This window comes from Pezoporus flaviventris, unplaced genomic scaffold (assembly GCF_033815535.1).
Source record: "Pezoporus flaviventris isolate CSIRO_AGI_PZ_B2104156 unplaced genomic scaffold, CSIRO_AGI_Pfla_v1 ptg000050l, whole genome shotgun sequence".
NCBI classification, from domain to species: domain Eukaryota; kingdom Metazoa; phylum Chordata; class Aves; order Psittaciformes; family Psittacidae; genus Pezoporus; species Pezoporus flaviventris.
The window spans coordinates 1,273,237-1,561,594 of NW_026892598.1; the positions used below are offsets into that span (position 1 = coordinate 1,273,237).

At 39.0% G+C, this 288,358-nt stretch overlaps 4 protein-coding genes and 1 long non-coding RNA gene across 8 annotated transcripts; 1 reads left to right on the forward strand and 4 right to left on the reverse strand.

Annotated features, from left to right (window-relative positions):
• Positions 1-15,484: 15,484 nt before the first annotated feature.
• PRDM6 (PR/SET domain 6) lies at positions 15,485-87,326 on the reverse strand. Its single transcript, XM_061468681.1, has 7 exons — positions 86,740-87,326; positions 77,660-77,967; positions 39,472-39,599; positions 35,700-35,824; positions 32,269-32,611; positions 23,087-23,263; positions 15,485-17,034 (listed from the first exon to the last, which is right to left on the reverse strand). The coding sequence occupies exons 1-7, from the start codon at positions 87,272-87,274 to the stop codon at positions 16,920-16,922; spliced, it is 1,731 nt and encodes a 576-aa protein (XP_061324665.1). The 5' UTR covers positions 87,275-87,326; the 3' UTR covers positions 15,485-16,919.
• Positions 87,327-98,148: 10,822 nt separating this feature from the next.
• LOC133277088 (uncharacterized) lies at positions 98,149-100,864 on the reverse strand. The gene is made up of 2 exons (XR_009746082.1): positions 100,758-100,864; positions 98,149-98,455 (listed from the first exon to the last, which is right to left on the reverse strand). It is a non-coding gene; the product is annotated as an uncharacterized LOC133277088 (long non-coding RNA).
• A 19,303-nt stretch (positions 100,865-120,167) lies between these two features.
• Positions 120,168-127,582, forward strand: PPIC (peptidylprolyl isomerase C). The gene is made up of 5 exons (XM_061468682.1): positions 120,168-120,330; positions 123,517-123,630; positions 124,098-124,191; positions 125,811-125,995; positions 127,206-127,582. The coding sequence occupies exons 1-5, from the start codon at positions 120,223-120,225 to the stop codon at positions 127,332-127,334; spliced, it is 630 nt and encodes a 209-aa protein (XP_061324666.1). The 5' UTR covers positions 120,168-120,222; the 3' UTR covers positions 127,335-127,582.
• Positions 127,583-130,031: 2,449 nt separating this feature from the next.
• On the reverse strand, positions 130,032-223,881 carry SNX24 (sorting nexin 24). Of its 4 annotated transcripts, XM_061468673.1 has the most exons (8): positions 223,716-223,847; positions 204,625-204,763; positions 176,184-176,267; positions 168,656-168,760; positions 137,878-137,972; positions 136,748-136,780; positions 135,894-135,958; positions 130,032-131,027 (listed from the first exon to the last, which is right to left on the reverse strand). In XM_061468673.1, the coding sequence occupies exons 3-8, from the start codon at positions 176,244-176,246 to the stop codon at positions 130,957-130,959; spliced, it is 432 nt and encodes a 143-aa protein (XP_061324657.1). In that variant the 5' UTR covers positions 176,247-176,267; positions 204,625-204,763; positions 223,716-223,847; the 3' UTR covers positions 130,032-130,956. The 4 variants fall into 4 exon arrangements, with proteins under 4 accessions (XP_061324657.1, XP_061324656.1, XP_061324658.1 ...); XM_061468672.1 differs by lacking the exon at positions 204,625-204,763 and having other exon boundaries at positions 223,716-223,881; XM_061468674.1 differs by lacking the exons at positions 204,625-204,763; positions 223,716-223,847 and adding an exon at positions 176,536-176,657.
• Positions 223,882-232,226: 8,345 nt separating this feature from the next.
• On the reverse strand, positions 232,227-263,225 carry SNX2 (sorting nexin 2). Its single transcript, XM_061468676.1, has 15 exons — positions 263,085-263,225; positions 256,566-256,683; positions 248,534-248,697; positions 246,826-246,892; positions 246,580-246,623; positions 246,344-246,485; positions 242,438-242,516; positions 241,361-241,436; positions 239,985-240,098; positions 239,665-239,758; positions 237,781-237,986; positions 236,657-236,800; positions 233,672-233,752; positions 233,493-233,564; positions 232,227-232,712 (listed from the first exon to the last, which is right to left on the reverse strand). Exons 1-15 carry the CDS (start codon positions 263,190-263,192, stop codon positions 232,662-232,664), a joined length of 1,560 nt encoding a protein of 519 aa, XP_061324660.1. The 5' UTR covers positions 263,193-263,225; the 3' UTR covers positions 232,227-232,661.
• Positions 263,226-288,358: the final 25,133 nt, after the last annotated feature.

Here is a 288,358-nt window from a genome sequence, read left to right on the forward strand (position 1 = left end):
GACTGTAGGAATTCATACATGCTTGAGGCCAGGAAGGAGGCACCCAAACTGTGAATATGAATATTCACAAAAGGCATTCTCACAGCCAAACACAGAGGACCAGCTTCAGCTCAGTCTAGGTTTTGAGCACAGATTTTGTTTCATTGCTAGTGTATCCAAACTAATTTGTCCACCTCTAGTAATTTTGCCCAGTGGGCCCCATCTCACAGCTATTAGTCTTTATTCAGGCTATATGCTCATTGACCTCAGTAAGAGCTGTTGCCAGGATAAAGACTGAATAAGGATCGCAAGACTCAGGCTGAATATCTTGAATACCATTTAGGTATGATTACCTATATAGGGATCTCTGTATTTCTTTAAATAAAATCACAGAGAAGTAGGGGGATGATAACAGCTTTAGTGACATGATTCAAAATACTCACCTCTCAAGTGTAGGTATGAGCTGGAAGACAGAAACTCAACCTTTTGAAAGAAATAGAGCATGTAACGTTCTGGGAGTAGTCAATGGGTAAACAAAGGAAGTTATATGACTACACAGGAATTATTTAGCACTTTCCCCTGGTTAAAAGCAGGGCCACATAAATACAGGCCTGTCACAAATATATATCTAAGGAATGATGACTCCAATTCATTAAATTTCATGTGTTTTGCTGGGCTGCTGACCTATTACAACAGTATTAAAATGCACTGGGGTGCATTTTTTTGAATTTCAGAGGAAATATGAGGGAGGCCTTTAAATGCTTTGCACATAGAGCGAAGTCCATACCGGTGTAGCTCCCCAAGTCCATACTGCCACTAAGGTTGACTCAAGCCCTGGGACTGGAGCAGACTTGTTCACCAACTGCTGTCTTATGGAAGTCATACAGCAGCTGTTAGAGGCTGGTTACCATTTGTTAAACACAGAGAGAGTCTGTAGTGGCACACACAGGATAGAACAGGAGAAAAGAGAGAGCTGAAGACTGGGGCTTTGAAGAAACTGGATGTGAGAGCTGGAGCTCTAATAAGCTTGCTCTCCCTTATCTTGGCCAGCTCTGAAGTTGAAACTTGTGGAGTTTTCTTGGCCTTCCATCTAGGTCTGACCTATCCTCCGAGAGTATGTGGATATTTTTGGCTTTTTAGAAAGCACTGCACAGATCAGAGATCCAAAAAATTACAGCTGGCAAAAAACCTTACCTCATTTAGCCTGTCTGCCTGTCTGTGAAGGATCGTTCCCTGGAGTCTGTTTTTGTAGTATGCATGACGCAATCTAAAACTAGTGAAAAGGGGAAAGTTTGTCCAGAGAAGTCTGACATTTAAGGAATGGGGTTGATTTTGGGCATTTTCTGGTTGTCGATGTTTAATTTTGTCTGGATGAAATGCACTAGAATTTAGACAGCTCTCCAGCACCAATCTGTATACCTATGCAGAAAAGATTTCCATTACTATTTTTATGATATCCTGGGTTCCAGACAGGTCTGAAGTAGCTGCTGACTACCATCTGAGCTGAATTTTGTCTGAGGTGAGAATTAAAGACTGCTACATGACATGTGAATAATGCTACACAATAGGGGCTGAAATTAAGTATTTGCACTGCAGTAGCACTTTTCAGTTCAGAATCAGAATATTCACAAGTGAACAGTCTCCAAAACAAAACTATAGGAATAACATGGCAACAGCAGTTTAGATAGCATAATGTAAACAAAAAAAAAAAAAAACAAAGCCAAAACCAAAACAACTTCTGAAGTGCCTGCAGATGCTTCTAGCTTGATTGCTTCTAGATCACTCTGGCACCACAAGAATGCAGCAGCACTTCAGGTACGATCTCACAGTGCCTGCCCAGAAAGGAGCCTTGTTGAGGTAGTTTCCTCCCTACTTTCTTCTATGTGTGGAGTGTGGATTTTGCAGACTGCCCTCTGGATCATGCCTAGCGAATGGGTGGGTTATGGGCAGCATGACCTTGGTCCGACAGGCTGACGAGGGGAGTGATTTATGCAACCACTGTCATGTCCTCAGAGATTTGTATTAAACTTCCTTTTTGCTAGGTCAAAACTTAGAAAAACTGAGAAAAAAAAAACCTCTATATTTCTCTCATTCAGGATTGTCATTCCAAAGGTTGACATAACTTTTTACAAATTGTATGAGCCCTGTGTTGTAGCTGGTTTTTAACAGGTCTGATTCTGCTTCATTAACTGTCTGCTTCTGGCATAATGCTTTCACCCATCTAATTTACCTGTTCTTAGCTGCCTTGAAAGAAATTCCAAACGTTGAGTAGTAGTTAATACTTCTCTCTGTACAACATCTGGTACTGCTTAAGGTTATGCATAGTCTCTTAACAGAGTCATTTTCCTTTCTGCAGTACAAAATGAAACATATTGATTATAATTTGTTTTCACTGTCTTTTATCTTTTCCTTTACTCAAAACTTGGAAGACAGTATTCAAAAGTATTTTTTTCTCGTTCTTAGTTTCTGTAACAAACAAATTTATAAGAAAAGTAACCTTGAATGAAGGTGAAAGGGTAAGTTTCATTGTGGTTTTGCCAAAAGTATGTTTTCCCTTATGAAAATCCTCTAATAATCTCAAAATATTGGATAGAGATCTTACAGTTAGGGCACAGAATATAAATCCAAGCATCACTCAGAGTTCTGCAGCATTATGAACCAATGTAATGTTGCTGTTGGGGTTATCAGATGATTTTGTGAAGCACATGCATAGCTTTCAATAAGGTGGAGTAAAGGCCCTCTTTGAGGAAGTGTTGTGTTACCAACTAACGAGTACAGCTGCAAAACTCTGAGTTATACATAAAGACTTATAGAATCAGTGGGAATTATTTTGCTCCTAAAAGAGGGTCTGTGAGGGAAAGTAATAGGTGACAAAAGTTTCTTCTGTCCTATGACCCCCAGCAACTGTTCAGCTCCAAACTTCCTTTTCAGTTTTTCCCTGTTTTCTGAGGTTTTATTTAAACTACAACAGATTTAAGGATCCAATTAATATCTGTAACAGAGCTGCCATCCAGATGACTAAGAAGAAAAGAAAAAGAGTTTGCTTATCAAAGTACTGGTTTTATATTACTTTACATTTGAAATTAGTTGTTCTTATTATCTTTTGTTTTCTGGCATTGTAGGGGAAAAATGACAAGACCCTTCCGATGATAAACTTCAGCCAAACCTCAGGGATATGGTAGCACTGCCCAGCCCCCACATCAGGTGTCTGCAGCAGCGACACATCTGACCCTGAGGTGCAATGCAGCACAGGCACTTAAGGCTACTTTTTCCTTTCTTCATTCCTCTCCTTTAGGTTTTCCACACCTGCACACTCCAGCCACATCCCTGGTGCAGATGAAAAATGAGGCTAAAACTGTGGCATGTACCATGCAGGGCACCTATCCCTGACATAGCCTGAAGGACTATTCTACACTCTAGTAAGTTAATGAAAGCTTTGAACTGAGTTTTAAATTATTTTCTTCTGTCACATTAGCTTTAAACACATTTCCCAAATAACACACCTTTCTCACTCCTTCAACACATAGAAAAGTTTTCTTCCAGCCCACTGCCTACACTTTTCAGTGGTATTCTCCAAATTTTTTTTCCATTTTTATTTTTTAATCTGTTCCTTATTTCTTATGTTGCCCTTTCTGAAACAAGCACTTCTCTTGCAACACATTCACACCATCACCAGCTGTCCTTCCCCTTTGTGCTGCCATGTTTTATTCTGTGAGAGGATCCCTAGCTGGACCTTGGGATCAGAAGAGGGAGAGAGTGACTGGCAAGCTTTCACTGTGATTGGTGTCTGAAAGTGCTTTGAGCAGTTTAGGCAGAAAATGAGAGTAAGCAGAAGAAACAGTAAAATGCTGCAAAAATCTGGGACTGTATCTTCTCAATTAATGCCTTTACTTCAGTCTTCTTTAGTGACTATGAGCCTTAATAACCTTATTAGGTAGTGTGGTTATTTAAAAACAGTTTTCCTGGCAAGGACAAATACCAATGGGATGCAGCTATATTATTGCTTGGCCTTCTGGCTGGTGATTTTCCGTCCCTAATGATACATCCAAGACTTGTCTAATTTGATTGCCAGTTTGCTGTAATAGAGAGCATTGCAAACACTTCTAAAGTGTGATTTTCATGGGGACAACTTCTTAATGTTGTTAAGTTTATCTGAAAAAGAAATATAATAAGGCCCAAATGCCTTTCCAGACTACCCTCACAGAATGACAAGTACGCGCACCCAGTACAGAGAGTGTATGCCTTCCCTTCCACAGTGACACTGCATTTCTGACCATGTTTTTCATGGATATAAGACATTTAAATGGCAGCAGCATTACCCTGTGGTTCATTTTATTTGCAGTACCACAGGATAGTGTATTTATTTGGAAATATCTGCAGGGAACCAAGAATTATTAGGAGGATTTCACTGAGGAAAACGAATTATTTAAAGGAGCAGCTGAAATGTATTTCTGTTCTGAATGTCCCCTAGAGACTGGCTAGTAGGGACATTCAGCTCATAAATATGGACTAAACTCTATTTTCATAATTGATTTGCAGTTTATCTTTATGTGTTAAGGAGGCCAGGTGGCTCAGCAGAGACTGCATCTTGATTTCTGTAAAACAAAAAGTCTGTGGCATGCTGCACTCAGGCAAGTTATACCATGGACAGGTAGGGCCAATGGGAATACATGTAGTAGGGTTATCATTTTCAAGCATTAGTGACTTACAGGCCCTGATCTTTTAGTTCTGAATTTGCCTTTTTTTCATTGATTTTGTGGTATTTCTCACACCCATTGTAGTAAATTACTGAGATCATAAATGATGACTCATGAAGCTGAGAGTGAAGTCAATGCCATTGGGATGAAAGAAATTAATAGATGCTTTGGGGCAATATTTGTGCTTTTCTGTATCTATTGTGTGAACATTTTCATTGCACATGGGCCTCTGGAAGTCCTGGGATGTGATTGCAAAAATATCTCTATGGCTCAGAGTTCTCTTGCAGCTCAGTAAATGCAGAGGGGACTCAAGAAAAGTGAGATACCAGGGATTCTTGTAATTTTTAGGAACTTCCCTGTTGATTAGGTAACAACATACTGCTGGTTCAGTGGTTGTAGAATTGTACTCCTTACAGGAGTAGGCCAGCAGAAATTGAGACAGCATTAGCTAAGGCAGTTATAAACTTCAAATAGTAAGAATAATAAGGTTGGCCTGTATTTAGAACATGTTTCCTCTTTGTCTTCTAGGGGAGGGGAATCGTTACTGTTATACTTACTAATGTTACTGCTTAAGCACTCTTCATACTACCCAAATGCCTGGCATTATCTTTCCTTAGGGAGCTAAGTCACTCAAGGCAAACAATAGTGGATCCTTTGAGAAATACTTTCCATATTGCATAATACACAACTTGGGAAAAATGCTTCACTAACTTCAACCACAGTATGTTTTTTAAGGAGGAAAACGTAATCCAACTGGGGGTAAAGGAGCTTGCATGGACTTACTATATTAAAGGGCTCTTTGACAGAATTAAACCAGTGATATTTGTTGGCCATCTAAAGGCTGCCTTTTACCATAGACATGACAGAACAACATCATTGGTTATATGATGTGCAGCAGTACAGATTGCATTGATTTGGTGATTTGTTTGGTGACTGAGAGGTAACTGTCAGTGTTTGGATGGCTGAGTGCTGCATCGATACAGATACAGGACTGACTTCTGGAGTTAGGGGTTGCTAGCATGAATGTAACATGAATCTTTCATAATCCTCATCATATCAAGAGACTTTACAACAAATGATGCCCAGTTGCATCCTGCTAATAACAGTGTCTCTGTTGTAATGGGATAATGGGGTTTTAAGTATCACAAGGTCAGTCATAAGGCTCTTAGCGACGTATGTACCCAGCAGGGGCAACAAATAAAAGTAACTCCAAGGAGAAAAAGATCTGAAGTTTAAAGAGAGAGACTATTTCTACTAAGCAGGAGCAATATCTGAAATAAGAAGATTGGGTACTGAAATTATACCATTCCTCACTGCTTTCAGTATTTTAATGTTGCCACCATTGAAATGGTCAACAGTGAAACAGCATCTGAATGGGAAACTGCTTGGTCACACAGCGACCCTCTAATCAAATGCAATAAAAAGTGCAGCTCCCGGAATTCCCAACATTTATAAGCCATATAGAGGAGCATTGTTATAGAAAACTTGCCAAATCTATAGGGCCTTTTAAATTCTCAAATAAGAAGCCTAAGAAATTTATGACTGTGTTGCTAGACATGGAGGCCAAGTAAACTCACAACGTTGACCTAGTGTTTAAATTTTTCCTGCCTTCTGGCACTTTGAGCCATAGTGGAAAAAAATCCGTTTACTCCTAACAGCATTAGGCATTTGGAAACACAGGGATACCGTGGAACAGCAGTGCGAACATAAATTATATCACACAAGTGGTCCCAGAAGTGGTGGTAGGGAAGTTTCTTCTCAGTGCAGATCTGTAGTGACATGGGTGGGCACAGAAAACAAACAGCCCCTGAGCAAAATGTGGAGCCAGCCCGTGGTTTACCAACTTTCTGCATCAGGCTGCTTTCATTTAAAATACCGTTACAAGGAAACAAATAAACAAAAACTTGAGCTTCCAAACCTTGTAGCTCCTTGCTGCAAATCCAATTGTCTTTTTTAGATGATTGGTATTTAAAGGCATTCCTTACTTGTATATACAAGCCCATTTTAAATGTTAAGTTTGAGATGGAAAGCAGTATGTGGGCTTTCTCTTCCTGTGCTTTTAATTGCTTTGCAAGTTTCACATTTAGGAAAGAATCTAGCCAGCTCGGCACCCTGTTAGGGATCAGAGCTTACTGAGTGCTTACAGAGCCTCTGGAGCAGAGCAAAAGAGCAGTCGGGGTGCAATCGCCCTCTCTGACGCAGCATGTGCTGGATGGAACCTCTGGGAGCAGAACAGAAGTGATCCATCTCTCTTGGAAAGGTTTCAGTTAGAAGCAGCTTATTTTTCATTCTTTTATGGAGCATTTAATTTTAAACCTAGGGTAAAGACTGTCAGAAAGTCCCAAGTACTACTGTGTGTAAGCAGCCAGATGATCTATCATGTGGAAGATTACCTTGATTTAATGCAAGGCAAAATGCAGTTTGTTGAACCCACAGACAAATTAAGTACTTATCTGAAAAGTAATTCTAACAAAAAAATTATGTGTGATATATACATGTTCTTCTGGTGAATCTTACTGGAGTTATATGGTAAGTTTTCTTGGTAGAAAGTTTCCTTGTTTTCTTTATGAATGCTCAACTTTATCACCTTCTTCCTTTCCATTTCCATTTTCTTTTCATTTATGATAAATTTGGATCTTTTGAAGAACAAAGATATAGTAAAGATTAGGGGGAGAGAGAATGAGAATAAATGCCTGAATATGTACATAGGGAAGAAAACTTGTCATCCATGAGTTACATAGATCAGCAAGACTGTACACTACAGGAGACACTTATTAAGAAAAATGTGTTACAGAAAAATAGTAAAAAAATCATCATAGCTTTTGATTGCTTAAATATGCCATAGGTCATTAGTAAAGTGTGATTAATTTACTTGTGCTTCAAAGCCGTCTCTTAAAATCATTATAGATCATACTACATTTCCAAGAATGAAAGTAATGAAAACATTTATTTCCATGTAATCAAGATTTTTTACTGATGCTTTTATTTCAATTTTTTTTTTATGCCATCCCCAAAAGAGATGTTTTAGCTTGAAAATTCATGCTTATCTTTCCTTGTTATAAACTCTTGTTCTTCTTCTATACACAGGACCTCACTAACAGTGTCTTATGCAAGAAATATGTTCTTTGCCCTGACTAATATATCAGCTGATTATCTCAAGAAAAAAAAAACAATTGCTAAATTTTGGGTTTTTTTTTAGTGAAATGAGATCTAGAGTCTGCCTATGGTTTAGTAGAGTATTTTAAAAATCTTCAGTAGCACAGATTGTTATTATTAGCTCATCCCATTTCTGAGAATCAATTTATTAAAATACATTATTATGGTTAGACAGAATCATACATACACTTTAGTTGATACAGAGAATAATCTTTCTGAAAGTCCTCTCAATGTATCCTCTAAACAAGAATATGATGCCTGCAAAAATAGGCCAGTGAGGAAAGAAAAGGATTTGATGAGGCACTGTTTATTGTTCAATAAATCACAGTCACTGTAAGTGACCTGCTGACTTCAAGTTCTTGAGGTCAAGGAACCCTTTGCTATTCCACAACTTCACCTCTTTTCTGAACCTCTTAATCAAAAGTGTAAAGCCAGAAATAACATCAAACAATCAAGAGCTGGATGACTGGATTGGTTATTTTAAATTGCAACAGCTATGGTTGTGACAGATTTGGGGATAGATTGTATTGTCTCAGCCTCATTAAGTATGTTGAATAGGTTGAGCATTTTGTGAAAAACAGCCCCCCCCCCCCCCCCCCAAAAAAGAAAAAGGAAATAAAATTAAATGAAGCCATCACTTGAAGGTACTTTGACAGACAATTAATTTACTACACATGCTGCATATGTAAAAGCTGCAGGGACTGAAAAAAAATTTTAGTGCAGTAACACCTCTGCTTTGCCCCAGCATAAAAGAAGGATATTTTTTATTGGCTTTACTATATTAACATATATTTGGTGAACTATTTTATTATAACTTTTATCCTAATTCAACATGGTCATCAGTGGTAATCAGTTGTGATTTTACCTGTGCTGTTAATGACACATTCAAAGGTGAGAGGGATACAAACTAAATTATGGCACAAAGAAGTGAAGATCAACCTTATGTAGTGACAGATTCCATTTCTGTTCTGCAATTTCTGAAACGTTTCAATGATGATAAACATCACAAAAGCAAGAATCAGGCAGATAAAACCAAATCAACATCTTGGTAATTACCATGAGGTTGCTTGACTTGGTTTTAGTTAATGAACTAATAATAGAAAGGAGGTTATGCTGTCCTTTACGGGAATGGAAGCAGACTTGTGAAGTTTTACATCTGAAGGCAACCTGTAAGTGTACTGAAGTAGTCGTGAGTCTGCCACAGTATTTTGTGGGCAAAGAGCCTGTGTACTCGGGCTGCTTGCAGAAAGGGAGATAGCCAACAACCTTATTCAACACAGAAAAATCCTAAACAAGAAAGGTTTAAAATTCTTACACAATCTAGAGTAAGACTTAATACATATGATAAACTGCACAATGCAGTACCTTCATTAGGACTTTATTTGGGGTGAATGAAGACCATATGACCATGTAAAGCTGAAAGAGATAGATGATCTTTGCAGCCACAGTAAAAAGTAAAACAAGAATTTAAAAATCAACGTTGCTAAGATTACAGAGAATAAGCAATTATTAGATGCTGCGAACCATGATTTATAGTGTATAAATGGTCATAATTTCTGCGTTCTAGTAATTAGACCTAGACAGAGACCATCTCTCAAAATACTTCTTAGACTAAAATGAGCTCTTGAAGAACAGTGAATCATGCATAAAGCAGTCAGTTCTATGGACAGTTTTTTAATTTTTTTTTCCCCTAAAATTTATGGAAGAATTTTTTTTTAATTAGGGTGGGGTTTTTTTCTTTTTTTTCCCCTTTCATCCCAGCCCTCTACTTTTCTGGGACACAAATCCTGGAGGGAAAAATGAGGAACAATCTGAAAAATCTTCATTGAAAATGTGCACCTTGAAGAAGATCTTTCTCTGGGATCCATCCTATTAACACAGAGGAAAGAAAAAAACAGTAGGATGGAAGGCAGATACAATACGTGTCTAAATTTCCTTCAAAGCTTAAACATCTCAGATCTGCTTACCTTTATTAAAGATCAGCAGCCTTCTTTCTATGACTAGGTCATTAAATAAAAACAAGTCAACCTGATGGTAATGAATTAGATACTCTTTTCAGTTGTATCTATCTGCCTCCCTATTCATGGCACATATATCTTCATCACATAAGCAATTTCAAAAACTGAGATGGGAGTTACATGGTGTTCTTATCACTGACTGATCAGATACTACTGCAGCATTTCATTGTGCAGAAATACAGTGCAGTGTTACAGCAATATATTATCCCCATTCTTTAAGATCTTATGTGTAAGCAGAAGAAATTGGCTATGTTTTAAAGAAAAAAAAAGTGAAGAAAAACTCAGGCAAGCATACAGACAAATATGGCTCAGTGCATGCGTTTAATTGTACCTTCTTTTTTACTCAGTAGAAAGTATTTTCTTTATGAGAATTTTAATTTACTATCTAATTGCTTTTTATACCAAGGGAAAAAAAAAGAATTGCCCCAATAAAAGGCTAATGAAAACCAAAAAAAAAGCTAAATGGCTTCCAGAAGAATATTTGATCACTAGTAGAGTGTGTTGCTATAGGCCAAAATGTTCTTGGCTCTCTAAAAAAAATTCCAGGTTGAAGGCTGTGTATGACTATTATTTGACTCATTCTATTGAAGCTGAGATTATAGAAAAAAAAAAAGTATTTCTGTGTCTTGTTGTGCCAATATAAACAAATACAAGTTCTTTCCTTAGTCATTTGTAAGATTATTTGGAGAAACCCTACATATGAGGGAATGACTGAATGCAGCAATATCAGGGGGGAAGAGAAAAATGAAAGTATAATAGATAGAAATGATGAGAGCCAAGATGGAAGGGGAGAAGAATAAAGATCGGAAAAAAATTAAATCTATGAGAAAGTAATGGCAAGACTCCCCTGCTCTGGCTGGTAGAGAAGAAGGGGAAAAAAAAAGGTCTTCTTCCCTACCCATGTCCTTGGACTAATTCCAGTCATGTGTGGATTTCTAGGGCTTCTAGGGCTTCTAGTATTAGTTTATTGATGTCCCTAATTACATTGATGGGAATCCAGCTGTGGCTGGGTCTAGATATCTGGTATCCTTAGATGGTTTTATGAAAATTATTCAGATTTAGAGCAAAAATCTACCCATGTCTGTCTCTTGGCTAGTTGGTGAGGGGTGGCCTCCAGGAAGTACTGAGGAGAAAGAAAAATGCCCCATCCAATGCACTGTATTGTATGGATCTTATTCTTAGGCACTTAATTATTGTTATACATTGGTTGGTGTATATTTCTATTTCACCAGACAATTGGGTATGTCAAGCACCTTGTGTTATTGGTTTAGTGGAAAAGGCTATCAGATCCCCTGCAAACATGAAAGATGAGATTGACCAAGTTTGCTGTCAAAACATTTTGCTGACTGTCCTGTAGCAAGTAGGAAAAGAAGTGAGTCTGAGGCTTGGAGAATCAACACCAGTACATGGAGGTTAGAGTGCAGCTTCAACATCTGTGTATCATCAGTTGGGATTTGTAGCATTAAGAAGTCACTGGACTTGTTTTAACTGGCAGATGCTCAGTGGTGCCCAGGAAGTACCTGTAGTGTGTGCATTGACTTGAACGCTGCTTATCTGTATATTTGTTTGGGAGCAAGTGTTCACTTCATTTGGTTAAAAAAAACCAAACAACCAAACAGTAAAATTGAAGCTGTTTCGGTCTCTTGTACTTCAACACTGGACTGATTCTGCCACAGATCTCAGTGAACACATACAGTGACAAAAGTAAAAAGGCAGCAAACTCTAAGCCCAGCTAAAAATTTCAGTAAATGAATTAAAATATTAGCAGACCTGAGCCTTACCCCTTCTAAATCATGCACCCGAAGAGTTGAAAGAAGGTGGACCCCAGGACCCTTTTACATTATAGATTGGGCCATCAGCTAAAGGACTTCTTCACCCCATTTAGACATTTGTGTCTCATTAGCTCATGACAGATTATGTGGGTTTGGCAATATAATCTCATACAGCGTGACTCTATACAATTTCTTGTTATAAAGAATTTTCCTTGAATGTATAGAAGTTTGCCTTGAATGATTGACTATCCTTGCTACTTGCAAACCAGCAGGCAGCCTGCTGGCCAGCTTACCTGAGTATTTTCTCAAGTACAGTAGTTATGCACAATTATTCTACCGTGGTGGTTCTGGTGCTTGTGTAAAAGGAAATATAAGATGAAGAATGACAGCAACTGACATATTTTTCTCATACACAAGTAGTATTTTTTCAAATGGAACAAGGGGTGACTTAGTGAACTAATCACTGCTTTTTGACATATACGATGGTAGTGAAATAATGTTAAAAATAGCACTGGAAGGTCCATTGCAGTGGGGCATGGCTAGTGCTTTTAGCTTTGTTTTTAGAATGATTTTTTAAAAATGAGCTCAGACATCACTTCAACTGGAGTTTTGAAATTCTGTCTTAGTCCACTAGATGGTGATCCTTGTAAATCAGGATTCAGGTAACTAAACAAGTCTCGGGCCGTCAACCGTCAGAAAAAAAAAAAACATTCCAGTATGCAGAACAGAAAAACCTGGTTACAGTATGACACTATTTGCATCATAAACCTATGCAAATAAATTCCAAAGCATGGCTGAGAACCTGCTTGAGCATATGATTGCATGTGCCCCCAGCATTACATCAATAGGAGGATTGAGATACAGTCATCAAGAAAAGTGACCTTTATCTCACTGTTGTCGCTGCAAATCACTTTGCAACATCCCAGCTGAAAACCCCTTTTAAAAGCTCATAATGAAAGCTACAGCAAGGCTCTATTATTATTTGAGGCTGCCTTCAATACACATGCATTTAAGCATATTTTGTTTTCTGCATAACATGCACAAAATTCCATATGCTATCTTAACATAAAAAAAAGGCTTAAGTTATGGTAATAGAAATGTTTTATTAATCAAATATATTTACATTTCTTCATCTTCTTTTTAAATGTGTGTCTGTTGTCTTCATTTAAACACAATGCAATCTTAACAGTTGGTATCACAAGAATACAGCTACATGCATGATTTAATTGTTCTTTTGCAGTAAAAAAGATGCAGTTTTATGAAGTTTAAAAAATGCAAGCAAGCTATTTATCTTTTTAATTATGTTGACATTATTATTTTTATGACAGCAGAGGACCCCTTCATCATACTCTATATATATAGGGTGAATTTATGAACTTTTTTAGGTTGGCTTAATCTAAAAATTGGCTAATCAAAAGTTCCAAAATCTAGAGAAAATATAAAAAAAAAAGCTTTTATGCAGTCCCAGAATATTTTATTTTCTGGAATCTTATCCACAGAAAGGATTTGGGTGGTACAGAAGAGTGCTCTGATTGTAATTAAAAAAAGAAAAAGAAAAAATCATAGCAACTGTTGACTCTCAAAAGCAATGAGGAATTACTTTTGGATTTTCACCTATTTATTTGCCTGAAATCACATCATTTTTTGAGCTGTAAGACAGAATCACATAACGTAATGGCACCATAAAAATAATAAATAGTAATAAAAAGGAGAGATGATGTTACCAAAAGATACAAACATCATTGCTTTTAATTTTGTAGTATGTAATGTGCTGTAATTACTACATTATTCCCAACTTAGCTTTCTTTCCTGGGAAGACAAAGATCATATTTGGGGTCTTTAACTGTAGGTTCTTAAAGGACCTAATTTTATGAATGTGTAATGTTTAATTCCACACTGAAAAAAAGAAATCAGAACTAGGTACAGTTTTTAAATATCACTTCCAATGTATTCTGGGTTGGACAAAACAAAACAAAAAACTAACAAAACAAACAAAGAAAAAAACTCCTGACAAAACAAAGCAAAAAAAACAACAACAAAAAAACAACAAAAAAAATCAAACCAAATACAAACCCCGAAGCTTGTATTTTTTACCAAACTACAAAACAGAGATGCCAAGTGCTTCAGAAATTCTGAAATGGCAGCCAGATAAGCACTACATTTAAAGATAATTGTACCACACTTACTGCTTCAGTTTGCTGTGTGCAAACACATACTGTATTCATAATAGACCTTAATGTATGATTGTTCTGTCGATACATGAACAGAAACTCACTCAGCATTCAGACAGAGCAGACAGGAACTAGATTCTATTTAGTCCAAACCTAGGATGTATTTCAGCTTGTCCATGTTAGTTTTACATTTGCTATGTTGTAACAGGATGCCAAATGTTGTACTTAAGGAAAAACCCACTATGAAATCATGGATTTTCGCTGAATTGCTTTTTTATGCTGCTAAATCTGTTCTGAAAGTGCCATGCATAAAATACTACAATAATTGAAATTGTGTTTAGGCATCTGGCACAACATCGTGATTTACACAAGAAAGAATTACTTGGAAGAAAGTAATTAAGTTCTGCAGAAATCCTACTCTGGTGAATTAAAAAAAAAAAACAACAAACCAGGAAAATCTTGAAATAATTGATCTTTACTTCACACCCATTCAGGAGAATATTTAGACACATGTTTAATTAAAAACATATGAGTAAGCCTATCTATATTCAGCAGGGATCTTGCAATATTTGTAAGCATATACTTACGTGCAATTTGCATTACTGGATTCAAATATAAATCCCTTCTGCAAGAGGCTGAGTGCTCTGCACTACCACTAACCATGTCCCTGAACAGGAGAGCACAGTTAGATAATGTAGATAATGCAGCAGCATAAATCAGTGATCCAACAGATAGCTCACATTTGCTTTTCAGGGAATGTCATATATCTTTTCGCACTTACTCTATTTATAAATTTCTGCCCTTTTTTTTGGGGGGGGGAGAGGGGGGAAGAATGTCTATTTGCTTGCAGAAATGATCTACAACTGCTGTTCAAATGTTAACCAAAAGCTGGTGCCCCCCCAAAATGTTACTTTGCATTAAGTTCCTTAAATAAAGGAAAGTGGGAACTACCAGGCATGAGGGTCTGAATGGTTCAGGATCAGATTTTGTTTTTTTCTGTTTGATTAGCCTTTCTAGGAATAGAACAATGTTCAAATAGTCACCTTTAAGTTACAATTCTTCCTACCCAGCTTTCCATGCTTCTTTGACCCTAAAAACCAAACACACACATTTATATAGTAGTTAAGAATTTCTCATCATTTAGAGGAAAAAATCAGGTGAGTGGTAAAAGAACTGCTCTCACCCCATATCTCTGCATTAAGAAACAGAGCTGAAAACCTCACAGGGCCAAAGCCTCTCAGTGAGATAATCTGGTACTTGCTAGAACAATGATAAAAATATCTTTTTTTTTCCACAATGTTTTACATTTGTAATGGCCAAAGACAAATAACAGAGTAATTCCTGAAGTAATTTCCTGCAAAGCTTTGGAAACTTCAGATTCTGCAGTGTATTTTCTGCAATATGATAAATGAACATCCAAGGATGTCTTAGATTGTACATTCTTTTTTACATGTATTTGAATCTTACTGTATGTTCTTTTTCTACTTGAGCTTTTTGCAGAATTCATAAATGGTCTGAACCTGTTATTATATTTGTAGCTGATTCTGTCTAGCCCTTTACAGAGTTGGATACTTAATTCTCTACATATTTAAAATCATCCCCATAAATGTTTTTAAAATATTTAATATAATCAACTGAGCCCTTATGAGCCACCCAGCATTTCAGTTTTGGTGCAAAACTGAATGAATCTGTTTTAATCCCCATAATCTCCACAAATTTATTTTGCAGTTTTACCTTATGATATAGCATGACCTCAGAACTGTTTAGGTTTGCTTCTTGTTGATGGTTTGGGTTTGGTATTTTTTGGTGGGGTTTTGTCATTTTTTTTCTCTTTTTTTTCTTTTTTTTTTCTTTTTTTTTTTTTTTACATTTTTATCAAACTACAGCTCTAGCATCAACACAATCAATATATAAACAAACACTGCTGGTCTCTAAAAGAGAAAACCATTCTTTGATTAGACAAAGTCAGGAAATCTGAAATACATCAAAGATAAAAGCTTGAAAAAAGCCAATATGGAAACTGTTAAAATGAACCAATGTAATGATATCTGAGCTTTTTACATTGATGTTGGGAATATTTTGGCACCCTTTCATTCACGACTGCACCAGGCAAATTTCCATGAAGTTAATACATACTATGAGGCCTCCAAGCCATTTACAAAGTATGTGAGTTCAGATTTAGCTTTTGTTTTAAAGCTCAGCCCAAGTATGTTGAAAGTTTCAACTAACACAGGAGCATTTTCAATTTGATACAAACCAACAGAGTAAAAATATCAATGGTCTACAGCCTGGACTTCTGGTCAGTTTTCCTGCTAGGATTTACACATAGACTGGAATCTTAAAAATTTAAAATACTTTCGACTGCTTCTATCTTTCATAACTATTAGACTGAATTTGAGATTTCTATTAGTTTAATATAGCTTTCCTACTGGCTTCTTTATATAATGTATGTTTGCAGATATATAACATTCCTTTTTTTATTATTTTTTTTTCCCAGAATATCTATGCCAATGCAATGCGGTTGAGTGAAACTACTTACATGAAAAAGTGCACACAATGTGAGGCATGAGACTATGGAAATGAAATGCCCTTTGGTCTGAGGAGGATGATACTGACCCAGATACAGATCACTTCCCATCCCACAAGCAATTTCTATTACAGCCATGTTAAGATCAACTTAGCCCAGCCCAGCCAAATATATGGATTACAACTGGGTCCTTTGAGTCATGCTACAAAAAAAGATGTAACAATAAACAAGTCCATGTGCATTCTCAGTCATAACTACAGGCAGAAGAACCCTTGAGAGATTCCTCACTTTGGCATTAAACAACAATTATAAAGGCTTTTAGAATTAAAACAATACAAGGTGGGACTTGAAATGTTAACAGTCCCAAGTAACTTGTCAATTGAAATAAGACTTATCCCTAGTCATAAATAAATAATCTCTTTCCTGGTGTCACTTCCATGCCAGGATCAATATCTCTTAACATCTTACTTATTTTATTACTGCTTTTGGTTTTCTGAGACTGATTGAAAGTTGCTCAGAGGAAATCTTTGCTTTTGCTTAAGTGTCCGTGACATTTAATCATGACTTTCCTTGCAGTTTAATTCCAACCAGTCAATCAGTTAATCCACTTCAATTGATTCTGTGCTCTCTGTTATTGGCTTGCACTCATTGGGCATCCTCTGGTGTCGACTCAGCTGCGTGGCTTGTGTGAAGCTCCTCTCACACCTCTCGCACCTGGTGAAGTCAAGAGAGAAAAATGAGACCGAGGAGCTGCGCTGGGGGTGGAGGTGGAGGGGGTGATGGGCTTGGTCTCATCCTGCCTAATCAGAAGAGACACTCAAAAGTGGCTTCAGATTTTACTGGCTCAAGAGGTTTAATTGGTGGCTACTTCCAAGGCCTTGATGCCTATGATGGGACAAGGCCTTTCTGATTCCGAACAGAGGAATCTGTCAATAGACAGGGGGAAGGTGATTTCTCCAGAGAGGCCTGTCCTGCTGTAGCTCTGATCACTGTCAGCTCAAATAGATAAAGAACAAAAAGAGATTTTTAGGAGTGAGCCATCAAAGAAGCAGCCTGTCTGCAGTTTTCTGCTCTGTAACCCCTATGAGAAATTGATGACAAATAGAATTTCACCTTCTGCTAATTTAAAATCTACAATTGCCTATTGGAAGAAGAGAAATCACAAAGCAATAATTGTTCAGAGTGAGAACAAGACAAAACTCTTTGTTTATCTGATCTGATTATGCAATGGGGTTCATTTTAAATAGGCACATAGAGTTAGTGGTCACTCAATTATCTGAAAGCATCCACACTATGTGAGAAATCTGTGTGTTGAGCAAGAACTTGTAACAGTCACCAGTGTTTGCTTCACTGTCTTTTATGCAGTCTTTCTACCCTGTCCTTTCTTTAAAGAACCATAATCTGCAACAAAAAACAATGTGTGAACAAATGAGCAAAGCCATTGAATTTTGGAGGAGATAGGATGTGGGTTATTTCTACCTTGGGATGAATCTTCCATCCCTGCTCTGAAAGAGAATCTACTGTATTTAATCTTTCAAATAGCATCCTCTTAATTTGCATTCTGAACACTAGACAGGGGTGTTTGATGAGTTGCAAATATGGATACAGGAGATTCTTCTTGTATTGTGCTCACTCCAAAAGCTACCTTTGATATAATGGTGTGGTGTGATCTTTTATCTTCAAAGAATATTATCATAAAAGCATCACTAAGATGAATTCTTCACCTTCAAAGGAGAAACGAGGAAAACAAAGGGCTCAGCTAATTCATATTCATCTATCTCTTCACTGATGCAAATGATAAAAAGTGACCTGTCACTGATCTAACTGCTTACAAAAAAAAAAAGATAAAAGAAATATATTTACACACATGCATAATTGTGGAATGTTCTTCACAGTAGTAATTTTTAGTAAGAAAGTTCTGTTTCAGGAACATTTAGCATAGGCATTACAGAATCATTCATCCAAGCTACTGTACCAGTCTAAAATGTCAACACTTCTAAGCTGTGTTTCTTTGATTGTCTTTCATAGTGTATTTTTAGCAGTCTGTTCCACTGTTAAAAACTGCACTGTGATCTTGACAAATGTAAAATGTCAGCTTTAATGTATCAGACCTATCAGCTCAATGGAAATAACTCAGAAGTATTGATTACTTAATGATTTTGGGGGTATTCATTAACATCTATGTGCAGATCATCTACTCTCCAGAGCTCCTGAAGTGCTGATGACACATTAGTGGACTGCTGATTGTTTATTAGAAAACTGATTAGTTACTGGATTAGTGTGTCAAAATACACTACCTTTCATTGCCTGACAAACTTGCAAATTACTGTCTTATTTTTATATACATATATATGTATCTATCACAGAGACATTAGAATCAATTTTAAGGCTGGGGGTTTAACTTTGTATGAGATATTGCCATAATTTTGTTATTTTGATGTCCACAAAGACAAGTGCCTTGTTTGATGAGTAATAGGCTTGGATCCTTGCCTGAGCAAGCTGTAAATGGTAGAGTTGCAAAATAACCTACAAAATCAGGTGTGGTAACACTTGATTTCTAAATGTCTGGCTAAATAAATGAAATATACTATATCAGGATGCCATACGTGAATCAAAGTAACACTATAAGGTGGTCAAAACATAGAGCTACTCATTAAAAAGTAGCTGGCCATGAAACTGTGACAGGCCTCCTTACTGTTTCTGGAGCTTGCCTGGGAGGCTAGAGTTGGGCACTGCATTCACTCAGACCCTTACATCGTTCTTGAAAGCAGAATAAGGCTCACTGTATTACTTTCAAATGCAAGTTCCTGACCTTTATCTACAAATTTCTTCTGCCATCAGAGTGCTCTAACTTCCCAGCTACAGGCTGTTCCAGGAAACACTCATGCAGACACAGAAGGATGCTAAAGAGAGACCAGAAAAGAATAAATCCCTTGTTACAAGCATCTACCCTTTGGATGGGAGAGATGTGGGTGCCAAGTATTGCTGCCGGTAAGGCTATGCTATCTGCAGTATACAGCCCCTAGAAAAATTCTGAATGAAGCCTTTGTAAGGCACCTAATTCCCCTGGCTTTCTCATGTACACAGGTAACCTTCAGATAGTACCTAAGATGCTTATTACTTTCTAGGCACCTGCATAGGATGTGGATGGTGTTTTCAGGACAAATAGTTTTGGATATATAAGTGCCTAGCTTACAGGCAAGGACATGTATTAAGCTACTGCCTTCTCTTTTCAATGTGTCCAAAGAACCTGTTGCTGGATGCAAACTGATAGGAAAGGTGAGGATGATAGTGTCACAGCAGTTGGCACAACTATCCCACTGTAGGTAGGAATGGTAGTAAAGCAGCAATATTTTTCCTTTTGAGCTATGATGTACAAAACAAAACCCCAAAAGCCAAAACAAACAAATAAAAAAGAAAAAGGGGGGGGGGGGGGGGGGCGGGAAGCTGAGATGTCACTGCAGGTACAACATCTATTTTCAACCTGAAATGAATGTTCCCCAGTTTTCATTTCAGTAAGAAACAATAAAAAACACATGGGTTATCCCAGTCTGAAAGAATCTTTCCTCTAATTCTTTTGGGTTGACTCATGAATATTAGATGTTTGCATAACCCTGGTTCTGCAGACAAGTTCCTCAACTATTCTTTAATCTTGCTGAAATGGAATGTATTTGGAGGGAAGAATTTAAAAAAAAATGGGATGTACAATAATTTTCCTTTCTCTCCTACCTTTTAATTTTTTTCAGAGCTTTGTTCCCAGACTAGCAGCCATAGTGGAGACTTCAGTAAGATAAGAATACACAAAAACTTTACAGTGGTGAGGCTGACTTGATAGCTTGTGATGACATGAAAAGAAATCCCTTCTAACTGGACCTGCAGTCCAGGCAACGCAGCTAAAGCTTTGACTGCAGATAACCTCACTCAGCATCGTTATCTATAATGAAAAGCAAATAGAAAAAGTCTTCCACCAAGCATTCAGAGTTGCCTAAGACCTACAAAGAAAATGTCTTCTCACAGAAAAATCTTTTTTAATCAATCAGACCTCTTTTAGTCTTTCCAGACCTCTAAAATCATTATTTTATAATACAGTCACCCTATGTTCACCATTTTTAAAAGCAGCTTCCAAAAGCAATATACATACAAACGTACACTTAGTGTTTGACATTGTGTGCTTAATCCATGCACATTCTAACTTGTCCAAATGCCACTTTACAAGCCTGTCTTATTGCATTAGAAATGGTGAGATTACATTCACAGTTAACCATCCAGCTAACTGCCCATTTTCACCTATGAAATTGGTTATACCTTTAAAACTATGTCTGTTACTTTAAAAATAGCTTATTTAAAAATAATTTAGCGCTACCCATGCATGCTTGTTCTGCTAATAGTAAAAATATTGTTCAACGGAAGTATGTACATTACCATAAATACAGACTTTAAGAAACCTTATCTCACAGGACTTTTCCTTTTTACACTTTTTTGTTACACTCAAAACCCCTTTTTAAACAAAGATTCTAGAACTAAATTGCATGAGCAAGAGCCAGAAATCTTGTTCGTCATGTTTACAGTTCTTAAAATTTGTTGATTTTATTTTCACCCTAAGCTTACTTAATACTGTGTCTTGCATGATGGTGGTGAGACATCAAGATGAGCTGCTGCTATCTCTTTTTCCTCCAGCAGAGAGGGTGGATTAATTTATGGACAAGTTTTCTACACCTTCTCTCTCAAATGCAAGCAGCAAATCTGCCCTCTTGAACAGCTTGCAGGATCAGGGTGTATACATCCCCTTATCTGACTAGCAGGGATTGGAAGATCTGTAGCTTCAGTTTTAGCTTCATGCGAAATGACTAGTCAACTTACTGCAAATACTTCAACAGGTCTTCCAGGAACTGGTACTTTACTGTTTCTTGAGTTTAAGGAATAAACTACATAAAAATCTTGCAAGTATGAAATTATGCCATACGTTATACAAAAAAAACATAGATCATCCACATTTTTTGTTGCTCTGCCCTGCAGCTTCAAGATATATCCCAGAATACTTAAATACTTCAGCATAAGCAGGGCAAAGCAAACAAATTCCAGATCAATGGTTAATTGCAGTACATACATTATGCACTTTCACAAATGAAATTGTGCAGTAGTCAAGGCCATTTTGGAAAAGGGGAGAAAAATAACCAAACCAAACCTGAAAAATAATGACTCTAAATGGGGCAAAATAGCAGATCTATTGGAAACATGACAAAAACCAGGATGTTAAGGAAAAAAATTAAGTGGAGTCAACAAGGTTACACATAAGTAACACCTTTACATTAAAAGAAATCTATTTTCCATTTTGACCTGGAAACCTCTTCCATTAATTACTAAAATCTATTTACACAGCAACTAGATAAAATCGATCTGATTGCTCACACTATTTTTGGCTCATTTTCTACGGGCTCTGAGCATGCAACAAACTGGCTCTAGAGGAGTCAATGTTTAGATGCTCTGAGTTTCCATGTTTTGCCACCTACAAAGCTATCCTAGCTACTACTTCTGGCATGCAAGCTCTTCTGCTCTGGATATGACGAATTTGGTTCCTGGCTCTGTCCCCTTTCCCCAAACAGAGACATGTACAGAAGCCATGCTTCCTTCCAGCCATATATAGAGGCAAAGCGTCTCTACTGGTATCTCTACCAGGCTTGTTATGAGGGGTTCTGGCAGGCCCCATGGCTGAGCTCTCTTACATTAACCAGACCGAGAGCACAAGACGGCAAAAGTAGAAAAGAAGACAAACACAGAAAAGTAGATGGAGGACAGGCAGACCTTGGAGAACTGGGAGAGACACACACACCTTCCTCTACATGTATTCTCATTTCTCGCCGAAAAACCAGGTAGCTTCCGAATGAAGTGATATCAATACATTACACATTGATATCAATACATTATTTTTCTTCCAACGTGGAATTGTTCCAGGTAAAACATCCATAAAATTTGTGCCTGTCAGTTCAGCAAAGACATGGGCACATATATGGAAAATGTGTATTCTTGTATTGAAGAATACCTGCTGTTAGGTAGGCAAAATCTTGCATAGCAGAAGGTAAAATCTACCTGGGCCGGCTGTGTTATAATTGGAGGTGAGCATAAAGGGAAAATTATTTCTGAGATGCAGTTATGTGCTTGGCTTTAATTTCAGTAAAATACAGAAATAAGCAGAGTCTGTTTAATTAAAAAATATCTTGACCAAATGACATTTTTTTTCCTGTATCAAGGACAGCTGACCACTATCAATTTATTACTATGATCTTATCAAACTTATGCCACAAGCCAGAGTTGCATTTTATATGCAGTGATTCTGAGACTAAAAAAAAGATGGACATTTCTACCCCATATTTGACCAGACCCAAACTAGCTTTAACGTGAAGTTCCATCTACCTTATCATGTAGACATGAAAGAATCATATGAATGTTCTTACATCATAGCCTGTCCCAGTTCTTGAGTGTATTTTCAGCTATGGTTCTCTGGCAGCAGCTTGTCATTTCATTAAAAAATCAAGTTCTCATCAGAGGACAGAAAATGGTTCAAGGCTAGCAAGGCACCCAGACCCAAGCCTGGCTTAATTCTAATTTTAGCCACGCCACTAAGAGTAGTTATATCTTGTGGTCTGACCTTGGCTTTCAAGGGAGCCTCTGCTCTGTTCTGGTGAGGCGCAGTGATGCTAGTGAAAAGCAGCAATGCATTTCCCTCTCTAATCTCAGCTGGCAAAGGCTGTTGGCTTCAAGTACTTACTTGAAGGGCTTTTCCCCAGTGTGTGTCCGGATGTGATTGTTGAGTGTTGTGGCACCAGCAAAGGCACGACCACAGTAACCACACTTGAAAGGCCTGTCACTGGAGTGTGTAACTACGTGGTTCCTCAGCTCTGAAGGTTGAGAGAAGGACTGGGAGCAGTGACCACACTGGTAGGGCCTGCAGTGGGAAAGAGAAACACCATGCCATCAGTGCTTTCTATTGACTTGAGCAGGAAACTGTGCAGGCAGGAACATCTGCTCTTCCAAACAATTTGCAAAGAGAACTGTGGATTCAGCTTTCTTGGGAGACACCCAAAGTTTCATGATCTCTTTAGCAAATGTGAAATGCTTGTGCAGGAATTGACTGAGAGTCTGTGAGCATCCTGCTCCACAAAACATAATTCATCAAGCTATGAGCCAGCATTACACGTACTGCCTTATTTCTCTCAAACTCAACATGGTACTCCTTCATCACAAAAAACTCCTCACACATCTGAACTAAGAGACTCATGAAACCCTCTGTCTGTTGGTGCCAGCTACAGTCTTACCTACAAATGCATGTCTGATTGTAAAACCTATATTGTAGGTGGATTCTGTCACTATTTAAATTCTGTCACTAATTAAATACTTCATATTGCTCTGGAGGAATCTAGGTTTTCTGAGATCACCTTTTTCAGTGAGAGACATTGGAATAAATAATCACCATGTTACAATTACCTTTCCATTTTCTTACTGCTATTGAAAACATTTGCATCTAATTAACCCATTTCTCCCATCCAGACTGAAAACACTTCTTTTTATGACCTTGAAATGAAACCCAGAACTTAGGTTTTCAACACCACAATTTGTTAAAAACAAACATAACAAACAAACAAAACTGACTGATATGTTACAAATTCAGAATCATCACAAGCAGACTGCAAACACAAAAAAGAAAGGATACAGGACAGCAAAGTGAAACAGAACTACTGAAATGCAAATACCATTTGTGACTAAAATAAAATGTGAGGTAACAATGTATATATATTTCTGTTGGGTAAAAGTGATTTGCTATCAACATCCTACATGGCTCTCTTTCTTTTTGACAATTCAATTAAGTTACCAACAAAGTCCAACAATCTCATCAGACTTTTTGTTAAGAAAATTAAGATTTTTTTTCTAGAGGTGTATTAATGATTTCTACCCTGTACAACAATGTAAGTCAGAGCTCTTGATGTCTGCATTTCTAGAGCACATGGCCAACTCCAACTTAATTGCTCTCTCTTTAATAAATGTGTATGCTTAAATGGCTGGAAACCAAAACTAAAAGGAAAGAGACAATGGTGACCAAGCATGTACAATTCAATTAAGTGCAAAATAAAGTGAACTATCTCATTTGTCAAGTGAACTGCTTAATTGTGGCTACTTGCATCAGTGAACACAAATACTATTATTTTACAGCGCTTCAGAGCACTGAACCCTGATTGTAGGATTTTTTAGCTTGATTAATAGCTCAGTATTGGTCAATAACTCAATAGCTTACGTTTTTAATTACTTACATTTGAAAATCTAACTGCTCTCCAACAAGTTTGAAGAAAATATATAAAAGCTGTGGAAAGGTTACTTAACCTAGATGTTGTGGCCCTCAAAAAGTACATGAGATATGTAAAACAATATTTTAAGAGAAAAATAAATGATGAATATGTTTCTCCTACTGGAAGACAAGTAGTCACATGCACAGTCTTCTTATTTGAAGTGTGCAGTTAATTTGCACACAAAATATTTATTGAACTTGAAATGAAAATTCAAGAGATGCTAGAACAAAGATGATTTGTGAATGCAGGTTTATTTGTTTGGATATTTTCAAATAAAACACTTCTAAGCAAAAAAGGACACAGTAAGATATTCTGTATCCAAGAAATATTGATTATTTTTTTTTTAACAGTGAAAGGGACCATTAACATCTATTAGCCTCTGGTTATCTATTTTTAATAGCTACCATAATAAAAGATACAATACTGTATAAAACCAATTAATCTTTTATTTTTTTAAGTCAATGCAATGAATTTCATACAGGGAAAAGTCACATGGTAACTTGTCTGTAAATAGCCAAAATTCCAAACCAGTTATAACTGAACATTGTTGATGCCAAGTGAAATGTTTTTACCCCCTACATTGGCTCAAAACTTATTTCTTGTTTACAAAGGGTATTAATACACATACTCAGAACACATTTCACTGGTTGATGCTCAAGAAAAAGAGATGTGTAAAAAGTCAACTATTGCTAGGTCACTTTGTATTTTTTCTATTCATTCATATCTCAGGAGAAAAATTATTAAAGAAGTTACCCTTCTCTTTGCAGGGGTTGCATTTCTCCAGTTGATACCGAGGCAATTCTGATTGATACTAAAACGTGCAGAATAAGTAATTTTTTCAATCTAAATATATGGTATACATTAAAAAAAGCTCATTTTAAAAAGTTAGACTATAAATGCATTTAAATACTATAACTGTTTTAAAGTGCTGTATCTAATTTGCACAGTTGCAGATTCAAATATGCCAATTTTTGATGAGTTTTGGATACTTTTATTTTTTTCCAAGAGCAAAAGAAATCATTCAATAAGTATAAAAGTTATCATTTTGTCCTCTGTTAACAATTTTGCTATTCTCTGAAATTCTTCTTGGCAGAAAATGAAATCAAAATGTTTTTTAAAAAAATGAAAGTGTTGCATAAGGACTGAACATCAGCAATGCTTGGTTCAGTGAGTACATTGGCACAGGCAAAGCAAGCCTGTCTTTGATGTAGCAGTTATGCTACATCTTCTGCCATCACTTTGGTCTGCACTAAAACAACAAATTAAGATGGTGACTTCTTTATAGTAGAGGTTTGCAGACAGAAGGAACAGGGACATAATGACAAAAATGGTGGTCTTCCTAAGCTGTGTTTTAAAGACGTGCTGCTAGACTGAATGCAATCCCAGACCAGAAAAACTCATTTCCACTGGAATAACAGATCATATTGCACCTTCTTGAGCTTTAAGGTATCTATGTGTGTATAAGTACAGTTGTGTCACAGTCCAGATGTGTGTTGATGCTCCAGAAAATTAATGTTCAAACAAAATTAACACTTCATATGTGAAACCTACATAACTACAATATTCCTTTGCAGAGGTACAGGCAGATTAGCAAGCATGAATGAAATCAGTTTGATGAAATAGGTGTGCCAAGCTCTCAATGTACATGCTGACTACATGAAGAAATATTTTGTTCTATAAAAAACTGTTCTTCAGCAGTCACGAACATAGTTTTGAATGTGTCCATCATTGAATTTTTTACAAAGGATCTTGTGGGCTCTTCCAGATGATAAAAACCTTCTCATATGGGATTTTTCAGTTACATTTAAGAACAGCTAAATTGATACATAGCAATGTGCAGAGGAGAATCATGTGCTGACAGCCATCAAAAGCAGTTCTAATGTTTTTCCTAAACACCAAGCTACATATTTTTCTAGTTCTCTCTTTCTGTCTGAGCTTAAAGAAAGGAAATCTACTCACCTAGAAGAAAATTCTCCTGTTAGAAAAATTTACACTGTCATCATTAACCCCATACACCATTAATCAGCTGTCTACGTTTACTTAACACATAGACACCACCAGCTTTTTCTAAAGACTCTAGTCTTACAGCCCCTGATTGTACTATGGCCCACTATAGAAACATAGACCATTTAAAGGGAAATTCAGAAAGGGGTAACTATAATGCAATAGTTTTCAGGTTTTGTAGTTAATTTAGATCGTAAGCTTTTCCAAGTTTTTCAAGTTACATTCTTAAAATGAAAGCAGTCGAGAATACATTTTGCTCCCTAACTTAGCTAATCTCTGGAGTGATTTTGCTGTTTGGATATGTCTTTTCCCGCCTTAGAATTTTCTCACTTTTGTAACTGATTTTTTTTCTGGGTGAAAGTACATAATGTATAGGACCAGTACAAAACCTGTGTTCTCCTATGAAGCTTGTTGAACCTCACAAAACCTCATGCTTTCAGCATGTTAAGGGATAACAGCAGAAAAATCCATATCTTTGCATCTGGAAGAGCTGCAGACAGGCAACTGGACATTTAGATTAATTCTTTTTAGATTTTCATTTACCAAAAGTGACACAGACTTTAAATATTTATCTTGTACTATTCTTCTGCTGAACAATATACTTTCCAACTTCTTATTTGCAAGTACATCCAGCCAATATAAACTTATTTTCTACATTGTAAATTATTCCTGGTCTGAATTATTAGAATCCTGGAAAACCTTATAATTATTTTCTACTTAATTTTCTGATCATTTCCTATATGATGAACAGGTTTCAGTGAGACATCTTCAGAAGTGATGTTTTCAGAGGCATATGGAATCCTGGCACAGTCCTTAATAGAGCAATTGTTTGTAATGGTGAACTCCTGAATACCAGTAACTCTATCATTGAAACACTGTTAGATCAGGGAAACAAAATAGCACATTGCTGTAATTTCTTCACCTTATAAAAAGCTAGAAAAGCACTAGCTAAAAGAAGAGGGATTAACACACACTTGAAAGTGCTTTTCTCCTTGTTGAGAACTAAGGAGTAAAAAAATCAATTCGATTCATGTCATGGTCTCAAAGCATGGGAAGCAGGGCTCCCCTGAAGCCAGGGCATGGTTTTACAGCATGACAGAGGGAAGGTTGTCACAACACAGCCTGTGCAAAAACTGAAAGCAGGGCACATTGAAATGGGGCCAGCAACAGCTTTCAGGGCAAGGCCTGTGTACAGCACAGCATTAAGAGGAGAGCTACAGCCAGAGGAGTTAGGTCACAGCTATCCTACGGAAAGGTAGTTTCCAAACCTTCATGAAAAGATTATGTAAGAATAAACATTAAATTCAGCATGATGTTTACATTTACTGAGCAATATTGCATAAGCACTCCATAAGTAGAAATAGACAATTCTTGCTCACAACATTTAATTTTTTTTAGGTCTGTTCTGGGATATGTTTAAATTAATTAATGGACTTGGGGAGAACATCAAGGTCAAAGACACAGAACCTGTAAAGGAAAAGACAAACACGAAATGTTCTGATCCATGATATGGGGAAAAAGATCTACTAAATTGGCAATTTTAAACTTCAAAGTCCTGGTTTTGTTTGGGTTTTTTGTGTTTTTTTTTTGTTGGTTTTTTTTTTTAAATCACAATTAAAAATTGAGGTGCTACTCCAAAACACAGGTACAATAGTATCTTTTGAGTAAACAAGTACAAGGGCCAGAAAACATCCACAGTCTACCAGGTACAGACAGAACTTATAGAGTGGATTTTTCCTCAAATTATCAGCTTAAATACATGGCAGTCAGTGAGACTATATATCACAGATGTAGAGATTGTATATGAAAATACGTCACAGACAGCTCTTGAGAACTGCAGCTATCTGCTTTTCCTCCACACCAATACATCCTGAATCTGGTGATCATGGCGAGAAAGAAGAAAGATACCATTAAAAGAGACTGTGTCATTATCAGAAAAGTGGTTGCTGATTAAAAAAAAATAATGAAATTAAAAATATTGTTCTAAAAATGATTCACTGTGATCAAAGGCTTTCAGTTACTCCTTTCTGGAGACACCTCAAATAGGATTGTTTGGCATTTCTGCAGTGGCGGAAGAAACAACAAAATAAATAAATAAATACACAAACAAATGAATAACTAAATAAGAAGATGAAATAGATTTCTGACTTCTGCTTCAATAAATAGGTGCTCAAACTGCTTCAGTCAAGGAAAGGCTTAAAATAAGTCCTAAAGGATCTGAAAGTCTCAGAATCAAACTCTTGATGGATTTAAACCTTCATTTTCCATACTCACCCCATACTCAGTTGCCATTAATTTTGAAGACAAGCCCTACAAAATATAACAATCTCCAAATATAGATTATTCTAATAATTCTCCTTTTTATTCAGAATTGATTAATTATTCTTTTATCTGTTAAATCATGTGCCTGCTAAATAGGACCATTTCTTTCTTACTGCCTAATAGAATTAAATATATTTGGCCTTTTTTTATATCTGCCCTCATTCAGATGTTTTCTGAATCTAAGTGGATTTCAAGTATTTTTTTTTTTTTTTTTAATTCCTCTATCCCCAGGTAGTCCACTTTTCTCAAATTTCAGCCCATAAACTGGATTCCTTGATAGATTCAAAAATGTTTTCCCCTGCATCTCTTGCGGTAGGTAATCAGTATTGTTGAAAAACAAATACCAAGCAAGAATAGATAGTCTAAAGACATTTCCTAGAGATGATGGGCTCTGCTGCTTCAGTCACATCAAAGAAACAGCGGCTGGTGTAGCTCACAAATTGCTGACAATAAATGGTAAGCTGTTCATCAGCCAGAGCGGTGCTGCAGATGTTCTTGAGAAAATACAAAAGAGAATGTTGCACCCAGGACTTCAGGCTGGCAAAAACATATCTTGTCTCCTGGAAAATTTGTACAACACCTCAGGAATTTTTCATCTGGAGAAATATAGTATGTTTAAGAAACTGAAGACAACTGTTTTCTAGCCACTTTATCACTAAATAGCTGATCTACTGGTACTCACTAAAAGACAAAATGCTGCCTCTGATGTAAGAACAATATGTAATGACTTCTAACCAGCGATATGACAACGCAGATCCTAGGGCAGGTAGGATCTGCAGTAACTGTTATTCTCATAATTTCACATACTGAATTAATTGCAGTGAGCTTAAAACAAATTCATGTGACTGATAACCCACAAAATGCTCTAAATAAACCTATTGGGAAATGCTTTTACAGGAGTTACCTTGGTGGTGCACCTCGTGGGAACAAAGGCATTACAAAACTGGCCTCTACAAAGAGTCTGCACAACTTATTTAATGAAAACATAAAGATGTAAGCTATTTTTCAGTACAGAGGTAACACAGGCGTCACAAATCAAAACACTGCAGTATCTAGTATTTATGCAGCAGATTGATTCTTAGAGTGTATTACAAGCTCATTTAGGTTTTATGCTCACATAACACAAAATAAAAAGTTTCTTAAGAACAGATTTCACAAAACACAGGAAGCCAAAGAGGAAATCAGCAGAATTAGCTAGTATCAATATTGAGAAAAAGACATTAGCTTTTATCTTTTAAATCTTCCTGAAAGCTTCTGGGATTCAACATACATGTCTCAGAGTCCTTACTTACGACTTCTCCACCACAATTCTCCCCAGATCTCCTGGGTCCTTTCTCTAATCACCTTTTTCTGTCTTTGCTCCTGGGGGAACTGACTTGTCTTCTGATATAGATAATTTTCCTACTAGGCTGTAAGGTATTCAGAGCTAAAAATGCTCTACACTTTCTTGTTGAAGCTGTTCTGCATGGACAAATTAGGTAGGTGTGGGAGAGACAAAACAGCAAGATAACATGAATCAGTAACCTACTAATGAGGGTGTTCAATTCTATGGGTGAAGACTTAAAATACAGTGTGTGTTTCAGGCAGTATTTGATACAATATACCTAGAACAAAATAAATTACAAGAAAATCAAATCTCTCACCTCCAAAATGACAGACCTAATTGGAGGATTAAACTACTCTCATTTTCTCTGTCTGGCAGAATGAATATTTATCCCTTATAGTGCAGAAAAGCCCCATTAGGGGATATTCTTCTTGCATTAACTATTCTCTGCAGCTTGGTTCTTCATGAAGGAAGAGAGAGGTTCAAATGAGGGAAAGGATGAAATCTAAGCATCACACCTTGCTAGGTGAGTCACTGAAAAATTATGTGGCAAAGCCTCACAATAGACTTCTTCTAGACCATCTGATGCAGCATTTTATGATTTACAGTATGCTTAGAATGCTTTAATACTGGAAATATTAGAGTTCATGAAACTTAGTAGAGTGGATCTTTCAGGACCTATACTCTACATTGTGGCATTTAAATTGGCAGTCATGTCCTACAACTTCCTTAGCATGGCATTTGTTTCTCCCAAGGCCAGAATCAATTTCAGAAAATGTTGGAAGGGCTTGTTTGCATTCACAGTATTATCCACACTTTAAATTCTATGAAGATTTGCCCTTAGCATGTTTGACAATTCTTGGAAAACTGGATTTACAGTTCAGTATCGCCACATGACAGAATCACACAAGCGTATGTGTACACGTATATATATAATCATGTACACAAAGAGACATAGACATGCATACGAACATACACACAGACTCTCTGTTTACTGGTTTTTGGCAGTGTTTTGGTTACATGTAATTCACAATTAAATGCTGCTCTTAGAACATTCTTCTCCAGAGGTTCAGCTGTTCTGCTCATACCTTCTTCACAGCTGAAGAAGAGACAGCCTTGTGCAGCCTTTTTTATTGAATTAATTTGATTTTTACCTTTTGTCCTGCCAGCTATCAAAATTGTCAAATAAACCAGCTTTGATTCATAAATAACGGTTCCATTATATTTACTGTGCCACCAGTCAAAGTACCTGAAATTTTAATTCACTTGTTCAGCTAAATTTCACCCTCAGCTCACGGCCATAAAATTCTGTATTGACAACCTTTCAAACCAACTTTGACTCTGAGGTATCTAGTCAACATTTTTCTTCTGTGTGGATATTAGTTTATTGAATAAGTGGCATCTGTTTTCCTCCACATCACTAGTGGAGCAGGTATTTCCTTTTGACAGCTTTGCACGATTTATGGGTTTGCATGCTCTGAAGAAAAATAGTACTAAGCAAAAAATTCCAATTCATTACCTCTTACTGCTTAATTAAGTTCATACACATTGCACACTATAGGTGAACCCTGAAATGACTGTGACAGCCACTGAGCAGCAAGTCAGATTATCTTTGGAAGACAGAGAGACTTTTAATTATCTTGACCTTATTTTTGCACCTATGATATTCATAAATTTTCCTTCTATTTTGTTGTCTCCATCAGATGTACCAACCCATTCTGAAAACAAGATTATATCCTTAGCTATTTCCTTTTATCTGCACATTTAGGCACCAAATGTTTTTACAAATAGTGAAGTCAAGCACTAGTTTTTATCGTCTCACTTCACACAGCTGCAGATGAATTGTTTTACAGGCTCCTCCTAATAATGGTTTGGTTTTGGAAATGATAACAGCTTGATAAAAGAAGAAAGCAGTGGATCTGGCTGTCAGTAGATATAAAAATAGAGCCTGGGCTTTACCTGTCAGGGTTCTGTGTACACACATGCATCTGTAAGAGGATCCGCTGGGTGAAAGTCTTAAAGCATTGCCCACATTTCCACAGATGCCAGTCACTGAACTCAGAATTTAGTTGGCTTGTTGAAGTTGGGCTTGCAAGAACTCGTTGGTTTTTGACACTGATCTGGTTAAATCCTGACTCGATGGACCCAGACTTATCGAGGAGAGAAAAATTTCTGCTACACGGAGTCTGTGGAAATACTATGGATCGCTGTAGAGTAGCAGGGGATAGTTTGCTACTTTTATTAAATGGCTGTAGGGTGTCTTGTCTGGACATGGCCTCCATTACAGTCGAAGGGACATTCACTGGGAGAAAACAAGAAAAGTAAATAAGATGCTTTTTTAAAACTAACATAGTTTTGGAAGACACCAAAAAAAAAAAAAAAAAACCAACATCCATTTTTCTTGACACTAGAATTAAACAACTTTATTTTAACAATGAACCAAAAAAAATGGGCTTGAATGAGACAGTGATCTCAAAGGATGATGCTGTTTCTGTGACACGTGAAACCTCATGCAAACTAGTATCTGAGACCAAAAGGACTCGGAGAAGAATGAATGAAATATACATGTGTTGCCAAAATGGGTTTGTCATCTGAAAGAAAATGCTGTTGCACCTGTGATACCCTGACTCTGCATGGTATAGTCAGCATGTCCAATCGCTATACCACAGACAAGCATGAATTTTGAGAGCGGGGGGAAAAAAACCTTGCTCAGGCACTCCTTGAGATACAACAGGGCTTAAATATCTACTGCAGCAATAGTTCCCTTATCCTTTCAAAGAGCAGCCACTAAGGGTATTATATTATTGCATCTCACAAATAGTCACACAGCCTATACAGTACAAAGCCAGTGACTTTGCCACAACTCATATGACTAAGGCTAATAGCAGTTAGCTCGCCACAAGACAATGCAAAGTATAGGCAGAGATATCTTTGCGCATCAATTTCCCACCTACAAAATAGGAACAAAAGTTGTCTCTAGTCCCAGAAATGTATTAGGTTCATCGATTAACTATGGCTTATGAGGCACTCAGCTATTTCAACAATAAATACAATAGCTGTTCTCACAAAGAAGTGATTTAATGTTGAATTTGAATGTTGCATGATAAGGAAGGAAGGAGGTCAAACATATAGAAGACTGTTGAACTGCTGCCTCAATCTTTGAGTATCATCTAGATCATGCAGTGAATGAAGCAAGAGTCCTATGGAAAAATAGGGTCAGCTTCTTTTGGCATTGCACCACAATGCCAAAAGAAGCATAATATAGGCCTCCTGGGCCCAGTACCTTCTCATGCTTTCTATTTTGGCACACTCAGCTTCATCAGATAATATTTTAATGGAGATTTTAAAATTAATATGAGGTGTGCATATGTCTATGTTTACATATGTTCACACAATTACTCTTACAATGTGTATAGGTACACAGCACCTACTGAACAGGTGATTAAAAACTTCAACTATTTAGGTAAGACATGATTTTAGATTTCTAAGGACAAATATGAGAATTCAATTTCAGCTATCAGCTAGAATAACATAACATTATTTAATGTACAATAAAACGGTAACACAAATTAATGCTTTGGTAATACCTTAAATAATGACAGCTACTTAACAGAGTTATGTTCTAATACCTTCCATCAATCGTAGTCATTCCAATATTATAATATTACATGCTATTTAATTTACTTAAGTTGTGGTCCTTCCTAGTCTATGCTTTTCTGGAGTATCTGAGGAGCTGATTTCTAAGTAGAGTTACATCCATTAGGCTGGCTAACAGACATTTCCAAACATATAAAGCATCTTCTATGTCTCTTCAGTACAAGGAGCAATCTGTATACTTTCATTTTGTCCCAACATCCTCATGCAAGAAGTGTGGATATTCTGTTCATAGAAGTCCACAGAAGTAATAAGATCAGTATATTAAAGACCTAAGGAATATAGACAGAATTTGTACTGGGTGAAAATACTCCTGTGCAGAGGATAAGCAGAAGGTCTACTCTGAAGGCTTAAGTCAATCAAGCCAGCATCTCAATGCTCAGAAATGAATTTCATCTACTCATGTCAGTCTCTCTGTGGATGAAACTCTGGTTTCTGTCACAGCAAAATAGTAAGTGACAATATTTAGAGATTTTAGCCTTAATGCTTTGCTTTTCAAATAAAGGTTTTGCAAGCTTCATGAAAGAAAAAATAATATTTCTATGTTATACACCGCAGAGCATGAGTTTTATCAGCAACCATTACTGCCAGTAATTAAATTTCTTTTAAACCTTTCTCAAGCCCAACAGATTTCAAAACTCAAGATGAAAAAGGGTGTTTATTTTTGACAGTTTAATCCCTGCTGTCTTGCTGTTTTATTGCTGTATGGTTCAGTATTTAAGTTGCTACAAGATACAAGTTCATCCTAGCATTGCTGTTTAAGTATCCAAGTACTTGACCAAAAAAATACATATTGTATGTAATTGATTAATCATGGGTAGCCACAGGGTTACTTTGGACCAAAGTCAGTTAGACATCCATTATCAGTTTCTTCCACCATATAGATACACATAGCTGTCAAAATGGAAGTGAGGTCTTTGATGCAAGCTCCAATCAAGTTCCACACACAGTGAAACTGAAGGATGAGCTTGGATCTCCCATCCCCATTACAAAGGTATCCAGCTCTAGATTGCACTGGGTCTGTGTTAGAGTTACATGCTTAATTTTGTTACAATTCCTAGCAAACTAAAAATAAAATACTGAGAAGGAGTAGAAGAATGGATGGAAACAGGAATGGCTAGAATGGAATGGAAGTTCACTGTAATTTCAGATTACTTATGTTCAGTTATTATTTAGAAAGGCTGGCTTTTACCTTTCAACCACAAGGACCTCATCTTTATAATCAGTTGGACAAAGCTTTTCTCAACATAGTCAGTGGTAATAGAATGAAGGATCACTAACAGAGGCCTCATAGACCTGCAATACATTTCTGTTTTGGCAAGACAGTATCTTGGGATAGGTCTGATAACAACAGAGAAGGCCAAGCAAATCAGTTAGGAACATCAGGAATGAATCACTTAGAAGACTGATTCTACACACTACCAAGCTACGTGGGGCTGCCAGGTGGAAAATGCACCCATGACTCTATGCATCTATGGTTCTATCATTCTAGGATTTGGTGAAATCTGCTATTTAACAGCATGTATCTGCACACTTCCAAACACCTCAATTTATTTAGGTAAGTATACCGTGATTTTGCACAGCTTAAGTATATCAGTTTCAGGGTTTTATTCTGTACACATCAATCTCACCCTAAATTAAATTTAATATGTCCTAAAATACTCTAGGAATATAAATGATTAGGTATGAATCAGGAATTCTGATTTACGGAGGTAGAAATTCAAGGAAGAACTTACAATTTTCATCTTGTGCAATGCACTGGAGAGGGATTCCAAAGAAAGATGTGTAGCTGTCATTGTACCAAACCAACAGCTCAGTGCCCCTGGGAATATCTATACAAGCCCGGTAGAATATATTTGACCTAATAAAAAGAAAAAGTAACTATTTAGAAATAGAGCATTCTTCTCTTATCAGACACAGTATGATACAGCATTACAGTAGAAATCCATTGCTTTGGAAGTCTTTCTGCAGATAACTAAAAAACTTACTGATCATTTTAAAGCCAAATTTATCATTAAGAAATGGCTTTGTTCCTGTAGCATAAAATAGGAAAGAACTCACAGGCACGTTGTTCCTAGCATATTTTAAACACTAAGATTTTACAAGCTACAAGATTTTATGAAAAGACAAGTATTTTCTTCCACTGTCCCTTTTAAAGTGATTTTAGAAATGCTACAGTTTGCTCACGTAGTAGCAGCATCAGAGTTCTGCACACAGTTTAGTAAGTTCAGCCATTTAAAAAGCTTTGCATTTGTCATCTAAATTAAAGTTAACATATCTTAGGGGAAATAGACAACAGTTCTTTCATTTTAACAAGTTAACTTAGCAAGAAGTTTGAAGTAGTGCAACACAGCCATTCATTACAGCAATATAACTCCAAAAAAGAGATCTTGGATTGCTAAGTAAAACAGACTTTGACTTATGGAAATATAAAAATGGGGTCAATCTGAACATGCAACCATAAAATCTTCCCCTTTATGGAACATGAGGTAATGTTGATGATCCTTCAGTAAGTATAATTTAGTGTTAGCATAAATGTGGTATCTTATCACATCACTGTGGAAAAAGCGTGTAGGTAGTCCTAGACCACTGAAGAGGGAGTTGAGGTGGGGGGGGGAAGGAAAAATCCTAGAATCTCCAGCATAAAAACAAGAGCCTTATCCTGACCTTGCACTGGTGTAAATAGCTTCAGAGTGATACTTCTATGCTTAACAGATTTACAGTTTGGGGGCAAACTGTATAAGATCAGAATCGGGCACAAGATAAAATAAAAATGTTATCAGTTTGTAGTGGCTTTTCCCTTAGGCTTCACATGGAACAGTAAAACACACTCCTGTGAGATGGATAGAAATTCAATATATACAAGAAGCACACTCCACTTTCACTGAAGGATTACATACCAAAATGATACAGTCAAAGTACCAAGAAATGGCCATTTTTTACAACAGCTTATGTAAGGCCGAGAAACATCTATAAACCAAAAAAAAAAAAAAAAAAATTAAGCCTCAACTGGTTTTCTGAGTGAAGAATTGCTACAAACATTACCCTGAAATTCAAGATAAAAATGTTTAGGGTTGGTAGGCCTTAAATTTAGACTTTCTATAAGGAATTGGCTGTAGCGATGCAATTTGTTCCTTGTATAACACTGCAGACACAAGGAGAATCTTTTCACCGCATCTTTCATGGCAGTGAGATATGCACTTGTCAACATATTTTGTCACTGCAAAGTGGCTCTTGGCAACAGCATCATAAAGATCAATAAAAAAGTGCAGAATCTCAGTATTTTACTAGCAGCTGCAAAAATTTCATTTATCTTGTTATTTTCCTCGCTTACTGCTACCCTGTCTCAGGAGGGCACTGCTAGCTAAGCAGAATGGTTTTCCTACCCTTCTGTGAATATCTGACAAAAACTCTTCCCTTTGTGTCTACCCCCTCTCCTTCTCTCCTCTTCCTCCTCCTCCTCTCTCCTTCTTCCTAGAATTCTACTAAGCATTTTGTTAATTCTTTCCACTGTTACATAAAAATGAAAATCAGAGCCATGCTATAGATTACTAGCATCTCCTAACTTGAGAAAAATTGAGTCTACTTTGTACTTCACCCTTGTAACATTTCATCTCTCAGTTTGGCTTCCCTTAACATAAACAGCAGCCCGGCAAATGAATGTACTAAAACTAAATGACACACTTTGCCGCTGAAAGAGCAGAACTGTTTTTGAGCAATGGGTGGTCTGTGGGGCTTGGAATAGTCAAGGAAAAAAAGTGTAAGCATACACTGTCCCTTACAAGCATGCAGAGCTTCCAAAACTCGCAGAAATCTCTGCATGCTGAAGTACATCAAAGGGATTTTTCCCTTTTTGGATAATATTTCCTTTGCTGACATGTATTTAGTATTGTGGTTGGATGACTCATAAAGATTGCTTCATGGCGTCCCAACACAGTTGAAGCAGAACACATGCCAACAAACATTATTGTCAGCCTCAAAATAAAAACAAAACGTTCAGCTAAGGGTCAATCAATCAAGAGCACTTTGAAGAAAATTCCATTTAGATATTACAAATCATAACAGAATGAATTTAAACCAGCTGAATTTCTGTGAGGAGAACGTCCATGTACAATAAAAATTAGACTGGTTTTTCAGCGTCCAACTTTTCTATTTTCTTACACTTGGATGCAGTCACTGGTGATGGATGCCAGTTTTTTAAATTGTGTTTTTGTAGTTCATTTTATAAAGATCTGAAGTAATCGAAAACAGATCAACAGAAGGAACTCTAAGTAAAAACTCCATCATGAAAGGAGAGTTGTAAAATCCACCTAATATTGAAAGATGTGTAATGACTTTCGCATGCTCACTCTTTATTTAGGCTTGTCATCTACATATATATATATATGCATTTATTTTTTTTTTTTTATTTATATATGTATGTGTGCATGCACACACCACCATATTGTGAAATAGTTCACAAGATGCCTACAAAAATATTCTTTCATCACAGCAATCTTTATTCGTTATCCAGTGTGTTTATTTAAAATCCAGTGGGATTTTAGGAATAGATATCAGATATTTAAGTGCATTAATAAAAGATTTGTAATGTATAAATAGGATTGTTACTTTTTTAACTGCAGCATTATTCAGTCAACTGGCCAGAGAATAAAAAAGCTGAAAATGCAATTGAACAATTTTACCATTGTTAAATTGGAACCCTATGGGATAATCAAACTTTATATATTTTATTTTAGCGTGGTTTTGTATGTTTTATTTTTGATTTTAAAGGTACTTTAAATAGTTTAAGATTCTTTCTGAAGAAAAGAAACTCTGCTCTCTAAAGCAACTAGCTAAAATCAGGATTACTCATTATGACTGGCAAGCCCAGGGCATTCTTTGATGTGCCTGCTACCATGCTTAAAAAGGCCAAGCAGTTGCTTCTAATTCTGAGACGAAAGATTTGTTTATAGCCGAGATCATGTATTTATATGTGCTGTCCGGGTTTTCTGAATCTCTTTGTGAGTACAAAGTAAAATGCACCATAATTTCTTTACATTTTTCTTCACATTTTGACCTTCTCTAGCCAGCAACACAAGAGACACAAGTACTAGCAATCCTGGTTAGCAGGTGCACTCAAAGTTTAAGCTTTAAGTGTATACGTGCCTCATGACTGACTCTTGGAAAGCTTTTGGGTTCAAAGCCACTCTCCTGCCATTTTTCCCCTTCTTTTTCCACATGCATCTTTATTAAGGGCAGAGGGTTCCTTGTGTTAGCTTGCTTCTGATTAGACTGTTTGAAAAAGTGCAGAGGTCTCTGTGAAGTGTGGTGGGTACACGAACAATTTGGGGCTGTATTTGTTCCCAGTAGCTCCACTCTGCAGCTTTTGTATTGCCCTGAATGAGCACATTCACAAAATCCCTGCTACTGCCTCTGCAATCAAAGGCTGTAGTGCTGGTGACAGTTACATTCTGGCTTTTCACTAAAAGCATTTTTTTTTTGCATTGAGTAAATAAAAATATACTTTACCTGTACTGAACCACTGTTAAATTCTGTTCCCCGCAGTGCCTTGCACATCGGATATACCTCATCCAGCTTGACTTACTGGGTTCCCCACCATCAATAAAGTGCTGCAGTGTCCCATCTTGATCATATATCTGGAGGAGATGTCACAAGGTCAAGTAGTTAGAACAAATCATCAGCAATCATTTTCACCGATTTGCTGGTGTCTCTCTGTGCCTTTTCCAGGAATTTATTGCAATGAGATTTGTCATTGTGTACTGATGCTCTTAGAAATCTACATGGAGCAGCAGAAAAGTATTTTGTGGAATGCAAGTTTATCATGTTTCTTTTATCAAGCCAATCTTTTTGTATTAAACATGTTTGTGGTGTCTGAAAGATGTGATCATGTTTCCCAAAGAATATTTAACCTGTTTTGACAGTGTGGCCTTAAGTAATGAACTGTCAGATAAACAAGAAAATCTGGGCATAAAGACTTGATTGAAAATGCTGGAACATCTGAGCAAGGGGCAGTAGTAATCCCTAAATAAGTACCCCTTCATTCACATCTCAGTTGCAGCAAGAACATGTACTTCAGCAAGCTCACATGATACATTAGGGAGTTGTAGGATTCATAATACCAAAACAAATGAGACTAGAAGCAAAAAGAAATGCCTTTAGAATCTCTCTTGAGACATAATTTTTGAAGTAGTAAATGAAAAATCAGTCCTGAGGGAATCATGGTTTTCCTAAACATGACATCCCTGCTAAGGATATGCGAGCCAGTTATGATGATTTAAAAAATAACATAGAGTATTATGTCTATTCAGCACTGGATACTGCCTCTCGTATGAAAGAATGAAACTGCTCTGGAAATTGGTTCTGACATGAAAATACACGTTTCATGCACATCTGTGCTTCTGACTGCTTAAAAGTGTGATTTAGAAAGTCCTAATCCTAGTAAAAGTGCATGGTGTTACAGGATTTTTACCTGTTACATCATTACTTCGCTAAACTTCAGCAATTCATCTGAACAATTAAGAGCTCATCTGAAGAAAACCTCATCTTCAAATCTTTTGCCCCTCCCCGCTTCAACAATCCTACCCAAAACATGTTATCGCTTCTGAAATTACATAAGCCTAAATTCATGTCTTCATGAAAGTACTAATTCTGCTAATTCAAGGGGAAGAATTTAAATTTAAGATTTCAAGAGAAAAAAAAACAACAATCTTGCATTTCTATTTCAATATAAAGAGAATAATCTCAGAAATTATGTGGTTATAGTCAATATTTCTGATTTATTAAAAGTGGGTTTCCTACAATGCACACAAAAACATACACAGGAATCAAAATCTAGTTCTATACTCCACCACATGTGACTCTCAAATTCAGGAGCCAGCCTTGGTTTTGGTTTTGACCACGAGGGACTGAGAGTAATCAGAAGTAATATATCCACTTCTAAAGCATGACAGACAGGGAAGTCAAGTGTATACAGAGATCCTTATCATTTGTTCCATAGTGCTTACAAGGACCAGGCAGAACATGACCAGATGCGTGCTGAGGGAGCATCTTGGACAAGCAAGATGGTACCCTAACATGCACTGAGGGGTGAAATAAAGTCAGAGAAATCAGACAGAGTACTCCCGTAGCAGAAACCCTAACTTAGATAGTAAATAACACTGCATTTGATTTGTTTACTTGTGAAATTGCATAATACAGGTCAAAATCTGGAAAAAAAAACCAAAACAAAACCAAAACAAACAAACAAACAAAAAAACCAAACAAAACCAACCAACACTAAAATCCTTAACTGCAGTGATTATTATTCATATTACCATCATGCACCACTTCTTATTCATTTTACAACTGCCTAAATTTGGCAACTGCTGTACAACTTCCTGAAGAAACTATCACAAGAGAGCAAACTATGACTTTCCGTAACAGAAGCAAACCTGTAGCGCAACCCAAACGCTATAGTGCAATCCAGTACTGCAATCCAGCAAACTATATAGATACACATATTTGTCTGCATCTGTATTGTACATACGTACACATGCATATGTACTTTAACACTCACGGTATGTTAGAAAATTCATGTTAATGAAAATCTTTGACTATCTCACTACATCCATCTAATCTGATGTAACTTTTAGTACATCACAAGATCCTCCTGACAAAGCAAAACACCATTTCTTCAACTCTCTATGGAGAATGCATGTGTTTTTTTCAGTATATCACAACAGTCATTGCTTTAAGTGGTGGAAATACAATTAGTTATTTTGTTTTTCTATTTTGATTACACTTGGAAGTGTTACCTAAACTGCTTACTGATTCTTTTCCCTCTTCTGATACAGAGTACCTGTTAACTTTTGGGTTTGCTGAGTTTTAAGGGGCTTTCTGCTTTTGCTTTAGATGCTTCAAAACCTCAAGATTTCTTTTTTACAGCATCTTCCAATTCTGAGGAACGCACCAGACTGCTGGCAGAGACCAGAGTCTGATACAAGAGGACTGCACTCACCTTCTCTTTTGACATGCCTTGTGTTCCTCCTTTGTAGTTTCCATGTAATTAAATAACTTCTTAATAGGTTCTTGACTGCTTACAGGTAGTTTACTGCTATGTTACATATCAAGAGACTCAGAATATGAACCATATTATTGCTCTCTGAATTTAATCCTCTGGCTTTGGAATACAATAGAAGCGCCTTCTTTTTCCAAGAAAGTAAGTCTGAAGTGTAACCAGCACAGTTCAAATTTCTTTTCTGTTTTGTATACTGCCTTCCTTTGTAAACTCCCCTGAGTTTACTCAGTAATTGAGACATAAATACAGGTCAGGTTCATCTTGTAATGGCATGCAAATATAAATTAAATATGAAAGACTGGATTTATTAGTTGCTGGATTGTTTACTTATAATTATTTGGAGGTTATAGATAATGAAACTTTTAATGACAATGATTATAGCAACATATAATGGCAATAATAATATATCATTTCTAAAGCACATGGTGTCTCATGAAAATGATCCTCTAAAATCTGCGAATGACCATTACAAAGTAAAATAAACAGCAGTTGCTGGAACATCTATCACTTTGGTTTAAGTAGAACCATGAAATATTTAAGTAGTATTAACAGAAAAGGCAGAGAGCCTTCCAAGAACTCTAAATTATTTCAGTACTGACAATAATCAGTATTGCTTACATGGACAGAGGGGAGTAAATTAAATTCTAAAGCTAAAGACTGGTGTTCCAGCTTCCGGTATGGATGCCACAGAATTTTAGAAAAAAGGAATCCAAATGTAGCATAGCTGCAGAGAAAGCCAAGATAAAAAGCAACTAAAAACAATTTCACGGAATAGACAGGGAGAGCAAAACTGTTAGTTCACTGCAGTTTTCTTCCTCTTTATCTGTTGTTTTCTTTTGTTCTCTTTCCATAGTCTGCTAAAGGATTGTGTCTTCAGAAATTCTACCTGCATTTTATTTTTCCATACTGTCAAATAAAAAAGGTGTTATCATACCGTTTACTTGACCTCTCATTTTCCTTGCAGGCAGAGGGAGAAAAACTGGTCCTGAGAGTGGAATCTTTCTTTGCATATACTTTTGTACTGTAAAAGTAGCTATTAGGATTATATTTTACATTGCAAGACATCAAAAGAGATATGAAGAAAACCACAAAACATGCAAGAATTAATGCTTATAATTAGTAAAAAACTTTGCTTTTTGCTGTTTACTACTGTTCTCACTGACATCATGCATAAGGTCATAGGATTTTCAAATCACTCAGTATTAGCCTTCTCCTCCCACAAGACATTCTACCCTCACCTTCAGAGGGAAGAGTCAAGATAGCAAGGAGTACTTTTGATGAGTACATGAACTTCATAAATTGTTCATTGTAACAGTATGACACTGACATGTCAGAACTTCTAGAAACCATACAAATTATATTCTTTTTCTGATAACGTATCAACCTACAAGCCACAGCAATACTGAAACCCTCTTCCTTTGCTTTTTGGACATCAGAACTGAGTAATTTCTACATGAGGCAAATCTCACTCCTGTGAGACCTTGCTTTTGACAAACAGCACTACAAAATCCTCTACAGGTGACTGTATCCTAAACAGAAGTTAAAAATAATACCAAGAAAACACTTATAAGCATGGGTACTAAGCTGACAGTTTGTAAAAAGTGTGTGATTATAGAATCATAGAATCATTTAGTTTGGAAAAGAGCTTTAAGACTAATGAGTCCAACCGTTACCTAGTACTGCCAAGTCCACAACTAAACTGTCCCTCAGTGTCACATCTACATGTCTTTTAAATATCTTCAGGGATAGTGACTCCACCACTGCCCTGCACAGCCTGTTACAGTACTTGAAGAAATTTTCAGTGAACAAATTGTTCCTGCTATCCAATCTAAACCTCCCCTGGCACAACTTGAGGCCATTTACTCTTGTTCTGTAACTTGTTACTTAGAAGAGACCAACACCCTCCTCACCACAATTGCCTCTCATGTAGTTGTAGAGAGTGATAAGGTCCTCCCTGAGCCTTCCCTTCTCCAGACTAAACACCCCCAGTTCCCTCAGCTGTTCCTCATCAGGCTTGTGCTCCAGGCTCTTCACCAGCTCTGTTGCCCTTCTCTGGATCCACTCCAGCACCTCAATGTCTCTCTTGTAGTGAGGGGCCCAGAAATGAATACAGGATTCGAGGTGCAGCCTCACCAGTGCAGTACAGGGGAATGATCACTGCCCTGGCCCTGCTGGCCACACTATTGCTGATACAGGGCAGGATGCTGTTGGCCTTCTTGGAAGCCTGGGCATAAGCTGGCTCACGTTTAGCTGCGTCAGTCAGCACCCCCAGGTCATTTTCCTCCGAGCAGCTTTCCAGACACTCTGCCCCAAGCCTGGAGCATTGCATGGGGCTGTTCTTGCCCAAGTGCAGGACCCAGCACTTTGCCTTGTTGAACCTTACACCACTGGCCACAGCTCATCATCCAGCCTGTCCAGATTCCTTTGCAGAGCCTTCCAGCAGATCAACAATCCCACCTGACTTGGTGTCATCTGTAAACTTACTGAGGGTGCACTCAATCCCCTCCTCCAGATCATCACCAGAGATTAAACAGAACCAGCCCCACTACTGAGCCCTGGGGAACACCACCAGATCTATCTTCATTCACCAGCACTTGGTATCTTGGGCATCCAGACAGTTTTTTCCCAGCAAAGAGTACCATCCAAGCCATGAGCAGCCAGTTTCTCCAGAAGAATGCTGTGGGAAATATTGTCAAAGGTTTTACTAAAGGCTTTCCTAAAGTCCTTTTAAACATCCAGTTTTTTTCTCATCCACTAAGCAGGTCATCTTGTCATAGAGGGAGGCCAGGTTAGTCAAGCAGGACCTGCCTTTCATAAACCCATGCTGACCTGGCCTGATCGTTGTTACAGGTTGTCCTGTACGTGCCATGTGATGGCACTCAAGATGATCTGCTTCATAACCTTCCCTGGGACTAACATCAAATTGGCAGGCCCATAGTTACCCATATCCTCCTTCTGGCCCTTCTGGCAGATGGACAACAAATTTTCTAACCTCCAGTCAACTGCAACCTCCCCATTTAACCAGGACTGCTGGTAAGTGGTTGAAAGTGTCTCAATGAATACTTTCACCAGCTCCCTCAGTACCCTTGTCTGTAGCCCCAAAGATTTGTGTGCATCTAGGTGTAGCAGGATGCTGACCATTTCCCTCTGGATTATGGGGACTTCGTTCTGCTCCCTATCCCTGTCTTCCAGCCAGGGTCTGAATACTCCACGAACAACTGGTCATACTATTAGAGACTGAGGCAAAGAAACACTAAGTACCTCAGCCCTTTTCTTTCTTTTTTCTCCCTAACATATGGAACTACCCCACCACCTGTCCTTCCTTGATTATCCCTTTTGAAGAGTTTATAGCCATCCATTGCAGCACTCCAGTTGTGAGAGTCATCCTGCCATGTTTCCATTATGGCAACTGTGTCATCATTTTCCTGCTGCACAATGGCTTCCAGATCCTCCTGTTTGTTGTCCATGCTGCACTGCATAATTATGTGACATTACATTCAGAGAACAGACCTATAAAGCCTATTCCTGACACTGCAGAGAGCAACACTGCTTTTGACCCTTTGTCAGAGCCAGCAAGACCTACTGCCTGACACATAATCTTCCAGACACATCCTAAACTTTGGAGTCCAGTTTCCTCTCTATGGGTCATAACTCTTCATCCACTCAGGCCACGTTTCCCTGTCCATTTGTTCATTTGGAGGTTTGGAGAAAAAAGGTACAGGCAAAAAAGCCCAGGATTTGTGTGTCCACTGTGGTTCTTTTGGGGCTGGTACCACTATCTGATTTTCCTTTGAAGGAAACAGCAATTTTTAAAACTTTTTTTGTTGTAGTTTTCTTTTATAGCATTGTATTCACCCCCTGGAATAACTAGTACAATTCCATGACTTGACTTGCCTAAGGCAGTGATTGTTAAACAAAATGGCAATGATTCCTAGCATTTATTATGGCATGTATACATTATTTATTTATTAGCACTTCTAATCATGTCAAACTGAAAGAAAACTGGATTGTATGCATGACTTGATAATATACTCATTTAGATTGAGTTCTTTGTAGTACATTGGTGCCTATCTCCCTTTGAAATCAACACACTGCCAAAGTACCTCATTATCTAGAAAGTCAGAAACTTTAGAAGAAAGTTCTGCAGGAACCGAAAGAGAGGAAACAACTAAGAAAATTCCCTGAATAGATTACATCTAAGGAGCATAGTTTAGGTTGAAAACCAAACTAAAATTGGGTTCATATTTGATGATAACTGTTTGAAACGTGAATGCTTTTAGACTTTAAATGTGTTTATTATTAGGAGTAGGGCATCTGATTTGGAGGAAGAGAGGTCTTCTGAACATGCATCTTTTCCCTGTTACCCACTCAACAACAATGTATTTAGCCATCACGTCTTTCTTCTTTCATTCACTAGCTTGGTGACGAAGACAGACCATTCAGCAAACATTTTAAGGAAATAAAAGAAAATATAAAATACAATGAAACTCAGAAGCAAAATGCAACACATTTGGAAAAGTCTCCAAAAGTAGCTTAAATAAAAAGAAACATTGATTTTGATAGATAATAACAGCATTATATAATCACATCCTTTACAAAGACCACATCTCAAACATTGTAATACTTCATAAATTATGTACTATCTTTTAAATTGCCTAAACAGTAAACAGGAAAATTATTCTTTTCCACTATAAAAAAATCCTATTATCCATTGTGATAACCCTAACTTTGATGTCCAGTAAATATGGAATCTGTAACAAACAACTACACACATAAAACTGGTATGAAAAAATTAATAGTATACATGTCAGCAACCTCATTTTACTCTAAGTGGAAACATTTGGACAGAGTTCCCTTTTCATCTGTACGGATGTTGTTCAGAAAGACACCGGTTATAAATGCTTCACATACATTTCAGTGTTGCTTTGTAAGTCTAACTGATTTGTTTTGCCACATAAAATATGCCTTCAAATTCTTTATGGGTAAGTATCAGAAATAAAATAATAAATATGTTGCAGATAACATCTAAGCTTACTGGCTTACGATGAAATAAGAACACTTTGGCTTTATTACGTAGATAGTGAAAGCTACTTACTACAGTCTTTACATGTACGTGAAGTAGTGTCAATAACTAGTTACTCTAAAGTGCTTTTATTTTTAAGCAACTGGATAATATTCTGTTGCCATATAGAAAATGCAACAGTTCATTTAAAGAAGGATTTTTGCTTTTGTAGTTTTTTGTTTTACATGCAAGCTGGTGTCAACTGCTTTATACTTTGAATTATCATGAAGATTTCCAAATGTTTTTAACTGCCCCGAATCACTCTGAACTGCTGTAAAATATTAAAAGAAAAGAAATCCAAACTAAGTGAGCAAGGAGGAAATTTCAGAAGGCCTCACTGGTTAAAATCAGATGAAAATGTTCTCCAGCATTTGTTGGCAATATTCTCCTTGGGATGAAACATCACTGTGAAAATGTGCAGAAACATACACTGACAGCCAATGGTTTTTAACTGCTCACAATATTCAAAGCAAATTTTTATAATTAGCTATATCTGATATGTGAGTGTACATCTTGTAATATCTGTCACCTAGACCCCAATGCAGCAAATACTTACATTGATCTCAATGGGACTACTTGCGTGTGAAATCAAGCACCTGTGTAAGCAGTTGAAGGACGGGGATCTTATTCCAGAAAATATCATGAAAGTAATGTTCTGCTGATTATATGGACTTCATTAATTTATTTCGTTTTAAATTGTCTCAACTGTTTGTTTTAATGCTAGCCCATGGAGATCCTGGAATAGGGAAGAATTACACAAAATGCAAACCAGTGTTACTCAACAACAGGGCAAAACTGGGATGATGGAGAGCAGAAAAAAACCACACATGAATTCAGAAACTTGTACACATGCAAACAGGTCTGTAAAAACCAGTGCTCTTGCAGTATCCACTGATGTAACATGGCTTCCTCAGTGTGTGCTTTTGCACTCTCCTGACAGGTCTAGTGACAGGACAGAAAAAGCAGTGAAACTCCAGTCACAAGTCATTCTGCAATGGAGACATTTTCGTTTGGCATTGGAATTTCCATGCTCCTCACTGCACCGCATTCCAGTGCAGCCCCAGTAGCAGAAGACCACGTGAAGGCAACAAACTGAAGTTCTTCTCTGCAGTCTCATTTATGTGGGACATGAGATATGAAGACAAAAAGTGTTGCCAATCTAGGCTCAGTACCCAAAGAGGCCAGGAAAAAAACAGAGTAAAAAGGAAAAGATGATTTAAAAACAGGGGCCAAATGATCAAACCCGATCAATAACCCAAAGATCAATTGGCTGATAGATGTATATCCCAATACACATATTAGGAAGGGAGCTACAAGAAGACTCTGTGGCCCGATGTTGGAAACCATCACTCATCTGGAAAGCCTCACTGAACTCAGTAATAAAGCTCCTAAGATGATATTCTGAGCCCAGGAATCAAACCAGTTATAGTGACCTTTGCTGCCCTTGGTGCCCTTAAAAACATGACTCCTAAGTAATGACAGAGCTTTGGCAATTTTCTTGCAGCTTCTCAGAAACTTCAGACATTGCAAAGTGAAATTTAAAGGTGTTTGTTTCATATTTTTTTCATTCTTCTACAAGCATTGTCATCTGTCATTCAGCTGAGATGTTCTTTCAGCCTGTTTCTGTATAGTTAGTATACTCATCCAGTTAGACAAAGAATTAAAAGGGCAGCATAGCTAACTACAAACATAATGTGACAGAGGACCACACTCCAAAGCAGTAGTGCAAAACCAAATTTTGTCTGATTTCATCACTCAGCATCAAAAACTTGGCAATACAGCTGAAACGAGTGAGTACATAGATCCTCAAGTGACTTACTGATAATTTGGTGACTGCAGAAATCACTGATGACCAAAGGACACTCATAAGTTGAAATCATTCTAAATCGTGCTGATTTTAATATGTTAGAAAGAAGACAGTTGTAGGGACAACAAGGAAGGACTGTTGTTCAAATGTGGCTCAGGGCTTACCTTGCTACTGACCCAGCAAAAGCTGATGGCACAAGGAGAGAACAGGTTTTTATCCCTTACTCCTGTAACTTCTGTGGAGTACACTTTCAGTTTCAAAACATGGTTCCAACCTATGTTTTCATAGATTTATGCATGAAAGTGTGTCTGTGTGTGAAATAGCACTTCCAAGAAGGTAGCAGATTTTAGGCTTAGAAATCCGAGCCTCAATGATTAGTGATACTTTCGGACGTTAAAGTCTGGCACATACATGGCACAGCAATAATTCTGTAAATAAAGCTTGTTAAATTAGGGATTTTGTTTGGTTTTACTTTGAAGCACTTAGGAATTTTAACTCTTTTCTTTACCTTTAGGATTTTTAAAGAACCAATACCATATACCCCCAAGCATTTTAAGAACTGGCATATAAAGGTACTTATCTTCTCAAGCACATGGCTCCTAGAGATATTCTCAATCCTGCAGTAAAACCAGCAAAAATCCTTATCAAGTTAGACTTAAAACTGCCACTGAAGTCAACTGGACTCAAGTTTCTACTTACTTAGATGCTATGGAACCCTGCATGCCTGTCTGCTTTTTAGGCATGTAAAAGCAGATATAATTTCCTCTAACTTTCTAAGCAAGACTTCTTGACTTGAGACAGGGAGTTTCCTTTGCATTTTCTATGAGAAGCTATGGTCTCTGGTCTCATTTTAAGCCAGGGGCAATCAGGGAATTGTGAATCACTGAGATTGGAAGTGATCTATGGAGATACCTGATCAGTTCACAAGGTGATGACCTCCACCACCTTCACTTTGAGATTCCTGACTCATGGTTCATAGTCATTCTAGGAGAAAAAAAAACCTGGGAAAAATAAAAAAATCAGAAATGAGTTACGTGTTTTAAAAAACCCAACTCTGAAACAAAAGCCTGTCTACAAGTAACCTCACTTTCAAGCAATGTCAAGTATATTACTTTGGTCTGTCAAAAGCATTGCTGCCTAGTGCAATGGTTGTAAACTACTCATAAGGGTTTGGCATTGGACTAGGGTACAGAAAGTTATATTCAGATGTCAAAACTTAAGTTTATACTAGTGTTTCTCATGGGCACTTTTTCTAGTGTATCCAACTGAGCCACCAGTGACTGCTCCAGAAGTCAAGCAGATCTCCCTTACCTCTCAGGCCTGTCTTTACATCTTAGATACTTTTCAGGGATTAAAATGGCATGAAGCACCTCTGTTCAGACACTGGAACTGCTCTGCAGATGCCTGGGTTCAGCTCCTGTGCTGAAAAAGTTTTGTTGCATGACTTACACTAAGTACTTAAATTCTGTGTCTGGATCCTGTGGCTGTAGAAAATAAGGATTTTGATAGTTTGGTTTGGGTTAGGTTTTTTGCATGTACTCTTTATTGAAATTCACTCTGAGGCTGTAAGTACAGGTAGGGACACAGTGTATGCGTGGAACGTCCATCACACCAGAGCACCCTTTTACTACTATAGTATAGACTCCACAGATAATTCTTTCAATCTTGTAAAAAATGTCTCATTAAGGCTTACCATAAATGAGGAATTTCAGTAAAAATGAAAGTATACATATTTTAGAATGTGTACTTTACTCCTTTGTGAGTTTTATGTAATAAGGCACACATATTATTAGTTTGGAATATTTCAGAATGTCTGGAATGCTAAATTCCCCAGATGATGAATAAAAGGTCAAGTAATAAAGTATACGATAAACTATGCCTGAAATTCCTCATAAAACAAATGAATAATGGCTGTACAAACTGTATTGCCATGTTTTTACATTGAAAAAATGCCTGCCTTATATTATTCCTTCAAATCTGTTAGACTGTAGGATTGTCAGAAAACCAGCATGGTGATACTCAGGAGCTGAAGTCAGAGTCAAGAAGCAGATGAAAAGGATGCATTAAGGAGTATTGCTGGTGTGCCAGTGGATGCATAACACAGAATGTGAAATAGGTTTTTTTCTTGCACGAGTGCAGGTCTGGTATTGGTAAGTAACATGTTAAGTTTCATAGGAAGAGAGTTTGCTTCTGTGAGGATTATAACATTAGATTAAAACATTGCTTGAGCCACAATTGCAGAAGCCCTCCAGAGCTGTTAAGCATTTGGCATATCTCACTTATCTCTCTGGATGGCAGGGGCCATCAATACAAAGTGGAACATCAATCAATCTGGGGTCTTCTTCAGACACTGCCTGTCAGCTGATCAGAGGAAGACTTTAGGGAATCAGCTTTCCACTATCAGGATTTGGTCTGTGATCACAACAAGCCACTGAACCTTTTACTTTTCACTTGGCAAAAACATACACACTGGAAAAAAGTCTTGACAGTTCATTCATTTTGCTCCATCACCGGAGCCAGATGATGTTTGACTGAGGAGACCCACCCTCTTTGATGTTGTGCTCTTGTGCTCTTTTGAGAGTGCCCTGCTGTGAAAAAATTTTCTCCTACCAAATTAAAGAGAAATATTTCTGTGTCCAGCTGTTAAATGTGATGCTTGACATTTTTCAGTGCATTGGCTCTCTTCCATCTTACAGGCTGTGTTTCAAGCCTATCTTTTACCCTTCTCAGCAGCAATATCCACAATCTGTTAGTGTCTCCAACTTCTACATAACATCAACACCAAAAGGGAAAATACAAGTAATACTGCATTGCTATGATCTACAGCACCAATATTTATACATTTCTTCTGATTTTTTTTAATTAAAGACAGCAATCGTTTTATTACATGAAATGAAGGATAAAACCTTTATATACAATCTACATATGAAAAGTTGACTTCAGTTTCATTCTGACTGCAGCAGGCAAACCAACCCAAAGCGAAGCAAATCCTCTGTAGAATGCATTTACTGGTTAAATGAGTGTGGCTGTTACTAAAACTTGTTGCATGTGTACTGAGTCCACATCAAAAAAATGGCATCCATTCAGCAGTCCTAGCTCTGTTTAAATTAAGACAAACATCTCATGAAAGCTTGAATAAACATTTAGGTTTAAGTAATCAAGAAAATCTGTATCTTCTCATATTTATTAAGTGTAATTTTTAGACTTATAAAATACACTGTCACAAATTGTGCATACTGTAAACAAATGGTGGACTCATCATTACAATGGTTTTGCCTGTCTATTGTAGTGGATGAAACACAGCAGGTTCCAACTGCTCTTCAGCTGAAAATTTCCTTCATCCATTTCTTTCCATATTTGCTGACATGGAAAAAGATCAATGCTTGATAGATTTTGACAAGTTCATTGTTGCAAACCTGTGTTTTGTAATTAATCTCAGACTACTACCAGCAAATCTGAGTAACCACTCATGTACTCATCACATCTTCACACTGTGAAGATTAAAACCTAAGAGCCTCAGCAGATGAGAATGGAAGCACTTATTTTGTAAAATTACATGGATGATAACAAAAATTAAGCATTTCCCCTTTAGGTATCCACATTCTAGACTCATGCCAGAAAAAAAAAAATAATCTAAAAAGATCAGATCTAAAAATAATCAGTAAAGCTGTATCCTGGTCTTCATTTACAATACCTGAACTCAGTTTTTTAAATTGTAGAATGATACAGATTTACAAATAAATATAAATTAGCCTATCTCCAAAAGGCTAACTTGGAGCCAAGCTGCATGCTGCAGGGCTTCAGGTAGTTCTCAGAAGCTATCTGGTATCTAACAAAGGCAGTAATGGGACTGGAGATGCCTAAGCAGCACAGAGATGCTGACAGTAACAGAGTTGGCAATTCAGCAGGAGACACGTTTTCTTTTTTCTGGAATGAGTCAAACACCTTCACTCCTAAAGTTACATACAACACATAAGCATGCGTTAACAAAAGGTTGTATTTGGATCTATGTGTTGTGCTGCTCCATGACGGCATGGAACAGCATGCCGTTACAAGATGGTCTTGTTCCAAGATTATCCTTTATGCTATTCTGGTTATTCTCTGTCCTTCTCTGTCCTTTTTTCTAAATAGATTAAGAAATATTTTCCTTACTATTAATTCCAACTTCATTTTCTAAATCTAACCATTGTTACTCAAAATTCTATTAACTTGCCTCTACTCTCCCATCAGCCACTTTCTCATCATGTTCCTTTTTTCTGGCTCTCATTTTATCACGGCAGCAGAAAAGTACTCAAGAATGCTTCATTAAAGTAAAAACCAAGGACTGAATGTAAAGGTTTGTGCTCATCTTTTTCTCTATTCCATTCTGAATTTTTCTGTTTCATCTTTAATATTATGCAGCTTACCTTTACCCTTCCAGCCTTTCTCAACTCTGTGCCAAAATAATTTTAGGTAACATGGCGGTTTTTTTTTGTCCTGAACACTTTCAAGTGAAAACATCTAGATACCTTATGTAGTCTAACAGATGCAGCAGCTATATTTCAGAAATAGCAGAGTAGTTTGAGCAGCAAGTGTACTGTCTTTAAATGTTGACTTTTTTACAAAAGAACTCAAACCAGATGTAATAATTAGAAACCAATAGAACCAGTGATTATAATCCACATAAAAAATTGTAATAGTAAAATGGTTAATCCAAAAAGAGTTTTATTTTTTCTCAAAGTGTAAATTGTAAAAACAAAGTAAATTAAACCAGTTCTTATTTAATGATTTTTCCCAGCATCCTCAAAGTTTAATACAAAGGAGAAATTAATCAGTGTTAATTTGCATACAGAGCTGCATGCAAAATTATTTTACTGGATATAGCCAAAACCTCACAATGTTTGTAAAGCAATAACAATAACAAAATGTTTCAGAACAAGGTTTTCTGGATTTGGTTGGGTTGTTCAGTTTTCTGTGGGTTTTGTTTTTTTTTTAAAAGCTATTTGGATTATTTCAACATTTTATAAACCATACAAAATGTTTCATTCTAAGTTTACTGAACTTTAAAACTGAAAAGAGTTCTGAACTGAAAAAATAACTTTTTGTTTAGAAAATGTAAGAATGACATGTTTAGATGATTCAAAACATATTTTTCCCAAAGTTTTATTCATCAGAATTTCCCCTGAAACTGATTTTTTTATGCAAACAGTTTTAGTTTCTCAGCATTTTCTAGAAAAGAGAAAAAAAAATAAAGAAAAAAAAGAAAGTTGGTTTCCTCCTTGGAAAACTCCAACAATTTGTAACTAGTTATCTACTGTAAACCAGTGATAGGCTATTACAGGAGACATAAAAACAGTCATGGCACCTAAGAGCTTGCAATCTGAAAGACAGAGATAAGGCTAAATGAATTGCGAGACCCAGAAAACGTGATGAAAGCATAACCTTTCCCCACTTTTCCTGTCTCTTTCTCCCTTATGCATAATCACAGAAATTCTCTGCTAAAATACAATGAGATTAATGGAGAGGGGGGGAAGGGGGGGGGGGGTGTAGAAACTTTCCAGTTTTCTCAAGCTAAGAAGGAATTGCCACACTTCCCCTCTGCCAGAAGAGAAAAGCCTTTGGTTTCCCAGTGGAGTACAGAGCTCTACCAGTTCCCTCCCATTCATGGAGAAAACTACATGCAGACAAGTTAAAATCTAAGCTCTTTCTTGTCCTGACAGTATGCCTTGGCTGCCAGCCCATTGGGAATGTGGATTACTTTAAGTCGCATATTAGCCCATCCATTTGAAGGCAAAGGGGAGGGAAGGCATACTAAAGAAAGAATGGGAGAAACTAAGCAATGTGTGAAATAACAGAGTCAATTTGTATATTCTAAGAGGTTCCTCAAGGGGAACATGGTCCTGCTAATTGCAAGCAAACCAATCCTTGTTCAACTGCTTTTTATGCCTCACAGACTCCATACTTACTGTATGGAGCTGACTTTTCTAACTGGCTTGACCACTACACTTGTAAGACAAGAGAATATTAAAAATAACCATGTTCTGGCTCCTACCCATACACTCAGATTAACTACTTTCAAAGAATTTGATGAAGCTGTAATAAAAATCTGTTTATCCATAGAAAGAAGCACTACTTGTTCTCAAATGACATTTATGATTTCATGCAAACATGAATGTCCTAAAGCTCACCTTTTTTAATAAGGAGTCTTTGAAAAGACATAAAATATTTGTCCTAATGAAGTAATGGTTTCCTAAGGTTTTGCTTCTTTTCTGTACTGCCTACAATTTTATGTCTTTGTTGAAATGTGTCACTTTTTAAATAATGATGTTTCCCTAAGTCTACTATATTCTTTTTCTAACCCATGCTAAGAAAGCATAATTGTCAGACATCATGTTTTGAGGGCGAACTGACCTCTGACATGCTGTGGATAACGTAAATTTCTTCTTTTATGGTTATTTTGGAAACATTCCGAAACTGAAACCCCTTGGTTGTTTAGTATCTTGCACTCACTCCACCTAACAACAGTAAACTAAGGAGTCCAATGTTTTCAGCCTAAAATTAAAGGTGAGAGGAGAAGGTGAAAAAGTACTTTAGCGCTGTGAGGGAGTCACTGCTATTAGAGAGTCACGGCCAACTTTAGATAAGACACTGTACTGAGACAGTCCAAACAACTGTTGCAATCCCAGGACTGTCATCTTAGTCTGATCAAATTTGTCTAAAAACTCTCCAAGAAACTGGGAGTATGGAAGAGTGAGACAGTAGAGGTTAATGTACCATGATTCTAGCCTCTGCTGACTCATTCTGTCAAAAAATACTGAGGATTGTCCAACAGAATACGATAGTATGTCACTGCAGAAGATTTGCTTTTTCTCAAAGACTTTTCCTTCTCCAGTAGAGAGCAGAGAAGGATGTGAGTTACTCCAGGCTTCAAAGGAAAGACATATATTTTGTCCAGATAAGTAAATTGTCTTGTAATCCCATGTGGCATCTGGATAAGAAATATATTATACTTACTAGAAAATTGAGCAAATCCTTGGAATCAAGGATGAATAAACAAACTGACTGAGAGGGAAAGACACTTACCAGAGGCCTAATAATGAAGTACATTCAGGAGCACTCCATAGTTCAAAGGCTGGTTGCTCAGTGAGCAGGACTAATGAAGCCTGTTTTCAGCAGGGATGTGTGTCCTTTGTCCCCAGAACTTCTACTGCTGTAATAATCTCCACTTCCTCACTGATTCCAGTGTATAATTATAAAAAATATTTTAATATTTTTCAGTTATTATGTACTTATTATGCCACTGATATCATTGAAAGTTCAGCACATGGAAGAGCAAAATGTATGGCGGAGTCTCTCACTATGGATGCATGAAGAATAGTGTCCTGAAATATCAGGCCCTGTAATGGGTAACTAGAAAAGAAGTATGGTGGTGACAAAAAAATGCTCACAAAACCCAGTGACTTTTGCTCAACAGTGAGGTATAGATTGGACTACCGACCTTTGCTGATCCCCATTAATACCCATCTGCATTTTCAATAATCTTCTTGACAGCATCCCCAAAGCAAAGCAAAGAAGTCACATAATGAAATGTGAAGTAGCAAGAAGGTGAAATCTGGAACATTGATGGACAGAAGTCACAGTGCACAGTATGCCCACACTCAAAAAAACCTTGTGCTGGACCAATTGCATAGGCAATAGTTCCAAATGCAGTTGCTGTTTTCCTGAATCTCTGGAAATTTAAGCTGCTGCATGTTTGGAAAAGCACTGTTGCCATGACAATATAGGATAAAGTGTGCCCTGTATGCTCTTCATATTTGACTTCACTATATATACAGGATATCCTGTATTACACAGAATGTCTGGCAGTCCTGAAAGAAGAAAATGACATTTCCTGTTGTCATTTACTTTTTGCTATTTTTTCCACATTTCAGGAGATTTACCTTCTATATCTATTAAATCAAACATAGTGAAAATGCAGGAGGGATCACTGTCTTCCTAGCACTATAGTCATGACTATGAATTAAATCAATTCCAATCACTACAAGTACATCATTAGCAATAACATAGTTTGATTATAGATACATTTCATACCCATTAAATTTAAATGTTATCTTTTGTGACATTTTCTCAATCTAAAATGTGATTTCTTTAAAAATGTTCAAAATCAACAAGCACTGAAAAAACCCTCTCAGCTTCTAGTTATTTTTTAACATTGGAAATAGGATCAGAATCAGACCCAAAATCATACTGACATGAGCAACCCTGAAGACACAAAGTTCCATGCAAGGACTACAAATGGTGTCAAAAGGCATCATGCTCCACAATGCAGAGTGTCTATGCTTCAGCCTCTGAATTATGGGGTAAATCCTCTAAAAGTCAGTACAATAATAACCAGCAGCAAGATGATACCTGGCAGAGTTTTAAATTATTGTGATGATGGGAGAGAAAAAGCAGGAATATATTACCTCACCTAAATGATTGTTGCACTTTTCACCTGTAAAAAGTACAAAAGATATGTATTGCAATTCCCATTTTACACCTGAGGTGAACCATGACATTAACATTGCAACTCTGCTTAAGCACTCTGCCAACTTTAATGGCACATCTACATATACTGTGCACACAAATGAGAAAAAAATCCAAACCTTATCACATACATCATTCACATATTGCATAGAGTCAGTCCTGAGATTTGTATTGATTCAATATCTTTGCGAGCAGAAATGAACAGGACTCAAAAGATCCATCATGATGCAATTATCCCAAGTTTTTCTTTCAAAATGCATCTATGTGCGGTCCCTGCCAAAATAATTTTAACTGTAAATTTGCAAATGTCTGTGTTATAAAACTGCACAGATCTAAACTATAGCAGTCAAAACTCAACTGTTTTATAAGTACATTTAAAATATGGCATTAATATAAAAATCCCATATCATACAACCAAAACAATATAACTTGCTACGGCAATATCTAGATCATTTTTCCAAACAAATAGATAAACTCCATCATGTCATTTTGAACTTCTTCTGACCTTCTGATGGCTACAACTGGGAACAAATGTTATCCAAGAAAAATACTGGTGGCTCTGTATTTGCAAAGCGGTGCATGCTTACACTAAGCAGCCTTTGCTTTAGTAGATTTATCAGATGTACTGCATAGGAAAAGGAAGCAGCCCAGTTCTGCTTTCATATATATAAAGTATAATGTATAATCACAGATTAAATATCCTTTGAGTTAAAGCATGTCTACTCTAATCAAAGTGACTGATATAGACAAATTTGTTCTCTGGCTGTAAATTAGCTATCTGGGTCACCACAGCAGGGCAGTCATGGCAGCATGGGATGTACTTAAGGCTATATACCATGTTTCACTGTAAGTTTTGCATCCCATTGCAAGCTCAGTATTGCTGGAGTTACATTACTTTTAAGGCTAAAATAATTACCTTAATTAAAACTAGCTGACTTGTATCTGCCCAGAGCTGCAGACACATCTTTGGCTGCCCTTAGTGAATTTATAACAGGGAAAACTAATAATAAATGTTGGGGCACTATTGATTATTTCCTTGGTCCACATGCAGTATAAAATGAAATTTGTTAGTGACTTGAAGGTAGGATTCATTTCATATAACAATAACCATCTAAGAGTAAGTATATAACCTAACCCTATTACCCAGTGTCCTTGTAGAGACAATGGAAAGAAACTGGGAGCATCAGAGGGCAATACATCATAAGCAAGGTTTATTGACTTAGACCAGATACTTAACTTACTTGATATATAATGTTAGACTGAGAGTGCAAATACAACCTGCTATAAATTGCCAAACCCTGCAAGGAGTTCAATGACACAAGTGCTCAAAAAACTCAGCCATTTTAGTGCTGCTTTTATACTGGTTGCTTTCTCATACTTTTAAGAAAAAAAAAATTATAAACAATTATTATCATCTTAATATTTGAGTGTGACTTGTAGTACATTTTTACTAGCAAAACAAGAATAGCTTCTTTATAGAAATGCATTTATAATTAAATGTATAGCAGCATATCAGTCTCAAAAGTTCTTAGCCTCCATTATGACTAAACTATGAAAACATGTAATCACCAAGAGAAATGATGCAAAGAATATCTTTTTTTCTTTTTTGTAATTTCAGCTTTTTTCACTTTTTCTTTTTTCTTTTTTCTTTCTCCAGTGAACAGCAGCAAAAGCAGCTTTTAGAAGAGCTGTGGTTGCAATGCTCCTGAAAGCTGCTTCCTTAAAATGACCTTTCCTACCCAGTAATCGATTCCAGCAGGGCAACTCAAAAGGAAAAGAAAAAAAAAAAGCACTTTTTATCATATTGCTCATAAAACTACTGTGTTGGGAAAGCTTTACAGACACATGCTTAAAACTGAGAAAACAAACAAAACAAACTAACAAATAAAAAGCATGCCATTTCCACTCTAACTTCAGCACTTGCCTCGTTAGGGTGTCTCAAGTCATTGTCTGGAAGTCTTGAGATAATATGCGAGTGGCAAGAGCATGAGTATGTCTGAAGCCTGACAATAATTGCATACCACTGTTTGCATTGCAGCAAAGTCTTGACATTGCACACGACGTAAGCATAAAATAATAGAGCCCAGTGAGCCTAACTATTTCAACCTTATCAGATGGAGAAGAAAAAAGGCTTTACTTAAAACTGGAGGCTCTTAACCTTCCACTGGAAGAAGGGACAAAGGAGAGCATAGTTTCCACATGAACGATGATGGTGGCTCCAAACAGTCCACCACTCCACAGCAGAACCAGACTGAACTGGGAGGGCAGGTGGGTTTCCAGTAAAGAAGCTGTGGCTACCTTCCTGACCTGCTCTCTCCAAAGGCACCACACCAGATCACCAGCAGTCCCTGTGCCACCACAGCCGTGTCCCATGGTGGACATGAGCATCTTAGGAGTTTTCCAAAGGCAGAGGTCTTTGCAGATTTCTTTCTTAATGGGGGAGAAAATATTGCTGCCAGATCTGGGTCTTTGGGTTGCAAATTTTATTCAACCCTACCCAAAATGAAGGATAAGCTTTGTTCTCCAGCAAAGTCTAGTCAGAAAGATTCAAACAGACAGAAAATTGTTGTGGTTCATGCAGCAGTATACACAGGAACTGAAACATGAGAGACGCTACAGCACATCTTCAAACACTGAACACTGCCATTTAGAAAATATATAGTGTGAAACTATGTAACAGTGTCATCTAGTGACTTGTGCCATAATCTTATTGACCAGACCAGCTACAAGGAAAGCCAGTTTTTACCCTACTGAAGTGAGCTTTGCCCATTCTGTCTACTGATTCTTGGCCCTCAGCTATGACTAGATTTCAAGGTCAAACTGAGTGCCCCATACACAGACATGACACTTGAAGACAGGTTCCTGATGAGCACACGGGTATTCTTAGCTGTGTGTTCGGAAATTCTAGCAGAATGCCAACACTGGGCATGGTGCAGGTCCTGTCTTGTGTCAGCAAAAGCATCATCTGTCATGATGCTGCTGAAATACAGCTCCCAATACCACCTAATGAGACTCCTTTGAACCCAGATCTCCATGTAATCTGCAGAGTGTTTTGCAAGGTCCTGTAGACCACCAGCAAGCCATGGACAACACCTTTAAGGCTCGGGTCAAAGCAACTGCAGTTATGAGTAGGCAACTTCGCAGATTCTTTTAACACCTGACTCTAACATGAAGGATTATGTATCTATAATACACCAGCGACTAAATCCTGTGCCATACCTCCTTATTTCTAAACACACACACTGAACAGGAGGGTGCTAATCTGTTTATAAGGCTCATGAGATCCCATCAGCATGACACTGAAAGAGACATCAGTCTAGCTCTTTCTAGTCTTCATTCTTCTTGCCTGAAAGTGTGTTTCCCATGTACAAAAGCACATAACAAAGACCATTTATAAAAATGAAAAAGCTTAATAATTAGATTCTTTCCTTTTTAGAGAGATGAAGTTCTTCATAAACTGTAATACTTGCCAAAGTGTACAATTAAAGGCATAAGCATTTTGTCATTATAATTAATTAAACTGTCAGAAACTTTGCCCAAAAAGCATTCAGTCTGACAAACTTCGAAAATTTGGAAAATGTAATATAAGTGTGACACTTGTCTATAATTCATGTACCAGCTTACAGGGGTATAAAACAGACTGCAACCTTTATTAGCTGTTTATAAATAAAAATAAAATAGAGTAAGACAAAGTTTAAGGAAATGAGGTAATTTTTTTTGCATTATATTTTCTGTTTCAAATCACATTCACTTCCTTCCTTTGCTTTACACTGTACTGCCTAAGTGCTTTAAATGTTACACATCAACTTAACAGAAGCTTCCAGAAAAATATGTACAAGTTTTGTCATTGTTTTGGTGAGTTTTTACTGATTCTGCTGTGAGTTTACTAGTCAAAATTAAGTTTAAAAAAACAAAAAAAAAGTCATCCAGTTTCAGATTTTCTTATTTGAGGTTTGCATATGCCATGCACCTGAAAAATCTGCAGCATCTAGGTAGAGACCACCATAATAAATAGCACAGCACAACAGGCAAATTGGGACACTTTTTCAACCTAGGACACTAACATCTTGTGTTCAGACTCATCGCTGAGCTCTGCTCAGAGACCTGAACACTGATTTGGGTGTCTTTAGGAGGCAGAATCTCAAACCTTGCTAACATCTGAGACGCAGGCAAATCTGTCACACCTGGATACACTGCAGGTTAACAATATCAAAAAATCTGCCATGCAGGTGCAATAACACATTCAGAAATAACTCAACCCAACATCTCATTGTAGAGGTACATTGTCGTATGTCCCTTGTCACAAAAGGGCACTAGCATCTGATGGCCATACCTTTGCTTCCGGTGGTATCAGCTCAGCTCCACCTGGGCAGCTGACTGTAGACTGCAATCTCACAACTAATTCTAACTAGTTCATTGTTGGCAGTCCCAGAAAAAAACACTAAAAAGTAAAATAAAAATAAAAAATTTAAAAAAAAAAAAAAGCACCTGGCTTTCATTTTGAAAAAAGTTCTAAGCACTTTTTGTTGACAGAACAGTCTAAGAAATATATAATAGAAGAAAAAAAAATAATAATTAAAAAAAAGCTGCCAGTATTTCAGCCCAGAAAAGCCACGAACCCCCTTTCTGTAATATAAAAGTATAGGCTGCTCTGCTTCCTTTCCCAGACCTGATCCAAAAGGCAGCTTTCAAAGGGATCCCATGGGTCAGGAACTTTCACCAGGGCCAAACCAGTATACCCTGTCACCTTTAAGAAGAGGAAATCTGAAGGTAACTTGAGCTGTTCTCAGGTCCTTCTTCTTAAGGGGACATGAGGGCCAACAGCACCACTTCTTCAGCACAAGATCTCAGGACAGCTCATGTCCAGCAGTCACCTAGTGCTCCTCATCTGCAACGCTCCTGATCTCTCCTTTCTCACACTGCCCAGATCCAGCTCTTACTTTCCCACCTTTATCCACTCATTCTTCCTTTTTCACCTTCAGAGCCCCTTCTCCTCTCTCAGACTTTTCATCCCAGCTCCACTTGGTGTTTCAAATGCACCCATTCCTTTCTAAAACAGTGAAGCATTTGGATACCTCCAACAGTTTGACAACATGCATGTAACAAATCCCAGAAAACTGTATAGTTTTTGTTTCCTTGAAACTCATCTTCTTTAGCTGCTCTCTTCCATGTTTTCTTTTACAGCACTGAAATGACCATGTGCTAGCTTTATATTGGGGCTGGAATTACTTATTTCTGAGGCACATGACTCCAAGGTGCTGAAAAAAAACAAGTAATAAAAATGTGAGATGGAAAAAGATTCTTCTACAAGAAGTTGTCTTAGCTCTTAGCCCAATTCATAAGAATATAATCTAACAATAATACAATAAATCTAGAAGTCTGGAATCCTTTGGAGTATGAGTTTGGGGAACAACTTTTCACAGGTAACATCCTCGATGTAGCCACATTTGGATTTACAAGGCATATATGTGAGGACAACCAGACCAACAGGATTTAATTTCAGACAGTATTTTTTCTTCATAACTGCAAAGAAAAATCAAATACATATGAATGATGTTCAAAGAAACACATCTGATACCCTCATAAAGCTAATTCTGACTTAGAATATTTATAGCATAAATAGTTTAAGATTTTGTATGTGCTGTAGAGCCTCGTTTGTCAAAAAAAAAAATACATTTAATATATGACAAGTGAAAAATTTTATATAAAACTGGATAAACCACCCAGACAGTTAAATCAATTCCTTTCTGTTTAATTTTGCTATTTGTTTTTCTATCTGAGCTGCCAATTTTCTAACATATTAGAGAAGAAGTAGGAAAGTCTTTTTGATTGATAACAAGCTCAGATTTTTGTGTCAGATCAGTATTTTTTCCAAAGTTTGAATTCTGTATGTTGCTCTTAACATTCTTAGACAATTATTCTACAAAAATTATTTAAATGCTCTTTTTTTAGCTGCTTTGACAAGAACACCAAAACAGTTCACATCACCCTTGACCCACAGGGTGTACATCATCTTGTCAACATATAAACAAACACATGATGGGCTGTATTTTAATAGATTCTGTAAATATCAAGATCCAATTCATCAAAAGGTTTGCCAAAGTGACAGCTGTGGGGGTTGTGGTATATGGTTGCCTGTCCATTCAGTGTTACTGCAGTAGGATCATTGCAAGAAAATCCGGGGCTACTGTTGCTCTTTATTCCATATTATTATATCTCTGGAGATCTGGGTTAAGCTGCAGTCTGTATGCGCCACTTCATGTATAAGTGAGATATGCAAACTTCCAAGCAGAAGCCACATGGCTAGCTTTTACAATAATCTCTCTCTTCTCTCTCCACCTTTATCAGACAATTCCTCTGATGTGCTGCACTCTGTCAGAAAAGGAGGCTGAGAGGAATTTATGAGCACAGAAACTCTTACTTGGGAGAACGAGCAGAGCTCAGCTTTGATATGGTTTACACAGACACAGTCACTTTTCTTGGTTGGCTTCATAGCTTCATGGATTTTAAAGACAGAAGGGGCTATTCGATCATCTGCACCAGGCTGTAGTTTATAAGCCATCAGATTCCATCTGGGAAAAGGCACAGTAAAAAGGGAGAGGACCACTGTGCCAAGAGTACCTGATGTCTCCATGATGGCACAGAATTGCTAAGGCAAGAAATGCCCAGATGCACCAACAAGCCAGGACAACCACATCTGAAGTTGCAGAGCTCATGACAAACTTGTAAGGTCAGTAGCAGTCTGCCTAGGGCACAAATATGTTTGTTGTAAAATCAAAGTTTAACTGTTCCTGGCCTAATCGCTGTGTTCTCTGGCACAAAACAGAAGAGCAAAAGAGAAAGCAGAATCTGCAGAATAGCTGAGTGAAGAAATTCCCATATGCTCCCCAGTGAAGATGAGACCCTTATGCAAAATGCTCCAAGGAAGATGCAGGCAGCCTTACTCTCCCCATGTATAGCCCAGGAAGTACAGCAAAGGGTTTGGAGGTTCACAGACCATGAAGGCAAAGGCTTTGATCATCCCACCCAAAGATGAAGAACTTGACGCATCCAATGACTCTGTGATCATTTAAAGAGTCAAAATGCTTCTTTTATGTTTAACTACTGCAAAAAAACATAGCTACCTGCTTCTTTTGAGATGTGTTTTGTGTAACTTCTGCTACTGTTTTTTTTTTCCATAAGTAGTCATCCATAACAGGAAGACAAATCAGATCTATCTTCTTCTATAATGAAGACAATATATTAAGTGCCATTAAGAACTCCATTCACATGCTTTTTCTCCAGAAGCTGGTCATTCTGTTCTCTTTTCCCACAGTTGTGTGATTGTGGTCTCTAGACAGCAGGTAACTCTTCAAAAATGTTTATACATTTTATACAGTTTATAGTTACCATAACCCTTCTGCTAGAGAGTTAAATGCCATAATGCTTATGGGCAACTCATACAGAAATTCCAATACACATGCACAAAGCCAAGATCTTTTTCCTTGTCTTCTGCTGCCTTTCCACCTGTCTCCTCCAGGATGGAAAGTTTAAGAGACTGATATATAAATGTAAAAAAAAAAATATTGTCCTCTTTGAAACTGCTATCATTTTTGTTTTGCTGGAATGGGAAGTAACCCTGGGATCTTTTTATCCACTGGCAAGTGCAATCACCATGAAACTCAGAATGAGAAGACCTGAAAAATCCTGCAATCTGACACTGGGACAAAGCTCAGGAGTCCTGATCTTGGAAGCCACACCATGTTCTCTTTAAACTCCCCAACAGCACCAGCTGCCTGGAAAGTGGAAGGGAGTAAATGAAAGCTTAGAATCATGCAGTCACACAGTGGTATGAGCTTACAGCACCTCAGGCTCATTTTGTACTTTTACGGCTGTCATGCACCCAAGAGAAAAGCTCTGCAAGCTCAAGAATACTGAGCATTACAAAAGTTACCTACCAAAAGTTTTGTACTACTTTCAAGTTTTTGAAACCTTAAAATAGATAAAATACTTAAAATAACGAACAAAAGAGCGGGAAATATCCAGAGCGGAAATCCATGACAACACAAAAGAGAAAAAGTTTACTTCTGAATGCTATGATTTCTTAATATTTTTCCTCTGGCTTTCTGTGGGATATCTACTACTCATCATCAGATAGCACCAGCTCAAAAACTGAATAATAACTAGATCAGCACTGTAATGCTCATGAGGCAAGCCTAGCCTGGTTTGTGAGAGAGTCATAAAATTACCTGTAACCTCTGAGAACAAAGAGAAAGAATGGCAGTAATCTTCTGCCAAGAGTCACAGTCTGAGAGAGCCCTGGCTCTTTCTGCAAACTCACTGGGCACTACACTGCCTTGCTATCCTATTCTCCATCTTCAAACACAGTATTTTTGACTGCCTGCATCTATCCGTTGCTCCAATTTTCCCTGTGATCTGAAGGTCCACTTTTTCAGCCTCTACAGATATATGAATCTGTTGAGGAAAAATGGAAGGTAAGATATCTAGCTCTCTGATTTTTATGATGCGGTCTTCAAAGAATATGAAGGAGGGAGAAATTCAGTCAGACATTCAGTCTGTGGCAGTCTAATCCTTGGCTGCTGCACTATAAAGTCTTTCTTACATAGAAGTTTCTCAGCATTACTTCCTTTAGGTAGTACCTTAGGTAAGGTAGTATCGAGTTCCAATGACTGTCTCATTATTTGAAAAAAGCAATGGAATTAACTATCAAAATGTTAATACACATCCAATCCAGCCTTGCTTATGATATACAAATATTATTTTTTTTCCCCAGTTAATGTAGGGTGACAGCTAGAACTAGAAATGGATGATCTCAACAGCAAAACCAGTGCTAATTCTCCAATAAAATTAAATCACCTTCCACACAGAAAATCCCAGAATATTTACCCTTTTCATAGAAAACACTGAGACAAATGCATACCTTTTCAGGAATCACAAAAAAGAATTTTTAACGTAAGATTTTTATCATAATAAATAGTAAAATAAATAAAATAAAAATAATTTTAAAAGTAAAACATAGTAAAACAAAAGTAAAAATAAGCAAAAAATAATAAAACAAACATCATGGTGGTACATACCATCACTAGGTTGGCTCTAATCATAAATTGTTGCAAAGACATGGAATTGCCTCAGCTTAGCTATCACTCTGGCAGCTGTCTTCTCTGTGGATGCAGCAGCAAGTTTAAATCCTTGATGTCTTTCATCCCTTAAAACAGATGATCTCACAGTAAAATGTGACTGAAAAAGGAGTGTTTTTCCTGAACTGCTCACCAACCAGGAGCAGGGTGTGTTACAGGAGCAGTGTGCTGCTCAGCTTCAGAGAGTGGAGAAGGCCTTGTGCAAACTTCTTCAGTGGCTATCACTCTTATTTTAGATTGTGATTGATAGTGTCCTGAGAGGCATTGCTAGTTATTCCTGATCATAAATACAGCCACTGTGGCATGCAGGCCATAGTGGGAATGAATGGTGTAAAGTATAGTGTATGGACCTGTAAGATTTCAGAAGGTGTTAAGTAATAATGTGGAAGTAATAAACTAAGAATAAAGGATTAAGCAGATTAAGATTCTACAAAGTCCATGAAGTTATCCAACATAACAGTTACTGTATCTTTGAAAAAGAAGACATCTGATTTGGCTTAGCAGCAAACAATGAAATTGTGCATAAATTAGACTTTCAAAAATAAAGGAAAAATCTATTTCAAACAATGAACTAAAACTTCTGAAACACTCCTGCCTCTGGGACATGTCACTTTGGGGTAATTAGGGCATAAAAATTAACATTTTATTAAATAAACGAAAGCCCACAAAGGTTAAGAAAAGAGTCAGATAAATGTAGTTTTTGGAGGAAAGGGAGGCTGCAGACCTCAGGCTGACCTTCAGCCAGCTTTTGTTGAGAATGGCAGACCACAAGGTCAAATAGCTACTCAGGCAGAGTTACTGTCTGAGCCCACCCAGGCTCATATATATAGCCTACTTTAACGTGTGTTCCACCATATGGTGGGCTAGAGACACCTCTGAGCCCAGGCTATGCAGTTTCTGCTGAAGAACTCTCACTGCTAGAAATTCATTAAATCTCTAGACTGGGGATCCAATAGATATCACTCCAGACAAACAAGCAAGCCAGTTAATAGTCCTTAAAAAAATGCCTCTTATTCCCAGTAACTTAAATGTGATCCTGGTTTGATGACAAAAGAGAATGAAATTCTGATGAGACAACACTGATGTAAAAATTTGAACATCAGTGCAGTACCCAGTTTTCCCTAAGCATCTTCACAATTAGTGCATGGTCTAAGGAAATGCCAATGTTCATCTTCACTATGGTTATCTTTGTGATGAAACAGCATAAAAAATTTAGCTTCCTAAACTTCTGACTTTTAATCATGCTGAAAGATCTACAGCAAATTAAACTCTATTGTGTTGGTCCTCGAACAACAGAACAGGTTCAGCTGGGTGAAAAGTTTTGGTCCCAACATGAAAACAAGGCCTCAAATTTCTCAGGAAGCCCCTCTCACTAGAAAAAAGCTGGAGCCAGAATACAGTACTCAGCAATTTTCAGGTTTGTGATCATGGAAAAGAGAACACTGCCGGAAGCACAGCTGAGATCTTAGCTTGGTACACTTTGCCAGCTGACCCAGAAAGTTACAGCAGTTTTAAGTGAAATTTATAAGTCTGTGTGACTTTTTTGTGCATTTCTGTTATAGCTGGTCAAAAACTAACCTGCAGCCTCCATTTTTCTACATTAAAAAGCCCCCATCTTGTTAAAAATCAAATTTTTTGCAGGAACCTACTAGTTTTGCTTAAGTATTCTCATTATGGTTTTGCACTAGTTAAGAACCATTCTGATGAAATGTTAGTATTTCTTACTGAACTTTCCAAATGTATGCCATCTAAAGGCACCTAACCAATCTGTACACCAATTTTCCTCTTCTGAAATGTCGTGGATGAGAATCAAATTCTTTTAAGTTCAATATTTTTTTTCCCTTATATGTCTCAGAATGTTTGCTCTGAAATACAACAAATTTTTTTAGAGGTGGAAAAAATTCCACTTTGCTACCAAACCTGTCAGTAAAATCTTGCTGGTCACGATAAAATAAATAAATTTAAACCCAAGAAAATATCTATAGCTCAGCAAAACTTCACATCTCCAGTTGGAAATGAAGATGTGCTTTATTAACAACTAATCTTACAAATAAGAAAATACACCTGAGTCCTTCTTATTTTTCTCTAAGCAATCGTGCATCTCTTTCATCTAATTTTACTGGAGCAATGGAAAAGGGGACAAAATTCAAGCCATCTTGGAACAGAAATAGGAATAGAAAACTTTTTAAAATTATTTTTATTTCAATGCTAAGACTTTTTTTTTTTTGTGAAATGGTGGTCTGAAAATAGCATCAGTACTGGCATGAAAATTCTTTTGACAGATTGCTAAAAATTAATATCTGCTTTCCGCAGTGAATACTGATACAGCATAGAGCAAAATTTACATACAAGTCATTTTAAAAAAAAAAATCTGAGTTTCACACAACTGGAAGCTTAGCCTAAGTAAAAATTGCAAACCCCAGATTTGCTTACTTCATTAGTTTTATATATAACACTTCAGTTAATGTAGGAATTACTTTTTTTTTCCAGTTTAAGATTGTAACAAATACTGACCATTGCTCTATTTCCAAATTCAGGACTCTGTTACAGGTGAACAACATGAAGAACGGAGCCTTCATGTGGCCTCTATTTCAGTAGGAGTTTCTTGCACTCATCATTAAGCCACATTTCCGTACTTTGCAGTTCCGCAGATGAAATCAAAACACCTTTAGCAATGCCCTGGGGTCACTAAATTTGTTTGCTTATACACCAGCAGGTCTCTACACAGAAAATACCAGGTTGAATTACTGTTAAAATATGGAATTGTTTACCTACATCTTGCTAAACCCATGCAACAAATATGCAATATATTATAAACAATAAATTTATGAGTTACAGATTTTTTACAAGATACAAAAAATATGGTTTTCTTTGATGATAATATTCATCTAACTAAATACAATGTGCTGCTACACAGTCACTGGCAACGCAATCCTGCCTTTCTTCACAGTAAAATATTATCTTTAGGTCAAATGAATGCATTTGTACGAGGGTACCTTCTTGTTCAGTGAGTGTTGCTGTTGTTGTATGGACAATGGCAGATAATATGCAGGTGGCTCTGAGGTTCTGAAGGGCCAGTTGTCCTAACTTGGAAAAAACTGATTTAAGAATTGCAATTAAAATGATACTTGATTATTCGGTCATGCCTGAAGATCTGATTAAATCAAAGCTCCTAGTGACATCAATGGTTACCTTTTCTGAGCAATGACTGCCTAACTACTGCAGGACATTAGTCCTGTAAGTTCCTGATCTGCATAAGGCCTGATACAAATTAGCTTGGTGCCAGCTATGAGTGAACCTCATCTACAGTTTGCAAAAAGAATCTGCTGTAATCACCTGCAATCACCTGCGTTTTAAGGTTTAGCATTCATAGGTTTTTACAGTGCATATTGCTTATTTTCACACAAGTAGAAAGCACTTTGGTTTGTGGTTGATGGCTGACATTTTGCAGCTTTATTGTATTTGTTTTAATATAGGAAAATTTCTAGAGAGTATTTGCTTTGTGACAAAATGTCTTTATTGTGTCTTGTAGAAATAATTGACCCAAATACACTATATTTATTGGTTAGTTAGAACTTTAAGATGCAACAAACAGAATATGTTATTGACTTTTAAATCTTCAATCAAATATTCACAGCTGCAATTTGCCAAAATTATTTACCTTTCAATAGTGGATCACAAACAGAATATGCACTATAGACTCGAATGCCTTGGCCATCAGCAAATAAATTACAAAGTGAAGAAAAAATAAGTGTTCTGGCTACCATTAGAGTCCATAAATAGCTGATGTGGTTCTCCTTTAAAGATGTGTGATCTTCTACATTAGTAGTCTTTTTCAATGCATAATTGACCTTGAGATGGAGAATAACCTCATAGTAGAGTGGCCTTTCTTTTAGGGAACAATGAGTATAGATACTAGAGGATGTGCCTGTTGTCAATGATCATTGCTGAAATCTGCCTATACCACACTAGGACAATCAATTTTGTAAATTATTGCAATAATCAAGGAAATTGCCTAATTTATAAATCCTGGCATACAGCATTTTAATGGATTCCTACATTTTAATGCTGATGCTTTCAAAGCCAAATGAATTGTTGTCCAAGCTGTCACTACACAAAATGATAAAAACATTCAGTCTTGTGGGTAACTACATCTCATGGATATTCAGGCCATCAGGTACATAATCACTCATTAGCGAATTCTGTGATAGCTTCAATTTGCAAGCCAACAGCAAAAAGCCACAGTTTCCTTATGAAAAAGCCTTCTCCAGAAGCAAGGGCTAAAAATCACTGAGCATTACTGAAATAATACATTAAAAATTTTCCTAGACTTCTTTGTTCAGGTAAGATACAACACTGTTAAACTTTTTTTTTTTTCATGCATAAAAAGAATAATCTTATCTCTGTAACTAAGAGGCAAGTTCGACACTTTTTGACCATGAAGTGCAGGTACCATTTGTATAGAAGGGGAATAAATGCAGGGCTTGGTGCCATGGCTGTTGCTGGTAGGTAATTCTATCTAATCTGCCCTCCAGCTTGCTCTCCACAAACTGGCTCTGCAGACATAGGTACACTTGGATTGCTATTCTCAGTTAAACCTTAAGCAATTGATTTCAGCCAATAGTGGTCTGCCAGTACTTTACTTACTGCTCAATCTCACTAACCTGACATTTATGGTGTACTGATTGGCCTCTGTCAGTGCTGGCGGTTGTAAATTCACTTTGAAAAGCTTTGTGTTAACAGCCTTCAACCAGGCTCCAAGAGGAGTATGAGCAGGCGAGCTGACAATTGCTCGACCTCCTGCCCTTATTACAGTGAGTAAATCAGGCTTTGAGCCATTAGGCTGGAGCCTGAGGCCTACACAAAAAGGATTGACATGACTAAAGGTCAACCTTTGTCACACATATGTAACAATTTGGATAATGGAATTCTGTAACTTATCTAAAAAAAGGTGCCAAATGCTGGAAGGCAAGTATACTCTGGGCTGAATTTTCCAGCTTTCATGTTAAGCTGTTACTTAACTGTCTGCATTTTAAAGTCCATACATGTTTGATGCCATGAAACCTGGGGGACCATAATGTATGTATCAGTGATTGAGACAAACAAAATACTGAACATCATCACTACCCTGAAAGGCATACGCTGCAGTTGCGGCTTAGGAAATCTATAACTAATATATTATTGGCATCAGGTATGCAACACATTTTGGACATCCACACATCTCATTAAAACACTGCCATTATTCACCCACTTTGAATCAAAAGTTAAGAGTAATTGAGTAATTTCAGGCTTTACAAACCAGCTTTCATCCAACAAGCAAAACTGCTGTTTATAACTCACTAAAAAAAAAAAAAGAACAAAGAAGAAAAAAAGAAAAAAAGGTCAAGTGTTTCTGTACTGTTGGTGATTGGATCACTTTTGAGCAGTATGGAAAGGAAGTGATCAAATTAAGGACAGAAATGAGCTTCTAGATTTATTTGGGTTTTATTTCAGTATTTTTGTGTATTACATAATAAAATCTTCAAGGTGAGATTATGCATTATGTGGAAACAGACTGCATGATTTGACAATTTAGAAAATATTTTTTTTCTGGGAATAGCATGTGCACGGGTGCTTGCATGTTCCATGAAGTCCATGGAATTACTGTTTTTAGTAATACGGTTGAGTTTCTGCAGCAGTATCCAACTCCCCACCAAAGTTTATTCCAAACTTCACTAAATACGAAGAGAATCAAACCCTGTTCAAATTAGATTTGTTTTGTTGCACATGTGCTTAGGCCTATTTCTCTGCTCAGGCATATGATACCTTCTGTATGTAGTATAAACATACCAAAGACATGGAGAAACATAAAGATAAGGCATGAAAAAGTCTTGCAAAAATCACAGAGTTTCTAAAAGAAACATCAAGGCTTAGTCCAGCTTTCCTAAGAATAAGAATTATCAAACACAAAGTAGCCTTTATATTTGGGATCAAACTAACTTTGTATTGACCTTACATAACAAGTCTCTAAGTTGCAAAAGTTATCTGGAAAAAAGCAATGCTAAGTGATCCAGAAAAACTAATATTAGGAAGCTTCTTTATAGCAGCTTAGCACAATTTTCTTCTAAGGTACATAAATTAAAGAATCAGTAGCACTGAACGTGCTCTTGCTGAATTTTCAGCTTAGTAAGCTGCTGAACACAAATAAGGGATACTTCCAGGATGCAGCATCTGAACTTAAAATCCATGCAAAAATAAAAATTATTGTGTTGTTTTAACAGAAAATAAATACAAAATGTGATACACTGCACAAAATCCTCAGAAAAAGCAAACCAAACAACAGAATGGCACCAGCTGTTACTCTGAATAATTTAAGATACAATTGTAACATAACCAAAAGAGATTTTTCAAGACAAAATTATCTGAATTTCATGAACATGACATATTTGAAACAGGGCTGACAAGCAGTCTAGAATACTAGATGATGGATTGCTGAGAAACATAATTTTCACTTTAATAGAATGATGGCGTGCACATAATTCTATTCCCCAATGCTTTGATGTAACAGCGAATTTAGTCCAAAACTACAGCCTTGAGAATCCGAATACAAATCCATCACCATAACTGGAACGAGTACTTCATTTGGAAGGTAAAGATTCTCTCTGCATATCAATTTGTACAGAAATATACAGGACTCCGCATGTACTCTGGCCAGCATGCGGCCCAGCAAAATGCCTGCTCTTGGTCCAGATGAAGTCAAAGGCAAGGTTTTCTTCGACTTCAGTTAGGGCACAAGAAGGCCAGTAAGTATCAAAATGGTACTTTATTAAAATGGCATGCACATTTTCTGGTAGTGCCAGTTAATCCCATCCATTTCAGATGAAAATCAGTGACACAAGTTTAGCATTTTGCATTTACTAATGAATGTCCTGCTATACGTATATTTTACTTATCCCTATAAAAAACCCTAACGTGAAAAGTGGAATGGTATTTCTTCCAGAAAAACCAATCTTAAATTAAGTCAAGTTAAAAATAAAGTGAAAAAATATATTTGACATTCTGTGGCTTTTCCAAAGGGAAAAAAAAACAAAAAAACAAACAAACAAACAAAAAAAAAACCAAACCAAAAAATACTGACCTATTTTTTTCTGACAGAAAAAAAAAAAAAAAAAAAGACACCAAACTCTTTTTTCAGGTGAATGATGAAAAGGAAACAGAATTTGTCCTTTGATATATCTGTCAGTAAAAGCTTTTTCATCTAAATTGTATTTGCAGGGGAAAAACCCATTTGTGACTTAGCTGCTTCCAGAATTCACATTTTAAAGTTTGAAGCCCAAAAAACTTTGTCTAGTAAAAATGTATAAGCCTTTTAAACTTCTGTATTTTATTCTAATAGAATTTAAGTGTGTATCGTATACATTCTTTAAGTCTACTCTTATTAAATTTTGATGTTAAACAGAAAGGGAAAAACATGTGCAACTAGATTAATTTATCTCCAGGGAGTAAGGACACATTAATAATTGAGATAATGTTTTCATATATGTTGGAATCAAGTGTGTCTTTTCACTTATTAGAAAACACATTAGGGGAAAATTATCTCATTCTCATCAGTAAGAGCTAATTGCTGAGAAAGTCTCTGTTTTCTTTGCAATAACAAAGGGATTGTTCTTATTATTTCAAAATGGGGAAAGAAAAAAAAAAGAAAGAAAAGAAAGAAAAAGATCAGAAATATTATCAAGCAGTGCTGGAATAAATGCCTGTAGTACCAAAGAGTGTTTACTTAATACACCCAGTCCTGTTATTGTTTTAAACAAATCAGAGTTTATTGCATTTTCATGAAATACAAGCAAACTGGATTCAACAGAAGTAGGCCAAAGGGGCAAAAAAGAACTATAACTAAAAAAAATACAAATATTTTTGGCTTTCTGAAGGGCCAACCTTTCTGTAATTTATAAAAAATTATCTTGGCTGATTGCAAGAGAACTCTGTAATTTCCCATGAACACCCATAGGTGTCAAGGCCTGTTGTGAGGTAATGGAATGGTATGTAATTTACTCTGAATCGCTGTATATTATGCTGTATGGATTATATACAAAGCAAACACTGAGTGCATGGTGGGAACACTTGTGCAGACAGACTAAAGCATATTTCCATAGCACTGAACTACACATCAAACGCAGTGCTTCTGATGTTTCCCACAACAAAGGGAATAAAAAAAAACACTAAATCAGTAACAATGCTTAGAAGTCTTTGCAATAGCCCTTCTATCTGGTGTACACAAAGAAATGCATATGAAACCAAGAATCTATCAACTTTACTTTGCAGTGCTGAGAGAAAAAATATTAGAATGCTATTTATGGTCCTAAGGAAAAAGAAGTTCTCTCTAGGTCCATTAAGATCTAATGTTGAATAACCGATCTGCAGTCACACTTGTGTTGGCAGCTATCATGAAAAGCTCAGTGGAAGAGCATTGTCTACAGCCACAACTTTATAAAGGGACAATGATGAAATATTCCTTTAACATTTACAGCGATTTAATCCACACTTCTATACCGTAAAGACTAAAAGAATACAAGCTATTCAGACACATACTTTCAATTGCTTATATTTGTTTTCATAGATCAGCTTTATAAAATCACATACACTTTCTGATTATTTTCTTTTCCTATACATTTTCTTTATTCAACATCAGTTCTTTGATAGATAAGGCATACCAGATTGAAAGCCAAAACTAATGAGAAACAGCTAAAACTTTTACCTAGAGCTTACAGTATGTGATTCTTTGCTAACAATTTTTGCTATTAACATAAATAATCCTAGACCATGAGCTGCCCACAATGCCCTCTAAAAAACCGTAAATTTAGTAATTATTTTAAGGTAATTCATTTAAAATACACATACTCATTTTGCTAGCCAACAGGCAATCTGTGTTGTGTGTTAAGAACAGAAGAGCAAACCTGCACAAAAACTCAGCTGACAGCTATCAGTGGTCTGAACCTGGCACATACATCAGTACTATTTCTTCTTTGTACATAAAATATTTTTTCTTTCCTCCAAACAATCTTCCTTCTTTTACTGCCTTAAAACAGCTTTTAAATTCATCTGAGATTAGACTAAGAAATTCTTGCCTTTTTATAAAGATATCAACATTTGCAACTTAACTGCGTAAAACTGATCTATAATTTAGAAAAAAAAGGAAAAATTAGGGATAATGTAAAATTCTCTAACTCAGTTTACTCTTACTAAATTTCAGTGTTTTATGTAACTTGATGATCTGGCAAGCCTATTTAATTATTTTATATTTTGTTAATTAGCATACTCTGAACCACAGAATCCCTCCTAATGAAAATAAATCCTCCAACACCATTATATAGTGTTCCATGAACGAAATATTTTATTAACAACATATTTCAGAACGTTCTCATTATAATCAAGGGGCTTTGGTAGGAACATATTTAAGTCTGATTTATTTATGTCTTCTATAAAAGAGAAATTCCATCTCCAGTGAAGGCAGCAACAAAGCTCTCAATTATAATTCATCCAGTTTTACTGAGTATATTTAGGTGTTTTCTGAGACTATCTTTTACGCCTTAATGTGAAAATCTTCTTGCCACAATGACTTTTTTGGGTAAATACTTTCAGACAAAGACTCTGATGGGTTATTTACTATTTGCTTGCATACAGAAAACTCATAGAAGATCTTACTCATAGGAAGAAGTCACACAGATACTATGCAAAAATAGAACGTAATTATTAAAAGAGGTGATCAGTCCCAAAGAGCTGACAAACATTCACAGGTTTTCTGTGAACAACTGCTATATACAATATACCGGCTCCACAACACCAAATATCTGCTAAAAATCCATTCACTTCTGCAGTATACCCACTGAAGGCAACGAAAACATTTTCTGAATCTTCATGAACTCCTTTCCAGGTTTCTGACCAGCAAGAACATCTGCTTTTATTCTGAAGATATGTATTTGGTCTAGATGAGTAAATACAACCTGCAGATCTACAAGCACACCCTTGCTGACTCTCCATAATAGTTAGTCTTGAGGTGAACAGAAGCTGCAGCTACAGAGGACTAAGCGTAACTAAGAAATTATATCTTCCTGCACAAAGCAGAGAAGAAATAAGTGGCAAAAGACTAGGTAAACAGTAGGCTGTTTCTGCAAATAAGAAGGACTGACACACAGTTGGATTATATATGTTCTCTATTATTAGGTCTGTGTGTAAAGTGAGCATATATTGTCTTTTCTTTCTAAATTAACTAATCACAAGATGCTCTTGTTAGCATCTGCGTACAAACTGTACTTAAGCAATAACTCCAGTGTTTCGCGGGAGAAAATGTACATGGCCATAAACAGTAACTGGCATGGATGTCCCTGTACAGCCAAAGGGATACAAAATGGGTTTACGATCTGTTCTGACAAACCACAGTCTCTGTTCATCACAAAATAAAGCAAAGTATCATGGGCTGAATGTCTTCATATCAATTATCACTGTTATACTCTCTAACACGGTGACAAGTATATAAAAAAAAAAGCGTGTTTTCAGAGAGCAGAAAGTGGCTTTTACATAAAAGCACTGAAAACATCATCAGGGAAGTGCACAGTCAGTGCAGGACAGGAGTTGAACGGAATTTTGAACAAGCACTAACACCTTCACTGTGTGAACAGCAGGGCTGCAGAACAGGCTTCTGCGCTTGTTTTGGCAGCTTTTGTGGGCTGTCCACAGGCCATAGGGATGGTGCAATATGTCATCTCTACCCACACATACTACTCAACCTAAGATGATACATCTAGTATTGTGACCTGAGAGTTCTGCCAGCTCTTGTTACGCAGGTCAAAAGGTAAAGAGCACTATGTGCTGCAACCTTCAGAATTCTCTGACCGTTGTCTCTCTATTCCACATTACAGCTCCATCCTCAGATGGAGCTCTGATGTGCCACTGTTTTTTAATGACTACCTCTCTAGGGCAGCAAGGCTTTTGCTTGCACTGGCTGAATTTTCAAATCTGCCTGGTTGGCTTACTTAAACTGTGTTGTTCTTTTTAACGTCTAGTGAACAGTGCTAGTGCTGCATCCAATTACATTTGATGTCTAGTTCAAAACAATCAAATTTGACAAGGAAAGAAAGCTGATAACTTACTTCCCAGAGATGCTGAGTGTTCCTGATTGAACCTGCTTGAACCTTCTCTGGCAAGAGCAGGACTCCCTGGAAGGGCCCAATCCATGTGCCTTGCTGGATCCGCTGAGCCGCACAGATGCCATAGGCCAGGCCAGGCACAGTGCTGGTGCACAGGCACACCTCCCGAGGCAGGTCCCGGAGCCACTCTGGGATCTCCGGTGGAGGGGCTGCTGCAGCAGCACTGCTGGTGCCCACCAGGCGCCGAAGGGAGTGGAGGGGCCCGTGCATGGGGCACTCGCCGTTGCGGTTATCAGCACACATGTCACATCCTGTGAGACAAAGAGGGGAAAACACCATCAGTATGGTGCTGCTGGTCACCACCACGGCCACTACCATGGGCAAGATCATGCAGATCCCTCTACTTTTCCTATCACTTCATGACAGCTCAGTGCTCAGACGCACTGTGCCCCTCTGCATGTTGCTTAGGACAGTTTTCCTAATCTCATCAAAGCCCTGAATAAGAGATCCCAAGGGCTGAGGAGTAAGCCTGCAGACATTTTGCAAGCCTGGTGTGTTCACAGACCTGACAATATTAACACATTTTTTTAAGATTAATCTTCTGACTAACATAAATAGCTCATTTAAACCATCCCAGTGTGTTTCCGTGAGCCATTTTAAAACACAGTCATAACGCCGTACAAGTCCCCTTCATTTGCCTTACCACAGCTCAGCCCAGTGGTTTCACTGAAATAGGATTTCATTTCATCCTTATTTTAAATAAATGTTCACTCTACATTTTGCATTAACATGTGTGCGCCTGTGTGTTTAGAAAATAAAATAAATAAAACAGAGCCTCATGAATGACAAATCAGAGTGTGGGCAGAAATTTGCTTTCCTATAGCCATATCTATTCTTTAAATTAAATCATTACTGATTCCTAGCATACATTTGAAAATTTTGTATTGCTTGGGAATGCATATTTTTTGCCTGTTACCCATAGCTGACTGTAGCAACAAAAACAGCATGTCTGATTTTGTGAGCAGCTCCCACAAAAAAAGACATGTCTGTAAAAATGTTAATTTCCCTATCTGCTCTTAATAACAGATGATGTTTCTCTATTTTGGGAAGTTCCTATCTTCCTGAGCGAAGAAAATGTTGGTTAAAAGTTTCCACTGCACTCTACTGCATGTGCCGTGAGTGTACAAGTTCCAGGAAAATGTTTCACGCTCAGGAGATCCATTTCTCTGGAGGTATACTGAGTTAACACAGCAATAAATACATTGATGTAAGTTACCGTCTTCAGCACATTTCAGTTTTGTAGCACAGTTAAGGTTTGTTTTCATACAAATTTATTCCAAAAATAGAAAACTGAAAACTATGCCATAGTACTCATGTAGAAAGTCCTAGATCTTTCCACTAATAATTTCATGCAATCTACACTGATTCTTACAAAACTAAAGCACAGTATTCAGTATAGAAGCTGGAAGTCCTTGTTCTAAGCCACAGATTCAGACTTGCCAGACTGCCTGCAACCACAATTTCAATTCTCAGGAGTACTGACTCAGCTGTTCTTCCTTCCAACATGGATATACTCTGTTTCCTACAGAGCCTTCAAAGGAAAACCTTCCTCTCCATTCAGTAAAAGCTGCTAAAGAATAACTAAAGCTGCGTTTTCAAAATATGGCCTCTGTTTGCATTTTCCAATTTTAGAAACACTTTCAAAGCAGTGTTTCATATTATCCTCTTCTAAATCGTACCTTAAAGAAAGTTATGCATTCAGCAATATGGAAATATTCAAAAGTTACATGTAGTAGCTAATTTCCCTTGAAATCATTACACCTTCGAGTCTTGCATGTGTTCTTGCTTGGAGCTCATCTGTTCAAGTTTTCTACCTCTAACATCAATTATAGATCTTAGGAGAAAGTAAGCAAGCCCCAAGCTGGGCTTCACTCTGCCGGGTGCCCCTGCAGAAGAAGGCGTGCCTATGATACTTGCAAGGGCAGGAAAGTAGCGGTGAGTCTGAGTCTTGTGGCACTGCTGTGCTAGAGAAGCTGCAGGGCAAAGTTTCCTAGTGGGGACCCTCACAGTGGCCAAAAAATGCCTTTTAGATAGAGGGTTTAAGGTTTTTCCTTAACAATATAACCTCTGTAGCAAAATGAGGTGTTCTGCTCTCTCAGCCATGTCAACTGAGGTGGCCGAGGGTGAGATCTGCAGTACACCAGGGAAGAGGTTTCTGGCTAGTCCTGAGAAAAATTATACAGCAGATATTCCTACAGCCATTCCCGGGCAGCAAGTATGTGCCAGGGTTTTTTTGTTGTTGTTGTTATTTCCACAGCTAATTTGGAAAGTGTGGTATCACCACATCTTTCTTCTTTGAAACCTGCCATCAAGAAATGCTGTGGTTTTGGCTTACCCAAAGATCTCAGGGGCCTCACTGGATTTTGGCACTGGAGATCCTACAGAAAGGTACTCAAACAGAAAAAAAAGATTAAAAAAAACCCAAACCCGAACAGGTTGGCATGTGAGTACATTTTGAACAAATCTGGCATCTTACCATGTATCATCTGACAGGAAAACTGAGGGCTTTCTTTAAGCACATCTAACCATGCCATCAACTAGCACACAGTGCAGGCCATTGAACCTGACCTGTTTGCACTCTTTGACCATCTTCTGGATGCGTAATTCTCATCAGAACTATGTGACTATTAATGGCTTTCTTGGAGACACTATGTCTCTGTAGCAGCTTACATTACACATGCTAAGGCTTCTTCACAACTCCCATCAGGCAATTTCAGTGTCAATTTCCTGCATCATGCTACCAGGAGAACATACATAACTTTCCATGCACACAACTTTCAGTACCTGCTTAGAGCAAGGATTTCTTCACTTTGTCCTGACAATATGTGAGCATGAGCAGAAATATATTAATATACAAATTTTATAGAAATAAGTTCTATTTTCTTTTTATTTTATAAAAATAAAACATTTTAACCTTTTCAAGGAAAGGAAATTAAAAAATGAGTGCAAAAAAAACCACTGTGTCACTGTCATTTATCCCTACAGAAAGTCACACATGTGATACTTATTTTCCACTATCCAAAACCACTGCTAATGTCTTAATGCTTGGCAGTCACAGTATCTGATCTCCTGCTGTGTTCCTTTCCCTTTGTCCTGCCAAAGCTGAAAATTTGGAAAATAGGACATCTTCTGAAACTGTTTTGGCTTACAGCTTGTTGAAGAGGGAAGGACTCTGTCTTTAATACTAAGCAGTACTGAAATTCTTCATAGTTGCATGCTTCATATATCTATTTTCAGATTTTATGTAATTGTACAATTTTTTTTTTTTAATTCTCATAAATATTATAAGAGGTGGAAGACCTACTGATGTATTTTACCATGCCTTGGGTAAAGTTACCATGCATCTTTTCCTCTCCAGTGACTAACTTCTGTGTAATGATACGTGGAAGGCTTTGACCCAAGCACACTTTCAGTAATGTTAAATTACCCATCTAAAGACTATTGCTGTAAGTAGTGGATTCCTCTGCCTCAGAGAGGACTAGGGAAGGAAGTCCTTAAGCAGATAGGGGAAAAAAGGGAGAACTTCAAGACCTGCACACTACCCTGCCTCACAGAAAGGATCAACAACATCATCTTCATGGGTACTGCAATGAGGGATGTGATACAGTGCATCAAATTGCTAACAATATATGGAAAAGAAGAGGGTTTTGCTGTAGTCCACTGATATCACTAAAGTCTCTGAACTGTATGGCAACCTTTAAGACCTACACAGGTGCTGGAAAAGACAAGCTGGGACAAGTGTGGGCTTTCCAGACAACTGCCACAGAGGTCAACGAGGTGTACTGTGCGCTTCCTCCTCTTTTGATCTCAGAGAGCAGCTGTGTGAGTACAGGCCTCCTCCAAGGACTGCTGGAATTAGTACTTCCACTGGCTGTAATATAGCACCAGTCAAGCCACAAATCAAGACAAGAAAAAGCAAGAAATGTGAGAAAATTGAGGGATTTACTGAAAATGGAAAAAGCAAGGGGGACTGCCACCAGAGCAGAGTGTCTCCTGATAAAGTTAGGAGACATAGAAGGTAAGGTCAGTAGGAATGCTCCATTGCAGGCCCAGATACAGCCAGACTCTTTGGAAATAGATCAGTTTCACACTTTGTACCTTCACTCTCTATACATGAGAGGAAGAAGTAAGGAAAAAAAAAAATATTTCCTAGTGGAGCTGTTTGGTATAGCTCTTTGGGGAGGAATGCAATATGTTATGATTTGCCTCCGTAGAAATGAACACAGTGCAACACCAACACTATAACTCCATGTGAATACACTCAAAAGTACTAAACCTAAGCAAAAGGGAAAGCACACATTGTTGCGCCCAAAATATAATTGTAAACACTTTCCAACCTAAATAATGCTACTATGCATATTTAAAGGAATCTGAAAGGAGAAATGTTTTGTCCATGAAAGGCAGTGTCCAACATATTGTTTTAACCAGCAAACCAGCTGTAACAATAAATGGAAGAAATGCATTTTTGTCTCAGCAATAATACGCTTCAGAGGTGCAGTTATACTGGTTACCTGCAGCTTGCTGGTATTAAAGAAGGGTGGCCTCTGACCCTTTGCTTCATAACTCACTGCAAGCATACAGGTATCCGGTGTAAGCACCCATCATTTCACTCAGTATTACTCACTTGCAGGTATAAATCACTGCAGCTGGCCCGCCGTCCCTGGCTGGGTCCGGGTACGCAGCTAAGAGAGAGGATGGGCTCGGTGAGACAGCTCCCTTTCATTTATCGAGGGCTGGAGCTTTCATAAGGATCACGGGTCCTTCGTGCCTCAGTTTCCTCATTGGCGAGATGTTACCAGTCTCTTTCTGCAGAATTAACCGCGGTTTCTCGCAGACTGCCTGACTAGAGGCTGGCTTTCGAGGGAGGGGGACGATATACAGATGCGCTTTTCTCCCTCGGGTCCCTTTTACTATTTTTTTTATTGATCCTCGGCACTCGCTGCGGATGGCGGGTCCGAGGGGCCGGGCCTCGGTGGCGGCAGGGCCCACTAGGGCCCGGCTCTGCCCGACCCCCCGCTTCCGGGTTTTTGCCCCGCCATCTCGCCGCCGCTCCCTGCTGCCAGCCCGGGCCGTGATCCTGCATAGGCGCAAGAGCCGCGGCCGGGTCCAGTCCGGTTCCCCCGGCCGGAGTCAGGAACACGCCGCGACAGCTGCATCGATCGCCGGTGTGCGAGGGGCGACCTCGGCGCCCCTGGGCGGGACGGCGCATGAGGGCTTGAGGGGACCGTCTCGTCTGCGGAGCGGGTTTCGGGTTAATTCTGCGGGGCGGGCTGGGGGCTGGTTGGAGGAGGCGGGTTTGATTTTCCCTGCCTTCGACTGAAGGTATGGATAAATTAAATTTCCGTGTCAGGTATGAGAAGGGTAGGAGAATATTGTGTGTAGATAAACCTTGCCACCCCCTACCCCTGAGAGACCCCCATATACAATGTAGAGATGATGAATAGGCTCTGGGAGAGGAGATCGAAGTTCAGTCTGCACTGGCTCCGCTCTATCCTACAGAACTATAGGGCAATTAATTGCGGCTTGTCCCCTCATCCTTCATCTCCTGGTGGCACATATCGATGGAGATTACTGCTGATGGACCATTTTATCACCCTAAATAAACAGTCACCACCTTCTCTAACCTCAATCTAATGTATGGCTATCTGCTATGTCTAAGGGTGCTGGGTAACTAATGACGTAAAATACCTAAATCATACAGGTTACCAGCAGTCGGGGGGGGGGGGGGGGGGGGGGAGAATATCCGAATAATCCCACACTGATCCACTTCACAGCGTGTTATACATAGTCTCCCTGTAAACTGAATGGGAAGAGGCGTGCAAAATGCTTGCTTGCGTGACACTTCAGTTTTACACAGCATATTTATTACAGTGGCAGGTTGGCGCTTCCCCGTGAAGGTAAAGGAGTCGCGGGCTCCTCATCGTGAAAGCCTCCCCCAGCAGGGAGGGGCAAACCCAAACACCCCACTGGATCAAGCCAGAGCCGCACCCGCCAAACTCACCCTGGAGATATCCCCTCGCCGCACCAGCGCCCCTCCCCCAGCGCCCAGGAATACCCTTATCCTTCCAGATTCAGCAGCCAGGAAGAGAACGGTCGCCAGCCGCCTGCCACATTATCAGGGCTTTAACATAATCCTCTTTACTTCCCTGGAAATACTACAGGGCCCTAATTAGGGGTTTGTTTCTCGCTTTTGTTTTATTTTTCCCCTAACTAAATCACTTTCAATTTAAAACAATAACATACAGACACTTAACCCGCAACTCCTTGGCCCCCTCCCTCGCTCAAGACCGTGCCGTGCCGTACTCACTGATACTTGACGATCGAGGCGTGCGTCTATGGGGAAACCGCCGCCCATCCATCTTGTCACGGCGGCCGCACGGCGCCGGGCCGGGCAGGGCCGGGCGGGGGCCTACGGCGGGGGGGGGGGGGGGGGGGGGGGGGGGCGCAGGCCGGAACAACACCGCCCCACGGGCTCTCTCGTCGAGGAGGCACCACTGCTGCCGCCCGCCCGGCTCCCGCTGCCCCAGGAGGCGCAGAGTGAGCCGGGCGGGTGGGTCCCGCCTCAGGGAATACGGTTTGCCCTGGAGAAGACGGAAGCTCGGCTCTGGGGGAAATTTGGGAAAGAAGAGAGAACGGGGCATTCTCTTGGCTTGCGAAGGTGGTACATTTGCAATTAACTGAGGAGCAGGCAGCAGCCAGGGACACGCCGCCAACCCCAAACCGGCAGCCTGCGCCAGATCGGTCTCCTCGGCGGTCATGGGCCGAACTGGGGAGAGTGCCCACCCTACCGCACCCTGCCCGTACGCTCCACAGTGTCCGTGGGACGGCTCGGGGCTGGAAGTGCAGCGGGCGAGTGTAGCTCGAAGGCGATCGCTTCTCACCTCACCCGCAACCCCAGTTGCGGTCGCCTGTCCCTCAAATGGGCACCTCCGCTGCGGGACGGAGTCGAGATGGCTGAAAATCCCACCTGGCCCGGACCCCCTGACACTTCCGAGGCAATCGCGGAGCCGCGCAGGGGTGGCCAGGCCGGTGCCCTGCAGCCTTTGAGCGAACTAGTGAGGTGGGTATAGGGGCACGGCACGGACCGCGATTCCCACGCTCCTTCCTCACGTACAGCCGGCTGCCCAGAAGCACCTGGTCCCAGAAGCTTGAGACACTTGCATCAGAAGTTTTGCTCAGAGACAGCTGATAAGCGCTGGAGCGAAAGCCCCTGTAAACGATTTCAATGGAAAGACCGTTTAGATCTCTCTGCAGAAGAAACAAGGGGGCCCGTACGCCAGCAGCGTGCCTGTCCTTCAGACGGCGAACGCTGTGCCGGTCCACTCTGACGCCGTTCACAAAGGTCCCTTCTGCTTTCTCGCAACCAGTTTTAATACCACACTGGGCAAGAAACTACGCCGGAATCTCCTGCGACTCTGCGGCTTGCTATTATTCCCCTCACTTCTTGAAAACACAACGCCCCCATCACTTTTGTATATTTCTTTCTTTTTTAAAACCTTTATCTCGCAGGTTTACAGCCCTTCTCCGAGAAGTAAAACATGCATGTCTGAACGGTTCGGTTTGCGATTAATTTCAGATTCCATTAAGTGCATGTAATTTATGAGATCAAGTTTTCTGCACCCAAGAGTAGAAAATACACTAACACGCTTCACTAGAGGGTGAAACTAGATACGAGGAAGTGGCTAAAAACAAAGTCCGTGTCCAATATAGAAATATTTATGTTAAGAAGTCAGAAAAATCGCCACCAAACTCAGAGTCAACTTTCTTTTCGCTCTTTAAGACATACGCAGATTAAGACTATCCTAGCATCCATGCAGTTTGATTAGTAGGCAAAGGAGTTTCATGGAAACTTTCAAAACAAACTGTGCATCTAAAATAAAATTAAACGAATCAGCGTTTTGCTCGGGCATGTGCTCAAGGGTCGCTGGTTTGGAGTATCGTTTGTCTGCTCAACAGCCGTCCTCAGACATTTCAGAAGAGAGGAGGATAACAAAAAAATAGAGTTTTAAGAAACCTTGGGATAAAAGGGGGTGTTTGAAGCAGTGGTTAAAAGCGCATAACCTGAAGCCATGTTTCAGTGTTTTAGCGGGGACAGATCCGTGTGCTCTGAACGTCAGCAGTAAATCTGAAGAATTAATACAGTTTATCTAGCTATTTTCACCCCGTGAAGTTCCTCGGTTGCGTAATATCAACAGATACAGGAACAAAAAGTGAGAACCAACTTCTAAAACTGCTGACCTCTAGTCGATACAGATGTTTAATAATAGGGGTGTCTTCCCCCCCCCAAAAAAAAAACCAACACAACCCCCCCCAACTCTGTAATTCGCAACAGCAGTATTAAACGCTTTCTAACCGCCAAGTCCTAAATGAATTCCTGCACTCAGGCAGACGACTTTTTTTTCTCTTTTTTCCCTAGAAAACCAGCTTTTCTTATTAAATGACCACGTCATGCTTTTCCGTAGGTGTGAAAACTAAAACTAGCGAGGTGTCAACAAGGTGTGAAAGGGAAACTCCCCGATTAGAGGGAGGAAAACTTTGCCCTAGTCTATCTGATGAAAACTGCAACTTTTCCCCTGCCCAGCTTGGAGCAGTAATTGATTTCTGGGTGTTCGGCGAAGGCCAGGCTTTCCAGGCAGGAGCAGAGTGCAACAAGCAAGGGAAAAAAGGACAAACTTCTTCACAAGTCGCTCTGAACCATTTCTGAATTCACTTTCCTAAGCAGTCCTCTGAGAGAAACCTTCCCCAGAGCCACCTTCCCCTTGAAGTGTACCTTCCAGGGAAGGACCAGGATCTCAGGCAGTAACAGCCATTACCGAGGGGCTACCGCCCGCCTCCCAAAACCGCTGGGAACCACGCAAAAGCAGCTCAAGGGAGGGGAGGGCACGGCGGAAGTCACTTCTCACGCTGAGAGCGGTTGCGGTACCGCCTGCGGACCTCCAGCCTGAAGCGTTCCTGGGCTGCCCCGGCGCAGGGAGAGGCGGAGGGCGGGGGTCGGGGACTGCGGGAAAGGGCATGATACGTACGGTTGTTGGGATCACTGGTGTGCTGATTCAAGGGGATGATCTCCATGCGCTGCTGCCCGTACAGGTAGTAGTCCAGCTCCTCGGCCGTGCACCGGAACCGGACGGCAGCGCGCTCGCCGCATTTGCTGCCGGCACTGCCGGCCCCGCCGGCCCCGCACACGTCCTTGCCCTGTAGGGGAGCCGGCGCTCCCCCGGCCGGGGGCTCGGAGTTCTGCAGGGGCCCGAAGACTGGGAGCTGGGTTACAGGCAGCGAGGTCAGGCCGGCCAGGGAAGCGGCCTCCGCGGCGACGCAGGAGGAGATGGAGGAGGAAGACAGAGTGGACGAGGAAGAAGAGGAGGAGGCGGAGGAGAGGGAGGCCGGGCGCTGGCGGAGGCTGTCAGCCGAGGGCTCGGTTCTCTCGGGCGGCTGGAGCTGAACGAGGGCCCCGCTGCTTTTGAGCTGGCTGCTCTGCGGGAAAAGCTGCTGCCAGTGCTGCAGGTAGGCGGGATCCACCTTCAGGAACGCGGATCCGCCGGGGTCTCCGGGCTTCAGCATCGCGCTGTCTGCGGAGCAGAGAGGAAGGGGACAGCGGACGTGAGACCACCGCCCCGCCTCGGCCGGGCCGAGCCCGCGCCGATCTCCGTGCTCGGGCACACCGGCAGCCCGGGGTCGGCGGCGGGACCATCCCCGCTTCCCGGCCCGTGACGAGCTCGGTAGGAGAAAGTCTCGGCTTGAAAAGCCCCCGGGGTGGACAGGCGGGAGATGCAGCAGGGCATTCCCCCGCCGCCGCCCGGGACATGGCAGGACGGCTGCACTCTGCCTTTCCCTTTCATTCCCTTCTCTCCGCCCGTGGGATCAAACCACTCTGAAAGTTGACAACAGGGAGGAGGAAACTTCATCCCCACGCACACAAGTGAGTCTTTTCCCTCTGCGTTCCACAACAGCGCTTGCAGAAGGAACACGCGGCCCGGCAGCCCCGTGCCGCTGCCGGGATATACCCACCGTGGCCCAGCTGTGCCGAGCGGGGCGGAGGCCCTGCCTGGTTGCCCCGGCCCGAAGCTGCCTTACCTGAGCGGGGTGCGGAGGAGCGGTGCTGGGCGGCGGGCGTGCAGCGCTGCAGGCAGTAGCAGGAGCCTTCCAGTGGGAGGAGGGGCTGAAAGGAGAGGCTCTCCCGGTCTTTGTCCGCGGAGAAGCGGGGTGACTCTCCCCCGGGTGCCGGGACCGGCTAGCTAAGCGCCGCCGGACTCCCTCTGTGGTGGCTGCGCATCGCAGTCGTGCCGGGCTCCTGCCTCGGCTCTGGCAGACTCCAGGAGAGACACGTGGGTTTTACGACAGCGCAAAACACAAGTGTGTGTGGTGTGTACGAGAGGGAGGGGATGGACCGGGAAGTTACCAGCGAGCCTGAATGCAGTGCCCTATTTTTGGCAACTTCACCCACTTTGTTCCTTGCTCAACTTTTAAAGGTATCCCTTTCCTTCCCTCCTCCTTCCTTCCCTCCCCCTCTCCCTCCCCTTCTCTTTCTCACTCCCTCTGTCCGCCGTCCGTCCGTCCCTCCCTGTCTCTCTCTTTCCTTCCCTCCCCAGCTCCCAGAACACAGTGCTCCGGGAAGAACCAGGTTTTTAACCCGGCAGAAGGTCCCTAGCTCCGGGTCGGAGCTCCCTACCCAAGCCAGAAGCGGCTCGCACCCTGCCATGCTCCCGGTAGCCGAGCCCTCGCCTCACTGGCCGCTTGACTCTCTGGGGCTAAGGTGGATTTCAGAGACCTCCCCGGCACGTTTCGCTGCCCTGGTGCTGTCCCACCTACTTCATTTATCTCTTAACTCCTGGGATGAGCTTGGTTCCCGAGACCTTCCCCAGGAGGTCCCAACACAGATGAGGGCACTCACCTCCTTAGAACTTCTCCTTCCTCAGACCTTATCCCCTCGAGCGCCAGCACGGCTCCCTCCTTCTCTCCGTCCTCGGTTACAGCACAGAGCGAGAAGTGCAACCTGTGGCGAGAAACTTCTCATCTCTAACGACTCTTTCTTTCCACTTTGCTTTAAAACAGGCGTTTTCTTCCCCTCTGCTCAGTTGCTGAGCTCCCGTATCAGTGAGTATTTTTTCCAGTTTCTTTCCTACACTGTAAGAAAAACTAGACGAGAACTATAATCTCCTAGGTGTATATCGCATGTATATGGTATCCTGTGCATTTAAGACGAAATATTTACACTACGCACTTATGTCACCTAAACCTCTCTCTAGTGTCAGAAATGCCCACACTATCAGGTGTCACGCTGCCACCAAGAGCACCCTTGCTTCCGAACATAACGTGTGCCCCTGATAGTTGTTTTCTGCCTTTCTGCCATTCCCTCCAACATGTTTCTAGTTTCTTTCTTTCCTACCCTTCATTCTTGTGGAGCCTGGGAAAGCTGCTGCTGTTTAGACTTTGTCTGTGTCTAAGGCAGGACATTTTAACACAAATTTGAGCAGGGCTGGGTAAAAAAAATATTTTGACTGGCATTATTTTGACAAGGTCATCCGTCATCTTCTCTATAGATTGGTAACACCTAAGTTAAAGGCAAACACGAATGGGGAACCACGGTTTTTTATGGATTGTAAAGTTTCCTATAAAAACCTTCTGTATGTCTTGGGTCAATTCACTTGTGCGAAATACAATGAGTTTCCAGCTCTCTCGCCGCACTGCCCTGCTCTGTGAAGTTCCGCTTCCAGCGGTCCGTGTGCCAAACGCGTTCGCACACCCGCGCTGCTGCGGACGCTGCGCTGTGAACGGACGCGCTCCGTCCTCCCCGTCCTCACAGCGTTAGTAGAGCGTCTCGTCCTTGGCTATCTCCTTCCTGGTCACAACTTTATTCCGCCCATTCCGTCTCTTCTAATTTGATTTATTTTTTTTTAATGTGCATCTCTGCGTTATTGCCGTTTTCCTCACCGGACATCTTTTAAGAATACCGAATTGCGTTTAGTGGCAGCAATCTCTATAAATTCGTTCCAAGCTAGAAAAACGTGATGAAGTGGGGGAAAGCTCCTAGCTAATGGGCTTAAGTACATTGTCAATATCTGCACTTGCCTCGAGTTGTTAGCAGAAATATTCCATGTGGGTTCATATTAAGAGGACTTCAATCTCTTACAGTGTCGGTTTGTTGGTTTTTTTTTACAGCTGGAAAAGTTGCGCTTCGAGCGCTCGAGGTGGCAGAATAACATTTACAGACCGTCCGGCACTCTGGCACCCAGTAACAGGAGGAAAAAGGGAGAGACAAGCACAAAGCTAGCCTCTTCCTCTCTCCGGTCCTCAGGGCCGGCGGCTGCCGCAGCACCGGCCGCTGCTCCCGGTCATTCGGGCTGGTAATGGCGGCCCCGTGAGCCTCGTCGTTCGGGTTTGTCCCCTTAACCAAAGGCACCCTCGGGCCGCGCCGGGGAGAGTGGCCGCGGGGCAGCGGCGGAGAGGCACGGAAGGAAGCGAGGAGGAGCGGAGCACAGGCATCGGCTCCGGTCCCGGCCTTTCCAGAGCACCGCTGCCCGCAACCCCTTCACCCCTCGGGAAGAGCAGAGCTAGCAGGGGGTGAAGGGGGCTCCCTGCCCCTCAACCTGCTCCTCCCCGGGGTGGCTTCAGCCAGCCCTGACCTCTGGTCACGCTTCCCCAGCCAGGGCGGACTGTGCGCGCCCTTTTGTCTCCCCGCAGTTTGTCTGCTGCCCATTTGTTACTATTTATTTCTTAATTTAAATTTTATTTTCCTCTTGGATGTGACTTCTGCATGCAAAGATGCAGGGAAGAAAAAAAAAAAAGAAAAAATCCCACCAAAAAAAAAAAACAAACCCCAAACCGAAACAGCCCCCCCCCCCCAACATCAAAAAAAAGAGACTTCAAGCAGTTTTTTGCCGCCTCCTCTGCCTCCTCCTTTTCTCAGGCTTTTTAATTATTTAGAGGATGAGCACTGAAACAAATCACATTGACCGTTTGGAAAGCGATCAAGCCTTTATAAAAATCCATTGCCTGTGAATCGATTGGTGAATATATGCTAGGAATTTGTTCAAAAGAAATAAATAAGGAGGGTAAGTGTATTAAATGTAAAGGGGGAGCACGGTGGTGTTTTTCTTCATTGATTAATTACCTCTAAAATGAAACAAGCGGGAGGAGGAGCCAAGATCGATAAATTAACTACCCAAATTCATCATTTTCCCTGAGATATTTTTTTTCCTTTGTTTCTTTCGTTGGTTTATTGGGTATTTTGTTTTATTTTGTTTTGTTGTTTTTTTTTTTTTTTTTGTAAATAACCCTCAGGAAGGATGCCCGTCTCTTTGGAAACTCGAAGGTTTTATTCTACGCTGAGGGTAGAAAAGAGAACTAAACACCTTCTAGGAAGAGATTGTACAAGGGACACCCTATCTGATTTCGTTTGACACACAATTAAAAAGTTTGCCTTTCATATTAATTAATTCTCCTGATCTGGGGGAAGACAAATGGTCGTTTACCTCTGACAGGAGTCCGATAAAGGATTCAGCAGCTTTCCTTCTTGCCCTAGGCGTCTCCTCGTTCCAGTTTTAAGGTCATGAGCGGCTGAGTTAATAATTCATTAATACAGACATTTATTCAGATGGGATTCACAGGGATTCGCGCTCTCCTGTATCTCACCGCTTGGATTTAGTATTCCTCGAAGGACGAGGAGAGGGAGGAGATGGGATGGAGGAAGGCACTCCACCGTGCACGGACCTCTTTTCACACACGTGGTTTAAACGTGGTACCGGCAGCGAGAACCGGCGTCCTGCTCGGCAGAGCCCCGCACGGCCCACCCCCGGCCACTCCGGGGCAGCCTGGCGGCACTCGCCGCCACCCGAGAGGTTCCTGAACTGAAGCCAGGAGCTTCTCTCCCCCTTCGCCTTCCCCCAAAAGCGGCCGAGGCGCGGCAGGGGCGAATAAAAACTCCCGTTCCCGGGACCGCCCCTCACTGACAGCGCGCCCTCTGTGTGACACCCCGGCAGCGAGGGGCGCGCTGCCGGTGCCGGTGCCGTGCAGCGGCCGGGACGAGACCCCAAGGCAAAGCGGGGCGGGCTCCGGAGGGGGGACCGGGGCTGTCCCACTCACCACACCGTGCGGGGCACTCCTCCGCTCTGCTGCCAGCTCAGTGCCGTGCTGGAGGGAGGCAGACCAAAGGAAGCGCAGGTCCTGGTAGAGCCCGGTCTAGGGTGTCGGGGGAAGAATTAGAGGGTCCCTAAAGTAGAAACTGGGATCCTTCCCTGGGAGCAGGTGGTGAGACACAGGGCGAGGAGGTCTGCTGCAGGGCTCTGCTCTGAGGTGAGCATACAGCACCTGGCCACGTGGAGCTTGGCTGAGATTATTAAATGATCTGGCAGTGGTCACCAAGCAGATGCCAGCCAGATGCATAACGACTTTCTGCCACTATTGACCTGATACGGATGTGAACTAGTGACCCTTGAGGTGAAATACTCTATAGTCTATTAACAATTCCCCAAGCCACCAAATCCCCCTCACAGACAAATTCAAGGATTTATGTCCATCAACAAAACAAACTCTGTTCCAAGCTTGGCACACTGCAGATGGGACGAGAAAAGGAATTACTCGGTTGTAAAGACCAAGTGAAAATAAATCAAGTCAGGCTATACATGAAGTTGAACTTAAAACATCACAAATTTGACTTCATTTAATTCCTGCTTTCACACATAGCCTATCTGAAAGTGTTCTCAATTATGTGAGAATTAAGTTAACTATTCAAATATCTGTTCTGAGTTTGGGTTTTGTTTGTCTGCTTTTTTAAAACAAATACACAGTTTAATCTGTAACAGTGTATTAAGATGGTTTTCCAGATAGGAGTATACAATTTAAAATTCATTCTCTGGGTGAGAACAAGATTAATAAGCAGATTACTTTAAGCACACCTGACATCTTAAAACAGAGATTTTGTGATTTTGATTTATTCCCTCATGGCTGAGTGCATGCTCTTACATGTATTTAATCTGCGGTAGTTTCAGAAACAGTGTAAGGGAGCACTCTGAATGGCAGACCTGTACAATCCCTGATGTCAAGCTGTGACTTAACTTTCTGAATGCTTAAGCAACAATGGGTGGCTACTTCAAACAGTAAGACGTAGTCTCAAGAATTTTCCTGTACTTAATCTAAAAATAGCTCTTATAAATACAGAATCTATTAAATATGATTGTTTGCATGTGACATGAAAATGATAAGGCCTGGACAAAAGAATAGTAGCATTTCAATGTTTAGTATTGTCATGAGAATGCTGTGGTTTCACCATAATGTTTGCAGAAATAAATTGAAATTATGGGGTTCTGTTTCAATTCTGGTTTAGCATCATAATCATGATTCAATGTTTAAGAAACAAAAACCAGGAAAACCTCACACTTTATGTTTCACACTGAACTGCTTTTTCACAACATATACTTTTCTAATGGATTTTTTCTATGTTTGCACTCTGGTAGGTTTGCCTTCACCCCACTGTTTCTTTTTTTTTTTTTTTTTTAATCCATTCATAAATCACTGGGGAATCTATTAATGAGGAAAGGAAAAGACTAACAACCCCAGGGAACAAAAAAATCAAACCAGGGATTGTGTCTTCCTTTGCCTTGCATACCACATGGTAAAAGGCTGCAAGAACATGTCTGAAATACCTGTCCTGCAAACAGTCTTTGGGTGTCTTTTTGTTTTTGTTTCTGGTTTTGGGTTTTCTTGTGGTTTTTTTTTTTTTGTTTTTTTTTTTTTTGCTGGACTATGTCTGGTAAATGATATCTTGCTTAAAATAAGCCTATACATGGGCTCTGGCTGGTGGGACATTTTTCAGTAACTCAAATTCTGGAATACAAGTGTTCATTCTGATATCATGATTCAGGAATGACTGTTTCAATAAACTTTCATGCGTAGAGAAGGATGTGGGGAGAGGGTAACAGCTCTATTGGAAGATGTGTGCTGTGTACTGTGCATACTGTGAAAAGCATCTGGTCACAGCTTTTAACACGAAACAGAAAATGTTGGGCTGCTACAGCAGTATTAATGAATAGTATCTTATCATGAATGGTGTTTACTAGGTAAAGGAATAAAATCAAACGGCATGTGAAGATGGACTTTCAAGGAGGAATATCTGAACCAGCAACTGAAAGAACTCAGTAGAGCTCTTGCTGCTCCACAAGAGTTGCTTTAGTCCAATTTCTAGAGCTTTACCAGACAAATATTTGTTTCACTTCTTCAGATGGTCAAGTAGTTCCTATGCTGTTATCTAGAACTATGGGCTCATGGCAACTGAAGCCCACAACTGAATACAGAAATGCAACTGCTCAAAGAATAGATCACATAGATGAAAGAACTGACTTTTTGATAGAGAGAAATCACACTGCAGTTGGTAATTTTCTGCAGCAATGTTTACTTTCTGACATTTTACAGCATGAATTATTCATGGCAAGGGAGCAAAAACCAAAACAGCTGACGTATGGAAATACATGGAATGACCATACACCTTAGGCTAGAAACCTGCCTAAGCACCCCATTGTGAAATCCAGCACTCTTTCCTTCCGATTAACAAGAAGCAGTTTTTCTAGTTTCCTGTTTGCCTTCTGACAACCAGACTGGCCTTATTATTTCACCTTGTGCATTCGTGCTAAATCTACCCTTGGAGCTAACTCCCTTGTTTGGAGAAAACAAGTAGGCTCTCTGTATTCTGTCACAGCTACTTAGCCTCCATCCAGCTGAACAGACATTAGAAAAAGACAACCCTAAAGCACAAAGCTCTTAGAGAGTCATGATTCTGTGAGCTATTCCACATTTTGGTTGGAACAGGTTAGGTGTTCTACTACACTGGCAATGTTGATTCTTGGATTTAGAAAAAAGAAAATGTACAGTGAAAACAAACACGTTGATCACTGAGTTCAGTACACTACCACTGCAGGAAACTGTGGAACAGCTGTTAAGTCCTAAACAGTTAAAACTTAAAGTGCTTCTTTCTACTGTCTGCTGTAAGAGCCCTACCATCTCCTGCTTCCTCTCCCAAAAAAATCCTTTAGCAAACTTGAGACTTTTAGTAGAAAAGACCAAAAAAAAAAAAAAATTTCCAGAATACAACATACCATAGGTATTGAAATGGAAAGACAAAGGATACTATGGGTCTCTGCACTGGAAAAGGAACTGGTCAAGGGAAAATGTCCAGGGGACCTTAGAAAGTGAATACTCCACACAGAGCAATCAAAATGTCTTCAACAGTCACTGATAATAACCACAGGAAAATCTTCCACTAGACAAAAAAATAATGGTCAGTTTTATGTCATAAACATAAGAAATCTTGACAAGGTAAACCTGAGAACCCTCCATGATATTAAGCACATCAATGTGTTTGTAGAAATTCCTGATGCTCGAAAGAAAAACACAGATAATTTATCAGAACATGATTTTGCATCAAGAAAAAGTAGGAAAAACAAGGCAAATCATGCCATTATGATACATACAGGTAGAATGGAAGGACAAAGGAAGTGGGAGCCAGCCTATAGCAGCTGGGATCAGGTAATGCCTACACTCGCAGTGGAATAACTATTAAGGGAAATGGAGGGTTAATAAACAACAAGCTGTAAAACTCCATCTAACTTCTTGACAACAAACAATGCAGGAAAGCAGCAGAGACTTAGGCACTGGCTATCTGGATCTCTGCTTTGTGAACTGTCTACAGAACAGCTAGTGGCTACAAGGGGTAGAAGAATCTTGACTAGAATGTGAGGACTCGGCTGGCACTCTCTTTGGCTCCGTGTGGATCACTGGGTGAAGTGTCTTGAATAAAAGTTTAATCTTCTGTCTGACAATCACTGCAGACAAATCTCACACATCAGAGACACCGGATAAACCATCTTCACTTGCAAGTGTCGAATCTATACACGCAGTTCATCCTTTGCAGCCACTGCTATGATCACAACACTTCAGCTCCTTCCTTAAGCCAAGATCAAACCTTGTAATGCTGTTCCTCCCACACTCCACTTCTGGTACGCAAACAGTTCCTCCAGCAACAATTATGGGGTATCTCCTTCCACCTAATCCCTAAAGGATTGCCATTGCTGGTTTTGTTCCAGTAAGAGAAGCCCACTACAGAGATCTTAAGACACATTGTTCAGATTGTCACAAGAACACAGCCTGAAAGTCTTGGAGCTTGCAAACTACAGAGTTTGCAAACTACGCAATTTGATTTTCTGATGTTCTTTTATGTTCGTCATTTCATTTACAATATCAGAAAGTGCACTTTTCAACAGTTTATACAGAAGTCTATAGGACAACATGTAAGTAGTAAGGTACAGGTGTTTCATATTTTGGTAACCTAACCACAGTCTTATTTTTTCACTGTGGAATTTGTTCTTGGAGCATAGGAAGCTATCATCCTAAAAAAAACCTATCACATCTCTTCTGGAGCTTAAAATCTTCAGACAGAAGTAGGAAAAGGAGTCACATCCATATTCAGAGCATGTCAGCCAGACTAATGCAAAACAACCTCAGAGGCAGGTTAGTGTAAATCTTGTGCTGAATGGAAGGAAGCTCCCACACTGTTGGTTCTGCTGGCTGAACAAGCTATAATTTTTAAGTGTGAGGAGATAAAAATGAACAGTAGTTGGTAATTTCTTCACACATACCTGTACACTGAGAAATTCTTTGTGTATGCTTTTTGTGGGACACTGAAGTCTATGATATACACAGCCTATGACACTCAAAAGAACATGGGTCCAGAAGCAACTTGCAAAATGACCTCTACCACTCTACCAAAAAGGCATTTGGGAAACCTTTAGGATTTTTTTCTAAAAAAAAAAAAAAAAATTTCTACTAAACTTAAAACTGTAATGTTTGTTTGTTTATCTTAAATTTTATTTGCAATATAATGCATTTTCTTTTATGGTAAAACTCCTCATAAGGACTATTGTTTCCACTACAGCCTTTATGATTTTGAATTTTCCAAAAGTTAGTATTCGCAACCTATTATATTTATACTTCCAGGAAACAAGTTGCTGAGAGAAGCTGTGGATGCCTCATTCCTGGCAGTGTTTGTAAGTCCAGGCTGGACAGGGCTCAGAGCCACCTCGTTTAGTGGAAGTCTGGAACTAGCTGATCTTTAAGGTCCCTTCCAACCCAAACCATTCTGTGATTCTATGATCAAAAGAGTCAAAGTCATATTGCCAATATAATGTATGATTAAGAAAAAGCAGTATATGCAGTTCCAGTTTTTCTGAAAGTCAAATTAATCATTACTCATGTTTCTTCTTTATAGACATAGAAAACCAGATTGCACTTCTTAAATATGGATAGATTACTGTGCGATAGATAGTGTGATAGATATTATTTATCTGAAACGGATTCATGGTATTCTGGAATGTTGTCACTAGTTTTGATATGAAAACACCCATTTCTCTGGTAGAACAGACTTATGATGCATGCCAGGCAGTCAACCTATTGTCCTCTGACATTAAAAATCTACATTTTAGAATAATTTCCTGTCTATTCTTACTAAAAAATGCCACACACTTCAATACAATGGCACTATTTAAGGCAAAATGCCATAAACCCCACTGATTGATAACATAAAAACATTAACTTAGCTATTTAATCACTTAGGGTACAAGTGAGTTTTATTATAGAGATGAAAAAAAGTACTCAGCACACAAATCTAACCTAATGTAAACCACGACCATCTAAATACAACTTGCAATATTTTATAGTTCAGACTGATTCTAGAAAAAAAAATTACTTTCTCTCAGCAGCCAGGGTGCTGTCCTTTCTGCTGCTGAACAGCAGATTCCAGTTGCATCTTAAGGAGGAGAGGTGGGTACATTCCTGATCTCACCCTTCTGCTCTGTTAAACTCTGCTTTCCCTGAGTAACCCTGGCATGTACTTTTCAAAACATATTCTTCCTGCCATTTTGACTCCTGATCTGGTTGCCCACCATGCAGTCTGGCTCTTCATGAAACCTCATGGGAGTTCTTCAGATTTGCGAAAAATCAGAGCAGAGGCAGAAGAGGTGAGTAGCTAGCAAGAGAGTCCAGAAACACTTCTTTCAGAAATTAGCATCAGGAAATGTAAAGATACAAAAGCAGTGTAGAGAAAACAAGGAAAAAAAAAAAGCGTACAGATGATGTTTTCCTGAGCTTTTCTTAGTTCTGATGTTTTTCTTAGTTCTTTCAGGCTGCAAGCTTCAAAATAAAGGCTTTACAAATTTAACATAGAGCTGCAACATTAGACTCCCTTCAGTGCTTGTAGAACAATGTAAGTAGTACAGACCATAAAGAAATGTTATATTAAAGTATTTCTTTTATGAATATATAAATCGTTCCAAAGCAAAAATAATAGGACTGGAAGGCAGCAGATATGTTAAGGAAACACAAAATATGCACTTTGAGAGGCTCCCTTACTGTATAAGGTCTTTTTTGTTTAAATTTTTGATAAACAAAAATAAAGACTAATAAGAATGGGCAAATTTTGATTCGATCAGCACATCCCAAGTCTCACTGATTTCAGCAAGACAACTGTTACAATAAACAGTATCTAGCACTGAGAGTACACAGTTTCCATTTTTAAATCAAGGACGTATTGGCCATCTTGTCATTGCTGGAAAATGCTGAAGAGTTGCATGCTTTGATCACATACTTTGAGCAAAAGCAGTAAGAATCATTTAAATAGAGATTTATGACATGGTTAAAGGCTACAGTAATTCTTTTGAATAGTGATTCAGAGGGAAAATGATTCCTCATTCACATGGCCTAAAAAAAGACAGAATCATTATTACTTCTTTTAACTTTGCCTGACTATATACAAATGGTGGTAACATTCACAGACCGAATTCATAATAACCTGAGAACCTCTTTCAGGTTCAGCAGGAGAATCCAGTTTTTCCACAAAGCCTTCTTAACCTTTGAACAAAAAGAAAAAAGAAAGTCACATTTTCAGAGTGTATCTGGGTTCCATGGAGTGTCGTCAATGTCTATTTTCCATAAATTTTTGTTGTAAAAGAGAGTTTTCTAGAAAGGGAAACGATATGTTGATGTGTGTGTAGCTAATATAATCTTTCCTTAACACAGTTTCAACTTGAGTCACAAAACATTTATCTCTATTCATTTGTGTTAAAATCTGCACATATTGACACAAAATTCTGGAATTTAATCTGATGGCTATGTAATATGCTACCTTTCTATCCTAAGAATATTGCAAATAAATGGTGGGTCAGTCAGAAAGGACAGACTCTGCATAAAACAGGGTATAATAATGGATCTATTAGATCTGGTTCACTAGGATTTTGGAACATATTTTCACTTGACACATGATTAAGGTATATACCTGAGAAAAAGAGTAGTTAGGGAAATGTAGCTACCTAGCATGAATAAGCATGTAGATGTTACCATTTCAAAAAAGCTATGATTGTTAAGTGTACTTAATTTCATCTTATGCAGTGATAAATTTACACTGCATTGAAAGCAGTTCCTAAACCTTTTACACCAAGACTGGTACAATTTAAAATAGAAGTTTGATTGTGGTCAGCAAAGTGACTATATAAAAAGGCCACCTTCCAACAGCCTTCCTCCTGGTCTATACTGAGTATACATTGAGGTTGCTCTTCCTTTTTCTATTTTTCTGTGACTAAAATATATTTTTTACCACTTTAATTCCTGGTAGTTATGTAGAATCAACACAGCTGTGGGGAATGAGCTAGATACTTTTCCATTTATGTAAGATAAGCAGATTTATTAGCTAACCTCTCAATCTTTATTATGCATGGTATGGTGTGATCAGGAAAAAAACAGCTTTACTTTAAAACACAGGTTGGGTTTTCAGGATTGGCTGCATTGAAGCCCCTCAAAAGAACAAATATAGAATATCTGAAAGACAATGAAAAACACAACCCTCATTATGCTATTGTTACAAGCCACTTAAAAGCCATGCTTGGAGCATTTTGCCACATAAATCTGTTGATAAAAATCACTAGTATTTTATACCTTGAGTGCTTGATTACTGGACTTATCTAATGTACATTTTTTATTAAATACAACCATAATATTTTATATATTCTTACAAAGCTCAGAAAAAAGTGACCCAAAAGGAATGGAATTAAGATTTCATTTTTCTAAGCTTTTAAGATTTCTCTTCCTACTTGAGGAAAGTCAGATCAATTACTGAAATATCCCAGATAATTTGAAAACATTCTGGAGAACAGATGTTGACATTAAGAGGACATGATTATATAAAACATTTAAAATAATATAATCTTCAAAGAGGAGTGAATTTTGGCAGTCTTTTTGAGAAACACAGTAACTACCAAATGTATCAAAAAAAAAAAAAAGGCTGAGAATAATATCTTTTAGTTGTCTGCATAATAAAAGTTGGTAAAAAAGGGCATTTGACTTACAAGGCAGGAATACCAGGAGCATTGATAAAGAATGCAAACAAGGAAACTAGGTGCAATTCCTTCCTGGAACCAGCGACTAATGATTTAGCTTTACTTGTCTTTGTTTTACATTTTGGGAAAAAGTTGAGTAAAATATCAGTGCTGATATAGACACTGCGCTGCTAAATGAAGTGATCTAACACCTGAATAATTAAACAGACCTGCCAGACTGTATAGAATTAAATTACATCCTGGATACCCAATTGGTAGTGCTATAAACATAAAATGGCCTGGAAACTAAGATTTTGCAAACAATGTACAAGAGTTTTATTGAGACAGATAAAGACTAAAAGAAACAGGACCTAAACTTGTTTGTATCTTGAACAGTGTGCACAAAACTACGTCATATAAATAAGTTCAGACAAGATGGATGAAAAAAACATGAAACTCCAGTAACGATATGCCTTTCCTCATGATACTATATGTTGATATCTTGGTTTCTGTTCCGTGACTAGCTATGCTCCCCAGTAATGTAACAGGCGAATTTCCCTGTCTGTAACAGTGTCTCTACAGAGACAGTAGTTGTTACGCATCTTTGTAAAAGGATTTCATACCTTCTGATGAGAAATAGTATACGTGCTAGGTATTATATTTATTAATTGAATTACAGTGGATAAACACACACACTGGCCAGGAGAGTTGGTTGTTAAGTATTAGACCCCTTCTGCTTGCCTGCTTTGTGCTATGGTATGTAGAAGGTACTTTTCAGTGTGTGTCCCTGTGTATATCTGCAATGAGAGAGAGGGACAGAAAGAGAAAGGCAGAATGACTGTGTGCATAATAGATCTCAATGAAAACAAGAGCTAAATTAATCTGGGTTGCCAAGAGACCTAATATTCTATTGTGATCAAAATAATGCCAAAGTAAATAGAGAGGTCAAGCAGCAGCAGCAAAAAATTCATCATCTGTCAAGGTATAAAGATCAAAAATAAACTCTTAGGAATATTGTTCACAGTGCATAAGACAGGGTCCAGCCTAAGAGAAAACCAAGACACCTTCTTTGAAAGACATTGCCACATTTGCAATGTGTTACAATCAGTAAAATAAATTAACAAAGAATGATTGAATATTAGATGGCAACATGCTGGATCTTCTAATGGTAACAGATTTTTCTTCTTAAAAACTGGACTGATAATTGTTTTACTTTGTGGCACTATTAAGAAGTTCTCTACCATAAAAGAAAGATTAACAATGTGAGAACCCAGAGGGATTAGAGAATCCAGAAAAACTGTAACTGTTTAGAACAAAGATTTGGCAAAACATAATAGTGCCCTGAGGTGTTGGAGCATAAAATGTAAAGCATTTGTAGCTTGAGAATTGTGACAGGCTCAAGATTTGGATTTACAGAATTGTTAGTGTTGGCAGATTCATTAGAGGTCAGCTGACTCACAATGATCTTAATTTTGTTCTTAAAGTGGGATGTGAACAGTTCACAAAGTTCTGTTGATGGAGGAAGAGCCAGATTAGTCAGCTTCCCTGCAATAAAAAGTTACAAGAGAGTAGGGCAGACTGCCTGACCAGCAATTGGATTGGAATAATAAGCAAATCTGGCTTGTTTCAAAACATCTTGGTACATATTTATATAGTCCAAACTTGTAACTGTACATGCAGTCAAGAAGCACTCAAACAGCATTTAACTTGCAGCCCAGAACAATCACTTTGACTACATCTGCCAAAAAAAGTCCATAGAAGTGGTATGCTCTTTTGGACATTATGAGGGTGGCTTGGCTATTATATATTTAGGAGAAAATCTAGAACTTCCTGAAGTAGTCAGTAGTGTAAGGGGAAGCTGCTTTTGTCTGGCAGACCATTATGTTCAGTAAAAAAGGAATAGAAAGGTAAGGTATCACGTATCTTATGTAAGTTTTACTCTGACTTTATTCAATTCAGATTTTTTTTTTTTTTAAATTCATCCAAGAATAAATGGTAGGAAAAAGTAAAAACAAATAATGGCAATTAGCACCTCCTTCACAGTTTTTATTTACAAAGCCTCTTATCAATATCAGGTGACTATTATAGCAGGTGACTATCCTCCAGATGAAGAAACGAAGTCAGTGAAAAAAACAGGTCTTGATGCTATATGGAGTAAGTATGGATTTAGACTTCATACACAAAAATATATTCTTTGAAGTTAATGGAATAAATGTCAGGTGAACAGCTAAACACATTTGCAGTATCGGGGGGGGGGGGCTTTTGCTATTTGTCCCAGGTCACAAACAGAATCATTATGAAACAGAATTAGGGCACTGGAGTCTCCCATGCCTCTGCCCTATATAGCTAACCACAAATAAGAGATTGCACTGTCACATTTCATTCCCAGCAGCTGAAGAACAGATGACTTTATAAAGCACTGTCCACACCTCTAGCACTTCTAAGGTGACAACCTATGTCAGAACAGCTTTATATTATTTTCCTTCACATGGGCTGCCTCAAAAGTTGCTCAACTGATGTTAGCTGAGTATTAAACTTTAAAGATAAAAGGGATGAGAATTACAAAGTAAAAGTGAAAAATCAGACATACTGTAAGAGTATCTGAAATGATCTCAAGAGTAAGGGGGAGGGGTGTGTGTGGAATAACAGAAAAGTTAACCTGCCCTACAGAAGACATGGAGAGAAGGTTCCTGCACCATACAGGGAGCAGTGTAGTGCCCAGGCAAGAAACACAAGAAGAAAAAAAAGTTAGTGCAATGCTTTAAAATGAGATCATTGATGACAGTGTAGGACTGAGGCAGACTGACAACGCAGGAAAATAGATTTACTTTATTCCATGGCTGCTTTTTTCTACAACGTGTCAGTCCCAAACAGCTGTGTTCTCCACTGGTCTCTCAGGAAGTTCCACAAAGACAGATAATTTGATTTAGACTACAGAAAGCCGTGGAGACATGTTCTGTAGAGGAATTATATGCTGTCAGGATACTGTACAACCTGTAACTTTAACATTAACAGTGATTATGATTCTATGCTTCAGCTAGAGCCCTATTTCTATCGTGGTACTGAAATAACCTGAAAACGTAAACCTGGAAAACAAATTCAAACAGCAATCCATACACCATTATAACACATATCAAAAGTTGTTTCAATACAGTAACAGTGCCTCTCTATCACTGGGGGCATGAGCCTTGGAGGCAAGATTTAAAAGTCCTAGGTATTCTTCAGCTCTCCCTGCTTGTTGTATGAAGTATGTGGTATGCACATGCAATAATAATTCTTAATGAATTAACAACATTCATCTAGAAAGGATGGAGCCCAAAGACCACAGCTTCATCTAAAAGCACAGGAAAAACTGTGCATTGATCTTATGCAATTGCAACAGCACTGCAGCATTCAGACTGTTTATTTTATGAATTTCACTCTGGAAAGTCATTCAGTGGAAAGTGGTCCAGAAGTGAACCTATTTCCTTTGCCTATGATCTTAAATGTGATGAAGAGAGCCTTTGGTAAAGCTGCTATTCTTAAAGTCCTATGCATGGCAGCTAGATCATGGAGTACAATGCTGCTCTTGGAGCTAACTCTGAGAATAGGACATTTAAGATTTGGGGGTTTAACTAATCTTTCCTGAATCGCCTCCACATTCATATAGGTTTTGCCTTGGTTTTCTTACCCTTTTTCCATATTAATTACTAGCAGAGAATTCTTTGCATACTTCTGCATGATGAAGAGGATAAAATGTTGCTGCTTGTTCTATTTTAGGAAAATGAGCTATTTGCTACAACCTTGATGGCTTCAGTGCTCGTTTTCGTAAGTTTAAAGACAGAGAGCATATGGCAGTAATTCTGGTATGTCTTATGGATGAATCGTACAGAAGAGTTGGACACACTGGAAAATCATATTACTATGTATTTTATCATGAGAAAGGGTTGTAAGCAATAAGTAATAGCAGCTCAAAATCTCAGTGAAAACAGGAGGTTAGCAGAATCATGGAACATTTAAGATTGGAAAGACAGCTGGAGGTGATCTGGTCCAACCTCCTGCTCCAGCAGGGACACCCAGAGCCAGTTGCCAAAGACCATGACCAGACTGCTTTTGCGTAGTGATGGAGACTCCACCACCTCTCTGGGCAACCTGTCCCAGTGCTAGGGCACCCTCACAACAAAAAAGGTGTTTTCCAATGTTTGGAGGGAACCACTTTGTGCACATTGCCTCTGATCCTGTCATGGGGTACCACTAAAAAGAGCCTGGCTCAGTTTTATTTGCACCCTCCCTACAGGTATTTACACACATTGGTGAGATCCCCTGGAGCCTTCTCTTCTCCGGCCTTAACAGTCCCAGCTGTTTCAGCTTTATTCATAGGAGAGATGCTTCAGTCCCTTCATCGTCTTCATGGCCCTTCACTGGACTCAAGTCAAGTATGTCCATGGCTGTTGTACTGGGGATTCCTGAACTGCGGTCCAACCATCAACTCCAGCATTAAAACTGCATAAAGTAAAAACTTTTAAAATGAAAATGATACCAAATAGTAGCTGACTTTCCTGATTTGGTATGGTAGTTAATAACAGAAATTAACAGTGTAACTTTCAGTGATGCTACAGGGAATAGTTCTGAGTTAAAAAAGCAAGATTAGGGGGTGTAGGCCTTGAAACAATGAAAAATAATGTGTAGCTCCAGTTACAGAGAAAGAGGATAATCTTCTCATCAGCATTATTCTCAATAACATACAGAAACATGCAGGGGCCTAATGTAAAATGGGGGACTGGTATTATCATTTGTGAGTAATTAATCAGACTTGTTACCTTTTCTGCTCCAATTTGACCTATTGCAGAGGTCTTCTGCTAAAACGTTTTCTGAGTAAACTATGAGTAAACACAAACCGTCTTGATCCAATGCTTCTTCCCTTGAAATTCAATGGGAAATGCTCCTTTGATGGCCTTTGTATATATTTCTATAATAACAGCCTCAGAACTGCAGATATGTTAAAGTTATATGTTGGGCTGACTAAATCAATAATGAAAACTTCATAACTCCTTGCCTCTCATGGTTCTTGGCCTCTAGACGTTACACTGAGAAAAGGAAAAAAGTGTCAGTAAAAGCAGCTGAACTTCAAAACCAGCTCCCTACAGTACTCAACTCTCAAGCTACTCTTCTGTCATGCTGAGAGAAGAGCAGGATAGTTCTTAGTTTTCAGGTGTCTCTTGACTAGCAAATTCTGAAACATCTACTTCAGTCCTGCAGAAAAAAAATCCTTTGGTCCCCAAAGAGTATTCCAGTGTAAGCAAAGTGATTTTTTCTCCCTGTTTCTCTTGATTTTTCTCAAAGTCTAATACTGCTACTCCAATTTCCTATGTGGTTGAACCAAGGCAGGAAAATGGAATTAAATAAAAATTAAAATAACAGAAATACACAATCTCTAACTACAATCACAAAAAAGGTTAGGCATACACGATTCATACCAATAATTCTTGAAAATAAAAATAATTCATGCTTGAGGATTTTTGAACCGCTTTCTTCCTAAAACAAACTACCTCAGCTGTATCCCATCAACTGGAATTTGCGTAAAGATGACATTTGATGTTATCCTTTCTGATCCTTACTTCTTTCAGAGTCAATGGTATTAGCCGTTAGGGCTATGTGTTCTCGCTGGCAAACTTTAATAACCCTTTTGCCTTCAAGTGAAAGAAACAGAAGGCAGGAGTAAAAATATGTGTTTCTGAGTATAATTTGGTCTTGCTCTTACTACTTTCTTCAGTCTATCTTTTTTGTGCTTCTGGGGGAAAAAAAGCAGCCAGAATAAGTATGAACTGCTTGTCTTTTCACTGATTCTTCTCTTTATAATTATACACTTATTTCCAGGATAAGCTAGAGTATGTCTGTTCTTCAAGTCCTATTGAATTTAGCACACTGATCATGAGATGGAGCTAAAACTGATATGTATTCTCTAAGTACACAAGATTTGATGCAGTTGAGTACAGTCTTTCCTGGTGATGGTCTAGAACTAGGCTGCCATGCAGCTCTTAACATCAGACTATTACTCCTGATTTAAGGCCTCTTGAAGTCAATGGCAGCTTTGATGACACCTGAAATCAAACCAAGCATTCACCATGTCTGTTAGCCCACTCACCCTACTCCCATGTGCATTTTCTGGCTACTTATTTCAGGCAATTTCTTTTGGAGTTTCTTACAGCACTTTGTAGGCTGAGGCTGTTCTGAAAACCAAATTATCAAAATATCAAAATATCAAAACCCTGGTTTTAGACGTACCAATGTTTTTATGAGGGAAATGGAACTGCCACTGCAGCTTCTCAGCTTCTATAAGTAGCTGGGTCTGGGTCAGAGATGGATATAACAGTATGTGAAGCATTCTTCCTGCTCCTCAGTCACAGAGTCCTCTTGCATAGATTATACTAATTTCTTCTGCTGCAGGACTGGCAGCTCCCAATAACTAGGGTCTGCTATCCTTAGAAGTTTGTAGGGAAAATGTTCTTAAGAGAACAGCAAATACCTCATGATCTATAGCTATCTACAATCAGATAAGATTGTTTCTCATTTCCTGAATCACATTCTTTGGAAAGACACTGGAGTATCTATATCTAAAAGACCTCTTCTTCCCTCCCCCCAAAAATTTTGGAAAACACTTCCTTGGGAAAGCCCTGAGTTCTGTTGAAAACAATTCTATTATTCTGAAATACGATGCCTTTCAAACACATCTGTTATTCAGAAAACAAACTACAGATAATTTTTAACTGGTTAGTGGACTACAGTTTTGGAATCAAGCAAGTAATTAAACTAATTTCAACTTTTTATCCAGAATCATGGGCATGCACTCAGTCCTACAGCCATTACCTGCTTGATACTTCCAACAGCATATGATATTACTGACAGCAGCTGGCATTACTCATGCCAGAAGCTTGCCTTTTTCTTTTTTTTTTTTTTTTTTAATCCTCAAGGCATCATTTTAACTCGTGTAGCTGCGAATACAGGGGAAGACCCTTTGAAAATATACTTCCTACTACTTTCTATTAAATTTGCTGACATTACTGCTAGGTAGATACAGAAAGGCATTATTAGTAGGTGACAAAGCACAGATCTAGGGAAGGACAATTGCTTTCATTCAACTCAAACAATTCACAACTTTGAAGGTGATCCTGCTGGAAAAGCAGATGCAAAGGTGAATAGGAGCTCAGTGACTGAAGGGCTCTTAACAGCGTTAGCTGGCCAGCTTCAACTGCAGCACCTGAGATTTGTTCAAGATTTCAACAAAATCCACTGGTTGCTGATAACCAGGTCCTTGCACAGCAGGGAGAGTCAAAGTTTCCAGGAAATAAAATGTTAAATAAGGCAATTGTAGATACTGATGCTACCCAATTATCCAATTTCAGATAGGATGCCAAGCCTACAAAGAGTGATGGCAGAGGTCTGTATACTGCTGGAAACTGTATCTCAGATAGGTATCAAAGCATCATCTCTCAGCATGATTTTGACCTTGCTGTGATTTAGAATGAGCTAGTTGCACTTGATTTCTTGTCAGCATACTGATGTTTTAATAGTGGAAGGTACACAGTTGTCATTATACTGCTGGAAGCTGTTCCAGTGAGGACTTGTCACTTACTTTCCCAATGCTAACCTGTGAAAAACACAGATGGGGCCTGCAACTGAGCCACTGATCTCTGCATAGCAATGAGGTAGTGATATAAGTCACTGATGAGCTAAAACTTTTTGTAAATCTTTGAAAGAGACAGTGGGAAGGGAAGGGAAAGGAAGGAAAGGAAAGCTGAAACCTTAACTTCAGGTTTATCCCAGCTTGCCACAGTATGAACTTGCACCTGTCTTCTTAGCTGTCCCTTACAGATGACCTGCTCTTGTCCCAGGTTTCAGAGAGAAGTTCTTTATAATAAACTGATCTGAAAGCCATGGTCATCTTATCTATCTCTAGAAACCAGGACTGGGACCCCTGAAAATTTTGGTCATCCAGATCATGGCTGAAATATGACTTGTGATAATGTCTGTAGCCATACAGACCTATATTAGATCTGAAAGAAGGAGCATGAATCATGCCTCTATCTTTGACTTTGTAAGAGGTACAGTTACAGCTACAGATAAGCTTCATTTAAGCAGATCATGACTGTGAAATGTCTCTTCTACCACTCGTACCTTCTGGCAGAAAAGACTATGTGTGGACACTCAGTCTCACTAGAAAAACTTAGCCAAGTTGAACCTTACAGGCTGCCAAATGTACAAATTCTGCACTACCAAATGTAAAAATCCTACTCAGACAGAAAAAGCAATTAATGGGGAAGCATCACAGACAGAAGACAGAGAGAAGGTCAGCCAACAAGGACACCCCTGCTGGAAGGCTTCACCAACACGGCGCTCATGTGCTATTCATGTGCTCTTCTATATCCTGCTTTGACAGAGGCAAACACCACTTTGTAAGAACTGAGTTTACATTGATACTAAGAGGCAGAAAAAAAGATCCAAGTTCTAACTTAAATTTCAAACACTTATTCTGCTTTTCTAAACCATTTGAATCTAATTTCCTAATGACATTATAATTAATGAACCATGTCATTAAAAGACAACACTTTAGCTGTGGATGACACTGTTTATCCTCTAGGGGAATATTCGCTCCATTAGACATAATATACATAGCCAATGTGTTTATGAAAGGAGTACCAATTTTGTCTTCACATTCAAGAAGATTTACTAGCTCAAATTTACAGACTGGTATCCCAAGTGTGAAAACAGTAGTTTGCATGTCACATGATATATCAGTCTGCTTTTATAGCAATATATGAGCACAACAATTGTGAATAAACTCCGGATTTAAACACTACTGAGGTCTTCTACAAAGGGATGCATACAAAGCTATCACTTCCCTGGCTACGCTGCCTGAAGTTAGAAAATTTTGACACAAAACACTGCTAAATCTAAGGAAGTGCTGGCTTTTCTGTCAACTGGGAGAGAGACGGGGCATAGGCCCAGAATGGAAAAAGCTTTCCTGGAACAGAATTTTGAATATTCACTGTAATCCCTTGGCTTCAGCAGCAGCCACAATTGACAGTCTTCGGGGTGATTTTTTTTCTCACTTGTCAGGTTGATGGAAGGAAAGATGTGAAGGAAGAGATCTGTAAAAAGTGAGTTCCTTAGAAGCCTGCAGTACCAATTAAATCATAAGAATGCTAATGTTTAAAGAAGCCTGAACATTTTGGAACAGAGCAGTACATGGACTTTATCACTCTGATGTTTTAATGAGCAGAAAAATGCCACCAGAGTTTGCCAAGCCAAAATTTCTTTCTAAGAATACCATCAACACATCCCTAGATACAATCAGAGAAACATCTGCTCTGTTTCTACTCTGCTGCTTCTGCTACAAACCAGGGCTACATTTTAAGATATGTAAAAATTGACACAAAAATAAAGCAGATTCCAGGTAGCATTTGTGGGATTTGATCCAAATCCACCAAAGCCTATTTTGAACTGAAAAACAATAATGAATGTAAGGCTTTTAGGCTTTTAATGAGAATTATCTATAACTTAATGGGTGAAATAATATAAATGGGATTCTGTAATCTGTTTCACATTCCAAATCATTACTTTGTCAACCAAAATACTGTGAAATGTGCCATCCAAAACATTATGTAATTAAGGTATGCTTCCAGACATAGAGAAAATACGGCATCCAGCAAAGTATAAGCAATCTAAAGACTGAAGAAATAACAAAAGTTTCAGCATGCTAAAATTACACTAAACATTTCAAAATCTAAAACACAATGTGAAGTCATATTTCTGAAAGCATTTCCCAGGAAAATGATACTAACACATCTGGTCCTTGAGCTATTTATACCACTTTGCTCACAATCACAAATTTGATTCCTTTTTATAGAATCCTAGAATGGTTTGGGTTGGAAGGGAACTTTAGAGGTCATCTAGTCCAACCCCCTTGCAATGAGCATGGAAGTCTTCAGCTACATCAGGTTGCTCAGAGACCTGCTCTGCTAATTCAGACCAATTTAAATCTCCCAGACTGTTTCTACTTTTTTTGACATGTTACACTGCTTAGTATCAATGGGCGATAAAACCAAAACCCAGTAAAACATTTAATGGCATTGTACTAAGAACAAAATACTTACAGTTAAGACTTAGCAGGTCTTGCTTCACAGGAAATACAGAGAACACAAATGGCAAGTGGAAGGCATGTCATCAGCATCAGTTTCTGATGAATTAAATACTGAGAACTGACAGCAGTATGAGCAAATTGTCATTCCAGACAGTTGCATTTCCATGCATTATGTATATTCTATGCATTTTGTAAGAAGTTCTTGTTTTAAAATGCTTTGTGTAGTCTTCAGGGCTTAGGGGGTTGCTGACACTTAAAACACTACTCATTTCCACTAGCTTAACACTGTGAGGTCTAAAAACAATACTGAAAGGTTGCCTAATGCTGAAAGCTCCCTTCCAGCAACAGAAAGCTGAGAAGTTTTCCACAAAGGGTTGAAAATCCCCAGGTTTTCATGTCAGGTTTCTTGGTTCCTCTTTCAATAATGGCAATTCAGTGTCGAGACCATTCAGGCAACTCAACATCTGACTTGGCAATGTAAAGGTGTACTGAGTCTGGCTGGGTTAGCTAATTTTCCTCACAGCATCCCTCATAGTGCAGCACTTTATATTTGTGGCTAGAACAGTGCTGACAACACACAAGTGCTTTTGCTACTGCTGAGCAGTGCTTGCATAGTGTAAGGGTTGTCTCTCCAATATCCTCATCCTCACGCAGTGGGCTGGGGGTGGGCAAGAGACTGAGAGGGGACACAGCCAGGAGAGCTGACCGAAACTGACTAAAGGGATATTCCAGACCATCTGGTCAGCAATAAGCCTAAGGAGGAAGAAGGGAGGGCATTTGTTATTACAATGTTTGTCTTCCAGAGCAACTGCTATACATACTGGAGCCTTACTTCCCAGGAAGTGACTGGACACTGCCTACTTATGGGAAGCAGAGAATAAATCTTTTTTTCCCTTCACTTCTGTTTTTGATGTATCAAACTGCCTTTATCTGGACCCACTGTTTTTTTTATTTATCTTATTTTCTCCCATCCTGCTGAGGAGGGGAGTGATAGAGCAGGGTGGAGGGCACGAGGTGTCCAGCCAAGGCCAACCCAGCGCAAAGGAGTCCCACTGCCATCAGCGCAGCTCTCCAAAACTGAGAACCAGAATTATTTCCAAATTATCTAGAATTCCTTTATCAAAAACAACACACTTATATTACCATTCATTACCAGCATTAAAAAACAAAAATAAAAACAAAACCAAAAACCAGTGAAAAATTATAAGGGTGATTTCTGTAACCAGTTGCTGGACACAACATGTAGAATGTATGAAGCACTCCAGAGTAGGATTTTTATAAAACATATCACTTGGAATACGAAGAATCAACTTCAAATAAGATAACAGAGAGAGAAAGAAGATAGCATCAATGGCATTCATTTGAATGTTGACAATACCCATGGAAACACCCGTAATACGTCAATGTATGCAGAATTATTGTATCATACTAGTCAAGATACTGCTTTTCTTTTTCAAGTGCTAGAAACCATCTAACTTTCCTAGATATTGTGACACAGAAATTCTTAACGAGGATCACTGTACAGAAGTTTATAAATGACTGACTGTAACACTGTTCAAACAAAAGATACAAAGGGAAAAGCACCAACTATATATACTTGCCTGAGCACTTACTATCTTGAAAGCAGCACTAGTGGCCTTTTCTTATAAAATACTGGCAGAGTTCCTTTAGCTACTGCACAGGTTTAAGTTCTGAAAATCCAGACAAAATTATTTCATATAGATAAAGGATCATGGCATGTATTTCTCAGAAATTTGGTATCTAACTTGCAACATCTCCAAGAAGAATATTACAACTCTAACAAAAAAAAAACTTTCTTATGTAGAGTGCACTGTAATATAGTAAATTAATTCATCTGTTCAATAACACTCCATCTCACTGATTAGAAACCTACTAGATAGATGAGGTCTCTGATCAGACACTGTGATTAGCATGGGAATAACAACGCTGAACTTCAGGGACACTGAAATTATACACATCTCTTTTCTCTGGATCTTTTAAGCTGTACTTCTATGAAGCTAACTTTGTATGTCTGTCAGCACAGCAGGCTCCAGAGTGAGTTGAAGAGAGAAATATCATTTTTCCTCACCTTGAAACAAACCACCAACATATTTTTGTCCACTTAAAACCATCCTCAAAGCAGCCTTCTCCCTGGTTCAAGATAGTCAGTTTTTTTTTCTAAACTTATCCCTTTTCATACATAAGCTCTCTAACATCTGACTGCTTTCATTATGACTTGTAAAGGAAAAACTCTTGTACTTGTCATTATCACTGTCTTCTTCAACGGTTGCAAGCCCCACTTCTTCTCTTGACTATTAACAATCTTCTCTGGTATTTTGAAGGTGGGGACCAATCCCATGTACACTCATTCTCAATGATGACTAGGTTAGTTGTTTTCCGAGTGTTACTTACTGAGTTGCTATTTACCTCCTAAACTATTAGCAAACTTTCTCTATTTCACTCTTCCTGTTTCCTTCTTCCCCCGCCTTCTCCTTGTCACGCCCCCCTCCCCCCCAGTAACTATATTAATAATAATGAAAAACCTCACAAGAAAAGAACAAAGCTGGATTAATTTTTCACCATACACACATGACAAGATGCTGCTTCACAACTCTTTAATCTTCTCATTTGCCTTTTTAATGAAGCAATTTTCCCCTCTTTTGCCTTAAGAGCCCAGAGCCACAGGCTGTATATCATGATTTGCACTTCTGGGCATTATCAGGCTAGAAGTATCAATCACTGAAATTTAGAGATATTGACATAGGCATGCTTTTCAAACACTTACGTACTTACCTTTAGGTGTAAGTAGTTCCATGGAAAAGAGACCACAGACATAGTAAAGAGATGTGCAAAAGTGTTTGGAGAACTAGAATCTTTATCATAGGTAATAATAAGAGGAAAAAAAAAAAAATCAAAACCCAACCCCAACACAATTATAAGATGTGATGAAGTTTTATCTTTTTTAGCTAAGTTTTAGCTTTTTTGCCTTGAAAACAAATAAATCTGACTGTATACTTCCTTACACCTAGCCTCTACTGCTAGATCTTTTCTTTTCACATAAGGAATCTTATGTAACTGCAGACATTATGAAAAACAGGATCCAAATGAATGACTGCGTGCTAAATGCTCACTGCAGTAAGATGTGCAATTACAAATAGTTCTGATATCCTGTAAACATATGTGCTCAAAGCAAAAAACAGTTCTCACTCCAGCTGCACTATTCTGAAAACACATTGCTGTATCACCTAAATAAATGCTTTGCCCATTAGAGTGGAAACAGTGGCACTTCAAATTGTGTTTGGATACAAAATCTAAAAACCTTAAGAACTATTCACCAAAAGGAAGACACTTATCTGAAGCATAGGACACATTTATTTTGCATAAGTGCACCAGATGACAGGAGAAGTCTAAGCCATTTTCCAAGTGATTTAATAGAAGTGACAGCAGATATGATATACTCCATCTTTCTGAAGTCACATAAAGGAAAAGACAAAAAAAAACACAAAACTCCTCATAAACCTCTTTCTTCGTTATTCATGAAGGCCACATATACTGACTTATAATTTGTTGACCTTAAGTTGGCTATTTTAACCATGGTCTCTTAGAATTCTATGCAATTACAATGGCCCTAGTATTTTATAACTTTAACAATCTTATAATTCAGACAGTGTATAAGATGAAGTGGTGTAGTTTCATAGTCTTTACAGAATTAAAGTTTTGCTTTTAACATATGACGATACTCTGCTAGTGATACATTAAAAACCCAAGACAAGTAATGTGGTGATGGCATTGTGAAACAATATGGAGAAACATCAGGCCTGGGAAATATGACACTTTCAGTGACTCATGTTTGAGAATCAAAAACCTATTTCAAAGTGAGGAAACTAAAATAAAGGCACAGTTACAGCAGCCTCATGGAACACAGTGCTTACTCCAAGTTTTGTCTTGGCAGCTGTCAAGCAGTTAACATTGATGAAAGTGCCCACAGAACCGTAAAGCATTATTATTACGCATTTCATGCCCAGAATTCTTTTTACCTGTATAACATGATATACTAGAGCAATTTGGATATGAGATAATTCTCTATCACTACGGTAAATCATAGCTTACTAAAACACCATAGTGCTGAAAGGAAGTGCTACAATTACTGCCAATGCTGATACTTCTAGAAATCAAAATCTGTCAGATGCTATATGTTTAATAAATCTTTCTTCTGTACCCATCATTTTAAATTGTAAAGAACCCATCAGAAGCAATGAAACACATCATTACAGATACTATTACTTAAATTGAAGACTGTCAAACAGTAGTAAATTATTCTTTTAAAGGCTTAATTACTTCAGAAACAGCAAGCACCAAAATAACGCACGTGTGCTAGCTCTAAAACTCAAAATGTCCTGTGCACCATACAAACACAAAATAGTTTGAACATATTCTTTGAATGGGCTACGTAATTTTTGTCACAATAACCTCATGTCACTCGATCAATTTTAAAAAATGAAAAAAAAGAAGGCAAGGAATCACAAAATGTGCTTGTCTGCAACTTCTACTCATACTTAAGGATAAAAGTAACATTTCAACTAAAAACTACACAGCCAGATGACGCCTGCTCCAATACTTCACCCATGTGGAAAGACTGAAAGCACTGAGGTTGTTTAGTCTATGGAAAAGAAAACTGGGGGGAGAAACAATAACAGTCTTCAAATCAGCTGCTCTGAAGAGGGGAATAAATTGTTCATGGCTTGGGAAGATGGAACAGGAGAAAATGGTCTTCTGCAGTAGACCCTCTCCTGATTTTGCACTTTTTTTTTAATATAGAGAAACTGTCGCTGCGCAAAGCCACAGTGAATTCAGTGTAGTCCTCAGCAGACTGGAATCAGTTTGTCTGTGTAAAGAGATTGCAGAGACCTCCCAAAACTTCAAGACATTTATAATTAAAGCAAAAAAAAAAAAAAAAGAAGTCATAACAGATATTTACATATTACTCCTTAGTTTTACTGTAATGATTTCTGTCTTTTCAGTTAGTGTGAAGCCCACTGTTTGCTGGCTTTTGTGTATTTTCAGTTTGATGGTCATGACATCAAATTCTTACAAAAAGAACATGTACTTATTTCAGTGTCAGGAAGAGATTTTCTGTGTAAAATTGAGTTTTCATTGAATATATTAAGTTTCTGCCTCTTCAAGATTTCCTCTTTAAACATTGTTTTATCTTCTTCCAGAAATTATTTAGCAGCATCAACAAAGTGGATAAACTTTCCAAGATAATGTAATCCAGATCCTGTCTCATGTTGCTGTTTTTAAACTTCTTCAGTGCTCCTTCATTCTTCCTGCCTCATACTGCCATCTTGTACATGGATGAAACATATTTACACTTCAGTAAACAGGGAAGTCATCCTTGCAAACACCAACATTTTTACGGATAGTGAAAGGAAACTCTGGGATAGTATTGTTCAGCATTCCTACACTGAATAGGCCTACCCACACCAGCAGGTAGTATACTCGTAGGTATGTGTATACTAGCAGGTATAGATATACTAGTAGGTAGCATACCTACACTGAATGAATATTAAGGAGTATTAAATTCAGGAGTTGCCCAGGCAGATCATCTTTTCTTGTCTTTCCAGCACATTGCTTGATCCTTTGCAGCTCATGATTTGAACCAGTGTAGTACTTTGACTGAACTGCTCTGAGAAAATACAGTCTCATCAGCCAGTATTTGTCTTCTTTCAGATTCAAGCTTAGAATTAGCTATGGGTCCACCTGTCGTGGTTTAAGTCCAGCCAGTAACTCAGAACCATGCAGCTGCTCGCTCACTACCCCCTTCTTCTTCCCCCCGCACCCAGAGGCATGGGGAGGAGAATCAAAAGAATGTAACTCCCACGGGTTGAGATAAGAACAGTCCAGTAACTAAGGTATAACACAAAACCACTGCTGCTACCACCAATAATAATAATGATAAGGGAAATAACAAGGGAAGAGAATACAATTGCTCACTACCCGCCGACTGGTTCCCAGCCCGACCTGAGCAGTGATCTAGCCCTTCTGGGCAACTGCCCCCAGTTTATGTACTGGGCATGATGGGCTGTGGTGATACCTCTTTGGTTACTTCGGGTCAGGTGTCCTGTCTCTGCTTCCTTCTGGCTTCTCCTCCTCCCTGGCAGAGCATGAGACTCTGGAAAGGCCTTGGTCAGAGTAAACATTACTTAGCAACAACTAAAAACACTGGTGTTATCAGCGTTGTTCCCAGGCTGAAAGTCAAAACCACAGCACTGCACCAGCTACTAAGAAGGAGAATAATGACTGCTACTGCTGAACCCAGGACACCACCTTTTCCCATATTTTTGTCAACTTCCACCTTGTGACTCACATAGATCTGGAGTATCAAAAATTCTCTGCACCACTCACTGCAAACCTAAAAATATTACCTTCAGAGTGCTGAAGAATTTTAACGTGTCCCCTTACATGCTCCATGACAAACTTTTTTCCATTTTCATCACATTCCAAAGTCTGTACCATTTCTTGTTTAGTGTAATTGTAATGCCTGAGCAGACATTTGGTGTAACAAAGGTAGATTATAGTGATAAAGAGACTGGAAATGGTAAGTTCTCATCTTCTGGATTTTTAACTATCAAAATTTATGTGATGAAGTAAATATGTGGGCTGCTGTGTGTATTTAGTTAAAATTCCTATTTTCTAACAGATTTGTACAAAGTACAGTCTCTTCAAAATTTATACACAACTACTGCAACAAATCAGTAAAATTTTGGATTTTGTTGTATTTCTGCAGTAAATCTTAACTCCAGAGCTCGTTTACCACCATTATTATGTGGTGATGCAATTCAAGGAAGGCAGCAGAATCATAATTTTAAATTTTCCGTATCTTATCAAACTGGCAGAGAAAATAAATACATACTTAGATAACTCTGAGTAAACTCTCCTACTCACATACTCATTGAAAGTGCACTGACATAACAAAGAATCTAGCAAAAGAGATAGTAAAGTTTTGGGCCTGCTTTGTTATTTAAATAAGAATGTGAGTTTGAATACAGCAACCACAGGATCACAGAAGTACTTTAACCACCTACACACACATGGACTAGTTTTGTTTCAGCAGTAAGATGAATGGATCTAATTAGCTACAGGGAAAACCAGGCAAATGTCTTGAACCATGCCCTGAAGCCCCACAGCCACCAGTGCTGACACTGGCAGTAAAGCCTTCAGTTTTACAGAATGCCAACACATGGGCCAGGTGCCAGAGTTAAGCCCTACATTAGTCCAGGTGGTTCTTTGACTGAGACAACACAACTTCAGATGCTTCACACCTCTTAAGGAAAGGGGATCTGTTCATGTCCGTCACCAATTCAGCAAGATGATCATTCAGTGATTCTGCTCATGTGCTATGTAGCATGGAATCAAGTAATCACCACTTTGCTGTGCCTGGGAAATGAGTTTTTACTAAAGTGTCCTGATGAGAAATCTTACTACACCTGGATGCACTAGTATAGGCAGCACATGGGGCAGAACAGAAAACAGCAGAAAAGTGACACCCCCAATGAAAACCAGTCTATGATCAACCTATAGTCAAAGGTGTGAATCAGGGTATATCTGTGGTTCTTTTTAGTTTGGATCAGGAGTGCACTTTTGAAGCAGGTATTTCCAACACCCCCACTTACTGTGCTTTGGCTCTCACTGAAGAGGTCTTGCTACACACAAACTAGATTCCTGTCAGATGAAACTAAACCAGAAGTGTTCCATAAGGATGCCCAACACTCAACTGCTAGGAGGTATCTGGTCAACCAGACAGGCCACCTGAAAGGCACACAGGACAGAAAACTTCTGCCTGTGGCTTGGACAGGCGTATTCTTTGCTGAGTAAAAACTGGATGGATGGCCTGGCCCAAAGAGTGGTTAAATCCAGCTGGCAGCTGGTCACAAGTGGTGTTCCCCAGGGCTCAGTAGGGCCAGTTCTGTTTAATATCTTTAGCAGTGGTTCAGAGGAGGTGATTGAGTGCACCCTCAGTAAACCTGCAGATGACACCATGCTGGCTGAAAGTGCTGAAGGATAGGAAGGCTCTGCAGAGGGATTTGGACAGGCTGGGTTAATGGGCTGTGGCCAAGGCAAAGTGTCAGGTCTGGAACTTGGACCACAACAGCCCCATGCAACGCTACAGGCTGCGGGAAGAGTGGCTAGAAAGCTGCTCAGTGGAAAAGGACCTGGGAATGTTGGTAATCAGCTGGCTGAACGTGAGCCAGCTTGTGCCCAGGCAGCCAAGAAGGCCAACAGCATCCTGACTTGTATCAGCAATAGCATGGCCAGCAGGGCCAGGCCAGATCATCTCCCTGTTCTGGGCACTGGTGAGGCCGCACCTCGAATCCTGTGTTCAGTTCTGGGCCCCTCACTACAAGAGAGACACTGAGGTGCTGAAGTGGGTCCAGAGAAGGGCAATGGCACTGGTGAAGGGTCTGAAGCACAAATCTGATGAGGAATGGCTGAGGGAACTAGGGGTGTTTAGTCTGGAGAAGAGAAAGCTCAGGAGGAACCTTATCGCTGTCTACAACTACCTGAAAGGAGAATGTAGAGAGGTGAGCGTCACTGTCTCCTCAGAAGTGATAGGACAAGAGGAAAAGGCCTCAAGTTGTGCCAGGGAAGGTTCAGATTGGACATTAGAAAAAATTTCTTCATGGAACAGGTTGTCAAGCCTTGGAACAGGCTGCCCGGGGAAGTGGTACAGTCACCATCCCTGGAAGTATTCAAAAGACATGTAGACATAGCACTTAGTGACATAGTTTACTGGCAGATTTGGCAGTGCTAGGTTAATGGCTGAACTTGATTTTCAGGATCTTTTCCAACCTAAATGATTCAATGATTTTATAACTATTATATCTACTACTTCGTAGCAGAGGCAGTCTCAACCTGAGAGGCTCAGCAGCAATGCCAATGTATGTGTGGCAGTGCAGAGCCTATTCTTCCTCAGTCATATGAGCTCTGGGCTGGTTTTGCAACCAGCATCAAACTCTCTGCATAAGTGCAATGCCATACACCCATGAACATAGTACTGCTGAGTTTAACACTAAGTGTGTTTGCATAAGCCACTGTCAGCTTCCTGCTTCAGTATATCAGTACCTGATAAACATTTTTCTTTGATATGCTGGCACTTGTAAGCCACAAATTCCATTATGTGTCACAAGCTGTATATTCTCCAAGGGCTGTAGTACCAACACCATTTATTTCTGAATGCACATGAATCAAACAGTACAGGCTACAGGTCAGTGTCAAAGGTAAAATAATTCCATAGACTGGGAACCCTTCTCTCTGACTGCATAGGCAATGGGTTGGGAAAGACATTTGCGTTTGATGAATTAATCTGGAGCAGCTTGTTACTGTTCACAGCCGGGGCTGCTGATATGAGTGCCAGTCACCTCCACTGCTAACATAAGGAAATGAGGAGTATTACAAAGGCCTTAGAGGGTCGCGTTTCTACTCAGCACCTTAGCACCAGAGATGATCCACTTTCAAGATCCCCTGAACATCTACTGTTTTGGCTACCTCACCCAAAAGCGGGCTCTTCGGGGAACGCCCGAGTGCGAACAGCTGAAGCCCAAAGCACGGCTTCTTAGCCCCTCACGGGTAACTCCCGCTCCTGCTCGGCGAAGCTGTGTCCCAGGAGACCATACTTCTTCCCGTTCCCCGCAAGGAGCGGGCACCGCGACATCTATAACCACCGCAAACACAGCCGGGGACCAGGGCTCACCCTGACAGCCCCACTACCCACCAAGTATAGAGCCCGGCCCGGAGGAGAGAAGGGCCTGAGGACAGGCGGCTATACCACACCCCGCCAGCGCCCACCTCAGCACATACAGCGGTCCCGACGTCCGCGCTCACCACATGCCCTCCACCCCTCGCCTCTTCACACGCCCTCTATGGGGCCGCACTGGCCGCAGCTCGGTTGGGTGGGTGAAACGCCCCCCCCCCGCCACAAGGTGCAGGAGAAGCCGGCCGGCGGCGGGCGCAGGCGCCGCAGCGCTCACTTCCGCGCCATGGCCCGCGGGGCACCAGCGGCGGTGCTTGGCGCTATCGCTTGCCTTTGCTTCGTGGCCCCGGCAGCCGAGAGCTTCAAGAAGAGAGGACCCAGCGTGACAGCCAAGGTGACTCTCGCCCGCGGCTGCGGCGGCTCCACCGAGCGGAAAGTCGCCCAGGGCGCCGGCCTGAGGAGAGCCGGGATGGGTGGGTCTGTCGTGAGGGAGGCCGCGCCGGCTCCTCAGCGGGCCCCGCAGGGGGTGGTTTTCCTGCCAGCTCCGCGCCCGTTGTCGGCGGGTTCTGGAGGGCTGCGGGCCTCCTCTCACCCCGGTCCTATAAGCGTAACGCCGGTCCCTCGCCGGCTCGCTGTTTCCCGGGCCGGATGCCGGGCGGGAGGGAGGCCCCTGCGCGCTGGCTACGGGAAGGGCTTGGACTGATGTCTTCGCTATCCTATTTTGTAAGTGTTTTGATTTTGGAATTTCTTAACCGCTTGCTCACTTTCTGTTGGCGCTGGCACACTTAAACTTTGCGTCAGCGAAGCCTGCCTCTCCCTTACAGAAACTGTAACTTCAAAAATTAAACCTCGCTGCTGCAGGGTCTCTGCTGACGTGGGTTTGATTCTTTTTTTGAGGTTAAGTCTTATAAGCTGGCTTCTGAATCATCTTCTGGCAATATAGTGCAGTTCAATTGTGCATAAAGTACTTAGGTTTTTCAGACCTTCTGCCTGGGATTTCATTTTATGCTCTTTCCTGATCCTTCCGCTGTGGGACATAGATAATTGGACCTGCTCTTCTTCCTTGTGCAGGCCAGTTATAACTTTACTTAGCTCATCATATCACTACGGTTCTCTGTTCCAGCTTGCATAGTTTTATTTAATCTCTCTTCATATAAAAGGTGTTCCAGATCTTTGAGCATCTGTGCTGCCCTTTATTTTCTTTAGATGGGTTTTATCATTCTGCAATAGAGAAGATAGAATTACATAAAGCACTCAGGCTGTGAATGCATAGTGCAAATGTATACAAGACATAATTATGCTTATCTCTTGTCCTTACCCATGTCTAACTATTACAAAAATTCAGTTTTCTTCTCTGATCTTCACAAGCTCAGAGCCAAACTTTTTATCAAACTGCTCATGGTGACTCCAGATGTCTTTTCTGAGTGGTAGCTGATTTAGGACCCGTTGCTGTGGCTGTGTAGTCCTCTTCCATTGGCACTATTTGGATTTACTGCGAGTTTATTTGTCATTGTATTACCTGGTCTGTAGGAATCAGGAAATCTTTGTTTCACAGTCAGTTCCTTTCTCCCAGCCCCAAGTAATTGGCCATTTTTTAATTTCATATACACCATCTTGTGCAAATTATACATTAATATATTGATGGGAACCAGCCAGTCTTACTGGTGCACCTTTTTTTTTTTTTTTTTTCAGTCTTGAAATACTGCAAATTGTACATAAGATTGTATGTAAATATTGGTAAGACTGAAAATGTATAATATTTATTTTCTTTAAGACTTTTTGGTAAAGAATCTGGCCAAATGTTTTTTGAGATTTGAGGCTGCGTTGACCAGCTCACTAGTGCCTGTATGCTTATTGACTTTCCAGAGAACTTGAGGAAATATGCTTAAGAGAACAGGGCTTCTCTATGCAAAAACAGTACCTATGGCTACTGAATATTTCTGTGTTTGATTTCCTTGCCAGAAATATGCACAAACTTGTTCTGTGGTGCATTCTTTGGAAGTGCAGAGCTTTCTGAAAATCACCAGGCAGGTAGCACAGGTATGTGGCATGCTAGCAGGAAGCCAGGAACTAACTCACTGCTGTTCACAGAATTAGCTGATGTTTTGGAAGTACTGGGTTTGTTGCTTAGGAGAGTAGCTTTGCCATGGGTGAAGCCTTCTGGTTGGGTTAGTTTTACAGTATGTGATGGACTTTACTCTGTGTGATCTGTGAAAGTGTTTAATGTTACTGCTATCTGGGGTCACTGTTTGGCAGCCTCAGTTGTGTTACTTACATGTGGTTATATATTTCAGGCAGTCCTTCTACTAGGAGAAAATTTCCAGGTAAAATAAGGTGTGTTTGTAGGCAGGCAGTACCCCTTACCTAGATAACCCTGGTGGCAAAATTCAGAGAGGTATGTTTATGAAAATGTTAAAAAGTTGGTTAAAGTGTGCTGCTAAAACTTTGGGAGCCACACATGTAAGAATTTTATGTTATTTAGTGCCAAGGAAATGAATGAGGTGTATCAAAAGGGATTTTATTTTCTTTATAGAGCTTTTATAGAGTTAGCCAAAAAAGTTCAATAGTCAAAACCACATGGAAGATCAAGAAATGGGAGAAATGTTTAGTAGGAGAGCGTGAAAGAGGCATTCACATTGAAGAGACTGTGGTCATTTAGTATCATTACTGGACTAATTTCTTAGCATTGCAGACAAGTAATATGTGGTTGAGCACCACAAGGAACAGCAAAAACCACATCATAGGAATACACGTTACTGTTTCCTAGAAGTTGTAATAGTCTTTATGTTCTTTAACAGAACCCTAAAATGTCTTTTTTCCTGACAGCTGTTTCTATTTTCAGTAATTTTTGGAACATTTTTGCACGTTCAAGTACGTATTCATATATTCTGAACTATATTCAAATGCTTTATAACTCATTCACATTTTTGAAGTTGCATTCTAACAATGTTTACATTCAAGCTTCTAGGCTTCAAGCTTCTTAGCTGAATAGCATAGCCTGGTCCTTTCTCCACCAGGTTTGAATCCATATTTAGGAAGGCAACTCCCTGCTTGAGCTGTAGGATTTTTTTCCTACTGTTCGTCAATTTAATGGCATTTAGGCTTTAGCCTGTACTTAATCACATGCATAGTAATGCTTAGAACAGTGAAGGTTATGAGTGGATAGCAAACTATCATTTGTGGGGATTGTCAGTACTATACTTCCTTGTTATTGTTCACCACACTGGAGTTCTTTCCTACTTTCATGATTCGTCTTTTCTGTACAGCTTTAAAGACATGCATGTCAGGGAAAAGTGTTCTTGAACACTGCCTTCAAATGTGTGATAGAGCAGTCTCACTGAGCCATTAAAAGCACTTAGAAACAAAAAGTTAATTCACCAGTTCTCAAACATTTTTCTGCATAATCTGATTTTGATAGCTCTGGAAGTATTTTTCTCAAACAGCACACTCAGGAACTGAGAGCTACTATTAATATAGACCAGCCAGAAGCAGTTTCTTAATACCTTGTACTTTCAAAAGCTTGGCCTTATTGTTGCGCTCATGTTTGTATCATTTTTGTTCTACTCACAAAAATGTTCAGGTGTTCTTTGATGTGAAGATTGGAGGCAAAGATATTGGCAGAATTGTAATTGGATTGTTTGGAAAAGTTGTCCCCAAAACCGTGGAGAACTTCATTACGCTGGCAACCGGAGAAGTATGTTTGCAGTTTTCTTCCACTTAAGTGTAGCAAAGTTTGGTTTGGGAAGTAAATATTTGTTTAAAGCTGTTTCAGTTGTGAACTGTCAATCTTAATTCAGTGGAACCTGTGCAAGAGTGCCGTTCCCAAGGTGGTGCACTGGTGTGTGACTTCTCAGGTCCTTGGGACTTGGTTCTCAAGATGTAATTATGAGATGCTGGATATTGATACATCAGACTGTACTTGCCATGCAGATCTGACATGTAGTGGTAGGATATCAGTCAAATAAAGGCTGTGGCTTTGATAACCTGCTTTGTGGCAAAACATTCAGCTACATTCACCTGCATCTCAGTTTAATGTTCTTGCCAGTGTTGTATCTGGTGGTGGTATATCTGTGAAATCTGGTTATTCACCCATATGTGTTTCCATGTGACTGTATAGAACTGGATGTTACATTCATTTAAATAATTATTTCATTTTCTTAGAGAGGATATGGATACAAAGGAAGTAAATTTCATCGTGTGATCAAAGACTTCATGATTCAAGGGGGAGACTTTACAGCTGGAGATGGATCAGGAGGTAACATGTTTACTGTCTTCCAGGTTCCCTTTCCTTTGAATCCCTGCTGAAATGATAGGCAAAACCATGTAATTCCCTCAGTCTTTCAGCTCATAAATGAAATAAATGAAAAAAAAAAAAGAAAGAAAAAGGTTTTAGACCATCTAGCACTTTTCCAGGCATCTTGGAACATGAGCTGCAATTATGTGAATTACTTGATTTTAAGTATGTGTAGAGCTTCATTTGTCTTCAGCTTTTGCATAGCTCTTTTCTGTCTGTGACTTGTCCCCTGTTCAAGAAGCATGGCTTTGTGTGGTGGGTTGGAGCCATGCAACTAACTGAGCTGCTGCTACTACAACATACCATCTCCAAAAGATGGATGTCTCCAGCCTTGCCCTGCCCTGGCTTTGGGACAGTGCTCCTCCCTTGAGGCACTCAGTGATTGCATGTATACGTGAACCAGTTCAAGTCATCCAGCAGAAAACTAATGTGTGATGAAATAGTGTAGTTGTGTAGAGAGAAGGAAGGCAGGTAGGGAAGGAACCCAGCCAGTTCTGTGGAAACTTCAGAAACATGCTATGGGAGGGAATTTCAAAATGGGTAGCAAAATTAGAAAATGAGGGTCATGTCCTCTCCCCTTTTTTCCCCATACTAACTCTAAACCCATAAACCTAGCGATGGTGTGAATTTTGGCTGTTTCGCTCACTCATGAGCCTCCAGAAGGGCAGTGTAGTCCACTAAGGAGGGCAGTCCTTCTCTTGCATTGTGGCTTCTGATCACTTCCTTTACACATGCACGCTTCATGTGCTAGGATTTGAACTGCCTGCATATAGTGTTAGCGATTTCCCCACTGGGACAGAACAGAAAACACACATTCCTTTTCCTTGCAGTGAACAATGGGGAAGGCTAAAATACGAAAGACACAGTTTTAGCATTAAAGGTAGGCAGTGTTTTTTGCCTACTAATACCATTTATTGGGATAGTAGCTGGTGGTGTTGGGAACAGTGTGACCACTGTGCTAGGCACTGTACAAATAAAGAATGAGACAGGCAGCCTTCTCTTTTTGAAGTGTTGGTGGTTTAAACATGACTCAAATGTTTTCTGAACTATCTTAGAAACATCAAAATCTGTATGTAATACGGATGGTACAAGTTCACAACAAACCTTTTAGGCTAACCTCCATTTGATCTTTATATATTTCTAGACATGTCTAAAGTGTTTTCTTATTAGGAGGAAAGGTTGGGAAAGATTAAAATCGTCACAAAACATGGCAACCTAATTTTTAGTGGCCATAGATACATAATTTAAATTTGTTAAGTTAGGGTGAAGTACAGTTGTTCAGTGGTATATGTAAGAAGGACCTTTGAAGGTACTCAGCTTGTTAAATTCAAAGGATAACGCATCATCAGCTTTAAATACTCTCTCCTTACATGCGATGTTTTATATTATCTTTTTCTTTACACCAAAATGCTTTTAGTTGTGGAATCACTGACAACGGAACTATGATGTTGCTGTGTTTAATCAAACAATGAATCTTCAAGTCCTGAATATATACTTTGTTTTTCCCATTTTTGAACTAAAAGGGTTTGGTTTGGTTCAGATTTTTTTTTTTAAGTTTGTTTCTGATTTTTTTGTCACAGGAAGAAGCATCTATGGGGAAAAATTTCCAGATGAGAACTTCAAACTTAAACACTATGGAATAGGATGGGTTAGCATGGCTAATTCTGGTCCAGACACCAATGGATCCCAGTTCTTCATCAGTGTGACAAAGCCTTCCTGGTTAGATGGAAAACATGTAGTGTTTGGCAAAGTCCTTGATGGAATGGTAAGCTAAAAGTAGTGGCAAGATTTATCCAAGAAAATCTGGGCAAGTTCTGCCATGTTTTATTTGCGTTAGTGTAATTTACACCACTGTAGTTCAAAACAGTTGAATGTTATTTAGTATGTATGTAATAGAAAACATACATAGAGCCTGAAGCTGGATGATTTGGAAGTACAAATGGTGACTGCAGAAATGGAAACTTAAATTATGCCTCTGGCTTTCACAGCTTTTGTTTAGGCCACTAACCACCAAAATCAACACTGACATCTTTGCAGATTACAAATGCAGAAGGTTCAGGTTCCCCTGTCGCTAATGCTGTTAGCCATGAAATAATTGTATTTTTCTACAAGCTAAAGTCTGCTTCTGTAGCATGTATTAGTTAAGGATGACACTTTCACTGTTAGGCTTTTTAGAATCATGTGAATGTAAAGTATACAAACAGGTATATTCAGGTCTGTTTAAAAAAGAAAAAAAATCTAGCCCATTCCCTCCAGCTCTGCACAGCTGCAAAACTGATCAAACGCCAAATAGAATTTAAATTGAAAAATGTACTTCCAGCTGATTGTACTCATAGTAGCCTGGTTTTCCTTTTAAGTCATTCTGTTTCATCTGTGTTTTTGAATGAATGGGGGAAACCTGAAGTGCTGCACTGACCAGTTCTTTGAGGGGTTTGAAAACTTCATCAGAACACTTGCCCCCGCTTCCACATTCATATTGAATTTGATTCTCATGAGCTACAGTAGTAGCTGAAAATTTTTGAGGAGCAACTCAGACTAATTTTTAGTTTAGATTAATGCATCAGATTTCTTGAAGCCCAGTTGTGCTGTTACAATTAGAAAAACAAGTACTTCTCATCCTTTACGATCTCTGGATTACTTTTTTTGATCATAGGCTACAGGCAGACCCTGAATGTGCTAGGGTCAGCCAGCTGAAAGGATATTTCGAGTTGCCCCTTCATAATATTTTTGTTAGGTTAAGGTTTTTATGGAAGGGCAAACAACCTTCCTTTGTAAGCTGTGTTTGGGTTGTATAGTGGCATGACTGTTTATGTGGGGAAAAAAAAGGCATGTGAGAACTCCGCAGGGTAAAGGTCTTTAAAGTTGCTTACTATGTAGTAATGCTTGGAGCACTTAGTTGTTCATGTGGTGGTCCCAGTCTTGAGCCATTGCAGTTTCCTTGAATAAACTGAACTGTCTCCTCTTTTTGTTAACAGTCTGTGGTACACTCGATAGAACTCCAGCAGACAGATGAACATGACCGGCCCCTTCAAGACTGTGTGATTGTGAACAGTGGCAAAATAGCTGTAAAAGAGCCATTTGTAGTTGAAGTAGGTGACTGGTGAGACCAACAGTCAGAATGGAAAGTAAAACTTGCCACTTTCTTTTTAAGGCTTGCTGATCTCAACTATTGAGTTTTCTCCTCAAAATACATCAGGCTGTATTTAGATAGTACTTATTATTTGCCAGATACATAAAAAATACGAGCATTTCTGTAACAATTTTATGGAGCTGTCACTCCTTGAAGGTCATGACATATCTCACTAAATTGCAGAAAAAGTCTTTAATGAAAAATTTTAGATGTATTTTTATTTTTTCAAGGTCTGAAATACAGTCAATTTGTCATTTTTGGAGATTTTTGCAGGGTTTCCACCTTTTCAACTGAATATATTATTTTCTGTAACACTTTCAGCATTTTTAAAATTGAAAAAAAAAATGTTGTTTGAATAAATAAACTTTGATTTCAAATAAACACTTAATGAAGAGCTTTTTCTATACCCTTTCCATCTGTGCCTCTGGCCTCTTTTATCACCTTATTTGATTCTGCAAAGCGTGCAGGAGGTGCTGCTTCTCAGGAAATGAGGTGGTAAGATTAAAGCAGGGACGGTGAATTTCTCTAGTATGTCAAAATCCCTGCTGTCTTTCTAAAAAGTAACAGTATTCATGTGCAATCCTGTAATCAAGAAAGAGCAGCTCTGCCTACCTGTTAGGGTGGTGAGGCACTGGAATAGGTTGCCGAAGGAGGTTGTGAATGCTCCATCCCTGGCAGTGTTCAAGACCAGGTTGGACGAGGCCTTGGGTGATATGATTTAGCGTAAGGTGTCCCTGCCCATGGCAGGGAGGTTGGAACTAGATGATCTTAAGGTCCTTTCCAACCCTAATTGTTCTATGATTCTATGATAATCAGTTAAAAACTGATTAAAACAGAAGAGTCCTTGCTTTACAGCACAGTGAATTTTGTAACTCCTAGCTAAAGTTAGTTATGATTTTTTGCAGTTTTGCTCTAGGTCAGAGATGCAACTTCAGGTTCACTGTTTTTGTAATGCTTCTGAATAACTCAAGTTGACAGCTTAACTGGTAGCTTTGAAACAAGGTCAGCATAAGGTAACACTTAGAGACACCTGAGTTTGTTAGGTTCTTTAATGAGAGAGATGTGGATTTTTTTTTCTTGAGTTTCCAGTGTTTCAAAACTCAGGATACAAGAACTGATGCCAGGATCTGAAGAAAGATGCACCCACCTGCACAGTTTACAGTACACCACTGTCGTGGTTTAAACCCAGTCAGGCAACTTGTTCACTCACTCCCAGTGAGTGGTGCCAGGCTGACAACAATCGAGCCCCCCCCCTGCCCCAACCCAGGGCTCTCCCCTTCCCCACTCCCAGAGGAACGGGGAGGAGGATCGAAAGAGTGCAACTCCCATGGGTTGAGACAAGAACAGTCCAGCAACCAATGTACAACACAAATCACCACCGCTACTATCAGCTAAAACAATGATAAGGGAAAATAACAAGGGAAGAGAAGACGATACCACCAGCCAAGAAACGAGTCTACCCGGAAGCCCGTGTCCTTCCGGGTAACTCCCAGTTACCCCCCACCCCGGGCATGACGTGCTGTGGTATGGAATGCCTCCTTGGCTAGCCTGGGTCAGGCGCCCCGTCTCTGCTTCCTCACAGCTTCCCCTCCTCCCTGGCAGAACATAAGCCTCACAAAGTCCTTGGTCAGGGTAAACATCACTTAGCAATAACCGAAAACATCGGTATCACCAGCACTGTTCCCAGGCTGGAAGTCAAAACACAGCACTGCACCAGCTACCACAAAGGAGAAACATGACTGCTACTGCTGAACGCAGGACAACCACTTAACCTTTGTGGTGATGGGTTTCCTGAAGGGTGTTCTGATGCCCACGTGAGGTATCCAGATTGTGGTGCAGGGGAGAGTGTGAACTGGGACAGCACAGAGCTTGCAGGTACTTACCCGCAGCCCTGTTGTAAGGGAACAGGAAAACACTGTGGGCAGGGATTTTCCTCTGCTCCTTGTGACAGGTCACTTGCAGCTCAAGGGGGTGCTTCTGCTGATTCACCATTTGCAGCCCTGGGGCCTCTCATGAGGGTAAATACTGACACTTTTTTTTAGAGACATGAGAAAGGATTACTGTCCTCTTTAAACAAAGCTAGAGGAGGGTCTTTGAATGTGCCTAGTACTACGCAATCAGGCTTCCCATCTTAACCACTGTTAATTTTTATTTCTAGGACTTCAAGTAAAATTCTCTGGGAAGTGTTGGGCAGTAAGAGAGAGAGAGCCTCAGACTCCCTAAAATAGCTCAATTTTTGCAGGTAGCTAAAAGCTTTTCTGGCGGCTGATCTGCAGACAATGTAGAGGGTTCTGGTGACTGAGCAAGTGCTGCGGTCACAGGCCCACATTTTCATCACTCCAGCCAGTTTCTAAACCCATGTGCTGCCAGGACCAGACTGCTGTACCTGCCTAGCTTTGCCAGCTGGCTTTTCTGCAACGCTTCCTTTTTCTGAGCCCAGTGACTTACTGGCTCTGAAATTATGATGACTTTTTTTTCCCCCAAAACATGCACTTTTATGAGCCTATCATGCTCACATAGCATACTGCTGAGAGTCTTAAATGAGCAGACAACCAGGCATTTTCTTGTGCTTCATGTGGAGGTATCTGTGAGACCATCTCTGAGACACAAGTCTCTGAATAGAAATGTCTGAGTAGAAATGCAAAGAAAACACACTGAAGCAGTACATTCATCTAGTACTTTATTTTGTAAAGTCAAGTAGCACACATACAAATTTCCAGTAAAATCTGAACAAATACATATATATAATTATACATCTATAATTTTTAGTTTTATTAATTTACTACTTAATCATATTCTTGCTTTAGCTTACCACAGAGCTGTGTGCCCTGTGACTTACAAAATGTTAAGATATGGATTACAGTCTGCAAGTTGATGTGAAGAGTAAACACACACAGATTAGATGTCATAACTGAATGGAGATGCGTAAATGCCATTGAAAATCCCCTGGTACATAAAGTCATTTCAGCTGAAATCTGCAAAATTTCCTGAGAGCGAGCTATGTATTCCAAAACATGGAAGCAATGTTTTCCAATAGGAACTCCATACAGCTGCACTGGCTCTTTTCCAACCTGATGCTAAGAAGCAGATTCAAAATAAGAGAAATTAACTAAATTTTGAAAGTTGCTTTCTGTCTCTATTTTTTTTTTGGTGCAATTTCTCACACAGTCTCTTAAGTGCCAGCACTTTTAATCTATCCAGTGGCAGCAATGGGTAATATGCTGGGAAAAATCCTGTTGTAAAAATGCTTAGTGTAATTTAGGATAGAAATTACAGTAATAATTAGTAAAGCTTACAGTTCTTTTCAAAGGTTAGTGTAATTCAGTGTAAGACTTTCAGGTTTTAGTGTTAAATAGTTAGAGCATGTCAACATATAAAGGTATAAATAATTTCAATACTGTTGCTTCCATATCTTTTTTAAAGCAGCAATTGTAGTGACACTGATTTTATTTAGAAAGATCGAATGCTTGAACCTAACCTGAGGTTGTGCCTTTCCCTTCTGAGCATAATATTCACGTCTCAGATACTTATTCCTGTTAATTCCATTACACATGACTCGGAGACTTGCTTCAGCTTCTTCTAGCCACACATTACTTCTACCTGGGCAGTAAATGAGGATAAAATATTCCATGTAGAATGCCTTCTATAACTATGTTTGGAAAGTCATCTGAAAAGAAAAAAGAAAGAACTTTGCTTTCTTACCTATGCCAGCACAATATAAATGTTTTTGTGAGACTTAACTAGGTAAGGCCTCATATAATGTGGGTTACTGCATCACTCCATTGTTTATCCGTGCTGGGGATGTGCCATTAGTAATGCTGTTTCAGCATTAAAGCCACTTTAGTGTAGCACTGGGCATTGCATGAATGCGCTGCCAGATTTGTAGCTTATTGATTTAAAGGGATGTTCTAATACCTAATGCTGCTAGGCTCCAGCTCTTTATCTGAATCTTTTCTCACAAGAAGGATGGATTACACTGGCAATTCAATTTCTAACAAAATCTCAATATACTTGAAGAAATTCCAAGATTGCTACTGGGAATACTTCAAAGCTGTTTTTCCATTGTGGTTTACAGAAATGTTTAGACTGAGAAGACTTGAGGATTCCTGTACAGTCAGAGATGATTATATGAGGTAGGAAAATTTCAGCCTGTCTAATCAACATAAAACATCATGTGTTACAAAAAGTCATCCTATTAATATCTGAAGTTAAAAAAAACCCACTATGTTCTTACCACAAATGTAGAGGCAACTGGCACTGAATTTTCACGTTAGATTTAGCATGAAGGAATTACCCAGTAGAACACAGTAATAGTTCCATGCAGGGGAATGTGAGAATGTACATTACTGAAGTGAAACTATTTTTCAAATGCACCAACTCCTGCGTTTGTAATGGAGGGTTCACTTAAATCACTGGGCATTAAAAGTAAGATTTTCTGATCACCTCTTATGATTGCTGCTACACTAGGAGATGGACTGGCCTACAAGAACAGACTGTTTATAGAACCATAGACTCACAGACTGGGTACAGTTGGAAAGGACCTTAAGATCATCTAGTTTCAAAGCTCCTGCCATGGGCAGGGGCACCTCAAACTAGACCATGTCAGCCAAGGCTCTGTCTACCTCGGCCTTGAACACTGCCAGGCATGGAGCATTTATCACTTCTTTGGGCAACCTGTTCTGATACAGAACTTTCCACACTAATCAGATCTTTCCTTCACCTATCAGCCCACAGGCTATTCAAAATGAGGAGATGTAACTTTTATAAAAACCATTAGATACTTGGTAAATTAGGTCACCAAATATGGGTGGGATGTTGCCCCTTATTCTTTCATTAAAATATTTCTGGAGATAAAAATACTGAGCAAAAAGTACATTTGGACTTGGTAAGGAAAAAAAAAGTCCTTACTAGCTAAGTGTTATCTTATTGGCATTAATAAGGTGATTCCAATGTATTAAAGATGTTACAAACAGATATTTTAGGAAGTTCTAAAAAACTGCAACATCCACTGTGAACAATACATGAATAATTCTCCCAACTTCTCATAGTAAGTCATAAATTACTTGTTAATAATTTGAATCCAATAATGATTCCTCAAGTCCTGCAAGCTCAGCTATCCCCAGACACCCTGGCAGAATAACCCTATGCTGTTGTCATTAATGTTATTAAAAGTACACTTGTAAGGGCAATCTGATGCTTTCCTTCCAAATTAAATGCTGCAGTTCCAGAAACCAGTTTTTACTGGTTCTTCTATAACATACAGAATATACAGGAAAATGAGTATTGATTTAAAAAATTATGCAACTTTATCAAATTTACTGTGAGGCTTTGCTGCTTAAAAAAATTCGAGTATGTTAATTTCAGTTGATTGTATAAATACACTAAGCACAGTCTTGCAAATCTGTGATACTGACACAGCTTAAATAATCATCAGAGCAGTTTTTGAACAAGTGACAATAAATCTGAGATTCCATTTTTTAGCTTCTGAGGCATCATTTTAAATTTGCAGCATTTTATATTTTTAATTAATTTTTCTTCAAAATAGTACATGTTGGTTTTTTTTCCCCACCCCTAAAAATAGAGTGGCCACCTTACACAAAAGGTGATGTGCTCATGCACTCAGAAACATCATGAAAAAGCGAGTGTGAAAAATCAATGAGGGTTGTGAGTCTTATTTTTGCAAAGTTGCCTTGCAACTCAAAAATGCTTAAGTTCAGTCAGTAGAATAATAGGAAGATGATAGTTTATGAAGACAAGTAACAGTGCAATGAAGGGGGGAAAAAGGTGTTCTCCAAGTATTATCTTGCAGAAAGAACTGTTTATTTCATTAAAAAAAGAACAAACCCATAAATACACAATCTCCTTTTTTTTTGTGGGAACACAGCCCTTCCTGTATCCAGGGAGGAATAACTCCTGAACACTTCTGAGCCAGACAACTCTCACAGATCATCTTCAAAGAGTACACAAAATGAATAATTATTCATTTGGACACTTTTGGTCACAATCTGAACAACCTTTGCTGTTTTTTTACAAATGAATCAGAGTCTGTCAAAGTCAGAACTGATCTGAAAGACAATTTTAGAATGCTCATCTATATTTTCTCTGTGCTGCAAACTGAAAATGAAAGAATTAAAGGTAGTGTGTAAAAGCCGTAAAAACTTTTGTTTCTTTCCAACTAGACTTAACTAGTAGGGCCTCTAGACTTAAGACTTGGTTTTCTTCCCTTTTTAAACTACAACTCACATTCTAATTTGTTTTTTAATTCAAATTAAAGAGTAACTTGCAAATGAATTTGATGCTTTAGGGTCTTAAAATACAAAGAATATTCATGTGCCACATGAAATCTAAATACTGTGTATCAAGGCCAGAAAATGACTTGGCAAAAGCCGTAGAAGTCTTTTGTTTCAGATGTCATTAATGAGGCCTACTTAATATTTAAACATGGCATGCATTAGAAGAGGCCTTTATCTTAATCCAAGTAACGGACTACTTAATGGAGTAGTTACAAAATTCATTATGAAGTTCCTAATGATTTCAAGAAAAGGGAACTCAGCCTTAGTCATATATTAAGGAAGGAAGACCATCACAGAACTGCAAAATCCTGAATAGAAGTCTTACAGCAAAACCTTACATGTTAGCTGAAAACATTAAGAAGTGCTGTCTGCATTTTCAGAGTAACTGACTATGAAATCCATTTTCTCTCTCATGAATGATATGGAATTAGATTATGTTCATAATTTACACACTGCTCTCGAGCAATCCAAGTTTGCAATTAAGAGGAGCATTAAACAGTAAGATTAAAACATGCAGTTGTGATCCACTCTAAATACCAGTATAGGTAGCATCTGGACCAACTTTTAGACAGAGGTATTTCTGCAAGTCCTTCTGCACTGCGTTGTCACTTGGGTGAGGAGTGATCTTGTAAAGTGACAATCTCACCATGACCTGTGCTTTGGTGTATTGATTTTCTGATGTGTGCTGGAGCCTCAGATGTGCATTCAGCCCAGGTGATCATACCAGTCCTAAGTCAAGTCTAAATGACTAAAAACTAAACGACCTTTTAATGTGTCTTCTGATGTGGACCTTGGTCACACAAGATCTCTCCACTGTTTCATTCTAGAACTACCAACTTCAAGTTCAGTAAGACACTATAGGGTCAATACCATTGGGCCACACCACTAGCTACAGTGGACATTGCCAGTCAGGGAGACTATTTAAACCTCTCAAAATAAGTGAGCCTGGTCCCTATGGTTTTGAAAAACAGCCTGAAAAAAACAACAGAATCACAGAATGACTGCAACTGGAAGAGACCTCCAGAGGTGATCTGCTCCAACCCCCTGCTCAAGTAAGGACACCCAGAGCCAGTTGTCCAGGACCATTTCCAGAGAGCTCTTCAGGATCTCTAAGGTTGGAAACTCCACCTCCGCTCTGGTGACCTGTGCCAGGGCTCAGTCACCCTCACAGTGAGGGTGTTTCCACTGGGCACTACTGAAAAGAGCCTGGCTTTGTCTTTTTACACCCTTCCTTCAGGTATTTATATACATCTTGAGAAGATGTGAATGAAGTACACTTCGCTGGCTAAGGAACTTCAAGCAAACAGTGTTCTTTCCTAAATTTACTCTTAAAAATTTTATGATGTTCAAGGCAGCTAAAGAACCTCCCTTTTGATTTCAATACGGTATTTTCTATGAAACAAATAATTCAACAATTCAACAAATGAAACAATTTCTCCCTTACTTTGCAGCTCTGGGAGAAAATTCTCCCTTGAAAGGACAATTACATTTTTAATACAAGATTTAGTAGAAGTATCAGTTCAAACAAGTAAAATGATAAAACAACGAGGAACGCAGTATTAAAAATGATTTTTTTTTGTTTTACTTGCACACATTTAAGACAGAAGGTAAGTTCTCTGAACTAATAATGCAAAGAACTTTTGTATAAAAAAAAAGGCAAAAAGAAAAAAGGGCTTATTTAAAGCTCTTTCAGACACTTTTTTGAACCACATACGGTTCAAAAAAGAAATGAAGGTTAACACAAATTTCCTGTGAAATACATCAAACTGTACATTCTTCTTCTCCCTCCCCACTCCCCCAAAAGAGCACTAGAGGTTATAAATGATAAGAAATAGTAATAATCCAAATGGAAATACAAACATGCTCACAGGAGATAGACTGGTGTTTAGGGAAAAAGCACTTACAAAGGACTGTGCCTCTAAGTTCAAATCCTTCAGGCAAAACAGCCCAAAGGGTCAACAAGAAGAAAAGAAAGGCAATGTTTTTTTTTCTTTTGACCTGAATTCTCAGTAGATATGTCTGAGAGAAGAACTGGGGGAGAAAATTCCACCCTTTTATAAATCGTCCACCCCACTTAGTGTTTTAATGGTTTCTTACACAAGAACTATCGTTTTATTGGCAGGTTATTAGATTTTGGACCAGTGTCATCTGACTAGGCTGATATTAATAATAATAATGTGATTTATGCAGTGCAGGGTCAGAGCAGTAAAGCACTGTTAACAGATGACAGGTTTGATTACCATTGGCTTTAGGCAAGACATATGGATCCCTCAGGAACAGCAGCACAGGCTGGTGGGACAGTTTGCTGGAAAGGTCAAGAACAGAGATGTCAGTATCAAGGGACAGCAAACAGAATATTGTACAAACTAGCTTTGATAAAGTGAGGTGGCTGAGCCATGCAGTAGCCGTGGCCCGTGTGCTTCTGCACATCAGTGCTGCCCAGAAAGAGCAGGCTTCATCTCCTGGGAGCAAAGCTCACCGCCCCTCAGCTGCACAGCAAAATTGCCAATGTGAAGCTGAGGTGAAGGGGCTGTGTGTCAGGAGGAGCAGCTGGTAGCTGGCTTTGAGACCTCCCTGATACCTCATGTAATGCAGGCTGCAAGATCACCTACAACCACAGGCCTTGGTAGCCCTTCGCAGGGCTGTTTCGCATCCTGGCCACAGTACAGACATCCCTCACCAGCCCTCTTTCCTCTGCTCTGTACATGCATGTGCCAAGTAGTTCAACCAGGTACATACAACGACCTGTCAAAACACATAGTGGAGAACCCAAACCTCCATTTCCTTCTGGCAAATCTTCCTGCTACCTAAAATATACTTTAATGGGTAAAAACATTCCCAGAAATTTATTTCAGAGCTAGCAGTACTCTATTAGGGTTTTGCAAAGAATTTCTCAATACAAGGATCCTCAATTCACACTACAAATGGATGGATCTACCACAGCTGATGAAACTAGCCATGATTATAAACACATCTAATTTTAATACTATACTACTGCCATTTTGTCAACTGCACTGAACAAATATAGTAAACACCAATAATTTCAAGTAGTTTATTAATCTGGTGTCCTAGAAAGAGTAGGCATCAAGCTTACCTTGATTCTTCAGATTCTGTTTCATCAAAAGAGCTGCAAGTAAAGTGAGAGGAAACTTTGGTTAAACAAAATTACACTAAAAAGAAAAAGCAAACAAATCCTTTAAGAACCATCAAAGGGAGGAATCTTTTAATAGTCAGTAGTTGTGTAATGTCATGCGATGGAATAACTGTGGGAGATCATATCTTTTTATGACAACCTCTACTTGGAAATGACAGCATCTATTTTACTGAAATAGATTCACAAGCACATCTCTTTGTCTATGAAGCACTGGGGTACAGTCCCACTGAAGGTATTGCCTGACGTTATTCACTGCAAGTGAAAGTACAAGTCTGTAAGCTTCCAAGTCCCTCTGGAGACTGCCCTGGGCCAGATGCTTCCCAGTGTATAGAGGGCCTCAAAATTATTTCCACTTTTTTCACCTGGCCTCCTCTCCACTGCAGATCCACAGAGCTTCCCCTGAAGTGGGAAAGAGCCACATAGCTTTCTGGGGAGCAAGTTCTGCTGGACTATCAACTCTCAGCCTGCATGGCAAAAGAAATTACTTTCCCTACAAAGCTTACAGCTGCAGATGGTAACAGAGCTTCCAGTTACACTGTTTGGGGTGTTTCTGTAGTCATTACATTGACCATACAAAGATTCCCTTCTCCCACCCTGATCAAGAACCCTTCCCAATGGAAAGGCAATGGGGCCATTTGGGTTGATGTCATCAGAAAGGTGAAAGACCCCATTTTCAAACACACAGAGGGAGATCATAGAAGGAGCATAGAATGAACTTCTATTTTGTGCAGTTACTATGTCCATAGGTTTTCTATGCAACTTTAGTGAGTGTTTATGAGTATTGTACATTTCAGTAGATACTTCAAGATCTATGAGAAAATCATGTTTTTCCCCATCTAAACTCTCCTTTCCTAAGAATATTACATGAAACCTCACTTGTGTCTTTGAACAGTCTGGATTTATTTTACCACATTTTGGGGATATAAACATTCTTAACTGAACGTTATGCCCATTTATTTTACAGTGTTAGAGTTGGCAGAAAGACCATTTTAAGTCAATGGAATTGCGTCAGCACTGAGTGAATATGGGCCTCTTGGTCTCCATGTATTTTTCAGTAAATGAGAGCTTACCCACAGCTTTCTGCTTTTGGCAAGCTAGGTACATGGCGAACATTCAGGAAATCAAGAAATATTTTAGGGAGCTCTTCATTTTCTAAAACAACTGTCTGTAAAAAAATAAAGAGAAAAGGCACAATAAATACCCAAGATCTTTTAGTATCTTAATTATCAGACATTTTTATTCAAGCTACCAAAACATTTCCCATTTGCAACACTTTTCAATTCTTACACCCATTTTGGAGTACTTCATTTCAGTAGGAAAACCACAGTTCTTAATGAATCACATATAAATACATTCACTTCATGCCACTACATTGTTTTTCACCTGCCATCACTAGTGCTAAGCTAGATGTCTCTCAAGCAGAGACATCTGGAACTAAGTTACTGGCACACTGATTTGTGAATAAAATCCCGTTTATTTAAAGCATAAATCAGCTATAACACAGTGCTTTTATGTTCACCTGTCTGCCACACCAATGGAAAACTGAAGTCTCCATTTGGTGCAATTTTATTAATACATGCCTTGGTAAATGCCAACAAGCGAAAGAAACTCTTTGCTTAGCTTGACAGATGAGCTTACAACATACTCCTATCTGCACTGGGACTCCTAATGACAGAGCTCTGACCAAATGCTGCTGGCTAGACATGCCACATTCTTCCAGAGCAATGACGTGAAGACTGGACTCCACTCTCCTTTGTTTTCCATTGATTAGATGATTTACAATTTTCAGTAAATTAATTACAAGTATTCTTAAAAATATGTAGCAAATAAATGAGATTCTCAAGTGCATGTTCATCATGAAACAATGACTCTTAAAGAAAAAAGTAGATCTCTGACAGTTTCAAAGAAGCAGACCAAAAATAATCATTGATCATTTTCATGGGGCAAACAGAATAGTTCATAAATTCAACCAATGTCTCACCTGAAAGAGTAAGCCCTTATTTATTTACTGTTCATACTGCCATATATTCTGATAATACACATCACATGCAAATGAAAGCCACAAGCTCTTTCCTAAAAAAGCCTTCCTTCCTTCATAAAGTCCTGATCCAGAGAGGATGTATGCACGGAAGAAACTTCACTAGATTTATAAATCAAACAACTTGTGCAAGTAAAGCTATCCACATCCATCCTGATCATTTTCACACCCTATGTTAGAAGAAACAAACCTAGAGAAGAAACAAGACTGGCAGTGGGAAGAAACATTACTCTTCTTACATTCAGGAGGTAACTTACTCCTGTGTGTATATTCTTTTACATTATAATTAGCACTGCGGAGACACAACAGGATGTAGAGAATAACAAGATTACAAAAAAAAAAATAGGTTGGAAGAGACATTTAGAAGTTCCTCTAGATTTTACAGTAGGTTTTATAGGGAATGGTTTGATTATTTGTGTAATGAAAACCCAGTTAATGTTAAAATTCAGGAAGATGTGCATAGACTTAAAGAGAGAAACCATTTGAAAACAAAGATATTTGAGAACTGCTTCTTTTTTTATGTTACATTTGCAAATCTGAATTCAGAATCTACAGTTCTTCAACAGCTGCAGACATCACTAACAAGTCTGAAAAAAAAAACCAAACCAACAGGAAAAAGGCAGCTTTTGAAATCTCCTGTTCTAGATTTTGGTGGATGTAACAAACAGGGAGGTCTGAAATGTTGGCAAGTGTTAAGCCTTTCAGTTCACCTCCGTATGAACATGCTGCATTAAAAAAATGCCATTTCATTTGCATTCTGAAAAGTCAGCACTCTGCTGCTGCAGAATTTATCCTGTTCTGCATTCAGGTTATGCACAGAAGGAGGGGTGTAGGTGAGTGCATACTCAGAAGGTGTGTGAATTGCATAACAATGCATGTTGTTTGCTCAAATAAATAATCTTAATAATTATATGCAATGAAGAACTGCAAAAAGTTATATAAAGATATTTAAGGGCATACAATACTTACATGCAACCTCATACTTACACTACTGACAGCTTCTTCCAAAAGTTGAGCTGCCTGCTGAGGCTGCTCAACAGAAGAGTGACTGTCAGGGAAGACAAGGATACATGACTATATAAAACGAAAGCTCCCAACACCTCTTACTCGTTTCTACTTCCACTCACTCCAGATTAATATCTTATCCTGTTTCTCTTTTTTTTTTTTATATGACATGCATCAAGTCAACCCAAGAGCTGCTAACCCTGCCCTGACCAAATGTATTTCAGAAAAATATGTAAGGAAATAGCATCTGGTTTATTGTGCTAACCCATATAGTTTGTTAACTGTCAATAACTCTGCTTTGGTGATCAATAAACTTGAAAATGTAGAATTTGCAGAGAAGCAAAGGCAATTTGCACTGTGCTCTATCTTGGATGTTGCCTCTGTTGACTGGGAATTCTGTCATTTCCAGAACTTTATGAAGGCAGGAATGACTGCACTGAACAAATGAGGATTTTTTCAACGGATGTAATGCGACATGCATTTTAAGGAATTAAAAAATAAATGGACGTACAAGTTAATTATACTGATAAGGGGGAAATTACCTTCTGGCTTAACTTCATTTGCTTTGGTATAAAAAAGGGCCAGTGTATAATCCATCCACTTAATATACATGGTAGAAACCAAAGGAAAAGAGAAAAAAACCTTGGGAACAACAACAACAAAAAAAACCCAGCCCTACTAGATCAGGTGTGCCTGTGTAGCTGCATTTCCTACATCTGCTGGTGGCCCAAAGTGGATGTCCAGAGAAAAACATAAGCATGCTTAGCTTCCTATTTAAGTTGTTCAAAAAAATACTCTTAAATCAGAAATAAATGTTAACATAATCGGCTTAATTTAAGTGGGGCAACCCATAACAGAACTGACTTTTAACGTCTAACTGAAAACTTGTGACATACATTTTGCAAACTTGATGATCTTTAAATAATAGCTGATTATAAAAGGTACCAGAAGGTAAAGTCTCTGCACTACTGTCAATAATTTATGATGTGATATGCTCAACTGTAGCCTTTGTTCAAGTGTATATATGTCATTAGCTTGTAAATATGATTATTACCTGTTTGCTCTGCAATCCGAAACGTAGTAGATATTTTCAAAGAAATAGTCTCACAATTAGCTTGTTGGTAATGTGAATTTCCAGTTAATCTTAACTGTATCAAGACCATAGCAATGAGTTTCAATTATGGGCCCCAGAGTGCTAAGTAGACTAACTTAAGAAAAAAAAAACCAAAACCTAAAATAAATAAAAACTTCCAAAACCTCTGGCAAGTGATTGGGAAGTGACTCCAGAAACACATTTTTCAAACTCATTGATTTCAGCTAAACTAAGAGTATAGACGCCATATATTCTTAAAAAATCGTAAAGGGTGTTTATCTGTTACTGTCACACTTTAATGAACTACTGTATGTTTTAGGAAGAAAAACAAAACAACAGACACAAGGGAAAGCCTGGTACTTACATCAGCAGAAATGTCTTTTTCATCAAAAAGATGCAATTATTATGTAACACAAATCACAAAAATCCCAATTTTTCTACCTTATCAGTTTTATAAAATCATGTTTCCTCCAGATTTAATTGATTAGTTGATTTAATTGATTAGTTCTTACAGTGACATCTGAAATACTTAATTGTTGGTTATCTTTTCTCCTACAGCAAGTAGAATATAGTCATAAAATTGCGAAGGGACTTGTTCTGCCTTAACGTTACCTAGATGCCATCATGCAGTGGAAAACAGCGCTAAAATATCACAGGATAATGCTCTCCAACAAGGGAGACACACAAACAGCATAATGATTTCCCACGAGTTTCCTTTTTAGAAAATTGTCTCTAAAGACAGGGTAAACGGTGACTTATCTTCACAGAGGACACTGCAAAATCGAACACTGGCATTTTAGTTAGGTCCAAACCTACTCATCAGCCAATTATAAGAGTAACTGAACATCCTGCTCAAAACCTGAACAAGACTACTTTGATAACCTTAGGAGATCATGCCACAGGAATGCATAGTTTTCAGGTATTTATTATTTTTTAAAAATTATTATTAATAATAATTATTTTTTTATTTTAATGCAAAAAGATTTAAAAATCAATATCTTAATATCACCTATCATATTTTCTCAAGGTTACTGGAACAGTTGTTGGAGAGCAAAAAATGCGAGAGGGGAGCTGATTTACAAGGTTTTTACGAGTCCTTACAGACTTTTCCATTCAATCAGGTTTAGTCTGAAATGCTGTACTGTTTGGATGAAAAAGTTCATGACAGTTTTTCTTCTCTTCACAGGCAGAGATACTTCACAATACCTAATTCAGTGGTGCAGCTAAAATGTGGGAGAAGAAAATCAATACATTCCAGCTACAGTAAGTAGGCTGGAGTGTCAGTCTCCACTGGGACCAAAACCCACATCTTTTAGAACACTTTACAGTCTACATTCTTCCACTAACCTCCTTTTTGTGAAGTGCTTTATACAGTCCCATGAAATGATAAAAAAGTTACCAAAAGAACACATTAACTAAAAACCAACTAGACAAAGGAACCAGACTTCTAAGAGCCAGCTTTTCTTTTTTTAAAGTCACAGCAGATACAATAACGTTTTATATTACCCATTGTGAAGAACTATGAAGAAACCACTTCCTTCTTCAGTAAGAATGTTGTTATAGAATTATTTCTAAATAAGTTGTCACTTAAGCTTTACTAAGGAATTGCCACTTTTCATTATTACTAAAAACATGTTTTTCAAGACAGGAGGTTATCAAACATGCTTAAAACCCTGTATAAAGATACAAGAAACATGCAAACATGCATATAACAATACAGAAGTGATGCTCCATGCAAAGTACCAGCTAGCTAACACTCCTAGGCTGCATATCAAAGGGGGGGTCAACCGTAAAAAAAGGCACAGAGGGGAATCGCCCCTGTGAACCGCAAGACTGGAGAGTAAAAAATCCTGTACCAACTTTCAGATTCGTTATACTTCCATTGAGCTTAAAACTTGCAAGGTTATCTCCTGAGTGACAAATCCATCTATCACAGCATTCTCAAAGTACATGGAGGATAAGTGAACTGGATAGAAATGAAGTCATGTGAGTTATATGACTGCTGGATCATCATTGAAAATATGTACGCAAATTTATGACAGCATCTATAAGCTATTAACACTTCTATTTAAGCCTTACTTAACCTAAATTTAAAGCACTTTAATAATTTTCACTAAAATTACTACCCACTAAGTTTTAAGGTAGTCAGTACTTCAGTTAGAAAGCTAGTTAATTATGCATTTGCAGTCCCAACTAGTATTTAACTACTAAGTGCAGAACAAATTGACTTGAGGCTATGTGCACAAACATAAGCCATTTGTTGTGAAAAATACAACACTGAATTTTTTTTTGAAAACTGGGAATGTAGTAGGAGCAAACAGTGAATATCTCTGCAGCAAAATAGGAGACTAACCTTTGAAAGATTAGAAACAAAGTGCAACAGACTACGGTTCCTTTGAAAAATAAAAATGAAAGGAAGCAGTCAATATAATTTCCTGAGAGACTGCTCAAAGGACTGGAGGTTAGGACAAAGCTCACTGAGAAATGAAGAAATCAACAGAGCAAAAGGAAAAGAAGCAGAAGGGCAGGATGAGCTAACGATATAAAAAAAAAAAAAAGTAGGAACAAGAAAGGCTTTTAAAAATAAGTATTGCAAAGAGTAAACAGATCCCTTAATGACAAAAAAGACACCAAAATAAATGTTGATTTTAAAACGGCTTAATTGAAGTGTTTCTTAAAAGTCAATGGACCCCTAAGACAATGGACATATAACAAGTAATTAAGATCCTGTCAATAATGCTACTGGTAACAAACAGGTGCAGGACTACCTTAGACAATAACATACATATATATCAATCAGTAGATCTAGAAAATACACATTCCAGGATGGTAAAGAAATTGGATAGCTATGCTTGGAAGTCTCCTCGAAGTACAGGGGAAGAAGATTTGAAAAAAAAGCAAACACATTTACAATACACTACACAAAAGACAAAGCAGAATAGGTTAACACTTGAGCTACTGTTTTCTGAAATCTTAAAGGAACTAAATAAAAATACACTGTAAATTACCACATCCCCTCCAACATTCAGGTTTCAAACTAAAACACCTGGAAAGTCTGGCAACTGGAAGTTTTTTTGGCTCCTCATAGTCAGATGCTGCCGTCCTTATATGCTTTTGCATACTGAGGAGGAGGTCAGATGGGATAAAGCAGCAAAAACCCGCAATGGTATCAGATCAGGTAATTAAAGACTACCACAAATACATACTTGAAGGCAAATAAAGCCAGTACTGAAATGTGAGTTTCAGGTTTTCCAAATTTGCAAGTGTTACTTAAGTCCTAAGAATGCTTCTCTAAATACTGGGATTTAGTGCATGTTCTTGTCTTCTTAGTATGAGATAACTCCTTAGAATTACAGGATCATTTAGGCTGGAAAAGACCTTTAAGATCATCAAGTACAACAATTAACCTAGCACTGCCAAGTCTACCATTTAACTATGTCCCTAAGCACGTCTACACATTCTTCAAACACCTTCAGGGATAGTGACTTCACCAGTTCCCTGGGCAGCCTGTTCCAATGCTTAACAACACGTTCTGTGACAAAATGCTCCTAATGTCAATCTAAACCTCCCCCGGTACAACTTGAGGCCACTTCTTCTCATCCTATCACTGGGTACTTGGGAGAAGACACCAACACCCACCTCACTACAACCTCCTTTCAGTTGTTTAGAGTGATAAGGTCCCCCCTGAGCCTCTTCTTCTCCAGAGTGAACATCCTGGTTCCCTCAACCATTCCTAGTCAGATTTGTGCTCCAGACCCTTCACTAGCTTCCTTGCCCTTCTCTGGACCCACTCCAGCACCTCAATGTCCCCCTTGTAGTGAGGGGCCCAGAACTGAACACAGGATTCGAGGTGCAGCCTCACCAGTGCAGTACAGGGGGATGATCACTGCCCTGGCCCTGCTGGCCACACTATTGCTGATACAGGCCAAGATGCTGTTAGCCTTCTTGTGGGTACATGCTGGCTTATGTTCAGCTCCGTCAATCAGCACCCCCAGGTCCTTTTCCACTGAGCAGCTTTCCAGTCACTCTGCCCCAAGCCTGGGGCGTTGAATGGGAAGCATAGCAAGCCAGCTACCCAAAACAAAGGACCTTCAGGATCCCCTCGCCATGACCTTCTCGCCATCAGGCAGATAGAACTGACCTAGGAGACAAGGGAGGTTGGAAAGGGGTTACTCTTTTTTGCATGTGGTTCTTGTGGCCCAAGGGCAGGACCCGGCACTTTGCCTTGTTGAATCTCACACCACTGGCCGCAGCTCATTGATCCAGCCTGTCCAGATTCCTCTGCAGAGCCTTTCTATCCTCCAGCAGATCAACACTCCTGCCCAAATGGTGTCATGTGCAAACCGACTGAGGGTGCAATGGATCCTCTCACCCACATAAAGATATTAAACAGAACTGGCCCCAGTACTGTGCCCTGTGGAACACCACTTGTGACCAGCCACCAACTGGATTTAACTCCATGAGCCTGGCCATCCAGTTTTCACTCGGTAAAGAGTATGCTTGTCCAAGCCATGAGCAGATGTTTCCTTCCTTTTTTTTTTTTTCCCTCGGTCTCCTCATCAAAGGATGTCTCTAATTGAGGCCATAAACCACAGAGAAGTATATTTGCGTACAGTTACAGTAACAAATCAGCAGGCTCACACATTATCTTGCCTAAGGAAACTCATTGATTAATTCTCTGATTTGCCCCTGGTCTATACCATATTATCTACAGCTGCTTTAGAACAGGAAGACTAAAAAAATGTTAAAAATGTTTTTAAAAAAAAAGAAAGTCCTATAAGAGAACTGGGGATTTATAAACTGGTACACCTGTTGCAGGGAAGTTAGCAACAACTGCAGTAAGTACTGCGTGGATAAACACATCTGGATAGAAACGGATCACAGAGCTGCTGTTAAAGGAGGCCCTGTTTCAAAACTTACTGCAATCCCTGACAGGATCAAGAAGCATGGATAAATATGGCCCTGTTGTTTAAGCATACTTTCATTTCCAAAAAGCTTTTGAAAAAGACCCCCACCAAAGACATGGATGTAAACTAAACAGACATGATCTTGCAAACATAAGCAGTTACAGGTCCTGAAACAAAGGATAGGAGAATGCAGCCCACAGTGGTGCATATTGGAAAACGTAACAATGATGGGCTTTAGACTGACCATTAGTAATCAGAGAAGTGAGATACTGGGGGCTACGATGTATCCCTCAAAGGACAAGCTTGTTATCTAGCAGCAACTTAAAAAAAACAGATCATAAACTTATTAGAAATTATTAGAAATCAAGAACTCATTAGAAGTAATAATTATATGTTGCTAATATTACGGAAAAGGAAAGAATTTAGAGATAACAAGACACTTCTTTATGGAACAGGTAGCTGAATCATGGGTCACAGGACATTGCCAACGCTAAAAAATGTGTTTAAAGGAGAGACTGCACAGAATGATGGAAGAGGAATTCATTGAACTGAAAACACATGGCAATACAGAGTGTATTCAGAAAGAATTATCAAGGCATGTTCTCTCTGTTCTCCCTCATGTACCTGCTTTTGAGCCCTATCAGATGCAGGCTATTCTCCCAGAGAAACCTCTGGTCTAATCTGCTCCAAATATTATTTTACAGTATGCCAGGTGACTTACAGGGTTAACTGTGCTAGTCCAGAGTAGCAGATGGCTCTCCCAGAGAAGGAAGATGGCCAATTCACTCTCTCATCTCTTCATATCCCTCGTCCTCTGTGCCATTTAGGTGACTGGGAGAGGCTGCTCCCACCTGCCAGTTCTCATCAGCAAAACTCCATGATGAAAGGTAAATTGTTGGCTTCCATGCACTCAGAGCCCCTCTACCTCCTTCCTCTCTCAGCAGTAGAGACATGAGAGCTCTGTTCTGCTCAGTGGATCCTTATGTGAAGGACTGCCAGGGACAGAGGATAGAGCTGGTGGCTAACCCGGTGGTGCTGGCCAACATCCCAACTTGCAGGCAGTGAAGACAAAGGGGTGATGCAGGGATGATAATCCAACACCTCTTCCCTGCTGTCAACTCTGAGGAGTTCTATTTTAGAAATATGCGCATTCTTTAAAGATTTGCAAAGCAAAATAATTTTAGGACAAAACAAAGGTAAAACAGGAAAGAGTTAAAGGAACACAACAAATATTTTCAGAAAACTTTCAGATGTTACCTGGAACCAGGTACTGTTTGTCTTGGTTTACCTGTACTGAATACAAATTATCTGAGAGAAAATACATTTCTATTGTAAAATGGAAGTGAAATTACTGTTATTTCAATTTGCTAGATGTTTTATGTAGTCACACTGTGAGATATATTAATTCATATTTCATAAAAAATGCTGCTTGACACAGAATACAGTTTTGGCTGCAGAATGGCTGCAGTTTTGTATTTTCATGCTTACTTTCTAGACATACTAAAATATATATAAAAATATTTTTTCTCCTTTTATTACGTTATTTCAAAGAGGAGCTTGAAGAAAATTGTCACTTATCTCTACACAGAGTGTTTACTATTTTTCCTGCACTGCTGTCGTTTCTAACTGCTGTATTTACTATGCTTGTAAGAAGTCCCTTATAAGAAGAAAAACTGTGAGCAATTAAAGAACTAAGCTGTTCTCCATTCTTCAGAGCCAAGTGTGACAATATTACCTCAACAGTCAGAGAAACAGAGGCATAGTTCTGCAGCATGACCATCTTTCTCTTCATCTCCCCAGGCCTCCAGTCTCTGGATAATGTCACAGACTATTCTGTTAAAACACTTACGTTGAATTGGATCTTGATTTTTTTGTTGGATAATGTGGTTTTGGTCAAGTAAAGCAGCTTGCAAGAACTGAAAAAGCCCAGAACAATACTGAAACCTTTAAGAATAGCCTTGAAATAGCATTTTCACTTTTTTTGTTTGAGAAAAAAAGCATCCCACAGCTCCAATTTTGCTGGTTTTGCTGGGAACAAGGAAAGAGCCAGGTATGTGATGAAGACTGAGGAAATTACCTATTAAAACCAAGTCTCTAAGTCTTACTCTCCCACAAGAAGGTTAATTACATGTAAATGTTGTATCAAAAATCTAGAAATCATTGAGGGATGACTTCCCCATCTGCATTGTTTCCACAAGGTACGGTAACAAAAATGCTATTCAAGTCTACAATAACTTATTTTGTTATATCTCCTTGATATTTTCTTGTCAGAGGTTTTGACTCATAGTGAACTCCTGAGAAATGATTCGACATTCCCTTTGAAACTAATTAGACTAAGCAGCAGGTACCCAATCCAAAGTCCAAACAAGAGATGTAGAAAGCACAGGGAATTCGCTGCACCAGGGGTTAGTAAGCTCACAGTGCCATTTTTGCAGAGGTAACAAGGGGTAACTTAGCTGACCACACATGTTTAGATTTATATGGTGAGTTTTTTTGGGGGGATTTCTTCTTTTTTAGTTTTGTATGTTGGTAGCTCTTTCAGCACAAAATGTGGTGTTGAATAAGGACTCCAGGCTATTTTACAGTGTTGGAAGTGTCACTGCAAGGAAACTGGTAAGCTTAATTTTAAGAACTCTGAAGCTTCCATTACATTTTAATCAGCTTAATAAGAAAATACAATCTGCAGTTGCAAGACATTTACTTACTTTTAACAGCAAAAGTGAGGTAAAAGTCTGTAGGTTTTTTTCCTTTTGTTTTGTTTTGTTCCCCCAAATTATTAACATACTAACAACTTACTCCGATATCCTAATTGTGTAGTTAATGAGGTTGTTGTTCACACTAGGGCAGAGAAGCACAAAGTTTTGATCACTAACAAACTCAGAAATGAGACTTGGGGGCTGAGGAAAATGAGTCAGTCTTAACAGTGTATATAGATACCACAGGAATAGGACAATAGTATAAATGTCTTTGTTCTAGTTTGTGAAAACAACTGGCTTTCTTGTAGAACCACTGTAGCAAAGAAAAATCTGTTTTAAAACATCCCCTTTTTCAGATCATATTGAATTACCTTCTGTTTGTAATAATTCTTATGTTTTAAACATTTCCCTAGCACCACAGGAGACCAAGACACAATCAACTTAGAACAATGCAGTAGATGCTGTGCTGACAGCATTAGCCATTGACTCAAAAGCATCAGTTTTCTGAGAAATTCAACAAGGTTTGCTCTCTTTGGAAAACATTTGTAGGAAATTTCTACTCTGCACGGAAACCAATAGGTTAAAGTCAAAGGTTCAGACAATCTCTTCTTGCCTACTTATGCTACAGAAGCAGCATAAGAAATGGTCAAGATGTAGTGATATCTAACCATATGGATATCAAAAAAGCTTAGAGAGCATTTCATAAATTACACAGGCAAGTTGGAATCAATGTCAGAGAACAGAAGCTTGAACAGATGAAGTAGGACATTTTTTAACAGACACTAATATGTACGTTTAAATTAAATTCTTGATTAATAACTACTATGCTGTAAGAATGTTTTGTCAGGGGTTATAACTCATGGATTATTTTCATTAAAAAGGAAGACAATATAAATGACTTGGACAATAACAGGGCGGTCATAACAGAGTAAATTATTTTGCCAAACAACATCAGAGCAGGAAGATGCTCAAGACTGTTCAAAAATCAACAGTAAGCACTTCCAGCGGTAACAGCCACTGCAGAACAGTCATGTGGGCAAGGAAGACTTTAATATGTGTTGTCAGAATATTTAACTGGTCCAGTTTTGTCATCAATAGGCTGAGTTTGTTAATTCTTGTACTAACACACATGTGGACCTTGACAGATGTGTTACTTCTGTGTTAAACCAGATTGACTGGGGACTGCACCCTGCTTCTTTGCACCACCCACCATACTACTCCTCCAGAAATGAGACTTTCAATCATCTAAAATGTCTTAAAACAGTAATTCCTATGCCTTATTTACTGAAACCTTCCTTTATCATGCATGTAATTTTCATTAAAATCTGTCAAATAAAGACTTTGTTCATGTCAAAATTTTACATTAAATACCCTTGCAAATTTTCAGAAAAAGCTCTCTTTGTCCCTCTTCCCACTTACACCCATTACAGGAGAGATCCAACAGCAAATTATTAAATTCTTTACTCATCAGTGAAATGAACTGTTTGCAGAATGAAGCCCAGCATACTGCAGCATGACTTTGTCTTGCTAAGGAATAGACAGTGTCTAAACAAGCAGGAGGGAAAAAAAGTATAAATAAAAGATACAGCAGCTAAAAAGTGTGGTGTAGAGTCTCTGATCCTAAATTCTGGATGCTCTTTACACCCTTAAGTACTTGCTTGCTCATGGATTCAATCTACAGTGAGAATTAATGCTACCAGAAGTGCTAGAACCAGGCAAAGTAACTCCCTTTCTCTGCAAGTACACAAACCCCGCTTTTTGTCTGTGCAGAACTGCTAACAGAAGTTGCAAGTTTTCCCTTTTATTTCTTGCCAAAAAAAGCAACCCCAAACAATCCTCAAAATGCCTTGTCCCTCCTTTTTCAATCCCGACACCCTGGCCAAAACCTTACCTCTCAGAGAAATGAGCATCTCTTGTTACATGCTGCTCTGTAACTATAGGAGCAAATCAATAGCAGCTGAATGCCATCTGCTTCGGGCAGCAGAACAGCACCAAAAGTGTGAGCAATGCATCTTCCCTTATTGAAAGGCTATTTTATGCAAGTAAACAATTCGTCGTCTTCTTGCACGCTTGATGCTCATTTACCACTTTTGATCAATAAAATATGCAAAACAACAAAAAAATTGAATCCTAAGAGTAGTTCTGATGCCAGTGTGATAGTTAATCAATATCAGGTCTCTGTTCAGTAAGGCAGGCAGTAGGGTAACTCCCTTATTGTATGAACCCAGAAAAAAGTGTGGAAATGTGTCTTCTTGCCTTTAAAAATACAGTACGAGAAACAAAACTTTATGCTGCAAATTAAAAAAAATAAAAATAAAAAATATTGAAACTGGAAGCACTATTTCAATTGTATTTTTCCCCCTCCCTGTACAGAGTGTCCTTATGTCAGCCTCCCTGATAATTTGTTGCAAAGAATCTGCTGTTATGCTGTTGATGGTGGTCTACTATCATTAGCAGAGATACCATTGTAGCCATTACAAGACATACTTTGGACAGCAACCCACTCTGTTTCCTTCTAAAGCTGCTCTACCTTATTAAGTCTTGGCTTTCAATGTATTTATGCTTCAGGTGAATTCAGTTTTTCTGTTAAAAACAAACTGCTATGGGAATTTCTTTTGCACAGTGTTTCTCTTAGTCAGACCACAAACTGCCTTATTACATTAAGCCTCCTGACAATTGATTCAAGTAGAATACTCCTCTCCCAACAAAGAAAACGACATTTTTACAGATACTGCAGAACAAAACCTCCAATTCAAACAACTCCCTAAAATAACACAAAATACTTGAAATAACTGCTACTCACAAAGGCTGTCTACTGTAGAGAGCCATATATGCTAATAAAAAAAAAAAAAACCCAAACTACTCTCTTATTCGAACAGCAATTTTGAAGATTATATCACAAATATGAAGCCACAAATGTAGTTCCACACTCTATGTTCTGATCTGCATTTAATACTGCATTTTCTTCATGGTTCCTTCCTGCTTGTACCTAGAAAACACAATTATTCAGATATGTGGCCCTTACTCACTTTTGGTTATTTGAACTGAAAAAAAGCTTGGTACACTTCTGTAGAAGACTGTCTTTTGCAGCGCTTCCATTTAAGAGAACTACCAAGAGAAGGACTTAAAGAAACAAAACCAAAAACCTGTTCTCTAGATTTGCAATGCAAAGACACTTCCCAATGTACTGGTCATGGACTTCTAGAAAAGATTTATTAAGGTGAAGCCAAGCAATGCTGAATAAAATATCATTTCATGATCAGATTAGAACCAAACACTAACTTACAGACAAGCAGCAATGCTTATACCCAGGAGGTACAGAAAATCTCTTGTTTGTTGTTTGGTTCTCGTAATTCTCACAAAAACAAGCAACTGGAAGAACGTATTTATAAATCAAGCTGTATAGAATTTTTAAGATAATTACTGGTAATTAACAAAGCACATGTTTGCACATATGAAAAAGGTCCTTCTGACCAATCAGTGAAACTTAATAAATGTAAGACAGGTTTGGGGTTTGGGTTTATTTAAATGTGTGAATTAGAGGCTGATTTGTAAGCAACAGTTCAATATTTTTCTTTGAAAAAAAAAAGACCCTGTAAGACCCCAAACATCTGTAGTTATAACAGACAGCTGTCCCTTCTGCATAACGAAGCTTGGATCAAGCTCCTTCTGCATGTCTTCTTCAAAAAAGCTTATGAGTTTACATGAACTCCAATATACAGTTTGATCACATTTACAGAAGCCAAAACAATTTTGATCAAATTAATAATAGAGAACATAGTAGTGAAAACACAGTAGCTTTGAGTCAATGACCCAACTAGCAGCAAGGGTATAATTTAAAGTCAGAAATTTCCAGTGCATGCACCGTTAGCCACAGTGAGCCTGTTACTGCTCTAAAGGGAATTGTTTGCCTCTTATTAGATTTTCTACAGCACAACCATAAGTGATAAATGTACTGCTGTACTCACTGTCAAGTTAATCAATGCTGCCAAAGTTTTCTTGACCTAACAGTAATCCATAAAGTGAGCGGCATTTTCTCTATCCCTATGACATCTCAGTCCTCAGTGGGGATACAAATCTTCCAACAGCTTCTTAAAAAAGATGAAAAAAAAAACCAAAGCAAAGCAGAGGGAAAAAAAAGATATTTTCAAATTCTGTCTTTAAATTACCAGACTCTGAGAATTCCTTGACTCTCTGACAAATCGGTTAAAAATGAAGGCCACAAAATGGATTCAGTTTGATGGTTAGAACACTAGCAAATGGATAACTTCACAGAAGATAAAGCCTTGCCTACTGAAAAGAAGGTAAAAAACAGCTTCAGAAGTCTTCCAAGGAAACAGCTGGATTAGTGCCAAGGTTCAAATGGAGCATGGTGCAGCAATTCTGAAGACAGTAATGTGAAAACAATAATAAAAAATCACCACCAATAAAACTTGTCTATTGCTGCATCTGGCTGTGATTCACAGTCCCCGACAGGCATCACCACAGCAAAGAAGAAAAAGTCAGGAGACAACCCCTGGTAGAACAAGCTGCTCTATAAACAAACTGCTGCCATGCTCTCATAAGCAATTACAGACATATGAAATATGAATTGCCATTGATTTTTCTTCCAGAGGTCACTCTACTCCATGTTTTACGCACGCTAGGTATTTATTTGGGTGGCAAACTGACAAGTTTTTACAGAATTGACGGAACAATGTAATACTTGCTAAATCACAGGTACTTCATTATAGTTCTGTTCCTTGACACTTGTCCCTCCCAAAACTCACTAGCAAGGGAGTCCTTGATAAAGGTGAGGAACAATGCAATTCCTTGTGAGAAGAAATCATCCTAACTTGGTCAGCAAATTCTTATTTACTTCTGCTGTGCTGATGGCAGAAAAGCAGCAGCAGTCAGAGGGCTGCATTTATCACAGCATAGTAATTTTGCAATGTTCTGATTTGGCTAAAACTCTCCACATCCTTGTTATTGAAAACAGGATGACTTCTCTGGAAAGGAGAAACAAGATTGCAAGTTAGCTCGCTAACAGAAGTAACATAGCTGCCTGGATTTCTGTTAAAAAATAATATAACATGAAAGTACTGCAAAAATGTCAAACTGCTCTCTAAAATTTCATGGTTTTAATGCTGTTTCCACACATAGCAATTGCTTGATGTCCCTTACTCAGCAATTAGAGAGCTACTTAATTTTGGCCAGTAAAGTGGACTGAGAATCAAGAATTCCCGAATCATATACTCTGGCATTTTTAGACAGCAGTCTTCCTTAGTTATATTGTTGTTTTCTGACATCAGTATTTGGTCTCTGGGCTTCCGATGCCAGAAGAATTAGCAAAAAGACTGTGCTGCACAGGTATTCTGGCCCGAGAGGGTCTTGTTTACCCTGCAAATAAGCCTTGGCATCTGAAACTAACCTTAAATTGTTATTTTGTCACAATTCTTGGTGCCTCAGTGCAAGGACAGAACAATACTACTGTGGCACAGACAGCTTAATCAGACTCTAGGCTCCATGATAAGCAAATAAGAGTATCTGAAGGGGGCCTATAAGGATGCTGAGGAAGGACTCTTCATTAGGGACTGTAGTGATAGGACAAGGGGTAACAGCTTGAAACAGGGGAAGTTTAGATTGGATATAAGGAGGAAGTTCTTTATTGTGAGGGTGGTGAAGCACTGGAATGGATTGCCCAAGGAAGTTGTGAATGCTCCATCCCTGGCAGTGTTCAAGGCTGGGATGGACAGAGCCTTGGGTGACATGGTTTAGTGGGAGGTGTCCCTGCCCATGGCAGAGGGATTGGAACTAGCTGATCTTAAGGTCCCTTCCAACACTAACTATTCTATGATTCTATGCCACCAGTGAAAGTACACTTGGAGAATTTGCACCCTGAAATCAAAGCATATGTGGATATAGTATAAGGGTTCAGAAAGGATCTATAGTTGAACTGAAGTCTACAAAACTCCTTGCATTCTTTGTTGACTGGACACAGAGGTATCCTTCAACACATGATCATTAGAAGACACCATTATGAATGATATGTAGACTGAATAAACCAGTCAAGGGGACAAAATGAAATTTCAGGGAAAAACCAGCAAAACAAGAAAAGGTGGGAAGATGGGTATTGACATATGAAGTCGAAAGAATCTGCTGTAAATATAAAAAAGTAGTGGTTGAGATAATATACAAATATAGATATGATAACATGCTGGTTATAACTGGTAAATATACTACAGGAAAAATAATTCAGATTGTGAACACAATGTACTTGTGATGATGGATTAGTGCCCTGTCCATCCACACATTAACAAACCCAGGTCCGCCATCTGCCCAATATGTCAATGCGTCAGTCAATGGTCAGAATGGTCAGTGGTGGACTTCCGTCTTACTTCTTGGGTGAACATCACCATTTTGTAAAATTGGGCTAAAATAATTGGCCAATCTCAAGCAATTGGGATTTTCTTTTTTATTTCTTTTTTTTTTTTTTTTTTCCCAACATCCATTTTTTAATTTATTTTCAGATTCCAAGGCTGGCTATCAGAGCACTGAAGTGCTGTCTGTACTTTTATACTAATCACACTGCTCCTGAGCACCTGCACTGGACCACAACAACAGCCTCCTGCATCATTAGAGCACAAATGCATCACAAAACCTACTAACATTTATTTCCAATACTACAAAAAGACCTCAATATCCTATGGTAAATTACTCTTACAGAACCTGTCCTCATCGTTCCAGCTTTTAAAGTTGGATAATTAATTAAGGTCACATAATTAAACTTACCTGAATTTGATTAATTATAAAAAAAATCCACCTGTAAAGCAGGTAAACACTAGTTTATGGCATATAAATACAATGTTATTACAAAAAAGCAAACTGCTTCCTAACCCTGAAGTTATATGACTGCTGCTGTTCAAAACTATTAGCATGTATCACTGCATGACCTTGACTGAGTCCAAACAGACAGAGAACCATCTGACTGGATAATGTAGACACAGCTGCTTAAGTGCTGTGGCTGTGATTATGAATCCTGTGCAAGGTCTTTGCTCCTCTGTAATCTCCTGTTACTTTAAGAGTGCTTTTGAAACATTACATTAGGAATCTTCCCCACTGAACTTAGGTGTGTGGTCTGGATCCCATGCTGAAAAGTCCACTTGGACTGCTGGCAAAATTGGAAGAGGTTTCACCTGGCTAACTTCCTCTTGATTTCTTGGGGATGTTCGGAACATTTTTGAGAAGCAAACATTACAGGGAAACTGCTTAGAAAACCACAGTTACCACAGTATGCAACTGTTATCTCCCAATGACTTGGCAGGAAGGATTTAAAGAAAAATACTGTAAATGATCTGTGTTCAAAGTGCTATGTCTTTTGTAGCATGTCTGTTATCATCAGTTCATGAGCTGATATGATACCATACTAGCACAGCTATGAATGCTGGATTTCCCTACTGATAATGATATTCTGGAAATAAAAAAAGATAAGACACTAAAAAATGGAGGATGAACTCCCCCAGCCAGACACACATAACTGGAATGACATTTTCTAAGAACATTTTATTGGGAAAGTTACCACTGACCTTTTCATTTTCCTAGAATAGACACAGCCAGTGGGTTGCAACAGCATAAGAAATAAGATTTGTATCTAACCATTTTAAAACTGTAATTCTACAAAAGCAGACTCCAGCCACTTTGCTGCTGTAAAGGCCATGGACACACCACAAAACCTGCTGTTCCAAGACAGCAGTTTTAAAAGCTGCGGCAGCTGGTGTATTTGTGCTGTCAGTTTACATGAGTGATGCCAACATCAGCAATATGACTTACCTAACCAACATAGTTCTGTAAAATTCGATACACAAATAAGCCTGTTTAGTGTGTAATTGACTATGTGTATCCTCTCCTGCCTTCTTCTTGATGGAGCACATTACTCCAAAGCCTTATATACACAACAAATATATACTAATACTCAAAGCCTATATATCTATTTTGATATTTAAGTGACAGAGAGGCTTTCTCCTCATGCTGATGCACTCATTCTCAAAAGGCAAGAGGCTGGGACATAAGAGGATCATCTAGGTGTCATCTGTCATTAAGAGAAATATCTAGGGGACCCACGTGCAGAATGATGCTTGTACCACATGGGTCAATACTACTTGGTGTGCATGGACAGCTGAAAGAAAAGAACACCCATCAAAAATGTCTTTGGGGACACCCACCTGTATTAAAGAGGAATCAAAATCCAACATGCTAGGTTTAAGTCTCTATCAGGCACATGGGTTACTGGTTATTAACAGAAGCAGACACTTAACAGATTATCGTATGTAGACAGTAAAAACCACAAACATAGTGTAAGCAGGGCTTTCTTGAGCTTTAGAAGTAATTGGAATGAATCTTGTGACCGGCTCTGAATTGTAGGATCTGAGATTTTCCCATGTGTGTTATTTCCTGCACAATGTTCAAGGAGAAATGTACACAGCAGAGGTGTCAAATACAATTTGACTCCCACAAATGAGGTCTTGAAAAGAAAAGGCTTTTAGTGCTTCTGTTGTGAGGAGAAACAAACAAGACTTACTCCTATATCACAGATAAAATTTTCCTTTGTTCTTAGTGGTTACTTGCAACTCTATTTTTTTTTCCACCACTGCTTCTTACTGCTTTATGTAAAATTTGGATTCATTGATAACACTGGTTTACTCTGACTGTTATACTGAGCTCTGAACTAATTGCTCTCAATTAATGTGTTCCACTCTTTGATAGCTTATTTATCAGATTAGGAAAGATAGATTTAATGGTACTTGCTGGAAACAAGTTCTTTAATTGGAAATACCAGAGTGTTTAGCTCACTTCGTGCTCTAACAATTGAGGACAATTTGGAAAAGCATTTTTCCCCCTACTATCGTGTCCTTGATTAGATATCCAAAGTAGCAGACAAAACAAATGACAATACCAACTAGCAATATTGGTTCAAATAAAAGCCAGCAGCCAAATTACTTACTATGAGAAATGTGAACCATCCCCATCAATTCCAATGCTGTGTTACATTCATTTTGCTCTATCTTTGCCTCCCACGAAGGTAAATTGCAAAATTTCTTTCAAAATGCATAGCTCTATGCCTGCCTCTATACAATTATCCCTTTCCACAAATAAGCCAAATCAACAGAAGAAATTATTTTTCTTGATTAAGCTCCTACATTTCTCTTGGGATGAAACAAAACAAACAATTAATCTTTCCTTATTTGTTCTCAGAAGAACCTGCATCCCTTAAATGTACGATAACCAGGGTACCTGTGGCAGGCAGTCGTCAGCAATTAGGCTTGTGCTGGAAATGAATGGACTAGAGTCAGAATACCTAATCTGCTGAGAGTTTCTACAGGAGGGCAAGGTTAGACCAGGAAAATTCCCTAGCTGTGGAAATACTGTTAAAAATTACCACTTGACTTCAGCATAATTAACAAGGTTTGGGAATTTATATGAACTGAGTAATTGAAAAGAATTAGCAAGAGATATATACATTAATCTTCACCAGTTACAACATGCCTAATGAAATTAAAGGTTCTACTTCTACTTCATGCTTTGTTTCTGCAAACTTTTTCACTTACAGAAGAAAAATTATATTAAAGACAATAATAGTTATGAGAAATTAAAAAGAAACTGCATCAACAATTTTCCTGTCAATACTTCTTGAAGATTTTTTTATATATAATTCATAGTATTGATGATAAGCAACTCTACAAAAGTTTCTTAATGTTCATGGTTTTAAAGTCAACATGAAGAATCCCTATGAGACTTGTAAGTTTAGACATCAGTGATGTTTTTAAATGTTTGTAAACGTACCCACAGTGAAGACATTCTAGAATCAACAGTTTCAGTAAAATTAACTTTTTCACACTTAACTGAATTCATATTATATTCAGATTACAGAGACAATAAGAGGTGAAAAGAGAAATAAAGGCAAGCAACACTGACGTGTGTGGAGAAAGCGTTAGCAGAAGATAACAACCTACCCATGAGCACAGGACCTTGTTCCCTCAGTTCACTCTTGAAATCCTTCAACATATCCTTTAGAAAAGATTGCACAGAAGCCAAGAAAAGGAAAGACATACAAAGGAATTATATCTAATGCAGGAGTCCAATTTACTGCAAGACCAAAGGAGAAGGTGCAATGACTACTTTCGCACAACCTATATGAGGAAGACTACTCATCTCGTCCTCCTCTCACCTCCCTAGCTACTGACGGTATAGCTTCTTGCTTAAGCAACTCTTCTTGTAAAGGATTTTTCTGACCTGTGCTCTTTGTTTGCAATGACTCTTATAAGCAGAAGCTCGAGAATTCTGAGTTAAATAAATTCAATATCTTTCTGGTAAAACCCTATGATGATAATTTGTTAGATAAATACATTAAACATTATTATGGTACACTTCAAAGTCAAGAATTGCCAGGTTAGTTTTATCAATCAAACTTTTATTCTACTTCCTTATGTGTAAGGATTTATTTACTGTTGCTTACATATGCAGTATGATCCCATACTACTTTTGCCCTCCAGAATCAGTTCTCCATACAAAGCACAGAATGGATGATATTCAGTTATTCAGCATACATTTAATTTGTTTTCTTCCTCTCACCTCCAAACATGGCCTATGCCTTACTTACAAATTCAAATCCTGCTTTGAATATGGAATTATTCACTTCTTCATGAACTCACTGGCAATTCATTAAGTAGCTTTACAGATTAATTTTGAAGAAAAAGCCCTTAAGACTTAACTTGCCTTAAAAGTCCAATTAAAAAAAGGGGTACTCACTTGTACACCACAAAGTATTAGCTTATGCAAACCAACACAGAGTAGGAAATGAAAATGCATTTAAAATGCTGTAGATCGATTAAAAGGGTGAAGGAAACTGTCTGTCATACTTCAAGTGGTGATTATAAGGACTCCTTGCAGGAATTACAGCTCCCTCCTTCATCTCTTTATTACAATATACAAAATTGTTTTGACTTTTTTTTTCCCTCCAAAGATGCTCAAGCAAATACATAAAATATTTATTAAGGAAAAAGAAACTTTAATGCCTACATGTCAAATGAGGGGCTGCCTTCAGGATAAGGAAGGTGACCATTTTTTCTATCATCATGGCTAAATGAAGTAAGTATCTCAAGCCTTCTACTGCTCCAGAAGCAATCATGGCTATAGAACAATTGGCCATCAGTAGACTACAGTGAATACAGCAGTGCACCAGCACTCAAGTTTTAATATTGCTAGTTCTGCTTTATCAGGTTGTGAAATCTCAGGCAAAGAACTTGATTTCTTTCCCTTTAAAATATCTTACAGTTACCCTGAGCATATGCAGGTCATGACAGAGACCATTTCTCACTGTACAGAAATGCATAATTAGTATAGTTTGATGTTCATCTTAACTTGGGTGAAAGTATGTGACACAACAGTGGTATGATATACAGTATAATGAAAAGAGAACAAGCATTTAGACATTATTTCTAAACCTTTTATGACTTCTAATGTAAACTCTGCTTTTAGCTGAGTAAAATTTATTTTGATCTGCTCTAACATGTAAGAGTGAAATGAGAGTTTTCATGCAGCACAATTCTATACAGCAAAACCAAACAGATTATTGTAGATGAAGGAAAAAATATGAATCATAAACCACAACGTAGTACCACTTGAAAAGCAAAAGATGTATCTCTTAAAACATAAACCAGGTAATCTTCCTAAGCATGTTTGAAAAATGCTTGCAGTAAACACCTCTGCTGACACTGTCAATAAATGGCTCTCCTTGAAATTATCTACAGAATTATTCTGCTCTCTCGTTTTCCTTTGCTTTCTGCCTTGTCTTAACAAAAATACAGTCCTGCATGTATTAAGCACACTTCTTTAAAATCCACAGCCATCTAAAACCAGCTATGTAACTGTACCACCCAAGAAACATGCACAACAGCATCTTAAAATACCTGGTCACAGCAATGATGGATTTAAGTTATTAACTGATCAAAAAAAGATGGATGGTGGTCTGCTTTTCTTAATCTACATCATCATCTAGATCTATTTAAAGATATGTGGTACACTAACAAACTTAGTTAAGGTTTCGATAAAATCAGTAGAATAATCTGCCCTGTTACATTGAGACTGTATCGATCAATAAAATCACTTGTACTAGGAAAGTACTGTTAACTACTGACAATCCCAGCCATTAATATTATTTAACACTCTGCTCACAATCTTTAATGAGGACAAAGAACATTTTGTCTTTTTACACTTATCATACCATTGCTTTTAGAGCTCCTTACAGGTACAGTTCAACCTTGATTACTGCAGACTAAATGGAGTTAGAAAAGGAAGACATTGAATAATTTTGGATAATGGAGAGAATTTTCAATGTGATTAATAGATGTGTGTGATTTGACAGACTTGCCAGCAAAACATCAGTTAAATCTTATTTCACTGAATCCAACTTTTATTTGCAACTTCCTAATGCTAGACTGATTCTTTGCAATGTATTTATCAGCATTTAAAACAACTGATTTCCAGAAGCAACAATCAGAAAGATAAGCATCTGTTCTAGACTTCATGAGATTATTTTTTTTTTCCTGAAAAGAAGCCAATTTAGTCTTAAATCAGTTAGAAGTAAATCCCAACAGTGAATGTGTACACAGGACAAAGGCAAGTATTGCCTTTGCAGAAATCTTTGTGGTGGTTAATGAATGACACAAGGAAGTCGAAGTGATTTCTACGCAGCTCCTGCTCTTAAATATGGGGAATGCTTAAACATAAGTCTAGTGGGAGAAAACCAACAGGTCAGAAATGAACAGGATAAGGTGGAAAACAACAAAAATAGGCTCACATTTTGCACAAAAGTTTTATAGCTTAAAATTTCTTCCTCCAAGTTCAGCTTTTAAGTATACAGCCAATTAAGCCAATTACCTCCCACATGTAAAGTATTTGGTCTTAAAAGGCCTTTACTAATGCTTTGCACAGTGGCATCTGACCTGTGTACCTCTTCATTATATCAATATGATTCTATCATGTCTTCTCAGCCATATGATTCAATCTCTTTTCTTTAAGAATAGTGTTTGTGATAAACACAGGGCTCAGTTCATGAAAACACATTAATGTTCAATCAGATCTAATGAAAGCTGAAGCACAAGTATGTGTTTAATTACTTCAAGGGCTATATACGAAGAAACATAATGGGTCAGACCAAAGGTCCATTTGTATGTATCCTATCTCCAAAAATGGCTAAAATGGATACCAAGGAAGAGTATAAATGAACAAGACTAACATATAAGAAACTTTTTTTCAATACTCTAACAGCCTTGAAAGACATGAGGACTTTCTATGCTTGATATAAACTATTCTTCCATAAACCTTTCCAATCTTCCATGGAGCCAATTTAAAGTTTTGCATTCATGACACCCTCGGGAAAAGACACATAGGAATACAGGAATAACAAACTGCTTGACACAGAATGGATTTATGAGAATATAAAAGAAGAACAATTGTAAGGAATATGAACATTGACAGAATGGATAAATGTGATGAATGTGAACTGCACAGAAATAAAATCTGAATAGCTGAATGATCATTAAATAGTTCTAAGATCATTTTGCTGTTACATTTCCAGAATTAAATAGTAACCAACTTGATTTTACTGGGGAAAGGCAAACAAACATCTCATAAAAATTCATGCATCACACATACAGATCTCAATATTTCCAAACAGCTCTAACAGCACTGGTTCAAAACTATCTACCTCTACAGATATTATTTATTCTTCTTTAATATTGATAATGGAACATAAAGAACTGTTCCATTTAGAAAGCGCTTACATATTGCTTGTGATTCTAGAGAACTATGCCAGCTTCAACAAACTCACAACCAAGATCTCCTTGTCTTTATATGAAATCCTAGCTTTTGTTCCACCTAGAAGAGCAAAAGCTGACTTTTATGTGCTACCATGGGATATTTTTATCTTCACTTTACAAACAGAAGAAAAAACCTGAAAAATCCAGTGCACCACCAAAGATTTGTTTTCCTCACTTTCTAATCCTACTCTAGTCACGATAGCTCTGAAGCAGTATTTCAGCTACAGCTGTAGAGGAGTATCTGGCTATTGAAATGCAAAGGTTTAGCCAATGCACTATGTGGAGAACTTGCAGACTGGAGTCAGGAGTCTAGACGGCTCTTCTTAGAGCAGGGAACTCTCAGTCTTCTTGAGGATGGATGAGGTTATAAATGGCTGAGTTTGCATTCCTTCTTATTAGAACTGCAAGATGCCAACAGAAATGCAATCAATTAAGCAGTCAAGAACTAATGAAACTTCCCACTAGGTGATGGAAAACTCTTTTTCTTCACAATTTGATAAAAAATCCCATAAGAAAATAAATTATCTCATTCCCCAAAATGATAGTGAAAAGGGGCAATGAGCGACACTCAAAGAAAGTAGATTTTTATCCTCAGTTGCAATATGAAATGCTCTATTAAGTCTAAAATGCTCTACAACAGAGCTTCCAAATCAACAAAAAGATCCTTTCAGCATTTTAGTTTTTTAATTTGAATCTAAAACTTTGAATCTAAAGCAACAGCACATAACTAAATCAACTTAAATTCAAAAGTTTTAGAATATAATTTGGATTGATGACTAAAATCAGAGGGTTTTCTGGGGATAGTGAAGGTTATTTAATGCTTCCATTCGGATTTACTGATTTGTTCATACCCACTGCCCTGTCAGAAAAGGGTATTTATTTATTTAAACTTTACCACAAGGAATTTATGAACACTTACTGGAGTAATTAAAGAAAATCATCATGGCCCACAAAGAAACAACACTTTGGGCCAAATATTCTGTAAGATAGTTTTCCTTCTGCAGTCACTAGCTGCACAAATAGCTCATTTGCTGGTTTTTGGTTTGTTTTTTTTTTTTTCCTCTCGGCTGCTGTTCAACTGTTCCCTCAAAAGAGTAAAAAAATGCATTATAATGTGTGATTTTCTGCTTTATATTTCTGATTAACTTACTCATAAAGCAACTACACATTATTCAACACTCCATCCACTGTTTTCCTAACTCCAGTCTGCTGGAAACTAAGACAGCTAAGGAGTATAGGGCTGGATTTTACTTTCTTAAGAGCAAAATCGTAACATGTATGGGTTTATTTATATTTTTCAGGAAAGACAGGTAGTTAAAAGATTTTTAAAGACAACTGCATTTTCAAGAATAATGAAATATAGGACAAAGTGCTTCTCAAATATTCAGATTATTTCCTTAAATGGAAAACAAATCTCTAGTCCAGTTCCATAAACTCCATAACTCATTTTTAAGATTTGGATTCCTGAAACTGCTGGAATGCTGAACTTCATAAAATCTTCAAGTCTCACAGCCAAGCAGCACTTTAACCAATCTTATCTCCAGCAATCAGGACTGTTCTCTTTGTAAAAAGTTCAAGAGTAAATAAAAGCCAAATATGTTTTCTTGACCACAGCTAAGACAGAAATATTTAGCTATACATATTAACTCTGGTTAGAGACATATGTGCATACAGACCTTACATACATGCAGAGCAGTTCAGAAGGTTTACAGCCCTCTGTTTTATATTAGAATCTTGCCAGTCACAAGAAGAATTTCTTCAGGTCACGAGGACCAGAAGAAACGAGTTAGTATCCCAAAACTCATCAAAAAGATGTGCCTCTTCCAAAATCTTTCTCCATACCCAAAACATTTCTGTGACAACTAGCAGCAGCTACACAGTGTCATGCTGAGGTATGGGTGCCACTTCACAGTAAATTCTGTTAATGATGCCTGTTACTTTGTTGGACTGATGATATCAGCAAATGATGAGATTTCTTTTGCCCAAGGGGGTTAGAAAATATCTATTCCATTGAACTTTAATAAAAGCCAGATCTATCAAACGGCAAGTCCTTGGGGCAGAGAGACTGGATAACAATAACATCCAGTGTCAGCTTACTGGGACAAGGATATGACCTAACTCCAAATCAGTAGAGAGCAGGTGGCTAGATCAAATTCTACCCCATTATCAATTCACTGGAAATATGCTCCATAAAAAGTCCTCCTCCAAGAGTACATTATATAAAATCTATTAACAAATACTGATCAGATTGACAACGCAGCTGCTTTGATAACCATTTAGATAATGTCCTTCAGTCCTGCCCTTAGGAATCCCAACATCTTCAATGTCCAAAATGAAACCCCATCTACCTCTTCAGTTGGTCCGTTCACAAGACGACTTACTGAAGTCATACACAATAATAATTGTGCAAGTGGGAGCATTTCAAGTGATCTATGCCTCCTTTAAATATGCTTCCAGAGCAGACTATATTTCTGTATTGCTTTGTGATACACCGTGAGTACAAGATTAGACAGTGGATTAAAAAAAAACAACAAAACAAAACTCAAATAGCTGCCACCAAGAAGCTACAATGCTGATTGACATTCTGTCCTATCATCTTCCACACTTACCTTCATCTTCTCGTACTTTCAAGCAAATATATTTCTCCAGGCTCACAAACATACTATCAGGAATCACAGACTTTCAGTGCAGTCCTGCTGGCAGCCCTTCTCAAATTAAGGGCTCCTCCCTACACAACCAGCTTCCTCAAATCTGTATCTTCCACTTTTTCTTAACACCAAACTCTACAGGAAACATATTGATAATACATATTTTGTATCTACAAAAAAGTCATAGCTAAGTTTAAATCTTGCTGCAGTCTAATACTACTATCAATAATATTTTTGTCAGCAATAGTATAATCCAGTGATTGATACATATTTTACATCAAAATCACCTGGATCTCTGCTGTATTACAAGCTACAAGCTCAGATATTCAAGTAAGTAACTATTAAATTAGGATTTATAACACACACCAGTTGATTTATTAACTCTTAGTTGATAGCCACCACAAGGTAATGAGAACCGGCTTAGTCCGCTTCCACTGTCAGTAACAGGCATTTTTTTATTCAGCAAAGACTAAACCAGCTCAAGCCCTCTGTGCTGTCGGTTAAGATCATGGACAGAGACACCTACCACAGATCAGCAGAGAAGCAATAGTTTACTGCTTCATACTAAGCTGCTTGAATGTTTCGGGCTGCACTCTGACATTCACTTATCTTTGCATCTGTTTCTTCATTAATAAATTAAACATAATCATCTTTCTTCTTGTCAGTTGATTGTTCTCAGTATGCACAAGGGCCCATTATTATTGTTATATGTAAAGTTGAATTACTACGCATATTAGTGTTTACTAGTCAACTGTTTCACAGTATTAAAACCAAAAGTTGTAAATTCTGGTCAAACTTGTAAAACATGAAAGTAACTTAAAAATAATATAGCTAAATCATTCTTTCACAATTCAATGAAAACTGGTCTATTACAACACAAAAATTTCCCACTCAACTTTTTGAGAACAGAAGTAAGCTGTCTGATGACACAGCAGTGTATACCGATAAATTCAAGAAAATTGCTATTTTTATCTCACAGTTTAATATTTTACTTATTCACAATTTTGGTATTCCTCAGAAAGACATAGTTAAATGTTTCTGAGCTCCTGTCTTTCCACTCCAAGAAACACACCACCTGTGCTATAAGGATTTAAGAGGAAGACTTCATCATGAAAAAGTCACAAAGAGCTAACAAGGTACTTGCAACTGCAGCACCCTGCAGCTCAAACAGGGGAGTTCCCTGCTCTCTTTATTACTTGATACAGACTGATTTTACTATTCTAATTTCATATAATTTTTGTCTACATTTAACTATAGAAGACTACTTTATCAAAAATAAATTAAGAACCCAGTATGATTAGACCATGTCAGACACAGCTCTGTATTTGACTACAATCTTTGTGGCATGCTACTTCTTGCCTGTACAGATTTTCAAGGTGCAAAGTGCAATTATGAGAAATGAATGCATATTACATAAGAAAAAAATATCTCAGTGTAACATCCGTGCAAATGCTTAACCTCTCCATGACATTCTGACTGTTTTTTTTAAGAAGTGACTACTGTGACTCCGTAATAGTTTACAAGTAGCACAAATGGCTGGCCTCTAGTACCACAACTGACTAGTGATGGTAGTAGCCAAACTGCTCTTACAGATCAACTCTCATTAGTATCACCTGAAAATATGTTTGCAATATTTTATATACATATTGTTATGTTAAAAAATGATCATGTCTTCTGAAATTGTACCATGTTTCTACATTGTGTCTTAGAAAATGCTAGGCACTATCAAGTGTGAACTTCTGTCTAAAATCAGGTTCTTCATTATCTTACAAGTGAAAATTTCACTGATGATTAGTTCTGCTTTCTGTTAGCAGAATCAGAAATTAGTGACTTTGCCAAGAATTCAATGACTTTTGTTCTTTTAATTTAGCATGCACATGAGTATAGATATAGCTTAGAGGCTTGTCATGTTTTAATCAAATGATGTCCATCAATCCCTTCCAACAAAAAACACTGCATGTTTCTATGCTAGCCAATGGTGATAGAAGAGGAAAAAGTTAACTGAATGTACCAGACTGTAAAAGACCCAGAGTCGATCGACTCTTCCAGTAGGGGGAGATGTTCTGTTAAAGTTTATCGGCAATTATAAAGTGCTAACTGATTTACCCCTCTATCTTTTTAAGAAAATCAATCTCATAACAGAAATCTGTGCCTTAGTGGCAATATGCTCCAAAACACAGTTGTATGAAAATCAGGAAAAAAAAAAAATCACAGAAAACAGCTGTAACAGAAAAACATACTGATGATGGAGAAAGCTGTGCTGACAGCCATCAAAAAACCAAAAAGGCCCTATTCCTTTTCAAAACCAAAGTCTCTCCAACAGCAATGGTTTTTCACTCACACAATAGATATAATTTTTAGATGTCAAAGATGCTATAAATACCCCAGAGGAAGAAGGAAAAAATGATTAAATTTTTGCATTTAACAATACTAATTAAATATTTAAAAATACAAAATAAACTATGTTGCCTGAATTGCTCCCTGTGTCTCAGAACAAAATCTGAGCTGTGTTTTCCTCCTTATTTCCAAATTACTTTTAAAATTTTAATGCCAGAAGTAATTCTGTCCCAATACTCTCTTCCTTAAACGGTTTTCTTTCACAAACCTTCTTTGAAAATCAGGGGCGTTCCTGAGCAGTGCAGGCTACCATCCATTTTCTATGAATGAAACTCACTGTCCATTGTGTTACATTTCACCATTCTTCCGTATGTGCCACTGCAATTGTAGATGATGTCATAAATCAGATCTATGAAATTTTTACTATTTTTCCTACTCAGATACGAGTAAAAATAGAATATTCTCAGTCTTCCTCCAAAAATTATTTTCTGATTAAGGTAATCTCTATGATCCCTCTCAATAAAACAGCACTTGCATTATGTCCAGTACTGAATGTCCAGTAAACTAGGAACATGTCTAGGGGACCACCTTAATCTGACTTTGTCACCAAAGAAATAGCTGTGAAACTACACCATAGGGGATTTTTAAAGCAACCATGGTGAGAGTAGAAATTCCATTTATTAGAAAAGGCTGTTACTTATCGCTGGTATATTTAGATGTCTGTATGTCTAAGTCATTCCTGAAGAATCCTTTTACAGTCTGTAGGAAAATCAGAACCCAAATAGGTAGAACCTGGGACTTTAAATGCAAGTTTGCAAACAAACTGAGATGAATACAGGATGACAGGTGCCTATGTCAACTAGATGAACAATTCAGATACAGGTATGACAATAGAGAGATATAAATTTGATGAGCTGATACTTCCCTACTCTGTCTAAATAGAGCTAAGTTAAATAAAGCCTCTTCTGCAACACTTTTGATTGGTACAGTCAGAACAATAACATTATTTTCCCCATTTTAGGCACAGGAAAACAAGGTACTAGTAAGTACACTAAAGTCAGTCAGCAGCTTTTGCATGAATTTGGGACAAAAATGCCTGTCTGGATTTCTAGCTGCTAGGCTGGCTAATCATCATTGCTGTATCCATTTCCCACCTCTAAAATTGCCTGTCAGAAAAACATCCCACTTCATACCTTCAAATGTTTTGGACACCACCACTTTGAAAATGGATGTTGATTTTACTTTCACAGTGCTGAGAGGAGACTCACCTGCAAGTATAACTCCAAGCCTTGCCGTCGCTGCTCCAGGACTTTGGGGACCCAGTTTCTCACATGCTTTGAAGGCATCTCTGGAGTTCTCATGAATTTTTTGAGCTGCAAATGAAAAGAAATGCAGACAAGAAAGAAAGTATAAGAGTAAACAAAAGATTTCTGTTAGAGATGAAACAGAACAGATAAAATAATAATGCATAAAGTACAACAGCATAGCAATGAAAGTACCATCAGCTCACTGAAGTAACAGAAGACTTCATACCTACATGTTGCCATGACAAATCTCCATGCTGCCCTGGATGGTGAAGGGGAACCCTACTAACAGTTTGGTGTGACTAACTGCATTAAAAAAACTGCTACATGAGAATACTTGAAATGAATTCCCCATTAGTCAACCGGGGATGATACCTCACAATGTCACTGCGGCACACCTAGGTATTACTTTGCTAAGTCCACTGACAAAAAATGGTGACAATATGAAACTCTGGATTTAGGGAATGATGAACAGGTGGAAGAAGTACAGACAGGAGAGCTAACCATTTCTTTGGAGAGCTGGCAATCAAGAGAGAAAAATATCCATGTTCTCAAATTGCACCAACAGATCGACAGTTGTGTTTAATATCTTATACTGAGAAATAGAAAGATTGCCACTGAACGTATTTCCAGTAATTCTCCATAATTATTCCTCTAAAGATTTGCATAGGAAAGTTTTATAGATACATACAGAAACGTGTCTATGAATACATGGCTGCATACAGATGGACACAAACATGAATTCTGAGAACACTAAGAATCCGCTTGCTGGAGCAACATACTTTTTCGAAACACAAAAATATTAATGTTTTTCTTAAAACTACAGCTCAAAAATGATAACTGAAATAGACTTCATTACATTTTAATAGAAGGTGACATTAGACATTCTTTCTGTTGGATATTGCCTGAGTAAATCCGAGGCAAAGGATGCATGGAAAGAAACTAAAAATTGACTTTGACATGCATGCCCATGGGAGATTGAGAATTTACATTTCATTTTTGAGCTTGCTGAGATGTCACTATAGGAAAAAGCAGTGCCAACATATCAATGTCTCTACAATCACAAGTAACAAAGCTACTGCAAGGAAACCTCAATTGCTCTGGAAACATTTTGCCACTTGCTTATTTCTTAACAGTGCTAAATTACAATTAAACATGAAGTGAGAAAACAACCCACCAAAGCAAAACCCCAAATCCATGTACTTTTACTGCCTGATCTTAAAGCCAGAAAATGAACCCCAGTTTTTCATCTAATTTGGTTGAGAATGTTGAAGAAACTATGGTCACAGCTGTTGCGAACTATGACAGCACCTGCACGGGAGTAACAAATAAGCAGAACACTCCAGATAAGAGGAGACAAATCTGAAACAAAACAAGGGTCCACCAAAGCCTAGCTGCTTTCACGGTAAATGGTCTGTGGCTGGTGCCACCAGATGATGATTAACAATCATTTTGTGCTCTGTGGTCCTCTGACATAAAGCATCCAAGCCCCATTTGCATAAATATGCAAGTACAGGTACTACGTATAGGTATAAAGTATGTGTTCTACAGATGTAGAAGTAAATAAGCCCCCTTTCTTATGCTTGAAATAATATATTGCAACAAATAATTACTACAATGTCAAAGAATATTAAGCAACTCTATGTATGCGTTAGCTGTATTTCTTTAGACCTGTGCCTACAAAAAACCCCATGAAGATGATCAGGGGACTGGAGCACCTCCCATTATGAAGATCGGCTGAGGAAGTTGGGGCTGTTCAGCCTGGAGAAGAGAAGGCTGCATGGAGACCTCATAGCAGCCTTCCAGTATCTGAAGGGGGCCTATAGGGATGCTGGAGAGGGACTCTTCACTAGGGCCTGTAGTGATAGACCAAGGGGTAATGGGTTAAAAATTAAAGTGGAAGTTTAGATTGGATTTAAGGAAGAAGTTCTTTACTGTTAGGGTGGTGAGGCACTGGAATGGGTTGCCAAGGGAAGCTGTGAATGCTCAATCCCTGGCAGGGTTCAAGGCCAGGTTGGACGAGACCTTGGGTGACATGGTTTAGTGTAAGGTATCCCTGCCCATGGCAGGGGGGTTGGAACTAGATGATCTTAAGGTCCTTTCCAACCCTAACTATTCTATGATTCTGTGATTCTATGAAACCTTCATACTGTGTTATACATTAGGTCCGTAACACTGACCTAATGCCTATTTGACATACTGTAGTCTCTGTTTCCTGCAAGACTAAACGATGGCACAAATTACCAAGTAAAGAATTATCTGTCCAGCTGTGAAGTCAATATGATTTATAACGTACACTAATTATTCTAAAATTATAAGTAACTTGCAAGACAGGATACAAAGAGCTTAAGATTTTCAGAGATTTCACTGACATGAAATCTGCAGCTGTAATGCTGTCACCTTCTAGCATTCTGGTGCTTAAAAAGAACTACCAATATTAAAAAATGTAAAGGAAGAAGAGTACAAAAAATAATTAAGCAATAAATGGTTGTATTTTTAACTATTCTATACATATAGAAAGAATTTAATTCTTTCTAAAAAGCTCTCCATAAGAGAATACTAAAACTTTTGATCAGACTTCAATATAATATTGTAATGTGAATGGTGCACAGGTTGAAAGGCCCAGTTTGCCTTTCATAACCAGTGCAAAGCGTAAAAGTCCATGCAAAACTATTTCAAAAAAACAACAGCAGTGGATAGTCAAGGAAAGAATCTGTAGTCCTGGTGTAGTCTTGGAAAGATTTTAAACCTCTTCCACTACAGCCAGATAGCAGAAGAAGCGGTGCTTTATTTTTTTTTACACAACTGGAATGTAAAGGATGTTGAACCCAGGAAAGAGAAATATTCACCTGTGTTCTTGGAAATGGCTTTGTTTAAAAAAAAATAAAAATAAAAACATTAATTGGCATTCTGATGAATAAGTAATCTCTTAAATGAGCATTGGAGTCCTCCTTCCTTAAAACAATGCCAGATGAGCACGTCCTTCCCTGGCGAAAGGTAAAATCTCCCCTTCAGCCTTTATTCCCATTTGCTATCATGGCTGTTCTCTACGGAAGCTTTGTTTCTCCAGCTCACTACAGGTATCTCCAGCACTAAGGATATCTTGAACATGCAGCAAGTCCAAAGATACCTTTCCAACTACCATGTACTCACAGCAGTTTGGAGTGAAACTTACATTTTAAATTAATGAGTAAGACAGGAAGAAAAAATAAATACCTTATTAGCATGCTGAAAACAAACTGGTATTTGGACCTGATTATAAATAGTGTCATGAGATGTGAACAAATTGTTCACAAAGAACAATCAAGATACAAGTGCAAAATATTCTTCTCCAATAAAAACTGTTCAAATACACACCTTACTTTTTTAAGAGCATTGAGATTTTCTGCTCTAACACAAAACAGAGAAGGGTGAAATCACATACTGTATTACCACAAAATGCTTTTTCCAGTATTTCTGTAACACTGAAAGCACTAAGAAAGGTTCAGAGCATGAGCTGTTCAAATATGTTTACTGAAATTTTACTCCTGTTTCACATAGTAAGACTTAAGAAAAGAGGTATATTGTTGCAAAATACACTGGGTGCTTTGCCAGGGACACGGAACAAATAAAGAAAAGTCACTATCAAGTTTGCAGAGTAATATAAACAGACAACAAGCAGATGAAGAGTAAGATGGAACAAACTGAAGAGCGGTGCAAAGTGTCTAGTTAGAATAACTGGTTTTCAAGTTTGTTTATTTTGCTGTTTATTTTGCTGCTGTTTCTGGAGATAAAGTGAACATCATTTATGTTTTTTCTAGTGTTTTAAGGAGAAATCCGCAAAGGAAGCTACTGCAATGGAATCAGGGTACAAGGAGACAAATCTGAGAGTGAGACTGCAATCATTTGTGACTTCCATGTGGAGGAACTGTGCAACTCCAGAAATTACAGTGAAATGAGACTTCAAAGGGAAGAAGAAAAAGAAAAAGCAGAAGCATTCAATACGTTTTTTTTTTTTTTTTTTTTGCCTCAGTCTTTATGAATACTGACAGACCTTGGGCTGCCCAGTCCCTGGAGTTGGAAGACCACAAGCATGGGAAGAGTGACTTTCCATTTGTGAATGCTGAAATTATAAGGGACCAGCTGTATCAGCTGAATGCTCACAAGTCCCTGCGGCCTGATGGACCAGGATGCTCCAAGCCCCATCCAGCCTGGCCTTGAACACTGCCAGGGATGGGGCAGCCACAGCTTCCCTGAGCAACCTGTGCCAGTGTCTCACCACCCTCACAGGGAAGAATTTCTTCCTAATGTCTAATCTAACTTTCCCCTCTGTCAGCTTAAAGCCATTCCCCCTTTTCTTGTCACTACATGCTCTTGTAAAAAGTCCTCCTTCTTGCAGGCCCCCTTAAGGTGCTGGAAGGCTCCTATAAGGTCTCCCCAGAGTCTTTTCTTCAGGCTGCACAAGCCCAACTCTGATAAGGTCATCGACCTGGCAGATGAAAGGAAGGCAGTGTATGTAGCTTTTCTGGTATTAGTTAGGTTTTTGATACTGTCCCCTCACAGCATCCTTCTGGACAAGTTGTCTAGCTGTGAAATGAGCAGATTTACAATATATTGGGTGAAGAACCAGCTGAAGTGAAGAGCTCAAAGATTTGTACCAAATGGGGCTACATCTGGCTGACAGCTGATCACCAGCAGTGTTCTCCAGGGCTCAATTCTGGGAACAGTTCTGTTCAATATTTTTATCAATGATCTGGATGCAGGATTGGAATTCACCATTAGCAAGTTTGCTGATGATGGCAAACTGGGAGGTGCTGTTGACTCTCGAGGGACAACAGGTCTTACAGTGGGATCTAGTAAAATTTGAGTCCTCGGCAATGATTGATGGGATGAAATTTAACAAGTCTAAATGCCAGAATCTGCACCTGGAATGGAGTAATAACGGGTACAAGTATAAACTGGGAGAGGAGCAGTTGTGGAGCAACCTTGCAGGAAGGGATCTGGGGAGCTGGTTGACAGCAGCTCAGTGTCAGTCAGCACTGTGCCCTGACAGCCAAGAGGGCAAACCCCATTCTGGAGCGCATCACACACAGCACGGCCAACTCATCAAAATAGGTGATTATCCTGCTGTATTTACAGAATCACAGAATGTTTGGGTTGGAAGAGACTTTAAAGCTCATCCAGTTCCACCCCCCTGCCATGGGCAGGGCCACCTTCCACTAGACCAGGTTGCTCAAAGCGTTGTCCAACCTGGCCTTGAAAACTAGATCATGTCTTATCACTCACAGTAATACAAGAAAGAAATGCTTTTTCCATGTGGGGAGATTGACAAACTTATTTAAGTCTTTTTAAATGCTTTAACATTTAACATGTGCTATACAAACACAAACACTCCTTGTTTCTCACCTTGTGCTTTATAGCTCATCGTTTATAATTTACACTGCCTGCCATAATAAAGTGTGGGGGGGGAGAAATACTCCATTCCAGTTCCAATTGCTCCTGCAATTTTAATTCCCAATTTTATTTTTTACATAAAAATATGTAAAAAAAATATATGAAGTTTTATTTTTAGACATTTTCATTGTGAAGGGTAAACTTACGGAGCCACACAATATATCCAGTCTCCTTGTTCATCCTTCAATAACTTTTTAATCCAATAGCCAAGTTCTGATTCAGTGATGGTGCAGCCTCACCCTGAGTAATGTGTGCAGCTCTTTCCCCACAGTTGAAGGATGTGGTCCTTGAATGTGTCCAGAGAAAGGCAACAAAGCTGGTGAAGGGGATGGAAGGCACGTCCTGTGAGGAGTGGCTGGGGGCTCTGGGCTTGTTTGGAGACAAGGAGGCTAAGGGGCAACCTCACTGCTCTCCACAGCCTCCTGAGGAGGGAAGTGGAGAGGGAGGTGCTGAGCTCTGACCCCTAGTACCCAGTGCCAGGACATGTGGGAATGGCTCAAAGCTGCGTTAGGGAAGGTTCAGACTGGACATTAGGCAGCACTTCTTTAATGAGAGGGTGGTGAAACAGAGGAACAGGCTTCCTGGAGAGGTAGTTGATATATCAGTGTAGCAGTGTTTTAGACTGATTTGGACTCATACGCCCTTCATAACATGTGTTAACTTTTGGTCAGCCCTGAAGGGGTCAGACAGTTGGACTATATGATCCTTGTAGGTCCCTGGCAACTGAAAACATTCTATTCTAATCATGGGCAGGGTGCATTTTAAGCATATAAATCCTGATTTTCCTCTCAAAATGCTTCCTAACTTAGTTGTATAATCTCTGCTCACCGGCTTCACTTTCAATTGCAGCATTAGTCTCAAATGTAAAATAAAGCACACGTGTATTGCAAGGCTTGCTGGTGGGCAAGCTGTACCACTGATTTTGACACTGTTGCTCGTGAGGTATCATATTCAATGTAAATACAAGGGGAAAACATCTGAGACACATCTGAATTAAAACAATAAACAAGGAAATATTAAAAAGTGGCAGCTGATACATTAACCGGGCCAAGAAGCAAAAAGACAAGAAATACTTGCACATCTTAATTACAGTTCAGATAAGCAAAATATACCTTTGGACTTTTGAGGGCCGCCAAACTGATGGTTTAATAGTTGCCTTTTGTTGACATGAGCTTGCTTATACCCATAACCCATATATGGCTGGTAAAGCCATCCTGTCTTCCACCAGTATAATGTTTCTTCCCTGAATGAGATCATTCATCTGTCACTTGCAGAGAAGCTTTTCCATAATTAAGGCAAGCAGTATCAGTCAAAGCAGTTGAGTGTGCACAACCCCACTGCTACTGAGAGCTATAAACCAAAAGATGTCTGGCTGACCCAGGTCCTAGGAATGAAGGACTGAAGCTCTTCATTGCAGTCCATCTCTGGCAATAGGCTGTAATTCTTTTCCACAATTTTCCTTCACAACACTTGGCCTCCATTAACATTTCAGCTGAACAATTAGTGGATAACCAGACTTGAAAGTGCTAAGTTCCTCCTTACACATTATTGCAATGATTAAGGAGACAAAGTTATCAGATATCTTGTATCTTATAACACATTCATTATATGAAGAACAGCAGAGTGAGATGCTCAGTCTTTTTCATGTCTAGTTTCTGGTGTATATGAGTTGTTTTTTCAGCTTTATATATAGCAGGTTAGCAACATAATTTAAAGAACTAACAAGTTATTTGCCTAAATGAATCAAACCAAGTAACATATTTATTTGATATAGGAATGTGTCTTATTTTGTGACATTACAAGAAAAAAAAAACACATACTACAGACAGCATTTTAGCAATACGACATGTAAACAGTAATAAAAGGGTGAGCTAGTAACATGTGAGAAGATATCACTCCCCTCCACAAAAAGAAGAAACCAAGTTAGTTGGGAACTCATTTCCAGATACAGGAATCACAAGATGTATTTACGATAAACCATATATAGTAATAATTTTGAGAAAGGAAAACATCACAACCAAGGCAAAACAAAGTTACATCTTAAAAAGAAAATTACTACCTTTTTATGAAGTGCATGGAATTCACTATACCTCTTCTCCACAAAATGTTTCCTTCCGCTCATAAGGACCTCTATTTTAAAGACCTGAAAATTATAAGCAATAAAACAGAGATTAATGTTACTTGCACACACATGTTCAGCAAGAACTGGTTAACAGAAGTAGGTTAAGTATGAACAGAAGCAGGTTAAGCATGGAAAAGGAGAAATAAATGCAGATGCTCTACTGTTGGTTTATTTGCTCCTAACATATTCATCTACAGCCTCAAAAGAGCTTGTGCTACCACCTACACCATAGGGAAAAAAAAAACATAACTCCCAAACAGGGCAAATGCTTGTTTTCTTTGTATGATACATGTGACAGCTTTTGTTGCTGCCTCCGGAAGGTTGAAAGGCCAGGAGAAGATCCTCTCTGGTTCCACTAATTAGTAGTCACTAACATGACATTTTCTTGATTCTCAGGTCACTGGGTCAGTTCTGAGGGCAAGTGATGTGAAATATTTTGAAGTGCTCAAGAAAACACGGTCTATTAAATAAAGGCAAAATCGGCAGAAAAGCAATACAGCAAAGGTGCCTGGTCTACTAGGACTTCTCAGTTTTGCTCAGAAAATGCTGGAAATAATTATTTACAGGCCAATTAGAGACAATGTTCAGGACACATGATTACATCAAGACTCAAAACTCTGGCCAAATAAAAAATTGTTTGAAATAAATTTGCAAGCAGGGTTTATGCCTGTTTCTGTCACAACATGCCCAGCTGGATAAACACTTTGTATTGTCCACTAGAACCTTTCAAATAGGTCAAAATCCTATGGTTTTCACTGGCTAGCCAAACCACATTAGAAACAGACAGCATTTTATTAAATCCAGTCTGAAATGCATCTACTTTTGTTTGAATGCAGTAAGGACAGGACTGATTTCACACCAATGTTTACATTACTAAAATTAGTTCAGATGCTTGTAATAATTTGTTCTACCTTCTACCTCTTTGAAAAGGATTACTTCTGTGTCCTAATCACTGTGACAGATGACCTTATTTGGGGGCACTGTTTCCCCTGCCTTTCTGTTAATCTATTTAGCCTATTTTGGGAGAATAGCTATTGGCTATTAAACAATTTTCCTCTACACATGAATAAACTCCAAGGGACCCTAAGGAATATGTTGTAAGTTCTGAGTTGTAGAGAGAATCACATGCAAAGAAAAATCAATGTAGACGTTTTTCTTCAGTTGAGACTTAATCCTAATTATATGAGAGGAAAACATGATTTACATCTTATATTCTACACGCCGTATAAAAAAAAAAATAGTTCTGCAAGGAACAAAATGCTTTGGATTGCACATGAAAGCTACTGCGTTGAGGGAGTTTCAGGTTATCTTGGTGGGAAGAATGGATGACAGAATATAAAACCAGTTACATTAGAAGTGACAATGAGTCACTAGTTAAGGTGTTACAGCAATTCTGAATTAACTTGATATTAAATCTCCAGGAATTACGAGCAACTCGTAATTCTTACAACTAGGTCAGCTAAAAGCCACTACACCACTGTTGGTTTAGCACTTCTGTTGGCTACAGGGTTTGCCAAACAATCTGGGGAACTGCAAGGGGCTCCTGCCTCAGCTATAAGCACTCCCTTGACAGGTAACTTTCTTGTGAATCATGGCTTGGCTTGCACAGTCCCATTTTGATTTTAGTCATATATGTGCAACTTCAGAGAAAAGTCTCTCTCTCTGAAGACTATAAACCTGACATTTTTTTAAAGAAGAATAGCTGGATATGGGGAAGAAATTAAATACAAATCTCTCTGTGGACCTTCTTTTCAAAGCACGTATCTGTTCTGTTCTGTGTTTCATCATTGATTAAGGACTTACAGAATTGGCTCTAGAACACTGAAAAAAATACGCAGCTTTTATTCATTCTCCTTTTTCATCGTAGAAAAGTTTTAATTACTGTTTTGTAATTTTTGCTAACAACATGACACTAAAGAATGTATTTGGCAGTCACTTTCACAGAAGACACGAGAAAAGAGAACCACAGTTTCTCACGCATCACAGTAGCATAATTTCCAAAACCACAAATCTGGTATCTTTACACCCTCAAATGCCTGTGACAATAGAGAAGCTTTAAGTTTGCCTCCTACCATCCAAAGCTCTTGGATCCAGCTTTAGCAGCCATCTAAAATTTACAAAGCTAGACAACAGATCTGCTATGCCTGAAGTTGAAAATTACTGTCTGAAAACAAAACCCTGCAGATGGCACTTCTACTTACTGTGGCACCTATGTTTCAGAAATATAAGTGGACATTCTGTAAATATTTTCATTTAATGCAAATCTAAACATTGAATTGATTTATAAAGCAACTTAAAACCCAGAAATGCAAGTAAGTGAGATAACACATATTGTGTTTATGAACTTCATATTATTACTTTATTCAGACAGCATAAATTCTAGGTTTTCCTCCTATTTACCAGATCACAATTCACAAGACCAAACTAAAAGCACAGAAGTGAGTTTCTGTGTCACTATTTTATATAATATGGCTTTGTGTGAAAGATAGAAACATACATTAGTTTATGAGAGAGACAGGATCTCTTCATGGATTCAAAATAGCTATAGACAAATCTCACACAAATTTAACTGAGCAATTGCAGGCCTTGACAGAAAAACAATGTAAGGAAACTGGTGAACACAGATGAAAGTGCCAAAATAAAGACGGAAGAACTATGGGGAAAAAAATGCAACACTGCAAGGAAATTACTTTTCTTGTAAAAATGTTCATGTTCTATGAACAGATAACTCTGAAAAGACATATGACTTTTTATGAGTGACAGTTAAACGAAAAATGCAACAATTAATCACCGAATAAGACAGGTAAAATGCTTTTCCAATAGTCACTGAAATACCAGAAATTACACTACACTGAAAGATTTGCAGTTCATTCTGACTTGGATACAAGGGACCATAGATATAAAGGCACCAACTAAAAAACTCTTTATGAGTACTGTTAAAGCAGAAATGTCTCACCCTTCTTGGTTCCTGCCAGAACAGTTACTGAAGATATCTGTACAATGCCAGAAGATCATTATCCATTAAAAGCATTCTCCCAACAGAGTTTAACCCATGTAAATGAAGTATGGGACAAACACCTTTGGATATCAATATGAATAATGTTGACATTTTGCCTAGCGGAATTGCAGATTTGCCACTGTAATTCATAACCATCAAACCTGTGAAGGAAACTCTTCAAGAAGAATTCCTATGGTAAAAACTTTCAGGTCCAACTACAAAACAGATTTACATATGATTTTTAAAAAGTCCAGTATGAAACACCAATTTTTTTTGTCTTACTTCTTTGCTTCCACTTTGTTCCAATGATACAGAATCTGTTCAGATATTGGAAACTATTTTCTTCATTTGCTGTTGTTAGCAAGTATGCCTGATTTTACCATTTTTTCAAATTTATTGGCTTTTGATCATTAGCAAACCTCTTAATGATCCTTTTTCAGTATTTACAAGAATACTTATGTTTCTCGCTGCAGAAACTGGACAGTACAATGTAGTAACTACTTTGGATTACGTGTGGGCAAACAATTGGTATTCTATTACTTTGAATTTCCAAGACAAAAAGCACAAATGGAACAAAACAGGAACCAGTATGACATATTTATATGAATTTACATTTAAAAACTACCCATGCTTTCCTGTAAGCCTACCAATGTCTTAAGTGTACTTCAAGAACTCTGTGGTAAATAACATTGATAACTGCCCTCCTTCAGTTCCTTAAATAACTCTTGATACTGCCCTCCTTCAGCTCTTACCTATGTCAAATGCTTACACTAGATACAAAAGGATATCTCTTAACTGCTAATTTGATGGTAAAACAGGCAGCTTTAGTAACTTTGTCTCAAAAAACCCAGAATGACTGGTTCAACAAAAAACAGACAAGAACGACAAACATGACCAGGAGTAGGGAGAAAACTTAACAAGAACAGTAACTTCTCAGTTTGGTTTTCTATTATATAAGAAATACACGGATCGCACTTTTATATTCACTCACGGAAAATACATTAACTACACAGTTTACAATTATGGTAAATTAATACCATATTGTGTATATTTATACATGGAAAAATTAACTCCAAAATACATCAATTTCTGAAAAATCACAGTTGAGAAATGGGCAGCCTTTTTTAGAATGGGGAAAAACAAAAACCAGAAGCAGAAAAAGAGAAACTTACAAAAACCAGACACACTAGCCTAACATTCATCAGGAAATAAAACCCCACAAAATTCTAGTACAGTGCTTTTCTCTCTCAAGACCAAGATTAATAACACTAGTTTTATTTAAAATATTACTCTCAGAAATAAATACATCCCTTTAGATGCTTCAGTATGGTTGACAGGCTTTTGTCTGAGGAACAGCTAATGCATTCAAAGTGTCAAGAAACTCACCCTTAAACCTTTGCCATGGCCATATGAAAGGAATTCCAGAGCAAATGAAATGACAGCTACAGTCCATGAAACACTAATCAGATTTCCATGTGTTCAGTGTTTCATTACTGTACAGACAATGGCACATTTTCTGTCTCAGTTGTTGTATAACTGGAACAAGACTATGGCATATAGTAGAGATCAAAATATGACTTTAAACCTATTCCCACCCAACTGATCCAGGGGAAAATATTATTCCACAGAATCGGTAAGAGAACTTGGGGGGTGGTGGTAACCAGAGCTGCATGTAGTTATAGCAGCAATGCGGTATATCAGCGGTGTGCCTCATAGAATCATAGAATAGTTAGGGTTGGAAAGGACCTTAAGATCATCAAGTTCCAACCCCCCTGCCGTGGGCAGGGACACCGCACACTAAACCATGCCACCCAAGGTCTCGTCCAACGTGGCCTTGAACACTGCCAGGGATGGAGCATTCACAACCTCCCTAGGCAACCCATTCCAGTGCCTCAGCACCCTAACAGGAAAGAATTTCCTCCTTATATCCAATCTAAACTTCCACTGTTTAAGTTTTAACCTGTTACCCCTTGTCCTATCACTGCAGTCCCTAATGAAGAGTCCCTCCCCAGCATCCCTATAGGCCCCCTTCAGATACTGGAAGGCTGCTATGAGGTCTCCATGAAGCCTTCTCTTCTCCAGGTTGAACAGCCCCAACTTTCTCAGCCTATCTTCATACAGGAGGTGCTCCAGTCCCCTGATCATCCTCATGGCCCTCCTCTGAACTTGTTCCAACAGTTCCATGTCCTTTTTATGTTGAGGACACCAGAACTGCACACAGTACTCCAGGTGAGGTCTCCTGAGAGCAGACAGGCAGGATCACCTCCTTCGACCTGCTAGTCACGCTCCTTTTGATGCAGCCCAGGATACGGTTAGCTTTCTGGGCTGAAAGCGCACACTGAAGCCGGCTCATGTTCATTTTCTCATTGACCAGCACCCCCAAGTCCTTCTCTGCAGGGCTGCTCTTGGCAATGCTCCATACTTCTGCCCTCCACAGCAGAGGTGGAGACAAGGACAGCATTTGGAGCCAACTCAAACTTCAGAGGAGCCTTGATAAAACTTAATCTCGCTATCCCCCAAATGAAAACAAATTAACTTATTCTGACTTCATACTTTGGAAGGGGGAGTAGCAAAACTTAGTTCTCTAGTGGGCATAGGGCAGCTCAAGGGTGCAGAGACAGGCTGACATGGATCATGGAGGCATGAAGTGAGGGAAACCTCCCTTTTTCTCTCAAACCACATTCTCCCAAGCTCTGGCACTTCCCTGTCTTGCATCTGCTGTTTACTTTCGGACATCTCCCCCATTCTACTTTGAATTAATTGCGACCATGACCCCTTGCTGAGACTTAAGGCCTTCTGTGCCATAGGTAAACTGCTTGTAGTCACATCTCTGCCTCCTCTCTATAGCAATTGACCTCCCCACTCTACAGGAGCAGCCCCTACACAAGACCCTGCATGGTCTTCCCATAAGGAAAATGTCCCCTTCCTGCTATGGAACTAGGGGCACAGTAAAGAAATATGCAGAACACCTCTCAAGACCCCTGTTTGCTCCATTCGGCTTTGCTGAGGCCCTAAGGAGGGATGAAAAATGGCTGTAAGAGACAGCGAAGGAAAAGTGAAACATCGGGTATTAGAAACTGAAAGTAATCAGAGGGCTGGATGGGGGGGAGGCTGAACAAGATCAGAGCTGACGATCAGAGCCGACAGTCATCCATTCTCCCCCTAGCAGCAGCCCTCACACGTGCTGAACCGCTCTTCCTGATGGCCACAAGAGGAGGCAGAAAGCAGGAGCTGCAGAGGGGCAACGTGGCCACCTCAGTCATTTGGAGCACTGGTCCTCACAGGCAGGCAGTGGGTCCACAGCCACCTCCACCTCCCAGCTGGCCTGGGCAACTGCTTGTGCCTGTGCTTTGACCTGCAACAGGACAGCTCTACTCAGAACAAGTGTTTCTTTTCACTTTTACAGAAGGGCCCCTAAGAAATTCATATCCATTACATTACCCATTGCAAGATGTACTTACCTTACCTGAAGCCAACTCAAAATTTGGTTAAGACCCACAAATGGCCCCCTCCCCCAGCCCAAGCTGTGTCATGTCTGTTATACGAAATCAGACTGTTTCACTTAGTCCCAATTACAGATCTACAATATTAAGTTACACAGAAGAATTCCATTATTAACTATGGAAATCAAGGTTTAGGTTTAGCACTATGCAATTATGATCTGCTTTCTCAGGTCTGAGAAGGAGACCATGTCAGAGAAGTGAAATGTTCACTACAGGATTTCTAGAGGGTATTCCCAACAGCTGTAGCATGTGTGAAGCAGGTACCTGACCCCGCCTAGAAGCAGCCCTACTATTTTTGTATTATAATAAATAGATTTTCTACTGTGATATAAACCCATTGAGAGAACAAATATGCTGTTTCACTAACTTCTGTTAAATCTCATGTTACTGCAATCTAACTTGGATATTCGTTATTAAGATGCCTCTTTACTAATTTTATGTGACCTTCAGCCATTTATTTACTGAAAAAGCTGGCTCTTCACTAACACCAGTGTTACTTGTACCAGCAGCTAAGCAGCTATCTAAACAAGACTACAGTCTCTTTAAGAACCTTTCAGCATGAAGTTTATCTTTCCCAGCAATACTACAAAATAATCAAGGATACTCCTTCTCCTACGCACTTTTGCAGCATGGGCCTCCTCCGTTCATAAAATGGCACAGTGTTGGTAGGAACTACATGCAAAAGGCATGCATAGGACTTGGGGGTATTCTTTCTGAAGATGGCCTTTGAGAAGTGTATATCATATTTCTTAGGGTTTAGAGGAAGAGGTAGTAAAACAAATTATACTGCAACCCAGAGGGACAGTTTTGTAATTCCTACAACATGGGAAGCTTGAGGGAGGCTTCTACAGAGCTGTCACTGTTGAATGAAAGAATAGCTGACATATAAGACTAAGTAGTTTTCTGATTTTTTCAACTCTCTTTAAACCAATCTTTTCCAAACACATGATTCATAAAATCCCCTAGGAACTTCTCTGCCATTTCCTGAAAAATAACTTGGCTTTCCAAGCCTCTCCCTTGCCAGAGACACTTACTATAATTTGTAACCTAACCAAGAAGCTACAAGATCTGACTTGCTTTTGACAGTTTTCTTTATTAGCCCTGAAGAGCACAACTGTTACATGGGTGACACCCCTTTAAAACTTCATTGGCACTGTGGTCTCTTATTTGGGTAACATCCTTAGAATCAAACTCGAGGAAAAATGTGTCTATCTTTTACTGAATAAGGAGAAAGTTCCTAACAAATGATAATGCCTACAGTCACACAAACAAAAAAATCAGCCTGCTTTGCTCTATTTGTTCACCTGGATCATCTCAATGTTTCTTATCGGAAGTGTTCTACTAATAGAATAACCATGCAAAGATTAACTTTCCAATAGAAATAGTATATTGGGATAAAACACCTGAATATTGCAAAAAAAATAACTGATAGTGAAAGTATATTTACATGAAATGTCTAAGTCTGATGAAACATAAGGACTCTTCTATTTTGTCACAAAATCTTTTGCCATTTATTTGGATTCTATAGAGTCCTCCCACTTCCCAAGGCAGGGTGCAATTCCCAATGACAATGAAAGTACCCCCACTTGCAGCAAAATAGCTCCAAAAAAACTCCTTTTATTGAGACACTAGACCCAAGACCAAGTTTATTTCTGGAAAGATTAAGACTGTATTACTTTGCTTACACTTGTGTTTGCTGTCTGGAGAACACCTGGGTCACCTCAGACTTCCAAAGCACAGATGTTTTGTTTAGAAACAAAAATGTCAAATATGTGTCAAAGAACACATTAAAATAGTATACACACAGCAGCGTGATAAGCACTACACTTCAAAGGACCTGGCATTGTATGCCAAAGGAGCTGGCATGTCTTATATTCCATGGTATGTCTACCGTGGTATGTGAATTCAGCTTTTTTTCTCTGCTAGTGACTAACTAAACATGTATGAACATGAAACACAACAGTATTTAGCCACATTACATTATACACAAGCTATTAAAATCAGCTCCGTATTTTTCATAGTGAGTAAATACTGGGGGTAAGAAATACCACATACCCAGCTTGCATCTTTTCTTATTAGGGTCTCTGCAGTAACCCACTTGAGAAGTCTCTGCTCCACTTTACCTGTCAACGTAAGTAGTTCATCTGAACCATTTTTCAAGAGTGGCAGTCAAAGTAGTCAAAGATGTTGCCTGTCTAAAAATCTGTGCAGCTTAGCAAAGATCATTCATTTAAGCATTGGGATTAGTTGGCTTAGTGGCCACAGTGAATGCAGATATTCCTAAACCAGATTTAAACTATTTCAGGTACTACTGACAGTATAGCAGTAGCAGCAGGGTGGCTAGCATAAGATGCAAAACTGGTGTCAAAGGCCAGACAATGGTCAGTGACAATGGAGCCAGCCTGGCTCTAACCAGGTGTATCTATGAGCTGCAGTCAGTGAAGCACAGGTGTCCCACAAAAAGAAGCAAGAGTGAGTGTGAAGTTCAGAGGAATGCAGGGTTCAGATTTGACCTGAGCACAACATACTGGGGGAAGAGAAAAGATATTTCATAATTTTATTTTCTTAGAGTTACTTAATAAAACACAAGTAGCTGAATTGCAGAGTTTTAAGGAGAACTGCATTGGCTTTAGTGGAAGAGCTAAGGCAGCACAGAATTTGACTCAAACACACGTATCTGAGAAAAGGCAACATCTAAACCACTTACGGAGACTACATCAACATATGCATAGGTTCAAAGGCAGTAGAAATACTAACATAAACCAATATCCAGGCTAATATATAAAGTATCCTGTTAACAACTTTGTGATACGAGATTGAATAACCTATCAGAACTGGTTGTACAATTAAATATTTACCATTTCAAAGACAATTAAAATTGATTAAATGAGAATTATGTTAATTTGCAACTAGCCTCTCAATCACTTGGAAGACAGAGAGGCAAATATCAAGTAATTACATGCCTGCAGATGTATTCAGGCAGATAAAGTATTGCGTATCCAACACATTTCAGAAAGATTTTAAATAAGTTATGAATCGAGTCTGATGATGGCAACGTGAAGACGAAAGCATGCATACTGCAAACAAAGTGACAGCAACAGATGATTGAAAATTGTGCTGTTTAATTCCTGTCACTTGAACTGAAGACAATCCAGTGTGCCAATCTCTTCAAATGTTAACTAGAAGCATCAGAGTCAAAAAATTAGCATTGACAAGTCTAAAAATCTGTGACTGTTTTTTCCTCAAAGGAGAAAAATTTAGAAACAGCCAAGCACAGGCTGCTGAAGAACTAACCTGGCTTGAATACTTCAGTAACTCATAGAATCATAGAATAGTTAGGGTTGGAAAGGACCTTAAGAGTATCTAGTTCCAACCCCCTTGCCAGGGGCAGGGACACCTCACACTAAACCATCTCACCCAAGGCTTTGTCCAACCTGGCCTTGAACACTGCCAGGGATGGAGCATTCACAACTACCTTAAGCAACCTATTCCAGTGCCTCACCACCCTAACAGGAAAGAATTTCCTCCTTATATCCAATCTAAACTTCCCCTGTTTAAGTTTTAACACGTTACCCCTTGTCCTGTCACTGCAGTCCCTAATAAGAGTCCCTCCCCAGCATCACTACAGGCCCCCTTCAGATACTGGAAGGCTGCTATGAGGTCTCCATGAAGCCTTCTCTTCTCCAGGCTGAACAGCCCCAACTTTCTCAGCCTGTCTTCATACAGGAGGTGCTCCAGTCCCCTGATCATCCTCGTGGCCCTTCTCTGGACTTTTTCCAACAGTTCCATGTCCTTTTTATGTTGAGGACACCAGAACTGCACACAATACTCCAGGTGAGGTCTCCTGAGAGCAGAGTAAAGGGGCAGGATCACCTCTTTCAACCTGCTGGTCACGCTCCTTTTGATGCATCCCAGGATATGGTTGGCTTTCTGGACTGCAAGCACACACTGAAGCCAGCTCATGTTCATTTTCTCATCGACCAGCACCCCCAAGTCCTTCTCCACAGGGCTGCTCTGAATCTCTTCTCTGCCCAACCTGTAGCTGTGCCTGGGATTGCTCCAACCCAGGTGTAGGACCTTCTTGCACTTGGCATTGTTAAACTTCATGGGGTTGGCATCAGCCCACCTCACAAGCGTGTCGAGGTCCCTCTGGACGGCATTTTTCCCTCCAGTGTATCAACCGAACCACACGGCTTGGTGTCATTGGCAAACTTGCTGAGGGCGCACTCAATCCCACTGTCCAAAAAAGCTTACAGATTCCTAAATACAACACAATGAAGAAATAATATCCATATACTAATTTTCAGCTGGAATTTGAGAGTCACATTTCATATCCTGGTTCTTGGTTGAAAAATAAATCTTTATTAACTCTACTAGAAAACTCTGGATGTTCATCACCTGCAGATAACAAACAATTCCCCCATTTAAACCTGTCCTGGGTTCAGCAGTAGCAGTCATTTTTTCTCCTTCTTGGTAGCTGGTGCAGTGCAGTGTTTTGACTTTCAGCTCGGGAACAGAGCTGATAACAAGGATGTTTTGGTTTGGCCAAGGACTTTGTGAGCCTCATGCTCTGCCAGGGAGGAGGGGAGGCCGTGAGGAAGCAGAGACAGGACACCTGACCCAAACTGACCAAAGAGGTATTCCATACCACAGCACGTCATGCCCAGGGTGTAACGGGGAGTGAGCCGGAAGGGCTGGGAGACTGCAGGGTTGGAGGAGGTATCGGTCGGAGCTTGGTCGGGCTTGGGGGCCGAGTTATCGGTCAGCTGGTGCTGAGGTGTTGTATTCTCTTCCCTTGTTATTTCCTTTATCATTATTATCATTGGTGGTAGCAGTAGTGATTTGTGTTATACCTGTTCTTATCTCAACCCGTGGGAGTTGCATTCTTTTGATTCTCCTCTCCATCCCTCCGAGAGCAGGGGGAGGGCAAGAAAGGGGGGGAAGTGAGCGAACGAATTACCTGACTGGGTTTAAACCACGACAAAACCTCTATATTCAACTGGACAAATTCAAAAGTACTATCAAAAATAATAATAGTAAGTTGCTACAGACACAATGCAATACTGTCACAGATATCACCCCTTCCCTCATTCTGAGGCTTCAAACTTTCTTTTTGCCTTATTATGAACTTACTGGAAACCCCACTTCCCTATGCAAGCCTCACCAAATCTCAGCATTTTCTTGGTTCTAACCTTCTGTAATGCATATAAAACTTTTGTCCTTTCTATTCACAAAAACATTGCCATAAATAACTTATTCAAATGGGCTTTTTTGTTACAGAGGCTCTATTATTGTGAGTCTCCAGTGCCTCCCTGCCGAAAGAATGTAAACTTCACTTTACTTTCAGTTCTTAGTTGCAGTGAAAGTTTATTCTTTTATGTATTTATAGAAAGTGCCACTTCTCTATTTACAGTGCAGAAAACATGCAACTTGACTTATCCTGTATTTGTGTAAGGTGTCATCTTATCTTCAACTGCCTCGGCAGTTGCTCTTCCTTCTGTACAGCCTCTGTCCCTACTTTTCTTTCACCCACATACATTTTCACAGGTAAGAAATATAAATGGGTAACTAAGGGACATTTATCTTATAGCCTTCCTTTTTCATACTTCAGCTTATACACACTACTATTTTTAATTAACATCTTAATAACATTTGAAGAGGACCTGAGATGGAGTTAATTTAATAAAACATGTAAGTTAATGGCAGCACTAGGAATAATTATAATAATCTAATATTTTCAGTTATAAGACTGTTCTCAGTTACATATAGTTTTGCCAACCTTCAATTTTTGAGCTTAGATTTTTTCATAACAGGTACGTGATTCAGACAGAAAATATCTTTAGAAAGTTACAGCTGAGACAGTCCAAACACAAAGAAAAATATATTTTACTTGACACATGCCAAAAGAACAAATCAAAACCTCCAAACCCAACTCAAAAGAAAGCCCATGCCATTTCACACAAATTCCTTCAGGACTAGGATGAGAAAACCAGTAAGACAGCTGGGAGGCAAAACTGGCTAACCCATAAACTTCTGGAACAAACTCTTAACAAAAACTTCGCACAAAGTATGTGCACAATGCATGTCTTCCACCAGCAGTCCTGGTGCTCTGTTATTTTTACAGTGCATCCCTACTGACTGCATGTTTATGGCATCTCCACAAAGCTCGGGTAAGTTTCAGGCCTACAGAGTATTTTTCTATGGTTCAGAAGCCACTATGATATTAGGGAGCAGAAAAAAGATTGGACAATGCTTTTTAGTTTTTGTGAGAAAGAGATGCTGGACAGGAATCTACACTATGGCACAGGGACCACCACCAGAAAAGACCATACAGTGTTACCATAAAAAAAGCAGGCCAAGGAAGACCAGAAGGGCCTTTTAGTCTGAAGTAGTCCAGCTCCTGTAACCTTGAAGGGAATGCATGATTTCGTCAAGTATGAATCAGAAAAGTATGTCACTGGATCTGCTCACTGTGAGAACCCACTGGTAACACACAGTATTCCTCTTCCTCCCTCCACTGCTGGTAGATGGTAGATAAAAAAATACCAAACACTTTTTAGTCTAGAGGCCTGTACTAGGGACCTAAAGGCTCCACATGCAATGTCTGGGGCAGTACATATCCAAATGACGTACTCCCTTCCCTTTATTACCAGTCACCTGCTATGGGGTAGAAAAAGCAGAAACTGTTAAGAAACACTAGTTGTGAACTTAAGTACTCAAAGTGTCATTTAAACTATTCACACAATGCAACCCAGTCTCACTCCACGTACTTACTTGCAGTGGTCAGTTTCATGCTACTTTTCCCTAGTGAGAGCGTTTTCAGCTCAGTATGCAGGATTGACAGTGTCATGGGAAAAAATGAGCCCCCGAGATGATGTCCTTAGGGCTCTTTCAATGTAAGAATTAAAAAAAAACACTTAAAAAGGCAGAAAAACCGTATGTATGGAAAGTATGGCCTCAAGAATAAGGCAAACGGTAACATCACAGTCACTTTGGAAACTTTAGATCTATAGTCCAAGTACTTCTGCAACACTGAACAATTTATTTCATGCTTTTTCCTAGGTTAAAATGCCAAGCCTTCAGAGACCCAGTGGATGCAGAGCAAAGATGTATATGTTTACACCTATGCAGACAACAAACATATTTCACCTCACATACTGTTCTTCAGGTGTTGATTTCAGGACATGAGAAACTAACTCTGGCACTTACTCGCTTCTTCCTGATTTTGTCAAGAAGGCTTTTCAGTAAGGATTGCATGTAAAATGCAGGGGGAAGAACAAGAACAACAGAAAACCAAAAGCCCACCATCAAACCTGGCAAGCGCACACACAAACTCAAATGCCTCCTGAAGTCACCTCCTACGTGCACTGCTATCTAGCTATTATAACATGAGAAGCTGTATCCTTGCACGGACCACTCTACACACAGATCCAACATATCTCAACTCCTCCTTCCAGGGTATACTAAAGAACTAGAGAAGGAAACAGAAAACCTATTCCAGAAAATGCAGTATTGATTTTCCAACCTGAGGAAAGAGAGTCTCAGGGAAAAATAACTCCTTGCTCCTCTACCTTGTAAGAGAAGTCTCAAAAAAGACATTAACCTGCGAAACCATGAAGCACTGCAAAATTTTGCTCTAGACAGCGTTTTTGGCATACGTTGACACTACATAACTGAAAAATACTTCTAGTATTCTTGAAATACATAAAAGGAAAAGAAGTTATTTTTCCTCAAACTTCTTAATCACTGCAATTGCTAACAAATAATGAAACCAATGGAGGATTTTAAAGTAGAACAAACTCCTCTAATTTCTCTAAGATCACAGAAAAAAAGAGCAAACCAGTTCATTTAAATGTGTAGGTAAAAAACTGTTAGGGTTAGAAGACTCACATTTTCTTATTCCTGTATCACGTTAGCTTTCTAAGATCTTGATCATCATTTCTACATGAAATTGTAATGCCCTACTAAAACTGAACATAAGATTGCTGACTGTAAAGACTGATGGTATTTATAATGGTCTTACAGGAAGATATTAATTATTACTGCAGTTTACTGTGACAAGATAATACAACTAAAATAATTTCAGAAAAAAACCCTAGCACTTGAATGCTTTTGGACAGTTGTTGCTTTATCTACATGTTACCTAACATGCTGGGTTTCAAAAAAGTCTTCCCCCAGCATGTGTCATGACATCCAACTGTGAAATAAATAAATAGCTTGTAAAATGCTACCCATCAGAAATAAACAATGTAAAATGTATAATCCCATTCCCAGATCTTTGTACTGAAAACAACATTTTTTTTTTTCCCCTTAGTTTTCTTTTTTTAAAAAGAACCAATGGGAAATTACTTCATGCAAAACTCATTTTTTTTTAGGAAAGTAAGAGCATGACAGATCTAGTGCCAAATCTGGACTATTTAATAGTTTCATCAGAAAATTTTCACTGGATAAACACTGCAGCTGGGGCCTGAAGTGGTGATGGAGAAAGTCGAAACATGACAGGTCAAGACCCTGTGCAATCTGACCTATGTTGGCCCTGTTTGAGCAGGGGTGAGGTGAGGGGTGCCTACATCTCCATGGGCCCCTACTAATCTAAATGACTCTGTGATCCTATGAAATACTCCTTTTAACTCAGGAGGAAAAGTAAAAAGACAAAAATATCTGCTTTTCTGTGCTCGTTTTTTGGCTGACAGTCTGAAGACCCGGTTATGTACTCCCAGCTTTTACTCTGTCACAGATTTGTAGATTTGTGTTACTGGGCAACAATTTGCCCTTCTGCTTTGTGGAGTAACTAACTTGAAGGATTAAATTTATTCTGATTTAGGATATTATATGATATCCTGAATTTGTTGTTTCTGTGAAGATCCTGTTGCAATATTTTGAAGAAGATGGGTGGGATGGAAGACAGTAGATATTCCCATTAGCTTCACAGTATTTATCTTCTTAAGAGCCTTTCATCTTTCCCACCAGATACAGGGGAAAAAAGTCAGGTCGACAAGTCATCATTCAAACAGTAATTTATTCACCACAGACAAAATCCTTCCTAAACTACAAATAATGCTTGTTTGCTCAAACAGCAATCACAGAGGAGCCAGGAGGGAATCTCAAGCTGGCGTCACCTTTGTGGTTCTCTCCATTTCCTCTGTGACTTCAGCAGAGCTTTCTTACACATTCATTATTGCTATTCCAAATAAGGCTAATATTAGCTTTTATGGGTTCTACAAAGAAGAGTGATATTTCTCAGACTGCTGGTGATCTAACTGTGAATACTTGCTGTTGTTACAGAACAATACAGCATACTTCCTCAGCAAAGGTTCAAATGGTAACTAGCAACAGCTAGAGATCTCAGTATATCATAAAAGTTGATGGATTAATGAAAAAGCTTATCAGATCACTTAATCATACACTTGAGACTACATACTTATTGATGTGTATATAACACAACAAAAGTTATTATTTACATTACATCTTATGTGATTAGGATTAAAGGTGAAGTTTCTAGTAAGAGAAGATCAATGCCTTTCTATGTTCAGAAGCCTTCAAACCATCAACCTATGTTCAATCAAACATACTGTAAATTGAAAATTCAGCAGCAATTTACAGTAAAATGAATAGCCAATAAACAAACTGTATACATTTACATGAGCAAAACTTTCTTTTTCCATGTTTATTTTAATTGCTCCAGGGTGCCATAAAATCACAGGATCTACACTCTGCTGATGCACACTGCAAAGATTTGGGGCAAGACATATGCCCAATTTTGTTAATGTCCTAAAAAGCAGCAGAAGAAAGCATTATGCAGTCAAAGCGAACTATTATTAAATGCGTAGCAAGTAAGTGTGACTGTACTGTTGGGTAAAAATAAGGGTCTCCAAAAATGCTGACAATAGTAAAATAACCTTTGTTAGGCACAGCGCCTATTCAGCAGATAACTGAAGTAAATCCCAATCTCAAAACACTATAGAACCTCAAAAATACACAAATTACATTTATCAACAAAACAGCTCAGTTCCTACATGAAAAGGGAAAGCATGTGGAAACAGAACAGTAAATAAACCTGGTTTAAAATACAAATTTTGTAAGCATAAACTTTTAGATCCAACTAACAATACATAACTGAGAGATCATCTGTTTACACTGCAAGATCTTTATACTTTTTAAAGTTGTTTGGTTTGTTTTGTTCGGTTATTTTTGTTTGTGGTTTTTTTTGTATTACTTTTAAGTTACCACAAAGCATCCATTTATTAATGAACACACTGTGCTTGATAAATAAACACATTGCCTGCTTATAGTTAGAGGCATTTAAAATATTCAATATATCAGGAATAGAAGTCTGAAAATATTTTTCATGGTTTTGCTTATTCTTAAAATGGGAACTCAAATGTCTTAAGTTTTTGGTTAAAAGTCCCAGTAATGACTAAACAATGAACCTATTCATTCTTTCTTCTACCCCCTTCACACAAGCTGGCTTACAATGACTTCATACCAACCTCAACAAACATTATTCTGCAGATTATGATCCAGTTTAAAATAAGAATTTAAAATGTTTCCTCTTCTCCTCACCTCCCATTTCAAGGTATTTTAATCAGTGAAAAGTTGTACTTTCTAGACTTTTTGTTAATGCAAAAAAAAAAGAGGTTCTCTCTGTCTGAAAAAAACCTCAAGTGACTTGCTTCCAAATCAGATTTGTACTGTCCCCTCTCAAGACACCTATTTACATGAAATCTCTTATAGTTTCTCTGCCTGTATAAAATGCAGATGCAACTGCACATCAGGCCTATGTTTGCCTCTTTGCACACAGTCCAAAACAGTTTTCCTGATCTGTTTCAACTTGAAATGTTGTCAATATATGGATTGTCTTGCTTTCTAATTCAGTGAAAAATCTAGTTTTCCATTAGTCTCTGCCTTTCTAATTTTCGATACAGCTTTACTAAATGTAATTATTAAAGGCAGATTCAAGAAAGCAATTACTGAGCTACTGGTTTGTATCTCTGAAGTCTTAATAAGGAACAAGGAGCTCAAGTGACAGAAACATGGCAAAATCTGTAAATAAAAAAATAAAAAGGAACAAAACCCCAAAACTAAACCAAAACCCCAAACCTGCCTAGGTGTTTACTTTAATATACAATATACAAAGAGAAAAATCAGAATGATATATAAAATTGCTATGATCAGTATATGTTTGGGGCAACCACACAACTCCCTGTTATTACAAATGCGTTTTAATCTTTATATTGCTGTGCAGTATATTGGAATTGAAAGTATATTTCAGCACTGCTGCAGAAACAGCTCTAGAAAGAGATTTTAAAATATCAAAAGTGGGATTGTGAATAATGGTAAAGTGTAATTTCTCCTTCTTCATTTGAGGATTTTCAATGTATTCAGGAGGTTACTGTATTTGGAGGGGTTATACTGGACTATGAGATACCTAATCTCACTTGTCAGTTCTAGCAACCAAGTATTCAAAGTAAAGTAAGGGTGATTATGTAAAAAATGTAATGGGTAGAAAATATGCAGTAATTCTTTTAAACCAAGAAATGTCCTAAAGCACAGGAAGGCACTAGGTTGTAGCAGAACCCTGTTGTTAGTTTTTAGAGAATTTCAATAGCTGTTCTCAAGATGGTTGAGTCCAGACACACAAGACTGCAGCTGGAATATTTTCCTTCTGGGTAATGATTTCATTTCCCTTTCTCTCCCACAAAGAAGTGGGTAATATCCGCAATGAAGGCAGTTAATAGAAGTTCCACTTAACAGGTACACCTTGATACTACTCTGGTTTTCTGACAATTATTCTACACACACTACGGGTTGCTATAAAATCATTTCGGTCATTTTATGTATCAGAAGGAATGACAATATTTATCATTTGCAAGGCAAAAAATACTGGCTCTGAGTTAGTTCATAAGCCAAACAGAGAAATAACAAAATAGAAACTGACTAAAAATAGTTTTCTGATTTAAAATAAACATCAACCCACACAGAGCTTTCCAACAGCCTCTCTTTCACCACAATAGTTCATCATATGCAATAAATTAATTAAAGTATGCTAGCAGAGTAGCAATTAGTAACTTGGCATCACTTTCCACTGGCACAAATGTGTAACATCAGAAGAGCACCTAGCCACTCTTTGTATACAACACAAAGGTAATTCGTATCAAATAATTAACAATATAAAGGAAAGGCAGAAGAGCTGATGTCTGAAAAAATAGGGAATACAGTTAATTTTGACTGGTTTAGTTTAACTAAGATTCATGCCCCTCTCAAGAAACCTGGTCTAAGTTTTCCAGCTGAGGACAATTATTGTTTGAAAGCCTTGCAGAAACCCCCTCAGGTGATGGTAACCTGAGAGGCCAAACTGAGGACTCCAGAAGTCGATGGGAATCATGCTTCCTGCTCTGAAACCAGGTGTTTCAGCTGAGACATTCTCGTACACATGAGCAGCATGGTGAGTGACCGGTGAAAACCAAATCCCCAGTAAATAAGCACTGTCCACATGGCACATGCCCAAGTCTCTCACAGTGGAAGCACAGTACCAAATCTCAGGGCTCTCGAGCTTTTCTTCATACAAATCACACTTCAGTATAATGGATAAGAATACTAAAGTATGATAGCATAATTAAGGTATCAAATACTCAACTGGCTATGGTAAACTGCTACATAATTACACACCTGTATAAACATGTACGCAACATCACATAAAGATCACACCCCTATCTTCTCAGCAGTTTTGCCAGTGGCCAGGAGAGCAGGGTGGAGGGTGAGCTCAGTGAGACTGCTATTACAGGTAGGTAGGCTACAGAGCAGTTTATTAGAGCATTAGCAGGTGTCACTTTAGATACTAAAATCATTATTTTTTTAGAAAAACATTTCATTTTATTCATATATTCAGTTTCTCTTCAAACTCACAATTTCCATGTTTTCCTTCTTGTGCAGTAGCAAACCTGGTAAAGATAAGATATCTATGCTGCATAGGAAGGACTAAACCAACCCTCAAGACAAAAAGCCAAATGCCATGCTCCTGTCATAACAGCTTAAATGTTTATCTAGCTCCAACCATCTATTATAGAAAGTTCCTCTCCTCCCAGGAGACTGTGCTATGGAACTTGCATTGTAAACTTCTTATGGTAAAATTGGAGCTAGAGTCTGTTCCATAGTGTAAGACCCGTAATACAGCCAGCTATAAATGAAATACTGTATAGTACTAATCTCTCTCCTCTTTGTACTATTTCCTAAGGCAGTTGATCCTCACTGGAATCACGAAGTATGACAAAAAAAAATTCAAATGAGAAAAATATTGCACATTTCAGCTACAATTCCCCACTACACAATGCAACTATTTTGTTCTTCATTCCCCTGCTGTCAATTCTGAGGTTCTTTAAGTTTCCCCAATCAACCAAAAGCCCTCCATTTTTCAATTCTGTGGTGAAATATTGAAGAAATTAACTATCTGGAGCTTTGAAAGAGTATGTTAGCATAAATAACATATTACCTATTGTATGCTGCCTAGGAGAACATTTTCTATATTTATTTAATCTTCCTTCATTTTAACAGCAAGTAGGACTGAAGATTTAGTATCAAAAGACAAAAATAAAGTAAGAGGTAACTTCTAAGCAGGCCACTCAAAAACTGTGGTCAGTGCTGCCCTGTAATACAAAAAGCCTCCTTTTTCTCTTCAGTCTTTTTGAATGATTTGACTTGTACAAGCCGCAGTCATTTTGTTGCATGCTCATGGAAAATGAAAAATCTTGTATGTAGCAATATCAAATCATTTATACACAGCAGAGATCAGCTGTCATTTCTGTCTATCCTATCAGAGCAGTACATCCCCTCCTACACTTCTTTTAGTCTAGGGGAGCTGTCAAGTTTCTAGTTCTGACACGTATTTACATCATTCAATGACATCTGACAGTAGTGAAAGGCCACAGAAAACTGCTTATTGATCAGAGCAAAACTAGTTGATGGAACAGATGAGGTTGTATCACAGAAATGAAACCACACTCAGGTGATGACATTTTGCTCCCTTGTATACAAGTGCTTAACGGAATACAACTTCATTAGATGATGCCACTAGTGCTTAAAGAATTAAACAGTTCTCATGAGAGTTTGTCTATGCGGTGATGAGGACAATCTATCTGTACTGGTACCAATGTATTACTATTGCTCATGAAGACTTGCAAACTACCAGCCAATGTGTTCTGATGAATACACTAAGAGACACTGAAGACTCAATCTTGCCAAAATCTAATTGAGCTGACCTTTAAAAAAAAGACAGAATTACCATTTAGGGAGCAAGATCTACTTGAGATTTAGTTCTGCAGAATTGTGTGGTGCTTAGTAAAGACATTTTAAATGACCATTTTTATGCTTGGGACTCATACAGTTTCCCAATGGAAGTGATAACTGTTCATTAGTATTTCAGAGGTTATTATATCAGCTGCATGAATGTCTTTCAAACTGTATTGATTTCAACACTGTGGAGTTCTTGGGCAGAAGCTCTCCATACAAACTGTGCTGCAGCTAAAATATTATTTTTATTACTTTCTTCTTTTTGTTGAGTAGAAAGCCACATCCAATGTAAACATATTTTCCACAGAGTAACTTATAAGGATATCATTACAGTATACAACCATTCTTTACAGAATCTATGTTTGCATTAGCAGTGTAACTGGAAAATTCAAAGCAGTTTTAACATAAAGTAAACCCAAGTGATTCAAAAAGCCAGTATGTTACTGGAATAACTTGCAATCATGAAACTTCTAGAGGTACACTGATTACAGCACAAACCTCAGAAGAACTTGATTTCCATTTCATATCTTACAGTAGATAACAGCAGTAGGTTTTTATTTCAAAATAAAAAATACAGAGGGGGAAAAAGATGCTGAAGCTCCAAAAGTCACTCTTCACAATGGGTGAGTGTTGCTCAGCCTTTCTTAAATTAAGCCTTGCATTCAGATTAACTACTTGAACTTGAAAAGAGTTTTCAAATTCAAACCAAAATTACTGGACACCTCAGACACTTAGAAAATTATTTCAGCTTCAAGGGGATGGAGATAAAAAGGTCTCAAAGAAGGCATTTCCTATCACTTAACTTAAACAAGTAGCATGAGACTATAAATTGGCTAAATCCAAGCCCTACACAACTAGAGAAATCCAAGCTTTAAAAGTAACAGAGAAATGCAAGTGAATCATGTCTTAAACAGAGTACGTACTCTGCTATTTCTCAGTAGAAACAACATGGCCTATCCTATATGTGACTTATTAACAACAACAGAAAAAGATGACAGCAGTCTTGCTATTTTCAGTTCAGTTGTATCACTGAAACTTCTTTCAGACAAAAAGAGTAACTTAGAAGTGTGTCTTGTTCTTTCCTTGGTGTTTTTGTAACATACTTGCTGAAAAGAAAAGTGTAGAAGAATTTTGCTTTCAGGATGGAAAAAACCTTGGGATAAACAGAGATTTTCCTAGGTTATCTGGCTAAGTTTGGATCAAGTTTCAGGTATACAGCAATTATTTTTCCCAGTCTTACAGTATCTCACTGTAATAAAACTTCCAATGTCTACTGTACAGAAAAAAAAAAAAGGGGGGGGGGGGGGGGGGGGCGGGAAGAGGTAAAAAAAAATAGCAGCAACACAACAGTTACAAGACTGAATTTATTTTATTAGCCCTGGCAAAACATTTCTTTTCCCTTTGTTTTTGTGGTTGGCTGTTTTTTTTGGTTTTGTTTTTTTTGTTGTGTTTTTTTTTTCTGAAATTTAAGAAGACTTTCAATGCGTACTGATTACTTGTGATGGAAGATTTCAGTCCAGACCCCAATACTTAAAAATGATTCAGAAAAATAAAATGAAGGACTTAATCTTACCAAGCAGCCTGGGTATATCTAATAAAAACTGTGTCATCTCAGACACTATCGTTGGCTGTCTGTATTTGTTTGCACATAGACAAAGCCATGCATATTTAACATGTACAGAACTAAGGGGAAAAAGGAAGGGAAAGAAACAGTCACATATTCAACGTATGTGATGTCAAATGTCTGAAAAGCAAACTCTCTGTAATCTTCTCAGTTAGTGGGAAGAGAAGAGGAAGTACTCCAGACAATAGACAGTATAGATAGGATGCTATTTTATGTATATTTAAGAAACTTATTTTAGCACTGGCCTTTTTTTTTTTTTTAACAAAACAGAAATAAAAAGAAAGGACAAAGAAGTGCTCCACATTCTGCCATAAAACTCTTTACTGCATAAGGTTTTATTCATAGGAACTCAAAATTATCCAGAATATCTTTAGACAAGAAGTTGCAGACAAATTACATTTTGTCCTTCCCAAGTCTGGTTCTTGTACTTTGTGCTTATATAGAAAACATGCAATTCTCTTCATCTCAGTTGTCTGATATGCATGAATATCTGGGCTCAGAGCCTTGATAGTGATACTGATGATGGCAAGAGTTCATAGCCAATTATGAAAAAAAAAACAAAACCCCAAAAACCAACCCAAACAAAAATACCCAAGTGACCCTACTTTTAAATTAACCCCGGATCTAGAACTGTTTGCTTTAAGTCCAAAGCACAAGAAACACCTCTCTTAATTCAAAGAAATTAATCAATTTTGAGTGACCCTGAAAATCAAACATACACAACACAGTATTAATCATTTCCAAATTTTTCTGGACTTGGAATTTCCATACCTTGGAATGAGTTCTCTCACAAAAAAGCAAGAAGCCATACATTTCCACTCTAAAAGAACAGTAGCTGGAAGGACTGGAAACAGACTGTAAGACAGGCTGCTGACATATGGATACATAGAGGACATGCAAAACTTGAATGTGAATTATAACATACATACTTTGCTCTTTCAATCTTTACATAACATAAAACAAATTTCACATCTGATGTTACTTCTTAATTACTTTTAGATTTGGATTTTATTTTTGTAAAGCAGATGCTAATTGCAGCATGCAATAATCTAAACTAGTTGTTCATATTTAGGACATCATTTTAATATTCCTTTATCTCATTATGACAAAATACATCACAGCTATTTCTGTTTTAGAAGAGACAGAAGACTTTTTCTTCCGTGTGAATAATTCAGAAAAAGGCTACATCACTGCATCTGACTTCAAAAGAACAGAAACTGACTCTTTATGACAGGGATATACGAACTGGGTAAATGCCCAAGCCATTGCTCAAAGCATGCCTGTAGGGGTATCACCACTTTTTTCTACATAGGCACACTAAGCTGAAGCAATGACTTTTCTGTTTTTCCTAGTTAAACTCAATGAAGTTTAAGTCAAAGTCAAAAGAAAAACTAGTATTTGTATTCCTTATGCATTAGAGTTAATCTTTCTTTGTTAGTGGATAAGTATAGATTTTAGTGCCATAGGCTGTTGTTCTATAAAATATTTACAATAAATCAAGAAACTAACACTTTTAAAAGGAATCCTGAAAGACTAAGAAAAACAAAAACCATGTTTACTAATTTGCAGTAAATTATAGTTCTGCTATCTTGAATCCCAAAGCATGAGACACTACAACCTGCATCACATAATCAGATCTTTCCATTGGAAAACACATCACTTAAGAGAGCTCCTTTGAGCACAGGTTCATCTTTTGCACTAAAAGCATGTTATCAAAGGGTCCCACACTGAGGATCTTATGACAATTTCTGCAGTGCGCTTCCATGTCATTTTTTGCTCCCTCTTTTAGCCTCAGTCTTCTTACTCTGCTCCTTGGCAAAATGACCGATCTATGTTCTGCATGAAATACATGTACGAGCAGTAACTTCAAAAATCAGTGCAACATTCACTACTGTACAATGTAGTAAGTCTTTTCACCCTGCTGAGGTGGCTTGACAGTTATCAACTCTCACTTATGTTACTATTTGTAAACTAGTTTTTTAAAAAATAATTATTATACTTTACTGATATTTTTACCTTTTTAAAGGTTTTATGTTAAGTAAAAGTATACCTGAAAATGAGACAGAGTTAAAAAAAAAGTAAATAGCTACATCTGTGATTTACGAAATAGAAAGCCTACAAATAGAATCTAAATTTAAAATGTATCTACAGCAATTCAGTACATAAAGATAGAATCACACATTAATTTAAAACCACAGAAGCACTGTTTCAGTCAATAAAGTGACAAAATATTTTTATCTTCTCAGATCCTGTTTCCTGTATGTTCAGACTAGATATAGGAACCTGTTTCCTATATGTTTCCATAGAAATCTAGTGAACTTGTCAACATACTTCTAAAACTAATCTTTGGATGTATTTTGAAGAAAGACAAGTCTATGTTTTCCCCATAGATGAAGAAACAAAAGGATTTCTTCCCCTTCCCCCCAGTCTCATTTACCAAGCTGCTGTCTGAAGTTATAGTACAGTATGCTGACATTTTGTCATATTCCTAATCCACATCAACCCCCTGAACCCTCCTGGAAAGTTTTATTTCCGCCTACCTTGGAATAGATAGCTTTTCTGAAGAAAAAAATAATTGCAAAAAAAGGTAATACAATTAGTCAGTGAGTAATATAGCAATCATTTGCCCTAATCAAATATTCCCTTTAAAAAATGCCAACATACTATACTCTCCCAATTTTTACTACTCATTTATCAGTAACCATTATAATAAATCATACATAGGTCATGCTAAGTAGTAAGTGCTATAGTTAATCTGTATTACTGAACTAAAACTAATAATCTCAGTTGCTATCATGTTAGCAACATAACATTAACTTGAACTACTGCAGAATTTTGCCGCGTACTCATCAACTGAAGAGGTGGAAATATTCACGTTCAATCTTTTAAAGTATTGATATAATAGAAAATCATAATGTATTTGAAATTAAAAGGAGAGGAAGCTTTTGTTTCAAAGATCAGCTTCTGAAGAAACAAACACTACATATAAAAGTGTTAGAATATATTAAGCTTAGATGACTGGAACAATTAGTATACCTGGGAGCAAAGAGAATCCAGAAAAGCTGTGATTCATTTCAGCTACAATGACTGCACTGGAGATGCAGAGAAAAATAAAAATGCAGAAAAATGAAAAACAAATAGTGAAGCTGAAGTAATTTTGTTAATTCAAGGAACATTTGCTGAAAACGTTTGCTTTTTCTCACTGGATTACTAAATTTGTTATTCTGTTTCAATCAAAATGTATCATCATTTGAAGGCACTTCTCTGCTTTTAAGATATCACTTTTTAGACTACTTAATCAAGCAAAATGTCAATTTTATAAAATAAGAATATAAGGAAAAGATTAATACTCTTTTCCGTCACTTATTTCTCCACCGTTCCCTCTCTCCCATGCTATAAAACTCTTCATGAAGAGATGACAATTATTTAAAGGAAGAAACAAAGATGTTCTTTATTATAATGCAAAAATTTCCAATAGAACTAGAATTTCAACCAATTCACTGAAAAAAAAACAAAAAGGAAGAAAGACACACACTTGAGCAAATCTTTGGCTCTCTTGTCAGAGAGAAATGCGTGCAACAGCGATCAGCACAAGCTTTCAAATACAGCTCATCAATCAAATTAAGCAAATCTCAGCAGGCATGCTTTTCTGCAGCAAACTACCAGGCCACTTCCACTTGCCTGAATCAAAAACTGAATTCTCAGGTCTTGGATCTCAGCTAGGGCACCAACCTGGGTGGTTTTTCCTGGAAAAAAGAGTTTTTTCCACAGGCCACTTACACTGAAGATTCTCAATGGCTTCAAAACATTTTGAAATAAAGCTCAAGATCTCTATATGAGTTCCTGAAGGCACAGCTGTGGCAAGAATAACACACATACAAAAAGTAGTATAACAACTGTGGAAGAGGAGGTCATGGGAAGGATATGAAAATAAACAGCATAGCCAACTCCATCTAATTATGTGCAATGCTTCCCTCATTAAGAAATCTCAGTAATGGAAGTATTATAAACAAGAATTCTCATTCTTCACATTTAAGTTAAAACTGGATAAGTGTCCCATTTAAGAAAGGATTAAAATGCTTATGTGCTTTCATCTTTCTTCAGCCTTAGACAGAAACATTTAAAATCCCAAGATACAGATTTCAGGAGAGGGCAGAAAGGAAAGAAGTATTTCACAGCATCGCCACTACAGAAAAACTAGAAACAGATGGATCTTATACATTGGTTCGAAGTGACCACGTTGATTATGAACTAGTTGCATGATTAACTGCCTCACTTAGAAGAGCTGGGTATTATCAGCCATCTATTTCAAATGCACATTTTAGAAGGAAAAATACGGTTGGTATATCTTTCTGCCAGACTTGTTAAAATTATTTAAAGTTTAGTTTTTGAATGAAATTCAAGCAAACATTACTAAAGCATTTTTGTGGCACATCAACCTGCCTCATCACACTTTCCAGTCTCTTTTATTGTGTTAGGATAAGAAAATACAGCAGCTCCAGCCAGAAACACATTCTTCTCAGCACACACCTATTTTCAGCAAGCTGTGAAGACCCTTTCAAAGTCAGATCCTCCTGAAACCTATCATTAGACATCCAGTCTTTGTCATATCCACGCTTTGCACTTACCTTATAAAATGCTATTATGTGTTTTGCATAGATACTCCCAACTCAAAGATGATAAAATGCTATGACAAACAATAAATTATTGTCTATGATTCGCTATTTCCAAGTGTGCTAGCATACACAATAAAGTAATTAAAATGACTTATGTATTTCCTAAATTCAATGCATACAGTGACCCCTACTGGTCTGCTAGACACCCTCTCAAAGACACCAAGTGACAAAACCCATCAATCCCTCCAAGAAGTGTACCTCAGCTAGCTTACAAGGACAATCCTCACATAAAAAGCATCTATACTTTATTCAAGTTACAGAATGACTAGTACTATTAACTCCATAGAGGCAAAAATATTCCAGTGCTTCTTAAGGACTTTTAAACACACACTCTTATTATTATTCAAAATAAAATAATCAAATAAATGGCTTGTAAAGTATACCATATACCAGTATCTATAGCCAAAAGCCACATCATCATGAAGAGTTTCAATTTTTTTCCAAAAATTTTCTTAGAAAAAAACAGGAGAAACAAACTTCAGTCAACTAAAGGTTTTACGTGACAGAAATGTATACTTCCTGTACTTTTCCAATTAAACATGAATAGCAATTATGAAAATAAGCCCCCATGAATCAGACTGTGCTTGCTACTGTTTTATACATAGAAAATAAGGTCACAAAAGTATCCAGTTATTTGTCTAAATACTTTCTGCTTTAATATACAACTAAATAATAAGTTAGGTAACCAGTAGTGTGCTGTGTAATACACATACTTTATCACCTAATGCACTATCTTATTAATTTCAGAAATTCATGTTGTAGGAGGATCAGTTCAAGATCTTAACACTAAGATGAATACACTCACAGTTTAATAAGATTATGGTGTTTAGCAGAAGTGCTAAATGTTCTATGATTTTTTATAAATATATATGTATATATTAGATATACACACATTTATGTCTGAAATCAGTATCCAACTAGAATCAACAACAACTAGAAAACAAAGAAGCTTAGCTAAGTGTGAATTCCAAATGCATTTCTTTCACCACTGGGCTTTTAAATTACACACATGTGATTACAACATAAAATGCATGGGAGATTGACGAAACAAAATAAACATTTGCCTCTGACTCCATTTCAGCCAGGATTAATTCCAAGAATCTAGCAAAAGAAAGCAGTGCTATTTCCCATTCTGGAAGGAAACCTTTACTTGGAAAGCTTAAGTAATAGAAATCTACTCTCTCTGCTTCAGAATCCCTGCAAATTAAAAGGAACAGAATATTGTGAGGACTGCAAGTTTCCACTGCATCTAAACCAAGTCACTCCAGTGTTGCTCAATACGTGCTCATACCAGGAACTTATAGAAGACGTCCTCATCGCAGTTGCTCAGGAGTAGCTGGAACCCAGAGGCAGAACCTCAGGGCTTCCAAGGGGTCACCAGCAGGCTGGCCTGCATTCTGCTTCTTACTTCTGACCACTAGTTATGGTTGCTGGAACAAACAATTACAGTAAAAAGATATTCTTAAAATGCACTGAACCAGTTCTAACTTACCACACAAAATCCCTAGAGACTTCAACAGGAGCTCAACATTTTCTAGAGTTTTTATTTTTGGGAGCCATATTTAAATATTTACAATGTTAGACAAAGAAGAATATAAGAAAAATATAAAAAGAGAAAGAACAGTGACATGCTATAAAACATTTAAGAAGACTGCAAGTCTATTTTGTTGTAGCTTTTTTTCTTCCAAAACTATGCAGTGAACTTTGCTATTGTTTTCACTGAAATACCAAGTACTACAACATCCACTGTAGATGTATAAATTTAGATATTTTTGTGTCTAAAAAAAAAATACAAAAAAAGAACACTGAAGTTAAAAGTCAAGCACCCCAAAGACAACAAATTCAAGAAATAATGCTATGCATGTATAACTTAATCAACCTCTTCAGTCTTAATGCCTCGAGACATAATTAAAAACTTATTTCTTAAGATCTTAGCACTATTCAGTAAGTGTTCAACCATTATTGTGGTGGGTCTTGCACATTATGGCTACTAAGAGCCATCTAAACACTGTACTGAAGCAGACACCAAGCTGAGTAGTGCAGTTCATTCACTAGAGGGAAAGGACACCATTCAGAGGGACTTCAACAGGATTGAGGACTGGGCCTATGTAATAAATTTCAGCATCAGAAATCCCAACAAAGTCCAAGTGCAACGTCCTTTATCTGGGTCAGGCCCATCCCCACCATCAATACATACTGGGGGATAAAGGGACTGAAAGCAGTGCTGTGGAGGATTTGGCAGTACTGGTGGATGAAAAGCCCAACATGAGCTGGCAATGCACACTTGCAGCCCAGAAACCAATCATACCCTGGACTGCATCAGAAGAACTGTGGCCAGCAATCAAGGGAGGTGATTCCACCCCTCTACTCTGCTCTGGTAAGACCCCACCTGGAGTATGGCTTCCAACTTCAGTGCTCTCAGCACAGGAAAGACATGGACCTGTTGGAGCAGGATCAGAGGAGGGCCACAAAAATGGTCAGAGGGATGGGACACCTTTGTTACGAGGAAAGGCTGAGAGAGTTGGCACTGTTCAGCCTGGGGAAGAGAAGGTTAGAGGGAGATTTTATTGCAGCCTTTCAATACTTAAAGGGGGCTTATAAGAAAAATTTAGAGAGACTTTTTGCAAAGTCCTGTTGAGACAGGACAAGGGCCAACAGTTTTAAAGTGAAAGATGGGAGAGTTAGGACATAAGGAAGAATTCTGTATTTTTTTTTTTTTTTTACATTGAACATGGTGAGTGAGACACTGAAACAGGTCACCTAGAGAAGTTACAGATACACCATCACTGGAAGTGCCAAAGGAACTGATCAGCAACTCAGCCTATTGGAAGATGTCCCTGCCCATGTCAGAGGTTGGACTAGACAATTTTTTAAGGCTCCTTCCAACCCAAACCATTCTATGATTCTACGAAAGGGGACTTTTTACGTTTCCAAGCTGTCCACACCAAAAGAAGGGCCGTAAGTCTAATAGAAACCCTGATTCCCAACCTGTGGTAGGAGGAAGTAACACAGTGCCAAAGCTGTTGCCTAGCTAGCATCAGTTCTAGACAGCTACAGATGCACTACTACATCAGTAGGCTGCTCTGATCAAACCACGGCTTTTTATCTGCATTACTTTCTGTAATGCAGATAAAATACAGCAGTGCAAAGCCACACTGTGACTGCATGGGTGTAAGAGCACATCTGGTTGACTGGGGGATTTCCACTCTGCTCCTTCTCAGAGTATTCTCTCAGGGTACCTTGACTTTTCCCACCCAAGCCCCACCCCAACCCACCCCCCACTGGCCACTCCATGCACACACTGAACACTCAGGATAAAACCACCCATTGGGATGTTAGTAATCAAAGTTATATCTTCTGTCTCCAGTGCTTGAGTGATCTGGCATTGAGGCCTCCAAAAGGCTGGCAGTCAATATATGTTGGCCATCACATGGGTTACCTGGCTACTAACTTGTGTTCCACAGGTAATGTAAATTCCAGAGAATGGTAAATTGGTCCCCAATGCTCTTCTGCAAGTCTACTCATGATTTGTAAATGGAATATTGTTTCACCATCTATAAACTGCTGTAATGCAGGTGGTAAAAATGGGTAACTGGGGAATGCATGAATGTTGACTCATGTTGCCTACTTACCACAATGCCCATCATAACCTGACACTGCTACCTTAAAAAAAAAAAATGCCTGAGCCATGAGGATAAGAACTTTTTACTGTAATCATATTCCTTGTTAGTGACCATGATTCTTGCATACTAGTGATTCTTAAATTGTATAGCTTCAAACATCCTGTTAATGACAACAGTGAAATACAACTGGTTTATATTTAGTGTTTGGGACAGAGGCACATCACCATACTGCTGCACATCCAGTATTTTGCACCAAGCCTTCTGTTTTAAGGTATTATCCTTGCATAAGCTGCAGAAGATTCTTTGATCACTATCTTGGTGTTAAGGACAAAAAGCTACATCTAAACGTGAACAACAAATGAGTTACATACATCAAGAATCAAGTGAAGCTAAACCATCTGTGGATGTCTCTAAGAGAAGCAAGAGGACTACAGTGGCAGGTGGCAGAGCACTGCTGTATTGTCTTACTCTGCCAGTGACTTCTGGCAAAGTACATGGTCTGTGAAGGCACATGGGAACAAGCACATAAGAACTTTACAGAGTCACCACATAATGCCTCTTGCATCAGAGACAAGGTTTGCATTACCAGTGAGCTGCAAGAAAACATCGGGAAAAGGAGATGATGCTGATTTTTGAGCACTAAAGCACACACTGACAAGCAGCAGCTCATCCCACAAAGTTAAAAATACATGCTTGACTAATTCATTAATTCAAGATCAGGTGACACCTACAGTAAGTTCTGCAAATAAAGGTATATAACAAAGGTTGCCCTACAAATGTCCCTGAAATTCTCTTTTTAAAAACACAATTCTTTGATCAGCTCTGGAAAATACTTGGGAGTAAGTGGCACAAACTGCTGTGTTTTTGTTCTGTTATCTCACTCATTAGCAAACCTGAAGATCCTTCTAGCTTTACAAACTTGTAGAGTTTATCTTCATGACTCCTCACATGGGACAGGATTGAGGCAGAAGATGCCTGTGCTCTTCACGTGTTAACTGTGGGAACGGCTCCTGCATGGCTTTCCCCTCCTATAAAAATGTCTCCTGTTTTAACAGACAGATGAGGACAAAGGGATTGATTTATGTTGGAGACCCAGAGCTCTGATAAGGACTCCTGTTACTCTTGTGCTGTTTTCTGCTTCACAACTAAGCCACCAATCTAGCCACCTCTTAATAAGCTACCCATCCAGCAATTTAAACATTTAGAATGCTTTCATTTTATGGCAGACATTAAATACAGGAAAAGGTGTACTGAGGTAAGAGTGACACTGAATTTTTGCAGTTTCTTGAGTAGCTTACAGAGCTATGTACATTTACAGTGACAGAAACAAATGTAAGTGGTCCAATTCTGAAGTACTAAACAAGATGCATACTGAACATAAATGCTTTACTGAATAGCATTTGCAATGTTTAAGAAAGGGGAGAAAAATCTGGTTTGACAAGTCTGCTCCAAGTACAGTTGTTACTTCAAAATTGAAAGCTGGGAGCAGAAAAGAATTACCTCCTCCCAGGAAGACCATGCCAAAGGCTCTCTTGAGCAAACTAACTATGTTTCTTCTGCATAGAGAAGCTCATGATTGTTTCAGTTACTGTTCCACTATGAGATACTCCTACCATTCCCCAGAAAAGAGAATAAGAGCAAGCTACTTTGGGTGAGTTCTCCGGGGTTTTAGAAAGCCATTTTTGAAATAATGCAAAGGACAATTGCCAAGTATCAAGGGAGGCTCACAAAAAGAAGCTTGAGGAAGACTTTGCCGGGAGATGCCTACATGAGCTTCAGAACGTCCACACAATTTGCTTACATGGGTCTTCGGCATATTATCTCCCAGTTCTGAAAGACCTCATGTCTATTTTGGCTCTGTATTTCTGGGAGTTATCAGCTCACCCTGCTGCCTCCAGCCAGGACTAACTATACTTTTGACAGAAACATCTAAGCCTCATACAGATGAAGCTTCCATACCCTACTCCTGAAGTGTGTTCTGGTGCTGCAGAATCTTTATTATTCGGCACCACTTTGTAATTACTTTTTTTTATTTCTGGTGGGTAGAACAGGAATTGCACGGCACAGGAGCACAGGATCTCCAGTCCACAGACTGATTGCCTCCTTTCTTTTTTCAACAGCCTTTCCTCTTACTGAGATTGTTATGAAGTTCCTGCTCAATGTTTTCTTTTTGACCTAAACCACCCCTGGTATATTTCATTCTTCACAGTGATCAAAGATCCAGAAAGCAGTGTAACACAGCATATTTCCTCCTACAGTGCCTTTGCCTGTGGACACTCTTTCCCATAGACTCACATATTTCTTAGAGTTCAGTATCTAAAATTGGATACGGTAGTCCACGCTTAGTATACAGTTCTCAGTACCGATGGGTTTTTTTATATGTATCCTTTGAAACTCTAACATGCAATTGCTTTTTCTGAAACAGCATGATGTCAGTGACATGGCCGTCTTGCAATGTACAATGAGACCCACATCCTTTTAGGAATTTCTGTTACCTAATAATCTGTTGGACCTTACTCTGTGCTGCTGATTATTTTTGATAAATACAGCACTTGGTACCCAGTTCCTATTGAATTAGCTCCCCATCTTCCTTTCTTAAGAAATCTTCCCAATTCACCAAAATTATTTTTAATTCTATTCTTGTTCTCCAATATGCTTACAGTCACTTCCACCTTGGTGTTGACAGCAAATTTAAATAAGGACACTCTATCATCTGGGTCATTAAAACATTGACTCATCCAAGATCTCAACCAGGCTGCTCTGCAATACAACCTTCCATTTTTGACATATGCCTGTGCTTTTGTAGACCTGCACCCACATACATTCAAACACGTGTGTATGCACATCTATGTTCTGCCCCTATCTGAATCTAAGGAGACTGCAGTGAACACAGTACTCTACTGCTTTTAATGTTTGCTTAGTGGCAACTGATTCAGATTGTCTTTAGTACAAACCAACCTTTGTGCTAAAAGCATGCTTACTGAATTTAACTAACTTCTGCTTTCTGCAACCAACCACATTTTTTCACTGGGAAATAGGGCACAGCTGTTTTACTAACACACAGCTAACATTCACATACGCTAGCTAATGCCCTACCAAAGACCTCCACCAAGAAATAAAAGCAAAACATACTTCCAAAAGTTGGTCTGTGTTAAGCTTAAAAAGAAACTCTCCTTTCTTTTTATATGCAATACTGAAGAGTTCCAATCCTAACACAGGATTTCTCCAAGGTACTGTATGACACAAGAATACTTTTCTGAATATATTTAGAACAAAAAAATGCATGCTCATTTAAAAGTTTTGCTGAGCTATGCAAAGCTGCTAAGCAAATGTGGAAGCTACAGTAGGAAAGAAAGTGTCAGACCTGCACAGACATGCTAGCAGGGTGCTCAAAGTTACACTGTTGTCAGAAATTCCCTAGGTAAAGCTAAGAAGAAATAGGTCTTGCTCAAGCATTTTTGTAAGTTTCTTAGAGATACCATAAATATTAATAATATACTTAAAAACAATCTGTTAAATATTAAAGCATGTGCATGTATGCTAAAGTAAAACAATAAAATACAAATCTGCTCTTCCCATAGGATTCACTTTTTTCTTTTTTTTTCCCTCCAGAAAAATCCTCATTAACCCAAACTAACACGTTCAAAATAACAAGATTCAATGGTCTGGCAGTATTTAAGAACAGATTACTGACACAGTTTTGAATGTTTCTTAGATGAAATTACTAACTAACACCTTCACATCAATCGATTAATGTCAACAGAACTCTGGAGAGCTATGCTGCAGGCTCCTGCACCAAAGTTGTAATCAATTAAGGAAGTCAGCTGAAAAAAAAATGATACAAAGATCAGAGCTGTCAATGGCAAAATAATCTCAGTGGTGTCAAAGGAAGAGTGAAAAAATTCCATACATTTACTTCATAATGCAAGAAAACTACTCCAAGCAAAGATTTAGTAATCCAATTAATTGTCAAACAACTATTGCAATTAAAATCTATGAAGAAATTCTTCAGGAATCTACACTTTAGATCATACTGGTGTTATTTTATACAATATATATTTCAGGATAAATTGTACAAGCTTTGTTTTGGTTTTATTTTACAGTATTAAAGAACATACTCGTTAAAAAAATACAGCGATTTTATTTAGAGTACTAAAACTCCAAACAATACAGAGTTAAACATAGAGATAAATATATGCACAGTTTAGGCCCTGGAAACTCACTGACATTTTTACACATTTTACACACTATAATTTTTTAATAGGGAGAAACAAAGCCACTGATTTTTGGCTGCATGTTCCATCTGTAAACAAACCTTAAGCACAAATAACACTGCTTTGTTGGGCTGCTAAGATCTTGCACCTGCTGAGTTAGCAACGATGTCCACAGCAGGGTGCTGAGAAGGGGAGCATTAAATACCACTCAAAATAGGGTTCTCATTTCTCCATACCCTTTGTTTGGCTATTACCATCATGAGGGCCTCTAACATGCTACATGCCACAGAAAGCTGCCTGACACAATCTGTAGTGCATTCTTTACCTTCCACAAGCAAACCATCAGAATCTATTAACACTACTTTACGCCGATAGCACTAGAGACATGACAAATCACAGGCCAAGAGTCAGATACCAAAGAATGCATCTCAGGGCATTGAGGCCAGGCCCATTTGCAAGCAAATGATATTGTGTGAAGCTGGCATGCTCAGTGTATGACAAACTGATGCAATTTCAGTACTGTCGGAGAAGCTGGGTGAGATTTCTCTGATGCTGGCTACAGTTACTGTACAGAATTGTGCAGAGTTCCCAGATTTGAATCACTTGGGGCCTGAGAGGGCTTCACTTGACAAGCCACAAGTAATTACACTACACTCTTTCTATTGTACTCTATTATTTTGCCTCTTATCTCTAGGCTTTGAGCACTCATGAGCAAGCAAGGTCGCTTCTATTTTGACCGTGATGCAACAAAACATCTTTCTTTTGTGATATGATAAATAAAACACAGCCCTGCAGGCTAAACATTTTTATCAGGCCTATTTTCCACTTCTATAAGCAACAGCAACTTTGGGAGCTTGTCAAAAGAGTTGAGGTTGGAAATAACCATGCAGGCAAGTTCATGAGCTTTTCACTTTTCACTATCTCGTTATTGTAAAAAGTCATTTGAGAAATGAGGCATTAGGTTCTTAGCCCATAACAGATAACAGCTGTATCTGCAATTCCTTTAAGCAGGTTTTTACCCCCTTCCAAATCAGCAATTTTTGACAATTTAGTTGGTGAGTAGCAACAAAGAGTTTTGAATGTGCAGCATGTTGCCAGTTCTTTCCCAGACAACAAATACCCTTCAAAACGAAAGTAACTATATTTTCTGTACCAGTTCACAAAATGTATGATTTAAACACCTAAGCAGGTAGGAAAGTTTTGTGTTGTAGCATTATGCTGTCCACTGAATTTAGGGAGAGTAATGATACCAATAACATTCACACACACACACACACACACAAAAAAAAAAAAAAAAAAAAGTGTGTGCGTGCGTGTGTGTGTGTGTGTGTGTGTGTGTGTGTGTAAAAAAACCCACAACAAAAACAGTGGCTTTAGGTTTAAGAAACTAACTTCTAGTCATGTCTTCTTAGCTTACAGAACAAACTTGTCTTCCAGGAGAAATCCCCTTCTTTCTTCCATGGTCTAGGCAAAAATCAGGCTTCTAATTGAGAGGTCTGTATTACAAACCAGACGGTACCAGGTTTTTTCAGCCTTGAAAATGTACTTAAGATTTTTTCTAAAGCTACAATTAGATCCAAACCATTTAGCAGTAAGGGAAAAAAAAATCAAATATGAAGACTAAATGCTCATAGACAAAAAATTGATTCTACCAAGTACCTTAAAACTGTTTCCAATTCCATTAATGTACTTTCCTTATGTTTCTGATAAATATGTAGCAGCAAGTAGGCATCAAAAAGTAAAGAGAAACTTAAACAACTTAGCTACAAGTACTGAGTTTAGGGTATGTTCTTCAACTTTGTCTCTAATCCAGGCCAGCCTAAGGATTGTCTAATTTGAGAGGATACAATTACTAACCTCAGTAACATTCCTAAGAAGTTCTTACCAAATTGTTTTAAAATACATCTAAAAATATTCTTTCCCTCTTACCAACAGGCACTAAGAATTTATGGCTAAATCTGGAAGTCTGACATCGTAACATTTTCATCAAAGGGAGGTAAACCAAAATGCCCAAATGAACAGATTTTGATATAGAGGATAAATATGGAAAGGAAACTAAAAAAAAAACATACTCAGCCATACTTCAGAATCTGCTTGAGCTTTGTAATCTCTGTGTCAAACAGGAATTTTTAAAACATGCAGAGGAAATAGTGCAAAGATTGTACCGCTACCAATCACACATCCACATTCTCAGTGCTCAGCAAAATGCCTCTGGCATTTTCTATTCAATACCAAAAACAGATGTTGTCAGTATTTTCTGCCTTTTTATGCTCCCTCACTGCAATGTGAAAATGGAAGCTAGGTCTTTGGCTTTCAGAGGGAGAATGGATCTTTAATTAAAACCTAGCTTTTAAACAGTTTCTAACTTGCTTTTAAGCGTTGAGTGGTTTGGAGTTTCCTTTAGAGTACGTCATCATGGGACATATTTTTTCTTAGAATTTGTAATAAAACCAGAAAAGCGGTAAGCTAACACTAGTTTCTTCATCTATAACGGCATAGCATTCAACTCCAAATTTCGCTTGTATTTTTTCCCTCAATATCCATTTCTTCACGTTTCAAGCAAAGTAAATATAACATTCCTTGACATTACTATAAATCTGTTAGTCCATTAATCTATGATTAAACTGAACATACGCTCCTTATGTCTACATCTCAAAAGAACAAGGAAGTTAAGACAGTAATTACCGTCTCAACTGCAGAAGTAGGAAGTCCTACTCCTGGAGAGCACTTGCATACTATGTAAAGAGTACAGGAGGGAATCTGTATGCAAAGAAACAAGTGCCCTATGCCAGACCAGAAATAAAGGTGGTTAGCTGAAGTACATATGGTCTCTTTTCATAAAAGCAGTTCACTGTAATCAATACAAACTTGCTGCTGAACAACTGATTGTTTCACCACGTAATCAAGATTCTTTATTTGTCCTTATGTAAGAGATGATATGAAAGCTTTAGATTTCATTATTTTCCAATCTGGAGATACTTGCAGCACATGAATGTGCTAGTATATAAACAAATTCTGCCCTAGTATAAAAAAGGAATCAATTTTTAAAAAGTGACTCAATTATAGGAGAAATTTTCTCACAGCTTTCAAGGTAGACTAGTCGGAGAAAAGACTCACAGAAGTCTTAGACCATTTTCACTACATTAACGATTTCAGTAGTCAAAACAGTAACGTTTTGGATAGACATAACTTTTCACAGCATCTCATCAGGAAAACACCATTATCGAATGCAAGCAACTCCTTCAAGAGTGAGTTTTGAAACTCTCTGTACCATGGTACACAATTCAACAAATGTCACCTACAGCCCCTGGTCTTAACTGAGATCCCTGGTCTTAACTGAGATCCCCGGTCTTAACTGAGATCCACAAACACTGTGACATACAAATAAATAATATAGTAAATGGAAGATGTAGTGGAGGCTTGGCAGTCATTTCTTATAAATTACTTACTGTAGCTCACTGATGGCAGCTTCAATATCCAAAAGCATTTTCTCAGATTTCCTATTTATACACTCATAGAACTGAACGTTGTTTTGAACAGGAGGTGGAGCTCTCATTGCACCAGCAGCAGAGGAATGAGAGGAAACATATTTTAATTAGAACATGGAATGAAGATGCTGCTCCTTTCTCATGCTCTTTGTGCCCTGACTTACTGCAATGCCTAAAAGTATGCAAGCATTTAGTGTTGTGCCCAAATACCTTATTAAAAAAAACAAACCCAAAACTAAACAAACAAAAACACTCATAACCACACAGTATTTATTTGTTTAAGAAATGTGAAATGTTTAGAACATGATATATAGATTGAAATAATAATTAAAAAAAAAGACAGTTACTGGGAAGAAAGTATACATGTTCTATCTACAGGATCTTTATCATCAGGACATCTTCAGGGTGCTTCTTTCATTTTTCATTAAAAATACAATGCCACTTTCAAAGGGAATGATGACACTTCTGCTTTGTCACCAATGTTGCCTTCCAGAATGCTCTACAAAAATGCTGTTTCAGCCTTCCCCAAGCCACAGACAAGCTTATAGGAAACAGAAAAGGAAAAGCTGATACAAGTCCTTAAACAGTTCTTGTATAATGGAGAATGGAGAAATAATGGTTGCTCACAATAAGAGTATTCAAAATGTAGTAGCTGGAAGGCCTTCACTAGCACATTTCCATGTGCATACCCAATATAAGTACTTCCACTGTACCCAAACATAGCACTGAAGTTCTATCAGCAAGCGCTCTGACAAGAGCCTGTCTTCTCAATAATCTCCTCATTGCCAGGGTGCCAGGAAGACCTTTCTTCATCTTAGCAGCTGGGTCAAGACTGACTAAACTTTGTCCTCACTAACCTATTAAGTAAGAAACAGAGTTAAGTCATTAAGCTGCCATATAAAGTCCCACCGATCTCTTTCCTATTTCTTGGGAATTCAAAGATAATAATAGATAATCATTATGAATTCAAAGTTAATCATTACAAAACCCACTAAGATTTACACATATTCAACCTCCATACAACCAGTCCTTTAAATTCCTCCATATAAAAATTTCACAAAGGAACTTAAAAAGAGAGATAGCTAAGTCCAAGAGGAATCCATGTAAATTAGCAGCATAGACAACATTCTTCACAAAGACTGCAAAAATTAAAATCTATAAGTGGGTGGATATCTCATGGTATTTTCCAATGAATAATTTTCAATTGCAATGGTTTGAAGAATTTTCATGTAAAGGTTCCAGTTACTCTAAAAATAAACACCTATTATTAAAAAGATAGCTTTCTAAAACTGCTACTGCAATATTAACTTAATTAATTTAATAGCCTAGGTAGTTCTGTAGATGAAAAACACATCTTCAGCTTCTTCAGGAATCACCAGTCACCTAACATAAAAATTGTATCCCATATTGAAATTCCAAAATGACTTCATCATTTAAACCTGGAATGAATTACACTAGGCATTAAAAAGTTTAATAACCAATTAAAATGTGTGTTGCAGTAACAAAAAAAAAAAAAGAAAGAGACATCTACTATACATCTTCCCCCATTTTGTGTTTTAAAGCCTTGTGTGTCCTTTCTCCCGGGAAGTGAAAAATGTGCATGTGCTTAATGCTACCTTTGACAAGATTTTACAAGTATCGCAAATTGATGCTATACGGACATAAACCATCAGCAAGAGCTGATGTGGATTTGTGTGGATCCTCTGATTAAATAATTCCATTGGTAGCATTATATTATTAACAAAGATTTGCCACTACCTCTCAAAAAGTCAATGGAATTCAAATATATCTTCATTGTGATGCATGTTTGAATGTTCTGCGACTTCCTATCTTCCTGAAAACGTAACTTCCTCGTCAAAACTACAAATCAGTAGGTCTTGGGAGAGAACTGGGTAACTTGTGTTTTGCAGTTATGTTTTACTGACAGAATGTGTCAACTTTTGGTCTATCAGATGGTAAATTGATACAGGCAATCAAGCTGCTGCTTTTTTATCCTACTGCTGACCCCCCTTCAGGAACACAGAAAAAAAGATTTCTTGTGCAGCGAAATCTTGCACGGCCATTTCCATCAGGATTCATGACTGTGAATCAGGGGAAGGAAAAGGGTTGTGGTTGAGCAGTTGCGCAAGAAGTAGAGATCACTGGAGCTGTATGACTGCCTAATCTGTCTACACCCCAAAGCAGATTAAACACACACAAAAAGGAAACAATTTTAAATGATTGTTATGTATACATTCAGTCAATTTTACATTTTGCTTTTACCTTTTTCCAGTTTCTGCCTTAGCTGCTTTCATCTGCAGTGCAAAATCCGCTGTGTCTTACTTCATACTCTTTAAGCTCCCCACTGTGCACCAAGTGGTCAGTTTCATGTCACTGACTTAGTCTGTCAACAGGAAAACTGACTGAATGAAACAAATTTAATCATCACTGCTGACAAATGCACAAGTTAACATGAACACACAAAAGTATTTTCAGTAACAGCAATGTTTGACCTAAACTAACAAGTCTGTTTCTCCCACTAACACCTGCTCTTCCATTGGAACTGAAAAAAAAAAATGGTAAAAAGAGCATTTTTCTGACACTACAGAATCATTACCATCCATCAAATTGTCTTTATCCTCTTCATCGCCCCATGCAGGAAAGTATCCATACTGACCTACTCTGACTCCCCTGTGGAGTAACCACAAAATTCTCTACGAAGACACTAGGACAATAAAAAAAGAAAAAGAAAAAAAAAGCCAAATTGATCTAACAGAACTAGTATTTCTTTTAACTTCCTTGAACTTAGAGTAACTGGTCTGTCAGTGATTTCAACAGGACCTGTGACATGAGGTAGTAAGTGGCGAGTTTGCACAAGCCAGACTGGTAAGCAAGAAATGTCCATGCTGGCAGATTTCATAACCAAGGCACACAGAGCCTGCTCAGATTTTTTAAAACTACCAAACTCACAGAGTCCAGAGACTCAGTGAAGGGTATATATAAGGTATACCAAACTCTAAGTCCTTGTAGTTTTTTATACTTCCAGAAACAAGAGTATAGCCTAATATTTAAACTGCTTCTTCGATGGATGTAAAGTCTGTGGACTTTAAAAAATCCACAATACTTCAGGATTTTACATATCGTATCTTACTTCCACAACATTTGCAACTGCAGAAGCAATTTGGGGAGTAGTATTGGGAGTGTTAATTAAACGTAGTAAGCACATGTGTCAGTCAAATATGCCCTCTGCTCTACAACATATTTAAATGTATGTCACCTTGGCCTGTAATATACCACTGTAAATTTTTTTTGGTCAATATAAATCAAACGTACACTAATTTATTCAGTAAGTTTCCCAGCATCTGAATCAACATTAGAAATCTGACCAGTATTTATTATTCTGATATTCACAAAGGGAGCATATTTAAATGATAACAAGAACACATGGGTGTCATTTTGAAGTTGAATTGTTCCCTAGGGACATCCTTAGTAAACATCTACATTTAAAGGTCATTCACTGCCAAATTATGAACAACTGTTGCATTTATTAGCACAGGCTCAATAGTTTGGAAGCTAGTGTCATCAATTTAAACTGACAATGAAATCTAATTGTCCACACGGAAAACGGGCATTTTCCTTCCTCTTATGTTTCATCATGTTATGTATACCCCAAACAGAACTGGAACAAGTGCAAATTTACTCTGGGGTTTTTTGTTTTGTTTGAGGGTTGTTGTTTCTATTTTTTTTTTTGGGGGGGGGGGGGGAGGGGTAGGGGAGCATGTGTGCGATCTGCACAGGGGGAGGAAGGTGGTGGTGGTTAAAAGGTTCTATACCATAGGAAGTGTGCTTTAGTAAAGCTGAGCTCCTGAAACAAAGACTGAAAGGAGGGCATTTCCCATTACTTTGTTGACAGATCCCTATCTCAAGTGTTGCATTAAACACGTCTTCCTCATTTTCTTTCTAATCTTTTCTTTCCTCAAACCAATCTTTCATTGGTCCAGACCCCACCCTTTCTACTTCTTAATTTCTCTGTAGTTTTCCCTTTGAAGCTAGAGAGAAGTTTTCAGTTTCTGTGGCAAGTCGCTTCTGTGCTCTCTCCAGAACTGCATTCTACATTCTGCTTTTAAGGCTAGACAGTGGCTGAGGGGTCTCTATTCATTCCACTTTCCCAGTGTTGCCTAGCTATACCAAGGAGAAAATCATCTGAAAACAGGTTTCAGGGAAAGCAAGCTGAAAAACAAACCACTAAAATTGGTAATAAGCTTCTTTAAAGGAAAGGACTAACACTCTTTCTTGTGACTTTCCAGGAAGTGAAAATACACAGTGGCAAGCTGAATCCGAGAGGAACTGGATTCTGTTCTGCTATAGATAAGGAAGCAGAAACAGAGAGATATCAGGAAAGCATGTTTTGGTAGCCATGCAGAGCCACCACAGAGAGGAAGGGGTCTTCCTGCAGTCTCTAAATAATGCAGGAGGTCACGACCGTTATTGTTTCTAGCAAAGAAACCAGGATGACCTGATGGCCACACTTCTCAAACCCCCATCTTTCAGCCCTATTTCTCTGCAGTGGCTTCTGACAGTCACAGTGCAGAAGGCATCCTCTGCAACCCCCTGGCACGCTCCTGCACTGGTGGGGAGCCAGCACATGACCAATAATCTATCTGCCCCAAGTTCCATCAGCCTTTCCTGCTATTAATCATGTAATCTGATAGCTCCTTGTTTCAGCTACTCCAAAAATACATTTTAATTCTAAGCAAGTTAGCAGTTGTGGGAAAGGGAACAGTAAAAGATCAACTGTGCAAAGTAGTACTCCTGTGATCACAGAATCATAGAATGGTTTGGGTAGGAGGGAACCTTTAAAAATCATCTAATCCAACACCTCCTAACATGGGCAGGGACATCTTCAACTATATGAAGTTGTTCAGAGCCCCATACAACCTGACCTTTAATGTTTCATGGGATGGGGTATCTACCATCTCTCTCGGCAACCTATTCCAATGTTTCACCACCTTCACCATAGAAAATTTCTTCCTTTGTCCTAACTAAATCTCCCATCTTTTCAGTTTAAGTTCCCCCTTGTCCTGTCTCAACAGGACTTTGTAAAAAGTCTCAATTTTTCTTATAAGCCCCCTTTAAGTATTGAAAGGCTGCAATAAAATCTCCCTCTAACCTTCTCTTCCCCAGGCTGCACAATGCTAACTCTCTCAGCCTTTCCTCTTAATAGAGGTGTCCCATCCCTCTGGCCATTTTGTGGCCTTCCTCTGATCCTGCTCCAACAGGTCCATGTCTTTCCTGTGCTGAGGACACCAGAGTTAGACGCCATCCTCCAGGTGGGGCTTGCCAAAGCAAAGTAGAGGGGTGGAATCACCTCCCTTGACCTGCTGGCCACGTTTCTTCTGATGCAGTCCAGGATATGGTTGGTTTTCTAATTATGAGCTTGCGTCCAGCCTTTCATCCACCAGTACGTCCAAGTCCTTCTCCACACTGTTGGTCTCAACCCCTTTATCCCATACTCTGTACTGACAGGAGATGGCCCTGACCTAGGTACAGGACCTTGTACTTGGACTTTGTTGAACTTTACTATGCTCACACAAACGCACTCCTCAAGCCTCTTAAGGTCCCTCTGAACAGCATCCCTTCCCTCTAGTGAATGAACTGCACTACTCAGATGGGTGTCATCTGCAAATTTGCTGAGGGTGAACTCAATCCCACTGTCTATGCCCTTGATGATGATACTAAACAGTACTGGTCCTAATATAGACTCCTGAGGGATGCCACTCATCAGTGATCTCTATCTGGACACTGAGCCATTGACAACTAACTTCTGGATCCGACCATCCAGCCAACTCCTCATTCACCAAACAGTCCACCCATCAAATCCATATCTCCACAATTCAGAGAGAAGGATGTTGTGGGGGATCATGTCAAAGGCCTTACAGAAGTCCAGACAAACAACATCTGTAGCAATTCCACTGAGGTAGTTAGTCCATCCTAGAAGGCCATTAGGTTGGTCCGGCAAGACCTGTCCTTGGTAAAACTGTGCTGGCTGTCTTGAAACACTTCCCTGCCCTTGCTGTACCTTAACATATCTTCTAGGAGGATCTGTTCCATGATCTTCCCAGGCACAGAGTTGATGGTGACAGTCTGGTAGTTCCCAAGGTCCTCCTTTCTACCAGTTTTAAAAACAGGTATAATGTTTCCCTTTCTCCATCCCCTAGGGACTTTACCTGACTGTCACGACTTTTCAAATACCATGGAAAGTGGCTTGGGAACTGCATCAGCCAGCTCTCTCAGGACCAGGACTTTGGGATACATCTCATCAGGTCCCATAGATGTATATATGGTCATGTTCCTCAGTTACTCTCAAATCTGATCTTTTCTTACAGTGGGAGGGACTTTGCTCCCCCAGTCCCTGCCCTGAGGTCCATCCACTCGAGAGGTGTGGGAGGAGAGACTGCCAGTGAAGACTAAGGCAAAAAAGTTAAGCACCTCAGCCCTCTCCTTGTAAGTTACCAGTTTGACAGTTGTGTTCATCAGGGGGACACAATTTCTTTGACCTTCATCAGCATACTGGTTTAGATGTTAATACTATATACTGATGGTGTACAAGAAGTTATATTGAATTACAATTTCATAGAAATTACCTATAATTTCATAGAAAAAAACATATTTCACTCATGTACATATACACTCCTGCACTAGTCCAGGACTGCACCAATCCCTTTAATTTGAAGGTTACATTTCAAAGAGACTAAATACTTTATAGTTCCACTTCCTCCACTTTTCTCAACTTTTGTAACTCATCAGATTCAGGTAGCACAGAACGGGTGACACATCTACTTAATCACGAAGACTTCAACACCCTACAATCCCCATATTCTACAGCAATACCTACCAAACACACAGCTTCTGACTGTTAACACCCACATAATGATGTCTGTAAGAATGACAGCTGATGTGGTCTGGACACAGAAACATTCACAGGCTCTAACCATCTGAGTGAAATCACCCTTTTGCTCAATGCAAAATAATTCCTATATTACTGTTTTTTCTTAGGTTAATATTTCTGCCTACACAGTATCTTTCAAGCTAGTATAGCACAAGGGTAAGCTCTCAGTAACTTCAGTTTTGCTGGAGGGAAGATTTATAGCGTACCCATTTGCATCAGTTGTCAATTTTTATGCTTGGAACAATACCTACATAAACTATTTAGCAATGTAACAAACTGACAATTACATTACAATAAGCGTTGCTCATGCATAACCCAAAAGCTCTTCAAAACATAAAGGAAATATATCACGTTACTTTCAGAACAAACTTCCATATCCTCTCCCACCAGCACGCCTCACCCAGAGATATGACTTCTAGAACAGATTCATGGCCAGGGAAATCCCTGAACTAATGCACTTGATAGCATAAAGCACGATAATTTTTGTATGGGATGTGGTATAGAACTCCCTCACCTGACTGAAGAGGCAAAATAATCATGCAGGAACAACTACCAAACTACTAAGCTAAAGGAAGTTTCAGATCCATGAGTCTGACTCAGCACCAGTGAACTGAGAGGAACAGTGCTATAATAATGAACAGTGCTGCAATAATCAAACATGTTCACTTTCAAGTTCATTTTCTTGAAAGACTTCTAGAAAAACAATTTTTTTTTTAAATGTGTTTCAAAAGTTTTGCTTGAAGCTTACACAGCTTAACATTTATAGGATTTTAAAAAAAACAAATTCTCTGGATAGCAGGATTCACTGACAGAATTACTATTAAAGAAATAAAAAAAAACCCAAACCACTAAAACAGACTAAAAATTTATATTGATACAAAAAATCCTACTTGTGTGATAAGCACATCTTAGAAATAATTCTGTCACTTCAACTATCCTGCCCAACCAGGACATGCTGGAATCAGACTCAGCTGGAATGTTTTAAAGCTGGTTTCATTCCCAAGAATCATGCAGACATGTTGTAGGGAACCAACTACATTTAAGTTCAGCTAAACAGATATATTAATGCGGTTACACTCCTATATTAACACATCTAAACTGGTTTACAAGGCTTACAAATACTTGCCAAAGAATAAACATCATTAGCATCAGGTAGATGCACTTGCTTCACCCAACTATGCCTACATGGATCAATCTTCTGGCAATTCTACAGAATTAGACTTTTTTTCCCTAGTATTTTTCAATAGGTTGGAACTACTGAATGAGTAGATTAGTAGAAGAAGCTAGCTTTGAATATCCATCTTCAGTTAAACGCCTTGGGCTTTGGTTCACCCAGCAACAGGTGGAAAAGTGTTAAAGCCCAACAGCTCCATGGGATGAGAAAACCACTGAGGTCAAAAGGATCTCTGAAAATAGTGCAAACTAACTCCTCTGGTCAAGCAGGGTCTGGTAGATCAGCCTGCCCACACCCATGTGCAGCCAGGTTTTGAGAATATCCAAGGCTGAAGACTTCACAGTCCTCTGGGCAACATGTGCCAGTGCTTGACTACCCTCACGCTAACAAAAAGGTTTCATCTTATCTTTAAATGGTATTCCATGAATTGTGATGCGTGCCCATTGGTGTCTGTCACTGAGCACCAAGGAGAAGAGCCTGGCTCCTCCTCCTTTATTCCCTCCATCCAGATTATTTGTACACAGCGCTGAGATCCCCCGAGACTTCTCCAGGCTGACCAGTCCCAGCAGTTTCAGCCTCTCCTCACGCAAGAAGTGCTCCAGCCCCCTCATCGCGTTTGGCTCCGCACTGGGCTCGCAACTCGCAAGCCCCTAAGCCTGACCTGGCCTCAGCACCCACACGAGCCTCTTAGCGGGGCCGGGCGGCAAGGAGCCACCACCTTTCTCCGCCCGCTGGCTACGCCGCATCAGCCACTGCTGCCACTCCACAGTGCGACGCTCGCGTGGGGCAGCAGAAGCCCGGATAGGCCGAGCCCCCCGTCCTGCGCCGCAGGGGTCAGGGCACGACACGCCAGAGCACGTCAGGGCGGCCTTGCCCCGCGGCCCCTCAGGCCAGCACCTGCGCGGCGGCCTGGCCCCTGGCGGGGCCCCGGCCGCATCGCAGTCCCGCCGCTCACCGTGTATCCCCGCTCCAGCTCACTCTCCTCGTAACGGAAGGAGGGGATGTACACCTCCATGGCGGCCGGGCCGGGCCAGGGTCACCGGCTCCCCGTCAGGGCCGACAGCTCCCGGCGAGCGGGTCCGCCACAGCCATCTACACACAGCACGTGACGCCGCGCATATGACGCGGGACGGGGCGGGGCGCGCGGCATGGCTTTTGGTCCTCGGGTGCTGCAGCCGTTTCTTTTGCTTCGCTCCTCAGGGTTGAAGGCACGGGGCAGCTACCAAACGGCGGGAGGGGCAGGCTGCCGGCCCGCCGTAAAGGTGTGCTAGGAGCCGATGACCGCAGGGCGAAGGGGGGAGCTTTCCGTTGCGGCGGTGTTCGCCGGGCAGCAGAACCGCTATGGCACCGTGGGGGAAGGGCAGAGGTAGCCAGCTCCGGTGGGAGAGGTGTGAGGTGAAAAGACCGCAGGTTCCTCTAAAACCGGTGCTCTTTAACACAAGGTTTGAAAGCACTGGCTTTAACGTGACAGGGCAGCTGCGTTGCTTTGAAGCACAATAAAACGAGGAGAAAATAGAAAAAGGATGCGTTTATCCAGTCCTAAATCCACACCACGGCTCAAGCTACTTCCTGTGCCTTCTTGGGCAACCGACCCTCGGGAGCTGTGCAAACACAGCGCCTTTCATAATGCCAGTTGTGAACTGGTGCATGAAGTGATGGGAAAGGGGAGAAGATGAATGCTGAGGAGTTTCCCGTGTTGTGGCTAGTCCTCAGAAGCAGCCTCTTACTTCATTATTTAACAGAGTAAATGCCCCATCCCTGGCAATGTTCAAGGCCAGGTTGGATGGGGCTTTGAGAAACCTGGTCTTGTAGAAGGTGACCTTGCCAAGGGCAGGGGGCTGGAACTGGATGAGCTTTAAGGTCCCTTCCAATCCAAATCAGTCAATGATTCTACGAAACTAAACCATTTTAAAGAAGTACAGATGGTTTCTAGTCATTGGGCAAATTAAATTAAACTTCCTCCCCCAAATAAGCAGCTGTGTTGATGATTTAAGAAGTAATGGAGGAAAAAGCAGGAGATAGAATACTAGATTCATTTAGTAGGCAGGGATGTTGTACAGGGTAGCACTCCCACCTCACATTTGCAAGTTTGCTAACCCCAAGTTCCAAACCATTTGGAAGCACTCGATAGCAAACCACAGCTGTACTAAATGCAGCACCTTGGAACTCACCTTGTAAAGTTTTATGAATGCTGGAGAGTCTCAGAGACTAAATGGTTAAGATGTTCAACATCACCATTTCCCACTGATCTTGTGAGAAGTAGCTACCATTACAAATTTATGTGCATGCAGGGTTTGATTTTGCAGAAGCAGAGTGAAGTAGAAAGACATACCTCAAAAATGGACAGAAACCAGATGATTACTTTCATCTAACCTCTGTGGTTATGCTATCTCAGTGCTTCTAAGATCAGCTTTTGAAACATCTGAAAACTAATTTGCTTCCTGCTAGACTAGTAGCATCAGGAGGAAAAATGTTACAAGCTCTCAATTTCTCATTGTTTGACTACCAGTTAAATTTAATTATATTGTGCTCTAAGCAAAGAGCTGTGACCTGAAGAATTCAATACAAAATAGAAGGATTTTGACTAAAACCAAGATAACTAAAGCAAACTAACACTAGCTGTCTTTGCTAAACTTTTGTTAATACAAAGTAACAACCATACATACAAAAAATTACCTGAATTCAAAGTAAGATGGTCCTGAGGCATTTGTTTCTGCAGAACACTGCTGCTGAGCCAGTGTCCTCAGCTGCTGGTGACCAGTACTTCCTCTGTAGGAATCACGTCCTTGGAACACAATGATGACTGAAGGGAGTCAATAGGAAATCCCATTTTCCCCCAAAGCATGACTGGTAAGTACATTACAATCATTCCAAAGATAGACTAGCCATATAATAATAGTCTAATCGGTCTTGTAAATGTGGGCACGCTACAGAATAATTACCATGCTATCATTATTGTTAGTTTCTGGTTAAGACTCCAGTCTTCAAGCTTAGTTTCTGTTCTTCTCCTAATACAAAGTGTATGTACAATTCTAATTACACCATTTCTCCTGTAACACATTTATGCTGATGAGAAATCAGTAGAAGAATTTCACAGAGCACTATTTATGGTTGTTTTCAATCTAATAACCAATTATTTCCAGAAAAAACTACTTTTCTCCCTAATGCCATGTAACTTATTAACAGAGAAAAGTTTGAGACATTAATCTGGTTTCAAATCCAATAGTACATAATGGAACTTTTGACTGTGCGTCAGCCAAGAGGAACAAGGAAGATTACATGGTGAGCTGAATTCAAACACGTCAATATGTTTTGGAATGTTAAATACTTAATTTGCACAATACATCATCATTAGTAGGCTAATCTTTAAAGTTACAGCTAAAGAAAAGATAGGATTTCTCCACATGGCTGACTGGCCAAGGATTGTCTTTCTGTCTCATATATCAAGGATCAAGAATCTAAGAAACATTCATTCACAAAATGCTATCAGTGTGTGCTGAAAACCATCCAGGATTCTTGGTTTTGAAAGTTAATTGCACAAATAATACAATGATTCCTACAAGCAACAAAGCAAGGAGTATATATTTTAAATGTAGCTTGATTTGAACCAGTGTAATGTATAAACTCCTTTATTAAAAGCAAAACTGTAAAAGGGTTGAGCTCTACTGGCAACAATTACATAGGCTGCCTTCAAATTCAGCTGTTGAGCAGGACCCAGAAGATACAAACTGCAGGTGTTGGTCTTCAATGCTGGTTTTTGTTACACGTATCAGTATCTTGGGTTATATTCTTAAGTTAACTTGATCCAGAATGTAAAATAAATTAATATCATAGAATCACAGAATCATAGAATGGTTTGGGTTGGAAGGGACCTTAAAGGTCATCAAGTTCCAACCCCGCTGCTGTGGGCAGGGACATCTTCCACTAGAGCAGGTTGCTCAAAGGCCCATCCAACATGGTTTTAAAACTGTACTCCAGTTTTAACCATTGCCTCTCATTAGACTCCATCTTAACCTTCCATGATTACAGAAACATCGTCACTGTTTAGAATAAGGTCCAATCAGTGAAGTATGCCACACTGAAAAATTGTATGTTTAATAATTTATTGAATTTAAATAAGAATGTGGCATTTTCACAATCAAACTTTCAGATTATCTAAAAATGAAATGTATTTTAGAAAGCAAAAAACCCTCCTCTCTTTGTTGGCCACTTACGTGTTTCTTTTTTCCAAAATTGTTCCTGTGCAATTCCTCCGACAGGGGGAATAGGGGATGAATTCAGCATCCATCATGCTGTAATGATTCATGGGAGCAAAAAATGGAATGAACACAGTCAACTTTGAAAGATCAGTTTCCACTAATCCTCATGATTCAAGGACTTTCTGAATGGCTAATTTCCAGAATAGGAGTAGGCAAAGAAATGCACATAACAATTCTAATCAAAGTGATAAGTAATGACAAGAGGCCAGATTAAAATAAGAGATAGTCCTTAACAAATTTGTTAGATCACAAGCTCAGTTTGCCAATTTTTCAGTTGCTACCAGAAAGACTGGTTTTAAGTAAACTTGTATCTCACTGTATGCCTACAGATACTGGTCTCCTAAGTAAATTCTAGCAAGATTGAGCATACTTGATAAAACTTTGAGTAAAACAGCATTTTCTCTATTCTCTTTTAGAAAAAAAGCCATTTAAATCTCTTTATTCCCTTAAAGATTTAGATGGCTTTTTTTCTAAAAGAGGTGTAGTTCTTTCTAAAACATCACACAGCACTTTAATCAGCTAGTGAGTACAAACTAGACCACCTGGAAAGAAGACAGGCAGAATCATAACTTCAGACAGGCCAGTCAGTTTTCTACAGGAGTTCACAGAATCAAATACAGAACTCAGTACTTCTAACCGCCACACTATTTGGACCCGGTAAGTAGGTAGTTTTCTGAACAGCTCAAGCGTGTGAGTACTTAGGTGGCTGGGGCAAGGGGGGGAAGCCATTGTGTTAGTACAACATAAGGTAACCACAGGTTTTTATATGGAGCAGTGCTCCTCTATGTTGCTAAGACCTCCCATAGAAGTTCCACATCAGATGTGAGGCCAAGATAAAGCATTTCCTCTCTCATGATTTGCGCTTTCTTCCTTGTGCTTTCCTTATCTTGATTTCTCTAAACCACTTGGTTTATTTCATCTATCCTTGCTCTCCCATTTTCATTGCACATTTCTTTTATTTTAGTTTTCAAATACCCTGCAAGAAGGATTCTGCCTAAGCTGCCTTCCATACTCTTCTGAGACTCTCTTTCTTAAGGACATATTTTCTTAATGACAGAAAACAGATGTAGTGTTTTAGCAATCAAGTAAAAAATTATTTTACTTGTTAGCAAGCTCATTCAACTATAGAGGACAAAATTTTTTTAAATAAAGAAGAATCCCCTTAGCAGGTAACCAGTAACATTCTGAACAACGTGAAACTTCAGGTCCTTACATGTTTTAATATTGAACTTTTGTTGTTGTTGTTGTAATGGATTCATGTTTTGCCAGAGATTCAAAGTATTACCTTAGGAGAGGTAAAAAAAGGAATAATTGATAATGAAGCAGAATATTCCATGTTAAAAGAGACAGTGTCTAAAGAATCAGAGACTTACTGTGGACTGAACATCAGTTTAAGGAAGAGGTAACTGTGTTCAGTTTGAGCCATATCATGTCATATATTTTTAATTCACAAAGAAAAAAACCCTACACAACTCAACTCTCATTTTCAGTTGACTAGTGTAGAAAAAGAAAGTCATGTTAATCCCTGCTAAAAGACTAATGTGAAAGCTATTTCTCAGTCTTTCATCACAGAGAGAAGAAATCTGATCCATAATTCGACTGAATTTTAGTACTGATAGAAGAAAAAAAAAAAAAAAGCTAAGAAAGCTCAATAAAAACACCTAAAGAAAAGGTCATGAAAGTATATGTTTACCCATTTTGAGCACTGAATGTTCAAATTGAGCCTTTAATTCTGGAAGTACCCACCCTCAGCCTCACTGGCACAAATCTGAAGTTTAATGTTGTTGGTCAGTTTTCATTAGCACCAAGCAAGCTAAAGTCAAAAATATCATAGTGCTTAGTTGAGTGTTAGGCCTAATCAGTTGTTTAATCATAAACCTGTTGCATACTTGATCTTTGCAAGAAGCAGTTATAAGCTGAACACTGACGCACAAGGTGTTACAAGCTTAAAGTTTCAGCATTTCACCACAGAAGGTTCTAATCTGGAAAGTTTACACTAATTTCATTGCATAAATTGGAGTGTATGATCTTCCAGCTGAATTTAGGTTTCCATTCTGTTTAGAAACAGTATTGGGTGTTTACTTGTGCTTGACCACAAACATCCAGTGTCCACAGGTCCTCAGGGAACTGGCAGATGAAGTTGCCAAGCCATTATCCATCATATTTGAGAAGTCATGGCAGTCTGGTGAAGTTCCTGGTGACTGGGAAAAGGGAATATAACCCCCATTTTTAAAAAGTTAAAAAAAGAAGACCTGGGGAACAAGAGACCAATCAGTCTCACTTCAGTGCCTGGCAAGGTGATGGAGCAGATCCTCCTGGGAAACTATGTTAAGGCACATGGGCAATAAGGAGTGATTGGTGACAGCCAATGTAGCTTCACTAAGGACAAACTGTGCTTGACAAATTTGGTGGCCTTCTATGGCCACCGCAGCATTGGTGGATAAGGAAAGAGTGACTGACATTGTCTACCTGGACTTGTGCAGGGCATTTGACACTGTCCTGCACAGCATCCTTGTCTCTAAATGGAAGAAGCATGGATTTGATGGAGGGACCACCTGCTTGATAAAGAATTGGCTGGATGATTGCACTTGGAGAGTTGTGGTCAACAGCTCGATGTCCAAGTGGAGATCAGTGACAAGTGGTATTCCTTGTAGGTCAGTAACTGGGATGAGCACTGTTCAACATCTTTGTCAGTGACACGGACAGTGGGATTGAGTGCACCCTCAGCAAGTTTGCCGATGACACAAATCTGTGTGATTCTGTTGATACGCTGGAGGAAAGGAATACCAACCAGAGGAAGCTTGACATGCTTGAGATGTGGGCCAATGCCAACCTCATGAAGTTCAACAAAGCAAAGTTTGAGGTCCTGCATACGAGTTGAAGCAATCCCAAGCATAAACACAGGCTGGGCAGAGACTGGATTGGGAGCAGTCCTTAGGAGGACTTGGGGTCTTGGCTGGTGAGAAACTGAACATGAGTCAGCTTCAGTGTGCATTTGCAGCCCAGAAACCACCCATGTGCTGGGCTGCATCAAAAGGAATGTGACCAGCAGGTCAAGGGAGGTGATTCTGCCCCTCTACTCCACTCTCATGAGACCCTAGCTTGAACACCATATTCAGCTCGGGCCCCACACAAGAGGGATGTGGACCTGGCCGACCGTGTCCAGATGAGACCACAAAGATGATCAGAGGACTGGAACAAGCACCTTTCCTATAAAGACAGGCTGAGACAGCTGGGCTTGTTCAGCCTGGAGAGAAGGCTCACGGGAGACCTTTTAACAGTCTAAAGGGGACCCACAAGAAATCTGGAGAGGGACTTTTTACAAGGGCTTGCAACAAGAAGACAAGGGGGAACGGTTTTTAACTGGAAGAGGAAAGCTGGGTTCAAGACCATCTTAAGAACATGAACGTGCACAAGTCCATGGGACCTGATGAAATCCATCTGCGGGCCCTGAAGAAGCTGGCGAATGAAGTTGCTCAGCCACTGGCCATCATACTTGAAAAATCATGGCAGTCAGGGGAAGTTCCTGATGACTGGAAAAAGGGAAATATAACCCCCATTTTCAAGAAGGGGAAAATGGATGACCCAGGGAATTACAGACCTGTCAGTCTCACCTCTGTGCCTGGCAAAATCTTGGAGCAGATTCTCCTGGATGGCATGCTAAGGCACATGAAAAACAACATGGTGGTTGGTGACAGCCAGCATGGCTTCACTAAGGGGAAATCCTGCCTGACCCAATTTGGTGGCCTTCTACGATGGGCCTATGGAACTGATGGACAGGGGTAGAGCAGTTGATATCATCTACCTGGGCTTGTGCAAAGCATTCAATACTGTCCCACATGATATCCTTGTCTCTAAATTGGAGAGACATCAATTTGATAGATGGACCACTTGGTGGATAAAGAACTGGCTGGATGGCCACACACAAAGAGTTGTGGTCAATGGCTCAATGTCCAGTTGGAAAACAGTAATGAGTGGTGTCCCTCAGGGGTCAGTGTTGGGACAGTGGGATTGATGCAGCCTCAGCAAGTTTGCCAATGACACCAAGCTGTGTGGTTCAGTTGATGTGCTGGAGGGAAGGGAAGCCATCCAGAGGGACCTTGACATGCTTGTGAAGTGGGCCTATGCCAGCCTCATGAAGCTCAACCAAGCCAAGTGCAAGGTCCTACACCTGGGCTGGGGCAATCCCAGGCACAGCTACAGGCTGGGCAGAGAAGAGATTCAGAGCAGCCCTGTGGAGAAGGACTTGGGGGTGTTGGCTGATGAGAAAATGAACATGAGCCGGCTTCAGTGTGTGCTCTTAGCCCAGAATGCCAGCTGTATCCTGGGCTGCATCAAAAGGACTGTGACCAGCAGGTCGATGAAGGTGATCCTGCCCCTCTACTCTGCTCTCTTGAGACCTCACTTAGAGTATAGTGTACAGTTCTGGTGTCCTCAACATAAGGACATGGAACTGTTGGAACAAGTCCAGAGGAGGGCCACGAGGATGATCAGGGGGCTGGAGCACCTCCCATATGAAGATAGGCTGAGAAAGTTGGGGCTGTTCAGGCTGGAGAAGAGAAGGCTTCATGGAGACCTCATAGCAGCCTTCCAGTACCTGAAGTGGGCTTGCAAGGATGCTGGGAAGGGACTCTTATTAGGGACTGTAGCGATAGGACAAGGGGTAACGGGTTCAAACTTAAACAGTGGAAGTTTAGATTGGGTATAGGGAAGAAGTTCGTTACTGTGAGGGTGGTGAGGAACTGTAATGGGTTGCCCAAGGTAGTTGTGAATGCTCCATCCCTGGCAGGGTTCAAGGCCAGGTTACATAGAGCCTCGGGCAACATGGTTTAGTGTGAGGTGTCCCTGCCCATGGCAGGGGGTTTGAAACTAGATGACCTTAAGGTCCTTTCCAACTCTAACTATTCTATAATTCTATGATTTAGATTAGACTATGAGGAAGAAATTCTTCCCCGTGAGGGTGGTGAGATACTGGAACAGGCTGCCCTGAGAAGTTGTGGATGCCCCATCCCTGGCAGTGTTCAAGGCCAGGTTGGACAGGGCTTGGAGCAACCTGCTCTAGTGGAAGGTGGTCCTGCTCATGGCAAAGGGTTGGAACTGGATGAGCTTTAATATCCCTTCCAACCCAAACCATTCTACGAGCCTAGGATTCTAAATACTACTTCTAAGAACATCAGTAAATACCTACAGACACAAAACCAGAGCACTTAAGGTTTCACAAGGTACATCCCTTTATTACTGTAATCACAAAACCATGATTTTTATACAGGAATGTTTTAAGTGAACATCAATACAATTAAATTTGTTTCATAAAGATCAGGTAAACGTACTACAGAACACTGTATTGTAGAGAACAAAAATATCAGCTTTCTGGCCTTGCAGTGCACATTTCAGTGCAAGTATTAAGACACAATAGTGTTCAATTCAGCAATGTATTGCAGAACATCATGCCACAGTCCACTTCAGAGAGGGTCAGGACATGCAGCTTGTTAATAAAATGCTGTAGTATATAAAAAAAGCCACATGTTAATTTCTAAAATAGAGTGTGGTTTATTTGGATGATTTAAAGTGATTTCATTGTAGGATTTAGTTTTATCCAGGACAAGCATCCAGAGTGTCTTGCCATTTGGAATACTCTTCTTTCAGGCGATGGCTTTGGCTTCAGGTAGGAATGCCTCCCAGTATTTTATTAGCTTGAAAAGAAGGGGAAACCACTCATTATTAAGTAATGAATGTTAAAAAACACATATACCTTCCTCCTCTTGTGGTAAACTTGTGTCCACTGGACAAAATAAGAACGTAGGTGCTTCATATTATCCATTCATGTTATTACATAAAGCAAGGAAAAATACAAGTAATAAATACACAGATCTGCTAATAGCAACACAGTTGTTACCACACACTGAACAAAATGCTAGAGAATACAATTATACAGAATTTGTTTATAAGGTCAGTTTGCTGTTCTTACCTCTAAGGGTAAGATTTTTTTTAATTCATGAAACAAAACTTAAGGGTTATATTCTTGGAATAAACAAAGGAAAAACTCCAGACAGTCTCTAGGAAGTCACTGGAATCTATTTTACTGCTTTACAATAATCAGTCAGATTTTATACTTTTTTAAAAGAACAATAAACATTTAAGTATACAAGCCTCTAAGTCTAAGCACACACTCATTACAATTTACTCCAGTCTATAAACAAAAGTATTACTTCAGTTTCAGAAGATGACAAGACCCTCTGCTTGCTCATATCCCTAAGGGAGCTTCTCCCTTGCTTTCCTCAATTGGAGCTGCACAAGGGAGCATAGCAATAGCCGGGAAACTGCATCACTGTTACTCTGCAATACAGTACAGACTAGAAATAGTGCTCTTTATGTTTTAGAAATGGCTATACTTAAAGCCCATTTTTTTTTTAACTAACCTAATACGGAAAGTATTGAATATTATTTTGTACAAAATTTAAATTTTATCTTACCTGCTGCTGTGTTTGCACTAATGACTCTAAGTACTCGATAATAACAGTTTTAAAGTCTTTCACTCGTTCCTTCTGTTAATAAATAAATTATGGCATATTAACCTCTTAACAAATTTTACTTGGAATGTCAATATTATCTACATTGAAGCTGTCATTTACTTGGACAAAATTATACATGCCTCGAATCTTCCCACTTCCTTGCGAATGGTTTTGGAGATCTGTTCAAAATCTTTTTCCCCTTGCTGAACTTTTGTCTCCCACTGGCAAAGGAAACGAAAGACATGCAGAGGTAAGACTTTGTGTTGTCCATTCAGTCTATCAGTGTGTGTGTACACACATGAACTTTCTTTAGTGTATCAGTAATAGTCACCCAAGAGCTGAGAAGGAACTGTTAGGGTTTTTTGGTGTTCTTAAGGGAAGGTCTTACAAAGACAGTTTCAAAGTAATACTTTCAAGCTTGAACAGGGGAGGTTTAGGTTAGATAAGGAAGAAGTTCTTTATTGTGAGAGCGGTGAAGCACTGGAACAGGTTGCCCAGAGAAAGATATGGCTGCCTCATCCCTTGCAGTGTTCAAAGCCAGGCTGGATGGAGCTTTGAGCAGCCTGGTCTAGTGGAAGGTGTCCCTGCCTGTGGCAGGGGGTTGGAACTAGATGGTCTTAAGGTCCTTTCCAACCATTCTATGATAAGTTGTGTAATAGGATGTCATCAGATCAGTTAAAACAATGGTATCTCTAAGGTAATGCTATTTGTAGATGAAATATAAAAATACCTTCGTATTGCAATTAAGGAACACATAATAACATTTTTTAAAAGATTCCATAGAAACCAAAAGGAATCTCTAAAGCTTTGCTTACTATTCTATTTACAAACACTACTGTAAAAGGAACCTGTAAGCTTTCTGTGGCTACCTGTCCAATCAAGTATGAAAGAGTCTCAAAAGTTATTTCCCTGTATTTTCCCAGTCCCAGAAGAGGTGATTAAACTTTTCATCTCAGTCTATAGTCAAGTATATAATTAACATATTTCTGTTGCAGATGATAAGCTACTGAGGATATGTTTTTTAATTTTTCAGTCAAAATGCATGTTGCTTAAACAAGCCAAAGCACATGCTTTCTATGAAAACAGTTTCCACTAAACAAGAAAGCAGGAGTTGGGAGTGTGGCATTCATGTAACAATACATGACACTAGATTACATTTGTCCTTAGTTTATGGGAAAAGATATCCAGTTACACAACAAGAGCTCATCATCTGCATCACTTTATAACTACTTTTACACATCTATTGCATTGTTAAATTTAAGCTAGCTGTACAGATACACTGAAAAAAAAACCCAAACCTATGGGCTGCACACTCTGGGTGCACGTAGACTAACATCTTTAAAATTAAACTGTATCTACTCATCTCAACATATTTACTGAATCATGGGAGCCAATATATCCAGTAACACTTAACTTCCTCAGAGAAAGACAACAGTGAAGCAACATACTTAAATATAGCATGTTCCTGTTAGCAATCCAGTGGTATTATTTAGTCACAAAACTTTATGGTGCAGTATCAATTTACTATTGTGGTATGAGACGAACATCATCTATGTTCCAGTAAGTATCTATGTGTTTGTATTTTTAGTTTATTTTTATTCAGAATACCTTTTTTGCCTTTTCGGACATACATTATGAAGCTATGCAATAAGACACAATAGGATGTCCTCTATAAAAGAACAGCCTTTAGAGTTACTAATTAACTGAAACAATACAAAACTCAGTCAAAGAAAAGAGATATTAAGGCTGCCTGTACCTTCCTACCACAGCAACCAGAAGTGCCTGAGACTTCAGTCAAAGCCTCTGCAGGCTTCCAAAATCCCAGTTTCATCAAATCCAAATGTCAGGTCCTATAAAAATTATCACTGAATAGCAGTCTGCCATCTTACAGTTTCTGACAAGCAGAAATTTCTCATTATTCAATGAGGTATTCTTAGGACTGTTCTTTGGCCTTTTATCTGCAAAAAGCAGTCATGTATAAAGTTCAAGCCATGTATAGGCTTCCACTTCACAATTTCTCTGCCAGAAGAACTACTACTGCAGAATTCAGCAACTCTGAATATATTTCAATGGCAGCAATAGCCTTCTATCAGCATATTCAAATTGTGGGTTTACTAACAACCTTCTATAATCATCTAACAAAGTAGGAAAAGTAAATCCTTCAGGAACAACATCATTAATTCTTTCAATATTGGGACTGAGAAATGGTCACTGAGCATTTCCAGCTACTTCCAATACTCAGGAAGTATTTTTGATGAGGGGTTCCAGCTCACTTTATAGTAGAGGGATGGGTGACACCGAGAGGCAACCAACAAAAATGTGGTCACAGGAGTGACACTGTTTTCCCAGTAAAAAAAAAAGAAAAAGCCAAGTTAATGAGTGACTTCAATACCATATGCAAAATAAATTGAAGGGCAGAAAGAACAAAGCAGCATGGGGTTTGTGACCAATGCTGAAGCCAAACTAACTGCATAAGAGAGCTTGAAATCTGCAATAATGTTCTCCCATTATTTGAGGAAGAATACTGGTGCATATTCAGAATGCATTGATGTTAAATAATGAAGTTGTCCTACCTCTTCAACTTCCTTAGTGAAGCATGATAGAAAAAGTGTATAAATTATGACACTTCAACATGTTAGATTTATTTTTACTGAAATTACACCATATATACATACATATATATGTATATATATGGGTAGATATGCTGCGTAATTAAGCAAAACATGGGAACAGTTCTTCATTAGTTGTCTTAGCTGAATTTTATCTTTAGAAGCCAAAAGCTGCCCCTCTGTTCTACCCAAGCAACCTGTTAACAGGTAAAAGCATTAACTTGTCGTTGTTTCCTCCCTCCCATCTCCCAGACTCTGTAGGGACAGTATTAACTGCCTTTCACATCTTACAATGAGTAGCAACTGCACACATTTAGCATTTTAAATAAATACCTTTTAACAATTTTGGTAAATATGAAAAACAGCAAATGAGTAAGTGATTTGTAAAGAAAAAACACAACAAAACAAACAAACAAACAAAAAACGACAAAAGAGAGGCATAAATAGTGCACCAGTGCAGAATGAATGAGTTAACGCAAAAAGTCTGACCTCCAAAATAATGCTTGGTAACATTACCTCTTTTATTTCATCTTTAGCTTGCTGCAGTTTATCAGGTTTGTTGGCAAGCTGGAGCTTCGCTTCAGCTTCGCGTTTTTTTTGTAAAGTGACCTGAGCATCTTGCCACTTCTGCCAGCATTTCATTCGATGATCAAACACACCCTTTAAGGACAGACAAATTTATAAAACAACTAGAATTGTTAGAGCTGTGTAAATTCCTGGAAAAGGTAATTTTGGAATGAGTATGCTTAAAGAAACTTCACAGTATCTACAACACGTCTTCTTGCATTTCATTTGACAGCATGCTAATACAGCTCAATACCTTCCACAAATAACAGGGTATGCAGAAGCCTTTTCAGAGCAGACACCTTAGTGCCCCAAACCATTTTATGTGCTTCATTCCATCATGTCACTTCCAAAACAACCACTACAAAGTGCTCTGTTACGCAAATACACTCTTAACTGCAGATTCTAGCAAACTGTTCATACATATGGATTATATGGATATTCAGCAATACATTTTTGCTAGAAATGGACTAAGGCAGTATACTTTGACAACCTGGCAAGTTTAAAGATATTCTCAGTTAAAATTCATAGACACCCCTTCCCATATCAAAACCTAGTAATGCTGTGCAGCATGACTTACACTAAAATAAATAATTTACTTTAATAAGATGATACAAATTGTACCTACTTCTTATTTACAGAAACTATTTATCTACCCAATACAGACAAATTATGTCCTCATAATAAACCTACTTAAAAATAAGTAACCTGAAAGAACAGGTACAGTATGCTCAGACACAGTAATGTATGGTGTCCTTAAATACTGTGAATAACAGTACTCAAAGTAGATGGTGCTAACCATCTACATTTTGTCAGGATCTTATTAATCCATTCCCATTTTTTATCACATTCATTTTTATCATTGGAATAACTGATCATGGATGCATTAATTTTACTCAGCTAGATTTAATGCAAAAGCTTAGTCCTAACTGTGTTATAGTGTGTGAAAAATGCACACATTCATTTACCCTAAATCTAAAGATTCACCCAATATACCCTATACATTTACCCTAAATCTGCAATTGAGGAATGTGACTTTAAACATGAAAACCGGTATTTTTCCTAGTAGTACTCACTTTTACTGCAGCAATGAGACGAATGTAATCACCAAGCAGTTCAGAGAAGACATAGAAATCGGCAAAAGCTTGTTCTTGATGCAATTGATCTATCTTCTCCTCAACCTCTGCAAGCTGAGACAAAGCTCTAGATAGAGCAGTGTGGTCCTCAGAGTTACCTAACATGGCAGCACTTTTAGCAAAAGCAGCTGTGTTGGCTGAAAGCTCTGAAATACATAAGTAACGTTCAGTACAATGTAGTTAGTTTGTTACATTACTCTGCAGCATAGATCAGAGGAGCAGAGACCTCTGCCCTGTTTCAACCCTAACTTCACCAGCTGAAAATACAAGCTGTATTTCCTAAAGCTTATGATAAAATATACAAGATCTCAGTGAAACTGGATAAAAACTACTGCACAAAACCTCTCTTCATTAGAAAATGTTTTGCTGAGCCTGTAAATGTCATGCCTATTCTGTCTAGCAAAATAAATGGAAAAAAACTGTCACTTATTTTCCAAATGCCTAGTTCATAGGAAATTCAAGCCCACAAAACAAAAGCCAAGTCACCTACAGAACAAATTCAGAACAATTTTAACAGGTCTGTAGCGTAGTTGTTCCGTGCAGCTCAGAGCTGAAAACAAACCCACAAAACCACTATGCCTGTGTGTGGAATTTATTTCTGTTGGACTGCTGTATTGACTGAAGTACCTTTAGCTGTGCATACTGTAATGTGCTGCCACATTCTGACATGTCTTAAAGAAAAACAAATAATCAAACTCATATCAGCATGACTGACATCCATGAAGGTAAAGTTTTGAGCTTGGCAATTGTTTCATCAAATCCTATGTAAGTCATCCTGTACTAAGTTAAGTTATGAAGGACCTTTGAACAAATGTTTAATCCAAATTACTTCAGGATTAAAAATGCAGGTATGTTTGCAACTGTGTTGCCTCTACAGAAACATCAGAACAGCAGAAATGTTTATAGAAGCAAAATGCCTTCAGATATTTAAAACACCTACAATTTAAACACAACTCCCTAAAAACAAACCAAAACAAAAACTCCTTCAAGTGTATGAGAAGGTGTCAAATCAATAGTAAACAAAGACTTCCACAGTCTATTAGTCTTGAGGACATCTGGCCAACAGATTTTTTTTTTTTGAGAGTAGTTCCTGATAAGAGTCATGAGAAAGCAACTTCGGACAGCTTCAACACTTTCAAAGTGCAGAGCTGAAAGGTGATCACATATTTTAAGATAATATGGTAGTGTCAGAAGGCACACTTATGGTCTTCCTTGAACTACAAATCAAAGCTTTTATGTTTTGGGTGTTTTAAATCATCTGATGAAAAGCAATCTTTGACAAAACAGCATCACAGGTGATTAAAATATAAACTTACAGGCTTTGCTTCTTTCTAAGCCAAAAGCTGGTATTCTGAGACTATTTAGCTTTCCAGAAAAGTTTACCTTAGCAGTAGCTGATCTAAGAATAGTAAACTCTTGTTTAAGAGTTCAAACTCAGTTAACAGTGCAATACTGAACCAAAAGATGTTTAAATGGATTCATGCAGCCACTTTATATTCAGAAGGAAATGACCCTTGCCATGAGATCTAAAGATACATTTAGAGATGTCTGTTGTAGTAGGGTCACTTACTTTGTGCAATATTGAATCTTTGCAAGAAAAATATTTATGCTAAATCAATATAGTAACTTTAGGAATTACAGATATTCTGGCTAAAGTTAAGATTAAAAACAGGTATACAAAAATGCCAGAGCAGTTTGAATAAAAGGTGCAATTATTTTTGCATTAAAATATCTCATATACCTATTAATTACTTAAGAGCTCTGACACACTAAGTTCTCATTTCACCACCATTTCCTAAAGTTCATGCAGCCACATATAGTTACCTTTTCTGTGGCAGACTAATGCTTCGACACTGGCATGCAGTTTCCTAAGTTGCTGATCCAGATTCTCAAATTGCTGCTGTTTTTCTTCAAACCACTGACAAAAGATGAAAGAGTCAAGCATTACAAATTAGATTACCAACAACATTTCTGGTTTTAAAGAACCAAATATCCAGGCACTGCCAGGGTGGTCAACTGATAAAGCTAAGAATTCAAGCCAATAAGCAAATTAATAACCCATTTTCTACTTCTACAGCTTTAAAATGCAATTGTTGAAGCTCATTAATTCATCTCATTATTCAAGCCAAAAAATCAGCTCTTACTGCATCCGATTCATTCATCTTGATTGTCATTTTGTTGACAGCATCGGCAGCCTTGTTCACCATCCTCAATATTCCTGCTCCACTCAGAGCTTGGGTGTTAACTGCTCTCGGCAGCTGAAATTGAATGACAAATAAGGGCAAACAGACTGGTTAAAAGGATGGAGATTTAACTGGGCACCAGGGGGAAAGAAAAGGATATAGTGTTTTCTTTATTCCTATGTGTTACAATATAGTGGAATCTAATTTCTCAGATTTACTACTTTTACATTCTCAAGAGGAAAAGTTAAAAATACAGACTATTTACTTCTACATCTTTACATTTAAATGGAACAAATAACCCACTTTTTCAAAGTTATTAACTAGCCAAACGTCCTAAACTAACCATCTATACACTACTGAAAACAAACTGCCACTACAGAAACAGAAAAGCTTAGATTTACAACAAATCAAATAAAAGAAATCTGTAAATCATTTAATTGTAATGGAAGACTTGCACTGTCTGCTGATTATAAAAGGTTCATGTCTTTCTACTTTTCAGTACAGGACAGATTTCAAAACCTACCTCATGCATATTAAGAGAGCTGAGTATTTGCTTATGTACTTAGAAATCCTCAGGGATAACAAACTTAATTGATATGATTATTCAGGCTAGTTTGAATATGCCATACAAGGTGGCCCCTATGTCAGACCATTTACCCTTCAATGAGATGTTTTGTCTGTCAGCAGCATTGACAAATCCACTGTAAGTTAGCTATTGATGCTTTTGTCAGTAGTGAAGTCTTTGTGACTTATTAGTATAACTAAGATATTGACATTGGCCAAAGACAGTTCAGTATTACAATGAATCCACTATGCACATTTATAAAGAGATATTATGTATCTTTAACGATATACTAAATATTGTGAAAGGTGCCAGATTGATAGCATGAGTGACTGGAGTTCTCTATTCACAAAACATCTAGCCTGGCCAGCAGCATTGTGAGTATTTTCACATTATCATGCCAGCACATCTCAAGTTGGACTCCTCGAGGCAAAAGACCTGCTTCCAAGCCACTTTAATTCTTGATCTTATATAAAAATCAGTAACATCAATTATGGATTTTCACCATGCATAATGAGTTTCAGTCAGAACTGGAGAGAACAACTCGCATGCGGATAGCAATAGCAAACAGCCTTTGGACACTACCACTCTAGGTTTTCTCACAGGCAGAGGCACACCATTCCCTAAGAAGCCTCTGCCATTCTGTCCCATGAAGGCTACAGCCCAATTTGATTGCATGCAAATTTAGGGAATTAGGTCTCAATACAAAAAGAACATATAGCTTTGTAGGTTACCGTATCTAGAAACAAACAGGGAAACGAGAGAACTTAAATACCTCAGAGCTTTCCAAGAACTGTCTTAAATCTGGATCCTGCAACAAGGTTGGGTGTTTTACTGTTCGCTGTAGGTACCTATGATTTTAAAAATTTACGTATTAGATAACAAAACAGAGTTAATGAGCCTGACAGCACTGAAAAGCGTCCATCTAAAGAACAGATCCAATGCAGCACACAACCTCCCTCATTATCTAATGGGGCTTGAATACCCTTAAAATGTCATCTCTAAAGGGCCAGATGATAGCTCAGTCTCCATGCCCCTTCATTCCTTTCCCTCTCTGGTGATTCTTCAAACCATATTTACACATATTTTTTGTTTAAGATTGGCTCTGGAACTCCAGAAGTTTGAGAGCTTCACACATTATCTGTTAGATCTTTCAATATACAATCTAAAACCTTTGACTTTACTGTTACATGGTCTGTTGGTCTCATATGATGTGACTGCATTACAACAATCCATACACAGCATACTATAAAATTATACCAAAATTGAAGCTGTATACTTATGTGAGTTTTAACAGTTACTTTCTGAAAGCTTTACTAGACGTGCCCATAGGGGAAAATGATGCAGTGGATCAGCAACATGGCAAAGGTACTTGCACAATATTACTGGTATACCAGTGCTGAGTGAAAGAGATCAAGTATCTCTTATGCCAAAATTCAGCGAGTCTCATCCACGTACTGTTTGTTGGAAGGCCATTTTACTTTGAAGTGACTGAAGGTCTCTTTCACCGGTCTCACTGCCCAAGAGTTGATTTTCCATGCAACAGATACACTGCTCATATGCCTTGATTCCTTAAACCTAAAATGCCTAAACTAAAGTGATAAAGTTTTACGTACTGAATCTCTACAATCTTAAGCACCAACCAGTTTGAAAAGAATTAACTATAATCCTCTCTATGAATGAGGCTGCTTTTCCCATTATTTATTGGAATTATTCCATTTCTACACAAAAAATTGGCAGCTGCATACAGCCTCCAGAACCAGTCTAAGATGGCCCAGACCCCAACTGCAGAGCCCATGTAATATATTGCAAGTTATTCTGAGGCTAACCAAGTTTTAGACACATACATTACCTCTCTAGGGCTGCTCTTCTTTTCTCTACAAACTCAGTAGATGAAGAATCTTCCTTGCCTACTTTAACCTTGGTCATGCCTTTGAAGAAAGCAGCATCATATTGATTTTATCATAAATCAATCATTAACATAACTGATGTGATTAGAAGACAAAGCTCACCCAAGTTTATGTATTTAAGTCAAATTGCAATGAAAAACACTACATGGCAACAGAAAAAACATCAACGCTGCATGCTGCATGGCTTTGTGGAATCAGATCTGTGAAATATGCATTACCTGTAATATATTAATTATGACTAAAGGTTACACAAAACTAGTTTAATTTGCATTTATGAAGACAATCTAAATGAGGATCACAGTCTTACTGGTCACTCATGTTCAGAAGAAATCAGTTACCCAGAGAAAGCAGAATAGTAAAATTAATCTCATCTTATAAGCCTATTAAGTTTATTACCAATATTTTAATTCTATTATTCTTTAATTTCTAAACCTAGAAATTTTTAGTCAAATAAGGCAAACTAACCAGCTCTGAAAATTCTGAAGCATATGAACAACTATGAACTGAATGGAGAATAAAATTAGTAGAGTAAAATACACACAGCCTTACATCACTTCCTCTGCCCAAGTCAAGAGTGGCCAAAAACCTATGACAGGGGAGCCAGAGTTATTGATGTACCATGGTATGGGAAATACATTCAACCTCAGCAACACAAGAACTCAAAAACTAGCAGACTGAGGTCAGCATTTTTCTTGCTAAAGACCTAAACCCCAAGGAGTTTAGGTACCTGAGTCCTGTCAAAACCATCACAAAACACTGTACATTCTTAATTATTATTTCTTAAAAAACAAGCGAGGTATATTATGATACAGTCCAAACACAGACTCATAGAATAGTTAAGGTTGTAAAGGACCTTAACATCATCAAGTTCCAACCCCCTTCTGTGGGCAGGAACACCTCCCACTAAGGCATGCCACCCAAGGCTCTGTCCAACCTGGCCTTGAACACTGCCAGGGATAGAGCATTCACAACCTCCCTGGGCAACCCATTCCAGTGCGTCACCACCCTAACAATAAAGAATTTCTTCCTTATATTCAATCTAAACTTCCACTGTTTAAGTTTGAACCCCTTACCCCTTGTCCTATCACTACAGTCCCTAACAAATAGTTCATCCCCAGCATCCCTATAGCCCCCCTTCAGATACTGGAAGGCTGCTATGAGGTCTCCATGAAGCCTTTTCTCCAGGCTGTACAGCCCCAACTTTCTCAGCCTGTCTTCCTACAGGAGGTGCTCCAGTTCCCTGATCATCCTCGTGGCCCTCCTCTGGACTTGTTCTAACAGCTCCATGTCCTTTTTATGCTGAGGACACCAGAACTGTACACAATACTCTAAGTGAGGTCTCACAAGAGCAGAGTAGACCTGCTCTGTTAGTTCTGTGCTTCTCCAGCTAAAAGTTCTAAGTCTGAGATTCCGAATATGTGCTCTGTGACTTGCCAGGTCAACAGTTCTCAGAGTTGTTCTTCTCCCTATGTCCCTTCTTTCTTTAGAAGCATCACACATTAACCCACCAAGGGGACAAATAGCATCCTTATGGGAACAAGAAGGCATTACTTAACCTGTCACTGAAGTGTTACTTTTCCCCTTCTCTGTAACATCATGAATATAAGTCTGATTGGCATTTTTTAAGTATACTACACACTGTAATGTAAGTCTTCAAATTTATCTGTAAAATTAAGTATCAAGGATTAAAGTATTGAGGTGAGGTAATTCACATGCCTCGTATTTTACATTACATATTATTCATTAATATTTCACTGCAGGAAGCACAAAATGCTGCAGTTAAATACAAAAGATCCTTTACATTTGATAACAAGGAAAAAAATTAATATGTAATAACCAATTGTCCAATGTGATTAATTCCTGGCTTGTGATATTGACAGTTATTTCCAGGTATCATGCCAAGTTTATTTTCTGCTAATGAAAGTCTATTTAAATGCAAGTGTAAAAGCTGTTTCTGTCGCCAAAGCACTCTTCTAATTCCTCACTGGAAAGGATCCATGACTTCATAGATTATTTTCTAAATCCAGAAAACATAACTTGCCAACACACACACATAAGCAGTGAGGCAGCTTGGTTAAATGTCCAACTCCATTTCACCACTGACTCCGTTTTATCCTGTTACTCCACAGTCAACAACTGGCCACTTGAATCTGTGGCTAAGGTCTGAAATGCCATCCCCACCCACCTGTCACCAAAATATAACTAGAGCTTAAAACTCCATGTGTTATCAACAGTATAACAGAGTGAATAGACTAAGGACTTCTGTACAATACACTGCGTAACACCAAATGTATGCTGTTCCTATTAAGACTTCAAAAATGAACACGTTTTAAACACATCATCTTACTTTCAGGTGTTGTGTCACCTCTCTTGTTTAAGATGCCTCATTTTAAATCAGCCTAGAATCTCGTCTTACATGCAAAATCAGACGTAGATAGACTACATATTTTTGTTCAGAACTTAATACTACCTGTGCATTGAAGTTTAAGTTTAAAGCAGGAATTTCATGCTCTTTGGAAAATGTCCTACAGAGTCTGTGTGTTTTCCCAACTTATCTGTAGCTTAACAAAGTCTCTATACAAGAATCTGAAGTGACAGCCAGTGCTTGTTTAGACTTCAGTAAGTCCCATCATTTTACACGCTTCCAGGTGTATCAAATATTTATGCTGGCTTTGTTCAAGTGGTACCTCAAATCCAATCCAAGCTTTGTCTTCAGATGAATTTGTCATGCAAGTACTACATTTCCATGTAACTACACACTCTCACACGAGTTAAATGTTGTATCATCCAACAGGCACTAGAAAACTTATTACATCTTTATAAGCCCTCTTAGCATTTGTAATTAAGCTAATTTTCATTAAATGAAAAAAAAATGATTATTAGAAACTCATACATTACTTTCAAGAACTACCAAAAATTCAGGCCAAATTTTCAGTCTCACTGAAAAATGCCATGCTTTTCCACAGAACTAAAAGCTTGATTTTTCCAAGCTTTCTGCTGCCTGCATCTACTCAGTCTGCCTATTCCTACTTATGTGAAAAGCTGCAGCTCTCATTAGCTTTACATTCAAAACTATTAGAGAAAAAAAAAACCAAACCAAACCCTGAGTCCTGCCATTCCCCACGTATCATTGTTCTAGAGCCCAATCACTTATTTATATGAGACAGCCAAAAGACTTCAATAGGTTTTAGAGTTTTAAGGATTTAGTTATGAAAGAACCTCTACTACTTAGAGCATAAAACTGAAGTTGCTTCAATGGATCACACATGCTTCTTAGTTCAGATCTGATTCTTTAAGGCATTCACATAGACTAGCATTACTCAAAGTGTCTTCTGAATTAAGAAGAATTAAGTAGAGGTTTTAGCGTTCGTGGTGGTCAAAAGAAACAGTATTAGAGTAAAAGAAACAGTATTAGAAGTGGAGTATGTATGAAGCTCTGTATATTGCAGGCAACTGACAACAGCACAAGTTAAAAATAAACTCTCATTTAACATCTTTGTTTTGATACACTAATCAGCTCTTGAAGGGCAATGGTGAAGAATGACAGATAAGCAACAGAAGGCCACGTATTCGGACAGATGTCTTCCTTATTATCAGTGCTGGTCTGAGTTAAGAAGAGACCAGTACTTATCTTTCCAATTTAACCTGAACTTTTCTAAAATAGAGAACAAAGTACTTGATAAAGAACAACAAGGTGGTATGACGTTCAGACCACCTGATAAGCAACAAGTAATATTTGTCCAGAAAAATTATTTATTTTATAAGCCTCACACATATTAAAGTACTTAATTTTTATTACAGTACTTAAATGTCATGCTTAAATTCAACCTTACAGGAATTATACTTACCTACAATACTTTTTTCTGGAGCTGGAGGCACAATGTAACCAATATGCATGTACTTTGTTGCTAATTTGCTGTGCAAGCCAAGAAAATCACTGAATCTTCTTTTAACAGAGAATTCATTTTTGTGGAACATGGAAAGTGATGTCTTAAAAAAATGAAAATAAATTTGTTGTGAATTACTGATCCATCCACTCAGCTACGATACAAAGTTACCTGCAACTATTTGTTGCACTAGTTACCTTCGTTGTTACTCTGTAAGCCATATAAGCATTCATGCCATCTCCTGTAAGAAAATTAAGATTCTTATCACAGGGCAATTTTTTTTAATCCCTCCATACACTCTTTGTTCCGAAATATACAACAACCAGCTTTCCTTTCTGCTATTAATAACTGCCAAAAGATAACCGAATAAGAAATCACACTAAAATCTCAGAACAGTCTTCAAGGGATAAGACTATCTGACTTACTAGGCTCTAGGAACTTACCAACTTTCTCAGGGTCAGACACATTGATTTCTATGTCAAACAAATCTCCATTTGCTTCCTCTTCAATCTAGGAAAAAGATATGCCATATTTAACAAGGTTATGTGCTTCCACGTTATGTATGATTACAAGGATAAGGGTATAGAGGAAAGAGGAGGAAAAGTCAGTATTAATTAAAAATCCCTTCCAGGCTCACTATCAAACACTGAATGAATACAATTTCTAACATGGTTTGTCACTGCAACAGAGTTCATGCAGTGCACTTGGCAGTGCTAGGTTTATCGTTGGACTTGATTATCTTAAAGGTCTTTTCCAACCTAAATGATTCTGTGATTCTAAGACTGAAGCCTTCCTGTAAAAGCTTTTAGTATGGCAGCCTTTTCTCAGGACTTGTTGGCCTCAATATTTTAGTAAATATTTATCTTAGGAGTATGTTTATTGTATCACATACAATGCCAGGAGACACCATGATTCAAAAAAAAAAAAAAAAATCACTCATTTGTAATGTTTCTATATGTCTCTAATAAAAAGACAAATACCTTTTTATTTAAGGTTTTCTGTAGCAGAAGAGCTTGGGAAAAGAAAAGTAACAGAAAATTTTCTGATACTTGCCTGAGATCTAACAATGCAGAGTTTCAGAGACTTTCATATTATGTAAGTTTGATAAAAATGCTCGAGGGAAGGGATGCCATCCAGAGGGACCTTGACACACTTGTGTAGTGGGCCAATGCCAGCCTCACGAAGCTGAACCATGCCAAGTGCAAGGTCCTACACCTGGGTTGGAGCAATCCCAGGCACAGCTACAGGTTGGGCAAAAAACGGATTCAGAGCAGCCCTGTGGAGAAGGACTTGGGGGTGTTGGTTGATGAGAAAATGAACATGAGCCGGCTTCAGTGTGCGCTTGCAGCCCAGAAAGCTAACTGCATCTTGGGCTGCATCAAAAGGAGCATGACCAGCAGGTCGAAGGAGGTGATCCTGCCCCTCTACTCTGCTCTTGTGAGACCTCACTTGGAGTATTGTGTGCAGTTTTGGTGTCCTCAACATAAAAAGGACATGGAACTGTGGGAACAAGTCCAGAGGAGGGCCATGAGGATGATCAGGGGACTGGAGCACCTCCCGTATCAAGACGGCTGAGAAAGTTGGGTCTGTTCAGCCTGGAGAAGAGAAGGCTGCGTGGAGACCTCATAGCAGCCTTCCAGTATCTGAAGGGGGGCTATAGGGATGCTGGGGATGGACTATTTATTAAGGACTGTAGTGACAGGACAACGGGTAACGGGTTCAAACTTAAACAGTGGAAGTTTAGATTGGATATAAGAAATTCTTTACTGTGAGGGTGGTGAGGCACTGGAATGGGTTGCCCAGGGAAGTTGTGAATACTTTGTCCCTGGCCGTGTGTTCAAGGCCAGGTTGGACAGAGCCTTGGGTGACATGATTTAGTGTGCGGTGTCCCTGCCCACGGCAGGGGGGTTGGAACTTGATGATGTTAAGGTCCTTTACAACCTTAACTATTCTATGATTCTATCTTAAGGTACTGTCATGAGTCAAATTCACACTAAGCTTTATATGCAACATAAACAGAACCAGTTTTCTTTTACATACTTCTTAGGAAAGGATGATCCCATGAGTCAACATTTAGGAACTATGATTAAAAAGAAGAAAAACTTAAAAAAATAAACCAGATATTTTCAAAATTTGGAAGTTACCACATACCTCTTCTCTGGATCTGTCAAAAATCACAGGGGCTGCTACACTTTTTGACTCCATTCTGGGAGCTACTAATGTAGCAGGTGTTACAGGAGTGATTGCAGGAGTAGGTTTTGGTGAAAGTATTGGATCCCTCTCTGGACTGTCCAACGAAACTTCTTCTGTTGCTTCTAGAAAAACATTTTGAGTTAGCAAAGGTTTCCTGCAATAGCCATAGATATGCATCACAAAAATTAACACACACACATAAAAAAAAAAGATCAATGTACAAGTTTAATAAGATCAGCTGCAACTATCTTGTAACATATGTTGCCTTTTTAAAAAAAAAAAATTTGCTTTAACTATATTGTTAGCTAAACAGTCTCTTAGAGAAGTCACAAGTGCCAAGTAATTTATTTTTGCTTGAGATATTTTGGAAACTAATGATTTATTTATTTATTTACCACACAAGCAGCTCTTTTTCAGTACCTGCACCAATTTTAGTTTTCACACTTTGAACAACAGCTGATTTAGCCACGTAGACTGATAACTGAACAGACCAAGCCATTTAAATGAACTTGCACAATTGCAATACACCCCTGCCTCACAACCTGTAAAATAGAAATACTAGCAGGTGACACATTCTGACTAGTAAGACTAACTATCTTTAGTCTATCTTCAGTCTCTTGGGGGCTTAAAACAGTTCAGTATAAACTGAATACTCTTCTCAGACTGTAGCAGTTCATCTATCCTTAAATAGGATGCAAATCTCTGCTCTACAAATCCCCTGTGCTTTACTCCACTACCTGGACTTGACCACTGGCAAACTACACACTTCCTGGATACACAGAAGTTCCCGTTCTAGTTTAAATAAGTAATGCTGTGGTTCTTGCCAAATGTGCATTTTCAAGAATTGTAGTTCCTTAAAAGATAATACTGACCACAGAATTTGATACCAAAATTGACTTTCCAACAGATCTCAAGTTTTGTTAACAAATGAGACTTCCTGTGGCAAGTATTTTACCAAGCAGGTAAAAAGGCACTAAAAGAGATCCTCTCTAAGTTGGAGAGTTACCAAACATGTTTACTATGCAATTTGCAAAAGACCTGTGCAACTTCTGCCTATATGAACCACTTAATTTTCAAAAGAAAATACACTGTCTTTCATCCAAACTTTTTAAAGCCTGGCACATGCAATGGATGTAACTTAATCCTTATTAAGCAAAGTGGAGACCTACTTTAAAATTTGTGAAATAGTTAGTGTACAAAACCAAACCACCACAGCCAAAAACCAAAAAAAAAAACCCCAAACAACTAAACCAACCCCCCCCCCCTTTTTTTTTTTTTTTCATATGTATTATCTGTATTTCAGTTTGTGTCCATTGCCTCTTGGCCTGTCAGTGGGTGCTACTGAGAAGACTGGTTCTGTCTTCTCCATTCCCTCCCATCAGGTATTTATACATTGCCGGATTCCCCACATCTTCTCCAAGATGCACAGCCACAGCTATCTCAGTTTCTACTCATATATTATAAACTTCATGTCCTTAATCATCTTCATGGCCCTGCACTGGACTCCTTCTGGTCTGTCCATGTCTCTCTTGCAGACAGAGGTAGCCCAGACCTGCACTTGGTACTCCAGATCTGGCCTCATCACATGAGGGGCTCAGCAGAAGGAAATGATCACTCCCCTCAATCTGCTGGCAGTGGTCTTCCTAATTTCAAATACATAGAATCATAGCATGGTTTGGGTTGGACACCTTTCACTAGACTGGGTTGCTCCAAGCCCAGTACAACCTGGCCTTGAACACTGCCAGGGATGGCGCAGCCACAGCTTCTCTGGGCAACCTGTGCTAGTGTCTCACTGCTCTCAGACTTCCATAGTTACAGATTTCAAACTAGCCTTCAAAGCAAGCACCTTTTGTTCATATTAAAAATGGAGAAGATGAAAAGATTATCTAAAAGCTTTCTCTGAAAAGATTTATTTTCTTATTATTCCTTTATTCTGACTGCTAAATTTTCCGAAGAATCCTACTGGTGCTTCCTGCCCTCAAATGCCACAGGAAGGATACTGCATCTTAAACCAAAAAAACAACCTTAATTCAAAATTCAAATTCAGATCAGGTGGGAAGTCATGCTGAGGCAACTGGGGAAAAAAAATAAAAATAAAAATCTTTCAGACTGGTAGAAGAACAACATTTAAATACAGAAAAGAGGTAGGTCTCTCTATTTGGCTAAGAGCACTCCACATATATGTTTTGTATTATACAAATGACTATCTCATGGAAACATTTATCAAGAAAAAAGTTATGTATAGTATAGTAACACAGTATGTTATATACATAAAAAAGTAATTAAAAAATATAAAATAAGGCAATTCCACCTCAATTCTTCCTTCTTCTATCACCAGCTATATTCCAGCATGTGTGTTTGGGAAACAAACCATTAATCATCACTAAGTACTTTCTCTGTATCTTCAAATTTTAGACAGGCTTATAAAACAAGTAATGAAATGATTCAAAGCACACAGATTTCTCCCTTTCATCAGCTGAGAAAGCATTCTTGCTACTGTAAAAGCAGGACTTCATGAAAAAGTGTCTGAATTCAACATAACAAACCAACACTGCTATCAGATGAAACACAAGCACATTCCATCCCAGCACTCTTTTTCAGATTTGTATCCACAGTCATCAGTATCATGAATTGATCTACATTGTGTGTAACATGAATTCCAGACAGGATTAGCCCCCTGCTACTGTTCAGCATAGTTGAAGCTATCTGCTAAGCTGTGCATTATTTCTGTAAAAGAAAAAGCAGCAAGAACAAGCAGTTGGAAAGGCAAGGAGGTTTCCTTTCAGCAAGACCAGTGACATTAGGCTCCATCCACGCCAGCATTTTTAAAGCTGTGTAACCTTAGTTGGGCAAGAGCAAATTCTTGAAGGTGCTGCCTACTAACCCTTCTTTTCTATTTTCCTGGAAGAACTTAACAGAGAAAATAGTATCTACTTGAAAGCAGAAAGTTTTTTAAGGAAGAGAGAGGAGAATTTATGCCACCCTCCCTCCTGTTACCTCTCCCCTCAAGTCAGCATGCATCCCAGGCATTACGTAAATATAGAAGAATGAAATGTAAAAGATAGTGGAAGGGGGTGATGGAACAGAGCGGGACAGACACAAGGATGATGTACTTCTTGTTTTAAACAAAAGCATTAAAATATTCTGAAGGGAAAAGAAGCATTAGCCTCACACAATAACAGCAGGCTCTTACACTTTCTAGCTTTTGTTTTTCCCCTCAGAAAAGCAGTCTTTGAGGAGTACATAAGCTGAAGATCTGTTCTCCAATAAAAAGATTTGTTATGATGAACTCTGGCATTTGTGTCTCTTACACACATTCTTTCACTTTGAGAAATCAGATGACATAGCTAGACGTAAAAGTTTCACTGAAATTTTTTCTCTGTTTTCTGTGGTTTTTCCTTTTTTGATTGCTTGTTTGTTTTTCATGGCAAGATGAATTTGGTAGGCTTCAGAGTAGAAGACATGGTACTTTCAGAAACATTTACTTCATTTATTCTTTCTAGTTTTCCCCTGAAAACTTAAGTTGTGGTCTCATGGTTGTTTTTGTTCTGTTTTTAAATATTCTGTATTACTATTTGCATGAGAAATGAAATCTAGATGTCTTGCTTTCTGGAGAAGTTCTCAAAAACATAAGCTCTTTTTGCACAATGAGAGGCCAATGGCTCCATCCAGCTTCTAAGAGGAACATATCGAGATCCAGCACTCACATCACTTATGGCAGTTACAGGCACATATTAACCACACCCAACAATCTAATGCTTTAAGACTTCTACACATAAATACCTACTTTATAATCCATAAACAGCCATCTGTCATGGATCATAGCCCATGACCCTTACTATTATACTAGGAGTACTAAGGATAATATTAAATTGGAGCAGAAATAGTTTTAACAGAACAGTCAGCCACTAATCTTCTTTCTTCTAACTTCTAGATGTAGATTCACATGCTTTTGTGCATTTGTTCCTTGCAGAAGAGACATAGAACTGAAAAACTAGCATCTGCACTGAATTCTTCTGATCAGACACACCACATGGCAACAGCCTGAGAGGCAACAACAAACAGCCTGAGAGGCAACAACAAACAGCCTGAGAGGCAACAACAAACAGCCTGAGAGGCAACAACAAACAGCCTGAGAGGCAACAACAAACAGCCTGAGAGGCAACAACAGCCTGAGAGGCAACAACAGCCAGAAATTTGTCTTACCTGGTCCCCAGAATTAGCACCACCTTTTCTATATTAACTCCCTGAAAAAAGGCTTAAGACAAACCTATCATGACCTGAAGAAAAACAAAACAAAAACTAAATAAACACCAATTATCACCCCAACTCCCCAGTGCACTGTCTTTCCATCAGGACACAGTAGCTGGATATCTACACAAAATAAGCTATTCCAAACATTTATCAGAGCTGAAAAAACCCAACCAAAAAAACCCACAAAACCCAAACAAACAACAAAAGAACAGTAAAAGTAATCTTTCACCAGACTAGGGCAGAAAAAAAAAAATTTAATTTGCCATTTTTACAAAAACAGTGGCAGAGCACTGGAACGACTTCACAGACCTGCTCATTACCTGTGAGCACTAAAGGCAGAAGGCATAGACAGCTACATCCTGTTCAGGCCATCCATTGCACATTTCTGCTGCTATTAACAGAACTTCAGGCCAACATTTTGGAAGACAGCCAGGTTTTAAGACACACCCTAAAGCTCCTGAACTTACTCTTAATACTATACTCTAAATACTGCTTCATTTAGAGCACTGACCATTATGGTTTCCGCATGTTAGAGCTAGGTAAGCTAACATAATTTTTTTTTTTGCCAAATAACACACTGACTTTTATTCTAAGGATGACAGTGTTTAAGCAGGTTTGGCAAGACAGTTTGCTTTTTTACAGAACTATGAACAACAATACTAATAAATACAGCAGCAAAATTTACTGGTCTCCAATGACAGCTGGAAAACGCATTTTCTTGCATCTTGGAAACCCAGTTTTAATGAGTCACTTATGAGTTGCCAGAGACAAGGTAATGAGTACCTAAAACATTTTATCGCATGTACTGTTTTTTGGCTGTTGCAGAAACACAGTAGCAAAGAGGTTTTAAGTATAGTCAAAAAAGCCTAAAAAAATCCCAGGTTCTGCACTGCATTAAAACAGTAGAGGAAATCATATAATTTGTTCTCCATCATCTCCTTTTCTCTTCGGTTGCATTATCTGATGGAGTAATGAAAAAGATTTATCAAGCCTACAATAGCTACAGACACATGCTATCACATTTTTTACAAATAAGTCTGCAAAACTAGAATTGTTTATGCCCCCAAAGCATTAGAATCTCTCCTTTCAGAGTAACTCCTTTTCAATCCTATAGAATTTCTTTACCCACATTTTACAGTGTCTAATAATTCAATGAAGAAGCAACGTAAGTTAGAAAGCTGTGGAATATCATTCTCTTCCTCTCCAGTTAACCAGTCTTATAAACTGTGCCAAGATCGGTTTCTTGGAATTTCAGCATGTTGAAGGAAAAAACTCAATCACACTCCCTTGTAAATTAAGTCCTGCTCTCATAGAGAGCCAAGGTTATGCAATCATGCTGGAAGCAAGAAAATAGATACCTTATGCTGCCTTCTCATATTGTTTCTATTCATTGCAAATCACTATCACAAAGTTATATCAGATGGATTAATATCATTGTTTAGCAAAACAGTCCTAAGAAGGAAAAGAACAGTTATACTTCTAAGTGCAGAGCAATATTGGTTTTGAGAACACCTATGCTGACAGGGATACAAAGACAGAAGTCCATCACTAGGGTAACAACTGTATTGCATAAACTTCCAGCTTAGAACAGTATCCTATGAAAGATGCCATACTCTGTCTTAGGCTCCATAAATCACTCTTGTTTCTTTCCTCTAGTTCAGACTTTGCACTAGCCTCAGTCTGCATATAAACTGACCTTTTAAGGACTGGTTTTACTTGTGTTAGACATGAAGTATGTTAGATTATTTCAGTTCAGTGCTGCATGCACTTAATAGAATGTCTTTCATAGCAAAACTCAAACTCAAGAAATCAGTCCTGCATGCTATCCTCATAGCATTCATTTCAGTTGAATTGGTCTAGCTGCTAACATTTGTTCCTTCTCTCTGGTTCCCCTCAATATTTACTCCAGCTACTTTTTTTTTAAATATTATCCAAAGGAGAACAGGCTTTCCTAAAATACTCATTCCAGATGGCTCTGTGGTTATAAAAAGCTGGGTTTATATACTGAAGCTAAATAACCAAATTACTAGTACTAGAAAGCTTCATTGCTAAAGCACTGCTGGTCTTCATCAGATCAGGTAATATAAATACAAAAGTAGTAAGATTAACTTTCCACTCATTATTCTCTTTTTCTTTTAAAACACTTTCAGGGAATCAGGAAACTAGTCAATACATTCTAACAGTGTCATGAGCAAATATAAGTTCACATATATGCAAATATTTAGTAAGCTCAGCACAAAGGTAATAGACATGTGTATACATGTATCCATACAAAATATCCCAGAACTAAAGGCTAACAACTTTCTTTTCAAACTACTACATTAGGGAATCAGTGAAGATGAGATGAGGACTGTTTTCAAAATAGACTACCAACTGACTCAGTATGTAGTAATAGGAAAAATGTTAGTATTGAGAAGAAAGCATTCAGAACCATCTTTGGATGTACATAATACACTCCAAATATTACACTTTGTTTCTTCAATAGTTAATGCTCCCACAACTATTAATTGACAGCAACCATAATCCATGTTAGGACAGTCAAGAAACACCACCAGAGTAGTGACGGATGAATGAAGCATTGGAAATGTGTTGTCTATTCACTGATTATTTATCAGAACTTTCACACATCTTTCTCCAAAACATGCAGGACTGTCAAGTATCAGAGACATACAGTGAAATAATAGGACTGGTCCCATATGCCAGTTCATTATCTTTTCACTGTAACAACAGTCTTAAGAAGAAGGAAATACTCTCCAACTTCCAATATGACATGAACTATCCTTCTTTATAACTGTAAAAAAGACTGGGACAGCTTTTGTATCATTATTAAGTAGAAAAAAATGGATGTGACTTCAATCCTTTTTACACACAGATCTGAATAATGTTAATTACATAAATACTACTGTCAGCAGAACATGTTACTAACCAGCTAACACTGCCACACTCTGCACTGACAGCTGATACCACTGAGAAACTTGTATTTCATAAACTTAACTAACATTACTGAGTGCCAAAAAAAAAAACCCTGTACATCACTGTCTCAAACCGTGAAAAGGTTTTAACCCTCTGCTGTAGTTTAAGCCCAATCAGTATCTCAGCACCACTCAGCTGCTTGCTCACTCCCCCCACTTCTTTCCCCCCTGCTCCCAGTGGGATAGGGACAAGAATCTAAAGAATGTAAACCCCATGGATTGAGGTAAGAATAGTCCAGTAATTAAAGTATAATAAAAAACTACTACTACTGATAAGGGAAATAACAAGGGGAGAGAATATAAAACTAAAAAGGGAATGGGAAAAAAAAACAAGAAACAGCAGTGATGCACAGCACAATTGCTCACCACCTGCTAGCTGATACCCAGCCTGACCTGAGCTGGGTAACTCCCCCCAGTTTATATACTGGGCATGATGTGCTGTGGTATGGGATACCCCTTTGGCTAGTTTGGGTCAGATGTCCTGTCTCTGCTCCCTCCTGGGTTCTTGTGCCCCTCCTCATGGCAGAGCATGAGGCTGAAAAGTCCTTGATCGAGGTAAGCATTACTTAGCAACAACTAAAACATCACAGTGTTATCAGCACTGTTCTCAGACTAAACCCAAAACACAACCCTGCACCAGCTGCTAGGAAGGAGAAAAATAACTGTTAGAGCTGAAACCAGGACACCCTCCTTCCCAGGAAATTACGTTTCTTTCAGTCCAAGAGCGAAAGATTTATACAGACACATCAGAAAAAAGGAATTACCAGCAAAGAGGTCTTCTCTGCCATCATCTAGCATCATTTCTGCCGGCTTTGGACCATTGGAGTTTGTGCTGAGGTCTTCTGCAGGAAGATTTGCTGGCTCTGGAGATAAAGGACTTGACTAAAAAAAAAAAAAAAAAAAAAGTAATGGAAATGAAAAATTGAAATAATAAACAGAGAGCAGTTGCCATATGTCAGTATGTAAGAATTACTGCAACAAGCATTCTTCCATTGCAATGAAACAAGGCAAGATGTACCAAAAGGAAACCCTGGCAGCTATTTCCATTTCCTACTCCTAGCATGGTAACAATGAACAAAAGATGAGCTAGTCAACAGCTCTTTATTTATCAGAGAGAAAAAAAGTCACCCACTTCCTCAGGTTTAATTAACATGAAACAAAAGCTGCTACAGAAATATCTACAATAAGTTTATTAGTATTGCTCAACATAATTTGATTAAGTTCCTTTTGGAAACGCCTGGATTTAAATCTGGATTTGTACAGAGAAAAAGAACAATAATAAAAAAAAGTCTCCAAGTGCTTTATACCAGTTTCTCAGAGGTAAAAAGAATGCATTAATGCCATCCAAACAATTCAAACCTGCTTGTGGCCGTAAGAAATTTTGAAGCTTTGCAACAGGTTGAATTTGGGGATTATTGCCACAGCGGGTCACATTGTACCGTACAAGGAAGCCATACAGTCCTTTTAATTCACTGAAGACTAGAACTTACTCTGTGAAAAATAGAAATAGTTGAAGAAACTCAGGAAAATTAAAGCAATACTGAAGCTGGGCTACCAAAAGTATAGCTTATTCACACACCAAACTGAAGATCAGTGCTTCAGTTACAAAAACCTTGTCAAATAGCTATCAACTATGTTTACTGCCATAGTATTAGAAAACTTGCAAAACTAACTTCTGCAACTTCACCCAAGATGGCTAGCCAAGGAGTCTTCAACCACAGCATATTTACTCATGAATGCATACATGTCCTGTGTTCAGCTGAACCCAGGACAATGCACTTCAAAGGAGCAAGTGTAAATTGTGCCACTGCTTGCTTTCTAGATTTTGCATTAAGTTGTCATAATTTAAGTTCAGAATCAGGATTTAAAACGGATAGTAAACATTTCAGGCTATACTTCAACAAATGCCACAGACTACAAAAGATTTTTAAAAGCCTGAAAAATACTGAAAAGCCACTGAAAAAGTCTGTCCAGATTGTACTTTCATAAACATAGCAGAGAAAACAGTTTTAAAGGAGAGGCATTCCTCATAGCTAGCTCTCTAAGAAAAGTGTACATCCCGACATGGAGTATGGCACTGCTGGTTTACTTCAAGCAGCACAGAGGAACATTGTCCCCCACATATGTCCAGACCTCATTCACCTGAAGTTCTGTTACCAAAGAAGTAAGCAAGAAACAGTAAAAATCCTGACAAATTCAGACGCAGTACAAAATAGTTTTTCAGAGGACATATGAAATCAAGGCTCTCTCAACCTAGAGGTGTTAACTCAAGGGGTTTTTTTTGCTGAAAATAGAAGGAAGATGAAAGCAAACACCACGATGCCAAAAAAAATTTACATTCCTCTAAACCACCTTATGGTAGCAATACAGAAGAGGTTACATCCCCTTCCCTTTGCCAAAAATTGCTACTTTCTGAAAAGCCCATATACAATGTGGGGAAACCAGTAAATAAACTGCAGTGATGAGCAATGAAAGACACAGTCCCTCAAACTGCTTGTTGGATTCTGCTCTAGCCTGCAAAGAAAGTCAAAGCAGAAACACGTGGGAACTGTACGTAGTACAGTTCGACCTTACCCCACTTTTGCTCTTTTATCTCATGAAATACAGCTAAAGTGGTAATTAAAGTGGCTGTCAGGAGAGTTAGTAGCACAATGAAAGTCTGAGTATCAGGGAGATGAGATGACAAAAAAAAACCTCATGGCCCAGACACACACAGGTAGCACAGCTGTTTATAAAAACAACCCACAAAATGTCAAAACATGTCCATTTCTTGAAAGGTACAGTGACTGTATAGCTGAAAGAAAGTCAGGTCAATCATCCAATAACCAAGATACCAAATGACAAGTACATTCTGGTACGCTGGACAGTCAGGATAATTATATCTTCAGGATAATGTTTCTATAAAACAAGTGACTGGTGAGGGGCCTATGGGCTCATTTCAATTTGAAACAGCAGTAACAAGCTGGTTTATCCTCTACACTACAGTAGAGTAGTTTATCCTCTTGCACTACAGTCAGTGGCAATAACCAAGTATTTTATAGCTTTGACTTAGAAGTAACAGCCCTACATGTTTGGACATCCTCCCTTCGATGAATTAGCAAGGTCCCCCCCAAACCAGTTCAATTACTTGTCTGAGCTCCTCCAAGCCCCCTGCAGTCACAACACAGTAGGTTAACAAAAGCTGAGCATCATACTAGTCTAGATGCTAAAGTTAACCCAACTTACTGTCTGAAATAGTGTTACAGAAGCTCACAAATCACAGCATGGGCCAAGAGAACAGATTCAAGGGTAGGAAAGTAACACTTTCAGGAGAAAGTAAAAGGACACAAGCAACTATGCTAGAACAAATGCCTACATGCTTCTATTACAGCCTGGATTTAACACCAAGGAACAAGACATACATTTCCAGTAGAATTACATCAATTAATCTTGGATACAGACTTAGATTTCTCCAAAGGTACAGTACAGTGTCAAAGGACTTAACATTTTCCTGTCAGAAATTGCAGTGTGGTTTTTACTGCTTCTTCTATAATTATCCCTGTTAAATTCAATAAGTATCGTTAAAGACATCTGGACTACTGTACCTATCTAATGTTTTGCCTTCTGTACAAAAGCCAAATACATACTGCAGATCTTTGACGTAAACTCATAAATTAGCAATGAGATTATATACACACCCTGTCCTAAATGACAGTCTTTGACAGACTACTACATCTGCTGCTTCCTGATCACTTTCAAGGGCCTTAACATATTTTCTTTATAAAAACAAACAAAAAAAAACCCAAAATAACAAAAACCAACAAGCCAAAACCAAACAAACCAACAAAACAAAAAGAAACAAATAATAATACCCAAACACCCCTCCCCTACCCAAACAGAAACAGGAACATAAATACCAGTTGAAATGTGTATGTGGCAGCTTAGCTACACATTCACATGGCACCTGCTTTACAAAAGACAGTGATAGGCAGAGTGAGTGAGAAGTTTAGGGGAAATGAAGAAGGAACAGATAAACAAGGAAGGTGGCAAGGAAAGAAACCAGGGCAAAGAGGAAGAAGGGGAAGGAAATGATGAAATGAGACTAGAACAAACCATGTAATTTTTCAGAAAACCTTAACATACACTTTTTTAATATACATCGCCAAAGTGACTTTCATACAGCTGTTCGTAGGCTTTCCTAATAGTGGCACAGGACAAAGAAAACAAATTAATAATTTGTGGATTACAAACTTGTAACAGGATTGCTCTTCTCACAATGCACAGTTAACTTACAGGACTTCCTGTCGTGCATATCATTGACATGGATTTTTGTTTTGGTTTGTTCTAAACAAAACAAAAAAAAACATGCACTTGAAAATTTAGCAAGTAGGTAAGTCCGTGGAAAATTATTAATACTGTAATGTTACCTAGGGCTCAGGAAGTCATTGAGCTACAAAACCTGTGAGCTGGGAGAGCACTGCAGGTGACTACCAGCACATACATATAACGAACAGCAATATTCTTCAGATGGCATCCACCATTGCATATCATTGTAAATGCAGTCTGGCTGTTACCATTGATGAAAGCACCTCTGGCGCTAAAGGGAGACCAGATGGTGATCATGGATTTAATGGAGGCAGTCCTCTAGACATTACTTATGGTTGGCACAATGAGAACTTAGTAATTATTCTAATACGCTGGATCACTGTGGATATCCAATGAGGAAAAGAAAACCCCACCATCTCGGACAAGCTGCTCAACCAGGTGCCCAAAGTCCATAGATGCACTGTGTTCACAGAAAAGGAAGCATTTTCATCCTCTGTCACCCAGCAAGTCTTCAAGTCCTAGAATGTGTTCCCACCGCACCGCAGAAATGCCAGGTACTACAGCTCAGAGTGACCTTTGAATGTTTTACATTTCACAATTAAGAGGATTTAATTCAAGACATAACTTCTAGTATATGTGCACAAGAAAGTTAAAACTCCAGCTTCTTTTTCTTCACAACAGAGAATTCAATTTGAAATATACAATATTCTCCATCTGCTGATACAGATAAGCTACTAAAGTCAGCAAGCCTTCCCATATTTAAATATTACATGTTTATTACATGTTTGTCATTTATAAGAGAATTAGATTTATATTTTGTCAAAAGAAAGTTAAGATGAATTAGCACCTGCTTTCTAACACTGACAACAATGGAAGCTATTACTGCTTCTCCACTGCACAATGAAACCACATCAGAAAGAAGCAGCACACCTTTTGTGAGCTGCAAAGAGAATGAAAGCAATGAAATTAATCATGCAAAAATCAAATGGGCAGCTCCAACATAAACCAGTTGTGAACCCTTTCAAAGTACCACAGTCATCATGAACACTGGCTTTGGACCTCATTGTCCCTTGCCATGCTCTGGTATCAGCAAACTACTAGTGATCAACTACTTAAAGCATGATGCCATTCTGTTGTTTCTACAGAACTTCCATTTTCAGTTAGAAACAGAGATTTCATGAATATTTATAGGAATAAAACAACACTCAAGACAGAAGTTTAATTAGGCCCAACGCATAAGATAATAATTATATGCATTCAAGCTGGTGAGTAGTTCAATTTTCATGATCTCATCCTCACAACTTTGCAGGAAAATCACAGGATTATGGCTCTTCCCCAAATGTAGCTGATTAGACCTCAGAAAAGGCTTTACTGACAAAGCTTTTCAAAGCTTCTCTTTAAGTGAAGAGGCTTCCTCTTTCTACTTAGCTACTTTCTTCTAAACAGACTGTAGAAACACAAAGCAGCACAACAAAAACATCAGCCAAACTACCCAGTACAAAGTGCATTCCTTGGACAGTTTTTGCAATTAGAGGAATTTTCAGTAATTCTTTTTAATCATTAATATGAGGACTTCTCATTGTAACTGTGATTTGGACACTAAATCTACTTTATATCTTGCAGCTTTAATTCTTGACCATATCAGTAAAGACATTATTTACATTACACTGCAGTCCTTCTTAGCACAGAGAATAAGACTCCAGTAATATACACTGTATCACAGAGAGATGAAGAGAAGCCTGTTGATACAATTCTTTCCAACTGCAGTTCACATCATTTGCTATTCCTTCACAGCATTTTCCCACAGATCTTTTTCTATTAATAAACATACTATGCATCTGTAAAAATAAATAAATAAATAGACTTGAGGGAAGGCAAGTTCATGAGGTGCTTTGTATACTGACCTTTTTTGTTAAGGACAGGCAATAGCCAGAGTAAAACAAAGAAACACACATTGATCCTATTACTGTTAAGGTCAGGGACAGGAAACTCTTCAGGAAAAGAATCACAGGAATAATTTTCTTTTTAAATGGCCAACTACATACGCGAAGGACCAAGTTCTTCCAGAAGATATTAGCAAAACACATAGATGAAACATGACCACCACAACTCAGCAGGAAAAGCTCCCACTATCATGAATGAACACATAAGCACTTTCCAGAAGTTGGACATATTTACACATTTTATTTTTTTTTCTGGGGTTTCTGTTCTGGAGACCTGACATGGAAAGTGAGTGCGGTTTAGAGATGTATTCACCACAAACATTCAAGTCTTCCAAACCCTGACTTCTCTGAACAACCGCAGGTTTCACACCGCCTGTCGTGCTGCTTCCGGCCTTCAGTGCCCGCAGCGGCAGCTCCCGCCCCCAGGGTCCCCGGAGGGTGGGCACTGACCCCAGGGCCGGGCACTACCAGCGGCATCAGGCTTAGATAGGAATAAGTTTCTACCAGTCTCTGCGAACTGGAAGGAGGTGAAGCTTTGGGAAGAAGCGAAAGAAAGAAAACTGGGTGTTATTAATCCACGTAAAAGGGAGGTATGGAGAACGACAACACAGGGGTGCGGGAAACACGACCCAGCGAAACTGGCGTCCTGTGAAGAGTTAAGGTGGAAATATTTATTTATCTATCTTGTGCTACCCACCCCACTTCGGCAAGACAAGAAGGGGGAGATACAAGGGAAAGCGGCGACCTGTCACCGCAGTAGTCGGAGAACGAGGTTTCAGTTTCTTTGGCAGGCGAAGTCGGGAGGGAATCACTGAGCCACCGCAAGGCCGAGGCCCCTCGCCCGCCGTGAGGGAAACGCCGAGGAACCGCCGCTCCCGCAACAGCGGCAGGCGGAGGGGCCGCAAAAGGGGGCCCGGCCGATAAGGGCCAGAGACCAGGTGGTCAGGAGCTCGGCACCGGAGGCCTGGCGGGGAGCAGAGGAGGGGAGGGCCCGAGCGCAGAGCTGAGTGCCCGCGGTGTCGGGCGGACTCTCACCTCGAGGGTGGACACGGTGCTGGTGAACAGATCCTCGCCGTCTTCCAGCTCCTCCGGGTCGGCGGCCCGCACCTCCCCCAGCGGCGGGGGCTCCCTCTCAGCCGCCATCTTACTCTCCAGTCCGCGGCCCCTGCTCTCACGTGACGGCCGGACCGCCCCTCCCTACACGTGACTGGGGCCGGGGAGCGGCTGCGGCAGGGCTGTGTTGGGTATTAGGGTCATAGGTGCTCAGTACAGCCAGTACGGTGGGGCTAGCTCTCCCACCACCGCCGCCTACCACCGCCTTGGAGGAACGTGGAGGAGTTTTACCTCTGTTCATGTCAGTTATTGAATTAAGAACGGGTTTTCTGGGAGGAAACTCTGCTCACTGCAATGTTTGAAGTGAAATATTCCCTAGGGATGGGCATTAGAAGTATTAAGCCCTACTCTTGCAGGGCAGTCTGGTCGGGTGCAGTCATATTCACAACCACTAAAGTAACATGTGCAAATAAAGCATTTGCAGACTCATTCCCTACGTTACTGTTTCCGGATTGATTTTCTTCCCTTCCTGCATTTGTAAACTAGCTCATAAACGATACCAATTCTTCCAAAATTTTAAGCTCTAATGCCTTAGAAAAGAGGTCAGATGTCAGGTGTCCCTATAGTAAGCATTAACTAGGGTACTTAACACCTGATTTGAGCTGCTACTGCTGTTTCTGCAACATTGAAACAAGTTTCCAAAAGTTTCTTGTTTTCCCTATTGATAAAGTTAAGGTTTAAAGTTAAGGAATACTCAGCGTGTTCTTGCTTTGTGAGGACTTTGTTAATGTTTGTTGGGTTGAAGTTAATTTTTAAACCGTTTCCAATGGAGACAGTGCTCTTCAGGCAGGAAGACTAAGCCTGCTTCTACAGGCTGTGACCTATCTGGGGCAAGGGTGGCAACTCTCTAGTGATTGCGGAGTGCAGAGTAAAGACTAAATGGAAAGAATAGTCTTATTTAAGTGTCTTCCCAATCACATCATGAGAAAGTTGTAAATATGTAAACAGAAATACATGTTATCTTGGAAACGTGTAGGTGCCGTGCATAATTTATCTGTACTGCTCAAGTTTGAGATGTCAGAAATTGTGGAGAGCTCTGTGTTCGGAGAATTGGAGTGCTGATCCCTGGCTACATCTGATGACATTTTATGAGGACATTTTATTTACAAGTGTTCTGAGTAAATCTCCTGTTCAGGAGAGCTAAGTTTTCACTGACACTCAGGAACTCCAGGTTTCCAATCACAAATGAAAAAGCAGTTATCAAATAGAGGAGATTTGTGAATAGAAGTTCCCAGAAAAGTGACAATATCTCTTCTTAGACATATCTTAGACAATATCTTCTTCTCTTACCTTCTTAGACAATATCTTCTTCTTAGAAGTAGATGAAAAATGAACAAGCTTTCCTGTTTTCCTCAGGTCAGGAAAAATTTACTGCTACTCTAGTAAAAGATGTATTTTGAGACCAACATAGCTACAGTATCAATGTTACTTAGAAGATGTAGTAACTTCGTTGTCATTTACCAGGTTGGAATACATTTTGGGGTTTCATCGGAATGGGAGATTCTCCAGCATATCCATGTTTTCCTTTCCTGTACAAGAGTGGTAGTGGCTCCTAGGTTGTTTGCAGTGACTGTGACATGAAATGTACCCTATTCACATTTTTACACTATTCCTAAACTGCTCCCATTGCTGTTCAGTAGATCCCTAAATAACATTCAGAGGTCTTTTTAAGATCTAAAAATACAGAGTAAAAAAAAAATTTAAAAATATCTGTTCAAAATATGCAAACATTTTTTATCTGTAAGTGCAGTTCTCTGGTATCTACACTTTTGTGGATGGCACTATTATTGCATCCTTATTGTCTTTCCCATTTCATGTGCTATCCCTGTTCTCCTATGCTGTTCCTGGCAGCTTTTCAAATAATAGGTATGTGCACACTGTATCTAGAAAATATGATTCAATCACATCAGTAATAGTTCTGTGTCTTTTGACATTATATGTTATGATATTTCACCATAATTTTATTTGCTGTGATTAAAAAGATCATATGATATGTATTAAATTTTTTAGATTTCTGGCAAGTGTGGTAATCTAGCATAGTACTTAGATGTTTAATAGTTTGCTACAAGACTGACTAGTTTACTGACTTCAACAAGATTCACACCCATGCCTTTAATGCTCCTGTGGCTAGACTATAAATCAGCTCCCTGAAATACCTTGAAGTAGTCATCTATCACACCAGTTGAATATGCTACAGAAGCAGAATAAAATGAAGAGCAAACAAGATGTCAGCTGTGGTTGATTTTTTTTGTCAGTCATTAGGGAAAATATCTAAGTAGTTTAGCTTCTCTGGTTCAAAGCAACGTTGTATTTATAGGCTGGGTTCTTTTTTACTTAGTTTTCCAGTGCTGCGGAGATCTGTGGCCGCAGAAATCGATTGACAGATATTATTATGGCAGAGGAGACAAGGTAACTACAGAACCTGAATTTTTAACTGAGATTTCAGTTTGAAGAAAAATGTGTATTAGTAAATCTGAGTGGAAAAAAAGTAATCCAAAATGGAGAAATCCAATCAATTGGAAAAGCATTAATGCTGCAGGAAAACTTAGGATGACTGCAAAAAGCCAATCACATATGAGAGTGTGATGTATTACTGCGAAAACCCAAAACCTCACTTTTAAGCCAAGCCTCATTCCTGTCACCCTGTGGGTGTTAATATACGTGTCATTCAGCAAATACGTTAATAGCTGTCAACTCTACCTCATGCTACAAAGTCACAAACTAAGGGAGAGGTAGCTACCTATGTATCCTAGTGGAAGCTGGATACCTCTTCCTTTGCAGCCAGTAAATCCACCTCTGTAATGCTATGTGAAAAGAATATTAGGTTGCAAAGTTAACCTGAACAATAGAAACATCAGGGCTAAGTTTACATGTGGAACTTGTTTCAGGCCTTTGTGTATGTATGTGTGGTGTGCCTGCTTTAATTACCTGGCTACATGCTGTCATTTGTATAGCAGCCGCCTTCCCAAGAAGCATTGGCCACATGGTTTCAGACACTGGTTTTCCTTATTGTTTAACAGTTAGCTCTGTACTTCCTTTATTATATGCTGTTCCAACCCTACTCTGAAGACAAAAAGATTTGTTTCCTCATGAGCTTTCCTCTTGTTGTCACCAATCTGAGTGTTTCAGAGGCACAGATGAATTTCAGCTTCAGAGTATTCCTGTTGGGAGTATGTTGCCCGTTACAAAGGCAGTGAGCAGAGACTGAAAAATTAAAACCTAAATTGTTTACTAATTCGGTTGCCCAGACTGAGCCAGCTAAGATTTTTTTTGTTTGCTTGTTTTGTTTTTTTGTTGGTTTTTTTGTTGGTTTGGTTTGGTTGGTTGGTTGGTTGGTTGGTTGGTTGGGCTGTTTTTTTGTTTGTTTGGTTTGGTTTGGTTTTGTCTTTGTCTCTGGATTTCTTTTTTCTTTTTTTTTTTTTTTTAATTAGAATAACATTTTACAGTTTCTTCACCTAGGCAGCAAACCTCAAAATGACAGTACTAGCCTTACCCACACCAATTATTAGGGGGGTCTTTCCTTCTCTATTCTGTCCCCTCATTTACTTTTACTAGCCCTTATCAGGGTCCATACTTTCTTGATTAGCTTTGAGAGAAGTTGAGAACCCTTCAGAAATTCTAATTTCTGGGTTTGGCCAACCAGCCAGCAGTTCCTCCAAGAGAATACATCTGCCACACAAAACTTTCACTGTTGTCATGGTTTAAACCCAGTCAGGTAACTCGTTCACTCACTCCCGGTGAGTGGTGCCGAGCTGACAACAATCGAGGTCCGTGTCCGTCTCCCCCCCCCCCCACCGGGGCTCTCCCCTTCCCCACTCCCGGAGGAACGGGGAGGAGGATCGAGAGAGTGCAACTCCTACGGGTTGAGACAAGAACAGTCCAGCAACAAATCACCGCCGCTACTATCAGCTAAAACAATGATAAGGGAAAATAACAAGGGAAGAGAATACGATACCACCGGCCAAGAAAGCGAGTTCCACCCGGAAGCCCCTGTCCTTCCGGGTAACTCCCAGTTACCCCCCCACCCCGGCCATGACGTGCTGTGATATGGAATACCTCCCCGGCTAGCCCGGGTCAGGTGCCCCGTCTCTGCTTCCTCACAGCTTCCCCTCCTCCCTGGCAGAGCATGAGCCTCACAGAGTCCTTGGTCAGGGTAAACATCACTTAGCAACAACCGAAAACATTGGCTTCACCAACACTGTTCTCAAGCTAGAAGTCAAAACACAGCACTGCACCAGTTAACACAAAGGAAAAACATGACTGCTACTGCTGAACCCAGGACATTATCCACCCCTTATTCCATACCATTCACGTCGTGCTCAGATCCCACATTTTCAATACACCATCGCTCTCCCACATATATGCATCCATATACATACAGACCAAGAGGAAAAAATCATTTTCATAGTGCATGGACCAATCCCTATAATGCTGCCGAGTCCATTCGGTCCATGATGTTCCAAGTTCATTCTCTGATGGGATGATGGCTGGAGGGAAGTCAGGGCCAGTCGCTGGTGACCTGGAGACATCTAGTTGATGGGCTATAAAAGCATTACACAGCAGGCAACAGCATACAATTGAGTTCACTGGCTGTTTTCCCCTAAAATCAAATCCCCTTGAGGTATACATCGGGCTTCCCCATCTTCCCGCATTACCCACCAAGTATATCCAGGTCCCTGAGCAAAAGCAATCCCACGAGTGGGTTTGCCTTTACCTGAAGCAGGAATAACCCAGACTGTCTTCCCCAGCAAATTCTTCATATGCACCACAGGAACTTTGTCCCCCTCTACAATATGTAAAAGTTCTGACTGGGCTGGGCCGGCCCTGTTGGCAGATCCTCTGGTGTTGACCAACCAGGTGGCCTTTGGTAAATGTGTATCCCAATGCTTGAAAGTTCCCCCACCCATTGCTCTCAGTGTAGTTTTTAACAGCCCATTGTACCGTTCGATTTTCCAAAGGCTGGTGCATGGTAGGGGATGTGATATACCCACTCAATGCCATGCTCTTTGGCCCAAATATCTATAAGGTTATTCCGGAAATGAGTCCCATTGTCTGACTCAATTCTCTCTGGGGTGCCGTGTCGCCACAAAATCTGTTTCTCAAGGCCCAGGATAGTGTTCCGGGCAGTGGCATGGGGCACAGCGTATGTTTCCAGCCCCCCGGTGGTTGCTTCCACCATGGTAAGCACATGGCGCTTGCCTTGGCGGGTTGTCAGCAGTGTGATGTAGTCAATCTGCCAGGCCTCCCCATATTTATACTTCAACCATCGTCCTCCATACCAAAGAGGCTTTAACCGCTTGGCTTGTTTAATTGCAGCACATGTTTCACACTCATGAATAACCTGGGCAATAGTGTCCATTGTTAAGTCCACCCTTCGGTCACGGGCCCATCTATATGTTGCATCTCTGCCCTGATGGCCTGAAGTGTCATGGGCCCACCGGGCCAAAAATAATTCACCCTTGTGTTGCCAATCTAAGTCCATCTGAGCCACTTCAATCTTAGCCGCTTTATCCACTTGTTGGTTGTTCTGGTGTTCCTCAGTGGCCCGACTCTTGGGTACATGGGCATCTACATGACGTACCTTCACCACCAGGTTCTGCACCCTGGCAGCAATATCTTTCCACAGTGCAGCAGCCCAGATGGATTTACCTCTGCGTTGCCAGTTGCTCTGCTTCCCTTGCTACCCCCACAGGGCATTTGCCACCATCCATGAGTCAGTATAGAGGTAAAGTACTGGCCACTTTTCTCGTTCAGCAATGTCCAGGGCCAGCTGGATGGCTTTCACCTCAGCAAACTGACTGGATTCACCCTCTCCTTCAGCAGTTTCTGCAACTTGTTGTCCAGGACTCCATACAGCTGCCTTCCATCTCTGATGCTTTCCCACAATACGGCAAGAGCCATCAGTAAACAAGGCATACTGCTTTTCACTTTCTGACAGTTTATTATATGGCGGGGCCTCTTCAGCGCGCATCACCTCCTCCTCTGGTGACATTCCGAAATCTTTGCCCTCTGGCCAGTCCATGATGACTTCTAGAATGCCTGGATGACTGGGATTTCCTATTTGAGTTCGTTGTGTAATTAGTGCAGCCCATTTACTCCATGTAGCATCAGTTGCATGATGTGTAGAGGAGACCCTGCCTTTGAACATCCAGCCCAGCATGGGCAGCCGGGGTGCCAGGAGGAGCTGTGCTTCAGTGCCAATCACTTCCGAAGCAGCTCGAACCCCTTCATAGGCTGCCAGTGTCTCTTTCTCAGTTGGGGTATAGCTGGCCTCAGATCCTTTGTATCCCCGACTCCAAAAGCCGAGGGGTCGACCTCGAGTCTCCCCTGGAGCTTTCTGCCAGAGGCTCCAGGTAGGACCGTTCTCCCCAGCTGCAGTGTACAGCACATTTTTTACATCTGGTCCGGTCCGGACTGGTCCAAGGGCTACTGCATGAACTATCTCGTGTTTAATTTGCTCAAAGGCTTGTTGCTGCTCAGGGCCCCATTTAAAATCATTCTTCTTCCGGGTCACATGATAGAGAGGGCTTACAATCGAACTGTAATTTGGGATGTGCATTCTCCAGAACCCCACTGCACCCAAGAAAGCTTGCGTTTCTTTCCTATTAGTTGGTGGAGACATTGCTGTTATCTTGTTGATCACATCTGTGGGGATCTGTCTACGTCCATCTTGCCATTTTATTCCCAAAAATTGAATCTCCTGTGCAGGTCCCTTGACCTTACTCCGTTTTATGGCAAAACCGGCTTTCAGCAGGATTTGGATTATTTTCCTCCCTTTCTCAAAGACTTCTTCCGCTGTATCGCCCCACACAATAATGTCATCAATGTATTGCAGGTGTTCTGGAGCTTGCCCCTGTTCCAGTGTAGTCTGGATCAGTCCATGGCAAATGGTAGGGCTGTGTTTCCACCCCTGGGGCAGTCGGTTCCAAGTGAACTGGACACCCCTCCAAGTAAAAGCAAACTGTGGCCTGTACTCTGCTGCCAAAGGAATTGAGAAAAATGCATTGGCAATATCAATCGTGGCATACCACTTGGCTGCCTTTGACTCTAGTTCATACTGAAGTTCTAGCATGTCCGGTACGGCAGCACTCAATGGTGGTGTGACTTCATTCAGGCCACGATAGTCTACTGTTAGTCTCCATTCTCCATTAGACTTTCGCACTGGCCATATGGGGCTATTGAAGGGTGAGCGGGTCCTGCTGATCACCCCCTGACTCTCCAGTCTATGGATCAACTGATGGATGGGAATCAGGGAGTCTCGGTTGGTGCGATATTGCCGCCGGTGCACTGTTGTGGTCGCAATTGGCACTTGTTGTTCTTCAACTTTCAGCAACCCCACAGCAGAGGGATCTTCTGAGAGACCAGGCAAGGTGGACAGCTGCTCAATTTCCTCAGTCTCCAAAGCAGCAATACCAAAAGCCCACTGGTACCCTTTTGGGTCTTTGAAGTACCCTCTCTTGAGGTAGTCTATGCCGAGAATGCATGGAGCCTCTGGACCAGTCACAATAGGGTGCTTTTGCCATTCCCTCCCAGTCAGGCTGATTTCAGCCTCCAGCACAGTCAACTCTTGGGATCCTCCTGTTACTCCAGAAATATAGATGGGTTCCACCCCTTGACAGCTTGATGGCATCAGGGTACACTGTGCACCGGTATCTACTAGAGCCTTATACTTCTGTGGGACTGATGTGCCAGGCCATCTGATCCACACAGTCCAGTAAATCCGATTGTCCCCTCCCTCCACCTGGCTGGAGGCAGGGCCCCTCTAATGGTCATCACAGCATTGGACACTTAAGTCATGTTGAAAGGGATTATTCTTCATTATCACAGGAGCTGGAGTAAAATCAGCTCTTCCATTCCATCTGGGAAACTGCTCACCAGAGACTGAAGCCGTACCTCTCATGGGACGATCAGTCTTGGCCCTTGCTCCCCTCTTCAGTTCCCTCACCCGTTCCTCCAAAGCTGAAGTAGGTTTTCCATCCCACTTTGTCATGTCTTCTCCGTGATCCAGCAGGTAAAACCATAGGGTACCCCGTGGGGTATACCTTCTGTATCTCCTCTCTTGAACAATAAGACGCCTTTTGTTAATAGCTGAGGTGTGTGTTGGTACACGTGAGGAGCTGGATAAATCAGATACATCGTCCCTCAATTTGTCGAGGTCCTGGGACAGTTTTTTCACAGCTGAGATGATGGAAGGAGTGAGATTGTCTTCGAACTCTCGGAGTTTATGAACCATTTCATCCACTGTTAGTGGTACTATGTCATTCCAGGTCACTGTTGCCAATGAATGGGCATATGATGACGGTGCATTCCGTGTAAGTTTTCGCCACATGGGTCGTGTACATTCAACTTCATCTGGATCTATAGGTGTATCCCCGTTATTCGGCTTGATGTGATAGATCATCTCTACGATGGCCGATTCCCTCAGAGACTGGATGCCTTTGTCTATAGTAGTCCACTTGGCCGAACGACTCGTAACATCGTCCTTGTACGGAAACCTTTCTTTCACAGCTGCCAAGAGCCTCCTCCAAAGGCTGAGGGACTTTTTCTCTCTTGCAATTGCTTTGTCAATTCCCCCTTCTCTAGCAAGTGATCCCAGCTGCTTGGCTTCTGTACCTTCTAGTTCGTGACCATCGGCCCCATTGTCCCATCATCGGAGTAACCAGGTGATGATGTGCTCCCCTGGTTGACGGGTAAAATCTTTTCGCATATTCCGCAGCTCGGTTGAGGTCCGAGGTCGAGAAGTTGCCTCTTCTTCTTCTTCTTCGTCATGTGATGATGACTCCTGATCAGATTCTGGACCGGGTGGTGAATTCATTGGTTCTTCATCTCGCTTCACCCTTTTTGCCTCCTTTTTGCTTGTTCTCTTGCGTACAGGGGCAAGTGATATTGGTACGAATTGGTCCTCTGGTTTGGCTGCGGTGATTATCACTGTGGTTTGAGTAGCGACTGTACTTGTTGCTGGGGATGGTGTAGCTACTGTGCTTGGAGCTGGGGTAACCGCGCTGTCTGTTGCAGTTGAAGTTTGAGCAGCTGCTGTACTTGCCGCTGGGGTAGCTGCGCAGTTCATTGCAGCCAAAGTTTGAGTAGCGACTGTCACTTTGCCCTCAAATCCGCCGACATTCTTTTTCTTTTGAAGGTGCTGGATAGTGTTGAACAAGGCCCTGTAAGCATAGGCCAAGCCCCAGCACGTTGCCGTGATTTGTCCATCTCTGGTATGGCCAGAATGACCACACACCTCATTTAAGTGTTTTACTAATTCTTCTGGATTTTGCAGTTGTTCGGTAGTGAAATTCCAAAATACTGGAGGGGCCCACTGGCCTAGATACTTGCCCATACTATCCCACACACCCTGCCACTCATGGCTGTCCAGCCTCAGGGAAAATCTCTCAGTCCTCCCACATCGTCGTTTGACCCCAGACAAGACCCAAACCTGAATCTGCTTAACTCTTGAAATCAGGAGTGGGCAAAACACACTCTGTATGCGTGTTAGCATGGTGATTCCCATCACCATCAGCAAACAAGTCTCAACAGCATTAAAAGGCCATTCAAAAAATTCAAAACTCTCAAATGTAAGTGGTCTGGGGGGATGACTAGGAGGGTAAAAGGATGTCTCCTTCACAGGTTGAGCACCTGAGAAGGAGAAAAAAGATGTGTAATTGCTAAGCACCTCCATCATATACCTCCCAAAGTATAAAGGTGGTGACCACACTGGGAACATAAGCCAGATCAGTTTCATGATCAATGATTCTATTGTATTACAAGTCATTACCATAAAGTACAATGGGATAAAAACCTTAGCCCAAGCCCCACACTTGAAAAACACTAATACAGCAAATACCGGATGGACGTAAGATATGATATACTGAAACTGTGAGATCAAGAGCAAAAACCTTGAGAGCCAATAAATCAGCATTGTGACGAGTGACTACCAATCCAGTCAGATCTGTTCTTATCTCAACCCCTCGTGCCCCACGTTGGGCGCCAAAAAGAACTGTCGTGGTTTAAACCCAGTCAGGTAACTTGTTCACTCACTCCCAGTGAGTGGTGCCGAGCTGACAACAATCGAGGTCCGTGTCCGTCTCCGTCTCCCCCCCCCCCGCACCGGGGCTCTCCCCTTCCCCGCTCCCGGAGGAACGGGGAGGAGGATCGAGAGAGTGCAACTCCTACGGGTTGAGACAAGAACAGTCCAGCAACAAATCACCACCGCTACTATCAGCTAAAACAATGATAAGGGAAAATAACAAGGGAAGAGAATATGATACCACCGGCCAAGAAAGCGAGTTCCACCCGGAAGCCCCTATCCTTCCGGGTAACTCCCAGTTACCCCCCCCACCCCAGGCATGACGTGCTGTGGTATGGAATACCTCCCCGGCTAGCCCGGGTCAGGCGCCCCGTCTCTGCTTCCTCACAGCTTCCCCTCCTCCCTGGCAGAGCATGAGCCTCACAGAGTCCTTGGTCAAGGTAAACATCACTTAGCAACAACCGAAAACATCGGCTTCACCAACACTGTTCTCAAGCTAGAAGTCAAAGCACAGCACTGCACCAGTTAACACAAAGGAAAAACATGACTGCTACTGCTGAACCCAGGACAACTGTACATCTCCTGCTTCTGTCCACTCATCTGTGTGCTCTGCAAGCCCTTCAGAGGAGATACGGAAACAAAGAAAGCCTTCTGCATAAACACTCTTGGGAGCTGTTATGCAGTAAAAGTTTCCTTTTATCATGCAGAAACAGGTTTCACTGGTATGTATTTATTTATTGTCAATTTTAAATATCTTTTAAAAGGAACATTACAGTATTAGACTCTCATTTCTGTATTTCAGGCTACAGAGATGGTGAAACACTGAAATAGTTACAGGAAGTTATTTGGGTATGAGCAATATGACATGTGCTACTTTGCTTGGATATATCTCTGTCCACCATTCCAGAAGAAATTAAATTAGATGCAAAATGAAGATGACAAAGTTCTAAGCAATGTGAATCAAGGTTTTGTAATAAAATATGTCAGATTTTTGTAATTTCTTACATGTTTCAGACTTCAATGACTCTTAGTATTGTATAACGTAATAGCCACTGGAATAAACTCAAGACTAAGAAGTGTTCCTGCAGTACCCCTCACTGGGGAGACAAATTTCTTTGCAGAGGGTGATCAGGCATTGGAACAGGCTGCCCAGGAAAGTGGTTCAATCACTGTCCCTCAAAGTGTTCAAAACCTGTGTAGATGAGACCCTCAGTAACACGGTTTTGTCTTGGCAGTCCTGGGGTAGTGGTTGGACTTGATGATGTTAAAGGTCCTTTTCAACCTAGTTGATTCTATGATCCTAACAAGCTATTTTGGAAGAAAGAGTGGTAGTAAGTTGTACAAGCTTGAAGTCTGTGCTTGTGGTTTGGATCTGCAAGGAGCCACAGGAGGTTATTTAGTCCATCTGCTGGAAGATGTTTCTCCAGCCTTTTCTTAAAATCTCCGATGAAGAAGACCCAAAACCTCTGCAAGCAAGCTGCTTTAGTGCTTTGCTATACAGCACCAGAAAAGATATTCCTCATGCTTAACAATCACTATCATGTCAGTTATACACACCCTCATGCGAAATACGACTTTGTAGAAACATGGTGCTGTTAGGGCTTGTTCAGTGTGTGATCATATTCAGAACTGATACTGGCTTCTTTTTGTATCTCTGAAGTGGTTTAGTCAGTCTTTGGAGTGAAGTCTCACATTCCCCACTGAATTTTGCCTTTTTTTTTTTTTCACCGACATTTACGCCCATCTGGGTAGACCATTCTGCATTGTGCTGCAGTGCTACAGCTGTTTGATAACACTTGCAAATATGATATGCATTCTCCCTCATGCATCACTGATGAGAATATTAAATCATGTAAGGCCTACAGTAGACCACTGTCATCTTTCATACATTCATGCATTTTTCCATAAAAATGGTAATGACTAAAAAATAGCCTTTGGCTTTGTTTTCTAACCAGTTTTGTACCTACTGTATAAGAGATTAACATATGATGTTTCATTAGCTTCTTTGTGAAAATGCCATATAGGATAAATGTTCAAGAAATACTGAAGGAATGTTTCTTCACTAAGAGATACGGTGAGAAATATGGCTATGTGCAGTGGGGGAACAACAACAACGAGAGTGCTAAGAATTAGAGTAGATAAATTTTGGAGATTTTAGTTTTCCCATTTAGAAAATATTAAAAAAGGAATGATGTACTATTGTGTAGCGTCTGCACTGGTACAGAGCAGTAATGCTCTGCAGTGAGTCAGCCTTTCTAAGAAAAATGACAAAACACAAATATTTACAAAATCTGTGCATTTGACACATGTGCCCACTCATCCAGTCGGCCAAATGAACGTTACACTGCAGATCATGATGACTTTTCTTCTGTGAAACATATGCCATTTTCCTCTCTGGGTATTTAATTGCCTATTTTACAAAAAAAACCCTAAAAAAATTCTTTTTTCACCTTTGTTTTATTATTTGCTGGTGAACCGTCATTATTTTCATTTATTAGAGAAAAAGAATTATTATCTATGTGGAAGAGAGTGGTTCTTTTACTAGCCAGATACTTCATTTCCCTTTGGAGTAGTGACAGATACCCCCCTCAATCAATGGAATGGGAATTTCTGTTCCCCAGTTTGCCTGATGTTTCAGTATACTAAAATATAAATATACTAAAATATGAAGCTCTAGCAGCACTAGCTGGGTATGTTTAGTCTGTTACAATAGTAAGATGATGCAGAAGAATAGTACTTTTTTTGGATGTTCATAGGCATTAACGGCAGGTGAGAACTAAGCAAGAAACTTTGGCTACTGTGGTATGCATTTATCTGTTGTCGGGATTGTCCTCCGCTGCTTACGCTTTAGAAGAGACAGAAAGCCTTCCAGCCTTACATGTAAATTGGGCCGTTGCAACTTGATGAGAGACATACAGCAACTTCCAAGCTATCCTTATTTGATTTGTGCAGTGAACAGTCAGCTGTTCACTGACTGCAGTCTCTCAAAGCTCATAAGGAGTTGTGTCCCAATATAGGAGTCATGCTGAAAACAAGTGTAAGGATGCTGTTAGCAAGCAGACATTGCCAAAGTAGAAGCTGTGTGTCTAAAAAGTCCCCACAAGGCTGGAAGTGGGACAATACTTGTAGAAGCATCACATGCATCTGCCTGGAACTAATCCTTTTTCAAGCATCTGCTTATGGCCACAGAGAAAATCATAATCACAGTGAAGAGCGCTAAGGGTTCCTAAATGCTGAGTAATTACTTGTTTGGCTACAGCTAGTAAAATTTTTGGGTCATGTGTCTGCAAGCCCATGGTCCATGACTAAGAGAATTTGATACATTGATATAAATATAAATCTGACTTGGCCTGTTTTACCTACTGTCAGAGAATGTAAGGAAATCTTTTAAAGTCTGCAGCTGGTTGCATGTAAGATATGAACATTTGCAGCATTTTGTTAATCAATTCTATCTCAAGAGAGATAAATTGTTACAATATTTTCGTAACAAATCAATAAAGTCAACTTTTTTAGTATTCTCTATCTTGTCAGGTCTTTTAGGAACATTAGAAGCCATCGGTCTGCTGAAAGATTCATATGCAATCTTAGCAGCTGTCTTAGTGGTATATGGAGCAACTAATTTCAGTGCATATCCTTTGACTACTTTTTTAGAGCTATTTATGTAGATGGTTTGGGTTATCTTTATTCTTTCTCCCAAAACTGGATTGTACAAGGGTACCTAAAAAAAACAGAATGGTGGGGGGAATGAGGCTGCACAGCGTCAGAGTGCAATCTCTGTTGGTGCCATCCCTTATGGCACATTGGGAGTTACCATTTGAAAATCCCTTTGGTCAGAGAAAAGGTTTCGTGTGGCTATTAAACATTTTTTCTTCAATGAATTGCAAGTTTCTTCAACTGTAGATCATTTTCTTGTCAGCTGGGAGACAGGGGCAGAGGTGATCCTCTTATTCTGCAGCTAGTTTCTAGTACTGCATTAGGAACTGCTTGGAAATGACTGCTTACTGTTACCATCACTGGTACACCAGGGGAGAATTTAACATTCTTATTTATTTTTATCTAATTTCTCCAGAGAAAATTTCATTTAGTGAGAACATCAGGGTCAGAACTATAGTGAAAACAGCTTCAGGGGGAAAAAAACTAAAAATCCATTTCCAAGTGTCTGTTTTTAGAAGGAAAAAAAAAGAAAAAAAATAATCACCTGCAGAAAGCTAGCACTTTGTTAAAAAATTGATTCTTGTAACCAGTGCTGCATTTCAGTGAATGCCTTTCAGCTAGAATTATTGTCTCCATCTAGTGTAGGACTCAGTAAGATGAGAGATAGTGTTATCATTTGGTAGGTGTCAAAAGTGTATTGTCTTTCTCTTTCAAAAATGTTACTATTTTCAAACTAGTCTTACTTTAGAAGATTGAGAACGGAGTAGGGGAGAATGGCAATGAAAAGGAGCTTTTTGTGTGTGTGAGAACCTTATGGAGAATAGTGGTAAAAGCTTGAGGTAGAGAAGATGGCAGCGTGGACAAAATATAGAAATGACGTGCAGCAAAAGTTGGTGTAATTGCCTCTCCAGTTGACCACTGGACTAAAAAGATTGAGAACACTGTATTGTTCTGCCAAGTGTTGAGCCTGTGAGAAGGAAGCTTATTTTTCTGCTTGCTTTGGCAATGCTGTGAGGCTGTGATACTTGCATACAGAAACCTACTGCCAATGCTGTGGGATAACAGAGGGCTTGCTATATTCTGAGGTGGTTGAGAGTTTTCAGTTTTTACCATAGGAACAAAAGCAGGTTTTACTCATCACAGGATTTTTCTGAAAGATCTGCATTCTTAAATCGTTAAGCTATAGTGCTGGATAATTCATCCATTTATAATATTTGTTTGTATAAAAGTTCTTTGGTATGGATATGGAATAATATTTTTATTTATATTCCAGACACTGATGACAATGTATTTTGTATGTTTTCATTACTTTGAAGCCATTGCTAGGGAGTTGCCAAGAGGGTCTCCAAAGAACTTGAGGAGGGTCAGGGGTTTGTGTTCCAGCTGTTCCTCTGCTGCAATTATGCATGTACAAAAGCAGGGAAGTGTCATGTCTGCTCTTACATGGAGGTTCGGTGCTTTAAAATAGTTTGCCTCTTTCAGCTTGCCGTATGTGGCTTGATTTGAGGTAATTCACTTTTATTTTAAAGCAGAAAGTAACAGAATGTAAATCTGTTCTCTGAGACCACTGCTGGAGTTTTCAGAACCCACATACCTAACACATAGCTCCAAAACCCTGCACTTCAGTTTTTCCTTAGCATTTTCGTATGTATTCTGGATACAGTTTACCCTCATAACTTTAGATGACTAAAAGGCAGGAATCTAGTCTAAACTATTCAGCTCGATTTGTGGGCTACAGAAGAGACAGTGAAAGGAAAAGATGTTTTCTCTAGAATCCTACCTGTCTAACTCTTATGCTAGGACAGATTGCCTGATGAGTGCATATTTCCATTGCCTACAGAGGATGCTTATAAAAATACATAGATAAATGCTTGACTTTAGGAGAACTGCAGTTAGGTAAGAAAGTCTCATTCAGCAAAGCATAGTATGTATCTTAAGCTAGAGTATGTATCCTAAATTATAACCTCTCTAGGTTATTGAGCTTTAATCTTAAACATGGCTTTTTGGCTGATTGTAGTATTTTTCATCATCAAAATTATAAAGTGGCTGTAGAATTAACCTGACTCAAAATACTATTATTAATACTGAATTCAAAATTAGACTGAGAAAAAATTACCTCCTTCCCCTCCAGCCAAACTGGCACATGTACTGCTGCTGCTTTAAAAAAACTGACCCCTACAACTAAAGAAAACAAAACCCACACTCAGACTTAAAAATATTCCTCAAAATGTTTGCATTTGCATGGATTAAGAGAGATAGGTGCCAAAAAAAAGTTGTTTCAAATGTCTCCAGTCATTTTTTACAGAGTATGGTCTACAGTCCTCTGAGATTTTTTTCCCCCAGTTTGTGAACATATAAGATAAGAGCACGTGAAAGCAATTTTTCCTTGAAAATTGCACAGTGAGTATGCATGAAACACTATTTTCTTTTTTTTCAAAGTTCCATAGCCCAAATGCAGCTGTAATTTGCATCATTTACAATTTCACTGTAAACTGACTTGGGGCATCTGTCTACATTATAGCCAGACCAGGCAAAAGATAAGTAGGAAAAATGGAAGACTTCTAACATAATTAATTTCCACCAGATAGCACTGTCTGTCTGTTATAACAATTAGCTTATCAATTAATGTTGATTATGGGTTTCCCAAAAAGTAAAAGGAAATCTTACAAACATCCTCTGAACACCAATGCAAAACAAAAGTTTGGCCCTGCTGCCACTAGAGATAATACAGTATGTAATACATGTATTTGTTTTTATTTAAGATCTTTTGAGACAAGTTAAGCAAAATCTGGCATTACAACATTGTTCTTCTTTGACAAATTTTATTTCACTATGCTCCAGCTAAATTTATCCTTTGGAGGCATAAGTTTGGGCTTAGAAAATCTATTTCCTTCAAGTTTGTGCTTCAGGTGATAACAGATGCTAAACACAGAGCAAGGAAAAAAGATTAATCTCTCAAAAACATTGAGAAAGCAATCAACATATTGTCTAAATAAATTAATAATCTCATTTTCAGATTTCTTCATAGGAAAACAGCTTTGAGAGCTCAGGGAAGTCCTTAGAGTAGCATGCATCATAAGATGGTGAAGAATCCATTGATAAAGAGATGGGAGCTGTAGACACAAATCATTGAGGTTCAGTCAGTGTCTTATCAGGGATTTTTTAAATGATTGACCTGCATAAACTAGAAATGTAGCCACAGAACAGTGTGTGAAGTTTTTTAATCTTTTATTTGTCTAGCTTATGTTCTATACTATGATAAATTTTCTTTGCTTTGATTAATCTACTGGGTATGTCAAAAAAACAGGGCATCAAGCATCTCATTTCAATACTATAGGTTACAAGTGTGATTCTGCTAGTAAGTTAATTACTGCAATCACTGAACCTGTTCAAGATTAATTTAGCATGAACTTACAATGATACTAGTGATATTCTGCATGGGCATTCCAGAGTGGCATGTGGTGGGATCATCTTAATGTTTCCTAACCAGTCCTCCTTAAAAAATCTACCACTACTGTAAGGAAAGACTTTCTGTCCTAGACATGTTTTCCATTTCAGATAAAGATAGATTGTAAAGAGCTTTGTCTCACATTATTTTCAGCATGATATTAAATTGCCTGTAATGTAAGCATGCCCATTTTTGAGTTCCCTATTCAATTGTGAGGAGATACACATCTTCAGACAGCAATTCCAGTTTACTCTAGACCGCTCCCACTTATCTGCCTTATGTCTTTCTACTGACCATATGGGAAACCTATAGCAAGTCTTACCCTACCTTTGACCCTTACCTTGGGCTACTCAGGTGCATGTCCTCTTTGACACAAGCTATCTTTTAGCTATTTTCACTTTGACCTTTTAGTTGCAAACTATATAGGTCTACATGGAAAAAGCTGCTATTAAAACAATACACAGAGAGTAGAAGGGTGGGGAGATAGAGACTCTCTCTCTCTCAGTGTATATACATAATTTATAAAGAGAGATATACAGCATATATATGTGGTATATAGAGACTATATACTTGGTATATATTCTAGATAGAGTATATATGCTCTCCCTGTATAGACTATATAACAGTCTATATATATTTATCTCATTTGAGAAATAAACTTTTTAGCTACAACAAAAAATGTTTGTCCTGGAGATGACTGTGCTCTCTTCCCGTGACTACTAGTATACTGGCACATTAATATAAGAATAGTGGACTGATACCTCAGTTCCTCATTCTTGATTGCAGTTTTCCAGATTAAAATGGAAGAAGGAAGAGCAGCCTCCCATTTCCTGCCTGGTGCTAAGAATATAGATGATAAACAGCTGACAAGCTGATTTATCTGGAACAACAAATGCAACCAGTCCATGGAATTAATTATGTCAAGATATTTGAACTCCTTGAATTGTTTTGATTAATTTCCTCCAACAAACACATCCGCCTTCCTCTTCATAGAGCAGTTCAGTTTTTACAAAATATGTGCTATTTTGAAGAGTTTGTTTTTAAAGGATGGTCAAATTTGTGGTGTTTCTAAGCTATGTTTTCTCAGCTGTTTTCCTGGCTGTCAACAGTCACAGACTGCTTGCTTGTGATGCCAGGGAGAGTGGTCGCTGTTGAATGGCTGGACCAGTAAGGTCAATGTGCTGGAACTGCTTGGTTGCAATGGACAGTTCAAGGCATGAGTTGAGAACAGTGCCTGTTCTGTGCAGATGAGTCACTTAGCTCTACCCAAAAGCCTGGTCCAGTTCCCTCTGTGCTAGCAGAGGATGCAATGTGCTCTGTTATTTGTTGCCCCATTTTATAGGAGGTTCTTGCTGTGCTGACCCTCCAACCAATCAGCTGAGATGAGCAGTCAGAAGTGATTTTGTCGCTCCAGGCAGGATCCCCCTGAGATTGCAGTCTGAGCAAGCCTGGCTGATTTTCTCCCAGGTGGCCTGGAAACAAGTCTCACATACTTGATGACAGAAACACAGGACTAGTATTAAATAGGTTTTGTGTGGCAAAGAAGTAATGAATAGCACATGTAAGAAGTGGTGAAGAAAACATGATGGTTTTGGAACAATAATTGAGAATTAAGTTTCATGTTTAGAGAATACTTTTTTGTCATACCCAATGATTGAAATATTATTCAGTCGAAATACTTTTTGATCTATAAAAATTGAATAAATCTGGTTCAGTACAAAAATCAACATGGTAGTTGAACCCTTGAGAAGGACTTAGGCATAGATATAGCGTAGTATCACCCATAGTTAAATTAAGTTGAATATTACAAGGCTAATTAGTCTTCAAGTTTTAAAATATAAATGATCTGCTTGTTGACATGAGGAAGATTTACCCTGTAGTCATTTTGTTATGAGGGAATAGAGTTTACTTAGTGGTTGGAGTGTGACCATAGTTCTGTTGTGTTGTGGTACTCCTCTCTTTCTACATTTGGCTAAGTTTTGTCAGTAGCACAGAAAGGCAATGCATACAACTCCGATTTGTACAGTTGTGCAGTGCGATCAGTAACTCTGTACATGTGTTTAGTTAACTAAAAAATCACCTCACATCCCCAAGGTTATTCAGGTGCCTGTTTCCTAATGATATTGAAAGGTTAGAGACTCGCACACCTGTGTGAATTGAGCTTTAGTTATTCTTTGGCTTTACCTAAACACTCCAGTGCACACTGCTGTGCTACCAATAGGCACCTGCTGGAAAGGTGCCTTTCTCCATCAAGGAAAAAAATCCACTTGGAGCTCTCAGTGTGGTAGGAGCTACAATAAGAGAAGCAGCTACCTCATCTGTGCTGTCCAGAGCAGAGATGTCGCATCCTTTCCCCACATGACCGTCTGGTAACATAGAGCAGGAAAGGATGGAGCACAGCCCATGCAGTGATACAACACAACCTGTCCCCACAGGAGAGGGTCCTAGTCCCTGCAGGTGAGTGGTCCAGAAACAGACTCTGAGGGGGTGTGTGACCATCACTGCTGTTTCTGACAGCACATTAACAGTATACCTCTGTTATACGTAACAGTATACATGTACTGTGCTCCTGGTACGTGGCCCAAGATTACCATCAGCATATCCATGTGCCAGGTTAACTTCTATGTATGTATTCATCTAGGAAGGGTTGAAAAAGTTATACTGGCACATCCTTTTTGTTGAGCAGGCTGCTCATGTATCAGGGCTTTCCCCAGAGGCACCATTATCTGAATAACTGGTGAAGACTGGGAGGACTGGAAGAAATGAGAGTGCAACACTGGCACCGATGCTTTTGTGAAGCTGTTTAGGCAGCAGGAACCTGTGAAGAGGAATACTTGCTTACATTACAGTAAATATAATATCATGCTTAAAATTATGTAGGACAAAGCTCTTTACAATCTGTCTTTATCTGGAGGGTAGCGTATCTTGAGGCACTGTGCATCCTCTCCCCTGTATTCGTGGTTTACTGATGGTACAGCTGGAGCACTCAGGAGATACCTTGAAAGCTGGCAATAAGAACATAGGGAGGTACATAAAGATATAGCCATTTGCTTTTAACCCATTAGAGTGTTGCATGGGATAAGAGCTTATATATATTTACTTAAGCCTTTTAAAACATAGAGGAAATTAAAGTCCTTTCTGAGGTTCTGATGGATGACAAACTTAAATGCTGATATTGTACTGCTTATTAGACCCAAGCATTAGAATATCCAAGTGAAATAAAATTGAAAACATTGGTGGATCTGTAATTATGACTTCAGTATGATGGGAATGCTTTGTGGGTTTTCTGGCTTAGTGAGCAAATGTTATTTAGAAGACACTTCTCTCAAAAAATCATGAACATAAACCATCAGTGTTAGGAAATTCCCATACTTTTATTTAACCAGAAGTGACAAAAGTGAGAAACAAGTGTTATTTTGGATTAGTGAGCTTTTTGTTTTCTTATAGCAGTTCTAAGCTATTTCCAAGAATCTATTTCTCTTCGCTAAGTTAGGATGCTGACATGGAACTTATTATTTTAGATGAGCATGTTACTTCTGGAAGAATGCACTAGTCTTAAAGGATTTTGTACCTTCCTCAAAGAAAAACAATGCATTTGATTTCATTTTCTCCAGACATTTATGTCAAATTGGCATAATCATCATGTTACTTTATGAATTCAGTATAATGAGAAACTTCCTCTTCTAACACAGGTGTTTTAAACTACACTTGAAACACAGTTTATACTTCAAGGCTGACACTTATGTCCTGTGTTCCTAGGCTTTCTTTTAAAAATATGTGTTCTGAAATAGTTCTTTTCTGTGGGAGCATTTTGTGTTACATTTGGAGCTAGGTAGTCTCCCTCTGGTGGCTAACTTCAAAGCTTGGCTGTTCCAGGCACTACAATTTTTCTAGGTTAAGTAGCTACAGTGGTAGAGCACTATGTGCATCAAAACTTATTGTAAAAGCAGTGTGACTGTAGCCTGTCTTCATGCTTCTTTACAGAGTGGATAACAAATTTGGTCACAGAAGTCACAGATATGTGCTCCAAAAGAGCATCATAAAACCTGTGCACCGATTAGACAGGTAAATAATGCTTCACACAATGTCCATCCAAGGTGAGGACATATGAATGAACAAAGAAGTAAGAAATGGCTTGCAATATTAAAAAACAATAATCTACTGAATCAAAGCCATCCCACACCACTGACTGACAACCCTAAGTAGTTTGTTGTCTTCAGAAAAAACATTTCACTTGATAGGTTTGAGTAATTACTGTAATATGCATTTTCAAAGACATATCTGCTTCCCAGAGGAGCTATCTGAAACTGATGGGAAGTGGCAGCAAGTTGTTTTTCATCCACTAACTGCAACAGGGAGTCAACAAACGGTATCAAAACCACATAATCAACGCTTCACAGCCAAAATACAGATATTGTAAACTGACAATCTATTCTGGGTCAGTCCTTCAATTGTGATTTTGTTGATGAAAACAGATTCAGTCTTATTAAATTTTATAGATAAGTGAGAGGATTAAATTTTGAAATTGAAGAACTTCAGAATTATCTGTTAGAATTTTTTAAAAATAAATATCACAGAAGGAAAATATGAAATGCACAAATACAAAACAAGGACTAACTGGTGAGGAAACAAAACTGCATCAGGAAGTTGAGGGTGAGATCAAAAGCTGATCATGAAGGCATCACCAGAAAAATAGGCAATTTTCACTCTGGGAATATTACAAGAGCATTTTATAAAAGGCAGGAGGGGCAGATTAAGGGTTTTTTTGACACAACTCTATGCTCAAGCCTAAAGTCAACAATATTGTGTCCTCAGAGCACAGTAAGAAAGACAAACTAAAAGGACTTCAGGGGAGCAGCAAGAAAGATGGGAGGTTCTTTCTTCAGCAGCAAGAAAGATGGGAGGTTAAATAACATGATCTGAGAGGAAAAGCTGAGAAAATGGTGAGGTACACGAAACTAATCTAATATATGAGAAGTTGTCAAGAATGGTGTAAAGAAAAGCGATGGTGAGCCTTTCTCCATTCCCCTCATACCTTGGCAAGAAGGAAAGGCTTACTTGCATATGGGAAAGTTTTGGGCAGAATATAAGAAAACTTTCTGATACGTGTAGATCAGCTCTTTCATGAGACACTACACAGTGGTCTGAACAGTGTCTTTCAAGAGTGGTCTATGCATATGTGATCTGAAAATAGGGAGCAGACTGGGTCTTTTCCTTTCTGCTAGGCTGCAATATGACATCTGCTTTCCCCGGACCTGCACAGCTTTTGCAGACTGATTCCTTTTGCTCAGTTTTAGAGTGTAGCTATAAATGCATGAAAAAGCACTGGATTCTCTCACTGCATGGAAGATGACAATGTTTCATAGATTGTTAAAAAGTGCTTATCAAGAGGTGCAGAATTAAAATCTTTTTTTTTCCTCAGAGTTTTCTTGAAAAAAGTAACTAGTGTATAAAGCTTGTTGTAAAACTCATTTGTTATGTTTGGCATGTGCTGCCACTGAATGGTACCTTAGAGTCTGGATCTGTTGTTTTTCCTCCTTCATCCATACTTCACATATTTTTTTTCAACTTTATTTATATCTGAAAAAGAAGCCACAAGGGATTTTTTAAAAGGGAAGCATCCAACACAAACAAGTGTTCCGATTACATAAAGCAAGATAGTAATCCTGAAACATAAACCAAACCCATCTAAATCATTCTGTCACAATATAAATCCTGTATGCAGTATTTTCTTAGGAATTCTTTAAAAAATGATGCTGTCTCTCACATTTGTTCAACCTGATTGGTTGTTTTTGTCAGTTATGTATCTGTCTGTGATAGCACTTTGCCTTATCATGGGATCATAGGAGATGGAGTTGGAATGGACCTCATGAAATTTTTGGTTCATCCCACTGCCTCATGTTCATTTGTCTCCTATCTGACAATATGTATAGATCCAGTTTTGGAACATATAATCTTTTGGTTTTAATTCTAATTTTTGGAACAAACTGAGATGAAAATTTCAAGGTAGAGGGAAAAATGCTGCATGCTTAAACAGAACCTGGGACAATATGGTGATCCTGCCTGTTTCTTGGAAGGTATTCACACTTCCAATGTAAACCTGAAGGCAGAGAATAATTCTGTAAAACAGAATAGCTTTTAAAATTATTTAAAATTGCCTGGAGAACAGAATTCCATTTTTCTAAACTCCAGGCTGCCAACGTGTAACCGAAACTGTCCAGATATGATAAAGTTGGATTTTGATAATGTAAATTCTTGCAGTTTTTTGTAATCAATTTCCAACCTCCTTTCTGATTTTTTTTCTCTCACTCTCTTACAGTAACTGTTGCTACATCTGCATTCTTCTGCAGTTAGTGCCATTGTCAGGTTAGGGACTATCTGGAAGAATCGATGACAGCCTCAGCTCCAGATGACCTGTTCTTTCCAATGCTGTTGTGAAATAGATCCCCAAGGCTAGCAGCTGGGTTGTGAAACTCCAGTTTATAAATCATGATTTAAAATGGAAAGGAAAAAAAGTTTATGCACATGAAAGAAATGCCAAGCAATGGGTTATTTATAATATAACTCATTAGGCTTGGACCTTTATGTTTAATTTTATACTCTCTTTGTGAGAAAAAGAATTAAAATAGTTTTGAAGCATGTTATGTTTCTGGATGTCTAATAGAAAAGATTCCCGTGCCCTGAAAATAGGGAACAAGAGAGAGCTTGGTTCTGATATAGTAACTTGTAATGTGACATTCCTTGTAGAAATGGCAGATGTATGTTGATCTGCTCTGAACAGTTGTCAGTCAGCATGACTCCTATCCATTTCAGTAAGGATCCTGAACAATCTTGCCAGAGTACTGGGACTTATGCAAGGTGCCTTTCATTTCTGTAGGCAAGAAAACTGAGCTTCAGTAACAGAGGACTACAATAGTTAGGAAAAGGAAAGCATGTAGGTCCTTGAAGAAAAAAAATTAAAAAAAACCCAAACCCTAAAGTGTTTTGTATTTCCCTAATTTAAAAAAATCACGGGAGTTCTCTTTATATGTAGGGCCTCCCATCATTCCTAGGAGGTGGGTCTGTTTCAGAGCTGTTAGCCAGCTTTGATGGTAGGAAGGAATTCTCAGTCTTGTACTGTCTCCACAATATCCATCCCAAAAAAGTCTGTTAACATATGTGATAAAACAGAAAAGAGTCTAAGGCTCCAGTGATGAAAGTGATGAGCTACTTCATCAGAGAGCAGCTAGAAAGAAAATTTCAGTGAGTTTTTCTCTAAGAAGCACTGAGTTGACATGGAGTGTGCTCAAGACATTTACACCAGCAGTGCCTGTGAATCAGGGTTTAGTTTATTGATATTAGAACTGAAGTTCAGTTAGGAGAACAGCTCTATCACCTTCTCATAGGACAGCATGGGAAAGCAGATAAATTTGGTATATTTTATGTTATGCAAATAGTAATAATCTCCAAGAATTCATTGACTGGTAGCCTAAAGGCTATGTAGAAAAACATTACAATTCCCAGAGCGACAGCTGAGGTTATGATTGTGCAAAAAATAAATTCTATGAAATCCAAAAATAATGTCAGATTTGGCTTTCATGAACTGATTTTCCACAGCCACATTCTCACATCAGTTTTGGTCTGTTTTTACAACCCTTCGGGCATGACATCTTTTTGTATGGCTTTAAGAGTTATGAAACACAGAAGGGACTCAGGGAGGACCTATGAGCTGTGTCGTGCTGTTGTGCCACATCCACCATGTGATGTCTGGGAGAGCCCTTTCTTAAACTGTTATGATCCCAGCTCATTAGGGAATTCAGAAGTGCCTGGATGACTTCACTAGTATTGAAGCTAGTCTCCTTTCATTCTTTCAAGTGCATTGTAAGGTGAAATCTGCTGCTTCTTGTTAGTGTTTAACAACATCCCAAGTGCCTAGGAGTAAAGGTTATGAAAACTAGGGGCACACAAAACTTGTTTCTTACCTTATTTGCCTTTGCCTTATGTGACTTTATCCTTGATTCTTACTCTCTGTAAGCGTGTTTTTTTTGTCAGTGACAATCCTAAGTCCTTCTCTTGTTCTTTGATTTCTGAAAG

What these genes read in the sequence shown, in the direction of transcription:
- PRDM6 (XM_061468681.1), bottom strand. Translation starts at nt 87,274, where the DNA reads ATGCTGAAGCCCGGAGACCCCGGCGGATCCGCGTTCCTGAAGGTGGAT. An exon ending in ACACTCAGCATCTCTGGGAA is followed by an intron (nt 39,600 to 77,659) that starts GTAAGTTATCAG and finishes CATCTCCTCCAG; the next exon opens with ATATATGATCAAGATGGGAC. An exon ending in TGTACACAGAACCCTGACAG is followed by an intron (nt 23,264 to 32,268) that starts GTAAAGCCCAGG and finishes TTCCCACTGCAG; the next exon opens with GCCCTACCAGTGTGGTCACT.
- PPIC (XM_061468682.1), top strand. Translation starts at nt 120,223, where the DNA reads ATGGCCCGCGGGGCACCAGCGGCGGTGCTTGGCGCTATCGCTTGCCTT. An exon ending in TTACGCTGGCAACCGGAGAA is followed by an intron (nt 123,631 to 124,097) that starts GTATGTTTGCAG and finishes TCATTTTCTTAG; the next exon opens with AGAGGATATGGATACAAAGG. An exon ending in GCAAAGTCCTTGATGGAATG is followed by an intron (nt 125,996 to 127,205) that starts GTAAGCTAAAAG and finishes TTTTGTTAACAG; the next exon opens with TCTGTGGTACACTCGATAGA.
- SNX2 (XM_061468676.1), bottom strand. Translation starts at nt 263,192, where the DNA reads ATGGCGGCTGAGAGGGAGCCCCCGCCGCTGGGGGAGGTGCGGGCCGCC. An exon ending in GTCTGACCCTGAGAAAGTTG is followed by an intron (nt 246,624 to 246,825) that starts GTAAGTTCCTAG and finishes ATTTTCTTACAG; the next exon opens with GAGATGGCATGAATGCTTAT. An exon ending in CTTACAGAGTAACAACGAAG is followed by an intron (nt 246,486 to 246,579) that starts GTAACTAGTGCA and finishes CATTTTTTTAAG; the next exon opens with ACATCACTTTCCATGTTCCA.
- SNX24 (XM_061468672.1), bottom strand. Translation starts at nt 223,775, where the DNA reads ATGGAGGTGTACATCCCCTCCTTCCGTTACGAGGAGAGTGAGCTGGAG. An exon ending in GCTTGGAGTTATACTTGCAG is followed by an intron (nt 137,973 to 168,655) that starts GTGAGTCTCCTC and finishes ATTTTTTTACAG; the next exon opens with ACAGTTGTTTTAGAAAATGA. An exon ending in CCAAAAGCAGAAAGCTGTGG is followed by an intron (nt 136,781 to 137,877) that starts GTAAGCTCTCAT and finishes CTTTACTTGCAG; the next exon opens with CTCTTTTGATGAAACAGAAT.